The sequence below is a fragment of the Myotis yumanensis genome, unplaced genomic scaffold (assembly GCF_028538775.1).
Source record: "Myotis yumanensis isolate MYYU_CA2020_CCGP unplaced genomic scaffold, mMyoYum1.0.hap1 SCAF_7, whole genome shotgun sequence".
Classification (NCBI taxonomy): Eukaryota; Metazoa; Chordata; class Mammalia; order Chiroptera; family Vespertilionidae; genus Myotis; species Myotis yumanensis.
Genome location: NW_027223758.1, coordinates 31,706,941 through 31,993,917, shown reverse-complemented (window position 1 = coordinate 31,993,917; position 286,977 = coordinate 31,706,941). Strand labels below are relative to the sequence as shown.

The 286,977-nt window shown below is 44.8% G+C and overlaps 7 protein-coding genes, 1 long non-coding RNA gene and 6 pseudogenes across 12 annotated transcripts; 7 read left to right on the top strand and 7 right to left on the bottom strand.

Annotated features, from left to right (window-relative positions):
- The first annotated feature begins 8,892 nt into the window (after positions 1–8,892).
- LOC139013768 (zinc finger protein 98-like) lies at positions 8,893–31,986 on the top strand. Of its 3 annotated transcripts, XM_070420067.1 has the most exons (7): positions 8,893–9,036; positions 11,563–11,636; positions 16,949–17,112; positions 25,215–25,335; positions 25,972–26,061; positions 28,241–28,314; positions 29,182–31,986. In XM_070420067.1, exons 3-7 carry the CDS (start codon positions 17,098–17,100, stop codon positions 30,208–30,210), a joined length of 1,329 nt encoding a protein of 442 aa, XP_070276168.1. In that variant the 5' UTR covers positions 8,893–9,036; positions 11,563–11,636; positions 16,949–17,097; the 3' UTR covers positions 30,211–31,986. The 3 variants fall into 3 exon arrangements, with proteins under 3 accessions (XP_070276168.1, XP_070276169.1, XP_070276167.1); XM_070420068.1 differs by lacking the exon at positions 11,563–11,636 and having other exon boundaries at positions 16,954–17,112; XM_070420066.1 differs by lacking the exon at positions 11,563–11,636.
- A 21,458-nt stretch (positions 31,987–53,444) lies between these two features.
- LOC139013766 (zinc finger protein 723-like) lies at positions 53,445–75,554 on the top strand. Its single transcript, XM_070420062.1, has 6 exons — positions 53,445–53,564; positions 64,679–64,870; positions 66,353–66,479; positions 66,836–66,928; positions 70,897–70,970; positions 71,589–75,554. Exons 2-6 carry the CDS (start codon positions 64,856–64,858, stop codon positions 73,173–73,175), a joined length of 1,896 nt encoding a protein of 631 aa, XP_070276163.1. The 5' UTR covers positions 53,445–53,564; positions 64,679–64,855; the 3' UTR covers positions 73,176–75,554.
- A 19,300-nt stretch (positions 75,555–94,854) lies between these two features.
- On the top strand, positions 94,855–142,067 carry LOC139014377 (zinc finger protein 420-like; annotated as a pseudogene).
- An 8,017-nt stretch (positions 142,068–150,084) lies between these two features.
- On the top strand, positions 150,085–170,020 carry LOC139013765 (zinc finger protein 420-like). Its single transcript, XM_070420061.1, has 6 exons — positions 150,085–150,223; positions 159,531–159,694; positions 163,412–163,538; positions 163,935–164,024; positions 166,999–167,072; positions 167,910–170,020. Exons 2-6 carry the CDS (start codon positions 159,680–159,682, stop codon positions 169,938–169,940), a joined length of 2,337 nt encoding a protein of 778 aa, XP_070276162.1. The 5' UTR covers positions 150,085–150,223; positions 159,531–159,679; the 3' UTR covers positions 169,941–170,020.
- A 2,083-nt stretch (positions 170,021–172,103) lies between these two features.
- LOC139014504 (signal-regulatory protein beta-1-like) lies at positions 172,104–186,616 on the bottom strand. Its single transcript, XM_070421461.1, has 7 exons — positions 186,541–186,616; positions 182,598–182,951; positions 179,071–179,391; positions 178,143–178,463; positions 174,975–175,083; positions 173,606–173,649; positions 172,104–172,181 (listed from the first exon to the last, which is right to left on the bottom strand). The coding sequence occupies exons 1-5, from the start codon at positions 186,608–186,610 to the stop codon at positions 174,977–174,979; spliced, it is 1,173 nt and encodes a 390-aa protein (XP_070277562.1). The 5' UTR covers positions 186,611–186,616; the 3' UTR covers positions 172,104–172,181; positions 173,606–173,649; positions 174,975–174,976.
- On the top strand, positions 183,193–184,062 carry LOC139014269 (L-aminoadipate-semialdehyde dehydrogenase-phosphopantetheinyl transferase pseudogene; annotated as a pseudogene).
- A 2,323-nt stretch (positions 186,617–188,939) lies between the features above and the next one.
- LOC139013763 (signal-regulatory protein beta-1-like) lies at positions 188,940–212,753 on the bottom strand. Of its 3 annotated transcripts, none has more exons than XM_070420057.1 (6): positions 212,657–212,753; positions 203,074–203,427; positions 199,524–199,844; positions 198,656–198,976; positions 192,683–192,800; positions 189,921–190,094 (listed from the first exon to the last, which is right to left on the bottom strand). In XM_070420057.1, the coding sequence occupies exons 1-6, from the start codon at positions 212,724–212,726 to the stop codon at positions 190,007–190,009; spliced, it is 1,272 nt and encodes a 423-aa protein (XP_070276158.1). In that variant the 5' UTR covers positions 212,727–212,753; the 3' UTR covers positions 189,921–190,006. The 3 variants fall into 3 exon arrangements, with proteins under 3 accessions (XP_070276157.1, XP_070276158.1, XP_070276159.1); XM_070420058.1 differs by lacking the exon at positions 189,921–190,094 and adding an exon at positions 190,269–190,356; XM_070420056.1 differs by lacking the exon at positions 192,683–192,800 and having other exon boundaries at positions 188,940–190,094.
- Positions 207,391–211,027, bottom strand: LOC139014268 (RNA-binding protein with multiple splicing 2 pseudogene; annotated as a pseudogene).
- Positions 212,754–215,415: 2,662 nt separating the features above from the next.
- Positions 215,416–227,824, bottom strand: LOC139013764 (signal-regulatory protein beta-1-like). Its single transcript, XM_070420060.1, has 6 exons — positions 227,749–227,824; positions 224,020–224,373; positions 220,441–220,761; positions 219,577–219,897; positions 216,060–216,169; positions 215,416–215,460 (listed from the first exon to the last, which is right to left on the bottom strand). The coding sequence occupies exons 1-5, from the start codon at positions 227,816–227,818 to the stop codon at positions 216,063–216,065; spliced, it is 1,173 nt and encodes a 390-aa protein (XP_070276161.1). The 5' UTR covers positions 227,819–227,824; the 3' UTR covers positions 215,416–215,460; positions 216,060–216,062.
- LOC139014503 (L-aminoadipate-semialdehyde dehydrogenase-phosphopantetheinyl transferase pseudogene) lies at positions 224,647–225,490 on the top strand (annotated as a pseudogene).
- Positions 227,825–233,948: 6,124 nt separating the features above from the next.
- LOC139014376 (signal-regulatory protein beta-1-like) lies at positions 233,949–252,166 on the bottom strand (annotated as a pseudogene).
- Positions 245,295–246,559, top strand: LOC139014502 (L-aminoadipate-semialdehyde dehydrogenase-phosphopantetheinyl transferase-like; annotated as a pseudogene).
- Positions 252,167–257,336: 5,170 nt separating the features above from the next.
- LOC139014501 (uncharacterized) lies at positions 257,337–259,725 on the bottom strand. The gene is made up of 3 exons (XR_011472236.1): positions 259,664–259,725; positions 258,495–258,604; positions 257,337–257,687 (listed from the first exon to the last, which is right to left on the bottom strand). It is a non-coding gene; the product is annotated as an uncharacterized lncRNA (long non-coding RNA).
- Positions 259,726–260,016: 291 nt separating this feature from the next.
- Positions 260,017–270,666, bottom strand: LOC139014375 (signal-regulatory protein beta-1-like). The gene is made up of 5 exons (XM_070421332.1): positions 270,603–270,666; positions 268,329–268,640; positions 267,175–267,495; positions 263,830–264,138; positions 260,017–260,081 (listed from the first exon to the last, which is right to left on the bottom strand). The coding sequence occupies exons 1-5, from the start codon at positions 270,664–270,666 to the stop codon at positions 260,017–260,019; spliced, it is 1,071 nt and encodes a 356-aa protein (XP_070277433.1).
- Positions 270,667–286,977: the final 16,311 nt, after the last annotated feature.

The following is a 286,977-nucleotide window of genomic DNA, read 5'->3' as shown; positions in this document are numbered from 1 at the left end:
TAGATATCACAGTCATTCTCTTTTGAGGTGTTATGACTATACCATCTCCCTAGTCTCCCCATCCTAAATCATCCTTACAGATAGTTTGTTTGGAATTTATGTAATAGGGGGAAACATCAGATAGTGTTGAAAATTTTGGATTATATTTTGAATGAAAAAGAGACCTCACAACTTACAATTTCATGCTGAAATCTCTCTTTTGGAATGTGAATATTGAATGCTGGAAAACATGAGAATGGCATCTGATTTGACAGTTGGAATGATCTTCCCAGTCACAGTTTTATTATAACCCCAAATAGTTCCAGCAATCTTGAGAAAGAAGAGCAAAGTTGTCAGAACCACACAACATGATATCAAACTATACTACAAGGTGTTAGTAATAAAATCAGCATGGAACTGGCATCAGCTCATACATAGATCATTGGAACAGAATAGAAAACCCAGAAATCAATCCCCACTTATTAGGTCAATTAATATTTTACAAGGGAGGCAAAACATACAAGGCAATAAAGACAGTCTATTCAATAAATGGTGTTTGGAAAATTGGACAGATTTGTGCAAAACATCAAATCTATGTCCTTACACCATACACAAGTATGAACACTAAATGGATTAAAGACGTAAATGTAAGACTCAATACAATCAAAGCTATATAAGATAAAGTAGGCAGTAAAATCTTGAATATTTTCTCATATTATCTTGATTAGCTTAGCCCAATCATGTGTTATTATGACAAGAATGTCTTGTGAAAACCCCTCCATTGCTCCCTGAATACCTTCTATAAAATTCCACATTCCACAAGGTGCTTGACAGGAAAGGAATTCACAGAAAAACAGAAATGTACACGTAAGAATGTTCAGTGAACAATTGTGTTTATTTCTGGTTCTTTGTCATAAATAGCGGACCAAGAATGGCTATGTTGTGACTACTCACAGCTGTGTGTCTGGTCCAGGTGGGAAAGTATAGGGTGGATTAGGGACCATGAAGAGATTAAAAGAGCAAGGAGAAGGGCAGGGATGATATGAACAGTGAACACAGTGACTTAGGTGAAGGAAACACGAGGCACTGAACAGGATGATCTCTCTCTTTATTTCTTTAAAAAAAATTTTTTTTTATTGATTTTACATAGAGGAAGGGAGAGGGATAGAGAGTTAGAAACATCGATGAGAAAGAAACATCGATCAGCTGCCTCCTGGACACCCCCTACTGAGGATGTGCCCGCACCCAAGGTACATGCCCTTGACCGGAATCGAGCCTGGGACCCTTCAGTCTGAAGGCTGACGCTCTATCCACTGAGCCAAACCGGTTAGGGCTTCCTCTTTATTTCTTTAATGTAAAATGGTGTCAAGGATCTATCAAGGTATTTATGAAACTCTTACCAGTGGTGACTCTTAGAGTGTGGAATATGGGAAAAAGGGAGCTTCATTCAAAATGCTAACATATCTATAAATTTGGAGACTCTTGTATAAGAAGCGTAAATTACTACTTTTAATACTAAAAATGATAAAATGTAAAAAGCAGTTCATTTAGAGTAGAGGCCTCACCAGAGGGTTCATCTCTGCTGGTCCTTTTGGTGAGCATAGGCCTCCAGGGCTAGGATTTTGGTGACCACTTGCTGCTCATCATGCTCCACCAGACAAGTGAGCATCACATCCTCCCTGTAGACAAATTCACCAGGAGCCAGCTCTTGTAATTGATGGTCCCTTCCTTTTCTCTACATGGGTCGAGGCTGTACAGGTTTGGTACATATTTCCGTTCTGCAACCAGGGAAGCTGGAGGTGCTGGTGATTCTTTACTGATCAGGTGAGCTTCACCATGTTGTCTGAAAGTGTGGTAGGTAACCTCCAAGATGGGCAAAACTGAAACCATATAGGGCAGAAGCTCTTACCTCATAGAACAGACAGATCACAGAGGAGGGTTCTATAACTTAGCATCCCCACCACAGCAATTACTTTGAATTTGAAAGTAACCCAGAACACTTCGAAGTAACCAGCAAGTGCTCAGAACTCAGCAATCTCTTTGCATATGAATGAAATCAGTAAGCATAGGTCCCTGCAGAAAGTAGGTGGTGAAGGACTGGTGATATGTGAGAAATCACCAAGCACAGCCCCAGCATATAGAAGAACATAATAACTATAGCAAAACAAGTGAAATCACCAAGGACATAGGAGCTTGGCTTATAGTAGGTGCTGTTATTGGAGTTGTCACTGGTGAAGTAGATGAAACTACCAAGTATAGGGATAGATGTTCACCTGGGAACTGGCCTTAAACAGAGATGAGTGATGGGCACATCCAGGTGCCTGGCAATAGGATTGACTGTCAGGAATTAGATTCCAGGCCTGAAGCAAAGAGCAGGGGGAGCAGCCTTGGAGGACAGGGGCCAGGTGTGGGTTTGAGCTGGGTATGAGGGACATCTACCTCGGATGGTCTCAGACAGTTTGGCTGTGCTGGAGTTGCTTGCTGTAGAAAGGGCTGTCTTCATCTGGGTCTGCAGTGGTCTTGAGGCTGGAATCTCATTTCCATCTTGGAATAATTTCAGGGCCATATTCTTGTGGGTGAAGTCATGGGAATTGGTGTTGAAGCTCACTGTCTGCCCAGGTGGAGACCTCCCCAGAGGACCCAATACCACGGGGGTAGGGTGGAATGCGCTGTAAAAGGAGCATAATAAAGAATGAAGATGATTGTGATTATAACTAACTAGAGGCCCGGTTCATGAAATTCATGCACGGGTGGAGGGTGGAGTCCCTCAACCTGGCCTGCACCCTTTCCAATCCAGGACCCCTCAGGGGATGTCCAATTGCTTCTTGCAATCCGGGACTGCTGGCTCCTAACCACTCGCCTGCCTGCCAGCCTGCCTGATCGCCCCTAACCACCTCTGCCTGCCTTCCTGATCGCCCTTAACTGCACCCCTGCTGGCCTAATCGCCCCTAACCACCTCTGCCCCACCCCGCACCCAGGACCCAGGATTCCCTCCCTCTGGCCATCAGCAGGCACCCAGGACCTGGGCTGGCTGCAGCCTCAGGGGACCATGGGTGGGCGGCTTCACCTGGGCCACAGCCGCAGGCACCCAGGACTGCAGGGCAGGCAGCTTGTCCCTCTCCCAGGCCACAGCCACAGGCGCTGGCACCCAGGACTATGGGGAGGGCAGCTTGTCCCTCTCCTGGGCTGCAGGTACAGGCACAACCCATGGCACCAGGGACTGCGGGGCATGCGGGTTGTCCCTCGCCCAGGCCACAGGCGTAGGCACAACCACTGGCACCTGGGACCGCGGGGTAGGCAGCTTGTCCGTCGCCCTGGCTGCAGCCCAGCCACTGGTGCCCAGTACTGCAGGGCAGGTGGCTTGTCCCTCTCCAGGGCTGCAGCCCCAGCTGCTAGCGCCCGGGACTGCCGGGCGGGCTGGCTTGTCCCTCTCCCAGGCTGGGCTGCAGGCGCAGGCGCAGCCGCTGGCACCCAGGACCACAGGGCGTGCGGCTTGTCCCTCTCCAGGGCTGCAGGCCCAGCTGCTAGTGCCTGGGATTGCCGGGTGTGCGGCTTGTCCCTCTGCCAGACTGGGCTGCAGGTGCATGTGCAGCTGTTGGCACCCAGGACCACAGGGTGGGTGCCTTGTCCCAGCCGCAGCTTGATTGGACCCATTCCTCTCAAGTTCATTTGTGTCTGGCTGGTCCCCATTCCTCTTTCCCCAGTGTTGAGTGTCTGAGCCATTACCGCATGTGGGGTGAGGGCATGATAGCCATTTGCATATTGGCTCTTCCTATATAATAAAAGGGTAATAGGCAAACTGACCCTAACAGCAGAATGACTGGGAATGACTGGTCACTGTGACACACACTGACCAACACGGGGCAGACACTCAATGCAGGAGCTGCCCCCTGGTGGTCAGTGTGCTCCCACAGGGGGAGCTCTGCTCAGCCACAAGCCAGGCTGACTGCTGCCAGTACAGCGGTGGTGGTGGGAGCCTCTCCCCCCTTTTCAGCAACGCTAAGGATGTCCGACTGCAACTTAGGCCTCCTCCCCTCTGGCAAGTGGACATCCCCCGAGGGCTCCCGGGCTGCCAGAGGGATGTCTGACTGCCAGCTGGGCCCGATCCCCCAGGGAGCAGGCCTAAGCCAGCAGGTGGACATCCTCTGAGGAGTCCCAGACTGCAAGAGGGCATAGGCCGGGCTGAGGGACCCCCCCCACCCCAGTGCACAAATTTTTGAGCACTGGGCCTCTAGTTATTATATATGATAGTAAGCACCTGGCACTGTCAAAACTTCATATATTGTTTTTTATCTTTCTAATAATGCTGGGATGGTGTTTCTTTTTTTTTATTTCTTAAAGTATTACAATGAGTATTACACATCTCCTTTTTTCTCCCCCTTCACATTTCCTGGCTTCCCCCACCCCCCAGTGTCTTGTGTCCATTACTTATTCTCATATGCATGCATATAAGTCTTTCGGTTGATCTCTTATTGTTATTATAGGATTTGAGTGTTTTTTAATATTCTAATATATTTGTATTTGTTATTTTTTAACTTTTTGGTGTCATAATCGGTAGTGACAGCACTGAACTCTACCTGAGCACTCTCATCCTGACACCCAGCAGCTGTTAAAGAAGTTCCCCCAAGGCTTTGTGTTGGTGAAAACAGAAATGCCCTTTCTTATATTATTACTTAGATAGGATTGTGGGCAACACCATTGCTTAGCTGGAACAAAGCCAGGCACAAACCTTACCAACGCCATTTTTCATCTTATAATTAGCTGAACTGGTTGTCTCCATTGATCAGTTGGAACAAAATGGTGTGACATGACTAAATCACACCTAATCAATCTTCTCTCTATCTCCCCAGATCCCTGAACTGTGGCTCATCCTTGAACAGTATAATTAGGAACAACTCCTCCTTCTAGACTAGGCAAACTCAGGGTAAAAGGTGTTCAGAATGGTGGGTTAGGATACCTGCTCATCCACTCCCCGGCACCCTGTTCTTTCTAGCCTTGTCAACCACTCTTTATAAAAAGAAAAGCCCTTTCTGTCTGATCTTTGAGACCCTTTTAAGTCCCATGGTCAGAGCATTCTCCCTACTGAAATCATCTTTTGTATAGTCTCTCCTTACATAAACCCAGATTTTTTTTAGTTGACAGTGTTAAATATGTGTTCCATGTGTGCTTAAAAAAATATAGTCTCGCCTGGCCACTGTGGTTCTCTGACTGAGCGTTGACCCATGCATCAGAAGGTCACCAGTGTGATTCCTGTTCAGGGCACATGCTGATTTCAAGCTCATTCCCCAGCAGGGGGCGTGCAGGAGGCCGCTGATTGAGGTTTATGTCTCTCTCCCTTCCTCTTTCTCTAAAAAAAATCTCTCTCTCTCTCTATATATATATGGTCTGTGATTTTGTGATATAGAATTTAACTCACCAGGTCAAACTAATTTTTATGTTTTTCAGTTTTTTGAAGCCTTCAATAATTGTGAAGATTTTAATAACATAACAATTTGCATGTTTTATAACGATAGTACAGGGAGACACATGTCAAAAATTTCCAGTGATTTTAAAAAATAAATATATTTTTATTGATTTCGGAGAGGGAGAGAGATAGAAACATCAATGATGAGAGAGAATCATTGATTGGCTGCCTCCAAGGAGTATTCATGTGAATACTCCTTTTATCCATTTCACTACCTTGTAAATTTTATAAGCAGCAAAACTCCCCGTGAACAACATGGATGCTTGACTTTGATCTGTAATTGGGTTTTCTCCAACAGTTCTGAGTTTGATAAAAAGTTCATGTGAAAATGGGAGCCTGTGTTGAAAGCTCTTTTGTGGCAACATGGTTGGTTGGTGATATTACTACAGACAGTAAATCTACATAATCTACCTTGTCAAGATCGTCAAATCTAAGCCGAACACTGTATTAAAAACACATATCTATGCTGGAAGCCAATGCCTGGAATGGTTTGATAAAAAGATGGGGTTAAGCTTTCAGTTACCTCAGGCTTAACTGTAGAGATCAATATTGAGTAGCATAGTATAAGTGTAATCAAGTCAAGAAATCTTTCAAAATGGTTCCTTAGTTTCATAACATGGAAGAATCCTTCCTAGTATCAAAACTGACATTTGCCATAGAGATAGGGAAAGTTTCAATCCATTCTTCATTAATGAACAAATATCACAGTTATATAGATTAGAGAAAAAATTTACAAATATAATGAATTTGGGCTGTCTCTATGAAGGATGAAACTTCAGGAAGCATGAGCATTTCCTGCTTGGGGAAGGTGTCTTAAAATATAATGCACTGGATAATGTATTTTACCAAGAGTTGAACTTTATCAAACTTCAGTAAATATACATGTAAAAGATATCTTAAAAATACATTGTTGTGGCAAAGTTCTTATCCAAATGTCAACAGTTGGGGGATAATCATGATATTGAGTTTGAAATGAAATCTTACACATTTTATGAGTAATGATGTTCAAACTTTACAAAATAGTAGGTAAGTCAAATGTAATGAATGTCAAAAGAGTACAACAAAGGCATAACCTTGGGAAACATAACATATGAATATGGCAATGACAACTTATCAATTTATTATATGCTAAAGGAGAGTTTATCCAAAATGCCTTGATCTCATCAAAAATTCTTACTGGCCAAAACCGGTTTGGCTCAGTGGATAGAGCGTCGGCCTGCAGATTGAGGGGTCCCAGGTTCGATTCCGGTCGAGGGCATGTACCTGGGTTGCGGGCACATCCCCAGTGGGAGATGTGCAGGAGGCAGCTGATCGATGTTTCTCTCCCATTGATGTTTCTAGCTCTCTATCTCTCTCCCTTCCTCTCTATAAAAAATCAATAAAATATATTAAAAAAAAATTCTTACTGGACAGAAATGTTGCACATATAGAGATTTGAGAGAAAAATGTAATTCATGATGGATATGATGTCATAGATATTGCTTTAAAGTTTCTTGAAGGTTTGAAAGACCTGTAGAAATTGATTAGATTGTTTTACTTTATGGTTCATTTGAAAGAGGATAGACATCTTTACTAAATGACTTTAGAAATATTGCAAAAATTTCTATAAGGTAAAAGCAAATTCTATTGTCTTTGTTTTTTAAAAAATAAATATATTTTTATTGATTTCGGAGAGGGAGAGAGATAGAAACATCAATGATGAGAGAGAACCATTGATTGGCTGCCTCCTGCACACGTCCAGGCATGTACCCTTGACCGGAATCGAACCAGTCCACAGGCCAAAACTCTTTCCACTGAGCCAAACCAGCTAGGGAAAATTCTATTGTCTTGTAACAGTACATTTATTTTACAGGGTTTATTATCCACATCTGCGAGAACTTCATAAGTAGGAAACAAGCAAAAAGCTAAAATATAAAAAGTACATAAAATACTCCTTTTTTGCATAAATATAAATTTGAAATTGAATTATATACAGAAGTTAGTGACAAATTAATTGTTGTCCGAAAAATTTATCTCAACAAAGGTGTTGGAGTTTATCATTCCCCTCAAGTGTCGAATATATAAATAACAATACAATTTATATCTATTTTGTAAAAGTTATTGCTGCGTTTTAAAAAAATATATGTTTATTGATTTCAGAGGGGAAGGGAGAGGGAGAGAGAGATAGAAACATCAGTGATGAGAAAGAATCATTGATTGGCTGCCTCCTGCATGCCCCACACTGGGGACCAAGCCCACAACCCTTGACAGGAATCGAACCCGGGACCCTTCAGTCCTCAGGCAGATGCTCTATCCACAGAGCCAAACCAGCTAGGGCTGCATATTTTTATTATTATTATTATTATTATTATTAGGGATAAAGAAGTTCATTTCAAAATGATAAAGAGATGAATCCTTCAGGAGTACAGAATTCTGAACATTGTGCAATCAAAACAGAAATTCTAAACAGGTGGAGTAAAAACTGACAGAACTCTACAGAAAAACATAACAATTCACAACTATAGCTGCATATTTTTTTTTTAAAGCATGGACGGTGACCTAAATTATCACATGCTTCATCCCTCTAGGTCTTGTCCTTATAAAATTCTCTGCATGTGAGCACAGGGTGAGTGGGGAATGGGAACGGAAATGGTGTTCTGATAGATGTTGGTCTGCCATGGCCTGTTTCCCAAAGGTAGAATTTTGAATTTCACACAGATACAATTTTGAATTTTACCTTCAAGTTTGCATCTCCTGCACAGACAACTGCACTGCTTGCTTCATTATATTACTTATTTGGGTCGTTCCTCCATCCAATTATCGCTCCACCACAACTCTGCCAGGTTCTCAGACCCCAGAGCTGGAGTTCAGCTGGCATCTCTGACAGTCCCCACAGGCGAGTCCACCACTTCCCAATGGAAGTTTTGAGCAAATCCGTTTTCATCCTGTTAAAACAAAGACATTGTAGCTTTCAACGTAAGTGGCCCACTGAACTCTAAATTTTATATTAAACAGTTTGAAATATCAACTTAAAATGGGAAGGGAGTAGTCCTGCTTTACAGGGCACAAAAGAAATTGCACAGGTTCAGAATTCAGAAAATACAAACTGTGAGGCAAGCGGACAGGAGTAGGGGCCCAGCTACCATCCTCGGCGACGCTGACCCTGGTCATCCAGGGGGCTGGGCTCCACCCTCCAGTAGACAAAGCTGCTCCAGCATCGGTTCCGCCACTTTTCCCACCGGACAGGCCACACCCTCCTTTAGGCCGCAGAGCATTTCACGCGCCTCCCCAGTTCCTGGGGCTCAGCCCAAACCAAGCGCCCCAGGTGCAGCCCCCGAGTCTAACCCCCAGTTCTCGCCCCGCGTTTCGGCCGCGCCCTCTCGTTGTCCCCGGAGCCCCGGCCGCCCCGAGCCCCACCACGCCCCCTTTGCCGTCCCGCGCAGGCGCAGTTACTTCCGGACCCGGAAGCGGCTGGTGCTGGGGGAAGGTAACCGTGGCGTCTGAGACCTTTGGTCTTTCTCCTTTAAACCTCAGCATCTTAGCCCACAGCCCTGCACGTGTGAAGCCCGGGGGCCGAGGAGACCTTGAAACCCCGAACCCGCCTCCCATCAGCGGTAAGTCTCGCGTCCCGGTGAGACCTCTGACCCCGAGGGCTTCGCTGCGGGATTGAGACCCGCGTTCCCTTTGGCTGAAACTGTGGAGTCCTCTCTGCCTGCGGCCTGCCTTCCCGGGGCCCCTGCGCACCGCCCGCGCGTGGCTTTCCTGCTAAAACCGTTCACGGGCAGCCCTCCCCCCCAGGCCATTAAAGTGTTGGGAGATGGAGTCAAACCCTCTCTCCCCTCCGCAGCCTCGCAGTTCCCGGCCTGTAGAGCCGGATTCCTCCCTGGCCTGGGAGTATAGACACCCCCCTTTCCAGATGCTCCTCCCCCCGCCGCCCCACTTAACGAGTAGGAGCCCGGATGCCGAGGGAGTGTGCACGTTTCAGTAAAATGGGATGTAGGACAGAAGAACACGGGGCGTCCCACGAAGCGGTCACCTCCCCCCACGCAGGGATTGGCTTCGTGGAAGGCGTGACTGCGACGGGGTGGCCCTGAAAGGGGCGCAATGCGTGTGAGTGGGAATCAGAGAAAGAGATAATGAGAAGAAATAAAGTAGTGAGAGGGCAGAAAGGTCAGTGAGGGGGCCCATGAGGAGTCCGCAAAGTTGAGGACGTGGAAGGTCCTTGCAAATCGACTGTAGGTATGAAAGAGGAACTCGGGAAAGTGGAGAACAAATAGAGACCATGGAGGAAAGGGGGGAGCTCTAGAGACGTGAAGGGGAGCAAAAGGGTGAGGAGCCCTTGGTTAGCAGGGGTGGGGCCCCGAAGGGCGAGGTACCTGAGATGGAGAGAGGCAGGGGGAAAACTTGGATGAGGCCAGTGCAGGGGCTGGAAGGGAGGAAGAGATGACCGAGACCAGCAAGAATCAGCACTGTGTTGCCCTGACCGGTATCGCTCAGCGGATAGAGCATCGGCCTGCGGACTGAAGGGTCCCAGGTTCAGTTCCGGTCAAGGGCATGTACCTTGGTTGCGGGCACATTCCCAATAAGGGGCGTGCAGGAGGCAGCTGATCGATGTTTCTCTCTCATCTATGTTTCTCTCTATTCCTCTCCCTTCCTCTCTGTAAAATATCAATAAAATACATTAAAAAAAAAAAAAAAAGAATCAGCGTAGCCAGGCGGTGGTGCCAGGGAGTCTGGCAGGAGAGGTGGAACCAGAAGGGAAGCAGAAGGGGCACAGGGATGGGGGAGAAAGGTGAAATGTATGAAGGTGGGGAACAATCAGAGAGATTAAGGAGAAAGGGCTACTGAAGGTGAAGGTTCCAGTAATTTCACGGAACAGGTATAGGAAAGGAATAGAATAAAGGGGAGAGGGGAGACAGGAGCGAGGGGGAACACAGGAAAGGACAGTGGAGAGAAACAAAGGAAAGAGAGCCACCTAAAGGATTGAGAAACAGAAGTGGAGGAGGAAGGGAACCCAGTTCTGGGTGAGTGGAAAACTGATGGGATGTGGGTGATTAAGTTGTGATGTGTTGACTTGTGGCTTTATGACCTATTTAATTTAATATTTGTATTTCAGTTATACAGATGCAAACAAGAATTGCAAAGGTCCAGTTTATAAGGCTTGCTCATTTTATAAATGATAAAATGGTTATTTGCGTCAGCAGATAGCTTTCATTTGCAGCCCTTATTCAGCCAGAGGGGAGAGTCTTGTCTCAGTCAGTCCTGGGTCTCTTCCCATTTTCTGGGATGGGACTAGCGAAGTGAACTGGGACAAGAATGACCAAGTCTATCCCCACATGGTGCTTTTTCAAGGAGTATTAAAAGTGTTGGTCTTTTATTTCTTTGAAATGGGTTTACTCTTTCCTTTCTACTGCAGTTTCATTTATTTCACTGTTTTTTATAAAGTATTTTGAAATAGCCCTAACTGGTTTGGGTCAGTGGATAGAGAGTCAGCCTGTAGACTGAGGGATCTCAGATTCGATTCTGGTCAAGGGCATGTACCTCAGTTGCAGGCACATCACCAGTAGGGGGTGTGCAGGAAGCAGCTGATTGATGTCTCTCTGTCATAGATGTTTCTAACTCTCTATCCCTCTCCCTTCCTCTCTGTAAAAAATCAATCAAAAAATATTAAAAATAGTATATTGAAATAAATTTTTGTTGAATTTCCACTTTGTTGTAAATTTTCATTTACTTCTGAAATAAGCATTGTTGACATCTCATTATCAGCTCTTACCATTCTTTTCTAAATATAGGGCAGCTTAAATTAAAAAATAAAATTAACCCTGGAAGTCATTATATTTTCAAAAATTTGAATTGTTTTCCCTTCTAAATATATTGTATCTAGTTTAGATCATGTGCTTTGCATTCTTTCTCTCCTTTAAAATATGTGGGAACATCCATTGGTATACACAAATGATTAGGCTATTTCAGTGTACACTTAGTAAGGATGGCTATGTTCTTGAGAGAAACTAGTTTTAGTGAGTTAGTATAATATTCACAGTTTTAAAAATTCCATTTATATGATTTGTTAAATTAGTGAGCTGTGAGCTACAAGGATATTCCTCTAAATCCCTGTTCTCCATTCTCTGAAAATGTTGAAGGATGGACATGAAACTTTGTTCCAAGAGAGCTCATCTGTTCATGGTGAAGGAATTTGATCAAGCTATTTCCAAAGGTAACATGTTTTTCAAAGTTTTCAGTGCCAAAACCTAAGTGCACAATCATATATATTTTAAATAATTCGCTGTGAATACCTGGAAAAGATGCAGGAAATGCTTGTGTCTCTTTAGTAGACCTGGGGACAGACAGTCCTATTAAGGTAGACGGAGTATTATTAGTGCCTTTTGGACAGACCGATCAGGAAATTGAGGCAGTAGAATGAAAGGCTCAGATGCTGGAAGCAGAAAGCCATGAGTCAAGTCAAATCTTGGCTCTGTGACTCACAAGCTGTGTGAGTTTTGGTAAATTATGTACCTTGGGGTCAGCATCTGAGAAATGGGATAATAAAGGCTCCAACTTTGCAACTAAGTGTGTGAATTTATAGAAAGCCCAGCACAAGACCTGTGTCACTGAGGTGCTATGTGTGCAAGTGATCACTACAATGTGTTTCTTGTTAGAGCTCCCTGTGCTCATCAGGAACCCACTGGGACTTTCCTAACCTCACCCCCTTCAATCCACCTGCCTCCTGTCCCCACACCTGTTTCCAGGTTCTTTCTTCCATCACAGGCGTCCCATGATGCTGCTGCCCTGAGTAGGAAGTCCCAGCACCTTTGCCTGGTGTTTGAGGCCTTGGTTTTCCTGTGGCATTTTTCAAAGCTTCTCCCACACCCATCCCAGTCTGACCAAAGTTACTGGAACACCCTGAGCATTTTCATTCTTGGAGGGCTTTGCATAGGGTTTCCCTCCCCATGATCCATGAGACCACACTCTCCTGGCTTATAGACTGTTGGGCCCAAATATCTCCCTTATGGCCCTTCACACTCACAGATCTCACTGAGCTGACTATCTTTTCCTAATCTTCCTCTTTTCCCAGCATCCCCTCTGTCCACTCCAGTCACTGGACTAGACCCAGGGTCCTCTGTGCCAACAAGTCCCCCACCCCTATTCTCTATCCCTCTTTCTCCTGGTTTCAGACCCCTGAATTAACCCATTCTCTCCTTTCCATCTTCATGGTTTCAGGTGGTTCAGCTTCTGTCCTCTGTCCCTCAGCCTTCTTCTAGACTCCTCTTTGGTCTCCAGTGTCTATCATCCAGTCTGTCCTCCTCTCATGGCCCTAAAGGAGTCTTCCTGTATCCAGTGCTGACCTACACTCCCCTGCTTACAGCCCTCTCATTCCACCTGTCTCTTCAACAGTGTCCAGGTTCCTCAGTTTAATGAAGAACTCACCAAGAGAAGTTAGTGCCAACGAACCATCAGGCCAAATTGGGTGCCTGGGGGCCCTCTACGTCTTCCTTCACCAGTGCAGGCATCAAGCAGGTACTAGCAGCAGGAGCAGAGGGGCCTGAGGAATTGTAAGGACTGTGTTCCATCAGACGCTGGGTTTTTTGGGGGATTGTAGGGAGGAGGAGTCCGAGAGAAGAGAGGTAGGTGGTGATTGAGGAGAAGTGCTAGGACAGGGAAGGAAAGAAAGGCCTGCCTGGTGCTGGTTGTGTAACCTCGGGAGTACTCCTGGCGCACTGTGGCTTAGGCTCCACATTGGTAAAATGGGCACAATCATTACCACATAATGTTGTCACAAGAATTAATGACTCTGCAGAAAGAGCTTAGAACAGCCTGGCCCTTAGGAAGATTGCATTTTATTTTGTAATTGGAAAAATGTGTTTCTATTGTTTTCCATCAAATTGTTTATTCCTCTTCTTAATATCCTGTGAGAGTTATAGGGGTGACAAGAACCTTATATGTCTAATTCATTGCCAGAACCTATTAGTTAGAGCTCATTAGATAATATTCTAATGGTTTCAATACATGAAATATTTCAATGAATGCATAGATAATAACACATGCAGTGTATGAAGCTAAAATGGCCCATTGGAGCCCACAGATCAGGCTCCCTTTGCTCCTTCTACACTCCATCTCCTGCTCTCTCCCACTCCCTGCATCAGCTGCAGGCACAGGGGCCTCCTCCCTGTTCCTTAAACACATAGGAAGGTTTCTGCCTTAGGGCCTTTGCTGTGACTATTACATTGTTCCCAACCTTCACTGAGTTTTCCACGCTGTTTTAACTTGTCTTCATTGGGCTTCTCTAGACTCGAGATATTTTTCTGTTTATTTGTTTATATATTTATTGTCTGTCTCCTGATTAAGTTGTCTCCTGATTAAGGTCCCACATGTGCAAGGCCTTTGTCTTGTTCTGTTCTGTGTCTCCAATGCCAAGCACCAAAGAGATGGTAAATAAAACTTGAATGAGTAAATGCGTAGTAGTCATAAATGTAAGTACTAGTGATAAAGCTAAAGATGAATGACATAATGATTGGAAATGTAAGGAGAAATTGAGAAACGTATATCTAGAGTGAAAGTTAGAATTTTTTAAATTCCTCTCTCAGAACTTAGCAGATCTTTAGACAAATACAAGGACAAAAAGACTGAATAACACCATGATATAAGGTTGGGAGTGTATGTACACACCCACTTGACTCTGACCCTACAAAAAAAAATTCTTTTCCTTAGACCATGCTCAGTTACATAGGTGATTTTATACTTAACCTCAAGGAAAGCATCAAAGAAATGAAAAGGTTGAGTATTACAGGGCACAGTCTGCCCTCATATTGCATAAAATACTTTCATGTTGATACTGTAGTGCTGGCCCATCCAATATGGCAGCCAGTCTCCTCCTGTGGCTGGTGTGCTTGTGAACTGTAGCCAGTCTCAGTTGAGATGTGCTGTTAGTGGAAGATACATACTGATTCTTCAAAACACAGTAGGGGGAAATGGTTGTGAAATACCTTACATAAGTATCTTTAAATATTGACTATTTGTTGAAATAGAACTATTTATAGTAAGTGTGTATTCAGTTAAATAAAAGATTGGGTTAACTCAAATTTGTGATTTAATGATTAATTGTTTGAAAATTATAAAGTTATCAAAAATAAATCCAACCCGATTAGTATAGAGAACAGATTAATGGTTGCACTGGGTTGCACTGAGTTGTCAGGAGGGGTGTCAAGTTAAGGATCTGGTTTGTGGTCCCTGATTTAAACAAACCTACCTGTGTGATAAAATTTCATAGGTATATATATACACACACACTTACACACCCACCCACGTAAATTTACTGTGTAAGGGTTCAGTTGGGTCTCTCAAAAATAATATGTTGAAATCTTATCCACTGCCTTGGGATATTACCCCATTTAAAGAAAGGATCCTTAAAAAAAAATCAACTTAAATTAAAGACATTAACAGTGGGCCCTCCTCCAGTATTCCTGTTGTCCTTATTAACAGGGGAAATCTGGTCACAGAGATATGCATAGAGAGAAAAGGTACTAATTTTTTATTCCCAAAAACAATGTTAATGAGAAATAATGACTTGGGCCTATGGATTTGCTTCTCTGCAGTTAAAAGCATAAATTTCCACATGAAGATTTAGGGCTGCATTAAGGTTTTATTATAGTCAATCTGTTGTGTTTCAGGAATTTGTTTTCTGTTTCTTTCATAATAATTATGTTTGTTAAACTATAAAATTTAGAGTTTATTTTAATTTAATCATATTTTCTTCCTCAAATTTAAGAATATGACTACTAACCTTATAGATATTTAACTTATGTGTCATAGTAAGAACTTTTAATGTATAAACACGGTATAAATACAGGTTCAGAATTCTCACAATAGAGTCAAACCCATAGGAACAAAGATTAGAGGAAAGATTAGCATTGACACAGGCAGAGGAGAGTGGAAATGGGAGTTGCTATTCAGCGATACAAATTTTTATTTATCAAAGATGAATAAGTTTCAGAGATCCACTGTACAACGTTTTGCCCATTAACACTATTGTATTGTACACTTAAAATTTTATTAAGCCTGGCCAGTGTTGCTTAGTAGTTGAGTGTCGACCTATGAACCAGGAGATCGTGGTTCAATTCCGGGTCAGAGCACATGCCCAGGTTGCCAACTCGATCCCCAGTGTCAGCCTATGGTTGGGAGTCTCTCTTATCATTGATGTTTCTAACTCTTTCTTCCTGTCCCTTCCTCTCTGAAATCAATAAAAATATATATTAAAAAATTGAAACGGTAGATCTCATGTGAAGTGTTCTTACATTAACAAGAGCAATGATTAAAATGTGTTTGGGGTACAGTTAGAGAAAGTGAACATGAATGTGGTATAAGGAATCTCATGTCTTGAGAGGCTTCTAGAGTATGCTCCTTTACTTCATTTGCAAATACAGCTGTGATGGAAACACTTTTCTACCCCTTGTCCCTTAGGGATTGAGGCTCCATTCACCTATGGACAGGGGATGAGGGAGATTGTCCTGTTATATGACGTGTCCCATGGGAGGGGTGTGGGCAAAGAACTGGGGACTGAGTCGCATTTTGGAAGGATTTTTGAGGCCAGGATTCTTGCAGAACCCTGTTGCCACCAAGTTTTCTCTTCTCCCGTGTTGCATCTGCACAGTAGCTACAGGCCTGGCCAAACCCATTCCAGGACAACCCCATCTCTAGGGATGCACCCTGGGAGCCTGCCCTCTAGAAGTTCCTACCCCAACCCTTCACACTACGCACAGGGCTCAGGTGTGTTGGGTCTAGTACAGGGGTGGGCAAACTTTTTGACTCGAGGGCCACAAGGGGTTCTTAAACTGGACTGGAGGGCCGGAACAAAAGCATGGATGGAGTGTTTGTGTGAACTAATATAAATTCAAAGTAAACATCATTACATAAAAGGGTACGGTCTTTTTTTTTTTTTTTAGTTTTATTCATTTCAAACGGGCCGTAGTTTGCCCACGGCTGGTCTAGTATCTCTAGCCCACTGCTACCTAAAGCAGGTCACCTCCACCAGAGCACTAAGTAAAGATGCTATTTCATGGGCCTCACTGCAGCTCTAGAGAATCATAACTTTTTAGAGTGAAACCTTGATCCCCACGGTTCTGTATGCACGTTAAAGCTGTAGAAGAAATGCTTAGCTAGGTGGTCCCTTCCATTAGACCACCTGACAAGTTGTAAGAGATAACAGTGCCTGTGCCTTCCCCCTCAGAGTTGAGCAACTGCTCTGGGTAGAACATCGTTGTCAGTTTAGTGTGGTGCTCCAGGTGATTCAAAAGTGTGGCCAGTGTTGAGCAGAAGGGCTCCCTGCCCCAGTGCATTTGTGAGAGTTGACAATGGGCTTTGGTCCAGGGTCCTCTGTTGGGTTTGGGAGGAACAGAAGTGCAGCCTACTTTCTCATTGCTGGGTTGGAATTTCGGCATGTCTGTCGGAGGGGAGAGCAAGGGAAGACAGGAGAGAAAAACAGTTTGATCTTCATGTAACATCTCATTGTTTCTTAATCTCTCCTGTGTCAAGGGTAGGGGAGTGTGACATTTTTTCATCATTCAAGTCCTTCTGCCTGTGAGTGTGGTGGAAGCACAGCATATCCTCAAAATGCAGGTGTGATTGGTCAACATAAAGTCGCCTGAGAAAACAACCCAGAGCAGGAGGAGGAAGAGGACAATATGGCTGCTTCTCAGGTAAACGCTCTGTCTTGGGTCAGTTCTGTGTCTGCTTTTCCTTCTAAAGTTCATGTATTTAAATGGTGCAGACCTTTGTTTCTCTATTTCTGATGATCCTGCAACACGAAGTTGTTTTCACCTGCTTAGTTTTTTTCCTTGTGATTCTATATGTTCCCTCTTTAAAATGTGACTGTCGCTTTGGGTTTTTGGGTTTCCCAAGATAGAAATCAAGAGGAACCTCTAGAGATATATCTTGGGAAATTTTCTTAGGCTTATGCTCGATAATAAGAGAGACAACACAGAAGAAAGGAAGGTCCTCTGAGCTGACTCAGGGGCTGGTGCTGCTTGGCGGCCCTAACAAGCTTGGGACACATAGGAGGGTGGTTTGAAAAAGGCCTGCTGGTGGAGATTTCCATTTCAGGGTGCAGTTACTTCCTTTTCCAACGGGGTTGTCTGGTTGTTAGCGCCTGCACTGTGGGGGAAAGATGGCATTGTAGTCACTAGAGTCACCCCAGGAAGTTCATGTAGCAGTCAAGCCTTCATCAACTGCTCAAGTACATGAGCAGTTTCAACATCTGCAAGGAAGCAGGCTTTTAGGAGGGAGATAAAGTCAGCTACCTCTGCGTTTTTGTCCACAGCTTTCTGTCTGTTGTGTCCATCAAGGTCCCCTATAGGAATCTCACCATATATTAATGACCATTGTGTGGGAAGAAGGTACTTTCTTCTACTTTCAAGGTTCTCTCAGCTGGCCTAATCAGAAAGAGGAGATATGTATGGGAGCTGCACACACATGACAGAGTCAGAGACCCCACATGCAAGAGAGGTTCAGAGACTGAAAGGGAAATTTAGCATATGAGACATTCTGAGCCTGGGATGAGGTAATGCACCTTGGGACTTTAGAATATTGTTGCCAGGAAATCACATGTTCAGGAAATACTAGTTTCCTTACCATCTAGGTAGTTCAAATGTCATTTTTGGTTTAACATATATCACAGGTCAGGCTCATCATTTAAATTCTTCTAGGTAGTTCAGGGGGAGAGAAGTTTCTCTTGAACCCAAAGGGTCTTGATGCCTTCAGCTCAATGTAATGCATGTACCATTGAAGCACATCTTAGGGTGCCTTGTTCTGAACCCCTATCTTCAACTTTTCAAAACATTTTCTTTGCCACAGTTCAACATGGGAAGGCATTGATATCCGAGTTCCCTATTGAGATGGTGTTTGCAGAAGGGACATGCAGGTTTTAGATTTCGTATGGCTGCAGCATCTGCTCTGCAGAACAGGATTGAGACAAAGCACCTTTAACCAGGATGGCCTTAGTGGCCGGGATTAGATCAGAAAGTTCTGAAAAAGAAAACTCGTTAGCAGAGACTTGCTCTCTACATTGGCATGGATGCCTTATTCTTTAAATGCACTGTAAGATTTATACAGTATAGGAGGTATTTGTGGAATGAATTTTGTATAAAATTGGTGTTAGTGATGATGTGTCCTTCTGTCACTTGATGTCCCTTCCTTTGCACCTGATTTTCACTTGGTGCGGGTGTTCTCTGTGAAATATAGAGTTAATTTTTGTTCTTTTTAAATAAGGGTGTCAAAAGTTTTTTGAGAGTTGTGCATAAATGATCACATTTCCCTGGAAACTTTGATTGCTTTTCAGTTTCGCTTTATTTGTTGGTTGCTTTGTTGTTGTTGTTCACTGGAGATACTTGCTTTGCCCCAGACCTGTACATTTTTATTGTATTTCACCTACTTGTCACAGATACACTCATTTATCACTGCTTTGTATTTTCAAAAATGTTTACAAGCATCATAGTAATGGATGTTCAAGTGTGTTAAATTTATAAACTACAGATCAGCACCGAAGACAACTTTTATCAAATAAATAAAAGGCTAAGACTCCGCAGGTCGTCGCTCTATCCGCTGAGCCAAACCGGTTTTGGCAATGCTAATATTTTTTATCATGGTGTGTTTACCTCCCTTTTGTGTTTATAAAATACAAAGACAATCTTTCACAAAGATATTTGTGACATTGACATTAATGTTGATTTTATTGCAGGTAATTTTATTGACATGAACATTTTATTTTGTGTCACATACAATGTGTACATAGTTTCCATTTTTATGTCTGCCTCTTTGCAGAAAATGTTAACATTATTTGACCTCTTCTTTCTTCTTACCTTCTTGTTTCTATTCTTTACAGTTACAATAGCTGTGTACATTCATGAGGGTTGTGTCTGTGTACTGGTCTGTGATCTTTTTGACAAATTCTTTTTTTTTTTTTTTTTTAAATCTTTATTGTTCAGATTATTACATTTGTTCCTCTTTTTTCCCCCCATAAGTCCCCTCCTTCCAGCTCCCACCCCACCCTCCACCCTCACTCCCCACCCACTGAGTTCATCCATAGGTGCACGATTTTGGTCCAGTCACTTCCCGCATCTCCCACACCCCTTTTCCCCCAAGAATAGTCAGTCCATTCCCTTTCTATGTCCCTGATTCATTATAGTCACCAGTTCATTCTGTACATCAGGTTATTTATTCACTTGATTCTTAGATTCATTTGTTGATAGATGCATATTTGTTGTTCATAATTTGTATCTTTACCTTTTTCTTCTTCTTCCTCTTCTTAAAGGATACCTTTCAGCATTTCATATAATACTGGTTTGGCGGTGGTGAACTCCTTTAGCTTTTCCTTATCTGTGAAGCTCTTTATCTGACCTTCAATTCTGAATGATAGCTTTGCTGGATAAAGTAATCTTGGTTGTAGGTTCTTGGTATTCAGCACTTTGAATATTTCTTGCCATTCCCTTCTGGCCTGCAAAGTTTCTGTTGAGAAATCAGCTGACAGTCGTATGGGTATTCCCTTGTAGGTAATTGAGCCTCTTTCTCTTGCTGCTTTTAAGATTTTCTCTTTGTCTTTTGCTCTTGGCATTTTAATGATGATGTGTCTTGGTGTGGTCCTCTTTGGATTCCTTTTGTTTGGGGTTCTCTGCGCTTCTTGGACCTGTAAGTCCATTTCTTTCTCCAGGTGGGGGAAGTTTTCTGCCATTATTTCTTGAAATAGGTTTTCAATATCTTGCTGTCTCTCATCTTCTGGCACTCCAATGACTCTGATATTAGTCCGCTTAAAGCTGTCCCAGAGGCTCCTTACACTATCTTCACACTTTCGGATTCTTTTTTCATTTTGCTTTTCCAATTGGGTGTTTTTTGTCGAATCTTTGGTTTGATTCTTGTGCTCCTCTGGTCTGTTATTGGGTATAATATTCTTTATTTCAGTCCGTGTATGCTTACTTTCTAATTTCTTTATCGTAGCATCGAGGGTCTCATTAGTTTTCGTGAGGCTCTGCACAAATTTATGGCAAGCCCTCAAAATTGCGATTCTTAGCTCCATATCCTCCATTTCTGTCATGTTTTTTTGTCTCCACATCTTTTATGCTTTCTTGGTGCACCCCCTTGTGGTCTCTGTGCGCAGTCTTGTTCTAGCCAAGCCTTAATTGTTGTAGTTAATACTAGAGGGATTTGACCACCAGGCCGACTGGCGGTGGAAATCAGCTGTGGGAAAACTTCGGTCCTCAGGGGAGGCGCTAGTCCAGCCCTTGCCTGAGGCGATCGGCAAATGGCTGTGCGCAGGGTTTGGGCGGGGCGGGCTCAACAGGGCGGGGGGAGGGAGCAGCTATGGCCGCTCTCAGTCCGTCCCCAGGGGCTCTGCCTCTCTGTCCCAGCAATCGCTGCAAACCTCGGAGGGGCCGTAGCCAGACAGTCCCGCTTCTCCCGTTTGAGTCTGGGTCCCTAGAGACTCGCCCGGATCTGTAGCCCAGAGTCTGAGACTCGCTCCTGATTGAAAACGACAATCGCGCCCTCAGCCGCCAGCCCGCTTTGCGCGCGCACCCTCACCACCGCACCGCCGTACCTTTAAATTTTCCACACTGCGCCTCCGCTGAGCGTCGGAATGCTGTTGTTTTTGCTTCTAGTTGAAGAGACTCTCCTCAGCCAGCCTTCCCGTGATTCTGGTTGATGTCCGCTCCGACTTTTAGTTGTATTTTTGAAGTGGTTGTCCACGGCGGCAGTCTCCGGTGTTTACCTATGCCGCCATCTTCGATCCCCCTTTTTGACAAATTCGAGATAAAGTTTGGAATAACACCCAGGCTCTACCATTTTATGGATATTTTACAAAATATTTTCCTTAAAAAGGGTGAATATCCATGGCTCACTTGGTTGAGCGTTGACCCATGCACTGAGAAATCACTGGTTCAATTCCCTGTTAGGGCACATGCCCGGGTTCAGGGCTCAATCCTTGGTAGGGGGCATGCAGGAGTCTGCTCATTGATTTTTCTATCCCATCGACATTTCTGTTTCTTTGTCCTTCCCCCTTTCTCTCTCTCTAAAAATCAATAAAGACATTTTTTAAAAAAATGAACAATAATGTTATTGTTCTTTGAATACTTTTGAGATTTATTAATTAATATATAAATGTTAAAACAACTGTGGTTGATGGGCTTACTAATCTATGAGACCTGTAAAGCCCATAAAATTGTTCAGTCACTGCCGAACCGGTTTGCCTCAGTGGATAGAGCGTCGGCCTGTGGACTGAGGGGTCCTAGGTTCGATTCCGGTCAAGGGCATGTACCTTGGTTGCGGGCACATCCCCACTGGGGGGCGTGCAGGAGGCAGCTGATCGATGTTTCTCTCTCATCGATGTTTCTAACTCTCTATCCCTCTCCCTTCCTTGCTGTAAAAAATCAATAAAATATATTTTTAAAAAATTGTTCAGTCAAAATCTTGTATATGAATTTTTTCCTGTCTTTTCTTCTTCTGTGGTATCCAAAGGTATGGCACATATACCAGCACATTGGCATCCATAGTTATAAGTGAGCTGGTTAAACATATGGAAATTCAGGCCCCACCCAGAACTCATTAAAATTTTATTTATTAGTTTGTTTATTTGTTCATTTATTTTTTAGGAGGCTTAATTCACTTTATTTGTCTTGTATAATATTGTGTGGTGGCCACAGCTGGAGCCTGGGTCCTCTGCACAGAAACTCTGGTGGGGGTCTTTACAAGATGGTCAGTGAATTCCTGATAGGAAGACTTGGTGAACACAGTCTCTTTCCAGAGATCTGCAGTGAGATTGCTGTAGGTCTTAGAGATGGCATCAGAGTTGGCCTTGGCGAAGTTGCCCAGGGTGGCAGTGCAGCCCCTGGCCGAGGTATAGCAGTTGTCAATACCAGCCATCATCAGCATCTTCTTAGGCACAGGGGCCAAGACAATCCCCGTACTCCTGGAGGCAGGGATGAGGCGCACCAGTAAAGAGCCACAGCGGCCAGTCACCTTGCAAGGAACGGTGGTGTGGGTCTTGCCAATCTTGTTTCCCCTGTAGCCTCGCCGCATGGGCACAATAGAGAGCTTGGCCAGGATAATGGCTCCACGGATGGCAGTGGCTACTTCCTTTGAACACTTAACACACAGACCAGGAGAGGGGAGACCAAGATGGCGGCGTAGGTAAACACCGGAGACCACTGCCGCAAACAACCATTTCAAAAATACAACTAAAAGACTGAACGGACATCACCCAGAACCACAGGAAGGCTGGCTGAAGAGAGACTCTACAACTAGAAGGAAAGAGAACAGCAAATCGAGGCTCAGAGGCGGCGCAGTGTGGAAAATACAAAGGTACCGAGGTGCGCGCGCAAAGCGGGCTGGTGGCTGAGGGCGCGGTTGTCGTTTTCGGTCGGGAGTGAGTCTCAGACTCTGGGCTCCAGATCCGGGCGAGTCTCTAGGGACCCAGACTCAAACGGGAGAAGCGGGATTATCCGGCATCAGTTGGAACCTGAGGGCAGCTTTCTCTCCGAGGTTTGCAGCGGCTGCCGGGGTTCTGAGAAGCAGAGCCTCTGGGAACGGGACTGAGCGTGGCCATAACTGCTCCCTCCGCCCGCCCTGTTGATCCCGCCCCGCCCAAAGCCTGCGCACAGCCATTTGCCGATCGCCTCAGGCAAAGGCTGGATTAGCGCCTCCCCAGAAGGCAGACGTTTTCCACACAGCTGATTTCCACAGCCAGTCGACCTGGGGGTCAAATCCCTCTAGTGTTAACTACAACAATTAAGGCTTGGCTAGAACAAGACTGCGCACAGAGACCACAAGGGGGTGCACCAAGAAAGCATAAAAGATGCAGAGACAAAAAAACATGACAGAAATGGAGGATATGGAGCTAAGAATCGCAATTTTGAGGGCTTGCCATAAATTTGTGCAGAGCCTCACGAAAACTAATGAGACCCTCGATGCTACGATAAAGAAATTAGAAAGTAAGCATACACGGACTGAAATAAAGAATATTATACCCAATAGCAGACCAGAGGAGTACAATAATCAAACAAAAGATTCGACAAAAAACACCCAATTGGAAAAGCAAAATGAAAAAAGAATCCGAAAGTGTGAAGATAGTGTAAGGAGCCTCAGGGACAGTTTTAAGCGGTCTAATATCAGAGTCATTGGAGTCCCAGAAGATGAGAGACAGCAAGATATTGAAAACCTATTTCAAGAAATAATGGCAGAAAACTTCCCCCACCTGGTGAAAGAAATGGACTTACAGGTCCAAGAAGCGCAGAGAACCCCAAACAAAAGGAATCCAAAGAGGACCACACCAAGACACATCATCATTAAAATGCCAAGAGCAAAAGACAAAGAGAGAATCTTAAAAGCAGCAAGAGAAAGAGGCTCAATTACCTACAAGGGAATACCCATACGACTGTCAGCTGATTTCTCAACAGAAACTTTGCAGGCCAGAAGGGAATGGCAAGAAATATTCAAAGTGCTGAATACCAAGAACCTACAACCAAGATTACTTTATCCAGCAAAGCTATCATTCAGAATTGAAGGTCAGATAAAGAGCTTCACAGATAAGGAAAAGCTAAAGGAGTTCATCACCGCCAAACCAGTATTATATGAAATGCTGAAAGGTATCCTTTAAGAAGAGGAAGAAGAAGAAAAAGGTAAAGATACAAATTATGAACAACAAACATGCATCTATCAACAAATGAATCTAAGAATCAAGTGAATAAATAACCTGATGTACAGAATGAACTGGTGATTATAATAGAATCAGGGACATAGAAAGGGAATAGACTGACTATTCTTGGGGGAAAAAGGGGTGTGGGAGATGCGGGAAGTGACTGGACAAAAATCATGCACCTATGGATGAACACAGTGGGTGGGGAGTGAGGGTGGAGGGTGGGGTGGGAGCTGGAAGGAGGGGAGTTATGGGGGGAAAAAAGAGGAACAAATGTAATAATCTGAACAATAAAGATTTAATTAAAAAAAAAAAAAAAAAAAAAAAAAAAAAAAAAAAAAAACACACAGACCAAAATGTCCAATGGCGACAAATGCCTTGAACTGGGTCCTCTGGCCAGAACGTGTCTGCTTTTCCTCAGGCATAATCTTCAAGACCTCATCCTTGAGGGATGCCCCCAAGAAAAAGTCTATGATCTCAGATTCCTTGATGGGCAAGGAGAATAGATAGATTTCCTCTAGGGATTTGATCTTCATGTCCTTGACCAAGCGGCCAGCTTGGTGACAGGTATCCACTCCTTGCCCTCGGCCTTGCCTCCATGAGCTACGCGGTTTCAGCCCGTGCCCTGATCCCGGCGGCCACCCCCGGGCCCCGGGTGCCGCTGCCAAATCCTCCATGGAAACCCCAGAGACCTCGTATTCTGTCCTGGTGTCATCCGCCATTTGGTGTTTCCTTGGAAAAGAAGCTCATTAAAATTTTAAAAGTGCTACACTGTGCTCACTCAGAATGACTTCTCCAGCTAAGAAATATGTACAGTTGATCCTCTGTGATTCAAACATAGCACTCAAAAATGGATATGCTTGTGTTGATGCCTGTATTTTTAAAATTTATCTTTCAGAAAAGTAAAACTTCTCCTGTGGTTTGGTGGATCATATGCCATCTTCCTTTCTAAAAATACATTAGAGAATATTAATGTCAAAGTGATGCTGTTGGATAATTCAGGATACTGTACTAAGTCTAAACTGGTTCTATTAACTTTTCATTTTGGGTGACCTTATGACCTCTGCCCATGGTCAATTGATTAATGCTTTTCTTTTAATTTCCTTTTAATTTCTGGGGCAGTTGACCTTCAGTGATGTGGCCATAGAATTCTCTCAGGAGGAGTGGGCGTGCCTGGACCCAGCTCAGCAGAAACTATACATGGATGTGATGTTGCAGAACTACAGGAACCTGGTATTCCTGGGTGAGGACCACTTCCTTCCAGAATTTCTCCTCCACCCGCAGGGTTTTGTTTTCTTCATTAGTACAGTGTCTGCTTGTAGCTTCTGCTTTTTATTATAGAGTTTCAGATCCGTGTTATTAAGGAAAGCAATTGGGGTTTTGCTGGTGCAGAACAAAAAGGCTTCCTGATGTATTTGGAAGTGGAACTCAAGATTTGAAAACTTTAAATGTTGTCTCCAGTATAGTTAAAGGTTCTGTCAGAAAATAATATTTTGGAAAATAATTTTTTAGAATATTCTGGTATTCTACAATGTCCTATCTTCTTACTTGAGCACAGGGCTGGATTGGATTGGAGATTCTCCATTGAACCCATGTTACTTTTTCTTTTTCTTTTTTTATAAGTTTTTGGTTGTTGTTTTTAATATTTTTTTATTTGATTTCAGAGAGGAAGGGAGAGGGAGAGAGAGGTAGAAATATCAGTGATAAGAGAGAATCATTGATTGGCTGCCTCCTCCACATCCCTTACTGGGGATCGAGCCTGCATCCCAGGCATGTGCCCTTGACCAGAATCAAACCAGGGACCCTTCAGTCCACAGGATGAGACTCTTCACAATGAGCCAAACTGGCTGTGGCCCATGTTCCTTTTTCTAATAAACAGGTGTGTCTAAGCCAGACCTACTCACCTTTTTGGAGCACATGAAGGAGCCCTGGGAGTTGAAGAGAAAAAAGACAATACCCATCCAGCCAGGTAGGTGGGAATCAAGGAAACAGATGATCCAGGTGAGAGGCCGAAGATCAGATATTATATAATGGTTTGGAAACATCTGCTTCAATGGAACTGATTTTCCAGAGGGTCACGATTATTTCTATTTCTGGCTTCGAGGGACAGATCCTCTCCATCATCATCTAAGGATTCTCTTTCTGCTTCCATCACATTTCCAGTGAGAGCCAAAGTCCTGTAACAATGTAAGGGTGGCATGACCTGGCTACTATTGGATTTCTTGGTGAACCTGGGGAAGTCTGTGCACGTTGCTGATGAATTTTATGTTAAACTAGTTTTAAAGTTCTGTTTTCTGCGTCTGAGTAATTTGGGAGGGAAGTGGTTGAGATATTGGAGTTTGGTTCCCACATCCCAGGAACACTGTGGGTAGGTGTCCAAGTTGTCTTCTCCTTCCTTTTGCTTGATCAAGTCTTTTGCTGATGTTTCTATTGTATATTTCAATTCATGTACTAACTATATTCTTCAGTTCCCAATATCTGTTTGGTTCTTTCTTATACTTTCTGTCTGCTTGCATTTTTATTATTGTCATGCCTAATTTTTATGGCAATAGTTTTTTACGTTTTTTTCAATTGAGCCCTTTTAAAGTTTTTTTTTCTTATCTTTGTCAGGTAATTAACATATGTTTATTAACTTAGGGCCAACTTATGGAGATTTATTTTGTCCCTCTGGTTGGATTGTTTTTCTGTTTCTTCATAAGCCTTGTGATCTTTTGTTGCTATCCCATTCTTTATAAACTTGCTTTGTACAGGAGAACAAAAATAACTATCAGCTGTGGTAGGTTTTTAAAGGCCTGTCACACCTATTCTGGAAAGTGTAATTGGTGTGTGTGTGTGTGTGTTTAACTCATTTAAAAATTTTTTTCAATTGTAGTTGCCAATGTAATATTATATTAGTTTCAGGTGTACATCCCAATAATTAGAAATTACGTAGTTTCCATGCTGGGGCCACATAGCCAGAGTTATGGGGGGTACACTGGGGCCAGGTCCTACTTGTTTGAGACATTGTTGTAAAGACTGAAGCATAAGCCAATTTAGGCTGTTTGTATGGAATAGCCACTGGAAACAGCTTTGGTGGTCCCTCATGTTGATGGGGTGAAGTGTCAGGAAATCTTCAGAGTGTGGTGAAAAGTGTGAGCCAAATTGATGGAGACTCAGCTGTGGCTCCTGTTTGCCAGCTATGTGGGTGAAAGGCTCAGAAAAGGAACAATGGCTTCTACCAAGACTTATGCCTGGAAGAAAGCTCCTTCTACAGCTCTCATCCTTCAGGTCCAACCTGTATGTCCCTGGTACCATTCAAGCTGCTGCCACAGCACTGGAGCTCACAGGGCACGAATCTGAATAAGTCAGAGCATGAGCCCTTTAAGAGGAATTGCCTAGGATTCCGTCAGCTCTCCGTCTCACTCAACCACAATCCTTGCTAGTTTTTACAGCCAGAGTAGTGGGAACATCTCTTCTTGGCATTGGAACCTGGGGCTGGAGGGCCTTCTGTGGGGCTGAGACCCTTCACTCCTCAGATGCGACCTCTGAAGCCGATATGTCACTGGTGATTTTTATCCACCATGTGGGCCCAGTCCATTCTGTGACGTTGCACCTCCTACCAGTCTGGATCAGCCTTCTTTATGTCCTTAGTTTTACAACTTCATTCAGTTAGGTTTCAGTCAGTTCTGAAAGATGGTTTCCCTGTAGTTTAGTTGTATTTTTTATGTGGTTGTGGGAGGTTGCCAGTGCCACAATTACCTACACCTCCATCTTGACCAGAAGCTTGCGTGTGTGAGTTTTGTGTAACTTCCCTGTTTAAAACATATTTTGTTTTTATTTAGAGCCCATGATATTTTCCCATTCCTGTGTCAGAAAGAGTGAGCAGGTATTATGGGCAAATGTAGGTAACTTGTTTCCCTCTTTGATGTGACTTTTTTATTTTGCACTTTCTGGTGGGTATTGTGGTCTTTGAACTGGCTTCTGAAGTACTTTAGAAGGTAATTGGGTCAGTAATTGTTGGTAAGTTAACATTTCCATGGAGGAGGAAAGTTTTTGTGCTTCCTGTTCTTCTGTCTCACTGAAATCTTCTTACAGGTATTAATTCTGTACATTAAAATTTAAAGAATATTTACCTGCGTGTATTTTATAATTACTTTGTTATATTTCAGCTATATCTTCTCAAGTCACCCAGGGTTTGTTGCCAAAGTCAGGTGTAGAAGTGTCATTCCAGAAAATGTTACAGGTAAGATATCAGTGATGTGGCATTGAGAATTTACACTGAATGAAAGTTTTGTAATGTGCAGGGGACTATTAAGAGAAAAAAATATTGTTAGACATAATGGATATGGCCAGGGTGGGGTAGTTACCCTCTACTTGACATTAGTTACATTGGCAGAACAATGTGTTTCTGAACAAAAATAAAAAATAAAGAGAAAAAAAAAAAGAATAAAGATTTACAATACAAAAAAAAAAAGAAAGAAAAAATTTTAAAAGTATGTATTCTCTGCTCTGGCTGCTGTGGCTCAGTTGGTTGAAGTGTCACCCTGAAATGTTGTGGGTTCAATGCTGGTTGGGACACATGTAGATTTAGGGTTCAATCTCTGGTCTGGGTGTAGGCAGGAGGTAATTGATCCATATTTCCCTCTCACATCAATTTCTCTTTATCTCTCTCTATCCCACCCCCTTTTCTTTCTCTCTAAAAATCAATAAACATGTCCTCATGTGAAAATTAATATAAATAAATGAATACATATTCTCTGAAGTAAAATTTCTAATATCAGAAAAGTCACCTAGTCCATTGTGCAAATAATTTTTGAATGATTTAATGTAGCATATGATTAAACAGTCAAATATTTCTAAAACTGAGATATTTTAAAAATGAAGATACAAGTTATACATGAATTTGTAAACCCCTTAACCAATTTTGTATTATTATTTCATGGGAAAATATTTCTTTTTCCAGAGTCTATAATTTTCATAACTGTGGGAGGATAGATAGATAGATAGATACAACCATCATGGTATCAGAATAGGTAATTGAGAACAGTTGTACATGTGCAGTGATATTAGAGTTCTCACTAAAAGTTTTTCTCTCTTAAATTATTATCAGAGTACATATAATGAAGAGAGAAGTCACCAATGCAATGAATCTCAGAAAAACTTTAACCAAGGGTCAAATTCTAATAATCATCAAAGAGCTCAGCTTCCACAGAACAAGTATAAATGGCCTAAAGTCTTTGAAAAAAACTCAAATATTTTTATACCTCAGAGTATTCATACTGTAGAGAAGACAGAAAGTTTTAGTGAATGTGCCAAGTCTTCCAACCAATCATCAAATCTTACTGAACATAAAAATAGTCATATTGAGGAAGAGTCTTTCTGGTGTAATCACTACCTGAAAGTGTTTAGTCAGTCCTCTAAGTTAAATAGACATAAGGAAATCCATACTGCAGAGAAACCTTACAAATGCAAAGAATGTGATAAAGCCTTTAAGTGGCAGGCAAATGTTATTTTACATCAGAGAATTCATACTGGAGAGAAGCCTTATAAATGTGGAGAATGTGGCAAAGCTTTTATCCAGAGCTCACATCTTACTCGGCATCAGATCATTCATTCTGGAGAGAAGCCTTATAAATGCAGAGAATGTGGCAAAACTTTTATCCAGAGCTCACATCTTACTCGGCATCAGATCATTCATTCTGGAGAGAAGCCTTATAAATGTACTGAATGTGGCAAAGCTTTTAGCCACTGTTCAAACCTTAGCCATCATCAGAGAATTCATACTGGACTAAAGCCTTATAAATGTAGAGAATGTGGTAAAACCTTTATCCGGAGCTCAAATCTTACTCAACATCAGAGGATTCATTCTGGAGAGAAGCCTTATACATGTAGAGAATGTGGCAAAGCCTTTACCCAGGGCTCACAACTTACTAAACATCAGAAAATTCATTCTGGAGAGAAGCCATATAAATGTGGAGAATGTGGCAAAGCCTTTACCCGGGGCTCTCATCTTATTCAACATCAGAATATTCATTCTGGATTGAAACCATATAAATGTACAGAATGTGGCAAAGTCTTTAGCTGGTATTCAGCGTTTTCCAAACATCAGAGAATTCACACAGGACAGAAACCCTTATAAATGTGGAGATAATCACAGTGCCTTCACATCATGTTCAAACCTTTATAGCATCAGAGGACTCAGCTATAGAGAAGCCTTACAAACACAGAATGTGGCAAAGACTTTACCCATTGCTCAAATCTTACCAAATATATGAGAATGCATACCTGAGAGAAGCTTTACAAATGTGAAGAGTATGACAAAGCCTTTAACCTTGCTATAGCTGTACTCAATATTGGGAAATTCATAGAGAATAAAAGCAACCTATATAATAAAAGCCTAAGCAACCTTTACAGCAGAACATCCAGAATGACTGGCTGCTATGATGCTCACTGGCCACCACGGGGCAGATGCTCAACATAGGAGCTGCCCTCTAGTGGTCAGTGCACTCCCACAGGGGGAGTGCTCCTCAGCCAGAAGCCAGGCTCATGGCTTGCAAGCGCAGTGGCGGTGGTGGGAGCCTCTCCTGCCTTTGCAGCAGCATTGAGGAGCAGCGAGCCAAGTGGTAAGGAGCAGCGAGCAGGCAGGTGGTAAGCAGTGAGGGGTCCTGGACTGCGAGATGGATATCTGACTGCTGGGTTAGGCCTGTTCCCCGCGTGGAGCAGGCCTAAGCCAGCAGGCGGACATTCCCCAAGGGGTCCCGGAATGTTAGAGGGCACCGGCTGGGCTTAAGGACCCCCCCACTCCAGTGCACAAGTTTTGTGCACCAGGCCTCTAGTATAAATATAAAGAATATGGAAAAAATTCCAACCATTGCCCAAACCTCACTAAATATCATACCAGAGAGAAGCCTTACAATGCAGAGAATTTGATAACACCTTTACCCAGTGTTGAAACCTTAATCAGTATCACATAATTTATGCTTTACTGAAAGAATACAAATATAAACAATGTGGCAAAACCTTTTACCATTGCTCAAGCCTCAATGTACTTTAGAGCCTTGGTTGCCAACCTTTCAAACCTCATGGACCACCAGTGGTCCGTGGACTACCAGTTGGCGACCGCTGCTTTAGAGAATTTATAGTGGAGAGAAGCCATGCAAATATAAAAAGTTCAGCAAAGATTGTTTTCAGCATTTATAGGTACATCATAACTGCCACATGAGTATTCTTACTGGAGAAAAACTTAAAATGTTAAAGAATGTGCAAACCCTATACCTGAACCTACAATCTTTCTGCATATCAGAGAATCCATACTCATGAGAAATTCTACCTTTGAAATAAATGATAAAAAATATTTCCTCACAATACATACTTCAGAAAACCCCACAGCATTTGTGCTTGAAAGTGACTTTAATAAATCTAAATGTATAATATCAGAGAATTCACAGTAGAAAGTAGTAAGTCAGTAACACTTTTCAAATATGACTTTAAATCAGAATACTTATTTTAGAGAATCTAGTAAGGAAAGTTACATGGTTTTTTAGTATAAATCAAAATACCAAGGGTGTGAATATTAGGACAAATGTAATTGTATCCACTGAATCCTTTTTTGTTACAAAAGTTATAAAAGTTTGTGGCTTTTTTAAACAAAAGTATTCATGTGATTTATATCTCAATTCATTTCATGATCTTTGAATGCTTGTAATGTGTATTTCAACCCTAGGCAATACATTGTGCTTGTAATACTTTGTTTAGACTATGTGTGGACTTAATATGTTCATTAATAAAGATGAAGTAATTGAAATATGTTAACAGTGATGTGTAATGAGTGAGGTGTTGACATGCCATCACTCTTAATGTTTCCCACCTTATTCACCATTGTGGGTAACAACTTGTAATGCAGTGGAGTGACATTTACTCACAGGCCTTAAACCTTAAATAATGTGTGAAGAGTTTACCCATAATTTATTTTTTTATTCATTGTACCTGCTGGGAAATTATGATGGTTACAAAAAAAATATGTAGTGGGAGTATTGTGGGTTTATGTAAAAGTCTGTGGTGTTTCAGCATTATCATTTATTTTGTGTAGTTAAGTAAAGAACTCCCATGAATCCCTAGTGCATACAGATACCAGCTGACAGTGTCACAAGTGAAGGTAAGTTTTTGATATGACTTCTCTAGCAGTCCTTGTGAACAGTAGTCTTTTGTGCACCCCAGGGCCTTCAATTTGTATGCCCCTTATGTAAGGTTTCTGAAGAGCTAGCCAAACCTTGCTGATTATGCTTTGAGTTGAACAGTCTGGACCTAGCTCAAGAACTCCATGGCACTGCACATAGTGATCCTAATACAGACCTACACTGTGTGTACTGCCACTCTCTTCCTGCATCCTGTCTTGTCCTGCCTGTGTTAGCCCCTGCAAGCATGCTGTATACTTCATCCATGCTTGTGAGTTATAAACTTTTATTTCCAATTTTTCTGTAGAATTTTGAGTAACTGCTGGACACCATCCAGTACCAGTGGGCTTTCCTTACAAATGCTAACTTAACAAAATCTTAAAAAGTATGGTTGGAAGCCCTATTTTTGTATTTCTGCATCTTCATAATATTTTATCATATCCTATATAATAAAAGGGTAATATGCAAATCGATGGACGGTGGAACGACCCATCTCTGTGACGCGCACTGACCACCAAGGGCCAGACGCTCAACTCAGGAGCTGCCCGTGGTGGTGAGTGTGCTCCACAGGGGGAGCACCGCTCACCCAGAAGCCCAGAAGCCAGGCTCGCTGCTGGGGAGCGGGCCTAAACTGTCAGTTGGACCTCCCCCGAGGGCTCCCAGATTGCGAAAGGGCACAGGCCAGGCTGAGGGACCCCCCTGCCTCGAGTGTATGAATCTCGTGCACCGGGCCTCTAGTATATAATATACATATGTATATATATCCCATGTCCTTTTTATGAGACTACATAACAAATAGATATACTTAGTTTTGCTTTATACTGAATGCAATGTGTAAATATAGTAACAAAAATATAATTTAGGAGTAAGGAATAATGAGGAAGACGTTTATGTGTATATATACTCATATCTTCAGAAGAAAAGGTAAATAATGTATTAAAATGGGTAATTTAGAAATATAATTTTTAACAAACTAGAAACCTTACAGATTTATAATGTGAATTATCTTCTATTACATCACATTGAATTTCTCCCCTATCTTATAACTCTTTGTCTGAGATTCTCCCACCCTCAGATGCACTCATTATGTTGTCAGTTGTCCGCAGCCTCCTCATAACTCTGAAGTCATTGCCCCAATTTCTAAAATCTCTGATTTTCTCCTGGGCCTGTTATGCCCATGGTACGCACTATCCTCCTTGGCTCCCTTCATTGTCCTCCACCCTCTTCATCTCTTTGTGTCCATTATGACCCGCTCATTATGTCTGTCTGGAACAGTAAGTGTCCCCAGGACTCCATTTACAACCCACTCTCCACCTTCAACCTCTGTGTTCTCTAAACCTTCATAGGCATTAAATTTTCTGAATATTTTCCCCATCTTTGCCTTGTACCCCCCTTTACCGGTTACCCCCAATCTCCAGCACACGAAATCGTGCATGTGTAGGATCCCTAGGCATAACTTATGATCAGGGCCATGTCTGCCGCCCCACGCCGGTCGCTGCCCCCTGCCGCCACTCACCAGTCCTCAGTCGCGCCCTGCTGCCACCATGCCCGCCCCCCCCCCATTCGCCCTGGTTCCTCATTCGCCATGCTGAGATCAAGCCTGCAGGGTGGGGGTGGGGGGAAAGACCAAGAGGTGGTCACTGTTCTTGGCGACTGGTCGAGTGGTTGTTCCGGTCATTACGCTTATGGTCCCTGGCCTTTTATTATATAGGATTCCTGTGACTTCCTTAATTCCTTATCCCGCAACATGCAGACTTCATTTCCTTGTTCACTTTTTTGTACTCTTGCACCCTGTAATGTACATTCAGCCCTCAGTTACTTTATCTTGTACCTTGCAGTCCTTTTGAATGGTGAATTGTGTGACTCAAATGCACATTCAAAGCCTGAATTCAGTACCTGTACATGTAGTATTATTTGGGAATTGGGTCTTTGCAGATGTAATCAGGTTAAAATGAGGTCAGACTGGACTAGAATGAGACCTAACACAATGTCTGGGGTTCCTCAAAGAAATGGGAAGTTGGACCCACAGATACAGAGAACACCTTTGATGATTGAAGCAGATAGAGTGATGAATGTATAGGCAATAGAGAACCAAAGGTGCTGACATCCACGGGGCAGAAGCAAGGGGTAAGACTTATCCCTCTATACTTCTAGGTAGATAGAGCATGACACTGCCCACAATGTGATTTTAGACCTTTTGCTTCCAGGACTGTGAAAAATATTTTTCTACAGTCTTAAATTCTGGGCAATTGGTGCAGATCCTCGCACTTTCTCCATTTTGAGTTTATTTTTGTGTATGGTGTAAGTTGGTGGTCTAGTTTCATTTTCTTGCATGTATCTGTCCAATTTTCCCAACACCATTTATTGAAGAGACTATCTTGACTCCAATGTATGTTCTTGCCTCCTTTGTCAAATATTAATTGAGCATATTGATTCAGGCTGATTTCTGGACTCTCTATTCTATTCCATTGATCTGTATATCTGTTCTTGTGCCAGTACCAGGCAGTTTTGAGAACATTGGCTTTGTAATACAGCTTGATATCTGGTATTGAGATCCCACCTACTTTGTTCTTTCTCAGGATTGCTGCAGCTATTTGGGGTCTTTTTTATTCCAGATGAATTTTTGGAGAGTTCGTTCTAGGCCTGTGAAATATGCCGTTGGTATTTTAATGGGAAGTGCGTTGAATTTATAGATTGCTTTGGGTAGTATGGACATTTTAATGATGTTGATTCTGCCAATCCAAAAACATGGTATGTTCTTCCATCTGTTTATGTCTTCCTCTATCTCTTTTTTCAACGTCCTGTAGTTTTCTGAGTAGAGGTCTTTTACCTCTTTCGTTAGGTTTATTCCTAGGTAGCTTAATTTTTTTGGTGCGATGGTAAATGGGATTGTTTTTATAATCTCTCTTTCTGCAAGTTCACTATTGGTGTATAGAAATGCCATAGATTTCTTGGCGTTAATTTTGTATCCTGCTACATTGCCGAATTCTTTTATTAAGTCTAATAGTTTTTTGATGGAGTCTTTAGGGTTTTTTATGTATAATATCATGTCGTCTGCAAATAAGGACAGTTTTACTTCTTCTTTTCCAATTTGGATGCCTTTTATTTCTTCTTCTTGTCTAATTGCAATGGCTAATACTTCTTAGGGGAAATGGTGTTAGTTTTTGTCCATTGAGTATGATGTTGGCTGTGGGTTTGTCATATATGGCTTTTATTATGTTGAGATATGATCCTTCTATTCCCACCTTGCTGAGAGTTTTTATCAAAAATGGGTGTTGAATTTTGTCAAACGCTTTTTCTGCATCAATTGATATGACCATGTGGTTTTTTTCTTTCAATTTGAACGCACTTTCTCTTCTCTTGCACTCTGGGACCCCTGGAACTCAGACTCTGCAGCTCCAGTTTATCCTTATGCCCCTTTTTCCATAGCTCTTTCCACTCTGCTGCTGCATTTAGCCACACACTGTCACTTGTCCACACACATTAAGTTTCCCACCATAGTCTTTGACCTAAAGTGGCAATGCTCACTGCACTTTCAAAGTTCTGAACATTGGATGCCATTTCCACGTGCATTGTTGTAGTGTAGGAGGGATCATGGATGAGGTTGGGCTGGATGGATGTGGAACTTCGTTCCAACTGAGCCCTTCTGCTAATGATGGTCAAATTGCTCACAGCTGTTTCTATTGCTGGCCGTCTTCCATGTTTCCCAGGCAATCATTAAGTCTTCTCAGTTTTGTATTTGTTGAGTTTAATGTAAATTTCTAAGAAAACAGGAATTATATTTTAAAATCATTGTTATTAAAACCACGAAGAGACATATCTTTTGATCATGTGTACAAAAGATCCCCTGACTGGACGGCCCCGGTGAGGCTGAAATGGCCCCAGTGAGGTTGAAACGGCCCCGGTGAGGTTGGGATGGCCCCGGAAAGATCAAGACGGCCCTGGTGAAGTCGAGACTGCCCCGGTGAGGTTGGGAAGGCCCCGGTGAGGCTGAAATGGCCCCAGTGAGGTAGGGACGGCCCTGGTGAGGTTGAAACAGCCCCGGTGAAGTAGGGATGGCCCCGGTGAGGCTGTAGCGGCCCCGGTGAGGTCGGGATGACCCCGGTGAGGTTGAAACGGCCCCGGTGAGGTCGGGACGGCCCCGGTGAGGTTGAAGCGGCCCCTGTGAGGTCGGGACGGCCCCGGTTAGGTTTAAACGGTCCCGGTGAGGTCAGGACAGCCCTGGTGAGGTTGAAACGGCCCCGGTGAGGTAGGGACGGCCCCGGTGAGGTTGAAACTGCCCCGGTGAGATCGGGTCGGCCCCGGTGAGGCTGAAACGGCCCCAGTGAGGTTGAAACGGCCCCGGTGAGGTCGGGACGGCCCCAGTGAGGTTGAAACAGCCCAGGTGAGGTCGGGACGGCCCCGGTGAGGTTGATACTGCCCCAGTGAGGTCAGGACAGCCCCGGTGAGATTGAAACGGCCCCGGTGAGGTTGGGACGGTCCCGGTTAGGTTGCAACGGCCCCGGTGAGGTCGGCATGGCCCCGGTGAGGTTGAAACGGCCCCGATGAGGTAGGAACGGCCCCGGTGAGGTTGAAATGGCCCCGGTGAGGCTGAGACGGCCCAGGTGAGGTTGGGACTGCTCCAGTGAGGTTGGGACAGATAATGGGGACCAGTATAAACTGATGAACAGTGGTAGATGCAGAGGCAGAGCAACATTGAATAGACTGTCAAACTACAGTGGGAAGCCTGGGGTGGGTTTGGGGGGGGATTAAGAGATCAACCGAAGGACTTATATGCATGCATATAAGATTAACCAATGGACACAAGACACCAGGGGAGTAGGGGCCGGGGGAATGTCAAGCGGGGCGGGGGGGGGTGGGGGAGGGGGAGGAGACATATGTAATACTCTTTGTAATACTTTAAGAAATAAAAATTATTAAAAAAAAATCACCTGAAATCTTTCTGGAGAAGGTGTGAAATGGGACAAAGCTGCCACTACCACATCCAGCTCTCCCTTCCTTCCTGGCCTTGCCCATGCACTTTCCTGCCTGTGCCAATACACACAGTCACAAGGCAGTAGTGAGAGTGTCTAGCACTTTACAGCTCTGATTAAAAAGATCTCTCCAATTAGGAGAGTGTACTTGGCTCTAGAAATGGAGTTTAGAAAAGGAAGGAGGTCCTGGCTGGTGTGTCTCAGTGGTTGAGAATCATCAATCTATGAACCAGGAGGTCACGGTTCAATTCCTGGTCACAGCACATGCCTGGATTTCAGACTTGACCCCCAATAGGGGGCGTGCAGGAGGCAGCCAATGCATAATTTTCTTTCTTTTTTTTTTAAATTATTGTCAGTTTTACTTTTTTAAAAAATATATATTTTATTGAATTTTTACAGCAAGGAAGGGAGAGGGATAGAGAGTTAGAAACATCAATGAGAGAGAAACATCGATCAGCTGCCTCCTGCACACCCCCCAATGGGGATATGCCCGCAACCAAGGTACATGCCTTTGACTGGAATCGAACCCGGGACCCTTCGGTCCGCAGGCTAATGCTCTACCCACTGAGCCAAACCAGTCAGGGCCAATTCATGATTTTCATCATTGATGTTTCTATCTCCCTCTCCCTTCCTCTCTGAAATCAATAAAAATATATTATAAAAAAAGAAAAGGAAGAGGATGGCAGTTTGAGAATTAAAGCCCCGAGAATGGGAAAGAGAATGACTGGGAAAATCAGAGCCTGTAGAAAGGAAAAACACTGCCCATCATGAACTGGTGACCACATGACCAGCAGTTACTACAAGAGACTGCCAGATCTGTACTTAAGGGGAAGGTCAGTCAGGCCCCCATAACCCATGGCTGCCTCGTAATGTAGGGGATTCACTAGGATGGAAGGACATTCGGAGGAACGAGGTAGAAAACTCAACCTGTTGGTCTCCATGTAGGAGTTGATTGTGTGTGGCACCTGCTGTGTTGTTGGTTGAGTCCTCAGTGTGTAAATCGGAGCTTAATAAATATTTATTGAATGAATGAATGAATGAATGAATGACTCTCATGAGCCCTTTAGGACTCAGCTCTGACATCAGCTCCTGTGGCCTCTCCCCAGCACCTCCCCTCAGCTCCTACAACCCTTCTTTCGAGCCTGGATTTTAGAATTTATCTGACTTTGTTGTGATTTCCTACTTTCCTTCTGTCTCCTCACCGGGCCTTTTCCTCTACAACCTCCCTGTGGCCCTCTGTCCTGCTGGACACCCTTCCTGATCCCCCGTGTGACCCTTCCCCACCCACTGGAAACAAAGAACATGGGCTTTGCAGTCAGGCAGACCAGGAGCAAGGTTGCTTCACCTTCCTGGCACACAGCTGGTGGTATGTTTACACAATGGAATACTATGCAGCTGTAGAAACAAGGAACTCTTACCCTTTGAGACAACATGAACGGACCAGAAGATTATTATCCTAAATGAAATAAGCCAGTTAGAGAAAGACAAATCTCATATTATCCTCACTTATATGAGGAATCTAATGAACAAAGTAAACTGATGAACAGAATAGAACCAGATATGGAAAGATGGAACAGACTGACAGATCTCAGAGGGAAGAGGTGTGGGGAGATTGGGAAGAGATTAACCAAAGAACTTATATGAATATATGCATAGCAATGGACACAGAGAATAGTGTGGTCAAGGCCTGGGAAGGGCAGGAGCCAGTTTGAGGGGTGCAAATAGGGGAAAATCGGGACATTGGCAATACTCTCAACAATAAAAATAAAAAATATAACTATAATATTGTTAATGAGTATAAAATGGATTAAATTGTGACATAAAAAACAAAATGTGGAAGGGCAGATAAAAAGGTAAAGTTTTTTTTATACAATCAAAGTTAGTGTAAGATACACTATTATGTCTATAAAATGGTTTTGTAGTGGTTACCTCAGGGTAACCTCAAATGAAAAACCCACATTAGATACAAAAAATGAATAGGAAGTTAAAGCATGACAGTCTAGAAAATCATTACTTCCTAAAAGGTCGCTATAGAGGGAGAAAGGAACAAGGGAAGTACAGGACAACTAGAAAATTTTAACAAGTCCTGACCTATCAGTAATTAGTCTCAATGTAAACAAATTGAATTCTTTAATCAAGAGACATTGATTGGCTGAATAGATTAAAGGGAGGAAAAAACAACAACAGGGCACAGCTATATGCTGCTTACAAGAGACACTTCAGATTTAAGAGCACACACACTCAAAGTGAAGGGTGGAAAAAATAATTTACGAATGTAGATACCAAAATTCAGCAGGAGTAGCTATAATTAATCACACAGAATAGACTTTATTCAAAAGCTGTAATAAGAGACCAAAAAACATGGTCATTATATAATGATAAAAGGATCATTTCATCAAGAAAATATAACAGCCCTAGCTGGTTTGGCTCGGTGGATAGAGTGTCGGCCTGCGGACTGAAGGGTCCAGGGTTTGACCCTGGTCAAGGACACATGCCTGGGTTGCAGGCTCAATCTCCAGAAGGGGGCGTGCAGGAGGCAGCCAATCAATGATTGTCATCATTGATGTTTTTATCTCTCCCTCTCCCTCTCTGAAATCAATAAAAATATATTAAAAATAAAAATAAAACAATTTCCCATATATATGGCACCCAAACTTGGAGCATCTAAATAGATTCAGCAAACACTATCAGACCTAAAGGTAGTCATAAACCACAATACAATAGTAGTAGGAAACTTCAACACCTAACTTTTGACAATGGATGGAGAATCACCTCGAAAACTTTGGACTTGAACCATTCCATACAACAGCATCAGAATATACATTCTTCTGAGGTACACAGGGAACATCTCCAGGATAGATCATATGTTAGGTCACAAAACATATCTTAGTAAATTTAAAAAATTGAAATAATAGCCTGTATCACATGTGACTACAGTGAGGACAATAATAGGATAAAAGATGAAAAATTGACAAATATGTGAAAAGTAAACAACAGACTCCTCAACACGTATAGGTTAAAAGAGAAACCAAATAGCCCTAGACGGTTTGGCTCAGTGGATAGAGTATGAGCCTGCTGATTGAAGGGTCCTGGGTTCGATTCCAGTCAAGAGCATATGCCTGGATTTGAGGCTCGATCCCCAGTAGGGGGCATGCAGGAGGCAGCCAATCAATGATTCTCTCTCATCATTGATGTTTCTATCTCTCCCTCTCCTTTCGTCTCTGAAATCAATAAAAAAATATTTTTTTAAAAAAAGAAATCAATACTTTTAACCAATGAAAATGGAAACACATCAAGCTAAAATGTATGGGATGCAGCAAAACTGTTGTAAGAGGGAAGTTGAAAATGATAAATAGCTACATTGAGAAAAAGAATCTCAAACAACCTAACATTACCCCTCAAGGGACTACAAAAAGAAGGGGAAAAGAGATCAAGTTAGCAGGAGAAAATAATAAAGATCAGTGTAGAAATCAATGAAATAGAGACCAGGTAAAAGCCATAGCAAAAATTATGGAAAGGAAGGGCTGGTTTTTGCAAAGGTAAACAAAACCGACAAACTGTCCACCTGCTGCTATCCTACCTGCCCGAGAGGTAGAAGCACTTTCTGGTGCTAATCTCTTCTTAAAAATTTTTTTTAAAATATATTTTACTGATTTTTTTACAGAGAGGAAGGGAGAGAGATAGAGAGTTAGAAACATCGATGAGAGAGGAACATCGATCAGCTGCCTCCTGCACATCTCCCACTGGGGATATGCCCGCAACCAAGGTACATGCCCTTGACCGGAATCGAACCTGGGACCTTTCAGTCCGCAGGCTGACGCTCTATCCACTGAGCCAAACCGGTTTCGGCTAAAATTTTTTTTATTCTTTATTGATTAAAGTATTACATATGTCTCCTTTTCCCCCCCTTGACCTCTCCCCGGCCACTCCCATCCCCCAGCACATTCCCTCACCCCCTAGTGTCTGTGACCATAGGTTATGCTTATATGCATGCATACAAGTCCTTTGGTTGATCTCTTACACTCCTTCCCCTCCCCTGCCTTTCCTCTGAGGTTTGATGGTCTGTTCGATGCTTCTCTGTCTCTGGATCTATTTTTGTTTATCAGTTTATGTTGTTCATTATATTCCACAAATGAGTGAGATCATGTGGTATTTATCTTTCACTGACTGGCTTATTTCACTTAGCATAATGCTCTCCATGTCCAATCCATGCCGTTGTGAATGGTAAGAGTTCCTTCTTTTTTACTGCAGCATAGTATTCCATTGTGTAGATGTACCACAGTTTTCTAATCCACTCATCTGCTGATGGGCACTTATGCTGTTTCCAAATCTTAGCTATTGTAAATTGTGCTGCTATGAACATAGGGGTGCATATGTCCTTTCTGATTTCTTGGGATATAGTCCTAGAAGTGGGATTACTGGGTCAAATGGGAGTTCCATTTTTAATGTTTTGAGGAAACTCCATACTGTTTTTCCACAGTGGCTGCACCAGTCTGCATTCCCACCAGCAGTGCATGAGGGTTCCTTTTTCTCCTCATCCTCGCCAGCACTTGTCATTTGTTGATTTGTTGATGATAGCCATTCTGACAGGTGTAAAATGGTACCTCATTGTCATTTTGATTTGTATCTCTCAGATGATTCGTGACTTTGAGCATGTTTTCATGTGTCTCTTGGCCTTCTGTATGTCCTATTTTGAAAAGTGTCTGTTTAGGTCCTTTGCCTATTTTTTGATTGGATTGTTTATCTTCCTTTTGTTAAGTTGTATGAATTCCCTGTACATTTTGGAGATTAAACCCTTATTGGAAATAACATTGGTAAATATGTTCTCCCATGCAGTGGGCTTTCTTATTGTTTTGTTGATGGTTTCTTTTGCTGTGCAGAAGTTTTTTTATTTTGAGGTAGTCCCACTTGTTTATTTTCTCCTTAGTTTCCATTGCCCTAGGAGCTGTATCGGTGAAGATATTGCTATGACATATGTCTGATATTTTGCTGCCTATGAATTCCTCTAAGATTTCTATGGTTTCACATCTTACATTTAAGTCCTTTATCCATTTTGAGTTTATTTTTTGTATGGTGTAAGTTGGTGGTGTAGTTTCATTTTTTTGCATGTATCTGTTCAATATTCCCAACACCATTTATTGAAGAGGCTGTCTTGACTCCATTGTATGCTCTTGCCTCCTTTGTTAAATATTAATTGAGCATAATGGCTTAGTTTGACTTCTGGGTTCTCTGTTCTGTTCCATTGGTTTATATGTCTGTTCTTGTGCCAGTACCAGACAGTTTTGAGAACAGTGGCTTTGTAGTATAGCTTGATATCTGGTATTGAGATCCCTCCTACTCTTTTCTTCTTTCTCAGGATTTCTGCAGCTATTCGGGGTCTTTTTAAATTCCATATGAATTTTTGGAGAGTTTGTTCTAGGTCTGTGAAAAATGCCGTTGGTATTTTCATGGGGATTGCATTGAATCTAGAGATTGCTTTGGGTAGTATGGACATTTTAATGATGTTGATTCTACCAATCCTTGAACACGGATTGTTTATGTCTTCCTCTATCTCTTTTTTTCAATGTCCTGTAGTTTTCCAAGTACAGGTCTTTTACCTCCTTAGTTAAGTTTATTCCTAGGTATTTTAATTTTTTTGTTGCAATGGTAAATGGGATTGTTCTTTTAATATCTCTTTCTGTAAGTTCATTATTGGTATATAAAAAAGCCATAGATTTCTGGGTGTTAATTTTGTATCCTGCTACATTGTTGAATTCATTTATTAAGTCTAATAGTTTTCTGATGGATTCTTTATGTACAATATCATGTCACCTGTGAATAATGACAGTTTTACTTCTTTTCCAATTTAGATGCCTTTTATTTCTTCTTCTTATCTAATTGCTATGGCTAGCACTTCCAGTACTATGTTGAATAGGAGTGGTGAGAGTGGGCACCCCTGTCTTGTTCCTGTTCTTTGGTGACATGGTTTTAGTTTTTGCCCATTGAGTATGATATTGGCTGTAGGTTTGTCATAGAAGGCTTTTATTATGTTGAGGTATGATTCCTCTATTCCCACTCTGCTGAGAGTTTTTATCAAAAATGGGTGTTGGATTTTGTCAAATGCTTTTTCTGCATCAATTGATATGACTATGTGATTTTTATCTCTCAATTTGTTTATGTGATGTATCACATTTATTGATTTGTGGATATTGTACCATCCTTGCATCCATGGAATAAATCCCACTTGGTCATGGTGTATGATCTAATGTAATGCTGGACCCGATTTGCTAGAATTTTGTTGAGGATTTTAGCATCTATGTTCATCAGGGATATTGGCCTGTAATTCTCTTTCTTTGTAGTGTCTTTATCTGGTTTTGGGAACCTCTTAGATGCCAACATTCTCTCTGAATGAAAATTTACTGCATCATAACTGATTAAAAAAGTTATCTAACTTAATTGTGTGTCTCACATGCAATGTCAGCTTAGATTTGATGAAATAAGTAAAATTTGTATGAAGCAGACTATATTTTAGTGATAATTGTGGTCATTAGGTTTCTAAATCAATCCCACTGAAGACTGATGTAACAGTTTTATATTTACATGCAATTATGTGTTTATATTTCTAAGATTGGTCTCCTGCAAGGATTATAATTTAAATGCCATCTTAAAAATATTTGATGGTAAATAGTTTTGTCAAACATTTTAGAAATCAAAATAAAAATATTTTGAAAACTACTGATGCATCGCAAAAACCTCAAGTTTACAAGGACAAGTTGCGGTTTTAAATACAAGCCAGGATTAGAGAGTGGTTGAGCCAGTGAACCAAACCCTAGAATAAAAACCATGCAGTGAGGAAGAGGAAGAGAGGATGAGGGTGTGGAGCGAACTTTCTCTCCTTGCTATCTTCAACACAGCTCAACTGGTAAAAGACATAATGTATTGAATGTTACACAGGTCTGTCATTTTAATCACTCCTATTTATTGTCCAATCATGACTATAAAAAGTCATATGTTGTCTGCAGATTTATTTCATGAACCCCAGAAAAATGAAAAAAAATTTGTAATATAACTTCTGGATTTTCCTTGTTTAACTGAACAGTAACACAGAATCTGGCTGATAATTTAGAGCAACAACTTTCAAAACTTAATATTGACTCTTAAATGTGACAGGAGCAGACACCTCAGAGCCGTAATGAAGATGCAGGGCCCTACAATGTCATTCAGTCACATACACCAGAATCCCTGAGCTAGTTGCTTATTATTATTATTATTATTATTATTATTATTGTTAGTTTAGGATTTTACTGTTCCTGTATATTCTAATTTCTATTTATTATTTTTGTTAACTCTGGTGTCATAATTGGTAGTGACAATATTGAACTTTACCTGAGCCCTGTCATCCTGGAACCCAGCAGCTGTTAAAGAAGTTCCCCCAAGGCTTTGTGTTTGCAGAAATAGAAACACCTTTTCTTATATTACTTAGACTAGAGGCCTGGTGCACGAAATTCGTGCACGGGTAGGGTCCCTAGGCTTGGCCAGTGATCAGGGCTGATCTGTGGGGTGTCCGGCGAGGTGATTAGGGCCCCCCACTTGCACCGCCTTGGTCAGCTTGGTGCCACCTGCTCACTGGCCCCACCCCCTACCGCTGTTGCCTCCCTCTGCAGGGCAACCAGCAGGACAATCAGAGGGCCCCTGCTGGCACCTACCTTGGCTGACCTGGCACCGCCCGCTCACCGGCCCTGTTCCCCACTGCCACCACTATTTGCCTTCCTCTGCGGGGTGACCAGCAGGGTGATGGGGGGACCCCCACTGGCACCCGCCTTGGCTGGCCTGGGGCCTATGGGGTGGGGGAAGCTCCTGCATTGGGCGCCTGCCCCCTGGTGGCCAGTGTGTGTCATAGCAACTGGCTGTTCCGCTGTTCGGTCTATTTGCCAATTAGGCTTTTATTATATAGGATAGGATTGTGGACAACCCCCTTGTTTACCTGTATCAAGGTCAAGCACAAACTCTATAAATTTCTGTTTTCTGTTATATCTAATTAGCTGAATTTTTTTGTCCCCCAGATCAATGGAAACAAAATATGTGACATGACTTAATCAAATTTAATTATCTTTCCTTCTCCCCAAATCTCCGAACTGTGGCTCATCCTTGATCAATACAATTAGGGACAAACCTACTTTTTAGACTAGGCAAACCCAGGGTAAATGTTACCTTCACAATGGTAGGTTAGGCTACTTGCTCAGCCACTCTCCCACCCCCTGTTCTATCTAGCCTTGCTGACCACTCTTTATAAAAGAAAAGCCCTTATCTAGCTAAACTTTGATTTATTTAGTTATTATGTTCTTTGTTAATTCTCTCCCGAGGATATTTTTTCTATTGATTTTTAAAGTAGAAAGGAGGGGGAAAGACAGAGAGAAACATCAGTGTGAGAGAGACTTATTGATTGGTTGTCTCCCGCAGGCTCCCAGACAGGCAGGGGATAGAGCCTGTCACCAAGGTACAAGTGAGGTATGTGCCCTTGAACAGAATTGAACCAGGGACCCTTCTGTCTGCGGGTGGACGCTCTAACCACAGAGCCAGACTGGCTAGGGCCTTTGAGACCCTTTTAGATACTGCAGTCAGAGCATTTTCACTATTGAAATAGTTTTTTGTATAAAGTCTCTCTACATCAGCGGTTCTCAACCTGTGGGTCGCGACCCCTTTGGGGGTCGAACGACCCTTAGGTGGTCACAAGGGCCGCCTAAGACCATCGGAAAACACATATATAATTACATATTGTTTTTGTGATTAATCACTATGCTTTAATTATGTTCAATTTGTAACAATGAAAATACATCCTGCATATCAGATATTTACATTACGATTCATAACAGTAGCAAAATTAGTTATGATGTAGCAATGAAAATAATTTTATGGTTGGGGGTCACCACAACATGAGGAACTGTATTAAAGGGTCGTGGCATTAGGAAGGTTGAGAACCACTGCTTTACATAAATCCTTATTTTTTTATTTGACAGTGTTAAATATGTGTTTTTTGTGTCCTTTAAAAATATAGTCTCTGGCGGGTAGGGGAGGCCAGGGGATTGTCAAGGGCAGGGAAAAAAAAAGGACACATATGTAATACCCTTTGTAATACTTTAAGCAATAAAAAAAAAAAAAAAAAAGCTGGATGATCTGGGTTCTTCTGAGATTTTTGTCCTGTCTAACATGTTATTTTCCCACATAGAAATAAAAATTTAGAGGGTAGGAAAGACTGCCATCTCCTTGAAAATAGCATGAAAAACTTTATATGGAGATACATTGGCCTTTAACAAGAATGATTTCCAAAGTGAGGATGTACTTTATTAGTGAGCTGTGAAATAAACTCAGTAGCTTGTGATAAATATTTGGAAGACACAGACTAGAAATTATCAGAGAATCATCAGAAGCAGTAAAGGTTTCATTACATGAAATGCTTTCTAAAGTCATACATATAAATCTAAACAATTAAAGTGTTTGTAGAGGTAATGATGTAAGATCCATTTCTTATTATGGATGAAGACTTTGCAAGAAGCAAATGAGATGCAGCCGGGCAACTCTTACAAGGGGGAGGCTAACTCACAAGCTATTTTCTGAGAGCAGGCGACCAGTACGAAGCTGTCCCAATAATCCAGGAAAAAGATTTGACAATTTCAACTGGGTGTGGGCACAGGGGTGGTGAGGAATAAAACAGAAAATACAAGTAACTGGCTCTTGACCAAGATGGCAGCATAGGTAAACACCGGAGACTGCTGCCGCAAACAACCACTTCAAAAATACAACTAAAAGACGGAACGGACATCACCCAGAACCACAGGAAGGCTGGCTGAGGAGAGACTCTTCAACTAGAAGGAAAGACAGCAGCGTCCCGAGGCTCAGAGGAGGTGCAGTGTGGAAAATTTAAAGGTGCGGAGGTGCGCGCGAAAAGCGGGCTGGTGGCTGAGGGCGCGGTTGTCGTTTTCGGTCGGGAGTGAGTCTCAGACTTTGGGCTCCAGATCCGGGCGAGTCTCTAGGGACTCAGACTCAGACGGGAGAAGCGGGATTGTCCGGCATCAGTTGGAACCTAAGGGCAGCTTTCTCTCCGAAGTTTGCAGCGGCTGCCGGGGTTCTGAGAAGCAGAGCCTCGGGGAACGGGACTGAGAGCAGCCATAACTGCTCCCTCCGCCCGCCCTGTTGATCCCGTGCGACCCGCCCCGCCCAAGCCCTGCGCAGAGCCATTTGCCGGATAGCCTCAGGCAAAGGCTAGATCAGCTCCTCTCCAGAGGACAGAAGTTTTCCCACGGCAGACACAGGTGATTCTCACAGCCAGTCGGCCTGGTGGTCAAATCCCTCTAGTATTAACTACAACAATCAAGGCTTAACTAGAACAAGACTGCGCACAAAGACCACAAGGGGGTGCACCAAGAAAGCATAAAAAATGTGGAGACAAAAAAACATGACAGAAATGGAGGATATAGAGCTAAAAAACGCAATTTTGAGGGCTTGCAATAAACTTGAGGAGAGCCTCAAGAAAACTAATGAGACCCTCGATGCTATGATAAAGAAACTAGAAATTAAGCATACACGGACTGAAATAAAGAATATTATACCTAATAGCAGACCAGAGGAGCACAAGAATCAAGCCAAAGATTTGAAATGCAAAGAAGCAAAAAACACCCAACCGGAAAAGCAAAATGAAAAAAGAATCCAAAAGTGTGAAGATAATGTAAGGAGCCTCTGGGACAGCTTCAAGCGCACTAATATCAGAATTATAGGAGTGCCAGAAGATGAGAGACAGCAAGATATTGAAAACCTATTTGAAGAAATATGGCAGAAAACTTCCCCCACCTGGTGAAAGAAATGGACTTACAGGTCCAAGAAGCGCAGAGAACCCCAAACAAAAGGAATCCAAAGAGGACCACACCAAGACACATCATAATTAAAATGCCAAGAGCAAAAGACAAGGAGAGAATCTTAAAAGCAGCAAGAGAAAGAGACTCAGTTACCTACAAGGGAATACCCATACGACTGTCAGCTGATTTCTCAACAGAAGCTTTGCAGGCCAGAAGGGAATGGCAAGAAATATTCAAAGTACTGAATACCAAGAACCTACAACCAAGATTACTTTATCCAGCAAAGCTATCATTCAGAATTGAAGATCAGATAAAGAGCTTCACAGATAAGGAAAAGCTAAAGGACTTCATCACCACCAAACCAGTATTATATGAAATGCTGAAAGGTATCCTTTAAGAAGAGGAAGAAGAAAAAGGTAAAGATACAAATTGTGAACAACAAACATGCATCTATCAACAAGTGAATCTAAGAATCAAGTGAATAAATAATCTGATGTACAGAATGAACTGGTGATTACAATGAATCAGGGATATAGAAAGGGAATGGACTGACTATTCTTGGGGGGGGAAAGGGGAATTGGAGATGCGGGAAGAGACTGGACAAAAATCGTGCACCTATGGATGAGGACAGTGGGTGGGGAGTGAGGGTGGAGGGTGGGGTGGGAACTGGGAGGAGGGGAGTTATGGGAAAAAAAAAGAGGAACAAATGTAATCTGAACAATAAAGATTTAATAAAATAAAATAAAATAAAGAATATAAAAAAAAGAAAAAGAAAATACAAGTAACTACCAGAAAAAAATAAAATTAAATTAAAATAAAATTAAAAATATAGTCTCTGACTTTGTGATACAGAGTTTAATTCACCAGGTCAAACTAATTCCTATGTTTTCTAGTTTTTTGAATTCTTTAATAATTTTAAGTTTTTAATAACCTGATAATTATTTGCATTTGTTTTATAACGATATTACATGGAGTCATATGTCAAAAACTTCCAGCGATTGAGGAAATACTGTTTTTCTTCTTGTGAATGTGCTCATTTCACTCTCTTATAAATTTTACAAGCAATATAACTTCTCATGAACAAAATGTATTCTTGACTTTTACCTGCAATTGGATTTCCCCCAACATTTCTGAGTTTGATGAACCATTCACAGCCTTTTGCATGTGAAAATTAAAGCTCTTTTGTGACAGTGTGGCTGAGGGCAATATTAAGTAATACATTCTATCTACGTAATCTACCTTCTCAAGATCCCCACATCTATTTCCAACATTGTATTAAAAATACATTCAGGAAAACAATGCATGGAATGGTTTCATAAAAAGATGGGGTTAAGCTTTAGTTACCTCAGGGTTACCTGTAGAGATCAATATTGAGGATGCATATTATAAATGTAATCAAGTGAAGAAATCTATCAAAATGATTCCTTAGTTTCAGAACTTGAAAGAATCCCTCCTAGTATCAAAACCAACATTTTCAATAAAGATGGGAAAGTTATAACCATTCTTCATTAATAAACAAATATCATCTTACCTAATAATAGGCAAACATGTAAATTGACCATCCCTCTGCTACGCTCACCAGCCAATCAGGAGAGTATCAAATTAACCCAACAAAGATGGCAGTTAATTTGCATACGTAGGCGAGAAGCGGTGGAGCAAAGACGGAAGGCTCCGGGCTGGAGCGAAGGCCTGGGTCCCGGGTGCCAGAGGAAAACCGGTGCTGGCAGCCAGGGGAAGGGAAGGCCTATTGCACAAATCTCTTCGTGCAATGGGCCTCTAGTCCTATATAATAAAAGGCTAATATGTAAATAGACCTAACAATGGAATGACCAGTCACTATGACGTGCACTGACCACCAGGTGGCAGGCGCTCCATGCAGGAGCTGCCCCCTGATGATCAGTGCGCTCCTACAGAGGAGCAGAAGTCCTGAGCCGGGCTCACGGCTGGCAAGTGCAGTGGTGGTAGTGGGAGCCTCTCCTGCCTCCACAGCAGCGCTAAGGATGCCAGACTGCCAGCTTAGGCCCGCTCCCATCTGTCAGTCGGATATCACCCGAGGGCTCCCAGACTGCGAGAGGGTGCAGGCCGGGCTGAGGGACCCCCTCCCCCCCCCAGTGCACAAATTTCATGCACCAGGCCTCTAGTAGTTATATATATTAGGGGGAAATTAAAATATAATGAATTTGGAAGGTCTTTAGGAAGGATTAATCTTCACTAAGCATGAGAAACTCCTAGTTGGGGAAGGTGCCTAAAATACTAGTACAGTGAATTTGGCAATGTATTTTACCAAAAGTCAAGCATTACCAAACGCCAGTAAATATACATTAAAAAAATATTAAATATATATTATGCATGGCAAAGTTCTTATCCAGATCTCAATCCTTCAGGGATTATCATGCTATTAAGTTTGGAATGAAATCTTACAAATTTTATGAGTAATGATGTTCGAACGTTACAAAATATTAAATAAAATGTAATGAACATGGAAAGACTATAACCAATGCTTAAAACTTCAGAAATATCACATAAAGAATATGGCAGTGGCATTTTATCCAAAATGCCTTTATCTCATTCTTACTGGACAGAAATGTTCCACATGTACGGATTTGAAAGAAACATGTGTTTCATGATGGATATTATCTCATGGATATTGCCTTAAAGTTTATTGAAGGTTTAAATGAGACCTTTGGAAATTTGATAAGATTGCTTTATTTTCTTTAGGGTTCATCTAAAAGAGGATAGAAATCTCTACCAAATGCTCTTAGAAATATTGTAAAAGTATTCCATGGGTGAAAACAAATTCAAGTGTTTTCCAAAGGGTATATATACTTTATAGGGTTCATTATCCACACTAAGAGAATCTCATAAGTAGAAAACAAACAAAAAATATAAAAAGTATACAGATAAAAACATTCTAGTTACTCTTGTATAACTATAAAGTGAATTTGAAATTGTATTACATACAGAAGTTAATGACAAATGAATTACGATGTCAAAAAAGTTTATCTCAACAAAATTTTTTATCATTCTCAAGTGTAGAATATATAAATACCAATATAATTTATATTTATTTTGTAAAAGTTATTGCTGTACATATTTTAAATAGATGGTGACCTAGCCCTAGCCGGTTTGGTCCAATGGATAGAGCATTGGCCTGCGGACTGAAGGGTCCTGAGTTCGATTCCAGTCAAGGGCACATATCTTGGTTGTAGGCTCCAGGCCCTGGTCAGGGGCATGTGGGAGGCAACCAATCAATGTGTCACTCACATTGGTGTTTCTCTCTGTCTTTCCTTCTCCCTTTCACTCTCTCTAAAAGTCAATGGGAAAATACCCTTAGGGGAGGTTTATTAAAAAAAAAAAGGAATGGCTGGGGGTGGAGGGGTCAATTGGGGAAAAAGGAGACATATGTAAAACTTTAGACAATAGCCCTAACCAGTTTGGCTCAGTGGATAGAGCGTCGGCCTGTGGACTGAAGGGTCCCAGGTTTGATTCCAGTCAAGGGTATGTACCTTGGTTGCGGGCACATCCCCAGTACGGGGTGTGCAGAAGGTAGTTGATCAATGATCCTCTCTCATCGATGTTTCCAACTCTCTATCCCTCTCCCTTCCTTGCTGTAAAAAATCAATAAAATATATTTTTAAAAAACTTTAGACAATAAATAAAACCTCAAAATAAATAAAAAAATTAGATGGTAACCTAAATTATCACATGCTTCATCCTTCCAGCTCTTGTCCTTATGTTACCTAGTTTATTAATATTGAAAATAGGAAGGAAGCAAAGGGAAGGCCAGATTTTATAAGCATGGTCATCTTGGGAACCTCACCAGTAAGATGCAAGTTCTCTCCCCAGGGGACTCCAGGTTTATTCCCTGCCAATCAATGGGTGAACAAAGGGGGAAATCTGTGCATGTGCAGTGGAGTTGAGATGACTAGGGAAGGTGCTTTCCTGTCAGTCCAGCCTGGGAACAAAGATTATTGGCCAGGAGGGTGAATCCCAATGCAAGCCCAAGAACATCTGGGAACACATAATCCCCAGACAAAGGAATTCTCCTCTTGTTCCTCTTGCTTGCTTGCCCTTGCACCCACTTTCTCTGTGACTTGCACCACCCTGCCATGTGTCCCTAGAAGCTGCGTGGCCCATGGCTTTGGGGACCCATGTGCAACGGACTGCAGCTGGGAACACAAGCTAAGCTGGCCAGATGCTGGACTGGATTGTGCTCTAACATGGAACGGAAACTCTGGGCAGTGGCTTTGTTTCTAGCAGGACTGAAGACAAAAATGGGACTTTTTTCCATGGTGGGACAGAGGGGGACCGGGCATTGGAAGGGAACTCCCTTAGTGTTACCTCATCAATAATGCTTTCTATGATAACCTCACCCTCCAATGGGGGCCTCAGGAAAGTCTTGTTCCAGTCCCACCCCAAAAGCTCCCCTTCCACCAGCAAGAGGTAAGGACATGGAGGACGGCCCACCCATAACACAAAAGTCTCTGAACCTGAGCACAAGACTGAGCCCAGGGTGATTGGGGAATGGGAATGGAAATAATGTTCTTACATATGTCCCAGTGATTGGCAGGGAATAAACCTGTAGTTCCCTGGGGAGAATATGTGATATATGTGATGGCATATTTTGCAAAGGTAGAATTTTGAATTTCACATTCAAGATTGCATCCCCTGCACAGACCACTGCACTCCTTGCTTCATCTCATTGCTTAAATTAAATAAGTAAGTAAATAAATAAAGTCTAATTCAGGAGACCTCCTCCACAGCTTGCAATGCCAGTGCCGTTCCCCAGACTCCAGAGCTGGAGTTCAGCGGGCGTCTCTGCCAAGCAGGCGTGTCCACCACTTCCCACTCGCGGTTTTGAGCACATCTGTTTCCAGGCTGTTAAAAAAAAAGGCATTTTTGCTTTCAACATACGTGGCCCACAGGACTCTACATTTTATATTAAACCGTTTGAAAATCAACTTAAAATGGGCAGGGAGTAGCCCTGCTTCACAAAGGAAACTGAACAGGCTCAGGACTCAGAAAATACAAACTCAGAGCCAGGTGGACGGGAGCCAGGGTCCAGACACTGACCGTCCCTGCGCTGACCCGGGCCGCCCTCCCCGGCGCCCGCTCCACCCTCCCGAGGTCAACGCCCCTGCGAGCGGCCGGCGGGGCCACCGCGTCCTCCCGCAGGCCCGCCACACCCTCCTGGGCCGGGCCCAGCCCCCGCCCCCGCGCGCCCTCGCCCTCCCCCCGCTCCCCGCCGCGGCCGGCGCCCCCGGCGTTGGCGCGGCCCTGGCCACCCTCCCATTGTCCGCGGAGTCCAGGCCGCCCCGAGCCCCGCCCCCGCTGGCCGCTCCGCGCACGCGCCGTTCCGTCCGGACCCGGAAGCGGCCCGCGCAGGGGAAGGTCACTCCGGGTCTTCGACTTTTGGCCTTTGTTGTGCGAGCCCGAGCATCTCCGCGCACAGCCCCGCGCCTGCGAAGCCCGGGGTCGCGGCGGGCCTGGAGATCCCCAACCCGCGTCTCCAACGGGGTGAGTCTCGCCTCCCGAGCCCTGAGGGCTTCGCTTCCGGGTGGAGGGTCCGCGTTAGTTTCTGGTTAAACTCTTTCTGGTCTTTTCTTCTTGGGGCCACTGCACACCGCCCCCCCCGCGCGTGGCTCTCACGGGCCAGCCCTCCCTGCGCAGGCCATTTAAAGTCTCGGGGATGGAGTCCAGCCCTCCGCTCCCCTCCCCAGCCTCGCAGTTCCCGGCCTGGAGCGCCCGATTCCTCCCCGGCCTGGGAATCTGCAGGCCCCCTTCCCTTTGGAGGCACCCCCTCCCGCCACCTCCCACTTACTAAGTAGGAGGCCGGATGCCAAGAAGAATACACTCTCCCGGGAGCTGGGATTTAGGACAGAAGAACACGGGGTGTCCCAAGAAGAGGTCACCTACCCCCTGGCGGGGAATGGCTTTGTGCAGGCGGTGCCTGCGACGGGGAGGCCAGGAAAGCGGCCCGGTGCGGTGGGTGCGGGGGGTGAGGGGGATCCAGAGACAGGGCTGCTGAGAAGGCACAGAGGAGCGAGGTCAGCCCACAAAGAGACGGCGAAACTGAGGACGTGGGAGGGCCTGGTAACGCCACGGTAAGTGGGAAAGAGTAACTCGGAAAAGTAGCAGATGGAGAAAGAAAATAGAGAGCCCTGGAGGAAGGGGCGCCCTTGGTTGGCAGAAGTGGGGCACAAAGGCCCAGGCACTTCAGAGGGAGAAGAGAGTCGGAGGAGCCCAGTGTCCGAACGGAAAGGGAGGAAGGGATGGCCGAGCAGAGGCAGAAGCAGCGCCGAGAGCTCAGCCAGGTGGGGAAGCCAGGGAGTGGGGCGGAGGGTGTGTAACCCGAAAGACAAGGTCACTGGAGGCAGGGAGGACCCAGGGCTGGGGGAGAAAGAGGCTGAAATACAGGGAGATGGGGAACAAAGAAAGACTGCGGAGAAAGCGCTATGGAAGGTGAAAGAGGGCTCAGGAGTTTCAAGGAACAGCTATAAGGAGAGGAAGAGAGAAAAGGGGAGGCAGAGAGGGGAGGAGAGAGGAGATACACAGGGAAGGACAACAGTGGAGAGAAACAGGAGAAGCTAAACAGATTGATGGGCAGCAATACACCTTCATGGAGGAAGAAGGGGACTCCGATCTGGATGAGTGGAGAACTGGTGGGAGGTGGCTGATTGAGTTGTGATATGTTGACCTGTGGCTTATAAGCTGTGCACTTTAAAATCTGCTTAATTATTTCAGTTATGCAGATGAGCAGGAGAATTGCAAAATTCCAGTTCAAAAGGCCCGTGTATTTTATAATTATTTGCATCACTGGATAGCTTCCATTTGCCATCCCTGTTCAGCCAGAAAGGAGAGACTTATCTTGGGTCTCTTCTCATTTCCTAGATTAGAGAGGTGAACTGGGATGAGAAATGACCAAGTCTGTCACCACATGACGTTTTTTCAAAGAATATTAAAAGTGTTGGTCTTTTATTTATTTGAAATAGATTTACATTTTTCTTTCTACCTCTCTCGAATTCACTTCATTGTGTTTTTAAAAGCATATTGAAATAAATCTTTGTTTATTGAATTTCTGCCTTTTTTGTAAAAGGTCATTAACTTCTGAAATAAATATTGGTGACATCTCATAACAGCTCTTATCATTCTTTTTTAAATATGACGTAGCTTAAATAAATAAAAAACACACCCAATAAGTCATCATATTTTTTTAAATCCCCAATTTTTTCCCTTTTAGTTATATTGTGTTTAGTTTAGTAGACAAACCCTATGTTCTTTCTACTCTTTATCATATGTGGAAACGTCTATTGCAACATAGTACATAATATTAGGCTATTTCAATGTGCACTTGGTAAGGATGTCTATGTTCTTCACAGTCAGCACCTAGTGTTAGTGAGTTAGTCTAATATTCAGTAGCTCTTTTATTCCTTTTATATGATTTGTTAAATTGAGCTACAATACAATAGTGTTCCCCTCAAGTACCTTTTCTCCATTGTCTGAGGATGTTGAAAGGTGGACTCTATGGTCTTGATGCTTTATAGAGCTCATCTTTTAATGGTGAAGTAATTCGATCAACATTCTCGTAGCTAACATTTATTTCAAAGTTTTCAGCACCAAAATCTGTGTGCATCATTTTATGTATTTTAAATAATTCACTGTGAATTCCAAGAAAAGATGCAGAGAATACCTGTGTCTCTTTAATAGATCTGGGGACAGACAGTTCGGTGGTAGAAGGATGATGACCAGTATCTTTTGGACAGATCAGGAAATTGAGGCAGAAGAGTGAAAGGCTCAGATACTGGTAGCAGAAGGTCCAGAGTCAAGTCAAATCTTGGCTCTGTGACTCACAAGCTATATGACTTTGGCAAATTATTTACCGTCTGTGCCTTGGGGTCAGCGTCTGTCCTGAATGGGATAATAAAGGCCCCAGCTTTGCAATTAAGTATGTGAATATGTAGAAAGCCCAGCACAAGACCTGTGTCACTGAGGTGCGATGTGTGCAAGTGATCACTACAAAGTGTTTCTTGTTAGAGCTCCCTGTGCTCATCAGGAACCCACTGGGACTTTCCTACCCCCTTCAATCCACCTGCCTCCTGCCCCCACACCTGTTCCCAGGTTCTTTCTTCCATCACAGGCGTCCCATGATGCTGCTGCCCTGGGCAGGAAGTCCCGGCACCCTTGCCTGGTGTTTGAGGCCTTGGTTTTCTGTGGTATTTTTCAAGGCTTCACCCACACCCTCCTAAATCTGGCTAAAGTGACTGGAACACCCTGAGCATTTTCACTCTTGGAGAGTTTGCATAGGGTTTCCCTCCCCATGCTCCATGAGGCCACACTCTCCTGGCTTATAGACTGTTGGGCCCAAATATATCCCTTGTGGCCCTTCACACCCACAGTTCCCACTGAGCTCACTGTTTTTCCCTCATCTTTCTCATTACCCAGCTTCCCCTCTGTCCATTCAGTCATTGGACAAGACCCAACGTTCTCTGTGCCAACACCTTCCCCCACCCCCAAGCTTCCCAGTCTCCAGCCCCCTTTCTTACTGTTTCCTGACCTCTGAACCCACCCATCCTCTCCTCAGCTTCTGGCCTCTGTCCCTGGGCCCTCTTTGAGCCACAATTTGGTCTCCAGTCTGTCCGCTTCTCATGGTCCCAGGGGGCCTTTCTGCACCCAGAACTGACCTAACCCTTCCCCTGCTTACAGCCCTCTCATGCCACCTGTCTGCTCAACAAATTCCACAGTCCTCAGTTTAATGAAGACCTCACCAATATGAGTCAGTGCTCCACAAGCCACAGGAGCAGAAGGTTCTAGGGACTAGAGGTAAGGGACATGGTGGAAGGCAGGGTCAGGTGCTTGTGGCCCCTTCACCAGGGCAGGCACCAGCAGGTACCAGCAACAGAGGGGCCCGAGGGATTGTAAAAGCTGTTTTCCCCAGGCCCTGGGAGTCTTTGGGGCAACACTGTAGTGTGAAGGAGTTGGAGGGAGGAGAGGAGGGTGCTGACTGGGGAGTAGTACTGGGACAGGGAAGGAAAGAAAGACCAGCCTGGTCCTGGTTGTGATCTGGGAAGGGCTGCTGGCTCTCATCTGTCAAATGGGGACAGTCATTATATCTACCTTGTAATATCGTCATAAGAATTAAATGAACACATACACAGACAGAACTTCAGACAGTGTCTGGCACATTGGAAGTGTGCATTTTATTTTGTAATTGGACACATATGTTTCTATTGCTTTTCTAACAAATTGTTTATTTCTTTTTTTTCTCTGTTTATGAGATCCATATGGGTGACAGGACCCTTATCTATCTAATTCATTGCCAGAACCTACTACTTAGTGCTCATTAAATAATAATAGTTTAATTTAAATAAATGGAGTATTCTAATGAATGACTGGATAGATAGTAAAACAATAAAACATGAAGCTAAGATGGCCCATAGGGCCCCACAACATCAGGCCTCTTTGCTCCTTCTACACTCCATCTCCTGTTCTCTCCCACTCCCTGCATCAGCTGCAGGCACAGGGGCCTCCTCACTGTTCCTTAAACACATAGGCAGGTTTCTGCCTTAAGGCCTTTGCAGTGGCTGTTCCCTTGTTCCCAACTTTCAGTGAGTTTTCCACGCTGTTGTAACTTGTCTGCATTGGGCTTCTTGGACTCAGATAGTTTTCTGTTTATTTGTTTACATTACTCATTGTCTGTCTACTGATTAGGGTGTCTGCCCCACATGTGCAAGGCCTTGGTCTTATTCCTTTTTTTGTCTTAAAAATTTTTTTTGATTGATTTCAGAAAGAGGAAGGGAGAGGGAGAGAGAGATAGAAACATCAATAATTAGAGAGAATCATAGATTGGCTGCTTCCTGCACACCCCCTACTGGGGATGGAGCCTGCCACCAGGGCATGTGCCCTGACAGGGTATCCAATGGTGATCTCCTGGTGAGCCACACTGGCCAGGCTATTTTGTATCTTTAATGCCAGGCACCAAGGAGATGGTTAGTAAAACTTGGATGAGTAAATGAGTACACATAAATGTAAGTACAAATGACAAATAAAGCTAAAGATGAATAATGATTGGAAATATGTGGAGAAAGTGAGAAACATACCTGAACAAGAGTTTTTTTAAATTCCCCTCTCAGAACTTGAAAGCTCTTTAGACAAATACAACAGGAACAAAAAGACTCTGAATAACACCATGATATAAAGTTAAGAGTGTATATACACACGGATTCAACTCCAATCCTACAAAAAAAAAAATAATATTTTCCTAAGACCATGTTCAGTTACAAAACTGATGTTATGCTTGGCCACAAAGAAAGTATTAATACACTGAAAGAAGTTGCTTTTTCACAGGGCATAGTCTCCCCTCATGTCGCAGTAAAATACTTTCATGTTGATACTTGAATACTGACCCATCCATTGTGGCAGCCATTCTCCTCATGTGGCCATTGCACTTGTGAGCTGTGGCCAGTCTCACTTGAGTGAGATGTGCCTTCAGTGGAAAATACCCACCGGAAGCTTCAGAACTTAGTAAGGGAAAATGGATGTGAAAAACTTACCAAATAATTGTCTTTAAATATTGACTGTTTTTGAAATAGAACTGTTTAGTGTAAAAATATATTTAGTTAAATAAAAGACATTGGGTTAAATGAAATTTGTGAATTAATGATTGTTTGAAAATGATAAAGTTATTAAAATTAAAATCCAATCCCATCAGTATAGTAAACAGATTAAATGGCTGTCCTGGTTTAGGGTTTGGAGTTGTTAGGAGGGGTCAAGTTAAGGAACCTGACTTGGTCCTGATTTATAGAAAGCTACATGTGCAATAACACTTTTATAGACACATACACAGACACACACACATGCACACACATACACTTTTAGGGGTTTAGTTGTGTCCCTCAAAATTCATAAGTAGAAATCTTAACCAGTATCTTGAACTATTACACTGTTTCTAGATAGGATCCTTAAAGAGATAATCAACTCAAAATAAGGACATTAATAGTGGGCCCTCCTCCGATATGCCTGTTGTCCTTCTTAACAGGGGGATCTGGATACAGAGATATGCATATAGGGAAAAGGTACTAATTTTTTATTCCCCAGAACAGTGTCAATAGAAATAATGACTTGGCCCTATTGAGCTGCTTATCTGTAGTTAAAAGCATAAATTTCCCCATGAAGATTTAGGGCTGCTCTAAGGTTTTATTATAGTGACTCTGCCATGTTTCAGGAATTTTTATTTATTTCATAATAATTATGTTTCTTAGACTCTAGCAAATTTAGGAGCTTATCTGTATTCATTTAATCGTATTTCTTCCCTTTAAATGTAATAATATGACTGTATACATTTTTAAACTTATGTGTCATAGTAAGTAATTTTAATGAATAAACCCTGTATAAATCAGGTTGAGATTTCCCACAGAAGAGTCAAACTCACAGGAATAAAGATTAGAACAAAGATTAATGTTGCCTGAGGCTGAGAGACTGGAAATAGGAGTTGTTATTCACAGATACAAATTTTGATTTATTGAAGATTAATAAGTTTCAGAGATCCACTGTACAACATTGTGCCTGTTGTTAACACTCTTGTATTGTGCACTTAAAATTTTAATGAAAACATGGCTAGATCTCATGTGAAGTGTCTTACTATAGTAAAACAGTAATGGGAACAACAATAAAAATATATTTGGGGGTCAGTTGGAAAAGGTGAAAATGAATGGGGTATTAACAATCTCATCTCTTGACAGGCTTCTGGAGTATGCTTCTTTGGTTCATTTTCAAATAAAGCTGTGATGTAAACATTTTTCTGCTCCTCATATTTTAAGGATTGAGACTCCACTTACCTTTGGACAGGGGATCGGGGAGTGGATTGTCCTGTATACTATGTGGCCCATGGGACGGAAGAAAGTGAAAACCTGGGGACTCAAGGTAGTTTGGGAGGGAATCTGAGGGCAGGCCTCTCACACAACTCTGTTGCCACCGTGTGATTTCCCCCGCCCCCCTGTACCTACACAGTGCCTACGGACCCGGCCATGCCATTCCAGAACATCCCCAGCTCCAGGAATCCAGCCTGGGATCCTGCCCTTCTAGAAATTCCTAATCCAGTCTCACAAAACTCACAGGTCTCAGGTGTTCTGAGTCTAGTATCTGTAGCCACTGTTACCTAAAGCAGGTCAGCTCCACCAGGGAACTAGAGATGCCATTCCATGGGCCTCACTGGAGACCTACAGAATCATAACTTTTCAGATCAGGGCCCTGATTCCCAAGGGTTTTGCATGTGAATTAAAGCTTCAGAAGAAATGCTTAGCTACATGGTCTCCTTCCATTAGATCACTTGATGAGTTGTAAGAAATAGCATTACTGTGCCCTCCCCCACAGAGTTGGACAGCTGGTTTGGGTGAAACATTTTTTTTTAAGGAATAAAACACTTTTATGTATTTGTCATTAAATAAGATTTTAAAAGTGACAATTTAAAGAGCGACTAAGAAGAGTCCCACATCCATCATGGGCTCATGGTTCTAGTATCAGAAACAGAACAGAAAAAGCACTGAGAATACGGAAAATAAGTGTGTGTGTAGATGGCTGTGTTACACTACTGCACCTGCTTCAAGTTGGCAGCTTGAATAGCACCTTAACCAGGTGCAGGCCCTGCCAGGCACAGACCCCCCCCATACCTGCCCCCCCCCCCCCCCCCCCCACACACACACACACACCTCCCCACCCCAGCACAGGCCCTACCAGGCACAGTCTCTAGGCGTGCGCACTGCTGCCCAGGGCCTCCTGGAAACTGTCAGAAGTGCCTTTGAAGGCTCCCTCCCACAGCCCTGGTGAAAGTGGCCTTTCACTCCCACAGTGCCCTTTGAGGGAGGGGGGGAGTAGAGGGTGGTTTCAAAGCTGTTGTTTTAGTGTGGAATTGACAAGGGTCACAGTAACAGGCCAGAGGTCGCAAACATCCCTGTCCACCTCCACTGAGGGTCCAGCCTGACCTGACCTTTCCTTAACCCAGACAACCACCCAGGCCATGTCCTCATAGAGGCGAGGGAGCCGGGTCCCACACCAGCCCTGACCTGCCATGGCCCAGCCCAGGTTCCTTCCTCGAACCGGGTGCCTGGGAACCCTTCCAGCTGAGTGCCAGCCCAGCTTGCACCTGCACCCCAGTAGGCTCCCTTGGTCTCTTCCTGTTTGGGGGCCGTTTTGGTCCAGATGGCCACAGGAGAGAAGTCCTCTGCAGGCCCAGCCGGCGCTGGAGAACAGCAGTCGGGCAGTCGTCTGGGGACTCACCCCTCACTCCTGGAGGTGCAGGCCTGTCTGGGCATGTGTGCTGTGATAGGCCTTCAGTGGGGTCTCCAGCCCCCTGAAGCCCCCTGCTCCCCAGTCAGGGGCCATCAGGAGGGCAGAGTCCCTGCCTGGTCCCAGGGGACAACTGTGCAGGATTTGCTGAGCACCTCTGGGCACAGAGCAGCGTCCATGCCCGTGAGGCCTCCAGACAGGTGTGGGCGAGGCCAGCTGCCTCCCTGCCACCATGTCGTCAGACTGCCTCTGTTTCCTCTTCCTTCCCTTCATCCGATAGTAGGAGCCCCTGAAGAGCCGGATGTGGGGGGTGGGAGTGGGGGACAGATTCCATTCTCTCAAGACAGGCCTAGGGCAGAAGCCTGGAAGGTGCACACTCCAAAGGGGTCTCCAGAAGACAGAAGGGAGGAAGGAGCCTGGTGGGAAGGGACCGCTGGGTCCAATGCTCTGACACAGTCTGTGCCCCTTCACGGGGGAAGCTGAGCGGCCCTCGGCATGCAGCCCTGGCCCCGGGTGTGCTGTGTGGGCAGCGGGGCCCACCCCATGTCCCCGGGTCCACGCTGTGGGCTTCCTCTCTGGACAGGTGACTTCAGAGTTTACCGAGAGGCCCTTCGACAGGTGAGCCTTTGAAAGCATCCGCACTCTTCTGCTGCCTCCTCCGGCTGCCCAGTGAGTGTGTGGCTGGCGGGTGCTGAGTGGGCAGGAGCCGCGCTCCCAGGGGCCTGGGGCTAGACTCAGACACAGCTCCGCGCTCATCCCACGCAAGGGAGAGGGCAGATCAGAGCGTGAGGGGCAGGGAGACGGAGCCCCGCTCCTCCCGGCGCGCTCCCACAGCCCTTCATCCGATGCTACTACGCCACTGTCCCCTCAGTCACTCGGGGCTCGACTGCAGGAGAAAGCAGTGAACCGGCCCTCCTCTTTGTACACTCAAACCACCGTGTTAAGACGCCAGAGAAAGGACCCCTGTGAGCGCCCCCCAGCGTCACAGGGTGTGCAGGACTCTGCTTCTAGGGGAGCTTCGCGGGGATGGTCAGACAGCCAAGGGAGAGCTGCAGAGGAAACAGCGACAAGGATCTGATGGAGTTACAAGGGAACCCAAATGGAGATGACTGAGACACAGCGCGGGCCGAGCAGGCCGCCAGATTGGACGGTGCAGTGAGGAGGAGGAGGAAAGCGTCTTGGAACTGGAGGATGGAGGATGACCAGGGCCGCCCCAGGCCCAGGCCTGCATTCCTGCCCGTCCTGCCCTCGGCCCAGCCCAAGGGAGGTGTGCAGGTTCCACACAGGCATCTGAGCACGTCATCAGCAGGCGCACAGTGGGTGCTTCCTGTCACCTCCCAGTCAGATTCACCGCGAAGGACCAGTCCACGACCCGGCCACTGAGTGCCTGCTGCTCAGTGCCAGGTTGCTCAGTGCCAGGCTGCTCTGCGTCACGGCTGCTCAGTGCCTGCTGCTCATTGTCAGGCTGCTCAATGCCACGGCTGCTCAGTGCCAGGCTGCTCAATGCCACGGCTGCTCATTGTCAGGCTGCTCAATGCTACGGCTGCTCAGTGCCAGGCTGCTCAATGCCACGGCTGCTCAGTGCCAGGCTGCTCAATGCCACGACTGCTCATTGTCAGGCTGCTCAATGCCACGGCTGCTCAAGTGCCAGCTGCTCAGTGCCAGGCTGCTCAATGCCACGACTGCTCATTGCCAGACTGCTCAGTGCCAGGCTGCGCCGCGCCTGTGTTTTGCTGAACGTCCTCAGCGGAGTGTCCTTGTGAGCCCTGGGGGGACGGCGTGCTTCTCGCTCCACCCCACGCTTATCCACCCCGCGCTTAACCGTTCAAAACTAAGGAAGGACAATTAGTGTCAACGGGTTAAAACAAGTGCCGTTTGAGCATTTCAAAAAGACCCAAACACCTAGGATTCAGCAAACGGGAGTAACTAAAAGAAATAAAAAACCAGTTGCCAGGGTGATGTGTGTTCATGAGTAGACACGAAGGAAACCCATTTCCCAAAGGCGCCGCAGGTCCGAGAGGCCTGTCTGCCCTCTGCCGGCCCACACACGGCTGCTCCGGGCCTGGGTTAGATTAGGGAGGCAGGGTGTGAACGCTGGGCTCGGGAGGACTGAAGACCGTTTTCTCCCCTGGAGACCAGCCTGATCGGAACAAATTGAGGACAAAGCGGGCAGGGCCTTCCCATCCTTGGGAATAAACCTGCTCCCTGCAGGAAGGGGCGGGGCAGCGACACAGTCCTGCCGCACAGGGCCCCCAAGTCACTGCCCATCAGAGCCCTTTACTGGTGCTGCGGCTGAGTGAGCCAGAGGTGGAGCCCCGGCTGGAGGGCAGTGAGCTGCCGCTGGGGGCCTGCAAGGCGAGGGGCTCAAGCGGCTAACTGGCCAGGCTGGTGTCCCCTGTCCCCGGCTCCTCGCTGTTTGCCTCCTCCAGGCTGTTCTGCCCCAGACACTCGAAGTGGACACAGTGGAACACCTCATTTGCTGTGTTGTGTGTTCCAACCATTTTGATGAAGGAGGCAGGCTGTCTTTCAAAAGTGACAGGCTGCCAGGACTTGCAGGAGACTTCAGTTCTGTCGTCCACCATGGTCCACTGTGGCTGGGTGGTGGAAACCTCAATGTAGTAGCTGTAGCTTCCATCGTCACATCCCAAAGTAACCGCAAAGTAACCGCCGTATTGACCCAATCATGTACGGCTGTGCCAGCTGAACCACAGGGGCCCCGCTTCCTAGCTGATGGCATGTGTAGCCAGAATCCCAATCATAATTCTTGGTGTCCCCGTTCAGCAAGGCATTTCGGCTCCGACTGACTCCTTCAATCACACTGGCACAATCCGCAATCGTTGGGACGTTCTCCCTGGGAACGATCAGGCCCTCTTGAGAGTGAAGGTTTGGTTTGTAAACATACATTCAAAAGCCACAACATGAAAAATCCTGTTCACTGTGTTGTGAGTCCCAACTATTCGAATGAATCTATCCGTGGCTGAAGTGCAGGTGGAGGTGCGGACTTGTGGAGTCTGGGAGAGGCTGGGGAGCGCAGCAGGTCCGGGAGAGGTGGCCGGGAGTCTGGCCAAACATCATTTTTTTTAATGTGCTCCAGGTGATTCAAAATTGAGGCCAATGTTTAGTGGAAGGTCTCTCTGCCCCAGTATATTTGTGAAGAGCTGGCTTTGGTCCAGGGGAGGCAACTGGGTGCTCTGTTTGGTTTGAGAGGAGCAGAACAGTCCACATTGTCATTGCAGTGTCAGAATTTGTGCATGTGTTGAAGGGTAGAGCGCAGGAAAGAAAGTAGAGAAAAAACTCAGTTTGGTCTTCATGTAGGATCTCATTGTTTCTGAATCTCTCCTGTGACAAAGGACAAGGGAGTGTGACATTTTTCATCATTTCAAGTTCCTTCTGCCTGTGAGCGTGGTGGAAGCAGAGGAAGAGACTGTGCTTAGGCCTTTGAAAGCATATCCTCAAGACGCAGATGTGATTCTGCAACATAAGACGCCTGAGGAAACCACCCGGAGCAGGAGGAGGAAGAGGACAACATGGCTGCTCCTCAGGTAAATGCCCTGTCTTGGGTCAGTTCTGTGTTTGCATTTCTTTCTAAAGTTCTTGAGTTTAGAAGCTGCAAACCTTTACTTCTCTACTTTAATGGTCCTTCCTAGTGAGGTGGTTTTCAAGTACTTACTTAGTTTTTCTTATGATTGTCTGTTACCTCTTTAAAATGCTACTGGCATTTGAAAATTTTCAGTTTCCCAAGATATAAATCAAGAGGAACCTTCAGAGAAACTTCTGGGTAAATTTTATTAGGCTTATGCTGAGCATAAAGAACAACACACAGAAGACTGGAAGGTCCTCTGAACCAACTCAAGGATGGCTCTGATTGGCTGCTTTAATAAGCTTGGGACAAAGTGCGCCTTTTGAAAAAGGCCTGTTGGTGGAAATTTCCGTTTCAGGGTGGAGTGATTTCCTTTTACAACTGGGTTGCCTGGTTGTTGGCGCCTGAGCTGTGGGGGAAATAATGATGGTGTAGTTCACTGGAGCCACCCCAGGAAGGTCCTTCAACTGCTCATGTGCATCAGCAGTTTCGACATCTATAAGGATGCAGGCCTTTAGGAAGGAGATATTGTCAGCTACCTCTGGGATTTTGAATGGGGGTTGAGGTGTGGTGACATTTCTATACTGTCTCAAGAATATTTTTCTCTTATTTACTTATTTAAATTGTTATTTTTTAAAAATATATTTTTATTGATTTCAGAGAGAAAGGGAGAGGGGGAGAGAGAGAGATAGAAACATCAATGATGAGATAGAATCATTGGCTATCTCCTGCACGCCCCCTACTGGTGATTGAGCCCGCAACCGGGGCATGTGCCCTTGACCGGAGTCGAACCCAGGACCCTTCAGTCCACAGGCTGACGCTCTATTCATTGAGCCAAACCAGCCAGGGCTATTTTTCTCTTTTTAAAAAAAATATATTTTTATTGATTTCAGAGAAGGAGAGAAACATCAATGATGAGTGAGAATCATTGATTGGCTGCCTACTGCATGCCCAACACTGAGGACTGAGACCACAACCGAGGCATGTGCCCTGACTGAGAATCGAACTATGACCTCCTGGCTCATAGGCTGAAGTTCAAATCTGCATTTGTTTCCATCTCCACTTGATTGTTGTACATATTAAAATTTTAGAAGTACTGTTTAGTTTTCACTGAGAATGAATTCTCAACCTAAGAAATATAAATGCTTGATCCTCTATGATTCAAATATAGCACTCAAAAATGGATATGCCTATGTTGGTGCCTTTATTTTAAAAATTTATCTTCCAGAAAAGTAAAGCTTCTACAGTGGTTTTGTGGATCATATGTCATCCTCCTTTCTCAAAATACTTTAGAGAATGTTAGTGTCAAAATGATCTTATTGGATAATTCAGGATACTTTTAGGTCAAAACTAGTTCCATTAACTCTGTTTTCATATTGGGTCACATGATGAGCTCTACCCATGGCCACTTGAGTAATTTTTTTTTTTTTTTTTTTAATTTCAGGGACAGTTGACCTTCAGTGATGTGGCCATAGAATTCTCTCAGGAGGAGTGGGCGTGCCTGGACCCAGCTCAGCGGAAACTGTACATGGACGTGATGTTGCAGAACTACAGGAACCTCGTATTCCTGGGTGAGGACCACTTCCTTCCAGAATTTCTCCTCCACTTGCAGTGTTTTGTTTTCTTCATTAGTACAGTGTCTGCTTGTAGCATCTGCTTTTTATGATAGAATTTCAGATCTGTGTTCTCAAGGAAAGAGATTGGTGTTTTGCTATTGTACTTGCAAGTGGAAATCAGGATTGGAAAACTTTAAATGTAGTCTCTGGTATGGTAAAAGTGCTGTCAAAAAATAATATTTGGGGGGATAATTTTCTAGAATACTCTGGTATTCTACGATGTCCTATCCTGTCACTTCTTGAGCACAGGGACCAGATTGGAAATTGGAGAATCTCCATTAAAACTCATGTTCTTTTTTTCTCATAAACAGGTCTTACTGCGTCTAAGCCAGACCTCACTTTTTTGGAGCAAATGGAGGAGACCTGGGAGTTGGAGGAAGAAAAGACTGTAGTTATCCATCCAGGTAGGTGGGAATGAAGGAAGCAGCTGACCCAGGTGGGAGGCCAAATGTCAGAGGAAATCAGACCTTAAACTATGGTCTGGAAAGATCTGTTTTAAGGGAAATGATTTTTTAGAGGATGAGGTTTATTTCTGTTTCTGTGTTAGAGGGACAGATCCTCTCCAACACTTAGATGACTGTCATCTAAGGATTCTCCTTCTGCTCCTTGATCTTCCATCACATTTGCAGTGAGAGCCAAAGTCCGCTTCAAACAGAATAATGTCCTTGTAAATTATTCTTTATTTCAGTTAGTGTGAGGGTGGTATGACCTGACTGCTTTTGCATTTTGTTGGGGAATGTGGGAAACTTTGTGAATCTTGCTGAAGAATTCTATGTTAAACCAATTTTTAAGTCTGTTTTCTGCCTCATGTAAGTAGTTTGTGAGAGAAGTGGTTGAGATACTAGAATTTGGTTCCCACATCCCAGGAACACTGGGGATAGGTGTCCAAGTTATCTTATTCTTCCTTCTTTATGATCAAGTCTGTTGCTGATGTTTCTATTTAAATTCAGATACTGTATTCTTCAGTTCCCAATCTCTGTTTGGTTCTCTTTTATATTTTTAGATGCATTTTTAGTTTTGTCATGCATAGGTTTGGTGGTAATACTTAGTTTTCTATGTTTTTTGCTCTATTTTCCAATTGAGCCCCTTTAAGATGGTTATTTTGAATTCTTTGTCAGGTAATTAATAGATCTTCATTAACATAGGGCTGACTTATGGAGACTTACTTTGTTCCTCTGGTTGGACTATGTTTTTCTGTTTCTTTGTATGCCTTGTGATCTTTTGTTGCTATTTAAGGTCATGAGAAGCGGATGCCATCCATTTCTTTATGAACTTGCTTTGTATAGGAGAACACAAAGAACAAGGAGTTGTGGTAGATTTTTAATGGCCTGTCAAACCTGTTCTGGAAAATGTAATCAGTGTGTGTGTGTGTGTGTGATTTTTTCAAATACAGGTGGCATACTGCATATTAGTTTCAGGTGTCCACCCCAGTGTTTATATAACTTAAGTGATCATCCTAATAAATGTCATACCCATCTGACAACATGCATAATTATTAGAATATTATTGACTATATTCCATGTGCTACACTTTATATCCCCATGACTATTCTATTACTACCAATTTGTACTTCTTAATTCCTTTATTTTTATCATCCAACCCCAAACCAGCTTCCCTACTTTCAACCATCACAATGTTATCTGTATGTATGAGTCTCTTTCTGTTCTGCTTTCTTGTTTATTTTGGCATCCACATGATGTGAATGTTGATATACTTGAAGTTGTCCCAGAGGTACCTTATACTGTCATAATTTATTTGGATGCTTTTTTCTTTATGCTGTTTTGATTGGATGTTTTTTGCTTCCTTATATTCCAAATCGCTGTTTTGATTATTGGTTTCATCTTCTGTACTATTGATTTCCTTGTAAATTTTTCTTCATTTTAATTAGTATGTGCTTCATTTCTTTTTTTCTTATTTTTTAAAATATATATTTTATTGATTTTTTACAGATAGGAAGGGAGAGGGATAGAGAGTTTGAAACATCGATGAGAGAGAAACATCGATCAGCTGCCTCTTGCACACCCCCTCCGGGGTTGTGCCCCCAACCAAGGTACATGCCCTTGACCGGAATCGAACCCAGGACCCCTCAGTCCGAAGGCCGACGCTCTATCCACTGAGCCAAACCCGTTAGGGCTGTGCTTCATTTCTGAGTGGTTCTTTTTTTTTTTTGTTTCCATGTTCTTTTTTTTTTTTTTAAGCTTTGGAAGTTCTATGTTCATCTACTCTTCCCCTAAGTTCATTGAGCATTCCCCTAAGTTTTGAACTCTGCATCTAGTAGATTGCTTGTTCTGGTTTTGTTTAATATTTTTCTGCAGTTTTGTTCTGTTCTTTCATTTTGGACATGTTTTGTCTCCTCATTTTGGAAAGATCTCTGTGTTTGTTTCCATGTATTAGGTCGAGCTGCTACATCTCTCAGGCTTGGAAGAGTGGCCTAATGTAGTAGATGTCTAGTAGCATCCAGTGGCATAGCCTCCTGTTTACCTGAGCTGAGCATTCCAGGTGCGCCCCACCGTATGGGCTGTGTATACTCTCCTGTTGTAGTTGAGCCTTGATTGCTGTTGGAATTTCAATGGGAGGGATTTAGGCCAAGTCTCATCAGTTGAAAAAACTTGCTGTGACCATTGTGGAGGATTAGCTGTGCAGGGCTCACCTGGTGGAGCAGGACTGACTTCATTGTGGGCTGGTGTCTGCTGAGTCTGCCCCTTGAGCTTATTGCCTGTGGAGGTGGTTTGGTTGGTGCTTCGACCTGCTCTGAAGGTGTCCGCCAGGTGTGCTGGCTTGGGGCCTCCATGAAGTGCAGGGCAAAGTCAACCACAACCAGTGCCTGTGTTCTACCTGGGATCACCTGGCATGATCTACAAAGGGATCTGCATATGTCTGTTCATTATGCTGAGGTTGGAGTTTCTGAGGCAGGACCAAGCTATGAACCAAGGCCAGCTGCCACTATTGCCGAGCCTGGGAACACTTAGCGAGAGGTATGGCACACACTGAAGCCAGATGCTGCTTGAGTGTATGCCAGTCAGTTTATATTGAAAAGCCAGTGAAAACAGCTTGGGTGGGCCTACAAGTTGATGGTGTGGGGTCTCAGGAAATCTCCAGGGTGGGACAAGCAGTGTGAGCCAGGTAGATGGAGTTTTAGATATGGCACCTGCCTACTTGCTCTGTGGGGAAAGGACTCAGAAAAGGAACAGTGGCTTCTACCAAAACTTCTGTCTGGGAGAAAGCTTCTTCAGCTCTCATCTTAATGCCAGAGACTTCAGTTCCTCCCTGTATATCCCTGGCTGATTTCAAATTGCTCCTTCAGCACTGGGACTCAGAGGGAGTGAGTCTGAGTATGTTCATTTGCGGGCCCTTTAAGAGGAACTGCCTTGGAAGCCAGCAGCTATCCTTCATACTCAGCCACAATCCCCACTGGTTTTATAGCCAGAATTAATGGGGACCTCTATTCCCAACCCTGGAAACCTGGGCTGGTGGGCCTAGTATGGGGCTGGGTCCCCTAGCTCCTCAGAGGTGGCCTGTGCAGCTGAAATGTCCCTCACGATTTTTCTCTGCCCTGTGGGACCAGTCCATTTAACATCTTTGCACCTCCTATCAGTCTCAATGAGGTTTCTTCTTTATAACCTTAATTGTAGGACTTCTGTTCAACTAGGTGTCAGGTGGTTCTGAATGATGGTTTTTCTGTAGTTCCATACTGGAGAGAAGCCTTAGTTGTATTTTTGACATGGTTGTGGGAGAATGCCGATACCACATTTATTTTCACCACCATCTTGACCTGAAGGTTGTATGTGTGTTTTGTGTAATTTCGCAATTATATATAGAGCTCATGATGTCTTCCTATCCCTGATGGATGTCTTCAGCACTGTCGTCCGTCTGGTGCCTGAACACTTACTTTCTTTTTCTTCACAGCTGCCACAAATGCATTCACAGTGTATTGCCATTTCCTTAGCAATCTGTATCATTCAAAATAGAAACAAGTCTTTCAGGCGGTCGCAAAAACAACAACAACAACAACAAAAGACCATGAGACTCACAGTACACTCATTTCTCTTCTGAGAAGAAACTGAGAATTTGGAGTTATCCCACAGTCATTTTGTAGTGTGTCAGGGCGGGTGAGCAAGTGTAAGCAACTTTTCTTCTCTCTTTGATACGGTATTTTTGTTTTGTGCTTTCTGGGGGCTGTAGTGGTCTTGAGCTGGCTTCTGAGGTACTCTAGAAGGCAATTGGCTCAGTAATTGTTGGTAACCTAACATCTCCATAGAGGAAGAATGTTTTGCTGCTTCCTATTCTGCCATCTGAAACCTTTTCTGTACATTAGAATTTAAAGACTATTTACCTGAGTGTAGTGTTTGATAATTAATTTGGTATATTTCAGCTATATCTTCTCAAGCCACCCAGGACTTGTTGCCAAAGTCAGGCATAGAAGATTCATTCCACGAAATGTTCCAGGTAAGATACCGAAGGTGTGGCATTGAGAATTTACACTTAATGAAAGTTTTGTAATGGGCAGGGGAATATGAAGAGAAAAAAGGATGTTATGAGGGATATAAGTAAATGGAGCAATTACCCATATGAAAATCTTGTTGGCAAAAGACTTTTTAGATATAAAACATATTAAAATTTTCTACTCTAAGTCACTTATATTGGCACAACAATGTGTTTCTGAACGTAAAGTCCAAAGATATTTTTTTAAAAGTACATATTCGTACATATTCTCTGAAATTAAATTTGTAATATCAGAGAAGTAAGCTAGTCTACTGTGCAGATAATCCATTGGATGATTTAATGTAGGGTTTGATTAAGTAAAATATTTCTAAAAAATCAGATTGAAAAAATGAAGATAGAAATTTTAAGTATGAAGTTGTAAATCCTTAACCAAGTTTGCATTATTCTTTCACAGATACATATTCTTTCTTATTCCAGAGTCTTTAATTTTTATGAGTTTATTAGGGTTTATATTCAACCATCATGGTTCAGTAGATAGCAGAATAGGTAACTGGAAACAGCTTTGCATGTACAATGTTAAATGCCATCACTAAAGGCCTTTCTGTCTTCAATGATTACCAGAGTATGCATAATGAAGAGAGAAGTCTCCAGTGCAATGAATCTTGGAAAAACATTAAACAAGAGTCAAATTCTGATAACCATCAGACAACTCAGCTTCCACAGAGAAATGATAAGTGTCCGAATGTCTTTGATAAAAGCTCAAATATTGTGATACCTCAGGATATTCATAGTGTAGAGATGACAGACAAATGTAACGAATATGCCAACTCTTTCGATCAGTCGTTAAATCTTACTGAACTTAAAAATACTGATATTGGGGAGGCGCCTTTCAGGTGTAATCAGTGTGTGAGAGTCCTTAGTCAATTATCCAATGTATATATGCATAAGAAAATCCGTGCTAGAGAGAAGCCTTACAAATGTAAAGAATGTGATAAAGTTTTTAAGTTGCATTCCCATGTTATTGAACAGCAGACACTTCATACTGGAGAGAAGCTTTATAAATGCAGAGATTGTGGCAAAACCTTTAACAAGTGCTTAAAACTTAATGAATATCAGAAGCTTCATCCTGGAGAGAAGCCTTATAAATGTAGAGAATGCGGCAAAGCCTACAAGTGGTATTCGAGCCTTACCAGTCATCAGAGAATTCATTCTGGAGAGAAGCCTTATAAATGTAGAGTATGTGGCAAAACCTTTAATGTGTTTTCAAGCCTGATTCGACATCAGAGTATTCATACTGGAGATAAGCCTTATAAATGTAGAGAATGTGGCAAAGCCTTTAACTGGTATTCAAGCCTTACTCGACATCAGAAAATTCATACTGGAGAGAAACCTTATGAATGTAGAGAATGTGGCAAAGCCTTTAACCGGTGTTCAGACCTGACTACTCATCAGAGACTTCATACTGGAGAGAAGCCTTATAAATGTGGAGAATGTGACAAAGCCTTTATCCGGAGTTCAAGCCTTACCCTTCATCAGAGAATTCATACTGGAGAGAAGCCTTATAAATGTAGAGAATGTGGTAAAGCCTTTACCAGGTGCTCAAAACTTACTGAACATCAGAGAATTCATTCTGTAGGGAGGCCTTATAAGTGTAGAGAATGTGGCAGAACTTTTAATGATTGTACAAGGCTTATGAAACATGAGAGAAACCATACTAGAGATAAGGCTTATACATGTGAAGAATGTGGTAAATCCTTTAACTGGTATTCAAGCCTGACTCGACATCAGAGAACTCACACGGGGGAGAAGCCTTATAAATGCAGAGAATGTGACAAAGCCTTTTACCGGTGTTCAGACCTAACCAACCATCATAGAATTCATACTGGAGAAAAGCCTTATAAATGTGGAGAATGTGGCAAAGCCTTTAACTGGTATTCCAGCTTTACTCAACATCAGAGAATTCATCTGGAAAGAAGTTTTATAAATGTAGAGAATGTGCCAAGGCCTTTACCCAGTGCTCAGAACTTACTTAACTTCAGAGATTTCACACTGGAGGAAGGCCTTATAAATGTAGAGAATGTAGCAGACCCTTTAAGCACTGTTCAACTCTTACCAGATATCAGAGGTCTCTTACTAGAGAGAAACCTTATAAATGTTGAGAATGTGGCAGATCCTTTATCCTCTGCTTTAACCTTACCAAACATATGAGAATGCATACCTGAGAAAAGCTTTACAAATGTAAAGAGTGTGACAAAGCCTTTAACCTCTGCTATAGCTTTACTCAGTATTGGGGAATCCAAACTGGATAGAAGCAATGCAAATGTAAATAATGTGGAAAAACCTTTAGCTGTTGCCCAAATCTCACTAAGTATATAGAATTCACACCAGAGGGAAGTGTAGAGAACATGGAAAAGCCTTTTCCCCAGTGTTGGAACCTTAGTCCATATCACATAAATCATGCCAGACTGAAACAATACAAATAAAAAGAATGTGGCAAAATCTTTAACCATTAAACAAACCTCACTGAACTTCAGAGAGTTCTTGGTGGAGAGAAATCATGCAAATGTCAAAAATGCAGCAATGCCTGTATTTAGCATTTATATCTTAATTGATAAATGAGAATTTATACTGGAGAGAAACTTAAAAATTTAAAGAATATGGCAAACCCTTTTGCAGGACCTACAGCCTTTCTCAATATCAGAGAATGCATACTGGAGATAAATTCTATATTTGTTATAAATGAAGAAAGATTTTTGTCCAAAATACACACTTCAGAAAACCCCACAGAATTTACCCTTTAAAGTGACTTTAAAGATCTAGAAAATCTAGCAAAGTAGCTAATCAAAATTAAATCTAAAATATCAGAAAATTCACAGTAGAAAGTAATAAGTCAACACTTTCAAATATCAGTAAATCCGAATACTTATTTTAGAGAACCCAGTAAATAAAGTTACGTGGCTTTTTAGTAGGAATCAAAATACCAAGGGTATGGATGTTTGAATAGATGTAATTGCTTACACTGTATCCTTTTTAAAAGTTGTTATTATGACAGTATTTGTGATTTTTTTGAAACAAAAGTATTATTGGCTTAAAATCTTAATTCATTTCATAATTCTATAAATGATTGTAATGTGTATTTTGACTAGTGGTAATATAGTGGGTTTGTAATGCTATGTTTAGACTATGTGTGGACTTAATATATTCTCATTGATAAAATGAATGAACATAAGTGTATTAATAGTGATGTGTAATGAATGAGGTGTTAACATGCCTTGAATGTTAATGTTTCCCACCTCATTCACCGTTGTGGGTAACAATTTGTAATGCACTGGAATGATATTACTAGAAGTCCTTTACCCAGGGACCTTTAACCTTATATAGTACCTACAGGGACATTAAGATGGTTGCAGTAAAGATCTAGTGGAAGTATTTGTAAGAGTTTAGCTAAAATACTTTATGATGTTTCTGCATTGGCATTTGTCTTGTGTAGCTAAGGAGCCTTGACTTGAACTCCATTCTCCCTCCAGTGCACACACTAGACACCAACTTACAGTGTCACAATTAAATGTGTAAGGTTTTGATATGACTTCTCATGAAGCCCTTGAGCACTATAGAGTGTTGTGTACCTCAGGGTCTTTATTTTGTATGCCGTATATATAAGATTGCTGAAGAGTTTACCAAAACCTTGCTGATTTTCCTTTGAATATAACAATCTGGACCTCAACTGAGAACCCCAGGGCACTCCACATGGTGTTCCTAACAAAGGCATGCACTCTGGGTCCTGCCTCCCTCAGCCTGCATCCTGTCTTGGCGTCCCTGTGTAGCCCCCTGCAGGCGTATTGTGTATTTCCTCCAGGCCTATGAGTTATAAACTGGTTTTTGCCAGTTTACCTTGGGGTCTTCTGAGTTACTGCTGGTTACCATTCAGTACCAGTGAGCTTTGCTTAACAAATGCTAATTTAACAAATCTAAAAAAGTATGAGTAGAAGCCCTATTTTTGGAATTCTGCATCATGATTACATTTTAGCCTATATATTGTTCACACTTCCTTTTTCTGAGCCTATATAACAGATTTGCATGGTTTTGATATGTACTGCATGTAATATGAAAGTATAGTAACAAAGATGTGATTTAGGAGTAAGAGGATTAATGAGGAAGAAGTGGGTGTGTATGTGTGTACACATATCTTTAGAAAAAAAGGATCTAAATTAGTAATTTAAAAATATTTGTTGATTTACTAGCAAGCTAGAGATCTTACAGGTTTATAATGTGAATCATCTTCTATACATTACAGTGAATTTCTCCCAAATCTGATGATTCTTGGTCTGAGAATCTCCCACTGCAGTTCTGTCTGTTTACATTTCTGTGTCTCATGTAAGATCTAACGTATGTTTTCCTTGTTCCATAGTGGATGAAATGTTGCTTATATGTCGTGCTTGGAGATTTTAAGAATGGCTTTCATTGAATTCATTGGTGTACAGAAATATCCTGAAAATGGTAATAATTGGATAATGAGCAAATGAAGTCGTAGTTTGTTTAATACACTTTATTTCATTCTTTCTATTAAAGAGAAACTATGTAAGTGGACATTCCTTTGGTTATTGTTTTTTACTTATTATGTCACCAAAGTTATTCACTCTTTTCTGCCAGTTTTTTAAAAAAAATATATATATATTTTATTGATTTTTTACAGAGAGGAAGGGAGAGGGATAGAGAGTTTGAAACATCGATGAGAGAGAAACATCGATCAGCTGCCTCTTGCACACCCCCTCCTGGGGTTGTGCCCGCAACCAAGGTACATGCCCTTGACCGGAATCGAACCCGGGACCCTTCAGTCCGCAGGCCGATGCTCTATCCACTGAGCCAAACCGGTTAGGGTCTGCCAGTTTGTTTAGTTGAAAACTTGGTAATGTCCAAAATCATGGTATTGTTTTGATAGTTATATGAAGGGAATAAGCACTTAGGACACTACTTGGTGTGTAAAGATACTCCATAATTAGGAGGAAAATATTCCAGTGGGAGTGATGTAGTTTTAAGTAAATGGAAAATATTCAGTATGAAAAATTGATATGAATTAAACATGTGGAGGGGATACCTGTTTCCAGGCTGCAAAACTGACTCTAAAATTATTAAGATAAATTGTGTTTCTTTCATTTCTTAATTATCTCCAGTTCCTTTATTTCTTTTTATTCTCAGTTACATGGACATCAGAGCCATTGTCCTTTGAAGTGCTATGGCTATACCATCTCAATACTCTCCCCATCCCACATCATCCTTGCTGATCATTGTAGGTACTGATCAGTAGTTTAGAATTTATATAGTGGGTTGAGAAGCATCAGAATGTGTTGAAAAATTTGGATTATATGTTTTATGAAAAAGAGAACTCACAACTCACAATTTCATGATGAAGGCTTTCTTTCTGAATGTGAATACTGAATACTGGAAAACATCAGAGTAGCAAGTGTGTATTTGAAAATGGGAATGATCTTCCTGGTTTCAATATTTGTTAGAATCCGGAAGAATTTTTATTTACTGAAACATCATTATCATCTCCTTTACTGCAGTGGAACCCAGACAAATTCATCTGAATAAAGCCAACCGTTGATCATTCTTTTTTTAAAAAAATATGGTTTTATTGATTTTTAGAGAGAGAGAGGGATAGAGAGATAGAAACAGAAATGAAAGAGAAATATTGATCAGCTGCTCCTTCACACCCTACACTGGGGATCGAGGCCACAACCTGGGCATGTTCCCTGACCAGGTATCGAACCCGTGACCTCTTGGTGCATGGGATGATGCTCAACCAACTGAGCCATACTAACTGGGCTGTTGATCATCCTTTCTAGGCATTCCAGAAACCATGGTAGCTTTTGATTTGAAATATTTTCTTCATGATTTTGGGTGCAAACTTATTATGTATGTTCACAGCATGGCCATAATTGTGTCTGTTTGCACATATGCCCATTGAGTATCTTCCAGTCCACCACCATGGGCCCAGGATTTCTAGCTGGGCAGAGCTTATAGTAAAAACCCAGTGTCCTGTACTGGATCTTGCACGTGCTGGTTAATATGAGAGTTTATGTGCATATGTTGGCTCAGAAGAACAACACAAATATCACATAAAGTATAGATACTGGATGTTGTCCTGTACTTCCTGACAAGCTATATGCTTACTGTATGTAGCATTCATGTCTACTACTGAAGTTTTGTGTTGAGAACTTACTATCTGGGGAGTTGTTCCACCATTTTTATTCTGTACAGCCCAAAGCACAGGGCTGAACACATTCATAGGAACAGTATCTTAGCTAGATGGGTGTTGCTCCGCTTTCTGGTATAAAGGTGAGGAATTCTGAGGAGGTCTAGCATTGCAAATGACAGATAAATCAATTTTTTCTATTCAGCTAGTCATTGCAAAAACAATGAAGCATTCATGGTGCTTACTGTGCAGGAACTTACAGTCTAGAACAAATGACTTAAATGGTTGAATTCAGGATGTGGGGTCAGTGCCAGGAAGAGGTGGTCCCCTGGAGTCTGGCTTATTTTTGGTCAATTTCCTTTCCCTGTTATGGGAGATCTGATGTCACTTTTTGAAAGGCTATCAACAGGAAGAAGAGGTGTGTTTATTTTTAGTAGTAGTATTCATATTTCTATTTCTTTTACATAGTTAAATACAAAATAGTTTCAAATACAATAGTCTCAAAAACCCCTCTATGTGTATTCATGAAATTATATGTTATGCTTTAAAATACACTATTAGTGCCACACTGGCATGGCTCAGTGGTTGTGCGTCGACCTATGAACCCAAAAGTTCACGGTTTGATTTCTGGTCTGGGCACATGCCCGGGTTGCGGACTTGATCCCCAGTGTGGGGTGTGTAGAAGGCAGCCAATCAATGATTCTCTCTCATCATTGATGTTTCTATCTCTCTCTCACTCTTCCTTTCTCTCTGAAATCAATTAAAAAAAATTTAAAAAATGTTAATACACTATTAGGTTGAACAGAATAAAATAATACAAACTATAAAAGTTAAGTTTTTTGTGTGCAGGCCTAGGAAAGCCAAAGCTGAAAATAAGAAGCAAGAAGGGAAGTGGAGGACCCACTGTCTGCCTCACAGGTGCCCATAGCCATCCCTTCTGGGTTTTGTCCAGGTCCACAGGCATGTGGCATTTTATACAACAATAAAGAACTCTCAGAAAGAGAAACTAAAAAAATCAATCCCATTTACCATTGCAATAAATAAATAAATAAAGTATCTAGGAATGATCTTAACCAAGGAGTTAAAAAGCCTCTACTTGGAAAACTACAGGACATTGGAAAAAGAAATTGAGGAAGATACAAAGTGGAAGCATATACCGTTTCATGGATTTTAAGAGTTAACATCATTAAAATGTCCATACTACCCAAAAGTAATTTCTAGATTCAACACAATATGTATTGTATTAGATTCAACACAATATGTATTAAAATAGAAACAGCAGAGTTCACAGATCTGGAACAAATTCCAAAAATTCATAGCATATGGAGCCAAAAAAGACTCCATATAGCCTTAGCTATCTTGAGAAAATAGAACACAGTTAGATGGATCACCACATGGGATATCGAACTATACTACAAAGCCATTGTCATAAAAAAAGCCTGGTAATGGCACAAGAACAGGCATATACAGTAATGAAAAAGAACAGACACCCCAGAAAATAACCACACCATATAGTTAATTTGACTAATGAGGTGAGAGCATACAGGGAGTAGAGACAGTCTCTTCAATAAATGGTTTTGGGAAAATTGGATGGTACATGCAAAAAAAAAAAAAATGCAATGACCATCAAATTATATCATACACAAGAATAAACTGAAAATGAATAAAATATTTTAATGTAAGCCACACAACCAGAAAAATCCTAAAAGAGAACAGAGGCCATAATATCTCAGACCTCTCACCAAGCAGTATTTTTTGCTGATACATCTCTTAGGTTAGGGAAACAAAGGAAAAATATATGAATGGGACTATATCGAACTAAAAAGCTTCTGCACAGCAAAATAAACCATTAGTGTGTGAAAAGGGAACCCATTGTAGGGGAGAGCATATTCTTCATTGATACATCTGGAAAGGGGTTAATTTCCAAAACATATAAAGAACTTACACAACTCAACACCATGAAGACAACCCAAATAAAAATTTGAGCAAAGGTCCTGGATAGACATTTCTTCAAAGAGAACATACAGATAACCAATGGACATAGGGAAAAAATGATTAATATCAGTAATCTTCAGAGAAATGCAACATAAACAACAATGAGGTATCACCTCTCACCTGCCAGAATTGCTATGCAACAATAAATCAACAAGTGCTGATGAGGATGTGGAGAAAAAGGAACCCTAGTTCACTGCTGGTGGGAACGCAGACTGGTGCAGCCACTGTGGAAAACAGTATGAAGTTTTCTTAAATAATTAAAAATGGAACTGCCTTACCACCCAGCCATCCCACTTATGGGAATATACCCTTAAAATCTTAAAACACCATCAAAAGAATATTGGCACCTCTGTGTTCATAGCAGCATTATTTCCAATAGCTAAGATCTAGAAACAGCCCAAGTGCCCATCATTAGATGAGTGGGTAAAAAATCCTGTGGTACATTTATACCATGGAATACTATGCAGCAGTAAAAAATAAGGCTCTCTTACCTTTTGGGACAGCATGGAGGAATCTGGAGGTTATTATGCTAAGCGAAATTAGGCAGTCAGAGAGTGACAAATATAACATGATCTCACTCATGTGCAATCTACTGAACAAAATAAGTCTTGGAGACATGGCTATATGAAACACAGACTGACGGATGGCAGATGGGAGGGTGTTAGGGGGGATGAGATTAATCAATGAGCATATATGAATAGTCCATAGACACGGAAAATAATGTATTGAAGGCCTGGAGTTGGGCAGGAGATGGGTTGAGGGTGGCAAAGGGGGAAATCTGTAATACTTTCAAATATAAAGATGAGTTTAATAAATAAATATATGAAGAACAGAATTGAACTTCTGTGTGCTCATAGGTATGTGAGGCTGCTTTGTCAAGGACAGTAATCTGAAAATTGCCATGGCAAAGCAAATTCTTGGTCTGAGAGCCGTTTTTGAAGGCAGCTGAACTAAAACTTATTCTGTTAAGCTTTCCAAGCTTCATTAGGCAGAGGGGCCAATGAGTCCTGAAACCGCCATGTTAGAATGAAATATAAAATCAGATTCAGGAGACATCACAGGGGCCACTCCAAGAAAGGAGCTGATGGGTGTCTTATGTGTTTATATTACACATGGTGATTCTGGGGCAGGGCACGAGGGGAAGTCCCTCATTCCCCATCTGTTGTTATGTCATCTGTATTGTTGGAAGTGCCAGACTCAAGTCTGAGAAGTTCCCCAGGTGTGCATGTGTGAAGGTTTTGGCAAAAGGAAAAGGAATTACTGGTTGAGGGTATACAGCCTGAAAGTAACAATGCCAGTACGAGGGAGGACTGATCCATGCTACGCATCCTGCTCCCAGCTCGGCTGAACTCTGAACTTTGGGACGTGGGCTTGGTTGAGATGGGAGTCAGTGCTGGTGAAGGGAGAGCATGTGACGGCAGGATTTGGATTTGCCCCTGGGTGGGGCCCTTGTGGGTCAGACGTGCTCATGTCCAGCTTTTGGAGGGGTCTCTAATGGTGCCGGCACTGTGGTGAGTTATAAAAAGAGTATGTCTGGTCAAGGAGGGCAGGGTGTGTTGTGGGCCCGGACGAATGAGGGGCCAAAGGAGGCGTGAAATCTCTGTGTCCTTAGGCCACTCTGTCCTTGGGGAAACACAAAGGTGACAGATGAGAAAAGGGCTCTAAAATTAAATGTGTGGACGTGGGGAACATGGTGGAATTTTAGGCTCTAGTGCATTTGCAAGAACCATTTTGCAATTATTCACCTGCAGTGAGAATGTTTAATCACGGTGGTACACAACCTCATATCTCAGGAGCACGCGAATGACCATGTCTGCACAAGTAAACAATCCACATTCCACGGTGCATGTGAGAGCAGGAGACAGAAACCTTTCACTCTGTCACTGTATAAAGAGGCAGTGTTTCAATAGGGTGTTTTATTCATAATCACCATCAGACCTGTGTTTTAGGCATGCAGCACATCTTCTAGAGGTATGAAAGCATAACCTTTATTACTGTTGATTAAGAATGCAGTTTCATTAATAGTTGGTCTGATACAATGGCATTTGTGTGACTATTGAACCAAGTACAGACTTAAAAAAAATTTTTTTAAATAGCCCTGGCTGTTTTGGCTCAGTGGATAAAAAAAATCCAGTTCTTTCATTGATATAAAAGAACCTCTTTCTGTACAATCGTAGAGTACCTACTATGGACTATCATTATTCTATGGACATTTTTATGAAGAGACAGTCCTTTTCCCACTGTATGCTCCTGTATGTTCTTGGATCCTGTGTTGTGTACAGCTTTCTCCATCTGGTTTGGTTGGTATGACAGGTGCAGGGAGTAGGATTTGAGACTTTTCTTGCTGTTTCCCTCTGTTTTGTTTTTAGTTTTTTGTGTTTTTTTTTATTAACTTGTTTTTACTGGAAGAAGCCACTGTTGAGTGGCTAGCACTTAAGGGCTCCTGGGCTCCTGACAGCCCCTAGCCAGGGCTTCCCACAGCCTGGATTCCTCAACCTTTTATATATATACTAGAGGCCCGGTGCACAAAATTTTGTGCACTCAGGGCCGGGGGGGGGGGGGAGGGGGGGGGCGGGTCCCCAGCCCGGCCTGTGCCCTCTCGAAGTCTGGGACCCCTCGGGAGATAACGACCTGCTGGCTTAGGCCTGCTCCTGGGTGGCAGAGGGCACGCCCAATTCCTAAGTGCAGCCCCTGGTCAGGCTCAGAGCAGGGCTGATTGGGGAGTTGGGGCACCGCCCCATCATGCACAGAGCAGGGCAGATTGGGAGGTTGCAATGCCACCCTCAGTCACGCTCAGGGTAGGGCCAATTGGGGGGTTGGGGCACCGCCCCCTGTCACACTCAAGGCAGGGTCGATGGGGAGGTTGCGGCGCCACCCCCTGTCACACACAGCAGGGCCCATCAGGGGGTTGGGGTGCTGTCCCCTGTCACGCACAGAGCAGGGCTGATCAGGGGGTTGAGGAGCTCCCCGATGTCACTCACAGAGTAGGGCCGATAGGGGAGTTGGGGCACCGCCCCCTGTCACACACAGAGCAGGGCGGATCAGGGGGTTGGGGCGCTGCACCCTGTCACGCTCAGGGCAGGGCCAATGGGGAGGTTATGGCTCTACCCTGTCACACACAGAGCAAGGCCCGTGGAGGGGGGTTGGGGTGCCACCCTCTATCACCCACAGAGCAGGGCCGATCAGGGGGTTGGGGCGCCGCCACTGTCACACTCGGGGCAGGGCCGATGGAGAGGTTATGGCTCTACCCTGTCACACACAGAGCAGGGCCCATGGGGGGCGGGGGGGGGGGTGTTGGGGCGTTGCACCCTGTCACACACAGAGCAGGGCCCATGGGGGGGGGGGGTTGGTGCGCTGCACCCTGTCAAACACAGAGCCGCAGGGCAATCAGGGGATTGGGGAGCTCCCCCCTATCAGGCACAGAGCAGGGCAGATAGGGAGGTTGTGGCCCCGCCCCCTGTCACACACAGAGCCACAGGGCGATCAGGGGTTTTGGGCGCTGCCCCCTGTCACGCTGATCCCAGTGCTGGGAGGCATATTACCCTTTTACTATATAGAATAGAGGCCTGGTGCACGGGTGGGGGCCGGCTGGTTTGCCCTGAAGGGTGTCCTGGATCAGGGTGGGGGTCCCCACTGGGGTGCCTGGCCAGTCTGGGTGAGGGGCTGAGGGCTGTTTTCCGGAAGCGAGTGACTGAAGCTTCCAACCGCTCCCTGTTTTCTTTTTTTTTTTTTTATTCTGGTCCAGCTTTAGTGCTGAGGCCTCGCCCCTGAAAACATCGATACAATGTTGCTAAAGCCCGGCTGACTGAAAGCTGGTTTCTGGGCTTTTGTTTATTTTCTTATTTGCAACATAGTAGATAGTTGCTTAGAGTTGCAACTGAGAGGCCGGAAAGTGAGGCGGGGAATGTTGGAGTCTGCAGTCACTGAAGCAAGCGAGCCTCATGTTTGCTTCCAGCTGCCTGGCTGCCGGCCGCCATCTTGGCTGACAGTTAATTTGCATATACTCACTGATTAGCCAATGGGAAGGGTAGCGGTCGTACGCCAATTACCATGTTTCTCTTTTATTAGTGTAGATATATATATATATATATATATACACACACACACACACACACACACATACATACACACATACACACACACACACACACAAATACACTAGAGACTCGATGCACAAAATTCATGCAAGGGGCTTGGCCCTTGCTGCTGTGGCGGTTTGCCTTGACCCTCGCAGCCCTGGCTTTGTCTGGAATGATGTCCAGAAGGATGTCCAGAAGGTCGTTTGGCTGTCTGGTATAATTAGCATATTAAGCTTTTATTATCTATATTAACAAAAGGGAAACATGCAAATTGACCATCCCTCCGCTATGCCCACCAGCCAATCAGGGTGAGTATGCAAATTAACCAAACAAAGATGGAAGTTAATTTGCATGCACAGGCATGGAGCAAAGACTGAAGGCTCCTGCCCCAGCAAAGACTGAAGACTGAAGACTGAAGATTGAAGATGCTTGGCTTCTCCGCTGCACCCGGTGTCAAGCGCCCCAGAGGTGATGGCGGCTGCAGGCCCCAGGACCATCACTGCAGGGCGAGAGTAGAGTGGGTGGCTTGGAGAACTTTGCAGAGTGGAAGGCTGCCAGAAGGAGAGCAGAACGAGAGGGCTGGCAGCTTGGAATTAGTTCACAGAAGAAAAAAAAAGATCTTGGAAAAGAAATAGGTGTGACCTGTTTAGATTAAAGTAATCAGGTACACCTTCTCAGTGATGGTGATGGTAACATGTGAGATAGAACAGAGTGTGAAACTTCCTGGAGTCAGAAGCAGCATGTGGCCTCCAAGGGTGTAAGGAGTCCAGTGAGTGAGAGCAGCCAGGGAGTGGGACATGGGTGGGAAATTAGGTGAAAGAGGGAGCAGAGGCCAGATGTCCACCATAGTTTATTCAGATAAATCTTAAAATAATTACTTTGGCATGCCCAGCCTACATAGCTCAGTGATTGAGCATGGACCTATATACAAGGAGATCGAGGTTCAATTCCCTGTCAGGGCACATGCACGGGTTGATCCCTGGTAGGAGGCATGTGCCGGAGGCAGCTGATCAATGATTCTCTCTCATCATTGATGTTTCCAGCTCTCTCTCCCTCTCCCTTCCTCTCTGAAATCAATAAAAAAAATTTTTAAAAATTTACCTTGCAGCCTGAGTTTTCCCTAAGTCATGTTTAGTTATGTTAACCATTATCACTCCAGGATTAAGCGGTGTCTGTGAATGGGTTTAACCAGCATTCCACCCAGGTGAACACTGTAATTTGGTGATAAGAATGTAGTTACAATAGGTCGTAGTAATCTACATGACCCTTGATGTTCGCTAAGGTATGCCAGAACATTGTACTAGGGCTAAACAGTGTACTTTACACTTAAAAAGCAAGTGTTTTCATAATATTTTTTCAGAAAAATAATGTTTATTAGTGTAAGTTGTGAATTTAATAATCCTATACTTTGTTTTAATAATCCTATACTTTTTAATAATCCTATACTTTGTTGTCTACGTATACACACACACACACATAAAATTGTTATGTGGGCATAAATGAATTGATGGAAGATAAATTAAGATTAGGTATGTCATTACCTAGCCCAGTCCTGGACTTATATTTAGTAAATATTAGTTTATTTCCTTCATCTTTTACATGTCAGGCACTGCATTAGACACTTTATTTGTATCTTACATAAGACAGTAAATTTATTGTATTTTGCCTTCATCCACATAAGAATGGGAAATATAAAATTATTTTCAAGTCTCACAAGTAACATTATTTTATACTATAAAGGGAAGTGTCTAAAATACCCTGGAAATGTAAGCCAAAATGAAATACATAGCAAGAAGATTTTATAATTTTCTATAGGAACGCTATGAACAAATGTATGCCAGTAATATAGATGACTTCCACAATTGGTGTAAATTATACACAGTGGGGCAAAAGTAGGCTTACAGTGGTTCATATGGAAAAAGACATGCAGGTTATGTTTATTACAATAGCTTTATTAACTCTGTTTTGCATATTCACAACTGTAAATCTACTTTTGCCCCACCCTATACATAGGAGGTTTTTACAACAGCCTGGTAACACAGCCAGTTTTTCCCTACCTACAACCTCTTGCCTATCACCTGAGGCAAGGGTGCTCAATCTTGGCTGCTTATGAGGATCACTGGAGAGCTCTTAAAGTCTCCATGACCAGGCGTCTTCTGCGATCAAACAAACTCAATCTCAGGGGCAGGACCCTGACATATCTGCCTTGAAAGCTCCCTGGGTGGTTTCAGTTTGGCGGGAAAAGTTGAGAATCACTGTGCTAGGGTCTTCCGCGTAGCAATAGAGGGCTATCTTCAAAAATGCATGCACTTGGCTTTTCAAAAAATGTCTGTCCCCTTTTCAAATCCTACTCTGCTTTCAAGTCTTCAAAGAATTGGTGGCTGCATTGTGAAGCCTTCCCATTTGACACAGCCTTTGATATTCAATCTGCTCTTGTTATGCCCAGATTTCAGGATCCCCAATAGACCACCAGGGAGCCAGCCGAGTCCGATGCAAGATGCAAAAGAGTCTTTATTTGAGTTAACTCGGACTCCCCATCTACCCCATTCGCTGACTCAGTGGCAGGAAGCAGAGAGTGAGTCAGCTCTGTGGGGAAAAGGGTTTTATAGTAAGGGGAGGAGAGAGGACTGTGGGCCCTGCCGATTGGCCAGGAGCAAGTCGGTGTCTTGTTACACAGGATGTGGTCGTATCTATGGCTTGCACTTCCCTTGATTATCATTGGTTAGTTTAAAGAAATCCTAGGTGTGGCTAGCAGAGGCTTGGGCTTCTTCCGGGAAGAAGCTCGTTGCTGAGCACATGGCTCTGCCCCAAAATGGAGGATTCAGGGCAAGATGGAGGGCGCAGCCCTCGCCCTTTCACTCTGCGCATAGCTTTATTATAGCTCACACAGAAATAGTCATTCCTAATGGGAGGAAAAATGAAATATTAAACTGAAGGCAAGTTTCTTGAGGGCTGGGAGATGGATAGATGATAGATAGGTAGATAGATAGATAGAGGTATCCTATGTAATAAAACCCTAATATGCAAATCAACCAGATGACAGAATGACCGGTCGCTATGAGTGGGTCCTAAGCTGGAAGGTGGACATCTCCTGAGGGGTCCTGGACTGACAGAGGGTGCAGGCCAGGCTGAGGAACCTCCCCCACCCCAGCCCCCAGTGCACAACATTTGTGCACCGGGCCTCTAGTACTATATAATAAAAGCCTAATATGCTAAGTATACGGTTGTCCAATCAGCTGTTTAAACAATCAAAGTGTAATATGCTAATGATATGCTAAGGCCGCTCTTTATGACATGCACTGACCACCAGGGGGCAGATGCTCCAACCAGTAGGCCAGCTTGCTGCTGGGGTCCTGCCAATTGGGACTGAATGAGACAGGACAGGCATGCCCTGGAGCCTTCCTGCAGTTCCTCTCCAGCTGGCCAACCTCCCGAGTCCCTCCCTGGCCCCAATTGTGCACTGGTGCGGTCCCTTGCCCTGGCCTGCACCCTCTCGTAATCCAGGACCCCTCAGGGAATGTCAGAGAGCCTATTTCAGCCTGATCCCACAGGCGAGGCTGGGGGACCCCACTGGTGCATGAATTCATGCACCGGGCCTCAAGTTTCATTCATATATATATATATAATTTCAGAGAGGAAGGGTGGGGGGGTCAATTGGGGGAAAAGGAGACATATGTAAAGCTTTAGATAATAAATTTTTTAAGAAGTTCACATCTTTTAAAAATAAGAGAGAGAGGAAGGGACAGGGAGAGAGAGATAGAAACATCAATGATGAGAGAGAATCATCAATTGGCTGCCTCCTGCAGGCCCCACTCTGGGGATCAAGCCCTCACCTGCACATGTGCCCTGACTGGGAATTGAACCGTGACCTCCTGGCTTATAGGCCCATGCTCAACCACTGAGCCATACCAGTCGGACCTGTGGACGTACATTTTAAATTATCTTGGGTATATGGGTGGAATTGTGTCATAAAGATAAGTTAATTTTATTTTTTTTGAGGACTTGCCAAGCTCTTCTCTAAAGCAGCCACATCATTTTATATTTTCACCTGCAACGCACAACGGTTTTAATTTCTCAACTTTTTCGTGGCATCTCATGGTTTTGATTTGCATTCTTTAATGACTAATAATAGTAAGCATTTTTTCTCATTTTGTGTTTGTTCACTGGTATATCTTGTCTTGATAATTGTCTATTCATTTATTACATATGTATTTATATTAGGTAATTTATCTTTTTTGGCTTGTTTTAAGTATTCTTTGTTTAGGTAAATTTAATACAATTTCCCCCTATGTTGTAGATTGTCTTTTTACTTTCTTGATAGTGTCCTTTGATACACAACTTTTAAATTTTAACAAAATTTTATTCTGGGATGGGTTGAGTGAGCTTTTTGTTAATATCTAAGAATGCATTGCCCAATCTAATGTTAGGATAATTTATACCTATGATTTCTGGTGCATATTATAAGTATAATCAAGTCAGGAAATCTATCAAAACGGCTCCTTAGTTTCACAGCATGAAATAATCCTTCCTAGTATCAGCACTAACATTTACAATAAAGATGGGAAAGTTTTGATCCACTCTTCAGTAATAAACAAATATCACAGTTATAAATATTGGAGAACATTTTTACAAATATAATGAATTTGGAAGGTGTTTAGGAAGGATGAATCTTCACTAAGCATGAGAATTTCCTACTATGGAAAGATGCCTTAAAATATACTGAATTGGGCCCTGGCTGGTTTTGCTTGTGGTTAGAGCGTGGGCCAGTGGACTAAAGGGTGGAGGGTTCAGTTCTGGTCAAGAGCACCTACCTTGGTTTTGGAATCAATCCTGGGCCCAGTCGGGTGCCTACAGGAGGCAAACCATTGATTTCTTTCTCTTACATTGATGTTTTTGTCTTTTTGTCTTTCACCTTTTCTTCCACTCCCTCTAAAAATCAATGGAGAAAATATCCTTGGTTGATGATTAACCGGAAAAAAAAAGAAAAATAAATAATGAATTGGACCCTGGCTGGTGTGACTCTGTTGGTTGGGTGTCATCCTTACACTGAAGGTTTGCTGGTTTGAATCCCAACCAGGGCACATGCCTGGGTTGCTGGCTAGAACCCAGTAGGGGGTGTGCAAGAGGTAGCCAATCCATGCTTCCTTCTCACATCGATGTTTCTCTCCCCATCTCCCTTTCCTGCTCAGAAAAATCAATAAAAATATTTTTTAAAATAATGAATTGGGAAATGTATTTTTCCAAGGGTTAAACATTACTGAAGTTCAGTAAGTATCTAAAAGAAAGCCTAAAAATAGTGTGGCAAAATTCTTATACAAATTTCAATACTTGGGGATCATCATGACTAAGTTTGGAATAAAATCTTACAACTTTAATGAGTCATGATGTTCAAACCTTACAAAATATTAGGTAAGTCAAATGTAATACATGTTGAAAGAGTATAACAAACGCATAACCTTGGGAAACATCACATAATGTATATGGGCAGTGACACCTTTAAATTTATTATATGTGAAAGGAATTTTTATCCAAAATGCCTTTATCTCATCAAAAATTCTTATTGGCAAGACATGTTGCACATGTAGGGATTTGAGAGAAACATGCATTTCATGATGGCTATTATTTCATATATATATATTCCCTTAAAGTTTATTGAAAGTTTAAGAGACCTTTGGAAGTTTGATAAGATTGCTTAATTTTCTGTAGGGTTCATCTAAAAGAGGATAGACGTCTCTACCAAATGCCCTTAGAAATATTGCAGACATATGCTACAGATGAAAACAAATTCAAGTGTCTACTAGAAAGGTATATATACTTCACTGGGTTTATTATCCACATTAACAGAACCTCATGAATAGAAAACAAACACGAAAAGCTAAAGTATAAAAAATAGATAAAAATACTCTTTCTAGTTGCTCTTGGATAAATATAAATTTGAGATTGCATTATATATAGAAATCAATGTCAAATGAATTACAATAACACAGAAGTCTATCTCAACATAGGAATTTGAGTTTATCATTCACCTCGTGTTGACTATGTAAAGAATAATATAATTTATATCTATTTTGTAAAATTTATTGTATTTTTTAAAAAAACATTCACATAGATGGTGACTTAAATTACCACATGCTTCCTCCCTCCAGGTCTCGTCCTTATAAAATTCTGTAAAACTGAGCACAGGACAGCACAGGGTGAGTGGGGACCAGTAATGGAAATGGTGTCCTGATAAATGTTGGTATGTGCTGGCATGTCTTTGAAAGGTAGAATTTTGAATTTCACACAGGTAGAATTTTTAATTTTACATTCAAGTTCGTATCTCCTGCACAGACTCCTTGCTTCACGAAACTGCTTATTCGGATGGTTCCTCCATCCAATGATCGTTCCCCCACAACTCGCTATGGAAGTCCAGGTTCCCAGAACCCAGAGCGGGAGTTCAGCCGCATCTCTGCCAAGGCGCGCAGGTGTGTCCACTAACAGTTTTGAGTAAATCCGTTGTCAACCTGTTAAAAAAAAAAAAAAGAGAGAGAGAGAGACATTTTAGCTTCCAACATAAGTGGCCCACGGGACTCTAAGTAAATTTTACATTAAACTGTTTGAAACATCCACTTAAAGTGGGCAGGGAACAGCCCTGCTTCACAGGCCAAAAAGACTTTGAACACATGGAGGCGGGGCCCAGCCATAACCCCCGCGGCGCGGAGCCTGCCGTCATCCCGGGGCCCGGCTCCACCCGCCCGCCATGCAGGCGGCTCTGGGCCCCGTTCCACCACGTCCCTTCCGAGGCCCTGCCACACCCTTCGCCCGCCCGGCCACACGCTCAAGCCCGCTGAACCGGAGACCGAGGCCACGCCAGTTGGTTGACCCCCGCCTCGGGCGCAGCCACGCGCTCCCCTCCCCTGGGCGCGCCGTCCCCGGGAACACGGCCCCGCCCCCGGCACGGCCCCCGCCCACCTCTCCGGGTCTCCGCCCGCCGCCCGCCGCCCGCCGCCCGCCGCCCGCCGCCCGCCGCCCGCCGCCCGCCGCCCGCCGCCCGCCGCCCGCCGCCCGCCGCCCGTAGGGGTCCGGCCACGCCCCCTCCCGTCATCGGCGCGCACGCGCAGTTGCTTGTAAACCCGGAAGCGACTAAGGCGGAGGGAAGGTAACTGGGATTGTTGGTCTTTCTCATTTAAACCCAGCATCTCCGCCCACGGTCCTGTACAGGTGAGTCCGGGGGTCGCGGCGGACCTTGAAGCCCCCACACCCGCGTCTCCAAGGCGGTGAGTCTCGCGTCCCCGTGAGAGGTTGGAGCCCTGAGGGCTCTGCCTTTGCGCTGAGGTTTCCGCGTTAGTTTCTGGTTAAATTCTTTCTGCATCCGCCCTGCCTCTGCACTTTCCTTCTTGGGGCCACTGCACAGCGCCTGCCTCGGATGGCTTTCTTGCTTAAAACCTCCCAGTGGAGAGCCTTCCCACCCCAGGCCATTTAAAGTCCTGGGAGATGGACTCAAACCCTCTGCGCCCTCCTTCAGCCTCGGACTCTCTAGGCCAGTTAAGGCCCGGATTCCTCCCTGGCCTGGGATTCTGCAGCCCCCTCCTTTCCGGACACCGCCCCCGCCCCCCAACTCTCCATTTAGTATCTAAAAGGCCAGATGCCAAGGAAGGGCACACGTTTCCGTGAGACGGGATTTGGGCTAGAACAGCACTGGGTGTCGCAGTGTTACCCGTCGGGGTCTGGGCCACGGGTGGTGTGTGGGTTCTTGGCTTCGGGTAGGAAGACTTCACCGCAGGAGCCCGGTGGCTTTGCGAGTGTGTTTATTAAAGCTGGGACAGTGCGATGAAAGGAGGGCTTGGGGTGAGGGAGGCCACAGGGGAGGACCTCAGCCGGCTGCGTTGGCTCTGAGAGATGGAGGTCAGGGACAGAATCGGGCGGGAAGGCGGCCCCGGACCCGGGTTCAGGGGGTGAACCTCAGACGAGCTGCTGCTGCCCCGCTTCCCTGCCTGCAAGTCTCCTGTGGCCCCTCGGCTTTTAGGAGGTGCAGCCTGTGGAGGAGGAAGTCAGGGAAGGGTAAGGTGTGGGTGTGGGTGTGGGAGGGGCGTTCCCCCGCTTTCCTGGATCCCTTGCCTTGAGGCTCTGTTTAAAATCCGTCCTTGGCCGGCTGGACCTAGGGGAGGTCTCAGGGGAGGGTCTTTACCGAACAGCCATTAGCTTTTCCGACGTGTCCTTTCATAACGCCGATTCATCAAAATGTGGGTAAAAGGGACCAGGGTTCTTTTCTGGTTAGTTTTGTTTTCATGAATGTCATTGAAGGTGGACTGGGACCAAGGAGTGAGGGCCCTGGGACAGTCCGGCATGTGCAAGTCATTTGCCCCTAAATGTCCTGGGTTAGGGAAGATAAAGCCTGGTGACCCTATTCGCTGGCTGTGAGTTCCTTCCTCAAAGTGTTGGCCTTGTCTGATGATTTTGTCTCAGTTTCCCTTTTTCCACTTGTCAAGGAATTTCCCTGCCCTATTACTAGGAAGCAGTGCCTTCCCAGGGGAGGGCAGGAAGAGGCCCAATTCAGGGAGAAGAGGATTATGAGAAAGAGATAATGAGAAAGAAATCGAGTAGTGAGAGGGCAGAACGGTCAGTGAGGGGTCTGTAGAGAGATGGCGAAGTTGAGGATGCAGGAGGGCCTTGTAAAAGCAGTGGGAAGTGTGATAGAGGAACTCGGGAAAGTAGCAAATGGAGAAAGAAATTAGAGACCCAAGGAGGAATGGGAGAAGTCCAAACACTTGAAGGGGCGCAGAAAGGGAGAGGAGTCCTCGTTAGCAGAAGTGGGGGCCACACAGGGGAAGTCACTTCAGATTGTTACAGGGAAACCCCTGGTTGGGCGCGGGCTGCCAGTATGGAAGGCAGGGTTGAATCCTGTTAGGCGTTTATTGAGAAGGCCAGCCAACCAAGAAGACGGCGCTTACTAGTACAAGCATTCAAATCCTGTCTTCCAGCACGGTGCAGGGGATAGGATTACAAAGGGGAAGGGGCGAGGGGGAGGCTGGGAAGGGATGCAGCTACGGGTAGCCCTGGAGGTCCGCAGACATCAGCTATCGTCATCAGAGGGTGAGATGATGTTGATGAGACGATGCTTCGACTCCTGGTGGGTCATTCTGGCCCTGCTTATTGGTTCTGCCTGCTGGATTCACAGCTGAGTCACCTCCTTAATCACTTGCAAAGGAGTTTAAGAAAAACTTAACCCCCTATTCACATAATTATATGTGTTCTCTAAGATTTAAAATAATATGATTACTTTTCAGGTTAACTCAGGTGCTCTATCAGATTATAAGTCTCCCTATCCAGATGGAGTCAGGAGAAAACGAGTTGGGTGAGACCAGTGAAGGAATGGAAAGGGAGGAAGGGATGACACAGCAGAGGCAGAAACAGCACTGAGAGCTTAGCCAGGTAGGGGTACTGAAGTTTGTTTTTTTAAAATATGTTTTTATTGATTTCAGAGAGGAAGGGAGAGGGAGAGAGAAATAGAAACATCAATGATTGAGAATCACTGATCAGCTGCCTCCTGCACACCCCCTACTGGGGATTGAGCCCGAAACCTGGGCATGTGCCCTTGACAGGAATCGAGCCCGGGAAGCTTCAGGCCTACAGGCCGACGCTCTATTCACTGAGCCAAACCAGCCAGGGCTTGAAGCTTTAATCAGTACCTTGGAATAGTATCCTTTTAAAAGATAGGATCCTTAAAGAGATAATCAGTTTAAAATAATAGTGGGCCCTCCTCAAATATGTCCTCATGAAAAGCAGAAATCTGGCCCTGGCTGGCATGGCTCAGTTGCTTGAACATTGTTTCAGCTTTGGCCTGTGCACTGAAAGGTTGCCAGTTTGATTCCTGGTCAGGGAACACATGCAAGTTTCATGTTTGTTGGCTGGAGGCTATGCATGGATGTTTTTCTCACACATCCGATGTTTCTCTCCCTCTCATTCTCTCTCTAAAAGATCATTAAAACATATTTTTGGAAAAAAAATCTGGACATAGAGATATGCATAGAGGGAAAAGGTACTAGTTTTTTCTTCCCCAGAACACTGGTGATATAAACTGGCTCATTCATTTTTTTTCTAAAGGAAAAAAATCATTCATTTTTTTCCTTTTCTAAAAACGGTGAATAAGGCACCTTTGGCAGAATCCCCTCAAAGAACCAGGGAATTCTTTTCCACCCTTAGTCACTCTGGGTCTTATGACCCTCCATGCCAACCTGCTACCCTACTCCTAATCCAGCCCTTTCACACTAGGACTCTTTAGGAGTGGGACAAGTGTATCCTTCCTTAACAGATGACCAATCCACAGAAGGAAGGAGAATCTCTCTTTTCAGTAGGTTGATGAATTAACATTGCGTTGTAGAGCCAAGAGAGAGTTGTACTGAGTTAGGAAGCAGAACAGGGTCTTCCTGTGAGTGCCTGCCATGGAGGGGTGGATCTTCAGGGCTAGTTTGTTCCTGCCTTGAATGTTTTGTAAACACCAAACCTTCCCTGCTACCATGCAGGAGCCCTTGGTCACAGATCCCATGTCTCTGGAAAGCTCCCAGGACTCATTTGGTCCCCGGTTTTCAGTCATCTTGCTAGGCCTCCTGTCTGGATTTGCCTGGGAGTGTTAATGAGAAATAATGACTTGGACCTATTTACCTGCTTACCCGCAGTTAAAAGCATAAACGTCCCCATGAATATTCAGGGCTGCTCTGAGGATTTATTATAGTGAAATCTGTTGTATTTTAGGAATTTCTTTTCTATTTCTTTCATAACAATTGTGTTTGTTAGATTGCATCAGATTTGGGGGCTTTTTCTCTTATTAATTTAATCCTATTTCCTTCCTTTAAGTTTAATCATATGACTATTAAGTTTATAGATTTTTAAACTTATGTGTCATAGTAAGTACTTTTAATGTGTTAACCCTGTATAAATCCAGGTTTAGAATTCCCACAAGATAGTCAAACCCACAGGAACAAACTTTTGAGGAAAGATTAGTGTTGCCAGAGGCTAGGGAGACTGGAAATGGGAGTTGCTATTTAGGGTTACACATTTTGATTTTTCGAAGATGAATAAGTTCCAGAGATCCTTGGTACAACATTATGCCTGTCATGAACACTATTATATTGTGCACTTAAAATTTTATAGAAAGGGTAGAGCCCGTTTGAAGTGTTCTTACCATATGAAAATAGTAACAAGAACAACAGTATGTATTTGGGGGTCATTTGGAGAAAGTGAAAATGAGTGGGTTGTGAATACTGTTATATCTTGACAGATTTCTAGGTTATGCTCCTTTGGTTCATTTTCAAACAAAGCTGTAATGTAAACGCCTTTCTTCTCCTTGTCCTTTGGAGATTGAGGCTCCACTCACCTGTGGGCAGTGGGTCAGGCAGAAGATTTTCCTGTTGTTCCACTTGGTCCATTGTAGGGGACAGGGCGAATTCCTGGGGACTCAGGTTAGTTTGTGAAGGTTCTGAGGCAGGCACCTCACACAACCCTGTTGCCTCCATGTGGTTTCCCCCTCCCTGTTGCACCTGCAGAAATATCCCAGAACCTGGTCATGCCCATTCCAGAACAACTCCAGCACTAGGAATCCACCCTGGGGTCCTGCCCTTCTAGAAGTTCCTAGCCCAACTTCTTACACAGGTCTCGGGCGTGTTGTGTCTAGTATCTCCCTAGCCCACTGCTACTGGAAACAGATCTTGGGGAGCAATGTTACCTCTGGCAGGAACTAGTTAAAGATGCCATTTCATGGGCCTCACTGCTGATTACAGCATCTTAGCTTTTTAGAAGGGGCCTTGGTTCCCAAGGGTTCTGCCTATACATTAAAACTGTAGAAGAAGTGCTTAGCTAAATGGTCTCCTCCCATTAGATCATTTGATGATAAGAAATAACATTACTGTGCCCTCCCCCACAGAGTTGGACAACTGGTCTGGGAGGAACATCATTGTTTTAGTGTGCTCCAGGTGATTCAAAAGTGAGGCCAGTGTTTAGCAGAAGGGCTCTTTGCCCCAAGACTTTTGTGAGAGTTCAGAACCAGGTTTGGTCCAGGGTGCTCTGTTGGATATGGAGGGGGCAGGAGAACAGCCCATATTCTCATTGCTGGGTTGAAATTTGTGCATGTCTGTGGCAGGGGATATCATGGGTAAACAGGAGAGAAAAAACTCACAGTTTAAGCTTCATGTAGGATCTCATTGTTTCTGAATCTCTCCTGTGACAAAGGACGACGGAGTGTGACATTTTTCAACATTTTAAGGTCCTTCTGCCCATGACTGTGGAAGCAAGACATATTCTCAAGAGACAGGTGTGATTCCTCAACATACGTTCCCCCGTGAAAACAACCCGGAGCAGGAGGAGGAAGAGGACAACATGGCTGCTCCTCAGGTAAATGCCCTGTCTTGGGTCAGTTCTGTGTTTGCATTTCTTTCTAAAGTTGGTGGATTTAGAAACTGCAAATCTTTACTCTCTATTTCTGATGATCTTGCAAAGCAAGTTAGTTTTCAACTACTTAACTTTTTTTTCTTCTTATAATTGTCCAAGTTCCCTCTTTGAAATGTTACTGGCATTTGGTGTTTTGGGGTTTCTGAATACAGAAATCAAGAGTATCAAGCATGCCCTAGCTGGTTTGGCTCAGTGGATAGAGCGTCGGCCTGCGGACTGAAAGGTCCCAGGTTCGATTCCGGTCAAGGGCATGTACCTTGGTTGCGGGCACATCCCTAGTGGGAGGTGTGCAGAAAGCAGCTGATTGATGTTTCTCTCCCATCAATGTTTCTAACTCTCTATACCTCTCCTTTCCTCTCTGTAAAATATCAATAAAATATATTTTTTAAAAAAAGTATCAAGCAGAGAGATTTCTGGGCAAATTTTATTAAACTTATGTTTGAGGATAAGGGAGAAAACACAGAAGAAAGGAATGTTCTCTAAACCAATTCAGGGACTTGTGCTGCTTGGTTTTTTTATTTTTTATTGATTTCAGAGAAGAAGGGAGAGGAAGAGAGAGATAGAAACATCAGTGATGAGAGAGAATCATTTATCTGCTGCCTCCTGCACACCCCCTACTGGGGAATGAGCCCACAACCTGGGCTTGTGCTCTTGACTGGAATTGAACCCGGGACCTTCAGTTCCCAGACCAACGCTCTATCTACTGAGCCAAACCGCATAGGGTTGCTTGTTGGCTTTAATAAGCTTGGGACAAAGTGGGCTTTTTCAAGATGGCCTGCTTGTGGAATTTTCCATTTCAGGGTGGGTTGACTTCCTTTACCAACTGGGTTTCCAGGTTGTTAGCGCCTGCATTATGGGGGAACTATGGCAGTGTAGTTCACTAGAGCCACCCCAGGAAGTTCATGGAGCAGTCAAACCCGGATCAACTGCTCATGGGCATCAGTAGTTTCAACATCTGCAGGGAAGCAGGTATTTGGAAAGGAGATAAAGTCAGCTACCTCTGCATTTTTGAGTAGGGAGCTGAGGTGTGATGACTTCCCTATATGTCTCAGGGATACTTTTTTCTTATGTCCCACAACCTTCTCTTTATTGTTTCCATCCAGGTTCCCTATAGGGAATGAAGAACTCTCACCATAAATTAATGACCATTGTTGGGGAGGAAGATACTTTCTTCTACCATAAATGTTCTTTTAGCTGGTCTTATCAGTTACATGTGACATGTATGGGAGCTCCACACACATGACAGAGTCAGAGACCCCACATGCAAGAGAGGTTCCGAGACTGCAAGGGAAATTTGGTATATGAGACATTCTGAGCCTGGAATCAGTTAATGCACCTTGGGACATCAGAAGATCTTTGACCGGAGATCACATGTTCAGAAGTATTAGTTTGCCGACCGTCTAGATAGGTAAAAAGTCATTTTTGGTTTTAACCTCTATAATGGGTCAGGCTCCTAATTAAAATTCTTCTGGCTATTTAAAGGGAGAGCAGAAGTTTCTCTTGAGTCCACAGGGTCTTGGTGCCTTTAGTTCAACATAATCCTTAAACATTGAAGCACATCTTAAGGTGCCTTGTTTTGAACCCCTGCACGGTCAACTTATGAAAACATTTTCTTTGTGACAGACCAACATGGGAAGGCATTGCTATCCAAGGTTTCTATTGAGATAGGTTGTGTAGAAGGGAAATGTAGGTTTTAAATTTATGTGGCTGCAATATGTGATCTTGAGGACTGGATTGAGAAAATGCATATTTAATCAGGATTGCCTTAGTAGCCCCAGAAAGTTCTGAAAAGGAAAAATCGTTAGAAGAAACTTGCTCACTACATTAATAAGAAAGCCTTACTTTTTTTTTTTTTTTTAAGAATTCATTTTTCCCCTTTATTGTTGAAAGTATTACAGATGTCTCCTTTGTTTGTTTGTTTGTTTGTTTTACCCATTGACCCCCTCCACCCTGAACCCGCCCCTCCCAGGCCTTCACCACTATTTTCTGTGTCCATATATGCATATAAGTTCCCCAGTTAATCACTCCTCACCCACCTCCCTGGCCCTACCTTCCTTCTGAAATTTGTTAGTCTGTTCCATGCTTCTATGTCTTTGGATCTTTTTTGTTTATCAGTTTATTTTGTTCATTAGATTCCATATATGAGTGAGATCATGTGATACTATCTTTCTCTGACTGGCTTATTTTGCTCATAATACTCTCCAGGTCCATCCATTTGCTGTAAATGGTAAGAGTTCTTTCTTTTTATAGTGACCTTTGTGGTCTCTTGTGATGGCCTTCATTTTAAAGTCTGTTTTTTTGTATGTGAGTATTGCTACTCCAGCTTTTTTTTTTCTTTTCCATTTGCATGGAAAATTTTTTTCCATTCCTTCACTCTCATCCTGTGTATGTATTTTGTTCTGAGGTGGGTCTCTTGTAGACAGCATATAGTTGGGTCATGTTTTTGTATCCATTCAGCTACCCTATGCCTTTTTGTAGTAGCACTCAATCCATTTACATTTAGAGTTCTTATTGATAGATACTTATTTATTGCCATTTTAATTCTGCATGCCTAGGTTTCTCCATTTCTTTTCATTACAGCAGTCCCTTTAGCATTTCTTGTAATGCCGATTTGGTGGTGATGTACTCTGTTAGCTTTTTTTTTGTCCGGGAAGCTCTTTATTTGACCATCTATTTTGAATGATCGCCTTGCTGGATATAGTAATCTTAGTCTCAGAGCCCTGCTTTCTATTACCTTGAATACTTCATGCCATTTCCTTCTGGCCTGTAGAGTTTCTAATGAGAAATCAAGTGTCAGCCTTATGGGAGCTCCTTTGTAGGTAACAGTTCGCTTTTCTCTTGCTGCCTTTAAGAGTCTCTCTTTGTCTTTAATTTTTGGCATTTTAATTATGATGTGTCTGGGTGTGGACCTGTTTGGGTTCTTCTTGCTTGGGATTTTCTGTGCCTCCTGAACTTGTGTGACTTTTTCCATTACCAGGCTAGGGAAGTTTTCTGCCATTATTTCTTCAAACACATTCTCTATCCTTTTCTCCTTTTCTGCCCTTCCTGGCACACCTGCTATTCTAATATTGTTGTGTTTCTTGTTGTCCCACAGCTCCCTTAAGCTGTCCTCCTGTTTTTTAATTGTTTTTTCTTTTCAGTTCTCTGATTGAGTAAATTTTTTTTATACCCTGTCTTCTAATTCACTGATTTGATCTTCAGCTTCCCCTAATCTGCTCTGTATTCCATTGTGTTTACTTGTGCTATATCATTCTTTATTTCTGTTTTCATAGTTACCATATCTTTTCTCATACTGTTAAGCATCTTTACCATCATTACTCTTACCTTTGTTTCAGATAAATTTATTACCTCTGCTTCATTTATCTCTTCTGCTGGAGAATTCTTTTGTTCTTTCATTTGGGGGTTGTTTCTTTGTCTCCTCATTTTGGCTGCCTGTTTGGATTTGTGACTATGTATTAGGTAGATCCTCTATGTCTCTCAGTCTCTCGTGCAGGATAGTATCAAACACTGTTTCTGACTAATTAGGTCAGGCAAAGACTCAAAGCCTCCAGAGAATGCCTCTGCCTGTAGAATGATAGGATTCCTCTTGTCTTGTCCTCAGGTGTGGTGAGAGATTTTTTTCAGCAGGGTGGGGCAGTTGCTTCTGCCTGGAGGTTCTTTGTTATTTTTAATCTCTTAAGTGACCTCAGGACAAAGTGTTTTCCAATAGGGTGGGTCAACTGTCTTCCCCCCAGGTAAGGCCAATTCTGTGTGGGAAAAATGTCCTTCGCTGAATGAGGGAATAACTCCACACAGGAAACCAGAGGTTTCCTGTCTGCATTCTGAGCTCTAACCTCCAAGTCCCCAACCCTGGCTTCTGCTCACACAGCTCCAGTCCACTCTGCCCTCCCTCTGCCTGCACAGGGAATTTGAGTGTTGGCCCTTTAAGAGGGTGCCTGATTTTCCAGCCATCTCTCCCTGGCAGACAGCAACCCTCCTGCTTTTCACAGCCAGATGTTATTTGGGTAGGTACCCTTCTCAGTTTTGGTGCTCTCTTCTGGGGGGCCCAGCTTGGGGGTTAGTTCCCAGAGTCCTCAGTGGCAACCCCCCCCATAGCTGAGATATCTCTCCGGGACTTTGGCTGCTTTCAGTGGGTGCCTGGTCAGCCCCTTCACACCTCAGCCCCTCCTACCTATCTATGCGGTCTCCACTTTCCATCCTTGGGGATCAGGTTTCTCTCCAGCTAGTCTTCTGTTAACTATTCAGGGTTTTTTTGTGTTTCAGTTGTAATTCCAGTTTGTTCCTGGGAGCATGTCCATGCAGCATCCACTCACTCTGCTGCCATTTTTAACCTCAATATTCTCCATTTTAGTTGTATTTCCAGTCTTGCCCTGGGACGAGATGCACCACAGGTTTGCCTAATTGGCTGCCATTTTCTTGAAAGCCTTACTCTTTAAATGCACTGTTAGATTTACAGAATGTGGGAGGTACATGTGGACACTAAAGTTATTGATAATCTGTTCTCCTATGTGCTTCAGTCACCTGATGTCGCTTCCTTTGAACTTTATTTTCATTCAGTGCAGGTGTTCTCTGCCAGGTTCCTGAACTATAGATTTAATATTTTTTCTTTATCTTTAATAAGGGTCTTGGACAAATTATTTTTAATATATTTTTATTGATTTTGGAGAGGAAGGGAGAGGGAGGGAGAGATAGAAACATCAATGATGAGAGAGAATCACCAATTGACTGCCTCCTGCACATCCCACACTGGGGATCAAGCCCACAACTCAAGCATATGACTTGACCTGGAAATGAACTGTGACTTCCTGATGTATAGATCAGCACTCAACCTCTGAGCCATACCAGCCGGGCTGGAAAAATTTTTGAGAGTTACACATAAGCAATCACATTTCATCTGGAACCTTTTTCTCTTTTCAGTTTCTCTTTATTTGTAGGTTGCTTTGAGAAATAAAGGCTTTTTTGTTGTTATTGTTCACTGGCAATACTACCTTTGCAAATAGAGGCTTTTATCAGTGAGGCCTCAAACCTGTAAATGTTTATTGTATTCAACAAACATCACAAACACACTCTTCTTTAATGCTACATTGTATTTTTATAAAAGTTTATAAGGATCAAATGGATGTTCAAGAGTATTAAATTTATAAAATACAAATCAGCACAAGAGATAAAAATTATCCAAGAAATAAAACTTGCCCTGGCCAGTGTACACCAGTGGGTTGGAGTGTCCTGCCATGCACAGGTATGATCCAGGTTTGATTCCCAACCCATGTAAGGGTGTGTGCCAGAAGTAAACAATCAATGTTTCTCTCTCTCTCTCTCTCTCTCTCTCTCTCTCTTTCCTTCTCTCCCTCTCTCCCTCCCTTCCACTCTCTCTAAAGTCAATGGAAAATTATCCTCAGGTGAAGATTAAAACAAAAATAGTAATTAAAGAATATGAAAGAATAGCTCTACCTTATTTTACATCATTGTGTGTTTACCTCTCTTTTTTGTTTATAAAATGCAAAGACTCATCCATGAAGAGATTTGTGAGATTACCACAATTGGAATTAATCTTGATTTTATTTCAGGCTAATTTTCTTGACATGAAAATGTATCATTTGTGTCACATTTAATATGTATATCATTTCCATTATTATGTCTTGTCTTTTTGCAGAAAATGTTAACATTATTTGAGCTCTTTCTTACCTTCTTGTTTCTGTTCTCTAGTTACAACACTGAACGTTATGATGGTTGCATTTGTATATTGTTTTCATCCAAGCTCCACCATTTGCTGGATGGTTTACAAAATATTCTGTTACAAAAAGAAGAATATTTTCATTGTTCTCTGATTTGTCATGAGATTTATTAATATATATATATATATATATATATATGTTAGAATAATATCTAGTACATAGTTATCATTAAAGAAGGATTGTGATTGCTAGGCTTACTAATGTATGAGCTCTGTAAATTCAGTAAAATACTTCACTCAAAGTCCTGCATACGAATTTCTTTCCTGTGTTTTCTTTCTCTGTGCTGTCTAAAGGTGTGGCACAGGCAGCAGCCTCATTGGTGTCCATAGTTTTAAGTGAGTTGGAAACTCCGGACCCACCCTAGCACTCCTGAATCAGGGTCTGAACTTTGTGGATCTCCAGTTCCTTGTTTTGCACTTTGATGTTTTAGAAGTACTTTGGTGTGCTCACTCAGAATGAGTTCTCTACCTAAGAACTATATACACTTGATCCTCTATGATTCAAATATAGCACTCAAAAATGGATATGCCTGTGTTGATGCCTTTATGTTTAAAATTTCTCTTCCAGAAAAGTAAAGCCTCTACAGTGGTTTTGTAAATGATATGTCATCCTCCTTTCTCAAAATACACTGGAGAAGGTCAAAATGATCTTACTGGATAATTCAGGGTACTCTTGGGTCAAAACCAGTTCTGTTCACTCTGTGTTCTTATTCGGTCACATTGTGACCTCTGTCCATGTTTACTTGAGTAATGTTTTAATTTTGTTTTGCTTTGTATCTTTCAATTTCAGGGTCAGTTGACCTTCAGTGATGTGGCCATAGAATTCTCTCGGGAGGAGTGGGTGTGCCTGGACCCAGCTCAGCGGAAACTGTACGTGGATGTGATGTTGCAGAACTACAGAAACCTGGTATTCCTGGGTGAGGACCACTTCCTTCCAGAATTTCTCCTCCACCTGCAGGGTTTTGTTTTCTTCATTAGTACAGTGTCAGTGGTGAGCTTCTGCTTTGTATGAGAGTTTCAGATCTGTGTTCCCAAGGAAAGCAATTGGGGTTTTGCTGGTGCAGAACAGAAAGGCTTCCTGATGTATATGGAAGTGGAATTCAGGATCTGGAAACTTTAAATGTTGCCTCTGGTATAATAAAGGTGCTGTCAGAAAATAAAATTTTGGGAAATAATTTTCTAAAATATTTTGATATTCTACAATGTCCTATCTTCTTACTTGAACCCAGGGCTGGATTGAATATTGGAAAATCTCCATTAAAATCTCACGTTCCTTTTTTTTTTTTTAATAAACAGGTCTTGTTGTGTCTAAGCCAGACCTGGTCACCTTTTTGGAGCACATGATGGAGCCCTGGGAGTTGAAGAGAAAAGAAACAGTATCCAGACAGCCAGGTAGGTGGGAATGAAGGTAGCAGACAACCCAGGTGAAAGGTCAAAAGTCACAGAGGAAGGCAAGCTTTAAAATATGTTTTGGGAAGATTGGCTTCAATGGGAAATGATTTTGGAAAGCGTCAGGTTTACTTCTGTTTCTGTCTTCAAGGGACAGAGCCTCTTCAACATTTACTCGCTGGCATCATGTAAGGGTTCTCCTTGTGCTCCTTTGATCTGCCATCACATTTGCAGTGAGAGCCAAAGACCTGCCCTAGTAGTGTGAGGGTGGCATGACCTGGCTACTCTTGCATTTCTTGCGGACGCTGGGAAACTGCACATTGGTGAGGAATGTTATGTTAAACCAATTCTCTTTTCTGCTTCATGTAAGTAGTTTGGAAAGAAGTGGTTGAGATGCTGGAATTTGGTTCCCACATCCCAGGAGCGCTGGGGATAGGTGGCCAAGTTGTCCTATTATTCCTTCTGCTTGACCAAGTCTGTTGCTGATGTTTCTATTGTATATTTAAGTTCAGGTACTGAGTACTTCAACTTCCAATATTTGTTTGGTTCTTTCTTACACTTTCTGCCTTTGTATTTTTTTTTCATGCATAGTTTTAATGGTAATTTAGTTTTTTGTCATGCATAGTTTTGATGGTAATTTAGTTTTCTGTGTTTTTTCCTCTATGTTCAGATTGATCCTCTTTAAGATGGTTGTTTTGAATTCTTTGTCAGGTAATTAACAGATTGTCGTTAAGTTAGGACCAACGCATGGAGACTTACTTTGTGCCTCTGGTTGGACTGTTTTTCTGTTTTTTCATAAGCCCTGTGATTTTTTGTTACTATGTAAGCCCATTAGAAGCAGGCGTCATCCCTTTCTTTATGAGCTTCCTTTGTACAAGAGAACACAAATAACCATCAGCTATGGTAGGTTTTTAATGGCCTGCCAAACGTATTCTAGAAAGTGTGATTGGTGTGTGTGTGTGTGTGTGTGTGTGTGTTTGTGTGTGTGTTTCTATCATTTTTAAATATTTTATTTACACTTGACATCAATATTACATGTGTCTTAGGTGTACACCCCAGTAATTAAACATGATATAGTTTTGGGGCTGGGGCCACTTAGCAAGAGGTACAAGACACACTGAGGCCAGATGCTGATTCTTTGAGACATTGTAGTAAAGACTGAAGCATAAGCTTATTCAGGCTGTTTCCATGGAAAACCATTTGAAACAGATTGGGCGGGCCTGCAAGTTCATGGGGCAGGGTCTGAGGAAATCTTCAGGGTGGGTGAAAAGTCTGAGCCAGGTTGATACTCAGCTATGGAGCCTTTTTTCCCCGCTCTGTGCGTGAAGGGTTTTAGAAAAGGAAGAATAACTTCTCCCAAGACTTATGTCTGGGAAAAAGCTCCTTCTCCAGGCCTCATCCTTGGGCCAGATATTGTTGTTCTTCCCTGTGTGTCCCGGTGCCTTTCAAGCTGCTGCCCAGTTCTGGAGCTCAGAGGGCATGAGTCTGAGTAAGTCAGAGCATGAGCCCATTAAAGGGAACTGCCGCAGTGGTCGGCAAACTGTGGCTCGCGAGCCACATGTGGCTCTTTGGTCCCTTGAGTGTGGCTCTTCCACAAAATACCGACTTTGCGCATGGGCCACGGAATTTCAATCGCACTGTACGTGTGCGCCTGCATGTGGTATTTTGTGGTGCACGTGGTATTTTGTGGAAGAGCCACACTCAAGGGACCAAAGAGCCGCATGTGGCTTGTGAGCCGCAGTTTGCCGACCACGGGCCTAAGACTCCATCAGCTCTCCGTCTCACTCAGCCACAAGCCTCCCTAGTTTTTACAGCCATAGTAATGGGGACATCTCTTCTTGGCATTGGAACCCTGGGCTGGTGGGCCTTCTGTGGGGCTGGGACCCTTCACTCTTCAGGTGTGACCTCTGCAGCTGAAATATTTCTTGTGATTTTCATCCATTATGTGGTCCCAGCCCGTTCTGTGACTTTGCACCTGATACCAGTCTGTCTGAGGCTTCTTCTTTATGTCTTTAGTTGTAGAACTTCATTCAGCTAGATTTCTGGACATTCTGAACAATGGTTTTCCTGTAGTTTAGTTGTTTTATTTAGTGTGGCTGTGAGAGGATGCCAGTGCCGCAATTACCTACACCACCATCTTGACCAGAAGCCTGCGTGGGTGTGTTTCATGTAACTTCCCAGTTCAAAACATATTTTGCTTTTATTTAGAGCACATGATATTCCCAATCCTGATGTCTGTCTTCAGCACAACAGTCTCTTTGGTGCTTGAATAATTACTCTCTTTCTTAGCAGCCACCACAATGTGTTCATGGTAAATTGCCATTTCCTTAGCAATCTGTGTCATTTAAAACAGAAGCAAGTTCCACAGGTAGTTGCAAAAAATCCAGACCATTCTGAATTGGACATACAGTGCACGAAGAAACTGAGGATGGGGAGGTATCCCAGTCATTGTGTAGTGTGCCAGAAAGGGTGACCAGGTATTGGGAGCAAATACAAGCAACTTGTCTTCCCTCTTTGACATGACCCATTTCTGTTTTTCCCCTCTGGGGTGTGCTGTGGTCTTTGACCTCTTAAGTACTCTGAAAGGTAATTGGGTCAGTCATTGTTATTAAGTTTCCATCTTCATGGAGAAAAAATGTAGGTGATTCCTCTTCTGCCACCTCACTGAAGTCATTTGACAGGTATTAATTCTGTACATTACATTTGAAAAATACTTATCTGCATGTAGTGTGTTATAATTCATTTGTTATATTTCAGTTATGTCTTCTCAAGTCACCCAGGGCTTGTTACCAAAACCAGGCATCGAAAATTCATATTGGAATATGCTACAGGTAAGGTGTACAATGTGTGGCATTGAGAATTTACACTTAGTCAAAGTTTTGGAATGTCCGGGCAATATGAAGAGAAAAAAGATGTTATGATGCATATAACCAAACTGGAACAATTACCCATACAATATCCTTGCTGCCAAAAGAGGTTAAGGATATAAAAGATTTTGGAAATTTTTACTTGGAGTTACCTTGGAAGAACAATGTGATTCTGAATGCAAACACCAAAGGAAACCTTTTAAAAATACATATTTTCTGAAATGAAATTGAGAGCATCAGAGAAGTCACCTAGTCCATTGTGTAAATAAGTCTTCGGATGATTTAATGTAGGATTTAAGTTAAATGTTTGTAAAAATCAATCATTTAAAACACAAAGATGGAAATTGTGACTGAATTTGTAAATCCCTTAACCAAGTTTGAATTATTCCTTGACAGAAAAATATTCTTTCTTGTTCCAGATGCTATAATTTTCATAAATGTGTTTGGTTTTATATTCAAGCATTATGGCTTTATAGGTATCAGAATAGGTGATTGGACACAACTTTACATATGCAATGATATTAGAACTTGAACTAAAGGCTTTTCTATCTTCATTGATTACTAGAGTGCATATAATGAATAGAGAAGTCAGTGCAGTAAATCTAGGAATTTAAGAAAGGGTTAAATTCTAATAACCATTAGAGAACTTAGTTTTCATAGATAATGTATAAATTTCAGAAAGTCTTTGATAAAAGCTCAATTATTGTTATACCTCAGAAAATTCATGCTGTAGACAAGACAGATAAATGTAGTGAATGTGACACATCTTTCAAACCGTTATTAAATCTTACTGAACACGAAAATACTCATATTGGGGAGGAGCCTTTCAGGTGTAATCAGAGTATGAGTCTTTAGTCAATTATCCAATGTCTATATACATAAGAAAATCATTATTGTAGAGAAGCCTCACAAATGTAAAGAATGTGATAATGGCCCTGGCTGGTTTGGGTCAGTGGTTAGAGCTTCAGCCTGCAGACTGAAGAGTCCTGGGTTTGACTCTGGTCAAGGGCATATGCCTGGGTTGCAAGCCTGATCCCTAGTAAGGGGCTTGCAGGAGGCAGCCAATCAATGATTTTCTCTCATCATTGATATTTCTATCCCTCTCCCTCTCCCTTCCTCTCTGAAATCAATAAAAATATAGTAAAAAAAAAAAAAAAAGAATGTGATAATGTTTCTAAATTGCATTTCCATGTTATTCTACAACAGGCATTTGATACCGAAGAGAAGCCTTATAAATGTGGAGAATGTGGCAAAGCCTATAAATGGTATTCAAGCCTTACCAGTCATCAGAGACTACATTCTGGAGAGAAGCCTTATAAATGTAGGGAATGTGGCAAAGCCTTTAGCAAATCTTCGAGCCTTACCAGTCATCGGAGAATTCATTCTGGAGAGAAGCCTTATAAATGTAAAGAATGTGGCAAAACTTTTACCCAGAGCTCAAATCTTGCTCAACATCAGAAAATTCATTCTGGAGAGAAGCCTTATAAATGTGGAGAATGTGGCAAAGCCTTTATCTCAAGCTCACATCTGACTCGACATCAGATGATTCATTCTGGAGAGAAGCCTTATAAATGTAGAGAATGTGGCTTTGCCTTTAACCGGTGTTCAACCCTTACTCGACATCAGAGAATTCATTCTGGAGAGAAGCCTTATAAGTGTAGAGAATGTGGTAAAGCCTTTATCCGGAGCTCAAATCTTACTCAACACCAGAGAATTCATTCTGGAGAGAAGCCTTATAAATGTAGAGAATGTGGCAAAGCCTTTATCTGGCCCTCACAACTTATGCAACATCAGAGAATTCATACTGGAGAGAAGCCTTAAAATGTAGAGAATGTGACTAAGCCTTTAACAATTCTTCAAGTCTCATGGACCATTAGAAAATTCATACTTGGGAGAAGCCTTATAAATGTAGAGAATGTGGCAAAGCCTTTACCCACCGCTCAAATCTTACCAAACATGAGACTGCATACCTGAGAGAAGCTTTACAAATGTGAAGAGTGTGACAAAGCCTTTAACCTCTGCTCTTCAATATTGGGGAATTCATACTGGATAGGAGCAATACAAATATAAAGAATACGGAAAAACCTTTAACCATCGCCCAAACCTCACTAAATATCAAGTAATTCATACCAGAGAGAACCATTACAAGTATAGAGAATTTGGCAACACCTTTTCCCAGTGTTGGAACCATAGTCAGTATCACATAATTCATGCCGGACTGAAATGATACAAATTTAAAGAATGTGGCAAAACTTTTAACTATTTACCAAGCCTCAATGAACTTTAGTGAATTCATACTGAATAGAAACCATGCAAATATAAAGTCAATAACACTTTTCAAATATGCCTTTTAAATCAGAATACTTATTTTAGAGAATCCAGTAAGGAAAGTTATATGATTTTCTAGTATGAATGAAAATACCAAGGGCATGGATGTTTGAAACAATGTAATTTCCTACACTGTATCCTTTTTATTATGACAGTATTTGTGATTTTTTGCAACACAAATAGTAATGTGATTTAAATCTCAATTCATTTGATGCTTCTGTGAATGCTTGTAATGTGTATTTTGACCAGTGGGTTTGTAATGCTTTGTAATGCTAATTGTCTTCTGTGCATTCTATGAATTTCTTTCTCCCTAATCTGATGACTTTGGGTTTGACAATCTCTCATGGCAATTCCATTGTGTTTACATTCGTGTCTCATGTAAAACCTACCATATGTTTTCCTTGTTCCATAGAATATGTGTGGACTTTATATATTCTCATTCATAAAACGTTTTATTTATTTATTTTTAAAAATATTTTTTTATTGACTTCAGAGAAGAAGGGAGAGGGAGAGAATAGATAGAAACATCAATGATGAGAGAGAATCATTGATCAGCTGCCTCCTGCATGCCCACACTGGAGGATCAAGCCTGCAATTTGGACATGTGCCCTGACCAGGTATCAAACTATGACTCCTGGTTCATAGGTCAGCACTCATCCCCTGAGCCATACCAACTGGGCAATAAAGTGTTTTAATTTAAATATGTTAACAGTGATGTGTAATGAATAAGGTATTAATATGCCATCAAAGTTAATGTTTCCCACCTCATTCAAGCTTTCAGGTAACAACGCAATGGAATGACATCATTAGCAATCCTTTACCCAGAGACCTTAAACCTTAAATGTGTAAAGAGTTTACCCATAATTTATATATTTCCTTCCTTTTATCATACCTGCTGGGGACATTATGATGGTTACAAAAACATATCTAGGAGTATTTTTGAAAGTTTAAGGAAAAAGTGGATGATGTTTCAGCATTGGCATTTATTTTGTGTAGCTAAAGAGTTTTGTACTGAACTCCCATGAAACCCTAGTGCACACAGAGACCAGCTTACAGTGTTCCAAGTGAATGTAAGTTTTTTATATGGCATCTCCAGCAGTCCTTGTGAACAATAGTCTGTTTGTTTGTTTGTTTGTTTGTTTTGCACTGCAGGGTCTTCATTTTGTATGCCCCTTATATAAGATTTCTGAAGACCTAGCCAAACTTTGCTGATTTTGTTTAAGCTGTACAACCTGGACCTAGCTCGAGAACCCCAAGGCACTCCACTTAGTGATCCTAAATCAGACCTACACTCTGTGTACTGCCACTCTCTTCCTGCGTCTTGTCCTGCTTGTGTTCGCCCCTGCAGACATGCTGTGTACTTTCTCCAGCCTTGTCAATTCTATACTTTTTTTTTTTCCAGATTTACCGGTGGTCTTTGTGTGATTGCTAGGCACTGTCCAGTACCAGTGGGCTTTTCTTAACAAATGCCAATTTAACAAGATGCTTAAAAGTCTTATTAGAAGCCCTTTATTTGGAATTCTGCATCCTGATAACATTTTAATATATATATACCAGGTGTACCGGTTAATGCGGATTTTTTTCAATAGATGGAGTTACACATAGGTTGATATATATGCGATTTGATATGTATGCTATTTTGTTTTATTGACAACAAGCTTCAAAACTTCATGTCAAATTTGCTGAAGGTGTTAACATCATAGAGATTTTTTACGCTTAAAAATGTCGAATTTTTTCATTTGCGGGAAGTTTGAATTCATTATTTTGAAGAAAAGTGCTGCTGGAAGTTATCGTATACTTTGGGAAGCTTATGGTGAACATGCTCCATCTCAAGATAGTTGTGAACACTGGTTAATGCTTTAAAAGTGATGATTTCGATGTGAAAGACAAAGAACATCCAGGTCAACCGAAAAAGTTTGAAGACCAACAATTACAAGCATTATTGCAGGGGTCCTCAAACTTTTTAAACAGGGGACCAGTTCACTGTCCCTCAGACCGTTGGAGGGCCGGACGATAGTTTAAAAAAAAACTATGAACAAATTCCTATGCACACTGCACATATCTTATTTTGAAGTAAAAAAACAAAACGGGAACAAATATAATATTTGTATTTGCATGTGGCCCGCGGGCCATAGTTTGAGGACCCCTGGGTTAGAGCATTGTCCTGGTGTGCCAAGGTTAGGGCCAAGGTTAGGGGTTCCATCCCCGGTTAGGGCACATACAAAAATCAACCAATAATTGCTTAAATAAGTGAAACAACCAGTCAATGTTCTCTCTCTCTCTCTCTTAAATCAATAAATTATAAAAATGAAATCATTATTTAAAAAGAAGAAAACGCAATGAAATTGGCTCTCAGCAAAGTGGGAATAGAGGGAACAAATATACTAGCCACAGTGGTCTAGGATAAGGGGTAATGGGATAAATGATAGAAAGATCAAAAGCATGCTCCCAGCCGGTGTCCACCTATGAACAAGGAGGTCACAATTCAATTCCTGGTCAGGGCACATGCCTGATTTGTGGACTTCCCGGTGTGGAGTGTGCAGGAGGCAGCTGATTAATGATTCTCATCATTGCTGTTTCTCTCTTTCCCTCTCCATTCCTCTCTGAAATCAATAAAAATATAGTTTTTTTAAAAGCTCAAAAGCGTGTGGTGAGGCTGAGAAGAAAAAATGTGTGTGGACGAAGGGCTTTACAAACAGCACCCATATACTGGGGAATAGAAGTACCTGGGTAAAGACATGAGCTGTCTCCTCTTGCTCTGCACAAACAGAAAGTGAAGGTGCAGACAGTGTGGCAGATGGCATGGCTGAATGTTTGCTCAACTGTCAGAACTCAGAGCCAATCTGCAAATACTGGGAGAGCAACTTTCTTTTCCTCTTTTCTTTCTGTCTTGGCTCCAGTCACTCAGTGAAATCTCTGTGAAACACAAAATGACTACTAAGCTAATGGAAGAGAGACTACACTGACCACACAATGTAATGAAGACAGTCTACAAAATCACTGTGAAAAAGCACTAAACTAAATACAATCCACAACACATAGCAGCAACAAGCGTGAACAAAAGAGGAAACTCTGATTTCTAGATTTCCACATTATATTATTTAAAGTGTCAGTTCTCAACAAAAGCTAGAAGGAATGAAAAACACAGAAAAGTGTGGCTAAGTCACAGGAAAAGGAAATTGAGACTTTTTTAAAAAAGTATTTTTTTTATTGATATCAGAGAGGAAGAGAGAGATAGAAACATCAATGATGAGAGAGAATCAGTTATTAGCTGCCTCCTGCACACCCTACAATGGGGACCGAGCCCACAACTCAGGCATGTGCCCTTGACTGTAATCAAACCTGAGACCCTTCAGTCCAAAGGCTGATGTTTTGTCCACTGAGCCAAACCAGCTAGGGCAAGAGACTGTTTTGAGGATGCCTGGACATTTAACTTCAGCTGAAATGGAAAAAATGTTAGTAACATCTATATATTAGTATATATAAGGCTAAGTGACTGTCTGACTGTCCGGTACATATGACATGCACTGACCACCAGGGGGCAGATGCTCAACACAGGAACTGCTGATCTGTGGTGACTTGGCAGCTGTGCTTCTTGGGTGATGCACCTCAGAACCAGGGAGGAGGGAGCCTGATTCCTCGTGGGCCATGCGATTCCACCTTTGGCTGTGGGTTATGTTGTTGCTGGGGCACCATCTGCCCGAATCTGGTTTACTGCCGAGCTGCGGTGACTAGAGAGTGGTGAAGCCAGTGAACAAAACCATGCAATGAGGAAGAGGAAGGGAGAATGAGGGGTGGAGAGAACTTTCTGACCTTAGTGTCTTCAACAGCGCTCAGCTGGTAGAAGAGAGGGTGCCACAATAATTTAAAGTGTTGAATGTTACAAGAATTTGACATTTTATTTATTTACTAGAGGCCTGGTGAACAAAAATTTGTCCACTCGGGGGGAAGGGGGGGTGCCTCAGCCTGGCTTGTGCCCTCTTGCAGTCTGGGACCCCTCAGGAGATAAGGACCTGCTGGCTTAGGCCTGCTACCGGGTGGCAGAGGGCAGGCCCAATCCCTAGGTGCAGCCCCTGGTCAGGCTCAGAGCAGGGCCGATTGGGGAGTTGGGGCACCGCCCTGTGTCATGCACAGTGCAGGGCGGATCGGGAGGTTGCGATGCCACCCCTAGTCACGCTCAGGGTAGGGCCGATTGGGGGGTTGGGGCACCGCCCTCTGTCATACTCAAGGCAGGGTCGATAGGGAGGTTGCGGTGCCACCCCCTGTCACAGAGCAGGGCCCATCAGGGGGGTTGGGGAGCTCCCCCCTGTCACGCACAGAGCAGGGCCGATCAGGGGGTTGAGGAGCTCCCCCCTGTCACTCACAGAGTAGTCTGATAGGGGAGTTGGGGCACCGCCCCCTGACACACACAGAGCAGGGCCGGTCAGGGGGTTGGGGCGCCACACCCTGTCATACACAGAGCCACAGGGCGATCAGGGGGTTGGGGAGCTACCCCCTATCCGGCACAGAGCAGGGCCGATCAGGGGGTTGGGGCGCCTTCCCCTGTCACAAACAGAGCAGAGCGAATAGGGAGGTTGTGGCCCCGCCCCCTGTAACACACAGAGCTGCAAGGCGATCAGGGGGTTTGGTCGGTGCCCCCTGTCATGCTGATCCTGGTGCCGGGAGGCCTCGCGGCTCTGCTGATCCCGGGGCTGGGAGGCCTGGCTGCTCCGTTGATTCCAGTGCTGGGAGGCATATTACCCTTTTACTATATAGGATAGAGGCCTGGTGCACGGGTGGGGGCTGGCTGGTTTGCCCTGAAGGGTGTCCTGGATCAGGGTGCCTGGCCAGCCTGGATGAGGGGATGATGGCTGTTTGCAGCTGGCAACACCCCCTTCAGGGTGGGGTCCCCACTGGGGTGCCTGGCCAGCCTGGATGAGGGGCTGACGGCCATTTTCAGGCTGGCAGGTGACTGAAGCTCCCAACCTGTCCTGTTTTTCTTTTTTTTAAAATTCTGGGCCAGCTTTAGCTCTGAGGCTTGGCTCCAGCTCTAAGGCCTTGGCTGCTGATAGCAGGTATCTGGTTTGTTTGGGTTTTATAATTGTAACACTGTTGCGGGCCTGCTCACTCCAGCTCTGAGATCCCAATTGGCTGAAAGCAGGGATCTGCGTTTGTTCTATAATTGAAACAATGTTGCGGTCCTGCTGGCTGAAGCCCGGCTGGCTGAAAGCAGGTTTCTGGGGTTTTGTTTAGCTTCTATATTTGTAACAATGTTTCTTAAACTGCAAGCTCAGAGGCCGGCAAGGCAGGCGGGGAACATTGGCTTCCTCCGTCACTGAAGGAAGCAAGCCTCCTGTTCGCTTCAAGCTGCCTGGCTGCCGGCCACCATCTTGATTGGCAGTTAATTTTCATATCGCCCTGATTAGCCAATGGGAAGGGTAGCGGAGGTACGGCTAATTACCATGTTTCTCTATTATTAGATAGGATTTGTTAGATATATTTTTATTGATTTCAGAGAGGAAGGGAGAGGGAGAGAGAGATAGAAACATCAATGATGAGAGAGAATCATTGATGGGCTGCCTCCTGCATGCCCCACACTGGGGTTCAAGCCCACAACCTGGGTATTTGCCCTGAACCGGAAATCAAACAGTGACCTGCTGGTTCATAGGTCCATGATTAATTGCTGAGCCACACGAGCCGGGCAGAGACTGACATTTTAATTACATCTCTTATTGTCTAATCAGAGCTATAAAAATTCATGTGTTGTCTGTTGATTTATTTCATTAACCCCATGGGGAAAAATATTTTTTTTCTTCTAACATAACGTCTGCATTTTCCTTGTTCAACAGAACAGTAACACAGAATCTGACTCTGGTATTTTAAATATATTTTTTATTGATTTCACAGAGAAGTGAGAGGGAGAGAGAGATAGACACATCAATGATGAGAGAGAATCCTTAATTGAGTGCCTCCTTTGCACCCCACACTGGGGATCAACCCTGGAACCCAGGCATGTGCCCTGACCAGCAATCAAACCATGACCTCCTGGTTCATAGGTTGATGCTCAACCACTGAACCACACCTTTGGGCTACACATACATTTTTTAAAGAATATATTTTATTGATTTTTTACAGAGAGGAAGAGAGAGGAATAGAGAGTTAGAAACATCGATAAGAGAGAAACATCGATCAGCTCCCTCTTGTATACCCTCTCCCGGGTATGTGCCCGCAACCAAGGTACATGCCCTTGACTGGAATCGAACCTGGGACCCTTCAGTCTTCAGGCCAATGCTCTATCCACTGAGCCAAACCGGTCAGGGCTACACATACATTTTTTGACAGCTCAATTGCTGATTCTTTTTTTCAGATTTAACCCACCTACGAGTCATAATGAAGATGCGGGTCCTTCAATGCCATTCAAAGTCATATATATCAGAATCCTTGAGCATGTTTATCCTTATTCTAGGATTTGAGTGTGTTTTTTTTATATTATAATATAATATTGTGGTATTTATTATTTTTTAACTTTTTGGTGTCATAATCAGTAGTAACAACATTGAAATTTACCTGAGCCCTCTCATCTTGGCACCCAGCAGCTGTTAAGTTCCCCCAAGGCTTTGTGTTGGTGTAAATAGAAATGCCCTTTCTTATATTATTACTTAGACAGGATTGTGGGCATCACCATTGCTTACCTGGAATAAAGCCAGGCACAAACCTTACCAAGGCTATTTTTCATCTTATAATTAGCTGAACTGGTTGTCCCCATTGATCATTTGCAACAAAATGCTGTGACAGAACTAAATCACACCTAATCAATCTTCTCTCCATCTCCCCAGATCCCTGAACTGTGGCTCATCCTTGAACAGTATAATTAGGAACAACCCCTCCTTCTAGACCAGGCAAACTCAGGGTAAAAGGTGTTCACAAGGGTGGGTTAGGCTACCTGCTCATCCACTCCCCCACCCCCTGTTCTTTCTAGTCTTGTAAACCACTCTTTATAAAAAGAAAAGCCCTTTCTGTCTGGTCTTCGAGACCCTTTTAAATCTTGTGGTCAGAGCAGTCTCCCTACTGAAATCATCTTTTGTATAAAGACTCTCTCTCTCTCTCTCTCTCTCTCTCACTGATTTCAGAGAGGAAGGGAGAGGGAGAGAGACGGAAACATCAATGATGAGAGAGAATCATTGATTAGCTGCCTCCTGATGCCCCCTACTGGGGATTGAGGCCAAAACCCAGGCATGTTCTCTTGGCTGGAATCAAACAGGAGACCCTTCGGTCTGCAGGCCAATGCTCTGAATTCTCTCTTTAAATAAACCCAGAATTTTTTAGTTGACAGTGTTAAATATGTGTTCCATGTGTGCTTAAAAAATATAGTCTCACCCTAACCTGTTTGGCTCAGTGGATAGAGCATCAGCCTGCGGACTGAAAGGTCCCAGGTTCAATTTCGGTCAAGGGCATGTACCTTAGTTGCAGGCACATCCCCAGTGGGGGGTGTGCAGGAGGCAGCTGATCGATGTTTCTCTCTCATCGATGTTTCTAACTCTCTATCCCTCTCCCTTCCTCTCTGTAAAAAAAATCAATAAAGTATATATTAAAAAAAAAAATATAGTCTCGCCGGGCCAGTGTGGTTCAGTGACTGAGAGTTGACCCATGCACCAGAAGGTCACCAGTCTGATTCTGGTCAGGGCACATGCCCAGATTTCAATCTCATTCCCCAGCAGGGGGTGTTCAGGAGGCCGATGATTGATGTTGATGTTTCTCATGGATGTTTCCATTCTCTCTCCCTTCCTTTATCTCACTCACTAAAAAAATAATTAAAAAACTTATATATATGGTCTGTGATTTTGTGATACAGAGTTTAATTCACAAGGTCAAACTAACGTTTACATTTTTCAGTTTTTTGAAGTCTTCAATCATTTTAAAAAAAAAATTTATTGATTTTGTGCAGATAGGAAGGGAGAGAGATAGAGTGTTAGAGACATCAATGAGAGAGAAACATCGATCAGCTGCCTCCTGCACATCTCCCACTGGGAATGTGCCCGCAACCAAGGTACATGCCCTTGACTGTAATTGAACCTGGGACCCCTGAGTCTGCAGGCCGACACTATCCACTGAGCCAAACCAGTTTCGGTGTCTTCAATCATTTTGAAGTTTTTAATAACCTAATTATTTGTGTCTTTTTTATAATGATACTAGAGGCCTGGTGCACAAAAATTTGTGCACTGGGGGTGGAGAGGGGGGTCCCCCAGCCCAGCCTGTGCCCTCTTGCAGTCTGGGACCCCTCGGGAGTTAATGACCTGCTGGCTTAGGCCTGCTCCCGGGTGGCAGAGGGCAGGCCCAATCCCTAAGTGCAGCCCCTGGTCAGGCTCAGAGCAGAACCGATTGGGGAGTTGGGGCGCTGCCCCCTGTCATGCACAGAGCAGGGAGGATTGGGAGGTTGCGATGCCACCCTCAGTCATGCTCAGGGTAGGGCCGATTGGGGGGTTGGGGCACCGCGCCCTGTCACTCACAGAGTAGGGCCAATAGGGGAGTTGGGGCACTGCCCCCTGTCACACACAGAGCAGGGTGGATCAGGGGGTTGGGGCGCTGCACCCTGTCACACTCAGGGCAGGGCCAATGGAGAGGTTATGGCTCTACCCTGTCACACACAGAGCAAGGCCCGTGGAGGGGGGTTGGGGCGCCATCCTCTATCACCCACAGAGTAGGGCTGATAGGGGAGTTGGGGCGCCGCACCCTGTCACACACAGAGCAGGGCGGATCAGGGGGTTGGTGTGCTGCACCTTGTCAAACACAGAGCTGCAGGGCAATCAGGGGATTGGGGAGCTCCCCCCTATCAGGCACAGAGCAGGGCTGATCAGGGGGTTGGGGTGCCTTCCCCTGTCATTAACAGAGCAGGGCGGATAGGGAGGTTGTGGCCCCGCCCCCTGTCACACACAGAGCCGCAGGGTGATCAAGGGGTTTGGGCGCTGCCCCCTGTCACACTGATCCCGGTGCCGAGAGGCATATTACCCTTTTACTATATAGAATAGAGGCCTGGTGCACGGGTGGGGGCTGGCTGGTTTTCCCTGAAGGGTGTCCTGGATCAGGGTGGGGGTCCCCACTGGGGTGCCTGGCCAGTCTGGGTGAGGGGCTGAGGGCTGTTTTCCGGAAGCGGGTGACTGAAGCTCCCAACGGCTCCTTGTTTTCTTTCTTTTTTTTTATTCTGGGCCAGCTTTAGCTCTGGCTCTAGCTCTGAGGCTTCAGCTGCTATAATCGAAACAATGTATAACTCTAGCTCTGAGATCCTGGCTGGCTGAAAGCTGGTTTCTGGGGTTTTGCAACTACATTTGCAACATAGTTTCTTAGAGTTGTAGCTCAGAGGCCGGCAAGTCAGGCGGGGAACGTTGCAGTCTGCAGTCACTGGAGCAAGCAAGCCTCATGCTCCCTTCCAGCTGCCTGGCTGCCGGCCGCCATCTTGGCTGACAGTTAATTTGCATAAGGATATGCTGATTAGCCAATGGGAAGGGTAGCGGTCGTACGCCAATTACCATGTTTCTCTTTTATTAGTGTAGACTAGATGCCTGGTGCACGAATTCCTGCATTGGTGGGGTCCCTAGGCTTGGCTGGTGATCTGGGCCGATCTGGGACAGCTGGCCCAGTCCCGATCAGGGCTGGGCCGATTGGGGTTGGGCCAATGGAGTCCTGCCAGCAGGGGGACAGACGGTAGTAGGGACCACGGGAAGTTGGCTGGTGGGAGGGAGGGACAGCGGGAGGTTGGCCAGCCCTGGGAGGCTGGCTGTAGGAGCCCACTGAACACCAGGGGCAGCTCCTGCATTGAGCATCTTCCCCCTGGTCATCAGTGCGTGTCATAGCGACTGGTCAACCTGTTGTTCTGGTCTGTCGGTTGCACCTGTCGCTTAGGCTTTCATATATGTAGATTACAGGGAGATATATGTCAAAACTTCTAGTGAATAAGGAAATATTGCTTTTATTCATGTGCATATGTTCATTTCACTCCATTGTAAATTTTATAAGCAGCAAAATTCCCTGTGAACAAAATGGATGCTTGACTTTGATCTGTAATTGGGTTTTCCCAAACAGTTCTGAGTTTGATAAAAAGTTCATAGCCATTTGCATGTGAAAATGGGAGCCTGTTTTGAAAGCTCTTTTGTGGCAACATGGCTGGTTGGCGATATTACCACATACAGTAAATCTACATAATCTACCTTGTCAAGATTGTCAAATCAAAGTCAAATATTGTATTAAAAACACATATATATTCAGGAAGCCAATTAATGGAATGGTTTGATAAAAAGATGGGTTAAAGCTTTCAGTTAAACAACAAGAAAGCCCACTGCATGGGAGAACATATTTGCCAATGTTATCACCGATGAGGGTTTAATATCCAACATTTACAGGGAACTCATACAAGTTAACAAAAGAAAGATAAACAATCCAATAAAAAAAATGGGCAATGGACCTAAATAGATACTTTTGAAAAGAGAACATAAGGAAGGCCAAGAGACATATGAAAACACGCTCAAAGTCACTAATCATCCGAGAAATGTAAATCAAAACAACAATGAGGTACCATCTCACACCTGTCAGAATGGCCATCATCAACAAATCAACAAAGGACAAGTGCTGGCGAGGATGTGGAGAAAAAGGAACCCTCGGGCACTGCTGGTGGGAATGCAGACTGGTGCAGCCACTGTGAACAGTAAGGAGTTTCCTCAAAAAACTAAAAATGGAACTCCCATTTGACCCAGTGATCCCACTTCTAGGAATATATCCCAAGAAACTAGAAACACTAATCAGAAAGGATATATGCACCCCTATGTTGATAGCACAATTTACCATAGCTAAGATTTGGAAACAGCCTAAGTGCCCATCAGCAGATGAATGGATTAGAAAACTGTGGTACATCTACACAATGGAATATTACACTGTGGTAAACAAGAAGGAATTCTTACCATTTGCAACAGCATGGATGGAACTGGAGAGCATTATGCTAAGCGAAATAAGCCAGTCAGAGAAAGATAAATATCACATGATGTCACTCATTTGTGGAATATAATGAACAACATAAACTGATGAACAAAAACAGATCCAGAGACAGAGAAGCATTGATCAGATCATCAATCCTCAGAGGGAAGGTAAAGGAGGGAGGGGTAAGTGGGAGAGATCAACCAAAGGACTTGTATGCATGCATATAAGCCTAACCAATGGACACAGACACCAGGGGGGTAAGGGCATGAGCAAGTATGAGAATCTCCTACTTGGGGAAGGTGTCTTACAATATAATGCATTGGACAATGTATTTTACCAAGAGTCAAACTTTAACAAACTTTAGTAAATATACATGTAAAAGAAATCTTAAAAATACATTGTGTGGCAAAGTTCTTATCCAAATGTCAACAGTTGGGGTGTAATCATGATATTGAGTTTATAATGAAATCTTACACATTTTATGAGTAGTGATGTTCAAATCTTACAAAATATTAGGTAAGTCAAATGTAATGAATGTCAAAAGAGTATAACAAAGGCATAACCTGGGGAAACATCGCATATGAATATGGCAGTGACAACTAATCAATTTATTATATGCTAAAGGAGAGTTTATCCAAAATGCCTTTATCTCATTAAAAATTCTTATTGGACAGAAATGTTGCACATGTAGGGATTTGAGAGGAAAATGTAATTCATGATGGATATGATGTCATAGATATTGCTTTAAAGTTTCTTGAAGGTTTGAATGAGGCCTCTGGAAATTGACCAGATTGCTTTACTTTCTTTAAAATTCATCTGAAAGAGGATAGACATCTCTACCAAATGTCTTTAGGAACATTGTAAAAGTTTTCTATAGGTAAAAGCAAATTCTATTGTCTTCTAAAAGGTACATTTATTCTACAGAGTTTATTGTCCACACCTGAGAGAACCTCATAAGTAGAAAACAAGTAAAACAGCTAAAATGTAAAAAAAAAAATTCATAGGTAAAAATATTCTTTCCTGTATAAACATTAAGTAAATTTGGAATTGAATTGTATAGAGAAGTCAATAACAAATAAATTACCATGTCACAAACATTTATCTCAACAAAGGTGTTTGAAGTTATCATTCCCCTCGTAACATATAAACAATACACTTTATATCTATTTTGTAAAAGTTATTGCTGCATATTTTTTAAAAAGCCTGGATGGTGACCTAAATTATGACATGCTTCATCCCTCCAGGTTTTGTCCTTATACAATTCTCTGCAACTGACCCAGGACATCACAGGGTGAGTGGGGAATGGGAATGGAAATGGTGTTCTGATAGATGTTGGTCTGCGATGGCCTGTTTCCCAAAGGTAGAATTTTGAATTTCACACAGATACAATTTTGAATTTTACCTTCAAGTTTGCATCTCCTGCACAGACAACTGTACTCCTTGCTTCATTAAATTACTTATTTGGTTCGTTGCTCGATTCAGTCATTGCTCCACCACAACTGGATGTCCAGGTTCCCAGAACCCAGAGCTGGAGTTCAGCTGGCATCTCTGCCAATACCCACCGGCGAGTCCACCACTTTCCAATGGAAGTTTTGAGCAAATCCGTTCTCAGCCTGTTAAAACAAAGACATTGTAGCTTTCAACGTAAGTGGCCCACTGATCTCGAAATTTTATATTAAACTGTTTGAAATATCAACTTAAAATGGGCAGGGAGTAGTCCTGCTTTACAGGGCACAAAAGAAATCGCACAGGTTCAGAATTCAGAAAATACAAACTGTGAGGGAAGCGGACAGGAGTCAGGACCCAGTTAGCATCCCCGGCGATGCTGATCCTGGTCATCATCCTGGGGGCTGGGCTCCATGGTCGAACCGGCAACTCGACTGTGGGCCGCAGCCCGACCACCTTTTCCGCCTGCACGCAACGCCCACCCTTAGCCACAGCGCATTCCAGCGCCTCCCCAGTTCCTGGGGCTCAGCCCAAACCAAGCGCCCCAGGTGCAGCGTCCGAGTCTAAGCCCCAGTTCTCGCCCCGAGCTTCGGCCCTGCTCCGCCCTCTGGTTGTCCCCGGAGCCCCGGCCACGCCGAGCCCGGCTCCGCCCCCTGTGAGCCGGCCCCGCGCACGCGCAGTTACTTCCGGACCCGGAAGCGGCTGGTGCGGGGCGAAGGTAACCGTGGCGTCTGAGACCTTTGGTCTTTCTCCTTTAAACCTCAGCATCTCAGCCCACAGCCCTGCACGTGTGAAGCCCGGGGGCCGAGGAGACCTTGAAACCGCAAACCCGCCTCCCATCAGCGGTAAGTCTCGCGTCCCGGTGAGACCTCTGACCCCGAGGACTTCGCTGCGGGATTGAGACCCGCGTTCCCTTTGGCTGAAACTGTGGAGTCCTCTCTGCCTGCGGTCTGCCTTCCCGGGGCCCCTGCGCACCGCCCGCGCGTGGTTTTCCTGCTAAAACCGTTCACGGGCAGCCCTCCCCCCAGGCCATTAAAGTGTTGGGAGGTGGAGTCAAACCCTCTCTCCCCTCCGCAGCCTCGCAGTTCCCGGCCTGTAGAGCCGGATTCCTCCCTGGCCTGGGAGTATAGACACCCCCCTTTCCAGATGTGCCCCCGCCCCCCACTACGCCCCACTTAGTAGGTAGGAGGCCGGATCAGTGAGGGGGCCCATGAGGAGTCCGCAAAGTTGAGGACATGGAAGGTCCTTGCTAATCGACTGTAGGTATGAAAGAGGAACTCAGGAAAGTGGTAACTGGAGAACAAATAGCGACCATGGAGGGAAGGGGGGAGCTCTAGAGACGTGAAGGGGAGGAAAAGGGTGAGGAGCACTTGGTTAGCAGAGGTGGGGCCCCGAAGGGCGAGGCTCTTGAGATGTAGAGAGTCAGGAGGAAAAGTTGGATGAGGCCAGTGCAGGGGCTGGAAGGGAGCAAGGGATGACCGAGCCCAGCAAGAATCAGCACTGTGGCCCTGGCCGGTTTGGTTCAGCGGGTAGAGTCGGCCTGCGGACTGAAGGGCCCCAGGTTCAGTTACGGTCAAGGACATGTACATTGGTTGCGGGCACATCCCCAATAAGGGGCGTGCAGGAGGCAGCTGATCAATGTTTCTCTCTCATCCATGTTTCTCTATCCCTCTCCCTTCCTCTCTTTAAAAAATCAATAAAATCTTAAGGGGAATGAAAAAAAAAAAAAAAAAGAATCAGCACTGTGCACTTAGCCAGGCGGTGGTGCCAGGAAGGCTGGCAGGAGAGGTGGAACCTGAAAGACAGAAGGGAAGCAGAAGGGACACAGGGATGGGGGAGAAAGGTGGGGAACAATCAGAGAGATTAGGGAGAAAGGGCTACTGAAGGTGACGGTTCCAGTAATTTCTCGGAACAGGTATAGGAAAGGAATAGATAAAGGGGAGAGGGGAGACAGGAGCCAAGGGGAAACACAGGAAAGGACAGTGGAGAGAAACAAAGGAAAGAGAGGGACCTAAACGGATTGAGAAACAGAAGTGGAGGAGGAAGGGAACCCAGTTCTGGGTGAGTGGAAAACTGATGGATGTGGGTGATTAAGTTGTGATGTGTTGACTTGTGGCTTTATGACCTATTTAATTTAATATTTGTATTTCAGTTATACAGATGCAAACAAGAATTGCAAAGGTCCAGTTTATAAGGCTTGCTCATTTTATAAATGATAAAATGGTTATTTGCGTCAGCAGATAGCTTTCATTTGCAGCCCTTATTCGCCAGAGGGGAGAGTCTTGTCTCAGTCAGTCCTGGGTCTCTTCCCATTTCCTGGGATGGGACTAGCGAAGTGAACTGGGACAAGAATGACCAAGTCTATGCCCACATGGTGCTTTTTCAAGGAGTATTAAAAGTGTTGGTCTTTTATTTCTTTGAAATGGATTTACTCTTTCCTTTCTACTCTTGTTATATTTATTTGATTGTTTTTAAAAAACATAGTTAGTCCTAGCCACTTTTTCTCAGTGGTTAGAGTGTTAGCCTGCTGACTGAAGGGGCCTGGGTTCGATTCCAGTCAAGGGCACGTACCTCCGCTGCAGGCTCCTCACAGGCCGGGGCCCTGTTCGGGTCTTGTGCAGGAGGCAACCAGTCAGTGTGTTTCTGTTACATTGATATTCCTCTCCATCTTTCCATCTCTCTTCCACTCACTCTAAAAATCAATTGAAAAATATCCTCGGGTGAGGACTAAAAAAAAAAAAAAAAAAAAAAAAGAATTAAAAAATAAAAAGCATTTGAAATGAATCTTTGTTGAATTTTCCTTTTTTTGTAAATTTTCATTTACTTCTGAAATAAGCATTGGTGACATCTCATAATCAGCTCTTACCATTCTTTTCTAAATACAAGATAGCTTAGAAAAACACAATTAACCCTGGAAGACATTATATTTTTAAAAATTTGAATTTTTTCCCTTCTGAATATATTGTATCTACTTTAGATTATATGCTTTGTATTTTTTCTCTCCTGTATAACATGTGGGAACATCCATTGGTGCATATAAATGATATATTTAGGCTATTTCAGTGTACACTTGGTAAGGATGGCTATGTTCTTAACAGTCAGAACCTAGTTTTAGTGAGTTAGTCTAATAGTCACAGTTTTTTAAATTCCATTTATATGATTTGTTAAATTAGTGAGCTGTAAGCTTCAATGATATTCCTTTAAATCCTTTTTCTCCATTCTCTGAAAATGTTGAAGGATGGACATGAAACTTTGTTCCAAGAGAGCTCATCTGTTTATGGTGAAGGAATTTGATCAGCCTATTTCCATAGCTAACATTTTTTTTCAATGTTTTCAGCGCCAAAATCGGTGTGCATCATTTTATATATTTTAAATAATTCTCGGTGAATTCCTGGAAAAGATGCAGAAAATGATTGTGTTTCTTTAATAGACCTGGGGACAGACAATTCTATGATGGAAGGAGTATTGTCAGTGTCTTTTGGACAGATCAGGAAATTGAGGTAAAAGAGAGAAAGGCTCAGATGCTGGAAGCAAAAGGCTCAGAGTCAAGTCAAATCTATGAATTTTTGCAAGTTATTTACCTCCAGGTGCTTTTGGTTCAGCCTCTGAAGTAGGATAATAAAGGCTCCAGCTTTGCAATTAAGTGTGTGAATATGTAGAAAGTCCAGCACAAGACCTGTGTCACTGAGGTGCTGTGTGTGCAAGTGATCACTACAAAGTGTTTCTTGTTAGAGCTCTCTGTGCTCAAGAACTCACTGAGACTTGCCTACCTGCGCCCCCTTCAATCCACCTGCCTCCTGCCCCCACCCCTGTTTCCAGGTTCTTTCTTCTGACACAGGCATCCATGATGCTGCTGCCCAGAGCAGGAAGTCCCAGCACCTTTGCCTGGTGTTTGAGGTCTTGGTTTTCTTGTGGCATTTTTCAAAGGTTCACCCACACCCAGTGCAGTTTGACCAAAGTTACTGGAACACCCTGAGCATTTTCACTCTTGGAGGGCTTTGCATAGGGTTCCCTTCTCATACTCTCCTGGCTTATAGACGGTTGGACCCAAATATCTCCCTGGTGGCCCTTCACACTCACAGTTCCCACTGAGCTCACTGTCTTTTCCTCATCTTTCTCATTACCCAGCTTCCCCTTTGTCCACTCAGTCACTGGACAAGACCCAGGGTCCTCTGTACCAACAAGTGCCCCACTCCTGATTTCTATCCCTCTTTCTTCTGATTTCAGACCCCTGAATTGACCCATTCTCTCCTTTCCATCTCCATGGTTTCAGCTGGTTTAGCTTCTATCTTCTGTCCCTCAGCCTTCTTTGAGCCTCCTCTTTGGTCTCAAGTTTCTACCATCAAGTCTGTCCCAATCTCATAGCCTTAAAGGGGTCTTTATCCAGAGTTGACCTACCCTTCCCTGCTTACAGCCCTCTCATTCCACTGTCCCTTCAACAGTGTCCTGGATCCTCAGTTTAATGAGGAACTCACCAAGACAAGTTAGCGCCCACGAGCTGCAGGAGGTAGGCAGCCATAATGCAGCATTGGTTCCTGGGGCCCCTCTGCCTCTTCCTTCACCAGTGCAGGCATCAAGCAGGTACTAGCAGCAGGAGCAGAGGGGCCTGAGGGATTGTAAGGGCTGCATTCCCCCAGACCTTGGTTTTTTTGGGGGGGATTGTAGGGAGGAGGAGTCCGAGAGAAGAGAGGTAGGTGGTGATTGAGGAGAAGTGCTAGGACAGGGAAGGAAAGAAAGGCCTGCCTGGTGCTGGTTGTGTAACCTCGGCGCACTGTGGCTTAGGCTCCACATTGGTAAAATGGGCACAATCATTATCACGTAATGTCACAAGAATTAATGACTCTGCAGAAAGAGCTTAGAAGAGCCTGGCCCTTAGGATGGTTGCATTTTATTTTGTAATTGGAAAAATGTGTTTCTATTGCTTTTCTATCAAATTGTTTATTCCTCTTCTTTCTCTAATATTCTGTGAGAGTTACATGGGTGACAAGAATCTTATCTGTCTAATTCATTGCCTGAACCTATTAGAGCTCATTAAATACTCTTATAATAGTTTTAATAAATGAAATATTTCAGTGAATGAATACATAATAAAACATGCAGTGTATGAAGCTAAAATGGCCCATTGGAGCCCACAGATCAAGTTCCCTTTGCTCCTTTTACACTCCATCTCCTGCTCTCTCCCATTCCCTGCATCAGCTGCAGGCACAGGGGCCTCCTCATTGTTCCTTAAACACATAGGCAGGTTTCTGCCTTAGGGCCTTTGCCGTGGCTGTTCCCTTGTTCCCAACTTTCAGTGAGTTTTCCACGCTGTTTTAACTTGTCTGCATTGGGCTTCTCTGGACTCAGTTGCTTTTCTGTTTATTTATTTGTTTGCTTATATATTATCTGTCTCCTGATTAAGGTGGCTGCCCACATGTGCAAGACCTTGGTCTTGTTCTGGTCTGTGTCTCTAATGCCAGGCACCAAGGAGATGGTTAATCTTGGATGAGTAAATTTATGTACAAGTGATTGACAAAGCTAAAGATGAACGACATAAAGGAATGGGTATGTGGGAACAAATTGAGAAACATATGTTTAGAGTTAGAGTGAGAGTGACAGTCTTTTTAATTCCTCTCTCAGAACCTGACACATCTTTAGACAAATACAACAAGGACAAAAAGACTGAGTAACACCCTGATATAAAGTTGGGAGTGTATATACACACCCACTTGACTCTGATCCTAGAAAAAAAAAAAATCTTTTCTTTTCCTAAGACCATGTTTAGTTACAAAGGTGATTATATACATAACCTCAAAGAAAGCATCAAAGAAATGAAAAGGTTGAGTATTACATGGCACAGTCTGCCCTCATATTGCATAAAATACTTTCATGTTGATACTGTAGTGCTGGCCCATCCAATATGGCAGCCAGTCCCCTCCTGTGGCTGTTGAGCTTGTGAACTGTAGCCAGTCTCAGTTGAGATGTGCTTTCAGTGGAGGATACATATTGATTCTTCAGAACACAGTAGGGGAAAAGGATGTGAAATACCTGGCATAAGTTTCTTTAAATATTGACTATTTGTTGAAATAGAACTATTTATGGTAAATATATATTCAGTTAAATAAAAGATTGGCTTAATTCACATTTGTGATTTAATAATTAATTGTTTAAAATTATAAAGTTATCAAAATTAAATCCAACCAGATCAGTATAGAGAACAGATTAGTGGTTGTCCTGGGTTAGGGATAGGAGTTGTTAGAAAGCAGCTCCAATTAAGGATCTGGTTTGTGGTTATGATTTAAACAAAGCTACATGGTTAATAAAATTTCATAGACACACACACTTAGACACCCACCCCCATAAACTTTTCATGTAAGGCTTCAGTTGGGTCTCAATCATATGTTGAAATCTTATCCACTGCCTTGGGATATTACCCTACTTAAAAAATTACCTTAAAAATAGGGATATTGCCTTATTTAAAGATTACCTTAAAAAGATAATCAACTTGCCCTGGCTGGTTTGGCTCAGTGGATAGAGCATGGGCCTGAGGACTGAAGGGTTCCGGATTCCATTCTGGTCAAGAGTACATTCCCGGGTTGCTTTCTTGATCCCCAGTAGGGGGCATGCAGGAGGCAGCCTCTCTCCCTCTCCTTTTCTCTCTGAAATCAATAAAACAAAATATAATCAACTTAAAATAAGGGCATTAATAATGGGCCCTCCTCTAATATGCCTGTTTTCCTTCTTAACAAGGGAAATCTGGACACAGAGATATGCATAGAGAGATTAGGTAGCAATTTTTTATTCCTGAGAACAATGTTAATAAAATAATAATGTGGGCCTATTGACCTGTTTATCTGCTATTGAAAGCATAAATTTCCCCATGAAGATTTACTAGATGTACCAGTTAATAATGCGGATTTTTTTCAATAGATGGGGTTACACATATGTTGTTATATATGTGATTTGATATGTATGCTATTTTGTTGTATTGACAACAAGCTTAAAAACTTCATATGTCAAATTTTCTGAAGGTGTTAACATCATAGATATTTTTACACTTAAAAATGTCAAATTTCATGCCAAAAAAAGCACATTTGTGGGAAGTTTTAATTCATTACTTTATTTTGAAGAAAAGTGCTTCTGAATACTTCGGGAAGCTTATGGTGAACATGCTCCATCTTAAGATACTTGTGAATGCTGGGGTAAACGCTTGAAAAGTGATGATTTCAATGTGAAAGACAAAGAATGCCCAGGTCAACCGGAAAAGTTTGAAGACCAACAATTACAAGCATTATTGGATGAAGATGCATGTCAAACTCAAAAACAACTTGCAGAAAGATTAAACATTGCCCAGCAAACAATTTCTGATCATTTACAAGCAATGGGAAAGATTTTAAAGGGAGGAAAATGGGTGCCACATCAACTGAATGAAAGACAAATGGAAAACTGAAAAGTCATCAGTAAAATGTTGCTTCAACAGCATGAAAGAAAGTCTTTTTTGCATCGAATTGTGACTGGTGATGAAAAATAGATTTATTTTGAGAATCCCAAATGCACAAAATCATGGGTTGATCCAGGTCAACCATCAACATCCACTGCAAGGCCAAATTGCTTTGGAAAGAAGACAGTGCTCTGGGTTTGGTGGGATCAGAAAGGTGTGTGGTGTATTATGAGTTTCTAAAACCAGGTGAAACCATTAATATTGATCGCTACTGACAACGAATAATCAATTTGAACCACACTTTGATCGTGAAATGACCAGAATGTGCCAGAAGACAGGGCAAAGTAATTTTGCTTCATGATAATGCAACATTACACGCTTCAAAAACCAGTGAAAGACATGTTAAAAGATCTTGCCTGGGAAGTATTAACCCGCCCACTGTATTCACCAGACTTTGCTCCTTCAGATTACCACTTGTTCCAATAGATGGCACACGCACTTTCTGAGCAGCACTTGAGAACATATGAAAAAGTGGAAAATTGGGTCTCTGAATGGTTTGCCTCAAAACAAGAAAAGTTCTATTGGGACGGTATCCACAAATTACCTGAAAGATGGGGCAATGTGTAGCTAGTGATGGACATTACCTTGAATAAAGCACTTTTGATGTTTCTCTTGAAATTATCGTGTTTTCTTTGATTACAAAATCTGCTATTATTAATAGGTACACCTAGTAGGGCTTCCTCTAAGGTTTTATTATAGTGAACCTGCTATGTTTCAGGAATTTGTTTTCTATATTTTTCATAATAATTGTTTGTTAAACTCTATCAAATTTGGGAGTCATTTGTATTAATCATATTTTTCTCAAATTTCATAATATGACTATTAAGTTTATAGATTTTAAACTTAGTAAGTACTTTTAGTATATAACCCTATATAAATCCAGCTTCAGAATTCTCACAATACAGTCAAACTCACAGGAACAAAGATTAGAGGAATGATTAACATTGCCAGAGGCAAAGGAGAGTGGAAATGGGAGTTGCTGTTCAGGGATATAGATTTTGATTTATCAAAGATAAATAAGTTTTCAGAGATCCACGGTATAACATTTTGCCTGCTGTTAACATTATTGTCTTGTGCACTTAAAATTTTATTGATTCTGGTTAGTGTTTCTCAGTGGTCGAGCTTTAACCTATGAACCAGGATGTCACTGTGTGATTCATGGTCAGAGCACATGCCCAAATTGTGGGCTCAATCCCCAGTAGGGGGTGTGCAGGAGGCAGCCGATCAATGATTCTCTCTCATCACTAATGTTTCTATCTCTCTCCACTCTAAAATCAATAAAAATATATTTTCAAAAATTTTATTGAAAGATCTCATGTTGTGTTCTTACTATAAAAAAACATTAATAAGAACAATGATTAAAATGTGTTTAGGGTTCAGTTAGAGAAAGTGAACATGAATGTGGTATAAGGAATCTCATGCTTGAGAGGCTTCTAGAGTATGCTCCTTTAGTTCATTTGCAAATGCAGCTGTGATGGAAACACTTTTCTGCCCCTTATCCCTTAGGGATTGAGGCTCCATTCACCTATGGACGGGATGAGGCCTGTTATACTGAAAGGGTGAGGACTACGCCCTCCATATTACCCTGTGTCCTCCATTTTTGGGCAGCCATGTGCTCAGCGGGGCTTCTTCCTGGAAGCCCAAGCCTCTGCTAGCCACACCCAGGATTTCTTTAAACTAACCAATGACAGTCAAGGGAAGTGTGGGCCATGGAGATGACCACATCCTGTGTAACGAGACACCGACTTGCCCCTGGCCAATCGGCAGGGCCCACAGTCCTCTCTCCTCCCCTTACTATAAAACCTCTCTCTCTCTCTCTCTCTCTCTCTGCCACTTGGCTTGCCATTGCATCGGTGACTGTGGTCGGGGAGCCGAGGTAGCTCGAATAAAGACTCTTTGCTTTTGCATCGGACTCGGCTGGCTCCCTGGTGTGGTCTTTTGGGGATCTTGAAATCTGGGCATAACAATACCATGTGTCCCCTGGGAGGGGTATGGGCAAAGAACTGGGGACTGAGGGTCATTTTGGAAGAATTCTGAGGACAGGATTTTCACAGAATCCTGTTGCCACCAAGTTTTTTTCCCCTCCCCTGTTTGCATCTGCACAGTAGCTACAGACCTAGCTAAACCCATTCCAGGACAACTCCATCTCTAGGGTTCCACCCTAGGAGCCTGCCCTCTAGAAGTTCCTACCCCAATCCTTCACACTACTCATAGGTCTCAGATATGTTGGGTCTAGTATCTCTAACCCAGTGCTACCTAAAGCAGGTCACCTGCACCAGGGCACTAGGTAAAGATGCTATTTCATGGGCTTCACTTCCGACCTACAGAATCATAACTTTTTAGAGGGACCTGGATCCCCAGTGGTTCTGTATGCACATTAAAGCTGTAGAAGAAATGCTTAGCTAGATGGTCCCCTTCTATTAGACCATTTGATGAATTGTAAGAAGTAACATTATTGTGCCCTCCCCCACAGAGTTGAACAACCGGTCTGGGTTGTTGGTTTAGTGTGGTGCTCCAGGTGATTCAAAAGGGAGGCTAGTATTTATCAGAAGAGCTATTTGCCCCAGTGCATTTGTGAGAATTGAGAGCTGGCTTTAGTCCAGGGGAGGTAACAGGATTCTCTTTTGAGTTTTGAGGAACAGAAGTACAGCCCACATTCTCATTGCTGGGTTGGAAATTGTGCATGTCTGTGGGATAGGAGAGCACAGGAATATAAGAGAGAAAAACTTACACTTTGGTCTTAATGTAGGATCTCACTTTTTCTTAATCTCTCCTGTGACAAAGGGCAGGGGAGTGTGACATTTTTCAGCATTTCAAGTCCTGCCTGTGAGTGTGGTGGAAGCATGGCATATGCTCAAGATGCAGGTGTGATTGGTCAACATAAAGTCACCTGAGAAAACAACCCAGAGCAGGAGGAGGAAGAGGACAATATGGCTGCTTCTCAGGTAAACGCTCTGTCTTGGCTCAGTTCTGTGTCTGCTTTTCCTTCTCAAGTTTATGGATGTAGGTGGTGCAGACTTTTGCTTCTCTATTTCTGATGATCCTGCAACACGAATTTGTTTTCAACTGCTTACTTTTTTTTCTTGTGATTGTCCAAGTTCCCTCTTTAAAATGTGACTGTCACTTGGGGTTTTTTGGGTTCCCCAAGATAGAAATCAAGAGGAACCTCCAGAGAAATTTCTTGGGAAATTTTCTTAGGCTTATGCTCGATCATAAGGGAGACAACACAGAAGAAAGGAAGGTCCTCTGAGCTGCTGAGAGGCAGGCGCAGCTTGGTGGCCCTAACAAGCTTGGAACACGTAGGAGGGTGGTTTGAAAAAGGCCTGCTGGTGGAGATTTCCATTTCAGGGTGCAGTTACTTCCTTTTCCAACGGGGTTGTCTGATTGTTAGTGCCTGTGCTGTGGGGGAAAGATGGCAGTGTAGTTCACTAGAGCCACCCCAGGAAGTTCATGTAGCAGTTAAGCCTTCATCAACTGCTCATGTGGGTCAACAGTTTCAACATCTGCAAGGAAGCAGGCCTTTAGGAGGCAGATAAAGTCAGCTACCCCTGCATTTTTGTCCACAGCTTTCTGTCCATTGTGTCCATCCAGGTTCCCTATACGAAACGAAATCTCACCATAAATTAGTGGCCATTGTGTGGGAGGAAGATACTTTCTTCTACTTTCAAAGTTCTCTCAGCTGGCCTAATCGGGTAGACGTGATATGTATGGGAGCTTCACACACATGACAGTGTCAGAGACCCCACATGCAAGAGAGGCTCAGAGAATGAAAGGGAAAATTGGTATGAGACATTCTGAACCTGGGATGAGCTATTGCACCTTGGGACTTCAGAATATCGTTGCCAGGAGATCACATGTTCAGGAATACTAGTTTGCCTACCTCCTAGATCAAGCATGTCAAATTCAAAGGCTAACAAATGCAAAATAAACAAGGTTTAAGTTTATGTGGGCCGGAAAAAAACCCAAAAGCTTCAAATGTCATAGAAACGTAGGTTTATTAAGATAGAGATATGCTGAATACAAAGGGCTGAAATAAATTAATAATTGTTAATGAGTATTTGTTGTGGGCCGCATGTGTCCCGTGGCCCGCAAGTTTGACACGCATGACCTAGGTAGTTCAAATGTCATTTTTGGTTTAACACAGATCATTGGCCAAGCTCATCATTTAAATTCTTCTAGGCTGCCGAAACCGGTTTGGCTCAGTGGATAGAGCGTCGGCCTGCGGACTGAAGGGTTCCAGGTTCGATTCCGGTCAAGGGCATGTACCTGGGTTGCAGGCACATCCCCAGTGGGAGATGTGCAGGAGGCGGCTCATCGATGTTTCTCTCTCATCGATGTTTCTAACTCTCTATCTCTCTCCCTTCCTCTCTGTAAAAAAATCAATAAAATATATTTAAAAAATAAATAAATAAAAATAAATAAATAAATAAATTCTTCTAGGTAGTTCAGGGGGAGAGCAGAAGGTTCTCTAGGTCTTGGTGCCTTCAGTTCAACAAAATGCATGTACCATTGTAGCACATCTTAGGGTGCCTTGTTCTGAAACCCCACCTTCAACTCTTCAGAACATTTTCTTTGTGACAGATCAACATGGGAAGGCATTGATATCCAAGATGCCTATTGAGATGGTGTTTGCAGAAGGGAAATGTAGGTTTTAGATTTCGTATGGCTGCAGCATCTGCTCTGCAGAACAGGATTGAGACAAAGCACCTTTAACCATAGTGGCTGGGATTAGACCAGAATGTGCTGAAAAAGATAACTCGTTAGCAGAGACTTGCTCTCTACATTGGCATGGAAGCCTTACTATTTAAATGTACTGTGAGATTTACAGAATGTGGAGGTATATGTGGAGTGAATTTTGTATAAAACTGGTGTTAGTGATGATGTGTACCTCTGTGTCCTTCAGTTACCTGATGTCACTTCCTCTGCATCTGATTTTCACTTGGTGTGGGTGTTCTCTGCCCAGTGTCTGAACCATAGAGTTAATTTTAAAAAATCTTTAATAAGAGTTTCAAAAAAAAATTGTGAAATGTGCATAAATGATCACATTTCATCTGGAAACTTCCATTGCTTTTCAGTCTCTCTTTATGTTCAGGTTGCTTTGAGAAATAAAGGCTTCTTGTTGTTGTTCACTGGAGATCCTAGATTTGCAAGTGGAGGGTTTTATCAGGCAGGCCTCAGACCTGTACATTTTTGTTCTATTCCACCGACATGTCACAGACACACTCTTCTTTGTCACTACTTTGTATTTTCAAAAATGTTTACAAGCATCATAGTAATGGATGTTCAGGTGTGTTAAATTTATAAAATACAGATCAGCACCAAAGATAACACATCGAACAATAGGCTAAGAACCAATAGCGCTAATATTTTATATCATGGTGTGTTTACCTCCCTTTTGTGTTTATAAAGTAACAAGATGATGATTCACAAAGAGATTTGTGAGATTAACACATTGACATTAATGTTTATTTTATTTCAGGGTAATTTTATTGACATGAAAATATTTTATGTTGTATTTATTGTGTACATAGATTCCATTTCTATGTCTGCCTTTTTGCAAAAAATGTTATTATTTGAGCTCTTTCTTATCTTCTTGTTTATATTCTTTTTAAAAAGAAATATATTTTTATTGGATTCAGAGAGGAAGGGACAGGGAGAGAGAGATAGAAACACCAATGATGAGAGTGAATCAATGATCGGCTGCCTCCTGCATGCTCCCTACTGGGGATCTAGCCCGCAACTTGGGCGTGTGCCCTTGACCAGAATTGAACCTGGAACCCTTTAGTACACAGGCCGACACTCTATCCACTGAGCCAAACCAGCCAGGGCATTGTTTTTGTTCTTTTCAATTATAACAGTTGTAAACATTCATGAGGGTTGTGTCTATATATTGGTCTGTATTCTTTTTGACAGATTCCAGATAAAGTTTGGAATAACACCCAGGCTCTACCATTTTCTGGATGTTTTGTAAAATATTCTCATAAAAAGATGAATAGCCCTAGCTCAGTTGGTTGAGCGTTGACCCATGCACTGAGAGGTCACTGATTTAATTCTTAGTTATGGCACATGCCGGGTTGAGGGCTCAATACTTGGTAGGGGGCGTGCAGGAGTTAGCTTATTGATGTTTCTCTCTCACCAATGTTTCTGTCTGTCTCACTCCTACCCCTTTCTCTCTTTCTAAAGTCAACAAATACATTTAAAAAAAGGGAACAATGATGTTATTCTTTGATTACTTTTGAGATTTATGAGTTAATATATAAAAAACTGTTAAAACAGTTGTGGTTGCTAGGCTTACTAATCTGTGAGACCTGTAAATTTCTTAAAACTGTTCAGTCAAAGTCTTGTATATGAATTTTTTTCCTGTGTTTTCTTCTGTGCTGTCTAAAGATTTGGCACATGGACCAGCACATTGGCATCTATAGTTATAAGTGAGCTGGTTAAACATGTGGAAGCTCACACCGCATCCAGAACTCATTAAAAAATTTAAAAGCGCTACACTGTGCTCACTCAGAATGACTTCTCCAGCTAAGAAATATATACACTTGATCCTCTGTGATTCAAACAAAGCACTAAAAATGGATATGCCTGTGTTGGGGTCTTTATTTTTAAAATTCCTCTTCCAGAAAAGTAAAGCTTCTACAGTGGTTTTGTGGATCATATGCCATCCTTTCTCAAAATACATTAGAGAATATTACTGTCAAAGTGATGCCATTGGATAACTCAGGATACTTTCCTAGATCAAAACCAGCTCTGTTAAAGAAACACACACACACACACACACATACACACACACACACCCCAAACCAATTCCATTAACTCTGTTTTCATTTTGAGTGACCTTATGACCTCTGCCCATTGTAAATAGAGTAATGCTTTTTACCCCCTTTTAACTTCAGGGACAGTTGACCTTCAGTGATGTGGCCATAGAATTCTCTCAGGAGGAGTGGGCGTGCCTGGACCCAGCTCAGCGGAAACTGTACGCGGATGTGATGTTGCAGAACTACAGGAACTTGGTATTCCTGGGTGAGGACCACTTTCAAGATTTTGTACTCCACCCATAGGGTTTTGTTTTCTTCATTAGTACAGTGTCTGCTTAGAGCCTCTGCTTTTTATGATAGAATTTCAGACAGACCCGTGTTCTTAAGGAATGAAATTGGGGTTCAGAACAGAAAGGCTTTCCTGTTTTACTGGTGCAGAACAGAAAGGCTTCCTGATGTATTTGGTAGTGGAACTCAGGATCAAAAAATTTAAATGTTGTCTCTAGTATAGTAAAGGTGCTGTCAGAAAATACTATTTTGGGAAATAATTTTCTAGAATATTCTAATATTCTACAGTGTCCTATTTTCTCATGTGAGCACAGTACTAGATTGTAAATTGGAGAATCTCCATTGAACTCATGTTCCCTTTTCTTTTTTTTTGTTTGTTTTAATTAAATCTTTATTGTTCAGATTACATTTGTTCCCCTTTTTTTCTTTCCCCATAACTCCCCTCCTCCCAGTTCCCACCCCACCCTCCGCCCTCACTCCCCACCCACTGTCCTCATCCATAGGTGCACGATTTTTGTCCAGTCTCTTCCCGCATCTCCCACTCCCCTTTCCCCCCCAAGAATAGTCAGTCCATTCCCTTTCTATGTCCCTGATTCATTATAACCACCAGTTCATTCTGTACATCAGATTATTTATTCACTTGATTCTTAGATTCACTTGTTGATAGATGCATGTTTGTTGTTCATAATTTGTATCTTTACCTTTTTCTTCTTCTTCCTCTTCTTAAAGGATACCTTTCAGCATTTCATATAATACTGGTTTAGTGGTGATGAACTCCTTTAGCTTTTCCTTATCTGTGAAGCTCTTTATCTGACCTTCTATTCTGAATGATCGCTTTGTTGGATAAAGTAATCTTGGTTGTAGGTTCTTGGCATTCAGTACTTTGAATATTTCTTGCCACTCCCTTCTGGCCTGCAAAGTTTCTGTTGAGAAATCAGCTGACGGTCGTATGGGTATTCCCTTGTAGGTAATTGAGTCTCTTTCTCTTGCTGCTTTTAAGATTCTCTCTTTGTCTTTTGCTCTTGGCATTTTAATGATGATGTGTCTTGGTGTGGTCCTCTTTGGATTCCTTTTGTTTGGGGTTCTCTGTGCTTCTTGGACCTGTAAGTCCATTTCTTTCACCAGGTGGGGGAAGTTTTCTGTCATTATTTCTTCAAATAGGTTTTCAATATCTTGCTGTCTCTCATCTTCTGGTACCCCTATAATTCTGATGTTGGTGCGTTTGAAACTGTCCCAGAGGCTCCTTACACTATCTTCGTATTTTCGGATTCTTTTTTCATTTTGCTTTTCCGGTTGGGTGTTTTTTGCTTCTTCGCATTTCAAATCTTTGACTTGATTCTTGCGCTCCTCTGGTCTGCTATAGGGTGTCTATATAATATTCTTTATTTCAGTCAGTGTATGCTTAATTTCTAGTTGGTTCTTTATCACAACATCGAGGGTCTCATTAGATTTCGTGAGGCTCTCATCGAGTTTATCGGCAGCTTCTAGCAAATTATTGAAAGACCTCAAAAGTGCGCTTTTTAGCTCTATATCCTCCATTTCTGTCATGTTTTTTTGTCTCTGCATTTTTTATGCTTTCTTGGTGCACCCCCTAGTGGTCTTTGTGCGCAGTCTTGTTCTAGTTAAGCCTTGATTGTTGTAGTTAATACTAGAGGGATTTGACCACCAGGCCGACTGGCTGTGAGAATCAGCTGTATCTGCAGTGGGAAAACTTCTGTCCTCTGGAGAGGTGCTAATCTAGCCTTTGCCTGAGGCTATCCGGCAAATGGCTCTGCGCAGGGCTTGGGCGGGGCAGGTCGCATGGGATCAGCAGGGCGGACGGAGGGAGCAGTTATGGCTGCTCTCAGTCCCGTTCCCAGAGGCTCTGCTTCTCAGAACCCCAGCAACCGCTGCAAACCTCGGAGAGAAAGCTGCCCTCACGTTCCGACTGATGCCAGATAATCCTGCTTCTCCCGTTTGAGACTGAGTCCCTAGAGACTCGCCCGCATCTGGAGCTCAGAGTCTGAGACTCCCTCCTGATTGAAAACGACAACCGCGCCCTCAGCAACCAGCCAGCTCCATGTGCACCTCCGTACCTTTGTATTTTCCACACTGCGCCTCCTCTGAGCCTCGGTATGCTGTTCTCTTTCCTTCTAGTTGAAGAATCTCTCCTCAGCCAGCCTTCCTGTGGTTCTGGGTGATGTTCGTTCCGTCTTTTAGTTGTATTTTTGAAGTGGTTGTTTGCGGCAGCAAACTCCGGTGTTTACCTATGCCGCCATCTTGTTTTTTTTTTTTTTTTCATGTTCCCTTTTCTAATAAACAGGTGTGTCTAAGCCAGACCTGGTCACCTTTTTGGAGCATATGAAGGGGCCCTGGGAGTTGAAGAGGAAAAAGACAATATCCAGCCAGCCAGGTAGGTGGGAATCAAGGAAGTGGATGACCCAAGTGAGAGGCCAAGGTTATGGAGGAAGTCAGATATTATAATATGGTTTGGAAAGATCTGCTGCAATAGAAATGATTTTGGAGAGGGTCAGGTTTATTTCTGTTTCTGTCTTCAAGGGACAGATTCTCTTCAACACTTACTCTCTGGCACCATGTAAGGGTTCCCTTGTGCTCCTATGATCTTCCTTTGCATTTAGAGTGAGAACCAAAGACCTGCCCTAACAGTGTGAGGGTGGCATGACCTGGCTACTCTTGCATTTCTTGGTGAACCTGGGGAAGTCTGTGCACGTTGCTGAGGAATTTTACGTTAAACTATTTTTAAAGTTCTGTTTTCTGCCTCTGAGTAATTTGGGAGGGAAGTGGTTGAGATAGTGGAATTTGGTTCCCACATCCCAGGAACACTGTGGATCAGTGTCCAAGTTGTCTTATTCTTCCTTTTGCTTGATCAAGTCTGTTTCTGATGTTTCTATTTATATCAATTCAGGTACTAACTATATTCTTCAGCTCCCAATATCTGTTTGGTTCTTTTTTTATACTTTTCGTCTGTTTGTATTATTATTTTTGTCATGCATAGTTTTGATGGTAATATATTTTTTAATTTTTTTCGCTATATTTTCCAATTGAGCCTCTTTAAGATGTGTTTGTTTTCTCAGCTTTGTTAGGTAATTAACAGATGTTCATTAACTTAGGGCCAATTTATGGAGATTTATGTTGTTCCTCTGGATGGATTGTTTTTCTGTTTCTTGCTAAACCTTGTGATCTTTTGTTACTATTCCGGGTCATTAGAAACAGCTGCCATCCCATTCTTTATGAACTTGCTTTGTACAGGAGAAAACAGATAACAGTCAGCTGTGATAGATTGTTCATTGCCTGTCAAACCTATTCTGGAAAGTGTAATCAGTGTGTGTGTGTGTGTGTGTGTGTGTGTAACTCCTTTTTTACTATTTCAATTGTAGTTGCCAATATATTATATTCATGTCAGGTGTACACCCCAGTAATTAGACATTACATAGTTTCCATGCTGGGGCTACTAGCAAGAGTGATGTGGTACACTGGGGCCAGATCCTGCTTGTTTGAGAAATTGTTGTAAAGATTGAAGCATAAGGCAATTCAGGCTGTTTGTATGGAAAAGCCACTGTAAACAGCTTTGGTGGTCCCAGACGTTGATGGGATGGATTTCAGGAAGTCTTCAGGGTGGGTTGAAAAGTGTGAGCCAGGTTGATGGAGACGTAGCTATGGGTCTTGTTTGCCAGCTCTGTGGGTGAAGGGCTCAGAAAAGGAGCAAAGGCTTGTACCAAGACTTATGCCTGGGAGAAAGCTCCTTCTGTAGCTCTTGTCTTTATGCCAGAGACTTGAGTTCCAACCTGTATGTCCCTGGTGCCATTCGAGCTGCTACCACATTGCTGGAGCTCACAGGGCATGAATATGAGTAAGTCAGAGCATGAATCTTTAAGAGGAACTGCCTAGGACTCCATCAGCTCTCTGTTTCACTGAGGCACAATCCCTGCTAGTTTTTACAGCCAGAGTAATGGGGACATCTCTTCTTGGCATTGGAACCCTGGGCTGGCAGGCATTCTGTGGGGCTGGGACCTTTCACTCCTCAGATGTGACTTCTGCAGCTGATATATTGCTGGTGATTTTTGTTTTTTAAAAATATATTTTTATTTATTTCAGAGAGGAAGGGAGAAGGAGAGAGCTAGAAACATATAGCTGGTGATTTTAATCCTGCACATGGGCCTAGTCCATTCCGTGGCGTTGCACCTCCTACCAGTCTGGATAAGCCTTCTTCTTTATATCCTTACGTGTAGAACTTCATTCAGCTAGGTTTCAGGCAGTTTTGAATGATGGTTTTCCTGTAGTTTAGTTGTATTTTTTGTGTGGTTGTGGGAGGTTGCCAATGCTATAATTACCTACACCACCATCTTGACCAGAAGCCTGTGTGGATTTTGTGTAACTTCCCACTTTAAAACTTATTTTGCTTTTATTTAGAGCTCATGATATCTTCCCATTCCTGATGTCCTTCTTCAGCATTGCAGTCTTTCTGGTGCTTGAACAATTACTAACTTTTTTACTTAGTAGTCCACCACAATGTATGCTCAGTATATTTCATTTGTATAGAAATCTGTTTTATTCAAAAACGAAAAAAATCCCTCAGGTATTTACAAAAAATTCAGACAAATGGAAACCCAGTGCACTCACTTATTTCTCTTCTGGGAGAAACTGAGAATTGGGAGTTATCCCACAGATATTTTGTAGTGTGTCAGAAAGGGTGAGCAGTTATTGTGGGTAAGTGTAGGTAACTTTCCCCCCTCTTCGTTATGATATTTTTATTTTATGCTTTCTGGTGGATATTGTGGTCTTTGAAGTGGCTTCTGAAGTACTTTAGGAGATAATTGGGTCAGTAATTGTTGGTAAGTTAGCATCTCCATGGAGGAAGAAAGTTTTTGTGCTTCCTATTCTTCAATCTCACTGAAGTCTTCTTGCAGGTATTAATTCTGTACATTAAAATTTAAAGAATATTTACCTGAGTGTATTTTATAATTAATTTGTTATATTTCAGCTATGTCTTCTCAAGTTATCCAGGATTTGTTGCCAAAGTCAGGTGTAGAAGTGTCATTCCAGAAAATGCTACAGGTAAGATATCAGTGATGTGGCATTGAGAATTTACACTGAATGAAAGTTTTGTAATATCCAGGGGAATATGAATAGAAAAAAGCTTGTTAGTTATGATGAATGTGGCCAAAGTGGGACAATTACCCTTAATAAAATCTTGTTGCCTAAGGAGATTAAGGATTTAAACATTTTGAAAATTTCTACTTGATATCAGTTTCATTGGCAGAACAATGTGTTTCTGAACATAAAGACTAAAGAAATGTTTTTAAAAGTACATATCCTCTGCTCTGGCTGCTGTGTCTCAGTTGGTTGCAGTGTCACCCTATATTCTGAAATGTGTGTTCTATTCTGGTCAGGACACATGTAGGTTTAGGGTTCAGTCGCTGCTCTAGGTGCAGGCAGGAGGCAATCGATCAATGTTTCTCTTTCACTTTGATTTTTCTTTCTCTCTAAAAATCAATAAACATGTCCTCATATGAGAATTAAAATAAATAGATGAATACATATTCTCTGAAGTAAAATTTGTAATAACAGAGAAGTCACATAGTCCATTATGCAAATAATTTTTGAATGATTTAATGTAGCATTTGATTAAACAGTCAAATATTTCTAAAAATGAGATATTTTATAAATGAAGATACAAGTTATAAATGAATTTGTAAATCCCTTAATCAATTTTGTATTATTCTTTCATGGGGAAATATTTATTTTTCCAGAGTCTTTGCTTTCCAAAAATGTGCAAGATATATATATAGCTGTCATGGTATCAGAATAGGTAATTGGAAGAAACTGTACATGTGCAATGATACTAGAGCCCTAATTAAAACTTTTTCACTCTTAAATCATTATCAGAGTACCTATAATGAAGAGAGAAGTCACCAATGCAATGAATCTCAGAAAAACTTCAACCAAGGGTCAAATTCTAATAACCATCAAAGAGCTCAACTTCCACAGAAGAAGTATAAATGGCCTAAAGTCTTTGAAAAAAACTCAGATATTTTTATACCTCAGAGTATTCATACTGTAGAGAAGACAGAAAGACTTAGTGAATGTACCAAGTCTTCCAGCCAATCATCAAATCTTACTGAACATAAAAGTACTCATATTGAGGAGGAGTTTCTCCCGTGTATTCATTACGTGAAAGTGTTTAGTCAGTCTTCTAAGTTAAATATACATAAGGAAATCCATACTGCAGAGAAGCCTTACAAATGCAAAGAATGTGATAAAGCCTTTAAGTGGCATGCACATATTGTTTTACATCAGAGAATTCATAGTGGAGAGAAGCCTTATAAATGTAGAGGATGTGACAAAGCCTTCAACGCTTATTCAAGCCTTATTCGACATCTGAGAATTCATCATGGAGAGAAACCTTATAAATGTAAAGAATGTGGGCAAGCCTTTAACAGGTGTTCAAGCCTTACAAAACATCAGAGAATTCATTTTGAAGAGAAGTCTTATAAATGCAAAGAATGTGGCAAAGCCTTTAGCCAGTGTTCAAGTCTCAAAAATCATCAGAGAATTCATACTGGCGAGAAGCCTTATGAATGTAGAGTTTGTGGGAAAACCTTTAACCAGAATTCAAATCTTACAAAACATCAGAGAATTCATTCTGGAGAGAAGCCTTATAAATGTAGAGAATGTGGCAAAGCCTTTTCCTCGAGCTCAAATCTTACTCAACATAAGAAAATTCATTCTGGAGAGAAGCCTTATAAATGTAGAGAATGTGGCAAAGCCTTTACCCAGGGCTCACATCTTACTCAACATCAGGCAGTTCATACTGGAGTGAAGCCTCATATATGTAGAGAATGTGGGAAAGCCTTTAGGTGTTGTTCAACCCTTACCCATCATCAGAGAATTCATACAGAAATGAAGCCTTATAAATGTAGAGAATGTGGGAAAGCCTTTACCCAAGGGTCACTTCTTACTCAACATCAGAATATTCATTCTGGAGAGAAGCCTTATAAATGTAGGGAATGTGGCAAAGCCTATAGCTGGTCTTCAGCCCTTTCTAGACATCAGAGAATTCATATAGAACAGAAACCCTGATAAATGTAGAGAATGTGGCAAAGCCTATAAATTATGTTCAAACCTTTCTAGCCATTGGAGGTGTCATACTAGAGAGAAGGCCTACGAACATTAACAATGTGGCAAGGCCCATATACATTGATTAGACCAGTGATTCCGAAAGTGGGTGCTACCGCCCCCTGGTGGGCGCTGCAGCGATCCAGGGGGGTGGTGATGGCCACAGGTGCATTTGTTTTAACTTTTTTGTATTACCTTTCTATTCTGAGTTCAATAAATGGATTAAATCCTAAAGGGAAACATGGGCAGTAAAATCTCAAACATTTCTGCTCTGACCACAGTGGCTCAGTTGGTTGGGCATTGTTCCCTGCACCAGGAGATTGCCTGTCTGATTCCAGGTCAAGGGGATATGCCTAAGTTTCAGGCTTGGTCCCCGGTAGGGGGCATGTGGGAGGCCACTGATCTATGTTGCCACTGTCACATGGATGTTTTTTTTGTCTCTCTCTCCCTTTCCCTTCCTTTCTCTCTAAAAGTCAATAAACTATTCTTTTTTTAAATATTTCAAGAAAATCTACTTTAAATATAATGTTACATGCAATAAACATTAGTATTTTAAGAAAAATGATTTTAAATATATTACATGCAATAAACATTAATATTTCAAGAATAAACTACTTTAGCAAAAGTCTCACATATATTTCTCAGATCACCTTGATTAGTTTAGCCCAGTCACCTAGTATGATGACAAGAAGTCTTTCCACACCCCTTCTGTAAAACTTCAAACTCACAGGATGGTTGTCAGGAAAGGAGATGACGGAGGAAGGGAAATGTGATGTAGAAAATGTTCAGTGATGGCTGTGATTACTGCTGGTTCCCTGCCATAAATAGGGGACAAAGGAGGCCCATGCGGTGACCACTCAGAATCAGCTGGGTGCCTGGTCCAGATGGGAAAGCCCAGATGGGATGGAAACCAGGAGGAGGTTAGCAAGAGCAAGGAGGAGGGAGGTGGCTGTCATGGAACTCGGTGACTGTTGGGTGAAATCAAGAGGCAGGACACTGTGAACAGGATGGTCTCCCTCCTTCCCTCTTTCTTTAAGGTACATTGGTGTCAAGAGATCTATAAATGTAGGTACCAAACTCTTACCAGTGTGGGATTTGGGAGTTGGGAGCACACTTCAAATTGCTAATTTATATCTATAGATTTCCAGATTATTCTATAATCACAAATGACTACTCAACATTATAAATGAGACCATTTAAAAAGGGGTTCAGTTGGAGTAGAGGCCTCTCCAGAGGGTTCACCTGTGTTCTGGGGCTCCTGGTGAGCAGAGGCCTTTGGGGGAAGTTGTTTGGTGACTTCCAGTTGCTCATTGTGCTGCACCAGACAGCCGAGCATCGCATTCTCCCCGTGGACAGATAATTCACCAGCAGCCAGCTCCTCCAATTGAAGGTGCCATCCTTGTTCTCTGAGGGTTGAGGCCATTTCTGTATGAGACATGTTTCTGTCCTTTAACCAAGTCAGCATTAGGAGTTGAAGTATAAGTTCTCCACTTGGCAGGTGAGGCTCACTGTGTTCTCTGACAGAACACAGTGTGTTGGGGAACCTCCCAAATGCAGAACTGTACAGTGCAGGGCAGAAGATCGCACCTCATGGAAGTTACAGACCACAGAAGAGGGCTCTCCCATTACCGCAAGGTGGGAACTGACAGTGCTAGCTATGCAGCAGGAGCTCAGAACTCAGGGTTCTCTTTGCATATAAATGAAATCACTAAGCACAGTCCCAGCATGCAAGAGGAACATAATAAATGTACCAAGTAAATGAAATCACGGGCACGGATGAGCTTGGCCTATGGTAGCCACTCATTTATTGAGTGAAGATATACAGGAACCTCTTTCCTCACGTTCATAGAGGACCTGCTTTGTACTCCCATTACTCTATGGACATGTTTTGAATTAACTTTTATATATGGTGTCAAGTTTATTCTTTCCATGAGGGCATTCAGTTGTCCCATCTATTCAATATTTTCAAGCATCAAATTTAAAAATATAATCAAAACCACACTTTCTTTGAGGTGAAAAATGGAGAACCAAATATAATCAAAATCACACTTTCTTTGAGGTGAAATATGGAGAACCAATGGATCATGGAATCAACACAGACATGCTGATTGAGATTTCTAAATTTTGAAATATAGAAACAATACTCTGAGGGATTGTAAGAATCTATATTTTGCCCTAACCGGTTTGGCTCAGTGGATAGAGCTGCTGAGCTGTGGTGACTTTGGCAGCTGTGCTTCTTGGGTGATGCACCTCAGAACCAGAGAGGAGGGACCCTGATTCCTCGTGGGCCACGCGATTCCACCTTTGGCTGTGGGTTATGTTGTTGCTGGGGCACGGTCTGCCCGGATCTGGTTTACTGCTGAGCTGCGGTGATTAGAGAGTGATGAAGCCAGTGAACAAAACCCTGTAATAGAAACCATGCAATGAGGAAGAGGAAGGGAGAATGAGGGGTGGAGAGAACTTCCTGACCTTAGTGTCTTCAACAACGCTCAGCTGGTAGAAGAGAGGGTGCCACAATAATTTAAAGTGTTGAATATTACAAGAATCTGACATTTTATTTATTTATTTTTTAGATATATTTTTATTGATTTCAGAGAGGAAGGGAGAGGGAGAGAGAGATAGAAACATCAATGATGAGAGAGAATCATTGATGGGCTGCCTCCTGCATGCCCCACACTGGGGTTCAAGCCCACAACCTGGGTATATGCCCTGAACCGGAATCAAACAGTGACCTGCTGGTTCATAGGTCCATGATCAATTGTTGAGCCACACCAGCCGGGCAGAGTCTGACATTTTAATTATATCTCTTATTGCCTAATCAGAGCTATAAAAATTCATGTGTTGTCTGTTGATTTATTTCATTAACCCCAAGGGGAAAAAGTTTTTTTTTCTAACATAACCTCTGCATTTTCCTTGTTCAACAGAACAGTAACACAGAATCTGACTCTGGTATTTTAAATATATTTTTTATTGATTTCACAGAGAAGGGAGATGGAGAGAGATAGACACATCAATGATGAGAGAGAATCCTTGATTGAGTGCCTCCTGTGCACCCCACACTGGGGATCGACCCTGCAACCCAGGCATGTGCCCTGACCAGCAGTCAAACCATGACCTCCTGGTTCATAGGTCGATGCTCAACCACTGAACCACACCTTTGGGCTACACATACATTTTTTGACAGCTCAATTGCTGATTCTTTTTTTCAGATTTAACCAACCTAAGAGTCATAATGAAGATTCGGGTCCTTCAATGCCATTCAAAGTCATATATATCAGAATCCTTGAGCATGTTTATCCTTATTCTAGGATTTGAGTGTGTTTTTTATATTATAATATAATATTTTGGTATTTATTAGTTTTTAACTTTTTGGTGTCATAATCAGTAGTAACAACACTGAACTCTACCTGAACCCTCTCATCCTGGCAGCCAGCAGCTATTAAAGAAGTTCCCCCAAGGCTTTGTGTTGGTGAAAACAGAAACGCCCTTTCTTATATTATTACTTAGATAGGATTGTAGGCAACACCATTGCTTACCTGGAACAAAGCCAGGCACAAACCATACCAAGGCCATTTTTTATCTTATAATTAGCTGAACTGGTTGTCCCCATTGATCATTTGCAACAAAATGCTGTGACAGAACTAAATAACACCTAATCAATAACACCTAATCTTCTCTCCATCTCCCCAGATCCCTGAACTGTGTTTCATCCTTGAACAGTATAATTAGGAACAATCTCTCCTTCTAAACTAGGCAGACTCAGGGTAAAAGGTGTTCACAAGGGTGGGTTAGGCTACCTTCTCATCCACTCCCCCACCCCCTGTTCTTTCTAGCCTTGTCGATCACTCTTTATAAAAAGAAAAGCCCTTTTTGTCTGGTCTTTGAGACCCTTTTAAGTCCCATGTTCAGAGCATTCTCCCTACTGAAATCATCTTTTGTATAAAGTCTCTCTCTCTCTCTCTCTCTCTCTCTTTCTCTCTCTTTTAAATTGATTTCAGAGAGGAAGGGAGAGGGAGAGAGATGGAAACATCAATGATGAGAGAGAATCATTGATTGGCTGCCTCCTGCATGCCCCCTACTGGGGATTGAGGCCGCAACCCGGGCATATGCACTTTGCTGGAATCGAACCAGGGACCCTTCAGTCTGCAGGCCAACGCTCTGAAGTCTCTCTTTAGATCAACCCAGATTGTTTGTAGTTGACAGTGTTAAATATGTGTTCCACGTGTGCTTAAAAAATATAGTCTCGCAGGGCAGTGTGGTTCAGTGATTGAGCATTGACCCATGTACCAGAAGGTCACCAGTCTGATTCCTGGTGAGGGCACATGCCCAGATTTCAAGCTCATTCCCCAGCAGGGGGTATGCAGGAGGCCAATGATTGATGTTGATGTTTCTCATGGATGTTTCTATCTTTCTCTCCCTTCCTTTATCTCACTCACTAAAAAAAATAAACAAATAAATAAATTTATATATATGGTCTGTGATTTTGTGACATAGAGTTTAATTCACAAGGTCAAACTAACTTTTACATTTTTCAGTTTTTTGAAGTCTTCAATCATTTTGAGGTTTTTAATAACCTAATTATTTGCGTCTCTTTTATAATGATACCAGAGGCCCGGTGCATGAATTCCTGCATTGGTGGGGTCCCTAGGCTTGGCTGGCGATCAGGGCCAATTGGGGCTGGGCCAATAGAGTCCTCCCAGCAGGGGGACAGATTGAAGTAGGGATAGGGGAGCTTGGCCAGCCACTGGAGGTTGGCTATGGGAGTGCACTGACCACCAGGGGGCAGCTCCTGCACTGAGCATCTTCCCCCTGGAGGTCAGTGCACATCATAGCGACTGGTCAACCTGTTGTTCTGGTCTTTTGGTTGTAACTGTTGCTTAGGCTTTTATATATATAGATTACAGGGAGATATATGTCAAAACTTCCAGTGAATAAGGAAATACTGCTTTTATTTGTGTGAATATGTTCATTTCACTCCCTTGTAAATTTTATAAGCCACAAAACTCCCCATGAACAAAATGGATGCTTGACTTTGATCTGTAATTGGGTTTTCCCAAACAGTTCTGAGTTTGATAAAAAGTTCATAGCCATTTGCATGTGAAAATGGGAGCGTGTGTTGAAAGCTCTTTTGTGGCAACATGGCTGGTTGGTGATATTACCACATACAGTAAATCTACATAATCTACCTTGTCAAGATTGTCAAATCTAAGTTGAACATTGTATTAAAAACACATATATATTCAGGAAGCCAATTAATGGAATGGTTTGATAAAAAGATGGGTTAAAGCTTTCAGTTAAACAACAAGAAAGCCCACTGCATGGGAGAACATATTTGCCAATGTTATCACCGATGAGGGTTTAATATCCAACATTTACAGGGAACTCATACAAGTTAACAAAAGAAAGATAAACAATCCAATCAAAAAATGGGCAATGGACCTAAATAGATACTTTTGAAAAGAGGACATAAGGAAGGCCAAGAGACATATGAAAACACGCTCAAAGTCACTAATCATCCGAGAAATGCGAATCAAAACAACAATGAGGTACCATCTCACACCTGTCAGAATGGCCATCATCAACAAATCAACAAAGGACAAGTGCTGGCGAGGATGTGGAGAAAAAGGAACCCTCGGGCACTGCTGGTGGGAATGCAGACTGGTGCAGCCACTGTGGAGAACAGTATGGAGTTTCCTCAAAAAAATAAAAATAGAATTCCCATTTGACCCAGTGACCCCACTTCTAGGAATATATCCCAAGAAACTAGAAACACTAATCAGAAAGGATATATGCACCCCTATGTTGATAGCACAATTTACCATAGCTAAGATTTGGAAATAGCCTAAGTGCCCATCAGCAGATGAATGGATTAGAAAACTGTGGTACATCTACACAATGGAATACTACACTGTGGTAAATAAGAAGGAATTCTTACCATTTGCAACAGCATGGATGGAACTGGAGAGCATTATGCTAAGTGAATTAAGCCAGTCAGAGAAAGATAAATATCACATGTTGTCACTCATTTGTGGAATATAATGAACAACATAAACTGATGAACAAAAACAGATCCAGAGACAGAGAAGCATCGATCAGATCATCAATCCTCAGAGGGAAGGTAAAGGAGGGAGGGGTAAGTGGGAGAGATCAACCAAAGGACTTGTATGCATGCATATAAGCCTAACCAATGGACACAGACACCAGGGGGGTAAGGGCATGAGCAAGTATGAGAATCTCCTACTTGGGGAAGGTGTCTTACAATATAATGCACTGGACAATGTATTTTACCAAGAGTCAAACTTTACCAAACTTCAGTAAATATACATGTAAAAGAAATCTTAAAAATACATTGTGTGGCAAAGTTCTTATCCAAATGTCAACAGTTGGGGTGTAATCATGATATTGAGTTTGTAATGAAATCTTACACATTTTGTGAGTAATATTCAAACCTTACAAAATCTTAGGTAAGTCAAATGTAATGAATGTCAAAAGAGTATAACAAAGGTATAACCTTGGGGAATATCGCATATGAATATGGCAGTGACAACTTATCAATTTATTATATGCTAAAGGAGAGTTTATCCAAAGTGCCTTTATCTCATTAAAAATTCTTACTGGACAGAAATGTTGCACATGTAGGGATTTGAGAGGAAAATGTAATTCATGATGGGTATTATGTCATAGATATTGCTTTAAAGTTTCTTGAAGGTTTGAATGAGGCCTCTGGAAATTGATCAAATTGCTTTATTTTCTTCAGGGTTCATCTGAAAGAGGATAGACATCTTTACCAAATGTCTTTAGAAACAATTGCCAAAGTATTCTATAGGTAAAAACAAATTCTATTGTCTTCTAAAGGGTACATTTATTCTACAGAGTTTATTGTCCACACCCGAGAGAACCTCATAAGTAGAAAACAAGTAAAACAGCTAAAGTGTAAAAAAAAAAATTCATAGGTAAAAATATTCTTTCCTGTATAAACATTAAGTAAATTTGGAATTGAATTGTATAGAGAAGTCAATAACAAATAAATTACCATGTCACGAACATTTATCTCAACAAAGGTGTTTGAAGTTATCATTCCCCTCATAAGTAACATAAACAACAATACACTTTATATCTATTTTGTAAAAGTTATTGCTGCATATTTTTTAAAAAGCCTGGATGGTGACCTAAATTATGACATGCTTCATCCCTCCAGGTCTTGTCCTTATACAATTCTCTGCAACTGACACAGGACATCACAGGGTGAGTGGGGAATGGGAATGGAAATGGTGTCCTGATAGATGTTGGTCTGCGATGGCCTGATTCCCAAAGGTAGAGTTTTGAATTTCACATTCAAGTTTGTATCTCCTGTACAGACAACTGTACTCCTTGCGTCATTAAACTACTTATTTGGTTCGTTGCTCGATTCAGTCATTGCTCCACCACAACTGGATGTCCAGGTTCCCAGAACCCAGAGCTGGAGTTCAGCTGGCATCTCTGCCAATACCCACCGGCGAGCCCACCACTTCCCAATAGAAGTTTTGAGCAAATCCCTTCTCAGCCTGTTAAAGACATTGTAGCTTTCAACGTAAGTGGCCCACTGATCTCGAAATTTCATATTAAACTGTTTGAAACATCAACTTAAAATGGGCAGGGAGTAGTCCTGGTTTACAGGGCACAAAAGAAATCGCACAGGTTCAGAATTCAGAAAATACATACTGTGAGGGAAGCGGACAGGAGTCAGGACCCAGTTAGCATCCCCGGCGATGCTGATCCTGGTCATCATCCTGGGGGCTGGGCTCCACTGTCGAAGCGGCAACCCGACTGTGGGCCGAAGCCCGACCACCTTTTCCGCCTGCACGCAACGCCCACCCTTAGCCACAGCGCATTCCAGCGCCTCCCCAGTTCCTGGGGCTCAGCCTAAACCAAGCGCCCCAGGTGCAGCCTCCCCGCCAAACCCCTTTGTTCCTCCCCGCATTTCGGCCCGCCCCGCCCTCCCATTGTCCCCGGAGCCCCGGCCGCCCCGAGCCCCACCACGGCCCCTTTGCCGCCCCGCGCAGGCGCAGTTACTTCCGGACCCGGAAGCGGCTGGTGCGGAGGGGAGGTAACTGTGGCGTCTGAGACCTTTGGACTTTCTCCTTTAAACCTCAGCATCTTAGCCCACAGCCCTGCACGTGTGAAGCCCGGAGGCCGAGGAGACCTTGAAACCCCGAACCCGCCTCCCATCAGCGGTAAGTCTCGCGTCCCGGTGAGACCTCTGACCCCGCGGGCTTCGCTGCGGGATTGAGACCCGCGGTCCCTGTGGCTGAAACTGTGGAGTCCTCTCTGCCTGCGGTCTGCCTTCCCGGGGCCCCTGCGCACCGCCCGCGCGTGGTTTTCCTGCTAAAACCGTTCACGGGCCAGCCCTCCCCCCCAGGCCATTAAAGTGTTGGGAGATGGAGTCAAACCCTCTCTCCCCTCCGCAGCCTCGCAGTTCCCGGCCTGTAGAGCCGGATTCCTCCCTGGCCTGGGAGTATAGACACCCCCCTTTCCAGTTGCCCCCCCGCCCCCCACTACGCCCCACTTAGTAGGTAGGAGGCCGGATCAGTGAGGGGGCCCATAAGGAGTCCGCAAAGTTGAGGACGTGGAAGTTCCTTGCAAATCGACTGTAGGTATGAAAGAGGAACTCAGGAAAGTGGTAACTGGAGAACAAATAGAGACCATGGAGGAAAGGTGAAGGGGAGCAAAAGGGTGAGGAGTCATTGGTTTGCAGAGGTGGGGCGCCTAAGAGCGAGGCACCTGAGATGGAGAGAGGCAGGAGAAAAAGTTGGATGAGGCCAGTGCAGGGACTAAAAGGGAGGAAGGGATGACCGAGCCCAGGAAGAATCAGCACTGTGGCCCTGGCCGGTTTGGTTCAGTGGATAGAGCAGGGGCCTGTGGACTGAGAGGTGCCAGGTTCGATTCCGGTCAAGGGCATGTACCTTGGTTGCGGGCACATCCCCAGTAGCGGGTTTGCAGAAGGCAGCTGATCAATGTTTCTCTCTCATCCATGTTTCTCTATCCCTCTCCCTTCCCCTCTGTAAAAAATCAATAAAATATTAAGGGAAAAAAGAATCAGCACTGTGCGCTTAGCCAGGCGGTGGTGCCAGGGAGGCTGGCAGGAGAGGTGGAACCTGAAAGACAGAAGGGAAGCAGAAGGGACACAGGGATGGGGGAGAAAGGTGGGGAACAATCAGAGAGATTAGGGAGAAAGGGCTCCTGTAGGTGACGGTTCCAGTAATTTCACGGAACGGGTATAGGAAAGGAGTAGAATAAAGGGGAGAGGGGAGACAGGAGCAAAGGGGCAACACAGGAAAGGACAGTGGAGAGAAGCAAAGGAAAGAGAGCCACCTAAAGGATTGAGAAACAGAAGTGGAGGAGGAAGGGAACCCAGTTCTGGGTGAGTGGAAAACTGATGGATGTGGGTGATTAAGTTGTGATGTGTTGTCTTGTGGCTTTATGACCTATTTAATTTAATATTTGCGTTTCAGTTATACAGATGCAACCGAGAATTGCAAAGGTCCAGTTTATAAGGCTTGCTCATTTTATAAATGATAAAATGGTTATTTGTGTCAGCAGATAGCTTTCATTTGCAGCCCTTATTCAGCCAGAGGGGAGAGTCTTGTCTCAGTCAGTCCTGGGTCTCTTCCCATTTCCTGGGATGGGATTAGCGAAGTGAACTGGGACAAGAATGACCAAGTCTATGCCCACATGGTGCTTTTTCAAGGAGTATTAAAAGTGTTGGTCTTTTATTTCTTTGAAATGGATTTACTCTTTCTACTGCTGTTATATTTATTTGATTGTTTTTAAAAAACATATTTAGTCCTAGCCACTTTTTCTCAGTGGTTAGAGCATTAGCCTGCTGACTGAAGGGTCATGGGTTCGATTCTAGTCAAGGGCACGTACCTCCGCTGCAGGCTCCTCACAGGCCGGGGCCCTGTTCGGGTCTTGTGCAGGAGGCAACCAGTCAGTGTGTTTCTGTTACATTGATATTCCTCTCCGTCTTTCCCTCTCTCTTCCACTCTCTCTAAAAATCAATTGAAAAATATCCTCGGGTGAGGACTAAAAAAAAAAAAAAAAAAGAATTAAAAAATAAAAAGCATTTGAATAAATCTTTGTTGAATTTTCCTTTTTTTGTAAATTTTCATTTACTTCCGAAATAAGCATTGGTGACATCTCATAATCAGCTCTTGCCATTCTTTTCTAAATACAAGGTAGCTTAGAAAAACACAATTAACCCTGGAAGACATTATATTTTTAAAACTTTGAATTTTTTCCCTTCTGAATATATTGTATCTACTTTAGATTATATGCTTTGTATTTTTTCTCTCCTGTATAATATGTGGGAACATCCATTGGTGCATATAAATGATATATTAGGCTATTTCAGTGGCTATGTTCTTAACAGTCAAAACCTAATTTTAGTGAGTCTAATAGTCACAGTTTTTAAAATTCCATTCATATGATTTGTTAAATTAGTGAGCTGTAAGCTTCAATGATATTTCTTTAAATTCTTTTTCTCCATTCTCTGAAAATGTTGAAGGATGGACATGAAACTTTGTTCCAAGAGAGCTCATCTGTTTATGGTGAAGGAATTTGATCAACCTACTTTCATAGCTAACATTTTTTTCAAAGGTTTCAGCGCCAAAATTTGTGTGCATCATTTTATATATTTTTAATAATTCTCGGTGAATTCCTGGAAAAGATGCAGAAAATGATTGTGTTTCTTTAATAGACCTGGGGACAGACAATTCTATGATGGAAGGAGTATTATCAGTGTCTTTTGGACAGATCAGGAAATTGAGGTAGAGGAGAGAAAGGCTCAGATGCTGGAAGCAAAGGGCTCAGAATCGTCAAATCTATGAATTTTTGCAAATTATTTACCTCCAGGTGCTTTGGGTTCAGCCTTTGAAATAGGATAATAAAGGCTCCAGCTTTGCAATTAAGTGTGTGAATATGTAGAAAGCCCAGCACAAGACCTGTGTCACTGAGGTGCTGTGTGTGCAAGTGATCACTACAAAGTGTTTCTTGTTAGAGCTCTCTGTGCTCAAGAACTCACTGGGACTTGCCTACCCGCGCCCCTTTCAATCCACCTGCCTCCTGCCCCCACCCCTGTTCCCAGGTTCTTTCTTCCGACACAGGCATCCATGATGCTGCTGCCTAGAGCAGGAAGTCCCAGCACCTTTGCCTGGTGTTTGAGGTCTTGGTTTTCTTGTGGCATTTTTCAAAGGTTCACCCACACCCAGTGCAGTTTGACCAAAGTTACTGGAACACCCTGAGCATTTTCACTCTTGGAGGGCTTTGCATAGGGTTCCCTTCTCATACTCTCCTGGCTTATAGACGGTTGGACCCAAATATCTCCCTGGTGGCCCTTCACACTCACAGTTCCCACTGAGCTCACTGTCTTTTCCTCATCTTTCTCATTACCCAGCTTCCCCTTTGTCCACTCAGTCACTGGACAAGACCCAGGGTCCTCTGTACCAACAAGTGCCCCACTCCTGATTTCTATCCCTCTTTCTCCGGGTTTCAGACCCCTGAATTGACCCATTCTCTCCTTTCCATCTCCATGGTTTCAGATGGTTTAGCTTCTATCTTCTGTCCCTCAGCCTTCTTTGAGCCTCCTCTTTGGTCTCAAGTTTCTACTATCAAGTCTGTCCCAATCTCATGGCCTTAAACGGGTCATTATCCAGAGCTGACCTACCCTTCCCTGCTTACAGCCCTCTCATTCCACTGTCCCTTCAACAGTGTCCAGGGTCCTCAGTTTAATGAGGAACTCACCAAGACAAGTTAACGCCCACGTGCCGCAGGAGGTAGGCAGCCATAATGCAGCATTGGTTCCTGGGGCCCCTCTACCTCTTCCTTCACCAGTGCAGGCATCAAGCAGGTACTAGCAGCAGGAGCAGAGGGGCCTGAGGGATTGTAAGGGCTGCATTCCCCCAGACCCTGGGAGTTTTTGGGGGATTGTAGGGAGGAGGAGTCCGAGAGAAGAGAGGTAGGTGGTGATTGAGGAGAAGTGCTAGGACAGGGAAAGAAAGAAAGGCCTGCCTGGTGCTGGTTGTGTAACCTTGGGAGTCCTCCTGGTGCACTGTGGCTTAGGCTCCACATTGGTAAAATGGGCACAATCATTATCACGTAATATTGTCACAAGAATTAATGACTCTGCAGAAAGAGCTTAGAACAGCCTGGCCCTTAGGATGGTTGCATTTTATTTTGTAATTGGAAAAATGTGTTTCTATTGCTTTTCTATCAAATTGTTTATTCCTCTTCTTTCTCTAATATTCTGTGAGAGGTACCTGGGTGACAAGAACCTTATCTGTCTAATTCATTGCCTGAACCTATTAGAGCTCATTAAATAATCTTATAATAGTTTTAATAAATGAAATATTTCAGTGAATGAATACATAATAAAACATGCAGTGTATGAAGCTAAGATGGCCCATTGGAGCCCACAGATCAGGTTCCCTTTGCTCCTTCTACACTCTCTCCCATTCCCTGCATCAGCTGCAGGCACAGGGCCTCCTCACTGTTCCTTAAACACATAGGCAGGTTTCTGCCTTAGGGCCTTTGCCGTGGCTGTTCCCTTGTTCTCAACTTTCAGTGAGTTTTCCACGCCGTTGTAACTTGTCTGCATTGGGCTTCTCTGGACTCAGATGCTTTTCTGTTTATTTATTTGTTTGCTTATTTATTATCTGTCTCCTGATTAAGGTGGCTGCCCACATGTGCAAGACCTTGGTCTTGTTCTGGTCTGTGTCTCTAATGCCAGGCACCAAGGAGATGGTTAATCTTGGATGAGTAAACGAGTAGTCATAAATGTATGTACAAGTGATGGACAAAGCTAAAGATGAACGACATAAAGGAATGGGTATGTGGGAACAAATTGAAAAACATGTTTAGAGTTAGAGTGAGAGTGACAGTCTTTTTAATTCCTCTCTCAGAACCTGACACATCTTTAGACAAATACAACAAGGACAAAAAAGACTGAATAACACCATGATATAAGGTTGGGAGTGTATATACACACCCACTTGACTCTGATCCTACAAAAAAAAATCTTTTCCTAAGACCATGTTTAGTTACAAAGGTGATTATATACATAACCTCAAAGAAAGCATCAAAGAAATGAAAAGGTTGAGTATTACAGGGCACAGTCTGCCCTCATATTGCATAAAATACTTTCATGTTGATACTGTAGTGCTGGCCCATCCAATATGGCAGCCAGTCCCCTCCTGTGGCTGTTGAGCTTGTGAACTGTGGCCAGTCTCAGTTGAGATGTGCTTTCAGTGGAGGATACATATTGATTCTTCAGAACACAGTAGGGGAAAGGATGTGCAATACCTTACATAAGTATCTTTAAATATTGACTATTTGTTGAAATAGAACTATTTATGGTAACTATATATTCAGTTAAATAAAAGATTGGGTTAATTCACATTTGTGATTTAATCATTAATTGTTTGAAAATTATAAAGTTACCAAAATTAAATCCAACCAGATCAGTTTAGAGAACAGATTAGTGGTTGTCCTGGGTTAGGGATAGGAGTTGTTAGAAGGCAGCTCCAATTAAGGATCTGGTTTGTGGTTATGATTTAAACAAAGCTACATGGTTAATAAAATTTCATAGACACACACACTTAGACACTCACCCCCATAAACTTATCATGTAAGGCTTCAGTTGGGTCTCAATCATATATTGAAATCTTATCCACTGCCTTGGGATATTACCCTACTTAAAAAATTACCTTAAAAATAGGGATATTACCTTATTTAAAGATTACCTTAAAAAGATAATCAACTTGCCCTGGCTGGTTTGGCTCAGTGGATAGAGCATGGGCCTGAGGACTGAAGGGTTCCGGATACCATTCTGTAACAGACTGTGATACAACCATTTGTGATAACTCACTACATTCGGACCAGTGCTGGATGCCATTCTGGTCAAGAGTACATCCCCTGGTTGCTTTCTTGATCCCCAGTAGGGGGCATGCAGGAGGCAGCCTCTCTCCCTCTCCTTTTCTCTCTGAAATCAATAAAACAAAATATAATAAACTTAAAATAAGGGCATTAATAGTGGGCCCTCCTCTAATATGCCTGTTTTCCTTCTTAACAAGGGAAATCTGGACACAGAGATATGCATAGAGAGATTAGGTAGCAATTTTTTATTCCTGAGAACAATGTTAGTAAAATAATAATGTGGGCCTATTGACCTGTTTATCTGCTATTAAAAGCATAAATTTCCCCATGAAGATTTACTAGATGTACCAGTTAATAATGCGGATTTTTTTCAATAGATGGGGTTACACATATGTTGTTATATATGCGATTTGATATGTATGCTATTTTGTATTGACAACAAGCTTAAAAACTTCATATGTCAAATTTTCTGAAGGTGTTAACATCATAGATATTTTTACACTTAAAAATGTCAAATTTCGTGCCAAAAAAAGAGCATTTGTGGGAAGTTTTAATTCATTACTTTATTTTGAAGAAAAGTGCTGCTGAATACTTCGGGAAGCTTATGGTGAACATGCTCCATCTTAAGATACGTGTGAAGGCTGGGGTAAACGCTTGAAAAGTGATGATTTCAATGCGAAAGACAAAGAATGCCCAGGTTAACCGGAAAAGTTTGAAGACCAACAATTACAAGCATTATTGGATGAAGATGCATGTCAAACTCAAAAACAACTTGCAGAAAGATTAAAGTTTGCCCAGCAAACAATTTCCAATCATTTACAAGCATGGGGAAAGATTTTAAAGGAAGGAAAATGGGTGCTACATCAACTGAACAAAAGACAAATGGAAAACCGAAAAGTCATCAGTAAAATGTTGCTTCAACAGCATGAAAGAAAGTCTTTTTTGCATCGAATTATGACTGGTGATGAAAAATGGATTTATTTTGAGAATCTCAAATGCACAAAATCATGGGTTGATCCAGGTCAACCATCAACATCCACTACAAGGCCAAATCGCTTTGGAAAGAAGACAATGCTCTGTGTTTGGTGGGATCAGGAAGGTGTGGTGTATTATGAGTTTCTAAAACCAGGTGAAACCATTAATACTGATCGCTACTGACAACAAATAATCAATTTGAACCACTCTTTGATCGTGAAATGACCAGAATGTGCCAGAAGACAGGGCAAAGTAATTTTGCTTCATGATAACGCAACATCACACACTTCAAAACCAGTGAAAGACACGTTAAAAGATCTTGCCTGGGAAGTATTAACCCGCCCACTGTATTCACCAGACTTTGCTCCTTCAGATTACCACTTGTTCCAATAGATGGCACACGCACTTTCTGAGCAGCACTTGAGAACATATGAAGAAGTGGAAAGTTGGGTCTCTGAATGGTTTGCCTCAAAACAAGAAAAGTTCTATTGGGACGGTATCCACAAATTACCTGAAAGATGGAGCAATGTGTAGCTAGTGATGGACCTTACTTTGAATAAAGCACTTTTGATGTTTCTCTGGAAATTATCGTGTTTTCTTTGATTACAAAATCTGCTATTATTAATAGGTACACCTAGTAGGGCTTGCTCTAATGTTTTATAATAGTGAATCTGCTATGTTTCAGGAATTTGTTTTCTATTTTTTTCATAATAATTGTTTGTTAAACTCTATCAAATTTGGGAGTCATTTGTATTAATCATATTTTTCTCAAATTTCATAATATGACTATTAAGTTTATAGATTTTAAACTTAGTAAGTACTTTTAATATATAACCCTATATAAATCCAGCTTCAGAATTCTCACAATACAGTCAAACTCACAGGAACAAAGATTAGAGGAATGATTAACATTGCCAGAGGCAAAGGAGAGTGGAAATGGGAGTTGCTATTCAGGGATACAGATTTTGATTTATCAAAGATAAATAAGTTTTCAGAGATCCACGGTATAACATTTTGCCTGCTGTTAACATTATTGTCTTGTGCACTTAAAATTTTATTGATTCTGGTTAGTGTTTCTTAGTGGTCGAGTGTTAACCTATGAACCAGGATGTCGCTGTGTGATTCATGGTCAGAGCACATGCCCAAGTTGTGGGCTCAATCCCCAGTAGGGGGTGTGCAGGAGGCAGCCGATCAATGATTCTCTCTCATCGCTAATGTTTCTATCTCTCTCCACTCAAATCAATTAAAATATATTTTCAAAAATTTTATTTGAAGATCTCATGTTAAGTGTTCTTACTATAATAAAACACTAATAAGAACAATGATTAAAATGTGTTTGGGGTTCAGTTAGAGGAAGTGAACATGAATGTGGTATAAGGAATCTCATATCTTGCTGGTTTGGCTCAGTTGGATAGAGTGTCAGCTTGTGGACTGAAGAGTACATGCCCAGCTTGTGGGCTCAATCCCCAGTAGGGGGTGTGCAGGAGGCAGCCGATCAATGATCCTCTCTCATCACTAATGTTTCTATCTCTCTCCACTCTAAAATCAATAAAAATATATTTTCAAAAATTTTATTGAAAGATCTCATGTTTTGTTCTTACTATAATAAAACATTAATAAGAACAATGATTAAAATGTGTTTAGGGTTCAGTTAGAGAAAGTGAACATGAATGTGGTATAAGGAATCTCATGTCTTGAGAGGCTTCTAGAGTATCCTCCTTTAGTTCATTTGCAAATGCAGCTGTGATGGAAACACTTTTCTGCCCCTTGTCCCTTAGGGATTGAGGCTCCATACATCTATGGACGGGATGAGGCCTGTTATACCGTGTGTCCCATGGGAGGGGTGTGGGCAAAGAACTGGGGACTGAGGGTCATTTTGGAAGAATTCTGAGGACAGGATTTTCACAGAATCCTATTGCCACCAAGTTTTTTCCCCTACCCTGTTTGCATCTGCCCAGTAGCTACAGACCTAGCTAAACCCATTCCAGGACAACCCCATCTCTAGGGTTCCACCCTAGGAGCCTGCCCTCTAGAAGTTCCTACCCCAATCCTTCACACTACTCATAGGTCTCAGATATGTTGGGTCTAGTATCTCTAACACACTGCTACCTAAAGCAGGTCACCTGCACCAGGGCACTAGGTAAAGATGCTATTTCATGGGCCTCACTGCTGACCTACAGAATCATAACTTTTTAGAGGGACCTGGATCCCCAATGGTTCTGTATGCACATTAAAGCTGTAGAAGAAATGCTTAGTTAGATGGTCCCCTTCTATTAGACCATTTGATGAATTGTAAGAAGTAACATTATTGTGCCCTCCCCCACAGAGTTGAACAACTTGTCTGGGTTGTTGGTTTAGTGTGGTGCTCCAGGTGATTCAAAAGGGAGGCTAGTATTTATCAGAAGAGCTATCTGCCCCAGTGCATTTGTGAGAGTTGAGAGCTGGCTTTGGTCCAGGGGAGGTAACAGGGTTCTCTTTTGAGTTTTGAGGAACAGAAGTACAGCCCACATTCTCATTGCTGGGTTGGAAATTGTGCATGTCTGTGGGATAGGATAGCACAGGAATATAATAGAGAAAAACTTACACTTTGGTCTTAATGTAGGATCTCACTTTTTCTTAATCTCTCCTGTGACAAAGGGCAGGGGAGTGTGACATTTTTCAGTATTTCAAGTCCTTCTGCCTGTGAGTGTGGTGGAAGCACAGCATATGCTCAAGATGCAGGTGTGATTGGTCAACATAAAGTCGCCTGAGAAAACAACCCAGAGCAGGAGGAGGAAGAGGACAATATGGCTGCTTCTCAGGTAAACACTCTGTCTTGGCTCAGTTCTGTGTCTGCTTTACCTTCTCAAGTTTATGGATGTAGGTGGTGCAGACCTTTGCTTCTCTATTTCTGATGATCCTGCAACACGAATTTGTTTTCAACTGCTTACTTTTTTTTCTTGTGATTGTCCAAGTTCCCTCTTTAAAATGTGACTGTCACTTGGGGTTTTTTGGGTTCTCCAAGATCGAAATCAAGAGGAACCTTCAGAGAAATTTCTTGGGAAATTTTCTTAGGCTTATGCTCGATCATAAGGGAGACAACACAGAAGAAAGGAAGGTCCTCTGAGCTACTGAGGGGCAGGCGCAGCTTGGTGGCCCTAACAAGCTTGGGACACATAGGAGGGTGGTTTGAAAAAGGCCTGCTGGTGGAGATTTCCATTTCAGGGTGCAGTTACTTCCTTTTCCAACGGGGTTGTTTGATTGTTAGCGCCTCCGCTGTGGGGGAAAGATGGCAGTGTAGTTCACTAGAGCTACCCGAGGAAGTTCATGCAGCAGTCAAGTCTTCATCAACTGCTCATGTGGGTTAGCAGTTTCAACATCTGCAAGGAAGCAGGCCTTTAGGAGGCAGATAAAGTCAGCTACCCCTGCATTTTTGTCCACAGCTTTCTGTCCATTGTGTCCATCCAGGTCCCGTATAAGAAATGAAGAACTCTCACCACAAATTAGTGGCCATTGTGTGGGAGGAAGATACTTTCTTCTACTTTCAAGGTTCTCTCAGCTGGCCTAATTGGATAGACGTGATATGTATGGGAGATCCACACACATGACAGTGTCAGAGACCCCACATGCAAGAGAGGCTCAGAGAATGAAAGGGAAAATTGGTATGAGACATTCTGAACCTGGGATGAGCTATTGCACCTTGGGACTTCAGAATACCGTTGCCAGGAGATCACATGTTCAGGAAATCCTAGTTTGCCTACCACCTAGATCAAGCATGTCAAACTCAAAGGCTAACAAGTGCAAAATAAACAAGGTTTAAGTTTATGGGGGCCGGAAAAAACCCCAAAAGCTTCAAATGTCATAGAAATGTAGGTTTATTAAGATAAAGACATGCTGAATACAAAGGCCTAAATAAATGAGCAATTGTTAATGAGTATTTGTTGTGGGCCGCATGTGTCCCGTGGCCCGCAAGTTTGACACGCATGACCTAGGTAGTTCAAATGTCATTTTTGGTTTAACACAGATCATGGGCCAAGCTCATCATTTAAATTCTTCTAGGTAGTTCAGGGGGAGAGCAGAAGGTTCTCTAGGTCTTGGTGCCTTCAGTTCAACATAATGCACGTACCGTTGAAGCACATCTTAGGGTCCCTTGTTCTGAAACCCCACCTTCAACTCTTCAGAACATTTTCTTTGTGACAGATCAACATGGGAAGGCATTGATATCCAAGATGCCTATTGAGATGGTGTTTGCAGAAGGGAAATGTAGGTTTTAGATTTCGTATGGCTGCAGCATCTGCTCTGCAGAACAGGATTGAGACAAAGCACCTTTAACCAGGATGGCCTTAGTGGCTGGGATTAGATCAGAATGTGCTGAAAAAGAAAACTTGTTAGCAGAGACTTGCTCTCTACATTGGCATGGAAGCCTTACTATTTAAATGTACTGTGAGATTTACAGAATGTGGAGGTATATGTGGAGTGAATTTTGTATAAAACTGGTGTTAGTGATGATGTGTTCCTCTGTGTCCTTCAATTACCTGATGTCACTTCCTCTGCACCTGATTTTCACTTGGTGTGGGTGTTCTCTGCCCAGTGTCTGAACCATAGAGTTAATTTTAAAAAATCTTTAATAAGGGTTTCAAAAAAAATTGTGAAATGTGCATAAACGATCACATTTCATCTGGAAACTTCCATTGCTTTTCAGTTTCTCTTTATGTTCAGGTTGCTTTGAGAAATAAAGGCTTCTTGTTGTTGTTCACTGGAGATCCTAGATTTGCAAGTGGAGGGTTTTATCAGGCAGGCCTCAGACCTGTACATTTTTGTTCTATTCCACCGACATGTCACAGACACACTCTTCTTTATCACTACTTTGTATTTTCAAAAATGTTTACAAGCATCATAGTAATGGATGTTCAAGTGTGTTAAATTTATAAAATACAGATCAGCACCAAAGATAACACATCAAACAATAGGCTAAGAACCAATAGCGCTAATATTTTATATCATGGTGTGTTTACCTCCCTTTTGTGTTTATAAAGTAACAAGATGATGATTCACAAAGAGATTTGTGAGATTAACACATTGACATTAATGTTTATTTTATTTCAGGGTAATTTTATTGACATGAAAATATTATTTTATGTCGTATTTTTTGTGTACATAGTTTCCATTTCTATGTCTGCCTTTTTGCAAAAAAATGTTATTATTTGAGCTTTTTCTTCTTACCTTCTTGTTTCTATTCTTTTTACAATATATATATATTTTTATTGGTTTCAGAGAGGAAGGGAGAGGGAGAGAGAGATAGAAACACCAATGATGAGAGCGAATCATTGATCGGCTGCCTCCTGCACGCTCCCTACTGGGGATCTAGCCCGCAACTTGGGCGTGTGCCCTTGACCAGAATCAAACCTGGGAACCTTTAGTACACAGGCTGACACTCTATCCACTGAGCGAAACCAGCCAGGGCATTGTTTCGGTTCTTTACAATTACAACAGCTGTGAACATTCCTGATGTCTATGTATTGGTCTGTATTCTTTTTGACAGATTCCAGATAAAGTTTGGAATAACACCCAGGCTCTACCATTTTCTGAATGTTTTACAAAATATTCTCATAAAAAAGGATGAATAGCCCTGGCTCAGTTGGTTGAGCGTTGACCCATGCACTGAGAGGTCACTGATTCAATTCCCAGTGATGGCACATGCCGGGTTGAGAGCTCAATCCTTGGTAGGGGGCGTGCAGGAGTTAGCTTATTGATGTTTCTCTCTCACCAACGTTTCTGTCTGTCTCTCTCCTTCCCCCTTTTTCTCTTTCTAAAGTCAACAAATACATTTAATAAAAGGGAACAATAATGTTACTCTTTGATTACTTTTGAGATTTATCAGTATATAAAACACTGTTAAAACCGTTGTGGTTGCTAGGCTTACTAATCTGTGAGACCTGTAAATTCCTTAAAACTGTTCAGTCAAAGTCTTGTATATGAATTTTTTTCCTGTGTTTTCTTCTGTCTTGTCTAAAGGTTTGGCACATGTACCAGCACATTGGCATCCATAGTTTTAAGTGAGCTGGTTAAACATATGGAAATTCAGGCCCTACCCAGAACTCATTAAAAATTTTAAAAGTGCTACACTGCTCACTCAGAATGACTTCTCTAGCTAAGAAATATATACACTTGATCCTCTGTGATTCAAACAAAGCACTAAAAATGGATATGCCTGTGTTGGTGTCTTTGTTTTTAAAGTTCCTCTTCCAGAAAAGTAAAGCTTCTACAGTGGTTTTGTGGATCATATGCCATCCTTTCTCAAAATACATTAGAGAATATTAGTGTCAAAGTGATGCCATTGGATAACTCAGGATACTTTCCTAGATCAAAACCAGCTCTATTAAAGAAACACGCATACACACACACACATAGACACACACACACACACACACACACACACACACCAAACCAATTCCATTAACTCTGTTTTCATTTTGGGTGACCTTATGACCTCTGCCCATGGTCAATAGAGTAATGCTTTTCCCCCCTTTTAATTTCAGGGACAGTTGACCTTCAGTGATGTGGCCATAGAATTCTCTCAGGAGGAGTGGGTGTGCCTGGACCCAGCTCAGCAGAAACTGTACATGGATGTGATGTTGCAGAACTACAGGAACCTGGTATTCCTGGGTGAGGATCACTTTCAAGATTTTGTACTCCACCTGTAGGGTTTTGTTTTCTTCATTAGTACAGTGTCTGCTTAGAGCCTCTGCTTTTTATGATAGAATTTCAGACAGACCCGTGTTCTTAAGGAAAGAAATTGGGGTGCAGAACAGAAAGGCTTTCCTGTTTTACTGGTGCAGAACAGAAAGGCTTCCTGATGTATTTGGTAGTGGAACTCAGGATCAAAAAATTTAAATGTTGTCTCTAGTGTAGTAAAGGTGCTGTCAGAAAATACTATTTTGGGAAATAATTTTCTAGAATATTCTGATATTCTACAGTGTCCCATTTTCTCGTGTGAGCACAGTACTAGATTGTAAATTGGAGAATCTCCATTGAACTCATGTTCCCTTTTCTAATAAACAGGTGTGTCTAAGCCAGACCTGGTCACCTTTTTGGAGCACATGAAGGGGCCCTGGGAGTTGAAGAGGAAAAAGACAATATCCAGCCAGCCAGGTAGGTCGGAATCAAGGAAGCGGATGACCCAAGTGAGAGGCCAAGGTTATGGAGGAAGTCAGATATTATAATATGGTTTGGAAAGATCTGCTGCAATAGAAATGATTTTGGAGAGGGTCAGGTTTATTTCTGTTTCTGTCTTCAAGGGACAGATTCTCTTCAACACTTACTCTCTGGCACCATGTAAGGATTCCCTTGTGCTCCTATGATCTTCCTTCGCATTTACAGTGAGAACCAAAGACCTGCCCTAACAGTGTGAGGGTGGCATGACCTGGCTACTCTTGCATTTCTTGGTGAACCTGGGGAAGTCTGTGCACGTTGCTGAGGAATTTTACGTTAAACTATTTTTAAAGTTCTGTTTTCTGCCTCTGAGTAATTTGGGAGGGAAGTGGTTGAGATAGTGGAATTTGGTTCCCACATCCCAGGAACACTGTGGATCAGTGTCCAAGTTGTCTTATTCTTCTTTTTGCTTGATCAAGTCTGTTTCTGATGTTTTTATTGTATATTTCAATTCAGGTACTAACTATATTCTTCAGCTCCCAATATCTGTTTGGTTCTTTTTTTATACTTTTTGTCTGTTTGTATTATTATTTTTGTCATGCATAGTTTTGATGGTAATATATTTTTTAATTTTTTTCGCTATATTTTCCAATTGAGCCTCTTTAAGATGTGTTTTTTTTCACAGCTTTGTTAGGTAATTAACAGATGTTCATTAACTTAGGGCCAATTTATGGAGATTTATGTTGTTCCTCTGGATGGATTGTTTTTCTGTTTCTTCCTAAACCTTGTGATCTTTTGTTACTATTCCGGGTCATTAGAAACAGCTGTCATCCCATTCTTTATGAACTTGCTTTGTACAGGAGTAAACAAATAACAATCAGCTGTGATAGATTGTTCATTGCCTGTCAAACCTATTCTGGAAAGCGTAATCAGTGTGTGTGTGTGTGTGTGTGTGTGTGTGTAACTCCTTTTTTACTATTTCAATTGTAGTTGCCAATATATTATATTCATTTCAGGTGTACACCCCAGTAATTAGACATTACGTAGTTTCCATGCTGGGGCTACTTAGCAAGAGTGATGTGGTGCACTGGGGCCAGATCCTGCTTGTTTGAGAAATTGTTGTAAAGATTGAAGCATAAGGCAATTCGGGCTGTTTGTATGGAAAAGCCACTGGAATCAGCTTTGGTGGTCCCAGACGTTGATGGGTGGATCTCAGGAAATCTTCAGGGTGGGTTGAAAAGTGTGAGCCAGGTTGATGGAGACGTAGCTATGGCTCTTGTTTGCCAGCTCTTGTGGAGGCCCGCTCCCAAGGGGTCCCGCAGGGTAGAGGTGGCGTGGGATGAAAGCACCAGAGACCGGGGTTAGGAGGACTGGCACAAGGCACCAGCAACTTTATTTTTTACACACACTGTTTTATACTAAGCTGTGGCTGGTCATGCTTCATAGATCACTGCTAGGGCTTGGCCTATCATAGGGAAGTAGCAGATCATTACAAGCTGGGCAAGACTGGGCAAGCTTTGTCTAGTTCCATCTATGTTTGACAGTTGCTATGACAAACAGTTGCTATGACAAAATGTCTGCTTGCCTAGATCACAAGAACTGGGGTGCAAGCCAAGTTCATGTCCTTTACATGACTTGGAGTGGGGTCAGGCCTTTCCTGGACCCTCACTGTCTCTTACAAGCTCTGTGGGTGAAGGGCTCAGAAAAGGAGCAAAGGCTTGTACCAAGACTTATGCCTGGGAGAAAGCTCCTTCTGTAGCTCTTGTCTTTATGCCAGAGACTTGAGTTCCAACCTGTATGTCCCTGGTGCCATTCGAGCTGCTACCACATTGCTGGAGCTCACAGGGCATGAATATGAGTAAGTCAGAGCATGAATCTTTAAGAGGAACTGCCTAGGACTCCATCAGCTCTCCGTTTCACTCAGGCACAATCTCTGCTAGTTTTTACAGCCATAGTAATGGGGACATCTCTTCTTGGCATTGGAACCCTGGGCTGGCAGGCATTCTGTGGGGCTGGGACCTTTCACTCCTCAGATGTGACTTCTGCAGCTGATATATTGCTGGTGATTTTTGTTTTTTAAAAATATATTTTTATTTATTTCAGAGAGGAAGGGAGAAGGAGAGAGATAGAAATATATAGCTGGTGATTTTAATCCAGCACATGGGCCCAGTCCATTCCGTGGCGTTGCACCTCCTACCAGTCTGGATAGAACTTACGTGTAGAACTTCATTCAGCTAGGTTTCAGGCAGTTTTGAATGATGGTTTTCCTGTAGTTTAGTTGTATTTTTTGTGTGGTTGTGGGAGGTTGCCAATGCTATAATTACCTACACCACCATCTTGACCAGAAGCCTGTGTGGATTTTGTGTAACTTCCCACTTTAAAACTTATTTTGCTTTTATTTAGAGCTCATGATATCTTCCCATTCCTGATGTCCTTCTTCAGCATTGCAGTCTTTCTGGTGCTTGAACAATTACTAACTTTTTTACTTAGTAGTCCACCACAATGTATGCTCAGTATATTTCATTTGTATAGAAATCTGTTTTATTCAAAAACGAAAAAAATCCCTCAGGTATTTACAAAAAATTCAGACAAATGGAAACCCAGTGCACTCACTTATTTCTCTTCTGGGAGAAACTGAGAATTGGGAGTTATCCCACAGATATTTTGTAGTGTGTCAGAAAGGGTGAGCAGTTATTGTGGGTAAGTGTAGGTAACTTTCCCCCCTCTTCGTTATGATATTTTTATTTTATGCTTTCTGGTGGATATTGTGGTCTTTGAAGTGGCTTCTGAAGTACTTTAGGAGATAATTGGGTCAGTAATTGTTGGTAAGTTAGCATCTCCATGGAGGAAGAAAGTTTTTGTGCTTCCTATTCTTCAATCTCACTGAAGTCTTCTTGCAGGTATTAATTCTGTACATTAAAATTTAAAGAATATTTACCTGAGTGTATTTTATAATTAATTTGTTATATTTCAGCTATGTCTTCTCAAGTTATCCAGGATTTGTTGCCAAAGTCAGGTGTAGAAGTGTCATTCCAGAAAATGCTACAGGTAAGATATCAGTGATGTGGCATTGAGAATTTACACTGAATGAAAGTTTTGTAATATGCAGGGGAATATGAAGAAAAAAAAGCTTGTTAGTCATGATGGATGTGGCCAAAGTGGGACAGTTACCCTTAATAAAATCCTTGTTGCCTAAAGAGATTAAGGATTTAAACATTTTGAAAATTTCTACTTGATATCAGTTTCATTGGCAGAACAATGTGTTTCTGAACATAAAGACTAAAGAAATGTTTTTAAAAGTACATATCCTCTACTCTGGCTGCTGTGTCTCAGTTGGTTGCAGTGTCACCCTATGTTCTGAAATGTTTGTGGGTTCTATTCTGGTCAGGACACATGTAGGTTTAGGGTTCAGTTGCTGGTCTAGGTACAGGCAGGAGGCACTCGATCAATGTTTCTCTTTCACAGCGATTTTTCTTTCTCTCTAAAAATCAATAAACATGTCCTCATATGAGAATTAAAATAAATAGATGAATACATATTCTCTGAAGTAAAATTTGTAATAACAGAGAAGTCACATAGTCCATTATGGAAATAATTTTTGAATGATTTAATGTAGCATTTGATTAAACAGTCAAATATTTCTAAAAATGAGATATTTTAAAAATGAAGATACAAGTTATAAATGAATTTGTAAATCCCTTAAGCAATTTTGTATTATTCTTTCATGGGGAAATATTTATTTTTCCAGAGTCTTTAATTTCCAAAAATGTGCAAGGATATACATATAGCTGTCATGGTATCAGAATAGGTAATTGGAAAAAACTGTACATGTGCAATGATACTAGAACCCTAACTAAAACTTTTTCACTCTTAAATCATTATCAGAGTACCTATAATGAAGAGAGAAGTCACCAATGCAATGAATCTCAGAAAAACATTAACCAAAGGTTAAATTCTAATAACCATCAGAGAACTCAGCTTTCACAGAACAGCGATAAATGTCCGAAAGTCTTTGACAAAAGCGCAAATACTTTTATACCTCAGAGTATTCATACTGTAGAGAAGACAGAAAGACTTAGTGAATGTGCCAGGTCTTTCAACCAATCATCAACTCTTACTGAACATAAAAATACTCATATTGAGGAGTCTTTCCAGTGTAATCACTATGTGAAAGTGTTTAGTCAGTCCTCTAAGTTACATATACATAAGGAAATCCATACTGCAGAGAAGCCTTACAAATGCAAAGAATGTGATAAAGCCTTTAAGTGGCATGCACATATTGTTTTACATCAGAGAATTCATAGTGGAGAGAAGCCTTATAAATGTAGAGAATGTCACAAAGCCTTCAACTCTTATTCAAGCCTTATTCGACATCAGAGAATTCATCATGGAGAGAAACCTTATAAATGTAAAGAATGTGGGAAAGCCTTTAACAAGTGTTTAAGCCTTACAAAACATCAGAGAATTCATTCTGAAGAGAAGTCTTATAAATGCAAAGAATGTGGCAAAGCCTTTAGCCAGTGTTCAACTCTTACCCATCATCAGAGAATTCATACTGGAGAGAAGCCTTATGAATGTAGAGATTGTGGGAAAACCTTTAACCAGAGTTCAAATCTTACAAAACATCAGAGAATTCATTCTGGAGAGAAGCCTTATAAATGTAGAGAATGTGGCAAAGCCTTTTCCTCGAGCTCAAATCTTACTCAACATAAGAAAATTCATTCTGGAGAGAAGCCTTATAAATGTAGAGAATGTGGCAAAGCCTTTACCCAGGGCTCACATCTTACTCAACATCAGACAGTGCATACTGGAGTGAAGCCTTATGAATGTAGAGAATGTGGGAAAGCCTTTAGATGGTGTTCAACCCTTACCCATCATCAGAGAATTCATACAGAAATAAAGCCTTATAAATGTAGAGAATGTGGGAAAGCCTTTAAAAGTTATTCAGGCTTTACTAGACATAAAAGAATTTATATTGGAGGGAAGCCTTGTAAATGTAAAGAATGTGGCAAAGCCTTTAAGAAGTGTTCATGCCTTATGAAACATCATACAATTCATACTGGAGAAAAACCTAATCAATGTAGAGAATGTGGCAAAGTCTATAGCCGGTATTCAATACTTACCCATCATCAGCGAATGCATACAGGAGAGAAGCCTTATAAATGTAGACAATGTGGCAAAGCTTTTATCCAGAGTTCACGTCTTACTCGACATCAGATCATTCATTCTGGAGAGAAGCCTTATAAATGTAGAGACTGTGGCAAAGCTTTTATCGAGAGGTCACATCTTACTCGACATCAGATCATTCATTCTGGAGAGAAGCCTTATAAATGTAGAGAATGTGGCAAAGCTTTTATCCAGAGTGCACATCTTACTCGACATGAGATCATCCATTCTGGGAAGAAGCCTTATAAATGCAAAGAATGTGGCAAAACTTTTATCCAGAGCTCACATCTTACTCGACATCAGATTATTCATTCTGGAGAGAAGCCTTATAAATGTACTGAATGTGGCAAAGCTTTTAGTCAGTGTTCAAACCTTACTGATCATCAGAGAATTCATACTGGAGAGAAGCCTTATAAATGTAGAGAATGTGGCAAAAGCTTTATGCGGAACTCAAATCTTACTCAACATCAAAGGATTCATTCTGGAGAGAAGCCTTATACGTGTAGAGAATGTGGTAAAGCCTTTACCCAGGGCTCACAGCTTACTAAACATCAGAAAATTCATTCTGGAGACAAGCCCTATAAATGTAGAGACTGTGGCAAAGCCTTTACCCAGGGGTCACTTCTTACTCAACATCAGAATATTCATTCTGGAGAGAAGCCTTATAAATGTAGAGAATGTAGCAAAGCCTTTAGTTGGTATTCAGCCCTTTCTAAACATCAGAGAATTCATATAGAACAGAAACCCTGATAAATGTAGAGAATGTGGCAAAGCCTATAAATTATGTTCAAACCTTTCTAGCCATTGGAGGAGTCATACTAGAGAGAAGGCTTACGGACATTAAGAATGTGGCAAGGCCCACATACATTGATTAGACCTTACCAAATATATGAGAATGCATCCCTGAGAGAAGCTTTACAAATGTGAAGAGTGACAAAGCCTGGCAGTGTGGCTTAGTGATTGAGCATGGACCTATGAACCAAGGAGGTTATGGTTAAATTCCTGGTCAGGGTACATGCCCCAGTTCAGGCTCTATCCCTATTAGGGGGCATGCAGGAGGTAGCCAATCAGTGATTCTCATCATTGATGTTTCTATCTCTCCCTTCTTCTCCTCTGTCCCTAACATCAATAGGAACATATTTTTAGATAAAGTGTGACAATGTCTTTAACCTCGGTATAGCTTTACTCAATACTAAGGAATTCACAGTGAATAGAAGCAACATAAATATAAATATGGGAAAACCTCCAACCATTGCCCAAACCTCACTAAATATTAAAGAATTTGTACCAAAGAGAAGCCTTACAAGTGTAGAGCTTGTGATAATGCCTTTACCCAGTGTTGAAACCTTAGTCAATATCACATAATTTATTGAAAGAATAAAAATATAAACAATGTGGCAAAACTTTTAATCATTGCTCAAGCCTCAGTGTACTTTAGAGGTTTCCTAGTGTAGAGAAACCATGCAAATGTCAAAAGTTCAGCAAAGACTGCTTTTAGCATTTACATCTTAACTGCCACATGAGTGTTCATACTGGAGAAAAACTTAAAATGTTAAAGAATATGCAAACCCTTTACCTGGACTTAAAGCCTTTCTGAATATCAGAGAATGCATACTGGAGAGAAATTCTACCTTTGTGAAAAATGATGAAAAACCTTTTCCCCAAATCGTATTTCAGAAAATCCCAGATAATTTGTACTTGAAAGTGACTTTAATCAAAATTAAATGTAAAATATCAGAGAATTCACAGTAGAAAGTATTAAGTCAATAACAGTTTTCAAATATGACTTTAAATTAGAATACTTATTTTAGTGAATCCATTAAGGAAAGCTACATGACTTTTTAGTATGAATCAAAATACCAAGGGGATGAATTTTAGGACAAATCCACTGCATCCTTTTTTATTACAATAGTTATTTGTGACTTTTTGAAAGAAAAGTATTACTGTGGTTTATATATAAATTCATTTCATCATTCTTTGAATGCTTATAATGTGTATTTTGAGCAGTGGCGATACAGTGTGTTTGCGATGCTTTGTTTCCCCCCCAGTGCTTTGTTTAGAGTATGTGTGCACTTAATATGTTCATTTATAAAGTTACACACTCGAATACTACTCCATATTCTTTAGATTGTTTTAGGACATATTCTTTTATGTAGCGAAGACTTTGAACTTCTCTACTGTAAGTATTAAGAAAATTTAGATTATATATGTATTTGCATAATAAATGAAATTTATTTCTCAGGCATTTTAACATTTTTTTTATTACTGGGGCAAAAGTTCATTGTGTCTTGGTCTCACCACTGAGCTATGATGTGACTGCCTTAACATAGTGCTCAGGTTCCTGAGAGATGTATGAATGTTGTGAAAATCTAGGATTTACATTTTTGTGATAATTGCAGGGGCATTTTGTATTCTTTATCTGTGCAATCCTGGGCCTGACAGTTGGGAAACAGCCATGATCATTAGAGGTATTCACTAATCACCACCTGGGATTATTGAAAACGGCTGAACAAATGTGAAAGACAGAAGAGAGGGTGAAAAAGACACAAAGATACACCAGGAAAAGGATGCTTTGGGTAGTTCTGGTGTGAGGAGGCATCTGAGGGAAACATTAGCCTGATAAGTGTGTTGGACCCACTAATTGTGCCTGTACAACATGAAAACCAAGAAGCTGCAGGCCCAGAGTATGGGCCCTAAAAATAAAATATCAGTAAAAGTCATGTTCTTAGTCACTTGCCTTCTCCTTTCTTTTTACTTCTATTTACATTTTTATTAGTTCAATAAAGGACTGTCTTTTTCTTCCTTAAACTAGTTTATATTACAAAGAAGTATAAATGGCTTCACATGTTTAATTAACTTATCCAAATGAATTTTAGAAGATAGCTGGATTTTATTTGTCTGCTTTTTGGACCTGCCTGTGCCTTTAATATCAGTCTGAGATGGCTTGGTCTTGTGTCCCTGGAGGTCTGTGAAGAGGCTTGCTGTTATGTCCTGAAAAGTAAAAAAAAATAAAAATAAAGAAAAATAAATTAGGGTCTGATTTTAGTATCAGGGCCAGGTTTCAATTACATTAGGGTTTGTTCCAGCTTCCCCTCATGCTAGCAAGCATGTCCCCAACTTTGAAGCAAATGTTGATTTTGCTGTCTTTAAAGAGATTCTTGTATCCAGATGCCAGCCTACAAGTAGGGAACTTTTACTGAGAAAAGTCTGAGAACATGTTCAGGCAGCCAGGCCCCTGGAAAAGCTTTCGATGTAATTACTTCACCGTGATGGAAAACACAGAGGGTGAAAGTTCCTCAATGAGCAAAGGAAGAAAAGGGTCTGTATCACACACAGTCTTGTTCCAGACCCTTGTACGCTTATAAACTGCTGTCTCTAAAGCCCCACAGTTCTTTGGGGTAGCATGATTCCCATTTTACAGAGGAGGAAATTGGCTCAGAGAGTGTTAGTGAGTTGCTCAAGGTCCATAGCTGGTATATGTTTTCTGTTATCTGAACCCATGTCTCTCTGTCTACAAGACCTCAGAGGGGAACTTCTCTGCTTTGACTTCTCTACAGAACTTTGAACACATCCCTACTCATTGTCTGATGGTTTACAAGATTGTGTGGTCTTCAATGGGTCCTGTGGTCCAGAGATTCCTACACTTAAGGCATTGTAGGTCAACAACTTTTTTTTTTAATATATATTGTATTGATTTTTTACAGAGAGGAAGGGAGAGGGATAGAGAGTTAGAAACATCGATGAAAGGGAGACATCAATCAGCTGCCTCCTGCACATTCCCTACTGGGGATATGCCCGCAACCAAGGTACATGCCCTTGACCGGAATCAAACCTGGGACCCTTGAGTCTGCAAGCTGACGCTCCATCCACTGAGCCAAACTGGTTAGGGCTCAACAACTTTTTAAAAAATAATTGTATACTTTATTTTCTAAGGAAAAATAATTTCAAATAAACTTCCAGATACTGTAAATGTATCTGGAAGCACAGTGGTGGTGGCAGCGGTGGTGGCGGGAGCCTCTCCCGCCTCCTCGGCAGTGCTAAGGATGTCTTGAGGTGGCCTAAGCCATTAGTTGGACATCCCCCGAGGGCTCCTGGGCTGTCAGAGGGATGTATGACTGCCAGTTTAGGCCCATTCCCCCAGGGAGTGGGCCTAAGCCAGCAGGTGGACATCCCCCGAGGAGTCGCAGACTGTGAGAGGGCACAGGCTGGGCTGAAGAACCCCTCCCTGGGCCTCTAGTATAAATAAAAAACTAGGGAAGAAAAATATGAATCTCTGGTGCTTGAATCGAGATCCTTTTGCCTCAGCCCCTTCCAACTCAACAAGATCAACTGCACCTCAGACTCATACAGCCAGAACACAGGGCTGCCTCTTGCCCCAACTCCCAGTGGAAATAATTGAGGAATTCTCAACTTACTTGAAATTGCTGATCCTCAGCTTCATAATATCCTTAAACAGCAACTAAAAAGATTTTTGAAAAGACATCTATTATCGAGTCAATGCCAAAATCAACATGGCTATCTCACTGCATTAACTTGCACAACTTAGTCATAGTATTGCTTTCTCTTCCTCTGGCTCTTAGGTCGATGGTTATCACTAACGGTCTGATTGCACTTAATGTCACAGTGCATTCTATACCCTCAATTCCCAGAAGCCCATTTCCTCCTCCTTATCACATTCAAGTCATGTGTATGGGATAACAGAGCAGCTGTAATTTGGGATTCTGTGTGTCTTTTTTTATTTATTATTGATTTCAGAGAGGAAGGGAGAGGGAGAGAGAGAGAGAGAGAAACATCAATGCTGAGAATAATTGGATCAGCTGCCTCTTGCACCCCCCTACTGGGGATCGAGCCTACAACCTAGGCATGTGCCATTGACCGGAATTGAACCCGGGACCCTTCAGTCCGCAGGCCGACGCTCTATCCCCTGAGCCAAACCAGCTAGGGCCCACGTGTGTTTCTGAGAGGAGCATGTATGAAGACCCAGCTCTGGTGGACTCAAGAACTGTGAGAAGGAACAGCAGGAGGAACCTGTGGGGAGCAGATCTAGTTTGGGGAGAGGCGTTTGAAGCAGAGTCTGTGGAAGTTTCTAGTCAACTTTTTTCTTAGGCTGAGTCTCTCATAGAAGGAAGGAGACTGCAGAGATTGAGGGTGGCATGTAGCAGGAGAAGAAGGAATGAGTTGTGGGAAGCGTGTTCATGTTTAACTGTCTGCTCATCATTCAGGAAATGTTTACTGTATGTCTCCAATGTCCTGGACTGTCCTCCTCTTGACATTCCTGTCATGAGAGAACATGTAGCGCCTGGCATAGGACTCTGCCTCCTCAGCCTTTCTCCCCAGGTCCTGATCCTCCTTCCTCATCCCTTCTACTCTGTCACACAGGATCAGAGCAGCCAATTCAGGAGTTCTCAATAATACACTAAACTGTGGATTCTCTTTGCCGCAAGGAGCATCAGCAATCAAATAATCTGGTGATCGTCTCCAAGGGAACTACCCACTTAGCTGTCCCTCAATCAGTTCTCTCTGCCCAGTTCCTCCACAGAAACTCTAAAGCATTGTGGATATCCTTTAAAATCCTTTATACAGTCCACCTCTTACAGGACCCCACATAATTCCTAGGAGGTAGGAATCTCTTAGAGGGATCCTTAAAACTCTTGAGGTTATTGATGGAGGTGTGTCACCTTCTTCTAACTCTTCTTGGACCCTGACCTTGTGGGATGGCCTCTCTTGTTAACCTTGCCCCTTTTGGGACAGACATTAGCCTTCCTTCCCTGCCCAACAACTTACTGTCAGGCTCTCCACTTCCTGTGGACATAGATGGCAGAGACACCAATCACCAGCAGCACCTTGAGGCCTAGGAGGACAGCTACGAGGAATTGAGTAGATAGTACTGGGCCTGCAAATCCAGGGACAGGAGGAACCATTAGAGCAGTGGTCTCAACCTCCCTAATGCTGCGACCCTTTAATACAGTTCCTCATGTTGTGGTGACCCCCAACCATAAAATTATTTTCATTGCTACTTCATAACTGTAATTTTGCTACTGTTATGAATTGTAATGTAAATCTCTGATATGCAGGATGTATTTAGGTGACCTCTGTGAAAGGGTCGTTCACCCCCAAAGGGGTCGCGACCCATAGGTTGAGAACTGCTGCATTAGAGGAAACCATTCCCAGGGTCCTCCACTTTATCTGATGCTACTTGTGCCCATCAATACTCTGAAATAGCTTTTGAATGCTGATGTGGTCTCAGGCTCAAGGCAGAAATCAGAGTAATGGGGTTCATCCTCAATCAAAGTCTACTTAGCTTGCCAGGGTTGTCTTCCTCAAGGGAAGGGATGGATGGAATATGTATTCCAAAGAACAGGTAAGTGCAGCACCTGATGAACTGACTTGGTCTTCACACCCAATGGGGCAGGTAGTATTATCCTCATTCTGATGAGAAAGCTGAGGCTCAGGGAATTTATGGAGAGTTACAGATTAATGGGATTCAAACCTAGAAAAAATACATCACTGTTGTCCCATAGGATGACCCTAAAACCTTGTCTTTTGAATGAGGACAAGTCCAACTTCTCAGTGTTCCAGGAACAAATGTCAACAGAGCATTTGAGTAGAGTGAGGACAGATTTCAGTGAGAGTTGTGGTGCTGCTCTGCTTGGCACCATGGACAGGGCTGGGTCACCCCATGTTCTCATGAATTGAGGGGGAGCTCATGACACCTGCTTTCTGGAAAACACCCTGTGATTCAAGGAAAGGGGTCACATGCTTGGGAGGAGCTCAAAAAACATTCAGCCCACCTTGACCCCAGGGTCAATGTCAGCTGAATCTTTCAATTGGACACAGAAAGTTGGACCTGGGAAAGCACACTTTTGTATTCTTTGCAGATTTACAATAAGCAGTTTTTGTTTAAATAAAAAATTAAATGATTTACTATAATTAAAATAATCCTTAAGGTAGGACTGAAGATCTCACCATTTTTCATCATATGATGGAAAATGGCAATTCTCAGCTGAGAGGCTTACTGGGACTTCCCTTCAGTTGAAGAGAGTTTAATTCAAAGTTTGCATCCCTTCCCAGAGGGCACCCTGTGTCAAAAGACTGGCTGGACTGGGAGCATAGAGACACAGCGTAGCCTGGCTGGTGTGGCTCAGTGGTTGAGGGTCAACCTATGAACCAGGAGGTCATGGTTCAATTCCCAGTTAGGACACATCCTGGGTGTGGGCTTGATCCCCAGTGTGGGGCATACAGGAGGTAGCCAATCAATGATTCTCTCTCATCATTGATGTTTCTATCTCTCCTTCTCCCTCTCTGAAATCAATAAGAATATGTATATATTTGCCCTGACTGGTTTGGCTCAGTGGATAGAGTGTCGGCCTGCGGATTGAAGGGTCGCAGGTTCGATTCCCAGTCAAGGGCATGTACCTTGGTTTCGGGCACATCTCCAGTAGGGGGTGAGCAGGAGGCAGCTGATCGATGTTTCTCTCTCATCAATGTTTGTAACTCTCTATCCCTCTCCCTTCCTCTCTGTAAAAAATCAATAAAATATATTTAAAAAAGAATATGTATATATTTATAAAATAAAATAAAGAAATAGCCTTCTTTCCTCCATTTACACAGTTCTCAGAAACTGTTATCTGTCCAGTTCTCTGTAGAGTGGCCCAGTTTGGTGCCTGCCTTGTAGTTCAACAGCTCCCTCCGCCAGTCCTTCACTGCCTCAGGCATGTGGGTCCTGACAGCTGCCCACAATAAGCTTCCCACATTCTTATAGCTATTTAGAGTCTGCTCCCCAGGGAAACGGACCTATGGAGTTTGACTGGGAATCTTCTGGAGAGCAAACTAAAATGCAATTTAGAAATTAGATCACTCATCAGCTGGCTGGTCAAAAGGTCCTAGTACTGGCTGGACTTGGAGTAGAAGTCGGCCCTGTTGGGTCTATTGGAGCAATTGTTTAAATGTTCACTGTTGGTGTACTGGGATGCTGTAACCAAAGGAGGGGATACCTGGGCATCAGGTATTTGAAAATGAGTTGGGAAATGGTAATTATAAGGACTATGGTGTTGGATGGTTCCTGCTGAGGCATCAATCCTTTGGAGAAAGACAATGAAAAGCTAAGACTGATTAATTACAAGCTAACGGTTAAGTGTGAGCCACAAGATATTTTGCTAGCATTGCAGATTTTTTCCCTTCTGGAGTCAGATGGCTAAAAAAGCTGTGATTTAGACCAAGGATACAATTCTCAGAGCAGCAGAGCTACAGAGGAGGTTGAATTCTCCACATCAATGGGCCTGCTCAGCAAGGGTAGGACCCTGATGTGGAAATAGGGGACCCTGGGACTTATGGACCAAAGAACTCAACAATCTTCAGTCCCCTTCTGGCTGCCGAGACAATGGTAGCAGCACAGCTACTTGTCTCCAAATTTGGCCTTTCAGAACCAAATACAAAATACAAAATGCAAAGTAAACCCTACACAGAACTGGCTCTCAGTATTACTTGAAGAGAAAATGTGAAAACGTCAACATAACTGTGAGTCACTTCAAAATTCTACTTTCTATGGATAGATTTCTAGATTATCCTATATAATAAAAGGCTAATATGAAAATTGTTCCCTTGGGCGGGAGTTCGACCCAACCAGGAGTTCAACCAGGGGGCGGGGCCAGCCGGCCAACAGCACTCAGCCCCTCCCCCAGCCAGCCCCACCCCCACTTGGCCCCCACACCCCGATCAGGGGTGGGGCTGGCCAGCAAACCTCCAGCATTTCACTCCACCTGCCCCCCCCCCCCCCCACCTGCCAGCCTGCCCAATTGGCCCTGATTGGGGCGGGCTGGCCGGACCTCAACCATGCACGAATTAGTGCACCTAGCCTCTAGTGCATGAATTAGTACTTATAACATTAAAATTAAAGATAAAATTTAAATAGAGCTGGATCAGTTAGAGTGGAGGCCTCTCCCTAGATTTTACCTTTGTCCTTGTCCTTCTGGTGAGCAGAGGCCATCAGGGTGAGGTTTGTGGAGACAGCCGGCTGTCCATCGTGCTCCACCTGGCAGGTGAGCATCGCATCCTCCCTGTGGGCAGACAAATCCACAAGGATCCAGCTCCTCCAGCTGAAGGTCCCATCCTGGTTCTCTACCAGGGTCGAGGCCGTTTCTGTTCGGGACGTGTTTCCGTTCTCCAGCCAGGTCAGCTGTAGGCGCTGCGGGTAGAAGTTTTTCACCAGGCAGGCGATGGCATTTACCTGGGTCTCTGACACAGTGTGTTGGGTAACCTCCAAGGTGCGCGGAACTGAAATAGCAAAGGGAAGAAGATCTGACCTCAAGGAACAGACAGATCACAGAGGGGGCTCCAGAACTTAGCTCCCCCACTGCCCAGAGGGCGGGCTTAGACACTGAGGGTTCTTTCATTTGAATGAAATCACTGAGCACCTCCACCTCCCCATGTGGACCCCCACCCCTTGTCTCTGGGGAGGGGTAGAGACGGTGTCCTGCTTTTTATCTTGTTTTTGTGGTTTTCATCTTACTGGTAGCTGCCATTAGGGTCATATGATTGAAATCAACCACCACAGCCCCTGGCATGCAGCTAGAACATACTAACTTCAGCAAAATAAATGAAATTACCAAGCACATAAAAGCTTGGCTTATAGTAGGCGCTCAGTAAGTGGAGTTGCTATTGGTAAAGCAGATAAAATGATCAAGCACATGGCTTGGCCTGTTGTAGATTTTTTTACCTGCCAGCTGCCATTAGACAGGGTGAGTGATGGGCAAGTCCAAGTGAGTGATGATGGGAAGGATTGTCAGGAATTAGATTCCAGGCCTGGAGCAAATTAGGGGGAGGAGCAGGCTGGGAGGACAGGGGCCAGGTGTGGCTTGGGCTGGGTGTGAGGAGCATCTACCTCGGATGGCCTCAGACACGTTGGCAGTCCCACGAAGAGGAGGGTCCCCCTGTAGGGTGTCGTGGGCCACCTGGCAGATGACCTGGGAGTGAACATCCCCCAGGGCCAGCAGCACCCTGGCTGTGCTGGAGACGCTGTAGGAAGGGCTGTCTCCCTCTGGGTCCACGGTGGTCTGGGAGGCTGGGAGCTCATTCCCATCCTTGAACCATTTCAGGACGATGTTTCTGGGGGAGAAGCCGTGGGACTGGCAGGTGAAGCTCACTTTTTGCCCAGGCGGCGACCTGCCCGTGGGGCCCGATACCACAGGGGGAGAGGGTTTGGCTGTAGAAGGAACATAATGAACAATGAACATAATTGTGACTCTCACCACTAACCACAAGCATTCGACACTGTCAAACCTCATATACTGTGTGTTATCCTTCTATTAATGCTGGGGGTGTCATTGTCCTCATCTTACATAGGAGGACACTCATGTTCCAGAGGTGAACTCTGAGTGAGGGGCAGGGCAGGCAAGCAATTCCAGGCCTGCATTCAAAGTCCACCTTTTTTCCCTCCAGATGATTTCCCACAGTCTGGGCCCAGGGACAGAGTTCTTGCTCAGTCTCATTTTTGTGCACTGGCTGTTCATAGCTGGTCCCCAATCCTTACAGAGCCATGAATGGGGTGATGATTATCATCTTCATCAAGTGGGGAAACTGAGGACTTGGGGGAGATAGAGACTTGCCCAGGAGCACACAGCCGTGGGATGACAATACCGTGGCTCTGTGAGGGTCTGTCGTCTCAACAGGTTCACCTAGAAACATTCTGTAAAGGCAGATTGGATGATATCATCAATATTTGATTAATCAGTGATTTTTCCTAGTATTATGTTATTCTACACAATTTCTGCTGGTGAAGAGCTGAGGTCCAGCCAAGTTAAGTGGTTTATGACACTGACATAACCCCTTGATTTCGGGGTACAACTCTGTGCTGGGTGATTCAGACAGAGCACCTCAAATCCTTTCCTCTCTCCTAAAAGGCGTTCATGATCATCACCATTTTAGAGATGAGAAAACTAAACTGGGAGTAATGAAGGGACTGTCCCCTTGGCCACTACTGTCCCCAGTGGTATTTCCTGTGGCCTCCCAGGTATTCACGTCCATCAGCAGCACCAGTGCCCACCTTCAGCAGCCTGACCCTGACCGCCACCTGCTCCAGGGAGGAGTGCCCTCCAGTGCCCAGGCCGGGGCCCTGCAGCAATAAATGGGAGAAAGGGCTCCTGACAGTGAGTCTAGACGATGAGCTCCTGCTCACTGGGGCCGCAGGGCCCTCTAGGACATGCCCCCTCCTCTCCCTCAGTCTGCAGAGACAGGGATGGTGCCCACGGCGGTGCTGGGGCTCAGTGACCCCTCTCTGCTCTGTCCAGGCCACTGAGCCAGGCGGCTCCTGCGGCTGCTCAGTGAGGAAAACACCACAAAGAAGGGAAAGGCCTCCTGGATGCCTCCACAGACAGAGCCATGTCCTGTAGGAATAGTTATCATGGGACATTTGAGGGTCTGTCTCATCTCAGTTGGAAAGCTAGACCTGCCTCCCCTGAGGACCCTTTTTAAATTTTTTTTTTCTGAAGAACATAAAAATGCATGAATCTAAGAAAAGGGTTGGAGCTTTCTCCACACTTTGACAAGCACAGTGTAGGACTGTGGCGAGCAGGGCTGTGAGTTATGCTGCTTGAGGTTTAAATCTTACTTTCTCTTCCTGGTCAGTTCAGGTTTCCTCTCTGAGCACCAGTGTCCTCATAGCTGTAGGAGTAATGCCGCCATGAAGACATGAACCCTGACCTCTCCCAGTGCTGCTTGTTCAGCCAGGCATTACCTGGGCTAGTAGCTCAGGGAAGCGGCAGGAGCTCTCTACCAGGAGGCAGTAGATCTGAATGGTGATGGAGCCACTGACACCTGTGATGGCCTAGGTAAGGACACACTATTGGGAACTGTTAAAGCCACCCTCCCTACCTGTGTCCAGGAGCTGTGGGGTGACTCCATTGCCACCATGTCTAGGAGGGAATTTGGCAAGACCCACACAAATTAAAATGCACACACCCTGTGATCTAGCAATGCCTCTTCCTGTGAGCACCTCCCTGTTGAGTAGGATGACACATGGACAAGGGTATCCCCAGTGTCACTGTGTGAATAGCCCAAGGCTGGGAACAATTCACATTCATCAACAGAAGACAGTGAATGAACAATGCTGTCTCCACTGGCTGGAGGGGGAGGCAGCTATTGAAGGAGGGGCAGCTGTAGGTGCTGATGTGGATGCTCGATTTGGGGCGATGTGGCTGAAGGCAGGGAGAGGTTCCCAATCACCTTGGTCCACAAAGTCGGAGTGTGAGGGGCACGTGAAGCTTTGGGTACCATTGAACATAAGAGGTGCTGGCTCCCTGTTCAATGGTGTGCTGGAATGAGCTTTATTTAGTGCCTGCATTCACCAGGCTTTTGATGGATAGAGTGTCTATCCTTTTTTTTTAAAGTGTCTGTCTTTGAAGCAGGAAAAAGACCCTAAAATCAGATGGAGTTCTGGAACAATTTCCTCACTCACTGGCCATGTGACTTTGGACAGAGTCCCTTCACCTTTTGACCTCAGGCGCCCTCTGTACTTGGGGAGTCAGGCTGGATGGTGTAAAGGTCCCCACGTGCTCACAGTCCAGGATTCAGGATCCTGGGCCTCTGGTAAGACACCCTCAATGGGAACGGTGTTGCCTCAATGGGACGGCCCCTAAGCCTCCCACATGGGGAGCCTCTTCCATGGGGGAGGGACATTCTGAGATGACCCAACTCTGCTTGGAGGCTTCATGGCAGTGACTGGGATTCTGGAATAAAGGGGAGTTCCAGGCAGACCCACAGTGAGCGCCCACTTCTGGGCATCTCCTCCCAGCGGGGCTGTCAGAGTGAACAGTGAGGCTGGGCCTCTCAGGATTTCCTTCTCCTGTGATGTTTCTGAGGCTGAGATAAAGCAGCACCTTCTCTACTTTCTGCCCTCAGTGAGTTTCTCCCACTGGAGAGAAGGGAACGAAGCTTCGAGGGGAAGAGCCGTTGCCTCCTTTGTTCTGCAGCTGCCTCAGCATCCAGCGCAGAGCCTGGTTCACAGCAGGTGCCCAGTGGGTGTCACTAAGGAGGAGCCTCGGCCCCACTGAGGGGAGCACTCTCTGGAGGCTGGTGAGGTCTGGCCTTGTGATGGGCAAGTCACTCAGCCCTTCAGTTCCCTCATCCCTGCAACCAACGGGCTGACAGGATTGAAAGGCCAGGGCTGGGGAGCCAGACAAACGGGGGTTCCAGACTTTTCCCACCACTGACCAGCTGTGGTGGCTGAGCAAATAGCATGACATCTCCAGGCCTCAGCTTCCCTGATCTGCAGACGGGGTGAAATCAGACCATGAATCAGAGCAGGACTATAAGCACCCATCTCCAAACCTGACTCTTAGTTGTTGCTCAGAGATGGAAGTCGTTCTCACTCACTTGTCACACATGAGGGACAAAGGATCCCCCTGTACTCACCACTCACGCTGAGCTGAGTGCCTGCCCCAGACTTGAACTCCATGTCATTATCACCTCCTCTCCGGAACTTCACACAGTAGTAGGTCCCTGTGTCTCCTGGGGTGATGTTACTGATGCGGATGGAAAAGTCCAAGTTGTCTCTCCTCGTGGTGTCTGCAACCCATGTTACCCGGGGGGAGTGGCTTCCTCTGTGACTATAGATTAACTCCCGGCCTGGCCCTGTCCCTCTGAACCACTGTGTGGGCCCCACGGGGAGCAGGGAGGTCACGGTGCAGCTCAGAGTGGCCGTCTCTCCAGCTGCGACGGACACTGTCTTCTGAGGCTGAATCACCTCCAGCTCCTCACCTGCCCCTCCTGGAGGGAAGCACAGAGCAGGTATTTATTCAGCATATGAGAGCCTGTGGGCTCGGTCAGTATTTATCAACAACAGCTTTCATCGACCGAGTGCACACCCTGAGTGGGCCTTGAGCCCAGCAGTTTGCATGTGTCATACATGTAACCCTCACAACCAACCTGTAATGTGAGAGCCTATAACAAATGAAGAAACTGTGGCACAGAGAGGTAGCAGAGAGTGGGTGCATGTTTTCCCCCCACCATGTGGTTCTGCTTGGTGCCAGCATTGGAGGGGGTGCACTGGGCCTTTTCCTGCAAAGGTTGGCTGCCCAACTGAGCTGACTGGCCGCTGGTGGTATCATCAAGCCAGCCTGAGGAGTTCATCTTTGCCAGGGACCCTAAGGCAGCAATGGCTGGTCGTCTGATGATGAGGAAGTTAGCTGCAGAGAAACCAAATATCCCTTGGAATAATATTCATTTGCAAAGCACTGCATAAGGAAAACTATCTCTTGCAAAAGACTCATCGAATCCTTACCCAGTTTCATCCTTAACGTTTCTCATTAAAGTGACTGTGCGGTAGTTGCTGCTGAACCTGAGCTACAAGTTGGAATTGAATCAGGTCCTGCTTCAACTTCAGAATGCCTCCTGAGTATGAAAGAAAAGTTTACCAACAAAGAATGGGAAGCAACCAGAAGCTATAAGGATGAATGGACTTGCCTGCATATGTTCTATGGGAATCGGACCCTGAAAGAAAGCTTCATAGAAGCCATAGTTGCTGGACTAGGATTTGAATCATAATGGCTTGAATGTGATATGTCCCCATCAAATTTGGAAATGGCCAGGTTTATAAAGAAACATGTTTGTTTCTGGATGGAGAAGACGGAAAAGAATGGGCTTTCGAAGAGAGCCAAACAGATGAGCACTATTCGTGGCAGTTAGCTCCTAGGAAACCCGATGCATCTAGACATCAGATGCTTCATCTCAAGATGATCCTACACCCCAGAGGCAGGTCCTGTCCTTCCCTACAGGGCTTAGTGTCACCTGCTGTTCCTGTGAGCACTGCACAGCCTTCATGTTGGGACTGTTTTTCTTCACAGAAGAAATTCTGACGGGAAATGCTACAAAGTCATGAAAGGTAAGAAAGGGAAATGAAACTGTAATATTCTGTGCTCACTAAAAAATAAAATGCCTATTACTATGCAATTTCATTTCATAAAACAGCTTGAAAAATAAAAACACAATTTTCCCTAGTAAGAGAGCATACTCCCAGTTCAAGAAAGCTTAGTAGAATACATGTTTACCTTTCTACCTCCCTAGAATCACTCTGAATTGTCAGAGAAATAAAACAGGGTGGCAGAATCTTAGCTGATCCAGGCATTGCTCATTTTATTTCCATTTGCTTTATTTCGCTTCACTTTATTTGCGCTTTCACAGGTGTTGGCGGTTTTACAAATGGAAAACAAGAAGACCCTCCCCCACCAGGGAAAGCAGTGGGTGGATGGTGGGAGGGCATTGATTCACCAAGAAACCTGTATGCATTGTGCATAACCATGGATACAGGCAATAGAGTGGTGAGGGCCTGGGATGGGTGGGCATGGGGTGAAGGAGGTCAATGGGGAAAAACACACATACACACTCACTCACACAAAGGGGACATCTGTAATACTTTCAACAATAAAGGTAATTCTTTTTAAAAGACCCTCCACCAGCAAAAAGATTATGACTCATCACAGAAGACTGGAACTGAGCCCGCAATATCTCTGAGGCAGGCCTTACATTCTTTTTTTAAAATTTTTAAATATATTTTATTGATTTTTTACAGAGAGGAAGGGAGAGAGATAGAGAGTTAGAAACATCGATGAGAGAGAAACATCGATCAGCTGCCTCACGCACATCTCCTACTGGGGATGTGCCCGAAACCAAGGTACATGCCCTTGACCGGAATCGAACCTGGGACCTTTCAGTCCACAGGCCGACGCTCTATCCACTGAGCCAAACCAGTTTCGGCCTTACATTCTTGTTGTAGAAAAAATCCATAGAAAATGAAAAGATGCCATAAGGAGGCATTAACTTGTTGTCTTTCAGACACAACTACATCAGAGATAACGATTTCTAAAACATTTTCCTTGGAAAATGAATCCACTTTTTAATAAAATGGGAACATACCATTCTGTAATTCTTTTCCCTGAGCTGCACAACCGGTGTTAATAAATAATTTGTAGCATAACTTTCACTGGCTCTAAAGTGCTCTGTTGCGTGGCTAATGTCAGGTAGGATGCTTGGAGCAGAGGTAAGTGTGCAAACAGCTGAGGGAAGTAACCAAGGGCATTAATGGTCTCACCCAGCACCCAGCTCAGAGGTGTCATTGAGGACACGTTCTTGCCTCAGCCTCAGTTTGTTTTGCCTCAGGCCTGTCTCAGGGTCAGGAAGCTGCTGCTGTAACTGTCAGCTTCCCATCTTCACAGAATTGCATCCAAGAGTCAGGACAGGCTATTCCTCCTCTCACATCTCAGATTTGTCAGGGAGGAGAGCATTTCCCTCAGCCAGGGCCATTCGCTGCCCAGCCCAGGGGAAGAGCCTTTTATTCCTCCCCCGAAACCCCCCACCCATCTTCCCAGCCCTCTTGGGCCAGTTGGGCAGAGGCTCACCAGGTCCTTTCTCCAGCCGGATGCCCTGGCTGATCGCCTGCAACCCACGCAGCGCCCTGGTGCTGGGACGCCTGGAGGGCTGGGGAGCCCCGCGCTGTCACAGCGGGTCGTGGTGAGACACAGACGTGTGCACACGCTCTCTGCCTCCGCGCACAGTCACGGGCACGGAGTGTGTTGATTTCACACCCGCGGCCTGCTAGTATTTTTCCGGAGACGGACCTAGAAGCAGTTGGCTTCAGAGGACCCCATGTTAGTAATTTACAGGGAAAAGGAGGAATTTTTCATAGAAATCTCGCTTGCTCTGCCCTTGTTAAGGAGGGGCTGGCAGTGGCCTTTGTCCTCTCGACATGCAGGGCTCTCTTGTCCTATCCAGGCCACAAAGATCTTTCTGGATGCCCCCTAAGCCTCCCTTTTTTCTTTAAAGATGGAAGGTCGGTTAATACCTTAGAGAGTCAGATGTGAGTGGCTTAAAGGGCAGACAAGAGAATTCTATAAGTATGCATTTCAAATTAAACATGTGAGGTGCCTTATTTGCAATTCTGTTGAATATTGTATATTTTTATCTGATATGGATGATTTCCAGGGGAGGTGAATTTTGGTTAGTTTACCAACTGACTCTGCCTCCTGACTTTGAAATATATCAAACTCTCCCACTAGTCGTTCAAAGACTATCTTCCCTACTAGGTTCTTGGGTTCAAAGGCATTTTAAGAATTACCTCCTATTCAGCATTTAAGACTCCAAGTATCATCTGTTTTGTTGCCTTTGGTAACCAGGTGCAGGCGATGGTACCACGCAGAAAACACTCAGATCCCTGACTTCATGTGCTCAGGTAAAGCCCTGTCCTTGGCCTTGTGTGCAGCCCCGGGTGACACACCCATGTTTCCCTGGAGGCCCTGAAACTTCAGGGGCAAAAAGAAGTCCAGGGCCAAGGAGGGAAAATTCTACCCCAAGGATTGCTCACCTGGGAGGCCCAGCAGTAGAGTCAGCAGCAGGCAAGGAGGAGGGCAGGGCCAGGAGGCAGGGATGGGCATCCTGGAGGCCTGAGTGGCCTGCTGTGTCCAAGTGTGTGCCCGGAGGATCCGGACTCTCTGCTCTGTGAGAGGAGTGAGGCCCCAGCTGTGTGGTATAAGAGGAAGTGCCTAGGAAGGGGTGCAAGGCTGTGACACAGTAGCCAGCCTCTATATTCTAAATAGTTCCTGCCTCTATATTCTAAATAGTTCCTGATTGTGAAATAATCAGTCAGGGAAGCAACCACAGGGTGAGCAGTTACTCAACTTAGTTTTCAGAGGGACTTGGACATGCCTCCAGGCAGTAGTGCTCCCCCTCACCCCTATTCCTGGGGCCTCTGCTCTCCACCGGCCCCTCAGCCCACCTGAGGTCTTCATGGTGATGCCCCCTTGGGGGGCCCAGGACAAGAAGGGGGTGTGGTGTGGACTGTGTGCCAAACTCCCAAGCCCAGGATCCTACTCAGCTGGAGGAAGGAAGAGGGTTCACCACAGCCTGGTCATCGTTGGGATGGAACCAGGTCCTAAATGACCTTCTATTCCAACCACTTACTGATGGAACTGGTAAAACTCTATGCAAAAGCACAGTGTGGTGTGGACCTTAGAACTGGTATGTGCCTCCTTGCAAAAAAGACATAATTTCCTCACATCTTTCCGGAAAGCACATGTATTATATGACCACATTTATACATCCAGGCATGTGTCTCAGAGAAATGCAAGTTATGTCCACTGCAAACGCTGTGAGCAAAATAAATCCTACTTTAGGATTTTCTCTTTTAGCAACTTTCAAATATACAACCCAGTATTGCTAACTGTAGTCACCATGTTGGATATTATATCCTCAAAACGTATTTATCTTATAACTAGAAGCTTGTTGACCACCTTGACCTATTCCCCTACGGAATGTGCAGCCTCTCACATCCACCAATCTTTTCTCTCTGTCTGTGAGTTTCCCCCCAACCCCCAGGTTCCACAAATAACTGAAATCATACAGTATTTCTTTCTCTGCCTGATTTATCACATTGCATAATGCCCTGAAATTCCATTTATGTTGTTGCAAATGGCAGCATTTCCTTGTTTCTCTGGGTGAATAATATTCCATTACATACATACATTTTCTTATGCATTCACCCACTGAGGTGCACTTACATTACTTGTTTGACTTGTATATTGTAAATAATGGGGCGATGAACATGGGGTTACAGATTCCTCTTCATGGTAGTGATTTCATTTTCTTTGGATGTAGACCTGGGGGTGGAAGGGCTGGGTCATATGAAGGTTCTATTAGTTTTTTGAGGCCCCTCTATACTGTTTTCCATGGTGGCTGTACCAAATTTCTAATTGAATGAATTTCATATTCTTTTTTTTTTTTTTTTTTTAGTTTCTGGACCTTTTCTGCTTTATTGAATCTGCTGTTGAACCCTTCTATTGAATTCTCTAGTTCAGTGATTGATTTCTGTTTGGTACATTCTCATATTTTTTTAAAAAAATATTTTATTATTGAAAGCATTACAGATAGCTCCCATTTCCCCTCCTTTACCCCCCACCCACCCACCCACCCCAGGTCTTTATTACCCTACTGCCTGTGTCCATGGGCCATGCATGTAAGTATTTAAGATCTTTAGTTCTCACAGTTTGTATCTCTTTGTTGAAATTCTCGCATTGTGCAGCCTTGTTCTCATGGACAGGTGAGCATCGTTATGAGCATTTATAAAACTACCAGGTAAATATTAAGGTGTATTTCGGGAGTTTGATTTTATGCTTTGGGGTGGTGTTTGTTTCACGTTCCTCCATGTCCTCATGGTCCTTGACTCTCCGTGTTGGTTTCTGTGCGTGAGATAAAACAGCGCCTCTTCCCATCTTGGTGGCCTGCTCTGTTGCAGAAGATGAGCCTTGTCACTCAGCCCTGTTCTAGCACTTGGCTGTCTCTCCAAACTTCGTGATTTTCCAAACTGCCTTCTTTGTTCTCTGTTGCTCCCAATAGCTGAGGCGCCATTTCAGTGTCCGGAGGGGAGGAATTCAGTCTGCACCTCGTTGCAGGCTGATGGGAAGCTGGATCCTCAGGCAGCAGCGGTTAAGTATGAATGTAGACCTCTATCAGGAAAGGCTGGGAGGTGGGAGCTAAGGCTCTTGGGAATAGCCAGGGAAGAACTGGCTTTTTGTTTTCTACAATCCCATGGGCCCCACTAACACAAGCCCCACTGGCCGCCAGAGCCAGGTGATCAAGGGGAGTGTCCCCTGAGCCGCAGCCGCAAGTCAGGGCTCTCACCCTGTGCACAAGCTGCTCTCAGGGAAGCACCAGCCACCGGGGGGGCCATAGAGGGAGCATGTGGACCTGACGCCCTCTCAGCTCCCTGGCTCTGGAGAGGATGGTGGACCCCTGACCTGTGTTAGATGAGAAGCTGACCCTCAGCTGTAGCCTTTATGAGAAGCAAATAGGCCTCTTTCAGGGAAAGACTGGGCGCTGGGCATTTCTCTCTGCTGCCTCCTGGTGAGACCTGGGGGGTTAGCGACAGGGAGTCCTCACAGGCCACTGAGAACTGCTGCTTTGCTGTCGTCCTTGGACCTTGTGGACTCAAGTCCTGTTGGCTCTCAGACATACTTTATTTGAAGGCTCACTCCTCACGGGGAAGTTTACAAATTGGGGGTGCTCAATGTTGGGTCTGAATCCCACTCCTCAAGGAGAAGCTGGGAGTTGTGCATCACCCCGGATTATATGTCACTGTGCCAGGTTTATGGAGAGATTGTGTCAGGTAACAGCCTGAGGTTGTCTCATCTTCTTTTATTTGATTAAGATGTGATTTTGGTGTGTGTGTCCAAGGTCTGGGAGTTGCTCAGCTGGTTTCTGGGTTTCTTTCTCAGGGATTGTGCATTTAGTAGCTGCAGTCTCAGTAAGTTTGTGGGGCAAAGGTGAGGTCAGGTGTCTCCTAAGTCAGTATATTGAACCAGATTGGTTTTGCTTTAAAGAAAAAGGACCTTATTTTTCTCAGGTCATGATGTAGCAACACAGTCAGTGAGTTCGATGCCCAGCTCACAGAGAAGCCTAGTCTGAGGCAAGAGCGTTTCATAGAGAAAAGATGTATTCGTCCAGCTGCCAAACTAGGAGACAGAGACAGGACTCAGATCCGTCTCCTCCCACGCCCTGGACTACACACTCAGAGCAAATTTAAGGGGAAGGAGAAATTTGCATATGTGTTCATTATAATCAGGGGTTTTGATTGGACCATGTTGAAAGCAAGTCACCTAAGGGAAGGAATGGGAAAGGTGATAGAAGGTATGAAGGCGTTCCTAGAGGGTGGGGTCAGATTGGTTGAGATGCAGGTGCCCAGCGAAGTGAAAATTCCTGAGCCCCCTGCATCTGCACACAGTTTCTGGCAAAGGGCAAATGTTGGTTTCGGCCATCCATCGGGGTTGGTGGAGTCATTAATTGGCTTTCTGCACCTTTGCATGGCTCTGGGACCAGTCTGACCCGGTGGTCCATAGGCACTGTGGGGGGTCTTGCTGTTCTCTTCTGAAAACAACAATAACAACAACTGTTAGGTGTGGTTGAGTATTAGGGATTGGTTTTCATTACATTAGGGTTTGTTCCAGTTTCTGCCCATGCTAGCAAGCGTGTGACCAACTCTGAAGCAAATGTGGATCTTGCTTCTTCCAATAGATTCATAGAGGCAGGTGCTAGACTACAAGTGGGGTAATTTCCCCCAGAAAAGTCTGAGAACATGTTCAGGCAGCCAGGCCCCTGGAAAGGCTTTGGATGTGATTACTTCACCGAGCTGGAAAACACGGAGGGTGAAAGTTCGTCAAAGAGCAAAGGAAGGAAAGGGTCTGTATCACACACAGTCTTGTTCCGGACCCTGTGTGCGCTCATAGACTGCTCTCTCCTCTCAAGCCCCACAATTCTTTGGGGTAGCATGATTCCCATCTTACAGGGGAGGAAATAGGCTCAGAGAGTGTTAGTGAGTTGCTCAAACTCACGTAGCTGGTATGTATTTTCTAGTATCTGAACCCACGTTTCTATGCCTATAAGACCTCAGAGGGACCTTCTCCACTGGGATTTGTCTAAAGGACTTTGAGCACATCTCACTCAGTGTCTGGTGAGTGATTGTGTGGTCTTAATGAGTTGTCTCGTCCAGAGATTCTACACTTAGTCATTCCAAGTAAAAACTTTTTTGTAAAACAATTATATACTATATTTATCAAGAAAAATAATTTTCAGCCCTGGCCAGTATTTCTCAGTGGTTAGAGTGTGGCCTGAGCACCGAAGGGTCTTGGGTTCTATTTCTGTTCAAATACATGTACCTGGACTTCAGATTTAATCCCTGGCCCTGAGTGGGGCTCGAGGCAACCAATTGGTGTGTCTCTCTCACATTGATCTCTCTCTCTCTCTCCCTCTCTTTCTATTCCTCCGTCCTTTTTTTTCTTTCACTCTCTCTGAAAAAAAAAAAAAATCAATGGAAAAAAATATCCTCTGGTGAGGATTAACAACAAAAAAAAAGAAAATAAAAAGAAAGAAAAATAATTTTCATATCAGCTACCAGTTAATGTAAAGGCCATTTCACAGAAGAAAGGGTATTTTAATACCAAGGAAACAGAAAGAAATACTTAATTTCTTTATTTATTCAAGCTATATTGAGTACCTATTATGAAAAATTACTTAATATCTCTATACATAATCCTAAACAGTGATAATTTGGAAGTGTGTGTGTGTGTGTGTGTGTGTATGTGTGTGTGTTTTGAGAGGAACTTTTTTTTTACAATACATGAAAAAAAACCTGAGAAAATCTACTGAGACAGGCATGAAGAGTGAGAGTGTGTGACATTTGAATGAAGATCCTCTTGCCTCTTCTTCCTTCAGCTCAACAAGAACAACCTCAGACTGGCACAGCCAGGACACAGGGCTGCCCCCTGCCCCAGCTCCCAGTTGAAATATTTCAGGAATCCTCAACTTACCTGAAAGCACTGTACCTTAGCTACATAACATCCTTAAAGGGCAACCACAAAGTGTTGTTTTAAAGGCACACCCATTATTAAACCAACGGCAAAGTTAATGTGAGTAGGAAACTATCAAATTGCAGAACTTGGTCATGGTATTGCTTTCTCTTCCTCCAGCTTCCAGGTCAGTGGTGACTCCTGAAGGTGTGATTGCACTTGAGGTCACCGTCTCTTCAATGCCCTCAATTCCTAGCATCTCATCTCCCACTCCTATCCCATCTGAGTCATGTGTACGGCATAACGGAGCTGCGATAATTTGGGTTCTGTCTGTGTGTCTGAGAGGAGCCTGTGTGAAGACCCAGCTCGGGGCATCAAGGACCATGAGAAGGGGCAGGAGCCTGTGGGCAGCAGTTCTGGGTTGGGGGAGGCATTTGGAGCAGGGTCCACAGCAGCTTTTAGTCAACTTTTTTTTCTTGGGCTGGGCCCTTCGTGGAAAGGAGGAAGAAAAACTGAGAGTGGCGTGTAACAGGGGAGAAAGGAAGGAGCTGTGGGAAATGTGTCCACCTGTAATTACCTGTTCAACATTCAAGAAAAGCTCCCTGCGTGTCTCCTATATCCTGGGCTGTCTTCCTCCAGGAATGCGGGTCATGAGAGGACACACAGCCTCTGGCATTGGACTCTGTCCCTAGTCCTTCTCTCAGGTCCTGGTCCTCCTTCCCCATCCTTCCCCACTGTCACAAAGAGCGTCAGACTGGGAATAGCCATCAGAGAAGCTGACCAGGGCTTCTCAACATTACTGTGAATGTGGGTTCCTTCTGCCCAAGGATCCCCGGCCATCAATTCAACTAGATGTGGTCTCCAAAGGAACCGCCCACCCAGTTGGCCTCATTCAGTTTCCTCTGCCCACTTCTTCTGCAGGTGCCCTGGGACTCTGTGAACACCTTTCAAAAACCACCAAGTCAGCCTCCTACAGGATGCCACGCATTTCCTGGGAGGTAGGAATCTCTTAAAGGCATCTGCAAGTCTCCTGGGAGTATTAATAGAGGGGTGTCACCTTGTCTGAATTCCACCTGGGCCCTCACTGTGGGTAACCTGTGGGCTGACCGCTCCTGTTGACCTGCTCCTCTGGGACAGACGTTAGCCTGCCCTCCCTGTCCCACAACTTACAGTCGGGCTCTCCGCTGCCTGTGGACATAGATGGCAGAGACACCAACCATCAGCAGCACCTTGCAGCCTAGGAGGCCGAGGAGCACAGCCAAGAAGACCTGAGCAGATAGTGCTGAGCCTGCAAATCAAGGGACAGGGGAAGCCATTAGAGGAGACCATTCCAGAGTCTTCTACACACTCCATCTGAGGCTACCTGCACCCATGACCACTCTGAACCCATGGGCTCCCGCTTGAGGCAGCAATCAGGTAAAGAGGTTCTTTATCCTCAGTGACCCCGTGAGTAGGCTGCCAGAGTCGTCCTCCTTGAGGGAGGTGGTGGGCAGAATGTGTACTCAGTGACCCATAGTGTGGCGCCTGATGTACTGACTTGGTCCTCACACCCTATGGGGCAGGTAGTATTACTCTCATTCTGATGAGGAAACTGAGGCTCAGAGAGTTAAGAAGGGTACAGATTAGTGCAGATTCAAAGCTAGAAAAAGACACCCTTTTTGCCATCGAATGACACTGAGCCTTTTCCTTATTGATGAGGACAAGTCCAACCCCATGGAGACATAGTAATGATAGAGATCAGGGAATCTGAGAGGAATAGAGACAGGCTTCTCAGTGAGAGGGTTGCAGGGCAGACCTGGATGGTGCCACAGACAAGGCTGGGTGACCCCATGTTCTCAGGACCTGAGGGAGAACCCACAGTGGCCTGGCCTCACGAGACCAGCTGCCTCAAAAGCTCCCTGGTGGGTCAAGGAAATGGGGTCACAGGCTTGGGAGAGACTCCACCGCCACCCAGCCCACCCTGAACCAGTCCCCAGGTCAGCTGATATCCTTCTCTTGGACACAGAAATGCGGATCTGCAGGTTTACAACAAGAAGTTTTTGTTTTTAAAATTAAAAAAATAAGGAAATTACAATGGTTTCACATAAATAAATAATCCTTGTAAGGGCAATGCAGGCCGCGCCATATTTCCTGTGGGGTGTTGGAGAACAGCATTCCTCAACTGAGAGGCTCTCTGGGACACTCCCTCAGTGGACGAGTGTTCAATGCCACGTTTGCACCCTCTCCTAGAGGGCAGACTGTGGCAGAGGACTGGCTGGACTGGGAGCCTAAAGGCTCAGCACCCTCCCCTCCATTTGCACAGCTCTCACAGGCTATTCTTCTGGCCAGGTCTCTGTAGAGGTAATACATAGGCCTTAAGAATTTTAAAAGGAGTCGGCAAATGGTCATCATAACAACTATAAGATTGGATCGCTGTTGCTGGAACATCAGTAATTTGGAGAAAAACAATGAAAAGCTAAGCGTGATTAATTACAAGGTAAAAGTTAAGTGTGAGCCACCAGATGGCATTGCAGATTCTTTTCTTCAAGAGGCAGAGGGCAGAAAAAGCTGAGGTGTGGGCCAAGGACATCGTTCTAGGCCTAGCAGAGCTAGAGAGGAGGTTGAGTTCTCCAGGTCAATGGGCCTGCTCAGCAAGGGTAGCGCCTGATGAAGAAAGAAGGGACCCTGAGAGAGGGACCTATGGGCTATTGCGCTCACAATCTTCTGTCCCCTTCTGGCTGCTGAGCACAATGGCAGCAGCACAGTTACTGGTCTCCAAATAGGGCCTCTCCAAACCCAAGAAAAAACACAAAAGGGAAATTAAATTCTACACACAACTGGCTCTCCCTGTTACTAGAAAAGAAAAATGAGAAAACATCAAAATAGTTAAGAGTCAAAACAGAAAAACCAGCAAATCCTAGTGCACACTCTGCCAGGAGGCTGCCACCCCACCCTCACTCAGCCACAAGGAGAAGGGCAGCTGGCCAAGCACCTGAGGGCTATTTTGGAACATCACCACCACCAACACTCAACACACCCTGCATCTGACACATTGAGAAGTGTCCGCAGGTCAGAGCACAGGTCACTGGAAAAGGTTAAAATGAGCCTGTTCGAGAGGTTGGCTCCGAATCCCCATAGTCTGTGAATATGTTACATTTCCTGGAAGAAGGAACTAGTCATACTGATTAAAGTTAAGAATTGAAATGACATTGTCTTGGATTTTCCAAGCAGAGCCATTTTCACACACAAAGATCTGACTCAGTGCAAGCGGCAGTGAGGAGAGTCAGAGAAGGAGCTGTGATGACAGAAGCAGAGCTCAGAGTGAGATGGCCCTCAGCCCAGGAGTGTGGGCCACCTCTGGGTGCTGGAAATGGTGAGGAAATGGATTCTCTGCTAAAGCCAGAAGGAACCCAGTCCTGCCAACCTCTGACCTCTGGAGATGTAAGACAATAAACTTGTGTTGTTTTAAGGCACTAAATGTGTGCTAATGTATTTCAGTGGTCATAGGAACCTCATACAAGGAGGCAGGGTCATTTTGTTTTATATATACACTAGAGGCCTAGCGCATGAAATTTGTGCACTGGTAGGGGCCCTAGCGGCTTCTGGCGGGGTACTCCCTCTCTTCCCCCAGTAGCCCTACCCCCTTGTCAAACTTCCGGGTGTACTTCGGGTCGAGGGGAAAATTTGCATACTATACTTTTACTATATAAGATTTCAATATGTTTTTATGTATTTTAGAGAGGAAGGGAGAGCAAGATAGAGAGAGAGAGATAGAAACATCTATAATGAGAGAGAATCATTGATTGGCTACCTCCTGTACACCCCCTATTGGGGATCGAGCCTGCAAACCAGTCATGTACCCTGACCAGGAATCCAACCATGACCTCTGGTTTATTGTTTGATGCTCAACCACTGAGCCACCGAGGCTGGGCAAGGCAGGGACATTTTAAAAGAACAAATGAGCTCTGACTGGTTTGGCTCAGTGGATAGAGCGTCGGTCTGTGGACTGAAGGGTCCCAGGTTCGATTCCGGTTAAGGACATGTACCTTGGTTGTGGACACATCCCCAGTAGGGGGTGTTCAGGAGGCAGCTGATCTATGTTTCTCCCTCATCAATGTTTTTAACTCTCTATCCCTCTCCCTTCCTCTCGGTAAACAACCAATAAAATATATTTAAAAAAAATAAAAATAAAAGGACAGATGAGATGGAAAGAACAGGCACAATTTAAAGTGCACTCCTTCTGTGGGAAAGGGGAAAAAAAGAGGAAAACTGTCTTGTGGCAAATAAGTGTTGAAAAGAAAAGGAAATGGTGGGGAGGGAATTTAGAGTTCTAAAAGATTAAAAGAACTGAAAAATCTGAGAACTCAGAATATTTCTCCCACTATTGAAACCAAGCATACAGCATAAATCTGCGTTAATATATGTGGATTATGCTATCCTGATGGAAGGGAGGTTCATTCACCTAGAAATATTGTAAAACAGCCCAGACCATGAAAATGATCAAAATGCTGTACATCCTTAAGCCAAGCCCATTGGCCAGGTCTGCAGTGGCCTGAACCACCAGACGCTGGGATAGGCTGTGGCATCCCAATGCAGAGGGTCACATGGGCATCTTGCACTTTGCTCCAGCTCCTCAACCTAGACAAGCCAGAAATCCATTTCCAGCCTCAGTGCTTAGCAGGTGTGCTGGGTCAGGCACCTGAGAGCTGCAGGAAGTAATTAACAGCCATGGTCTGAGCCTCAGAAATGGACAGAAACTAAAATGCAAACCTAAGGTGGTCCAGACAAGATGCCAGAGACTCCCCTCTCCTTCTCTTCCTGTTCATGACAACTCTGACCCCTAGAGATAGGAGCTGGGACACGCATAGGAAGGCTGTGAGAGGTGGAAGGAAAGGCTCTGGCTCAGGACCTGGGGACTGGAGGAGGAACCTGGCATTAGGCATCATAGGTTGCACTATCCTAACTCCCAAGGCACAGGAGGCAACTCAGGTGTGGCATTAGAAGACACAAAATGTTTGAAATCAGTAATCTAACTTTCCACCTCAGGAAACCAGAAAAGGAAGAATGAAACCAACATAAAGCAAATAGAAGGAAAACATTATAGAGAAAGGATAAGTAAAATCAATGAAATGGAAGACAGAGAACTAATGGAGAAAATCAATAAGTTCTTTGAAAAGATCAACACAATGCAAAACTTCTAGCAAGCTTGATAAAGGATAAGAAAGACATAACACATTTCCAGTATCAGGAGTGAAACATGGTATCGCTACACATCGTATAGACATCAAAAGGACAATGAGGGGGTGTGATCACCAACTCTACAGGCAGACATTTGACAACTTCCTCAAAAAGCACAACCACAATTCGCTTAATATGAAATGAATAATGTGTATAGCTCTAAAGCAGTGGTCGGCAAACTGCGGCTCGCGAGCCACATGCGGCTCTTTGGCCCCTTGAGTGTGGCCCTTCCACAAAATACCACGTGCACGTGCGCACGTACAGTGTGATTCAAACTTCGTGGCCCAGAAGTCGGTTTTCGGCCTGGGCGAATCTATTTTGAGGAAGTGCTGTTGATATTTGGCTCTGATGACTAATGAGTTTGCTGACCACTGAGATAGACGAAACAAGTATACAAGACGAGTGTGGATGAGAGAGTTGGAAGGGGTCGACCTCAGTGAACGTACCTCAATCAGATTGAGGACGTTTTTAGCAAAGGCCAGCTTAGGAGTGCCCTAATTAAGTTAATAACAATGTACCTACCTATATAGTTTAAGTTTTAAAAATTTGTCTCTCAAAAGAAATTTCAATCGTTGTACTGTTGATATTTGGCTCTGTTAACTAATGAGTTTGCTGACCACTGCTCTAAAGTATTAAGGAAGTTGAATTACAATGGAAAATTCCCCCGAAGAATTTTGAAGGCCTGCATAGTTTCACAGGAAGATTTTACCAAGTGTTTATATTTGAATTGAAGCCAATTTTGGAACACAAAGAAACAGCTAAAGAAATTTGGGAGTTTCAGTATGTGCAATACTTTACATGATATTAGGGAATTAATCTTAATTTTATTGTGTGTGAAGGTATTGGTTTTGTAGAAAAACGAATGTCTTTAATCCTATGACAGCACAATTATGGACTTTACGTGTAACCAGATATGCACACACAACTAAGTTATGAGTGGACACATTTATGCAACTTCTATATATCTCTGCTTTTAAGGGAAATTGTCCTTTCCTTCTGTGTTTACTTGCCAGCAGGCAGGGACATGGACACTTGGTGACCCAGCATGGACCCAGCAGATGAGGACAACAGCATAGGAGTTGTTGGGAGGAATGTGGGTCTTTGAAAGGCCTTCTAGAATAAAGACTCTTAGAAAGCTGACCCAACCCCCTCCTGATGTACATGAGGGAGAAATAAGAGATGTTTTGTTCATAGAAAAGGGGACTCTCTAGGCCCATGGGAATGCCCAACTGAGCAGGAACATGTCCCTATCCTATACGTGTTCTATAGGCTGGTAGGGCCTGTCCTCTGGGACTCAGATTACCCCAATTAGTTTAGCCCATTTCTTTGGTGTTACAACAAGAGGTCTTCACAACACCCCTCCATTGCTCCCGGAGTCCCTTTTGCAAAACTCCAAACTCCTAACATGGGTGACGGAACAAAGATCTTAAAGGACTGGAATGTGCATGTAGGAATTGTTCAGTGAGCAGTTGTAATGACTGCTGTTTCACTGTCATAAATAGGGGACAACAGAGGCCCATGCTGTGACCATTCAATGCCACCTGGGTGCCTGGTCCAGTTGAGAACAACAAGGATGGAATGGAGATGAGAACAGGTTAGAAAGAACCAGAGGAGGCAGGGGCTGACATGGCCGGTGAACGTGGTGACTGTCAGGTGAAGAAAGCAAGAGGCAGGACACTGTGAACAGGGTGGTCTGCCTCCCTCTTTCTTTAATGTTTATTGATGTGAAAAGATCTATAAAGTATGTACCAAACTCTTACCAGTGGTGACTATGGAGCGTAGGGTTTGGGAAGGGGAGCTCACATCAAAATGTCACTTTCTATCTATAGACTTCTAGGTTGTTCTGTAATAAGCATGAATTACTCCTTATAACAGTAAAAGTATAAAATTCATTCAGAGCCGGGTCAGTTAAAGTGGGGGCCTCACCAGAGGGTTCATCTGGGTCCTTCTGGTGAGCCGGGGCCTCCACGGTGATGGTTTTGGTGACGGCCGGCTGCCCATCGTGCTCCACCTGGCAGGTAAGCACCGCATCCTCCCTGTGGGCAGACAGATCCACGAGGAGCCAGCTGCTCCCGCTGAAGGTCCCATCCTTGTTCTCTACGAGGGTCGGGGGCGTTTCTATTCGGGACGTGTTCCCGTTCTCCAGCCAGGTCAGCTGTAGGCGCCGGGGGTAGAAGTTCTTCACCAGGCAGGTGATGTTCTGTTTCTCTGACACATTGTGCTGGGTAACCTCCATGGTGGGTGGAACTGAAACAGCACAGGGCACAGCTCTGACCTCATGGAACACAGATCACCCAGGGGGGCTCCAATCTTAGCTCCTTTACCACAGTAAGGGGATCGCAAAGGGCAGGTGCTCAGACACCGATGGTGCTCCTTCATATGAATGAAATCACTAAGCACAGGAGCCTGCACACAGTAGGTGCTCAGGGACTCGCAGCTCCTGTGAGAGTAATATGACTAAAGTAAACAAGCATAGCCTGCCATGAAGTTGAAATATAACTGTAGAAAAATAAATAAAATTGCCAAGCACATAGGAGCTTGGCTTCTAGTAGGTGCTCAGTTATTGGAGTTGCTATTGGTAAAGTAGATAAAACACCAAGTACAGTGGTGGGTGTTCACCTGACAGCTGCCATTAAACATGGTGAGTGACAGACACATCTAGGTGCCTGGTGAAGGGAAGGATTGTCAGGAATTAGATTCCAGGAAAAAAACTCTGGAGCAAAGAGCAGGGGGAGGAGCAGGCTGGGAGGACAGGGGCCAGGTGTGGCTTGGGCTGGGTGTCAGGGGCATCTACCTCGGATGGCCTCAGACAAGTAGGCAGTCCCACGAAGAGGAGAGTCCCCCTGTAGGGTGTCGTGGACCACCTGGCAGATGACCTTGGAGCGAACATCCCCCGGGGCCAGCCGTACCCTGGCTGTGCTGGAGACGCTGTAGGGAGGGCTGTCTCCCTCTGGGTCCACGGTGGTCTGGGAGGCTGGGAGCTCATTCCTATCCTTGAACCATTTCAGGACGATGTTTCTGGGGGAGAAGCCGTGGGACTGGCAGGTGAAGCTCACTGTCTGCCCAGGCGGCGACCTGCCTGTGGGGCCCGATACCACAGGGCGAGAGGGTTTGGCTGTAAAAGGAACATAATGAACAATGAACATGACTGTGACTCTCACCACTAACGACAAGCATGTGGTACTGTCAAACCTTCTATATACTGTGTGTTATCCTTCTATTAATGGTGGGAGGGCGTGTCATCATTCCCATATTGCAAAGGAGGACACTCATGCTCCCAGGGGTGAACTCTGAGTGAGGGGCAGGGCCGACAAGCAATTCCAGGCCTGCGTTCAAAGTCCACCTTTTTCCCTCCAGATGATTTCCCACAGTCTGGGCCCAGGGACAGAGTTCCTGGTCAGTCTCATTTTTGTGCACTCGCTGTTCATAGCTGGTCTCTAATCCTTACAGACCCATGAATGGAGCGATGAGTATCATCTTCATCAAGTGGGGAAACAGGACTTGGGGGAGACAGAGACTTGCCCAGAGCACACAGCTGTCGGGTGACAATGCCGTGGCTCAGTGAGGGTCTGTCCTCTCAAGAGGCTCATCTGAAACATTCTATAAAGGCAGATTGGATTATATCATCAATATTTGATTAATCAGTGATTTTATTGGTATTATATTATCCTACACAATTTCTCAGGTGAGGAGCTGCGGCCCAGTCAAGTTAACTGGGTCATGACTCTGACATAACACCTTGATTTGGGGGTGCAACTCTGTGCTGGGTGATACAGACAGAGCACCTCAAATCCTTTCTACTCTCCTAAAAGGAGTCCATGATCATCACCATTTAAGAGACGAGAAAACTGAAAGTGAGAGAAAGGAAAGGATTGTCCCTTCAGCCACAACTGTCCCCAGAGGTATTTCCTGTGGCCTCCCAGGTATTCACGTCCATCAGCAGCACCAGTGCCCACCTTCAGCAGCCTGACCCTGACCGCCACCTGCTCCAGGGAGGAGTGCCCTCCAGTGCCCAGGCTGGGGGCCCTGCAGCAATAAATGGGAGAACAGGCTCCTGACAGTGAGTCTAGACGATGAGCTCCTGCTCACTGGGGCCGCAGGGCCCTCTAGGACATGCCCCCTCCTCTCCCTCAGTCTGCAGAGACAGGGATGCTGCCCACGGCGGTGCTGGGGCTCAGCGACCCCTCTGCTCTGTCCAGGCCACTGAGCCAGGCGGCTCCTGCGGCTGCTCAGTGAGGAAAACACCACAAAGAAGGGAAGGCCTCCTGGATGCTCCCAAAGGAGAGCCATGTCCTGTAGGAAGAGTTTCAGGCCACATCGTGGGACATTTGAGGGTTTGTCTCATCTCAGTTGGAAACCTAGACCTGCCTCCACTGAGGATTCTTTTTAAAAAAATTTTTTTCAGAGGAACATAAAAATGCACGATTCTAAGAAAAGGGTTGGAGCTTTCTCCACACTTTGACAAGCACAGTGTAGGATTGCGGCGAGCAGGGGCTTTGAGTTATTGCTGCTTGAGGTGTAAGTCTTAGTTCCCCTTCGTGCTCATTTGGGTTCCCTCTTTGAGCATCAGTGTCCTCATCTAATTAAGGGGCATCACATGGCCTCCCTCTCAGCACTGGCTGTGGGAGTAAATGCCACCATGAAGACATGACCCCTAACTTCTCCCAGCTCCTGCTTTCTCAGCCAGGGCATCACCTGGGCAAGTAGCTCAGGAAGGGGAACTAGCTCTCTACTAGGAGGCAGCAGATCTGAGTGGTGATGGAGCCACTGACACCTGTGATGGCCTTGGCAAGGGACACAGTCTGGTATCTTAGTAATACATGTAATTCAGGATAAGCCACCTTCCCTGCCTGTGTCCAGGATTTGTGTGGAGACTTCATTGCCACCATGTCTAGGAGGGGAATGTGGTAATACCCACACAAATTAAAATGCACGCACCCTGTGACCGCTTCCAGTGAGCGCCTCCCTCTGAGTAGGGTGACCCATGGACAAGGGTATCCCCTGTGTCACTGTGTGACTAGCCCAAGGCTGGGAACAACTCACATCCATCAACAGAAGACAGTGAATGAATGATGCTGTCTCCACAGGCTGGAGGGGAGGCAGCTGTTGAAGGAGGGGCAGCTCTAGGTGCTGATGTGGATGCTCGATTTGGGGCGATGTGGCTGGAGGTAGGGGGAGGCTCCCCATCACCTTGGTCCACAAAGGGTGAGAGTGAGGGGCATGTGAAGCTCTGGGTATCAGTGTAAATAAGAGGTGCTGGTGTGCTGTACTGAACTTTAATTCATTGCCTGCATTCACCAGGCTTTTTTGATGGATATAGTATCTATATCTGAAGCAGGAAAATGTTGCTAAAATCAGATGGGGTTCTAGAATAATCTCCTCACTCACTGGCCTTGTGACTTTGGGCAAAGCCCCTGTCACCTTTTGACCTCAGGCGCCCCTCTCCTTGGGGAGTCAGGCTGGATGGTGTGAAGGTCCCTGCGTGCTCACAGTCCAGGTTTCAGGACCCTGAGCCTCTGGTAAGACACTCTCAATGAGAACGGTGTTGCCTCAATGGGACGACTACTAAGTCTCCCACATGGGGAGCCTCTTCCATGGGTGAGGGACATTCTGAGACGACCCCACTCTGCTTGGAGGCTTCATAACAGTGACTGGGATTCTGGAATAAAGGGGGGGTCCCAGGCAGACCCACAGTGATTGCACACTTCTGGGCATCTCCTCCCAGTGGGGCTGTCAGAGTGAACAGTGAGTCTGGGCCTCTCAGGATTTCCTTCTCCTGTGATGTTTCTGAGGCTGAGATAAAGCAGCACCTTCTCTACTCCCTGCCCTCAGTGAGTTTCTCCCACTGGAGAGAAGGGAACGAAGCTTCGAGGGGGAAGAGCCGTTGCCTGCTTTGTTCTGCAGCTGCCTCAGCACTCAGTGCAGACCCTGGCTCACAGCAGGTGCCAGTGGGTGTCACTAAGGAGGAGCCTCGGCCCCACTGAGGGGAGCACTCTCTGGAGGCTGGTGAGGTTTGGCCTTGTGATGGGCAAGTCACTCAGCCCTTCAGTTCCCTCATCCCTGCAACCAAGGGGCTGACAGGATTGAAAGGCCAGGGCTGGGGAGCCAGACAAACGGGGGTTCCAGACTTTTCCCACCACTGACCAGCTGTGGGGGCTGAGCAAATAGCATGACATCTCCAGGCCTCAGCTTCCCTGATCTGCAGACGGGGTGAAATCAGACAATGAATCAGAGCAGGACTATAAGCACCCATCTCCAAACCTGACTCTTAGTTGTTCACAGAAGTGAGGGCATCTTTATTGACTGTGTCACACGCCAGGGACAAAGGGTCCCCCTGTACTCACCTTTCACGGTGAGCTGAGTGCCTGCTCCAGACTTGAGCTCCATGTCACCAGTGCTTCCTCTCTGGAACTTCACACAGTAGTAGGTCCCTGTGTCTGCTGGGGTGAGGTTACTGATGCGGATGGAAAAGTCCATGTTGTCTCTCCTCGTGAGGTCTTTAACACTTGTTACTCGGGGCGAGTGGCCTCCTCTGTGACTGTAGATTAACTCCCGGCCTGGCCCTGTCCCTCTGAACCACAGGATGGGCCCCACGGGGAGCAGGGAGGTCACAGTGCAGCTCAGAGTGGCCGTCTCTCCAGCCCTGATGGACACTGACGTCTTAGATTGAATCACCTGCAGCTCCTCACCTGCCCCTCCTGGAGGGAAGCACAGAGCAGTTATTTATTCTCCATATGGGAGCCTGTGGGTTCGGTCAGTATTTATCAACAACAGCTTTCATCGACTGAGTGCACACGCTGAGCAGTTCTTGAGCCCAGCACTTTGCATGTATCATACCTATAACCTCACAACCAACCTGTAATGTGAGCCTATTGCAAATGAGGACACTGAGGCCCAGAGAGGTTCAGTGATGTGGCAAAGAGTGGGTTTGAGCCCTGGGTCCTCTCTGGAAGTGTCATGGTTCCCCAAGTTTCCTGATTGTCCATTTTGTGGCCTCACGAGGAGTCATACCATTGGGTGGGAACCTGCAGCTCACCATTGGGTGGGACCCTGGCACAGCTTCAGATCACTAATTTGTGAGCAGAGATAGTGGCTGTGGTTTGTGGGATATGCACTTAACTGCAGGAAGCTGTATGGATCAACTTCGGCTTTCACGGAGACACACATGTCATGATGGGGTCAACTCCATCAGCCTGGGTACATGACATGATGTGCAGAGCCCCCAAGGCACAAGAACATGTCATTCAAATAAGAAGTAAAAGTGTTTTTTCCCTTATGCATAACTACATTCTATTAGTTTAGTAATGCTGCTTTACAAATTATAAAAATGTATGTGTCTTAAAACAACAGAAATTGATTATGTTATAGTTCTGGAAGTCAGAAGTTCCATATTAATGTAATTGGGCCAATTTGTGGGTTTTAACTGAGCTGCATGTCATCTGGAAGCCCTGTCCTGTGCTTTTCCAAAGTGTAGATTTGCCCACATTCCTTTTCTCATGGTTCTCGTCTTCTTGTCATTCTGAGTTCTTGCTTCTGTTGTCACTTGTCCTTCTCCAACTTAGACTTTCTGCCATCTTTTATATAAGGACTCCTGTGGTTATACTGGGCCCACCTAGAATATCCTGTATAATAAAAGGCTACTATGCAAATAGACCAAATGGCGTAACAAAGAACAGCCGAACAACCGGTTGCTATGACGTGTGATGAGCACCAGGGGGTGCGTGTAGAACATGGCAGGTGTCAGCAGAAGGCAGCAGAATGCTGAATATGGCGGGCATTGGCCTTGGCGGGATGGTGGAGTAGGTGAGCGGGGCCGCCAGACCAAGGCAGGACGCCGATCGCTGTCATTGGGGTGAGCCTCTGGTGGTTACTGAATATTCTTTGCTCCTGTGTGCTGCAGTTCTGCCCAGCACCACACCTGCTGCTGGCGCTGGCCCCGCTTGCACCCTCTGCTGGTGCTGGATCTGCCACTTACCACTCGCACTGGCTGCTGGTGCCTGGATTGCTCGGCACCGTCAGCAGATGCAAGCGGTGGATGCCGGCTCCTATTGCTTCTGAGGGCTTTTCCACCTCCCCCTGCTCCTGAGGGGTGATCAGGGCAGCAGCCATTGTACACATCTGCTGCTGGTGCTGGCCCAAATAGCTCCTCCAAATCGCTCTATGCTGTCAGTGGGTGTGAGTGGGGCCGGCGCTGTCAGCGTGTGGGAGTGGCGGCGGTGGGAGTGGGGCTGCAGAGAGACAGGGGACTGGTGGCCACTGTGGGAGGGGCTGGGCAGGAGCGCAGAGAATGGGCTGAGACCTGCCCCTGTGCCCACTGCAGCCTTGCAGCCCACAGTGCCTTTCAAGGTGCACGAATTCATTCACTGGGCCCTTAGTCTAGGATAATCTTTCAAGATCAAGAGTCTTAAGGTCATCACTTCTCCTACATCTCTTTTGTCATATAAAGTAATATATTCACAGGGTCTGGGTATTACCCATAGACCTTTTTGGGGAGCCATTGTTCTGTGTGACACACACATGTTTCTTGACTATTAGAGAAGTCGTTGCCATGACAGAAGCCTATGTCTGTGGCTTTGTCGCAAGGGTTAAGGACAGCGCAGGTTACTGAATGTGGTAGAAGGACTATTCTAGCAGTGCACTGGGAAACGAGGTTGCAAATGAAACTAGAAATCAGTAACAAGAAGGAGAAATGAAATGATCACAAATACAAAGAAACCAAACAACACTTTCAGAATCAATAGTTCAAAGCAGAAATCACAAGGGAAAGCAGAGAAAATACTAAAGCAAATGAAAACGTAATCACAACATAACAAAGTGTATGAGATGCAGTGAAAGTGCTGGAGGGAAATTTAGAGTGTTAAGAGCATATGTTTAAAAAGAGAAGAGTTCATGAATTAACTCTTAACTATTCACATTAATTTAATGGTAGAAAAAGTAGGGGCCAATTAACCCAAATCTGGCCGAGGGAAAGAAAGAGAAAAGATTAGTTCACAGTTATATCAAATGGAATTAGAAAAACAACTGAAAATGGACAAAACCCAGAGTGGTTCTTCAAAAGATTTAAAAAAAAAAAGACAAATGTTTAACTGGATGGACAAGAAATACAGAAAGAAGATCAAATAACTAAAATCAGGAATAAACATAGGACATTATTGATTATTTCACAGAAATAAAATGGATGACAAAAGTGTACTATGAACTATTGTACATCAATATATTGGATACCCCAGATAAAATGGACAATTTCTAGAAGCACATGACTTATTAAGAAGAAATTACAAATAAATAAATAATATGAATAGACCTGTAACTGGCAAGGAGATTAAATTAACAATAAAAAATCAACCAATAAGGAAAAGCCCAGACTGTTCGGCTTCGCTGGTGAATTCCATTAAACATTTAAGAACTAACATTAATCCTCCTCAAACCCCACAAAAAAATTAAAATGGGAGAAAGGCTTTTTAACTTATTCAGAGTCATTCTGAGACTAACTATAAGGCACCCTTATCTGGATAACAAAGCCGGATGAAGGCTCTATAAGAAAACTACAGACCAACATCTTCCATAAATATCGATACCATAATCTTCAACTAAACATAAGCCAAACCAAATTCAACAGCAAAATAACAGAATGATATATTATGACCAACTGAGATTTATTTAAGAAATGTAAGGATGGTTCAGCATATGAAAGTCAAACAGTGTAATATATCACATTAACAGAATGAAGAAGAAAAAACCACATAAGCTTCTCATTTGATGCAGAAAAAGCATTTGACAAAAGTCAACATTTTTCATGACAAATACAACCAACAAATTAAAATATATGGAAACGTCCACAAAATCTTTTCTTTTTCACATGAAAAATTCTTCACGATGCATAAATATTTTGTCACACAGGGTACAAAAATACTTTCACTTTTTGGTTGGTTTCCAAGTTTAGAAAAAATGAGGAGCAAGGGCAGGGATGGGGTGCGTTTGGGCGAGTAAGCAAAATGGGCAGAGAAGGGATGCTCTGAACAGTTGTTGGCCCGTCTAAGGAGGAAGCGGAGGACCCTGGTTTGAAATGCAAAAGGAAACACTCTATCTTTGTTGGGTGGTCATTGGAGGTCAGTTTGGAAGTGTGTGGGGCGGTGGAACTGGCTGCAGGGTGCAGGGCTCAGGCCTCAGGGAAACAGGGCAGGTGTAGGGGAGGGGAGTGGAGAGAAGGACCAGGAATGATGAACCATTAAAGACCAGGACCTGTTGCCATGGTGACACAATGTGAGAACAAGCTGTACACTCACATATACACAAGTTTAAGTGTCTTAATTCATGCCAGAAAAGATGTAAAATCAAGTGCTTTGTTTCTCCGAGGAGAAGCTACAAAAGCAAGTCTGGACCGGGGATCAGGCCTTGCTGGGTCCCAGGGAGGCCTCAGAGGGGGCCTGGGTGACCAAGCGAGAAGGGCCGTGTAACCTCCCCTGAGGCTGTGGGCCAGACAGGGCTGAGGAAGAGAAGAGAAAGGAAACAGGAAGCAGGCCACTAAGTGAGGCTGAGAATCCACAGTCTTTGGAGGACCCAGCATCTCTGCACAGGCCGCCTGGAGGCAGTGGAGCTGGGGCAGCTCCCTCCCCAGTGTGGAGGCAGGAGCTTCCAGCTGTGGGAACTAGACTGAAGCACTAACATAACTGACGGTATTGCCATCCTTGCTGGGTGGAATCAGAGGAAGGGTCCCAGCAACCCTGAGCGTGTGGGCTGCTGGGTAGGTGAGCGCAGCAGGTGAGATAGCCCTCTGGGGACATGGGGACAGAGCTTCCCCATCAGGTTCTATGTGCCCCCTCCAATGAAGTGTGCTTTTTGGGAGAGGTGAGCGCTGCTGGGACTTGGTGTAGCCATGAGCTTGTTCTTGGCCATCTAGGCTTTGGCTTTGGCAAACTCTGGCCTCAGGGTCTGCGGGTTCTCAGGATCAAAGGGAATTCCTTTCCATGCATCCTTGCTGCTTCTGCTCCTGCCTGGCTGTCAGGGATCACAAAACCAAGAGGGTCTCAACCATCAGGGACCCTTCATACCCCTTCAATGCCTAATGAGTAGGTAGAGTTCTCTTTGTTTAATGTCCACAGGGAGACAGAACTGTATCCGGACCTCCTCCTCCAGGGAGCCTCCGGAGCCTGGTTCTGAGCCCGTGCAGGTGGTGGTAAGGTGCTCATTGTCTGGCTTCAGGCTGCTCTTGGTGCTGTGTGTGGGGTGGGGTGGTGGTGAGGAGAGGAAGGGAATGTGGGGGGTGCGGGGTGCTGGCCCAGTGAGGAGGTGGCAGGGGGCCTGGTGAGGAGTGTGCTCTGCTGATGCCAGGCTGGTGTTAGGGGTGTGAGTGAGTGCCCATGAGAGGGGCAGCTGCCCTGTGGGGCTCAAATTTGGCAGGTATGAGAAGCAGGGAGGGGGTGTGGTGAGGGAGGCACTGGGAACCCGAGCCCATCCAAAGTGGCCTCTGCCTCTGCCTCTGCTTTTCCCTGCAGCCGCCCTTCCACAAGATCTTACGTGAAAAACTCACAGCTAATATCACACTTGATGTTGAACGTGTGAAAGCTTCCCCCCTAATATCAGAAACAAGACACAGATAAGCACTTTTGCCACAAATGTTCAACACAATACTGGACGTTTCAGAAAAAGCAATTAGACAAGAAAAGTAAATAAAAGGCATTGGAAATGTAAAGGAAGAAGTAAATTTATCTGTGTTTCCACATGATATGAATTTATATGTAGCAACTCTAAAGGTTTCACATACCCCCAAACTCTATTAGAGCTCATAAAGGATTCAGCAAATTTATGGCATACAAAACCAACACACGAAACTCAAGTGCATGTCTATACACTAGTGATGAACAATCCAAAAAAGAAATTCCATTTTCAATAGCAACAAGAGGCATAATATATGCAGGGGTAAATTTAAATATGGAGGTAAAAGGCTTGTACATTGAAAAGTACTAAACATTGCTGGGAGAAAGCAAAGACAAAAATAAATGGGAAAACATTTCTTGCTCATGGATTGAAAGACTTAATATTGTTGAGATCTCAGTACTACCTATGGCAATCTACAGGTTCAAGGCAATTCCCATCAACATCTGCCCTTCCACACGCACCCACATCTGATCATAACCCTCTATCTCTATTTGCTGCTGTCCCGTTGTAATACACTTGATTGTATGAATGCAATGACCTGTTATGTGCTCTAGTTGCTTCCTTCTATATCCTGTTGTAGACTATTCTCAACCAAATGCTAGAATAATTTGAAACTCATGCCAGGTCATGTCCTTCCTTTGTTGAAAACCCTACAATGGCAACATTTCCTCAAAGTAATAGCCTTAATCTTTGAATACAGCAAGAAGCTTCTAGTCTCAGGGCCTTTGCATGTGCTGTTTCCCATCAGGAGGTTCTGTATGATAAGCACATGGCTCACTCCCAGCTTCTTTTAATGTTTGTTCAAACTTCCTCTTCTCAGTGAGGCCCACCCAGATGACACTTTTAAAAATACATCTCAACTCACAGACTCCCTGAAAGCTCTTATTCAACAATACTTTAATTTCCCCCTAACACTTACCACTTTCTAATATTCTATATTATTTTAATATTTATTATTATGTCCATTGTTTACTGTCATTTCCCTACTGAAATAGAAGGTCCACAGGGGCAGCTTCTTTGTCTCATTTATTCTTATAATGGTTCCTGCACATAGTAGGTTTCCAGTAAGTATATTGGTGACGTATGAACTGTTGAGTGCAACACCACCCTGGAATCCTGAAGTCTGTGTTAGGTGGGTAATTCTGTGGAAATTATGTCAGACCTGAGTTTCCCATGCGGATGACTCAGGGAGAAAAAGCAAATTGAGCATATGCAGAAAGCAGAAAAGCCCAGGAGAAGAAAACCACAAACTACTTCCCCCTACCAGCCTCCTCCACACCCAGTGACAGAAGCAGCAGACTCTCATGGGTTGGATGTGGGGCCACAGGCATTTGAGGAGAGGCATGGTTAAATCCATGGGTCAGATGCCACAGGCATGTGAGAAGAGTGAGTGTTCAGAAAATTAGAAAGTTATAACTCAGCAGATTTTTTGAGGCCTTGAGTTTTCAACTGATATCAGAGAATACAGATATGGATATAGGTATATTTATACGTATGGAGCACCCAGCCGCATTCTCTGTATCTTTCATTCTGTTGTTTCCTCCTCATCCTGATCCAGCATGGAAGAGGCACTCCAAGACAGTAATGAACAGAATTCTACTTATTTTCCCCACCCTTCCCCCTATACTTCCCCTTTGGCAACTCAGCTCTTCCCTATACATGTTTTTACTTTTCTTTTGTTTTGTTTTTGAGATTCCACAATGCAAAGCACATGGCATTTGTCTTTCTCTTTCTTACTCATTTCACTTAGGGCAAAAGCATCTATGTCCATCTGTGTTGTTGCAAGTTGCAAGATTTTATTCTTTTTTATCACAAAACTAGTGGCCCAGTGCACGAAATTCATGCATGGTGCGGGGGGGGGGGGGTGGTGTCCCGTAGCCTGGCCTGCACCCTCTCCAATCTGGGACCCCTTGGAGGATGTCCCCCTGCTGGTTTAGGACAGACATCCCCCTCACAATCCGGGACCACTGGCTCCTAACCGCTCGCCTGCCAGCCTGATCACCCCTAACTGCTCCCCTGCTGGCTTGATCGCCCCTAATCATCTCTGCCTTGGCTCCGCACCCAGGACCCAGGATTCCCTCCTCCAGCCGGCTGCAGGCCCCCAGGACCAGGGCTTCCCTCCCTCTGTCTGGCCACAGGCACCCGGGACCCAGGCCAGCTTCTCTTGGGCCGGCTGCAGCCGCAGGAGACGGTGGGCAGGTGGCTTCACCCCGGCTACAGCTGCAGGTGCCGAGGCCTGCGGGGCAGGTGGCTTCTCTGGCTGGCTACAGCCCAGGACCGCAGGGTGGGTGGCTTCTCTGTCTCCCAGGCTGCAGCCAGCCGCAGGCACTGGCACCTGGGACCTCGGGGCGGGCGGCTTCTCTATGTCCCAGGCTGTAGTCAGCCTCAGGCGCTGGCTGCTGGACTGAAGGCAGGCGGCTTCTCAGTCTCCTTCGGGGATGCAGTCGGGCGGCTTCTCTGGCTGGCTGCGGCCCAGGACCACAGGGCAGTCATCTTCTTCATATCCTGGGCCTCAGCCAGCCTCAGGCGCTGGTGCCCAGACATCAGGCGGGCAGCTTCTCCGCCTCCCCCAGGACCAGGGGGCGGGTGGCTTCTCTGGCTGGCTGCAGCCTGGGACTTTGGGGCGGGCAGCTTCTCCATCTCCTGGGCTGCAGCCAGCCGCAGGCGTTGGCACCAGGGACCACTGGACAGCAGCTTCACCCTGCTGGCTTTGTCAGGAAGGTTGTCCGGATGGTCTTCCGGAATACCTCTGGTCTAATTAGCATATTACTCTTTTATTAGTACAGATGCTATTTCATTGTATATCTGCACCACATCTTTTTAATCCATTCACTTATTGATGGAAAGTTTTACTCATTTTACCAAGAGAGAAGCTTGCTCATCTTAAGAGTTTGGTGGAGGGTATGGGGTGAGTTTGGAGAAGTAGAAAGGAAGGAGGGTGTCTGAAGAAAGAGAGAACTAAACATCTGTACATGTGCATTTCATGTGAACTGAAAAGGATTGAAGAGAACAAAAGGGAAAGGGTTTTCTAAAATTTTGTGTCTCTGTGTGGGGGGTGTGTGTGTGTGTGTGTATGCAGTCCCTCACACCAATTACATGCACACACCCCACACACATAGATACATGCATCACAAGTATATATAAAAGTGTGGCCTTGCATGACAGGACACAGATTGTTTTGAGGATTGATGAAATTAGACACATATTAAAAGCTCAGTAAAATATTTGGTACATTAGAAACATGCAACGTATAATTATCAAACATTTGCAAGTACAAATAGCGGAAACTGAATAGCTGAGTGTCTCAATCGTAGATGACTATTTTTCAGTTTACTTCTCTGGGTTTTTTTTATTTTTCTGCTAACAGGCTTCGCTGCCAAGCCAAGCAGCATAATATGGTGAAAAGAATGAACTCTGGCCCTAGCTGGTTTGGTTTAGTGGATAGAATGTCAGCCTACAGACTGAACGGTCCCTGGTTTGATTCTGATCAAGGGCACATGCCCGGGTTTCATGCTCAATCCCCAGTAGGGGTCGTTCAAGAGGCAGAAGATCAATAATTCTCTCTCAACATTGATATTTCTCTCTCTCTCTCCCTATCCCTTCCTCTCTGAAGTCAATAAAACTATATTAAAAAATAAAAAAGAAAGAGCTCTGGAAGCGGGTAGCCCAGACTTGAACCTTGGCTGCTCTACTGAATTAGATGATGATACAGGCAAGTTACTCTCTCTGTCTCGGATCCCCATCTGCACGTCCAGGGTAACAGTCACAGCTCTCACAGAGGGACGTCTGAGTGTGACACGAGTCAATACACACAAAGTTGTCACTATTGCAGTTTGAAGCATCATCTTTTTAAAAAATATATATTTGTATTGATTTCAGAGACACAGGGAGAGATAGAAACATCAATGATGAGAGAGAATCATTGATCAGCTGCCTTCTGCATGCCCCACTGGGGATCGAGGCCACAACCCGGCATGTGCCCTCACTGGGAATTGAACTATGACCTTCTGGTTCATAGATCGATGCTCAACCACTGAGAAATGCTGGCCAGGCAAGCATCATCTGTTTTGTTGCCTCAGGTAACCAGTTGCTGGACCCACAGAGAAAACACTCAGATCCCTGACTTCATGCGCTCACATAAAGCCCTGTCCTTGGCCTTGTGTGCAGCCCTGGGTGACACACCCATGTTTCCCTGGAGGCCCTGAAATTTCAGGGGCAAAAAGAAGCCCAGGGGCAGGGAGGGAAAATTCTACCCCAAGGAGTGCTCACCTGGGAGGCCCAGCAGTAGAGTCAGCAGCAGGCAAGGAGGAGGGCAGGGCCAGGAGGCGGTGATGGGCATCCTGGAGGCCTGAGTGGCCTGCTGTGTCCAAGTGTGTGCCCGGAGGACGCGGACTCTCTGCTCTGTGAGAGTAGTGAGGCCCCAGCTGTGTGGTATAAGAGGAAGCGCCTAGGAAGGGGTGACAAGGCTGTGACACAGTAGCCAGTTTCTGTATTCTAAATAGTTCCTGCTTCTAGATTGTGAAATAATCACTGTCAGGAAAGCAACCTCAGGGTGAGCAGTTACTCGTCTTAGTTTTCAGAGGGACCTGGACATGCCTGCAGGGAGTAGTTCTCAGGGCATCTGCTCTCCACGGGTCTCTCAGCCTATCTGAGGTCTTCGTGGTGATGCCCCACTTGGGGGCCCAGGACAATAACGGTCTGCGGTGTGGGCTGTGTGCCAAACTCCCAAGTCCAGGATCCTAGGATGTTGCCGGCTTATGGCCTCATCTCCTTCAGCCTCAGAAAGAGCTACTCATTGGAGGAAGGGAGAGGGCTCACCAGAGCCTGGTCAGCGTTGGGATGGAACCAGGTCCTCTTCTGAAAGACCTTCTATTCCAACCACTTACTGATGGGACTGGAAAAACTCTACCCAAACGCACAGTGTGGGGTGGACCGCAGAACTGGTATGTGCCTCCTTGCAACAAAGGACGTAATTTCATCACAACTTTCCAGAAAGCATGTGTATTTTATGACCACACCCAGGGGTTTATCTCAGAGAAATGCAACTTATGTCCACAACAAAAGCTGTGAGCAAAATAAATCCTAAGAGTCAGAAATCAAGAAGAGCCACAGGGGTAGTCATGTGAGGTCTGGCAGTAAAATGTAAAATAACCTGTTAGCAGAGCTGAAATGGTTGCCTCTTGGAGGAGGAAAATAGTGGGAGGTGAGGTTTACCCCAGTTTTCATCTGTTGAACTTGTAGAACTATTTTCCTCTGAAAACACCTGATGAAGGTAAGATCTAATTCTAGATCATTAATGTTGTCCATGTTGCAAATAAGAAGACTGCCCACACTGTTAGCAGTAGTAAGTGTTTCATAGGCCTGGGGGATAGGAGTGCTGATCACAGTCAATTACCAGGCTACACAGTAGCCACAAACCCCTGGAAATAGTCATGGTAACTTTTAATGATTTCATGAACTAGGAAATGTTAAAGATAGCTCTAATTAGAGATGCATAAACAATTATGGGGAAAAGCACGTCAAATTGTGAATTTAAAGTAAAAAAGAGACCTAAATAAAAGCATATCATGTCCATGAATGAGGAAACTCAATATTAAAAAGATATCACTTTGCCTGAATTTATATATATATATATATATATATATATATATATATATATATATATTCAATGCAATAAAATAATCATTCCAATATAGTTTTTCGTGAAAATGACAAAGTCATTCTATAATGCATTAAGACCCTGAATCGCACACCATTTTGAACAACAAAAAGTGTTGGGAAGATTTGCCCACAAGACGTATAAACACTGATGACAAAGCTGTCCTGACCAAGACAGGCTGTTTCTGACAGAGACAGGCAAGTAGCTCAAAGCAACAGAGAGCTCATGAATAGGACCAGGTATTTATGGAAAGTGGACATATGTCAAAGGTGGCAGCGCAATCACTGAATGCTGGGTAATTTATCCTTGTGGAGGAAAAAGTCCTCACCGCATACAACACACACACACACACACACACACACACACACACACACACATGCTTGGGCAATATACCCAGATCAAAGGCAAACTTCGAAAGAGCAAAACTGGATCAAAAGTGGAAAACAGCGTGTGGTAGAACAAAAGCTTCCAGAGGAAACCAACGCTGCTGATTGTGGACCACACAGAGGAACAAAAGGGGGGCTCCAGTATGTTTCAAGGAAGGAAATGCTGTATAAGAATGCTTGTTGCAAAGTTGCACTAGCTAAACATTAGATAGAGCTTTACTACCATCTTGAGAAGAATCTGTAAATCATACCATATCTTACAATAGAAAACTGTAGAGCATGGAAAATTAGTAAAATGGAGTTACATATGTCAACATTATTAAAACACACAGAACTGTGTTAAGCATACAAATAAAGTTCCAGAATGTTTTATACAGAAAATAGCATTTCCATAAAATGTAAAAGAGGCAAAGAAATATTAAATAGTGCTTAAGGATTTACACACATGTTGTAAAAATGTAAAACCAGGAATGAAAATACTGAATTTCAAAGTTTTTTCAAAAGAAACAGAGAACATAATAGCAATATGTTAATGTTTCACAAAGAGAGATGGTAGGTCCATAGATACCATTAATATTCTTTATAAATTTCAAAATAGTAAAATGTTTATTCAACTTAAGTGATTTCAAATATCTATGTGTTAAAATAAAAGTATATCGGCAGAAGCTCTGGGTAAAAGTGAAATCTGCTCCGAATATTAAAAGTTGTTTATAGTCAGGGGAGGTGAAATCTGTTCTCTTCATGTTCTTGGTTCTGTTTTGGGTGGAGGCAGGGCCAGTGTGACGCTCAATGCATCAAGGTCCAGACATCCCTGAGTCACCGTGACCAAAGGCCATCCTTGATGAAGCCTTATTACCAGAGAGAAGCAACATCAGGAGGGTGTGGGAAGGAGCATGTTTGTGATGGAGGTGGGTTTGACAGAGTGAAGGGCAGGGGCCTTGGACAATCTGCAGGTTTGTGCAGCTTCTTCTTCCTACTTAAACCCCTTGGAGAGGACAGGAGGCAATATATCCCGTGGCAGGGAAGAGCTGTAGGGAAAGTCATTTATTCATTCATGGAAGCAAAAGGATCATTCATTCATTCCTGCATTAATTCCACAAATATTTTCTGAGCACATGCCAAGTGGCAGGCTCTCTCTTTGGCCTGGGTTCATGCACGGATAAGAAAGGAAGCCCCTACTCACCACACCCCCACACCTCCTTCTGGAATCTGAACTCTCTTCCATTCCCACATTCATCTTCACCACTAGCCTCTCAGGTGGGTTCTAGTAGCTGCCTTTGGCAATACTTTCTTATTCATCCCAAAGATGTATTGTAGGAAAACTGAAATATATAACAGTTTATGGGGGACTCTTTGCAGATTTGGTCTTGAAGCTTTGACCTTCATCCCACCTTGGACCATCATCCTCAGGGTCCCACATAATTTAATTTGAAAACCTTCAAACTCCAGGGCACCACACAGTGTGTAAGAGCTGGAAGTTTCTGAGAAAAAAGAGCATTCAGAATCTTCTCTTGAGGCTAAGTCAGGCTGTGGTGACCACGTGACCATGTGGGCACACCCTGGACTCCTCTTGCCAGGACAGGAGGTTGGCCCTGACATTCCTCCCTAAAAACTGCCTCCAACTCACCTGCTACAGGTCCCGCCACCTGTGGATGTAGGCGACTGAGACACTCATCACCAGCAGCACCTTGAAGCCCAGGAGGAAAGTCACAAAAATAACGGCAGACGTCCCTGGACCTAAGTGGGCAGAAGGAGACATCAACTGGGGCTCTGTGAGTTTAAATACCTTTGTCCACTCAGGAGCAGAGGCAACCCAGCTGCTCCCAGGAGCAGATGGAGGCGACTTGCATGCACCCCCAATGAGCTTGTATATGGCGGGGGCTGCTGGGGACAGGATGAGGTTGGCCAGTGCTTCCTGCTGCACCAAACAGGCGAGCAGCTGCTCAGACCCCTGCAGTGACACATTCACCAACTGCAAGCTCTCCAGGCTCATGGCTCAGCTCCCTGAAACATGGCAGTTCTCCAGCCAGGTGGATGCACACTCGATGGCTAGAATCTCTGCACATGGCAGGCAATGGCCACCAAGTCTAAGGATGGTGAAGACTGAGACACTGTTACTGCAGTGGGAACTGACACCACCCAGAGAAAGCAGACAATCCCTGCGGGAAGTCCACTGTGGTAGCCTGGGGACTCTTTGAGGATGCCTCATCTTCCCAGGGACAATCACAGAGGAGGATTTTCAGTGGTTCTCAACCTTCTGGCCCTTTAAACACAGTTCCTCATGTTGTGACCCAACCATAAAATAGTTTTCGTTGCTACTTCATAACTGTAATGTTGCTACTGTTATGAATCATAATGTAAATATCTGATATGCAGGATGGTTTTAGGCGACCCCTGTGAAAGGGTCGTTCGACTGCCAAAGGGGTCGCGACCCACAGGTTGAAAACCACTGACTTAGGTAATCGTTAACAGATGCCTGCATAGGTAAATGCATGATGAATGAGAGTGTGAATGCATGTTTGGATGGACAGATGGATGGATGCGTAGATGGAAGAATAAATGGGAGCAAAGTCATTGTACTCTTTAATATCTTTTCCAATTTTGAATTCTGACACAGGCTATGACATGAATCATATGTACTTAAAGTACATAATCTGTTGTGGGGAAGGCAAAACAAACAAGCAAGCAAACAAACAAACAAACAAAACCCAAACTTGAGGACATTGTGCTAAATGACATAGGTTAGTCACAAAATGACAAATACTGTGTGATATGTATATGAAGTGTCAGAGGAGTCATACTCAGAGAGACTTCCCCTGGAGACTCCAGAAGGGACATAGCCCTGCCAACCCAGTGTAGACTTCTGACCTCTAGAACTGTAAGGTAACATCATTTTTTTGTGTTAAGCCACAAAACATGAGGGTATAGTGGTAATAAGAATCTAATCCAGTGCCGGAAGCCAGTTCCAGCATGTCAGCAGGGCTGAATCATCTGGAAATGGCTGAGGGCATTTCCCCAAACCTGAAAAGGATGCATAAAATGATTGCCAGCTGCCAGACAGCTGAGGGCATTTCAATCTACATGTTATTGCCTCCTACTGGCCAAACACCTGAATAGACGTAGGAAATTCTTTCAATCTGACAATGGATTCTGTATACTAAACTCTGGCCTTTGATGTGTATCACTACCTTGCCTTAGGACAGTTTGTTTTAATAAATAGCTAGGGGTCCTGAGACAAGGGAGAATTTAGTTCCATTAGCTAAGTCTTCTCTGACTCCCCAAAATGCCTTTCAAAATTATGTTTCGTCTCTGGACTCTTAATTAATTTACACACAGCGCCTTCTCCTGATTCATGAATGCTTCTAGATGCTGGATCAATAACCCCAGAAATCCAGGGAGATGGGAAGATTTTTAAAGGACAGATGTAACTAAAGAGACAGGCCTGACTTAAAGTATATAATCTGTTGTGGGGAAGGCAAAACAAACAAACAAACAAACAAACAAACAAACCCCATGGTGTTTCACAATTGAGTGGTAAAGAGAAATAAGAAAAAGGGAGGGTGGAAATTTAGGGTCCTGAAAGACAAGAGAACCAAAAAATGCGAGGAATCATAACCATTCTTCCACTGTCAAAACCAACCAACAAACCCAAAACTCTGTGCACATACATGAACTATGTTAAACTGACAGAGAGAGGTCAGTTAACCTAGGAATAGTGTAAAACACATCAGTATGATAAGAATGACCAAAATGACCTGTATCCATACACCAAGCCCATTGGACCAGGCCTACGGTGGCCAGAGACTCAGAGCCAAGGTAGGGTGTGGCATCCGGGTGCAGAGGGTCATGGAGGCCTCTTTCACTTTGCTGCAGCCCCCTAACCTAGACAAGCCAAAGAACCACTGCTAGCCTTAGCACTAGCAGGTGTGCTGGGTCAGGCACGCTGAGAGCACCTGGAGGTAACGGCCCTGGTCTGAGGTCCAGGCGGAGATGGAGACTCAAACCCAAACCCAAGGTGGTCCAGACAAGATGGAGACTCGTCTGCCCTGCTCTCCCTGTTCAGTACAACTCTGACCCCTAGACATACCACCAGGTACAAGCAGACAAGGGCTCTAACAGGTGGAAGAGGAAGGCACCCTGGCTCAGGACCTAAGGCTGCAGGAAGAACACAGGGGCCAGAAATCATAGGTCACCCTCTCCTAACTCCCCAGGCACATACGTGACTCCATATGGCTCTGAAAAAGGAAAAGTGTAAAACCAGTCATCTAAGTTCCCCACCTCGATAAATGAGATAAGGGGAGCAGAATCAACCCAAAAGAGAAGAAAAAAACATTGTAAAGAGGAGACAAATAAATGAAATGGAAAACAGAAAACAGAGAAATAATAGACAAACTCCTTGTAACCAAAAGCAGGTTCTTTACAAAGACCAATGCAATTGAAAATCTTTTATGAAGACCTACAAAGAAAAAGAAGAAATGACACATTTCCAAGATCAGAAATAGAACAGAGGCTATTGCTATTGAACCCACAGACCTCAGAAGAAGAAGAAAATATTCTGATCAACTTCTCAGGCAGATATTTGTCATTATTGCTGGTTCATTGTTACAAATCTGGGGCCTGTGTTGTGACCACTCATGGTCACTTGGGTGCCCTGTTCAGACTCAAAGTCCATGTGTTCAGGGCTCCCCTGTGGAACTGCACAGAGCAGTAGGTCCAGGCACTGGCTGGGGTGACCTTACTGATGGAGATGGAAACGTCCAGGATGGAATAGACACATGAGGAGGTTAGGAAGGGCCAGGAGGAGGCAGGGGCTGACATGGCCGTGTGAATGCAGTGACTGTCAGGTGAAGAAAGCAAGAGGCAGACACTGTGACCAGGGCGGTCTCCCTCACTTGCTCACTTTTTCTTTAATGTAGATTGAGGTGAAAAGATCCATAAAGGTAGGTACCAAACTCTTACCCGTGGTGACTATGCAGTGTGGGGTTTGGGGGAGGGAGCTCACTTCTAAATTCTATTTTCTATTGAATGTACATTTGTAGATTATTCTATAATGAGCATGAATTAGTACTTATAATATTAAAATTAAAGGAAAAATTTAAATAGAACTGAATCAGTTGGAGTGGAGGCCTCTCCCTGGACTTTACCTTTGTCCTTGTCCTTCTGGTGAGCAGAGGCCATCAGGGTGAGGTTTGTGGTGAGTGCTGGCTGCCCATCATGCTCCACCTGGCAGGTGAGCATCGCATCCTCCCTGTGGGCAGACAGATTCACGAGGAGCCAGCTCCTCCAGCTGAAGGTCCCATCCTGGTTCTCTATGAGGGTCAAGGCCGTTTCTGTTCGGGACTTTTTTCTGTTCTCCAGCCAGGTCAGCTGTAGGCGCCGGGGGTAGAAGTTCTTCACCAGGCAGGTGATGATGTTCTCCTGGTTCCCTGCCATGGGGTGCTGGGTGGCCTCCAAGGTGGGCGGAACTGAAATAGCAAAGGGCAGAAGCTCTGACCTCATGGAACAGACAGATCACAGAGGGGGCTCCAGAACTTAGCTCCCCCACTGCGCAGAGGACGGGCTCAGACACGGAGGGTTCTTTCCTATGAATGAAATCATTGAGCACTGTAACTTGAACCCAGGAGGCGCTCAAGGACTGTACCTGCTATTAGGGTCATATGATTGAAATCAACCACCACAGCCCCTGGCATGCAGTTAGAACATACTAACTTCAGCAAAATAAATGAAATTACCAAGCACATAAAAGCTTAGCTTATAGTAGGCGCTCAGTAAATGGAGTTGCTATTGCTAAGGTAGATAAAAGTATCTAGTACACGGCTTAGTATGTAGATTTTTAACCTGCAATTAGACAGGGGTGGGCAATAGGCAGATCCATGTTCCTGGTGAAGAGAAGGACAGTGAGGAATTAGATTCCAGGCAGTTCCAGGCCTGGAGCAAAGAGCAGGGGAAGGAGCAGGCTGGGAGGACAGGGGCCAGGTGTGGCTTGGGCTGGGTGTGAGGGGCTCTACCTCGGATGGCCTCAGACACGTTGGCAGTCCCACGAAGAGGAGGGTCCCCCTTTAGGGTGTCGTGGGCCACCTGGCAGATGACCTGGGAGCGAACATCACTCGGGGTCAGGAGCACCCTGGCTGTGCTGGAGACGCTGTAGGGAGGGCTGTCTCCCTCTGGGTCTACGGTGGTCTGGGAGGCTGGGAGCTCATTCCCATCCTTGAACCATTTCAGGACGATGTTTCTGGGGGAGAAGCCGTGGGACTGGCAGGTGAAGCTCACTGTCTGCCCAGGCGGCGACCTGCCCGTGGGGCCCGATACCACAGGGCGAGAGGGTTTGGCTGTAAAAGGAACATAATGAACAATGAACATGACTGTGACTCTCACCACTAACCACAAGCATGTGGCACTGTCAAACCTTCTATATACTGTGTGTTATCCTTCTATTAATGGTGGGGTTGTCATTGTCCTCATCTTACATAGGAGGACACTCATGCTCCCAGAGGTGAACTCTGAGTGAGGGGCAGGGCCAATGAGCAGTTCCAGGCCTGCGTTCAAAGTCCAACTTTTTTCCCTCCAGATGATTTCCCACAGTCTGGGCCCAGGGACAGGGTTCCTGGTCAGTCTCATTTTTGTGCACTGGCTGTTCATAGCTGGTCCCCAATCCTTACAGACCCATGAATGGAGCGATGATTATCATCCTCATCAAGTGGGGAAACTGAGGACTTGGGGGAGACAGAGACTTGCCCGGAGCACACAGCTGTGGGATGACAATACCGTGGCCCAGTGAGGGTCTGTCGTCTCTATAGGCTCACCTGAAACATTCTATAAAGGCAGATTGGATTATATCATCAGTATTTGATTAATCAGTGACTTTATTAGTATTATGTTTTTCTACACAATTTCTGCAGGTGAGAAGCTGAGGCCCAGCCAAGTTAAGTGGTTCACGACACTGACATAACACCTTTATTTGGGGGTGCAATTCTGTGCTGGGTGATTCAGACAGAGCACCTTAAATCCTTTTCATTCTTCTAAAGGAAACCATGGTCATCACCATTTTGGAGATGAGAAAACTAAAACTGAGAGAATGCAGTGACTGTGCCCTCGGCCACTACTGTGCCCAGAGGTATTTCCTGTGGCCTCCCAGGTATTCACGTCCATCAGCAGAGCCAGTGCCCACCTTCAGGAGCCTGACCCTGACCACCACCTGCTCCAGGGAGGAGTGCCCTCCAGTGCCCAGGCCGGGGCCCTGCAGCAATAAATGGGAGAAAGGGCTCCTGACAGTGAGTCTAGACGATGAGCTCCTGCTCACTGGGGCCGCAGGGCCCTCTAGGACATGCCCCCTCCTCTCCCTCAGTCTGCAGAGACAGGGATGCTGCCCACGGCGGTGCTGGGGCTCAGCGACCCCTCTCTGCTCTGTCCAGGCCACTGAGCCAGGCGGCTCCTGCGGCTGCTCAGTGAGGAAAACACCACAAAGCAGGGGAAGGCCTCCTGGATGCCTCCACAGGCAGAGCCATGTCCTGTAGGAATAGTTTCAGGCCTTATCATGGGGCATTTGAGGGTTTGTCTCATCTCAGTTGGAAAGCTAGACCTGCCTCCCCTGAGGAACCTTAAAAATATATATTTTTTTTATGAGCAACATAAACATGCATGATTGTAAGAAAAGGGTTGGAGCTTTGTCTACACTTTGACAAGCACTGCGTAGGATTGTGGCGAGCAGGGTCTGCGAGTTATGCTGTTTGGGATTCAAATCTTAGTTCCCCTTCCTGCTTAGTTCAGGTTTCGTCTCTGAGCATCAGTGTCCTCATCTAACAAAAGGGCAATGGTGGCCCCTCCCTCCTGCACTGGCTGTGGGAGTAAATGCCACCATGAAGACATGACCCTTGACCTCTCCCAGCTCCTGCTTTCTCAGCCAGGGCATCACCTGGGCAAGTAGCTCAGGAAGGGGAATGAGCTCTCTACCAGGAGGCAGCAGATCTGAGTGGTGATGGAGCCACTGACACCTGTGATGGCCTCGGCAAGGGACACAGTCTGGTATCTTAGTAATACATGTAAATCAGGATAAGCCACCTTCCCTGCCTGTGTCTAGGATTTGTTGGGGAGACTCCATTGCTACTAGGTCTAGAAGGGGAATGTGGCAAGGCCCACACAAGTAAAATGCACACACCCTGTGACCTAGCAAAGCCACTTCCATTGGGGGCCTCCCTCTTGAGTAGGGTGACCCATGGAGAAGGTTATACCCTGTGTCACTGTGTGAATAGCCCAAGGCTGGGAACAACTCACATCCATCAACAGAAGACAGTGAATGAACGATGCTGTCTCCACAGGCCAGAGTGGAGGCAGCTGTAGAAGGAGGGGCAGCTCTAGGTGCTGATGTGGTTTCTCGATTTGGGGTGATGTGGCTGCAGGTAGGGAGAGGTTCCTCTTCACCTGCGCCTCAAAGTCTGAGTGTGAGGGGCATGTGAACCTCTGGGCATCAGTGAATATAAGAGGTGTCGTCTCCCGGGTAAACAGTGTGCTGTACTAAACTTTAATGCATTGCCTGCATTCACCAGGCTTTTTGATGGATAGAGTGTCTGTGTCTGAAGCAGGAAAAAGTTGCTAAAATCAGATGGGGTTCTGGAACAATCTCCTCACTCTCTGGCCATGTGACGGTGGACAAAGCCCTGTCGCCTTTTGACCTCAGGCGCTACTCTACTTGTGGAGTCAGGCTGGATGGTGTAAAGTTCCCCACTTGCTCACAGTTTAGCATTCAGGATCCTGGGCCTCTGGTAAAACTCCCTCAATGGGAACGGTGTTGCCTCAATGGGACGGCCCCTAAGTCTTCCTCATGGGGAGCCTCTTCCATGGGGGAGGGACATTCTGAGACGATCCTACTCTGCTCGGAGGCTGCGTTACAGTGACTGGCATTCTGGAATAAAGGGGGTTTCCAGACAGACCCACTGTGATCACCCACTTCTGGGCATCTCCTCCCAGCAGGCCTGCCAGAGTGAACAGTGAGGCTGGGTCTCTCAGCATTTCCTTCTCCTGTGATGTTTTTGAGGCTGAGATAAAGCAGCACCTTCTCTACTCCCTGCCCTCAGTGAGTTTCTTCCACTGGAGGGAAGAGAATGAGGCTTTCAGGGGAAGAGCCTTTGCCTGCTTTGTTCTGCAGCTGCCTCAGCACCCAGAACAGAGCCTGGCTCACAGCAGGTGCCCAGTGGGTGTCACTAAGGAGGAGCCTCAGCCCCATTGAGGGGAGCACTCCCTGGAGGTGGGTGAGGTCTGGCCTTGTGATGGGCAAGTCACTCAGCCCTTCAGTTCCCTCATCGCTGCAACCAAGGAGCTGACAGGATTGAAAGGCCAGGGCTGGGGAGCCAGACAAGTGGGGGTTCCAGACTTTTCTCACCATTGACCAGCTGTAGTGGCTGAGCAAATAGCATGACATCTCCAGACCTCAGCTTCCCTGATCTGCAGACGGGGTGTAATCAGACCATGAATCAGATCATGAGTATAATCCCCCACCTCCGTACCTGACTCTTAGTTGTTGCTTAAAGGTGGAAGTCGTTCTTACTGACTTGTTGTCACACATGAGGGACAAAGGATCCCCCTGTACTCACCACTCACGCTGAGCTGAGTGCCTGCCCCAGACTTGAACTCCATGTCATCACCACCTCCTTTCTGGAACTTCACACAGTAGTAGGTCCCTGTGTCTGCTGGGGTGATGTTACTGATGTGGATGGAAAAGTCCAAGTTGTCTCTCCTCGTGGCGTCTGAAACACTTGTTACTCGGGGCGAGTGGCCTCCTCTGAGACTGTAGATTAACTCCCGGCCTGGCCCTGTCCCTCTGAACCACAGTGTGGGCCCCACCGGGGTCAGGGAGGTCACAGTGCAGCTCAGAGTAGCCGTCTCTCCGGCTGCGACGGACACTGACTTCTGAGGCTGAATCACCTGCAGCTCCTCACCTGCCCCTCCTGGAGGGAAGCACAGAGCAGGTATTTATTCACCATATGGGAGCCTGTGGGCTGGGTCAGTATTTATCAACAACAGCTTTCATCGACCGAGTGCACACCCTGAATAGGCCTTGAGCCCAGCACTTTGCACGTGTCATACCTGTAACCCTCACAACCAACCTGTAATGTGAGAGCCTATAACAAATGAGGAAACTGAGGCACAGGAAGGTAATTAGATGTGGCAAAGAGTGGGTTTAAGTTTCCCCCAACAAGTGGGTCTGCTTGGTGCCAGCAATGGAGGGGTTGCGCTGGGCCTTTTCCTGCAACACCTGGCTGCCCAGCTGAGCGGAATGACTCCTGGAGGTGCCACCAGCAGCCCGAGGAGTTTGTCTCTGCCAGGGACGCTAAGGCAGCCATGGCTGGTCATCTGATGATGAGGATTTTAGTGCAGAGAAATAGAAAATCCCTTGGAATAACAGTCATTTGTAGGGAACTGCAAAAAGGAAACAAGTTTTTGCAAAAGACTCATCTATTCTTTCCCCAGTTTCATCTTTAACGTCTCCTGTTAAAGTGACTGGGTGGTACTTGCTGCTGAACCGGAGTTACAACTTGGAATTGAACCAGGCCTTGCTTAAACTTCAGAATGCCTTCTGAGTATGATAGAAAAGTTTACCAACAAAGAATGGGAAGCAACCAGAAGCTTTAAGGATGAATGGACTCGCCTGCATATGTTCTATGGGCATCGGGCCCTGAAAGAAAGCTTCATAGAAGCCATAGGTGCTGGACTAGGGTTTGAATCGCAATGGCTTGAATGTGATATGTCCCCATTGAACCTGGAGGCGGGCCAGGTTTATAAAGAAACACGCTTGTTCTGGATGGAGAAGGAGGAAAAGAATGGGCGTTTGAGGAGAGCCAAACAGATGAGCACCGTCTGTGGCAGTAGCTCCTAGGAAACCCAATGCATCCAGACATCAGGATACTTCATCTCAGGATGATCCCACACCCCCAGAGGCAGGTCCTGTCCTTCCCTACAGGACTTAAGATCACCTGCTGCTCCTGTGAGCCCTGCACAGCCTTCATGTTGGGACTGTTTCGCTTCAAAGAAGAAGTTCTGATGGGAAATGCAACAAAGTCATGATAAGTAAGAAAGGGAAATGAGAACTGTTTGTAATATTTTGTTCTCACTAAAAAATAAATGCCCATTACTATCAAATTTCATTTCATAAAACAGCTTGAAAAACACAGACACAACTTTTCATACTTAGAAAGCGTACTCCCAGTTCAAGAAAGCTTAGTAGAATACATGTTTACCTTTCTTCCTCCCCAGAATCACTCTGAATTGACAGAGAAATGGAACACGGTGGCGGAATCTGAGCTGATACAGGCAGAGTTCATTTTATTTCCCTTTGCTTTATTGTGCTTCACTTTATTTGCGTTTTCAGAGGTGTTAGGGGTTTTACAAATGGAAAGCAAGAAGACCCTCCCCCAGGGAAGGCCGGGAGTGGGGTGTGGGAGGGGAATGATTCACCAGGGAACCTGTATGCATTGTGCATAACCATGGACACAGGCAATAGAGTGGTGAGGGCCTGGGAGGGGTGGGCCTGGGTGAAGGGGGTCAATGGGGAAACACACACACACACACACACACACACACACACGCAAAGGGGACATCTGTAATACTTTCAACAATAAAGGTAATTCTTTTTAAAAGTCCCTCCACCAGCAAAAGGATTATGACTTGTTTTATCACAGAAGTCTGGAACTGAGCCTGCAATATCTCTGAGGCAGGCCTTACATGCTTGTTGCAGAAACAAAGGGAAAATGAAAAGATGCCATAAGGAAGCATTTAAGTTGTTGTCTTTCAGACACAACTACATCAGAGATAACGATTTCTAAAACATTTTCCTTGGAAAATGAATCCACTTTTTCATAAACTGGGAACATACTATTCTGTAATTCTTTTCTCTGAGCTGCACATCCGGTGTTAATGAATAATTTGTGGCATAACTTTCACTGGCTCTAAAGTGCTCTGTTGGTGGCTAATGTCAGGTAGGATGCTTGGAGCAGAGGTAAGTGTGCAAACAGCTGAGGGAAGTAACCAAGGGCATTAATGGTCTCACCCAGCACCCAGCTCAGAGGTGTCACTGAGGACACGTTCTTGCCTCAGCCTCAGTTTGTTTTGCCTCAGGCCTGTCTCATGGTCAGGAAGCTGCTGCTGTAACTGTCAGCTTCCCATCTTCACAGAATTGCATCTAAGAGTCGGACAGGCCATGTGTCCTCTCACATCTCAGATTTATCAGGGAGGAGTGCATGTCCCACAGCCAGGGCCAATTGCTGCCCAGCCCAGGGGAGGAGCCCACTGCCACCGCCAATCCCTGCCCAGCCCAGGAGGGGAAGCGCCTCTCTTTCTCTCCTTGGTGAGGCTTACTAGGTCCTTTCTCCAGTGGGAGGCCTGGCTGATCGCCTGCAACCCAGGCAGCGCCCTGGTGCTGGGGCGCCTGGAGGGCTGGGGAGCCTGCGCTGTCACAGCGGGTCGTGGCGAGACACACACACAGGTGCACACGCTCTCTGCCTCCGCGGACAGTCACTGAGTGTGGTGATCTCACACCCTGGCCCGGGAGTATTTTTCCGGAGACAGACCTAGCAGCAGTTGGCTTCAGGGGCCCCCATGTTAGTAATTTACAGGGAAAAGGAGGAATTTTTTTGTAGAAATCCCACTAGCTCTGTCCTTGTTAAGGAGGGGCTGGCAATGGCCTTTGTCCTCTGGTCATGCAGGGCTCTCTTGTCCTATCCGGGCCAAGCAGATCTTTCTGGATGCCCCTACCCCTGCGTTTTTTCTTTAAAGATGGGAGGTCGGTTAATACCTGAGAGAGTCAGATGTGAGTGGCTTAAAGGGCAGACTAGAGAATTGTATAAGTACGCATTGTAAATTAAAAATATGAGGTGCCTTATTTGCAATTCTGTTGGATATTGTAGAGACTCCTATATTTCTATCTGACAGGGATGATTTCCAGGGGAGGCGAATTTTGGTTAGTTTACAGACTGACTCTGCCTCCTGACTTTGGTGAAATATATCAAAGTCTCCTACTAGTCGTTCAAAGAGTATCTTCCCTGCTAGGTTCTTGGGTTCAAAGGCATTTTATGAATTACCTCCTGTTCAGCACCTAAGACTCAAAGCATCATCTGTTTTGTTGCCTCAGGTAACCAGTTGCTGACGATGGACCCACAGAGAAAACACTCAGATCCCTGACTTCATGCGCTCACATAAAGCCCTGTCCTTGGCCTTCTGTGCAGCCCTGGGTGACACACCCATGTTTCCCTGGAGGCCCTGAAATTTCAGGGGCAAAAAGAAATCCAGGGGCAGGGAGGGAAAATTCTATCCCAAGGAGTGCTCACCTGGGAGGCCCAGCAGTAGAGTCAGCAGCAGGCAAGGAGGAGGGCAGGGCCAGGAGGCAGGGATGGGCATCCTGGAGGCCTGAGGGGTCTGCTGTGTCCAAGTGTGTGCCCGGAGGCCCCGGACTCTCTGCTCTGTGAGAGGAGTGAGGCCCCAGCTGTGTGGTATAAGAGGAAGCGCCTAGGACGTAGTGACAAGGCTGTGACACAGTAGCCAGCCTCTATATTCTAAATAGTTCCTGCCTCTATATTCTAAATAGTTCCTGATTGTGAAATAATCAGTCAGGGAAGCAACCACAGGGTGAGCAGTTACTCATCTTAGTTTTCAGAGGGACTTGGACAGGCCTCCAGGGAGTAGTGCTCCCCCCTTCCCCCTTCCTGGGGCCTCTGCTCTCCACTGGCCCCTCAGCCCACCTGAGGTTCATGGTGACGCCCCCCTTAGGGGCCCAGGACAATACTGGTCTGCGGTGTGGGCTGTGTGCCATACTTCCCAGCCCAGGACCCTAGGATGTTGCCAGCTTATGGCCTCGTCTCCTTCAGCCTCAGCAAGAGCTAATAATTGGAGGAAGTAAGAGGGTTCACCAGAACCTGGTCAGCATTGGGATGGAACCAGGTCCTCCTCTGAAAGACCTTCTATTCCAACCACTTACTGATGGGACTGGAAAAACTCCACCCAAACACACAGTGTGGGGGGAACCTCAGAACTGGTATGTGCCTCCTTGCAACAAAAGACATAATAAACTCACATCTTTCCAGAAAGCACGTATATTACATGACCACATTTATACACCCAGGGGTTTATCTCAGAGAAATGCAACTGATGTCCATACCAAACACTGTGAGCAAAATAAATCCTACTTTAAGGATTTTCTCTTTTAGCAACTTTCAAATATACAACTCAGTATTGCTAACTGTAGTCACCATGTTGGATATTATATCCTCAAAACGTATATATTTTATAACTAGAAGCTTTGTTTATATAACCACCTTGACCTTTTCCCCCACTGAATGAGCAGCCTCTCACAACCACCAAACTTTTCTCTGTGTCTATGAGTTTCCCCCCACCCTCCAGGTTCCACAAATAACTGAAATCATACAGTATTTGTCTTTCTCTGCCTGACTCATCACATTGCATAATGCCCTGAAATTCCATTTATGTTGTGCAAATGGCAGCATTTCCTTCTTCCATATATACATTTTCTTATGCATTCACCCGCCGAGGGGCACTTACATTACTTGCTTGGCTTGTATATTGTAAATAATGGTGCAGTGAACATGGGGTTGCAGATTCCTCTTCATGGTAGTGATTTCATTTTCTTTGGATGTAGACCTGGGGGTGGAAGGGCTGGGTCATATGAAGGTTCTATTAGTTTTTTGAGGCCCCTCTATACTGTTTTCCATGGTGGCTGCACCAAACTTCTAATTGAATGAATTTCATGTTCTTTTTTTTTTTTTTTTTTTTTTTTTTTTTAAGTTTCTGGACCCTCTTTTCTGCTTCATCTAATCTGCTGTTGAACTCTTCTATTGAATTCCCCAGCTCAGTGATTGTATCCTTCAGCTTTGTGATTTCTGTTTGGTACTTTCTCATATTTTTTAAAAAACAAATTCTATTATTCATAGTATTACAGATATCTCCTATTTCCCCTTCTAGTAATTCCCCCCACCCAGAGCTTCCCACCCACCCTCAGGTCTTCACTACCCTATTGCCCGTGTCTGGGGGCCATGCATGTAACTATGTAAGTTCTTTGGTTCTCACATTTTGTATCTCTTTGTTGAAATTCTCGCATTGTGCAGCCTTGTTCTCATGGACAGGTGAGCATCGTTATGTGCATTTATAAAACTACCAGGTAAATCATTAAGATGCATTTCGGGAGTTTTATTTTATTCTTTGCTGTGGTGTTTGGTTCACGTTCCTCCACATCCTCATGTTCCTTGACTCTCCGTCTTGGTTTCTGTGCGTGAGATAAAAGAGGCACCTCTTCCCATCTTGGTGGTGTGCTCTGTTGCAGAAGATAAACGTTGTCACTGAGCCCTGTTCTAGCACTCGGCAGTCTCTCCAAACTTCGTGATTATCCAAACTGCCTTCTTTGTTCTCTGTTGCTCCCAGTAGCTGAGGCGCCATTTCAGTGTCCAGAGGGGAGGCAGGCACATGGGAAGCTGGATCCTCAGGCAGCAGCGGTTAAGTATGAATGTAGACCTCTATCAGGAAAGGCTGGGAGGTGGGAGCTAAGGCTCTTGGGAATAGCCAGGGAAGAACTGGCTTTTTGTTTTCTACAATCCCGTGGGCCCCACTAACACAAGCCCCACTGGCCGCCAGAGCCAGGTGGTCAAGGGGAGTGTCCCCTGAGCAGCAGCCGCAAGTCAGGGCTCTCACCCTGTGCACAAGCTGCTCTCAGGGAGGCACCAGCCACCGGGGGGGGGGGCCATAGAGGGAGCATGTGGACCTGACGCCCTCTCAGCTCCCTGGCTCTGGAGAGGATGGTGGGCCCCTGACCTGTGTTAGATGAGAAGCTGACCCTCTGCTGCAGCCTTTATGAGAAGCAAATAAGCCTCTTTCAGGGAAAGACTGGGCGCTGGGCATTTCTCTCTGCTGCCTCCTGGTGAGACCTGGGGGTTGGCGACAGGGAGTCCTCACAGGCCACTGAGAACTGCTGCTTTGCTGTCGTCCTTGGACCTTGTGGACTCAAGTCCTGTTGGCTCTCAGACATACTTTATTTGGGGGCTCATCCCTCATGGGGAAGTTTACAATTTGGGGGTGCTCAATGTTGGGTCAGAATCCCACTCCTCAAGGAGAAGTGGGAGGTGTGGGTCACCCCCCATTATATGTCACCATGCGGGGTGTGGAGTTATGGAGAGACTGTGTCAGGTAACAGCCTGAGGTTGTGGCTCATCTTCTTTTATTTGATTTAGGTGTGTTTTTGGTGTGTGTGTCCAAGGTCTGGGAGTTGCTCATCTGGTTTCTGGGTTTCTTTCTCAGGGAATTGTTGCGTTAGTAGCTGCAGTTTCAGTAAGTTTGTGGGCAAAGGTGAGGTCAGGTGCCTCCTAAGCCATCATCTTGAACCAAAGTGGTTTTGCTTTAAAGAAAAAGAATCTTAATTTTCTCAGGTCATGATGTAGCCAACACAGTCAGTGAGTTCAATGCCCAACGCTCACAGAGAAGCCAAGTCTGAGGCAAGAAGGTTTCATAGAGAAAAGATGTGTTCGTCCAGCTGCCAAACCAGGAGACAGACAGGGCTCAGATCCCTCTCCTCATAGGCCCTGGACTACAGACTCAGAGCAAATTTAAGGGGAAGCAGAAAGTATACATATGTGTTCATTCTATTCAGGGGTCTTGATCGGACAGTGTTGAAACTAAGTCACATAAGGTAAGGAATGAGAAAGGTGACAGAAGGTATAAAGGCATTCTTAGACGGTGGGGTCATATTGGGTGAGATGTAGGTGCCCAGCCAAGAGCAAATTCCTGAGCCCCCTCCATCTACGCACAGGTTCTGGCAAAGGGCAAAGTTTGTTTTCGGCCATCCATCGGGTTCGTGGAGTCATTAGTAAGCTTTCTGCACCTTTTCATGGCTCTGGGACCAGTCTGACCCGGTGGTCCATAGGCACTGTGGGGGGGTCTTGCTGTTCTCTTCTGAAAACAACAACAACAAGAACAACAACAACTGTTAGGTGTGGTTGAGTATTAGGGATTGGTTTTCATTACATTAGGGTTTGTTCCAGTTTCTGCCCATGCTAGCAAGTGTGTGACCAACTCTGAAGCAAATGTGGATCTTGCTTCTTTCAATAGATTAGTGGATGCAGGTGCCAGACTAAAAGTCGGGTAATTTTCCCCAGAAAAGTCTGAGAACGTGTTCAGGCAGCCAGGCCCCTGGAAAGGCTTTTGGTGTGATTACTTCACCGAGCTGGAAAACACAGAGTGTGAAAGTTCCTCAATGAGCAAAGGAAGAAAAGGGTCTGTATCACACACAGTCTTGTTCCGGACCCTGTGTGCGCCAACACATTGCTCTCTCCTCTCAAGCCCCACAATTCTTTGGGGTAGCATGATTCCCATCTTACAGGGAAAGAAGTAGGCTCAGAGAGTGTTAGTGAGTTGCTCAAGCTTACGTAGCTGGTATGTGTTTTCCAGTGTCTGAACCCACGTTTCTATGCCTATAAGACCTCAGAGGGAACTTCTCCACTGCGATTTGTCTAAAGGACTTTGAGTACATCTCACTCAGTGTCTGGTGTATCATAGGATTGTGTGGTTTTAATGGGTCGTTTGGTCCAGAGATTCTACACTTAGTCATTCCAGGTAAAAACTTTTTTGAAAAACAATTATATACTATATTTATCAAGAAAAATAATTTTCAGCCCTGGCCAGTATTTCTCAGTGGTTAGAGTGTCGGCCAGAGCACCGAAGGGTCTCAGGTTCTATTTCTGGTCAAAGGCATATACCTGGGTTTCAGGTTCAAACCTTGACCCTGAGTAGGGCTTGAGGCAACTAATCAATCTCTTTCTCTCTTTCTCCTTCTCTCCCTACTCCCTTTCTGCCTCCCGTCTTCCCTTTCACTCTCACTTAAAAAAAAATAATGGAAAAAAATATCCTCAGGTGAGGATTAACAAAAGAAAAGAAAAAAAACTAATGTTCGAATCACCTACCAGTGAATGTAAATGCCATTCCACAGGAGAAAGGGTATTTTAATACCAATAAAACAGAAAGATAATAATTAACTTCTTTATTTATTCAAGATATAATCATTGGGTATATATTATGAAAAATTACTTAACATCTCTATAAATAATCCTAAACCATGACAATTGGAATTCTGTGTGTGTGTGTGTGTGTGTGTGTGTTTGAGAGGAACTTATTTTTACAATACGTGAAAAAAAAAACCACCTTACTGAGAAAATCTACTGAGACAGGCATGAAGAGTGAGAGTGTGTGACATTTGAATGAAGATCCTCTTGCCTCTTCTTCCTTCAGCTCAACAAGAACAACCTCAGACTGGTACAGCCAGGACACAGGGCTGCCCCCTGCCCCAGCTCCCAGTTGAAATAGCATTTCAGGAATTTTCAACTTACCTGAAAGCACTGTACCTTAGCTACATAACATCCTTAAAGGGCAACCACAAAGAGTTGCTTTAAAGGCACACTCATTATTTAACCAACGGCAAAGTTAATGTGAGTAGGAAACTATCAAATTGCAGAACTTGGTCATAGTATTGCTTTCTCTTCCTCCAGCTTCCAGGTCAGTGGTGAACCCTGAAAGTATGATTGCACTTGAGGTCACCGTCTCTTCACTGCCCTCAATTTCCAGCATCCCGTCTCCCACTCCTATCCCATCTGAGTCATGTGGACGGGATAACGGAGCTGCGATAATTTGGGTTCTGTCTGTGTGTCTGAGAGGAGCTTGTGTGAAGACCCAGCTCTGGGGCATCAGGGGCCACGAGAAGGAGCAGGAGCCTGTGGGCAGCAGTTCTGGGTTGGGAGAAGCATTTGGAGCAGAGTCCATAAAAGCTTCTAGTCAACTTGTTTTCTTGGGCTGGGCCCTTCGTGGAAAGAAGGAGGAAGAAAAACAGAGTGACATGTAACAGGGGAGAAAGGAAGGAGCTGTGGGAAATGTGTCCACCTGTAATTACCAGCTCATCATTCAAGGAAAGTTCTCTTCGTGTCTCTTATGTCCTGAGCTGTCTTCCTCCAGGAATGCTGGTCATGAGAGGATACGCAGCCCTGGCATTGGACTCTGCCCCTAGTCCTCCTCTCAGGTCCTCGTCCTCCTTCCCCATCCTCCCCTCTGTCACACAGAGCGTCAGACTGGGAATAGCCATCAGAGCAGCTGACCGGGGCTTCTCAACATTACTGTGAATGTGGCTTCCTTCTGCCCAAGGATCCTCGTCCATCAATTCAATTACATGTGGTCTCCAAGGGAACCGCCCACCCAGTTGGCCTCATTCAGTTTCCTCTGCCCACTTCTTCTGCAGGAGCCTAGGACTCTGTGAACACCTTTCAAAAATCACTGAGTCAGTCTCCTTCTACAGGACGCCACACATTTCCTGGGAGGTAGGAATCTCTTAAAGGCATCTGCAAGTCTCCGGGAGTATTAATAGAGGGGTGTCACCTTGTCTAAATTCCACCTGGGCCCTCACTGTGTGTACCCTGTGGGCTGACCGCTCCTGTTGACCTGCTCCTCTGGGACAGACGGTAGCCTGCCCTCCCTGTCCCACAACTTACAGTCGGGCTCTCCGCTGCCTGTGGACATAGATGGCAGAGACACCAACCATCAGCAGCACCTTGTAGCCTAGGAGGCCGAGGAGCACAGCCAAGAAGACCTGAGCAGATAGTGCTGAGCCTGCAAATCAAGGGACAGGGGAAGCCATTAGAGGAGACCCTTCCAGAGTCCTCGACCCACTCCATCCGAGGCTACCTGCACCCATGACCACTCTGAACCCATGGGCTCCCGCTTGAGGCAGCAATCAGGTAAAGAGGTTCTTTATCCTCAGTGACCCCGTGAGTAGGCTGCCGGAGTCGTCCTCCTTGAGGGAGGTGGTGGGCAGAATGTGTACTCAGTGACCCGTAGTGTGGCACCTGATATACTGACTTGGTCCTCACACCCTATGGGGCAGGCTCTCTGGGACTCTCCTCAGTGGATGAGAGTTCATTGCCACGTTTGCACTGCCTCCTAGAGGGCAGATCGTGGCAGAGGACTGGCTGGACTGGGAGCACAAAGGCTCAGCACCCTCCCCTCCATTTGCACAGCTCTCACAGCCTATTCTTCTGGCCAGTTCTCTGTAGAGTGGCCAAGTCTGGTGCCTGCCTCAGAGTTCAGCAGCTCCCTCTGCCAGTCCTGCTCCTTCAACCCTCAGCATGTGGGTCCTCACAGCTGCCCTCAATAAGCTTCCCATATTCTTATAGCCCTTTGGGTCTGCTTCCCAGGGAAACTGACCTATGGAGTTTGACTGGGAGTGATCAGAAAAGCAAACTGGAACGCTCTCTTACACCATACACAAATATAAACTCAAAGTGTGTAAAATACTTAAATATACTGTACATCATGAAACTCCTAGAAGAAACATAGGAAGCAAGCGCTCTGTCATCAATCTGAGTATTATCCTTTTGGACACCGCCCCTCAAGCAGGGGAAACAAAAGAAAGAATGAGCCAATGGGACTGCAGCAAACAAAAAGGCTTCTGCAGAGGAAAGGAAACCTTCAGCAAAACAAAAAGGCAACCTACTGACTTGGACAATATATTCACAAATGACACATCTGATAAGGGATTAATATCCAAAATATATAAGAAACTCATACAACTCAACAAAAAAATTTTTAAAAATCCGACCTAAAAATGGGCAGAAGTTACCCTAACCGTTTTGGCTCAATGGATAGAGCGTTAGCCTGTGGATTCAAGGGTCCCAGGTTCGATTTCGGTCAAGGGAATGTACCTTGGTTGTGGGGACATACCCAGTAGGAAGTGTGCAGAAGGCAGCTGATCGATGTTTCTCTCTCATCAATGTTTCTAACTCTTTTTCCTCTCCCTTTCTCTCTGTAAAAAAAAACAATAAAATATATTAAAAAAATAAAAATAAAAATGGGCAGAAGTCATGAAAACACATTTATCCGAAGAGGACATATAAATGGCCAGTGGACATATGAAAAGATGTTCAACATCACTAGTCATCAGGGAAATACAAATAAAAAGCTCAATGAGATACCAACTCACCCGAGTCAGAATGGCTATTATAAAAAAGTAAATAATAACGTGTGTTGGAGAGGATGTGAGGAAAAGGGATCCTTGTACTTGTTGTTGGGACTGCAAACTGGTGCTGCCCCCAAATTAAAAATAGATATGCCATATGACCCAGCAATTCCACTTCTGGGTGTTTATCCAAAGAAAACAAGAACTCTAATTTGAAAACATATATGTAGCACTATGTTCATTACAGCATTTTATTTACAATAGCTACAATGTGGCAGGATAAATTAATGGATTAAGAAGATGTGATATATTCTCTCTCTCTCTCTCTCTCTCTCTCTCTACATATATGAAATCTTGCCATTTTCTACAGCTGAGATGGATCTAGAGCAGCGGTTCTTAACCTGTGGGTCACGACCCCTTTGGCGGTCGAATGACCCTTTCACAGGGGTCGCCTAAGACATCCTGCATATCAGATATTTACATGACGATTCATAACAGTAGCAACATTGCAGTTATGAAGTAGCAACAAAAATAATTTTATGGTTGGGTCACAACATGAGGAACTGTATTTAAAGGGCCAGAAGGTTGTGAACCACTGATCTAGAGGATATTGTAAGTAGAATAAGTCACATAGAGAAAGACAAATATCAAATAATTTCATTTATATATGTAATCAAAGAACAAAACAGACTCGTAGAAACAGAGACCAAAGGGAAGGTTACCAGAAAGGAATGGGTGGTGGGGATGGTTGAAAGAAGTGAAGGGGAATAAATATTGTGATAAGTTTTCACGGTGACATAATTACTAGAATTAGTGGAGTGATTACTATGTAAGGTACAAAAATGTTGAATCACTATAGTATGCACCTGAAACAAATATAATCAATATAATGCTGTATATCAGTTATACTTAACTTTTTAAAATATATTTTTTTTATAGATTTCAGAGGAGGGGAGAGGGAGAAATGTCAATGATGAGAGAGAATCATTGATTGGCTGCCTCTTGCATGAAAACACATTTATCCAATTTAGGATGAAGCCCACAACGCGGGCATGTGCCCTTGGCCAGAATTGAACCCAGGATCTTTCAGTCCATAGGCCCACCCTCTATCCACTGACCCAAACTAGTTAGGGCTATACTTAATTTTTTAAAAAAATCTATTAGGTAAGAGGGAAAAAAAACTTTTAGAGAAGACTCTGGTAAAATTGGTGAATCCATAAACATTTTTACAAGGATGGTGCTCTTTATAATGTGCAAAATTAAAGTGTGAAAAGAAAAATATTATATTATACCATCTAACAGTTTTGGCAGGAAAAAAATGATTTCAGGAAAGATACCGATTATTCCTTATTAATTCTTAGAACCCATACCCTTGTGTATACATTGTTGAATATAACATTTTCACAATTTAAAAAACTCTGCAATGCAATCTAGAAAACCGATCACTCATCAGCACTGGAGGGAGGTGGAGCAGGGGTCAGCCTCAGCCGGCCCTCATGGTGCCATTGTTAACATTTTCACTGGTGGTGAACTGGGATGGTATAACCGGAGGAAAGGGATACTTGGGCATTAAGAATTTTAAAAGGAGTCAGCAAATGGTCATCATAACAACTATAAGATTGGATCGCTGTTGCTGGACATCAGTAATTTGGAGAAAAACAATGAAAAGCTAAGCGTGATTAATTACAAGGTAAAAGTTAAGTGTGAGCCACCAGAGTTCTTGATGGCATTGCAGATTTTTTTCTTCAAGAGGCAGAGGGCAGAAAAAGCTGAGGTGTGGGACAAGGACATCATTCTAGGCCTAGCAGAGCTAGAGAGGGGGTTGAGGTCTCCAGGTCAATGGGCCTGCTCAGCAAGGGTAGCGCCTGATGAAGAAAGAAGGGACCCTGAGAGAGGGACCTATGGGCTATTGCGCTCACAATCTTCTGTCCCCTTCTGGCTGCTGAGCACAATGGCAGCAGCACAGCTACTGGTCTCCAAATAGGGCCTCTCCAAACCCAAGAAAAAACACAAAAGGGAAATTAAATTCTACACACAACTGGCTCTCCCTGTTACTAGAAGAGAAAAATGAGAAAAGATCAAAATAGTTAAGAGTCAAAGCAGAAAAACCAGCAAATCCTAGTGCACACTCTGCCAGGAGGCTGCCACCCCACCCTCACTCAGCCACAAGGAGAAGGGCAGCTGGCCAAGCACCTGAGGGCTATTTGGGAACATCGCCACCACCAACACTCAACGCACCCTGCATCTGACACATTGAGAAGTGTCCGCAGGTCAGAGCACAGGTCACTGGAAAAGGTTAAAGTGTGCCTGTTCGAGAGGTTGGCTCCGAATCCCCATAGTCTGTGAATATGTTGCATTTCCTGGAAGAAGGAACTAGTCATACTGATTAAGTTAAGAATTGAAATGACATTGTCTTGGATTTTCCAAGCAGAGCCATTTTCACACACAAAGATCTGACTCAGTGAAAGCGGCAGTGAGGAGAGTCAGAGAAGGAGCTGTGATGACAGAAGCAGAGCTCAGAGTGATGTGGCCCTCAGCCCAGGAGTGTGGGTCACCTCTGGGGGCTGGAAAGGGCGAGGAAATGGATTCTCTGCTAAAGCCAGAAGGAACCCAGTCCTGCCAACCCATTGTAGACCTCTGATCTCTGGAGATGTAAGACAATAAACTTGTGTTGTTTTAAGGCACTAAATGTGTAATAATTTATTTCAGTGGTCATAGGAACCTCATCCAAGGAGGCAGGGTCATTTTGTTTTATATATACACTAGAGGCCTAGTGCATGAAATTTGTGCACTGGTAGGGGCCCTAGCAGCTTCTGGCGGGGTACTCCCTCCCTTCCCCTGGAGGTCCCACCCCTGGTCAAAGTCCAGGTCGAGGGGACAATTTGCATACTATGCTTTTATTATATATGATTTCAATATATTTTTATGGATTTTAGAGAGGAAGGGAAAGCAAGAGGGAGATATAGAAACATCTATAATGAGAGAGAATGATTGACTGGCTACCTCCTGTACACCCCCTATTGGGGATTGAGCCTGCAAACCAGTCATGTACCCTGACTAGGAATCCAACCATGACCTCTGGTTTATAGGTTAACACTCAACCATTGAGCCACTGAGGCTGGGCATGGCAGGGACATTTTAAAAGGACAGATGAGATGGAAGGAACAGGAACAATTCAAAGTGCACTCCTTCTGTGGGAAAGGAAAAAAAAAAGAGGAAAACTGTTTTGTGGCAAATAAGTGTTGAAAAGAAAAGGAAATGGTGGGGAGGGAGTTTAGAGTTCTAAAAGACTAAAAAGAACTGAAAAATCTGAGAACTCAGAATATTTCTCCCACTATTGAAACCAAGCATACAGCATAAATCTGCGTTAATATATGTGGATTATGCTATCCTGATGGAAGGGAGTTTCATTCACCTAGAAATATTGTAAAACAGCCCAGTACCATAAAAATGACCAACATGTTGTACATCCTCAAGCCAAGCCCATTGGCCAGGTCTGCAGTGGCCTGAACCACGAGACGCTGGGATAGGCTGTGGCATCCCAATGCAGAGGGTCACATGGGCATCTTGCACTTTGCTCCCGCTCCTCAACCTAGACAAGCCAGAAATCCATTTCCAGCCTCAGTGCTTAGCTGGTGTGCTGGGTCAGGCACCTGAGAGCTGAGGGAAGTAATTAACAGCCATGGTCTGAGCCTCAGAAATGGACAGAAACTAAAAGGCAAACCCAAGGTGGTCCAGACAAGATGCCAGAGACTCCCCTCTCCTGTTCTTCCTGTTCACGACAACTCTGACCCCTAGAGATAGCAGCTGGGACAAGCATAGGAGAGCTGTGAGAGGTGGAAGGAAAGGCTCTGGCTCAGGACCTGGGGACTGGAGGAAGAACCCTGGATTAGGCATCATAGGTTGCACTGTCCTAACTCCCAAGGCACAGGAGGCAACTCAGGTGTGGCATTAGAAGACACAAAATGTTTGAAATCAGTAATTTAACTTTCCACCTCAGGAAACCAGAAAAGGAAGAATGAAACCAACACAAAGCAAATAGAATAAAAACATTATAGAGAAAGGATAAGTAAAATCAATGAAATGGAAGACAGAGAACTAATGGAGAAAATCAATAAAAGAAAAACTTTGAAAAGTTCAACACAATGCAAAACTTTGAAAAGTTCTTTGAAAAGTTCAACACAATGCAAAACTTCTAGCAAGTTTGATAAAGAATAAGAAAGACATAACACATTTCCAGTATCAGGAGTGAAACATGGTATCGCTACACATCGTATAGACATCAAAAGGATAATGAGGGATTGTGATCACCAACTCTACAGGCAGACATTTGACAACTTCCTCAAAAAGCACAACCACAATCCGCTTAATATAAAACGAATAATGTGTATTGCTGTAAAGTATTAAGGAAGCTTAATTACAATGGAAAATTCCCCCAAAGAATTTTCAAGGCCTACATAGTTTCACAGGAAGATTTTACCAAGTGTTTATATTTGAATTGAAGCCAATTTTGGAACACAAAGAAACAGCTAAAGAAATTTGGGGAGTTTCAGTATGTGCACTACTTTAGATGACATTAGGGAATTACTGTTAATTTTATTGTGTGTGAAGGTACTGGTTTTGTAGAAAAACCAATGTCTTTAGTCCTATGACAGCACAATTATGGACTTCACTTGTAACCAGATATGCACACACAACTAAGTTATGAGTGGACACATTTATGCAACTTCTATATATCTCTGTAATAAGCATGAATTACTACTTATAACAGTAAAGATAAAATTTAGTCAGAGCCGGGTCAGTTAAAGTGGGGGCCTCACCAGAGGATTCATCTGGGTCCTTCTGGTGAGCCAGGGCCTCCACGGTGATGGTTTTGGTGACGGCAGGCTGCCCATCGTGCTCCACCTGGCAAGTGAGCATCGCATCCTCCCTGTGGGCAGACAGATCCACGAGGAGCCAGCTGCTCCCGCTGAAGGTCCCATCCTTGTTCTCTACGAGGGTCGGGGCCGTTTCTGTTCGGGACGTGTTCCCGTTCTCCAGCCAGGTCAGCTGTAGGCGCCGGGGGTAGAAGTTCTTCACCAGGCAGGTGACGTTCTTCTGTTTCTCTGACACAGTCTACTGGGTAACATCCAAGGTGGGCGGAACTGAAACAGCACAGGGCACAGCTCTGACCTCATGGGACACAGACCACCCAGGGCGGCTCCAACCTTAGCTCCTTTACCACAGTAAGGGGATCTCAAAGGGCAGGTGCTCAGACACCGATGGTGCTCTTTCATATGAATGAAATCACTAAGCACAGGAGCCTGCACACAGTAGGTGCTCAAGGGCTTGGAGCTCCTGTGAGAGTAATATGACTAAAGTAAACAAGCACAACCTGCCATGAAGTTGAAACATAACTGTAGAAAAATAAATGAAATCGCCAAGCACATAGGAGCTTGGCTTCTAGTAGGTGCTCAGTTATTGGAGTTGCTATTGGTAAAGTAGATAAAACACCAAGTACAGTGGTGGGTGTTCACCTGACAGCTGCCATTAAACATGGTGAGGGACAGGCACATCCAGGTACCTGGTGAAGGGAAGGATTGTCAGGAATTAGACTCCATGAAAATCAAACTCTGGAGCAAAGAACAGGGGGAGGAGCAGGCTGGAAGAACAGGGGCCAGGTGTGGCTTGAGCTGGGTGTGAGGGGCTCTACCTCGGATGGCCTCAGACAAGTTGGCAGTCCCACGAAGAGGAGGGTCCCCCTTTAGTGTGTCATGGGCCACCTGGCAGATGACCTGGGAGCGAACATCCCCCGGGGCCAGCCGTACCCTGGCTGTGCTGGAGACGCTGTAGGAAGGGCTGTCTCCCTCTGGGTCCACGGTGGTCTGGGAGGCTGGGAGCTCATTCCCATCCTTGAACCATTTCAGGATGATGTTTCTGGGGGAGAAGCCATGGGACTGGCAGGTGAAGCTCACTGTCTGCCCAGGCGGCGACCTGCCTGTGGGGCCCGATACCGCAGGGGGAGAGGGTTTGGCTGTAAAAGGAACATAATGAACAATGAACATAATTGTGACTCTCACCACTAACGACAAGCATGTGGCACTGTCAAACCTTCTATATACTGTGTGTTATCCTTCTATTAATGCTGGGAGGGCGTGTCATCATCCCCGTGTTGCAAAGGAGGATACTCATGCTCCCAGAGGTGAACTCTGAGTGAGGGGCAGGGCCGACAAGCGATTCCAGGCCTTTGTTCAAAGTCCACCTTTTTCCCTCCAGATGATTTCCCACAGTCTGGGCCCAGGGACAGAGTTCCTGATCAGTCTCTTTTTTGTGCGCTGGCTGTTCATAGCTGGTCTCTAATCCTTATAGAACCTTGAATGAGCCATGATTATCATCCTCATCAAGTGGGGAAACTGAGGACTGGGTGGAGACAGAGACTTGCCCAGAGTACACAGCTGTGGGATGACAATGCCGTGGCTCAGTGAGGGTCTGTCCTCTCTATAGGCTCACCTGAAACATTCTATAAAGGCAGATTGGATTATATCATCAATATTGATTAATCAGTGATTTTATTAGTATTATGTTATTCTACACCATTTCTGCAGGTGAGGAGCTAAGGCCCAGCTAAGTTAACTGGGTCATAACACTGACATAACACCTTTATTTGGGGGTGCAATTCTGTGCTGGGTGATTTAGACAGAGCACCTCAAATCCTTTCCTCTCTCCTAAATGGAGTCCATGATCATCACCATTTTAGAGATGAGAAAACTAAACCTGAGAGAATGAAGGGACTGTGCCCTCGGCCACTACTGTGCCCCAGAGGTGTTTCCTGTGGCCTCCCAGGTATTCACGTCCATCAGCAGAGCCAGTGCCCACCTTCAGGAGCCTGGCCCTGACCGCCACCTGCTCCAGGGAGGAGTGCCCTCCAGTGCCCAGGCCGGGGGCCCTGCAGCAATAAATGGGAGAAAGGGCTCCTGACAGTGAGTCTAGACTATGAACTCCTGCTCACTGGGGCCGCAGGGCCCTCTAGGACATGGCCCCTCCTCTCCCTCAGTCTGCAGAGACGGGGATGCTGCCCACGGCGGTGCTGGGGCTCAGCGACCCCTCTCTGCTCTGTCCAGGCCACTGAGCCAGGCGGCTCCTGTGGCTGCTCAGTGAGGAAAACACCACAAAGCAGGGAAGGCCTCCTGGATGCCTCCACAGGCAGAGCCATGTCCTGTAGGAATAGTTTCAGGCCACATCATGGGACATTTGAGTACTGTCTCATCTCAGTTGGAAAGCTGCACCTGCCTCCCCCACCGGACCTTTCTTAAATTCTTTTTTTCTGAAGAACATAAGAATGCATGATTGTAAGAAAAGGGTTGGAGCTTTCTCCACACTTTGACAAGCACAGTGTAGGATTGTGGCGAGCAGGGTCTGTGAGTTATGTTGTTTGGGGTTCAAATCTTAGTTCCTTTTCCTGCTCAGTTCAGGTCCCCTCTCTGAGCATCAGTGTCCTCATCTAATCAAGGGGCAATGATGGCCCCTCCCTCGCAGCACTGACTGTAGAAGTAAATGCCACCATGAAGACATGACCCCTGACCTCTCCCAGCTCCTGCTTTCTCAGCCAGGGCATCACCTGGGCAAGTAGCTCAGGGAAGGTGAACGAGCTCTCTACCAGGAGGCAGCAGATCTCAGTGGTGATGGAGCGAATGACACCTGTGATGGCCTCGGCAAGGGACACAGTCTGTTATATTAGTAATGTATGTAAATCAGGATAAGCCACCCTCCCGGCCTGTGTCCAGGACTTGTGGGAAGACCCCATTAACACCATGTCTAGGAGGAAAATTGGGCAATACCCACACAAATTAAAATACACACACCCTGTGACCTAGCAATGCCACTTTTAGTGAGTGCCTCCCTTTTGAGTAAGTGACCCATGGACAAGGGTATCCCCTCTGTCACTGTGTGAATAGCCCAAGGCTGGGAACAACTCACATACATCAACAGAAGACAGTGAATGAACGATGCTGTCTCCACAGGCTGGAGGGGAGGCAGCTGTTGAATAGGGGCAGCTCTAGGTGCTGATGTGGATGCTCGATTTGGGGCCATGTGGCTGCAGGTAGGGGGAGGTTCCCAATAACCTGGGCCTCAAAGTCTGAGTGTGAGGGGCATGTGTAGCTCTGGGTACCAGTGAATATAAGAGATGTTGGCGCCCTGTTCAATGGTGTTCTGTAATGGGCTTTATTCAGTGCTTGCATTCACCAGGCTTTTTGATGGATAGAGTGTCTATATCTGAAGCAGGAAAAAGCCAGTAAAATCAGAAGGGGTTCTGGAACAATCGCCTCACTCACTGGCCATGGGATCTTGGGCTAAGCCCCTGTCACCTTTTGACCTCAGGCGCCCCTCTGTACTTGAGGAGTCAGGCTGGATGGTGTGAAGGTCCCTGCGTGCTCACAGTCCAGGATTCTGGATCCTGGGCCTCTGGTAAGACACTCTCAAGGAGAACGGTGTTGCCTCAATGGGACGACCCGTAAGCCACCCACATGGGGAGCCTCTTCCATGGGGGAGGGACATTCTGAGATGACCCCACTCTGCTTGGAGGCTTCATGACAGTGACTGGGATTCTGGAATAAAGGGGGGTCCCAGACAGACCCACAGTGAGCGCCCACTTCTGGGCATCTCCTCCCAGTGGGGCTGCCAGAGTGAACAGTGAGTCTGGGCCTCTCAGCATTTCCTTCTCCTGTGATGTTTCTGAGGCTGAGATAAAGCAGCACCTTCTCTACTCCCTGCCCTCAGTGAGTTTCTCCCACTGGAGAGAAGGGAACGAAGCTTTGAGGGGAAGAGCCTTTGCCTGCTTTGTTCTGCAGCTGCCTCAGCATCCAGCGCAGAGCCTGGCTCACAGCAGGTGACCAGTGGGTGTCTCTAAGGAGGAGCCTCGGCCAAATTGAGGGGAGCACTCCCTGGAGATGGGTGAGGTCTGGCCTTGTGATGGGCAAGTCACTCCGACCTTCAGTTCTCTCATCCCTGCAACCAAGAGGCTGACAGGATTGAAAGGCCAGGGCTGGGGAGCCAGACAAGTGGGGGTTCCAGACTTTTTCCTCCATTGTCCAGCCGTGGTGGCTGAGCAAATAGCATGACATCTCCACGCCTCAGCTTCCCTGATCCGCAGATGGAGTGAAATCAGACCATGAATCAGATCATGACTATAACCCCCTCTCCGCACCTGACACTTAGTTGTTGCTCAGAGATCAAGTCGATCTTACTGACTTGTTGTCAGACATGAGGGACAAAGGATCCCCCTGTACTCACCACTCACGGTGAGCTGAGTGCCTGCCCCAGACTTGAACTCCGTGTCATCACCACCTCCTCTCCGGAACTTCACACAGTAGTAGGTCCCTGTGTCTGCTGGGGTGAGGTTACTGATGCGGATGGAAAAGTCCAAGTTGTCTCTCCTCGTGACGTCTGCAACACTTGTTACCCGGGGGAAGTGGCTTCCTCTGAGACTGTAGATTAACTCCCGGCCTGGCCCTGTCCCTCTGAACCACAGTGTGGGCCCCACCGGGGTCAGGGAGGTCACGGTGCAGCTCAGAGTGGCCGTCTCTCCAGCTGCGACATACACTGACTTCTGAGGCTGAATCACCTGCAGCTCCTCACCTGCCCCTCCTGGAGGGAAGCACAGAGCTGTTATTTATTCACCATCTGGGAGCCTGTGGGCTGGGTCAGTATTTATCAACAACAGCTTTCATTGACCTAGTGCACACCCTGAGTGGGCCTTGAGCCCAGCATATTGCATGTGTCATACATGTAACCCTCCCAACCAACCTGTAATGTGAGAGCCCATAACAAATGAAGAAACTGAGGGAAACAAAGAGTGGGTTTAAGTTTCCCCCCATCAAGCGATTCTGCTTGGTGCCAGCAATGGAAGGGCTGTGCTGGGCTTTTTGCTGCAATACGTGCCTGCCCGACTGAGGGAATGGCTCTTGGAGGTACCGTCCATCCAACCTGAGGAGAGGCGAGCATCAGCCGGTTCCTCTCTGCCAGGGACACTCTGGCAGCCATGGCTGGTTGTCTGATAATGAGGAAGTTAGTGCAGAGAAATAGGACATCCCTTGGAATAACATTCATTTGCAGGGAACTGCAAAAGGGAAACCAGTTCTTGCAAAAGACTCATCTATTCCTTACCCAGTTTCATCTTTAACATCTCCTGTTAAAGGGACTGGGTGGTACTTGCTGCTGAACTTGAGCTACAAGTTGGAATTGAACCAGGTCATGGTTCAACTTCAGAATGCCTTCTGAGTATGAAAGAAATGTTTACCAACAAAGAATAGGAATCAATCAGAAGCTTTAAGGATGAATGGACTCGGCTGCAAATGTTCTGTGGTGTGCCAGCTCAGCCAAGGGTTCAGTGAGCCTGAGGGGGGTGCGGCAAAGCATGTAGAAAAGACAGACAAATAGAATAAGCTGGGTCTAGGTGGATCTCCTATGCCTGGCTGAGGCCACAGAGAGAGACACAGACAGCAAGCTGAGCCTTTATTTTATAGCCAGAGGTAAATAAGGTAGTGGTCACCATAGTTACAATGTTCTTGTGAGTTTCACTTGTGTTGGCAGCACTTGCTGCATTTTCCACAGCCCATTAGCTACCCAGATAAGATCTAGGGAGCATCATAAGGTCAAGCCTAATTATGCTAAGAGGGCTGTGCCCTCTAAGCTGGGACTTGTTTGTGGCTTTGCCAACAGGTCAGTCCGAGGCTTAACCCTATTGCCACTCTCTACATGTTCTATGGGCATCGGGCACTGAAAGAAAGCTTCATAGAAGCCATAGGTGCTGGACTAGGGTTTGAATCACAATGCCTTGAATGTGATATGTCCCCATTGAACCTGGAGACTGGCCAGGTTAATAAAGAAACACATTTTTTTCTGGATGGAGAAGGAGGAAAACAATGGGCATTTGAGGAGAGCCAAACAGATGAGCACCATCTGTGGCAGTAGCTCCTCGGAAACCCGATGCATCCAGACATCAGATGCTTCATCTCAGGATGATCCCACACCCCCAGAGGCAGGTCCTGTCCTTCCCTACAGGACTTAGGATCACCTGCTGTTCCTGTGAGCCCTCATCATCCTTCATTTTGGGTCTGTTTTTCTTCACAGAAAAAGTTCTGATGGGAAATGCTACAAAGTCATGATAAATAAGAAAGGGAAATGAGAACTGTTTGTAATATTCTCTATTCACTAAAAAAAGACACAAAACACAAATGCCTGATACTTGTTATTGTTTAATATCAAGTAGTGAAATAATTTCATTGTTTCCATTACTAAAATGGAAAGGTGAGTGTAAATTGTAAAAAATTAGATACTCTACTTAGTAAAAAAATTTGGAATGTCTTATAATCTTTTGTTTTATTAATCATGCCCAAATATCCAAGCATAGTAAGTAACATGTTTTATTTTATTTTATTTATTTATTGTCTTAAGAGAGAGAGAGAGAACAAGAGAGAGACAGACAGAGAGAGAGAGGGAGAGAGAGAGAATATTGTTGTTCCACTTACTTATGCATTACCTAGAGGCCCGATGCATGAAGATTCGTGCAAGAATGGGCCTTCCTTTGCCTGTCTGTTGGCACTGCCTTCCCTCCAGAGGGAGCCACATTTCTGCCTTCCCACGCTGCCCAGAGGCCCGGAGCTGTTGGGCTGGTGTGGAATGCCTGAGTCGTTGCCATGGTGACAATTCAATCGCCCTGCCCTGCCCCCGGCCGCTTGGCGCCTGTGTATGCAAATTAACCTGCCATTGTTGTTGGGTTAATTTGCATACTCACCCCTGATTGGCTGGTGGTCATCATGAAGGTATGGTCAATTTGCATCTTTCTCTTTTATTAGTATAGATTGGTTGATTCTTATATGTGCAATAACCAGAGGTTGAACTCGCAACCTTGGTGTATCGGGAAGATGCTTTAACCAAACGAGCAAGCCAGCCAGGGTGTAAATAATGTGTTTTTAAAGGATCAAATAGCATTCATAATAGAGGAAGCATTGTTATCTGTAGTATGAATGTAATGGTGAACTGAAAAATTGTCATCTGTATTGTCATTATAATAATAAAATGATTCACATTGAATTTTTTTTAAAAAGGGTGCGTTTAAGTGCCATGTCATCTCTGGAAGTGTCACTCTTCCCCAAATATTTCTGCTTTCCACTCTCTGGACTCATGGAGTGTCCTACTTCTAGACCAGTGGTCGGCAAACTGCGGCTCGCGAGCCACATGCAACTCTTTGGCTCCTTGAGTGAGGCTCTTCCACAAACTACTGACTTCTGTGCATGGGCCATGAAGTTTCAATCACACTGTATGTGCGCACCCGCACGTGGTATTTTGTGGAAGAGCCACACTCAAGGGGCCAAAGAGCCGCATGTGGCTCGCGAGCAGCAGTTTGCCGACCACTGTTCTAGACCATTGCCAGGTGAAATCAGGAGACTTCCTTAGGCCACGGAGTTGTGAGCAGAGATAATGGCTGTGTTTTGTGGGATTTGCATTTAACTGCAAGAACCACTATGGATCAACTTCCGTTTCCCACATGTCATGATGGGCTCAACTTCATCAGCCTGGGTACTTGAGTGGCAGTGATGTGCAGAGCTCCCAACATACTGTGAACGTGTCATTTAAATTAAAAGTAAAACAATGTTTTAAGTTCCTGAGATTTTTTTCACATAGCAAATCATGTTATACTAGAGGCCTGGTGCACAGCATTCGTGCACTACCTGGGGCGGGGGTAGATCCCTCAGCCCAGCCTGCACCCTTTAGCTGTCCGTGAGCCCTCGGGGTATGTCCGACTGGTGGACATTTTTAGTGCTGCCACAGAGGTGGGAGAGGCTCCCGGCACTGCCACTGTACTTGCCAGCCTTCAGCCTGGCTTGTGGCTGAGCAGCACTCCCCCTGTGGGATTACACTGACCACCAGGGGGCAGCTCCTGCGTTGAGCATCTGCCCCCTGGTGGTCAGTGTGCATCATTAGCGACCAGTCCTTCAGCTGTTCCATCAATTTGCATATTACCATTTTATTATATAGGATTAGTTTCCTAAGGCTGATTTAAGAAAATAATTTAAACAACAGAAATCTGTTATTTTATAGTTCTGTTCTCTGCCTTTCCAAATTCTAGAGGCTTCCCTCACGCCTTTCCTCATGGTCCCCATCTGCCTACCAATCCAACCTCTTGCTTCCATTGTCACTTGCTCTTCTCTAATTTCAATTTTTTACCACCTTTTTGTAAGGACCTTTGTGATTTTATTGTGCGTACCTGATAATCTAGGATAATATTTCTATATCAAGAGTCTTAATTTAATCACTTCTCCAAAATCTCTTTTACCATATAAAGTAAAATATTTGCAGGCTCTGGGTATTAAGGAATAAACTTCTTTTGTGGGGTGGGATACATTGCTCTGTTTACCACACACATCTCTTCTGACTGTTATAGAAACCAGTTGCTATAAATAAAAACACCTATGCATGCGGCATTGTCACAGAGTATGGATGACAAGGCCATAACTGGAATCTACATAAGAACTATTCAAGCAGTGAACTGGGGAAGCAGTTTGAAAAATACAACTAGAAATCAATCACAGAAGGAAAATAAAATACCCACAAATAAAAAGAAATCAAGCAGCACACCCAAAAAGCCAATGGCTCGAAGAAGAAATCACAAGAGGAATTAGAGCAGTGGTTCTCAACCTTCTGGCCCTTTAAATACAATTCCTCATGTTGTGACCCAACAAAAAATTATTTTCGTTGCTACTTCATAACTGTAATGTTGCTACTGTTATGAATCATAATGTAAATATCTGATATGCAGGATTGTCTTAGGCGACCCCAGTGAAAGGGTCGTTCGACCACCAAAGGGGTCGTGACCCACAGGTTGAGAACCGCTGAATTAGAGAATACCTTGAGGAAAGTGAGAGTGAAAACACCACACACCAAAACATGTGATGCAGACAATGCAGTGTGAGAGGGAAATTTATAGCTGATAAATTATAGCTGATGAGGAAGCTGAACAGCTGAGACAAAAATGGGAAAAATAGGAATGAATCTTGGAGGGAGAAGGGGAGGGACTAGAGGAGGGAAGAGAAAAGAGGGATCAGCGTGGAGAGGAGCAGGGAATGGCAGCAACTCTGCCATCTGCGCATCCATAATTCTCATATTTGCAACTGTGACCATGGCCTTTCCCCTGAACCCTGGACTCGTGTGTCCAACTCTCCACTCACATCTTTCTTTGGATGGAAACGAACATGTCACAGCTAACATGTCTAAACTGGACTCCTGAGTTCCCCGCAGCTCTCTGTACCTCACCCGAGGCACCTTCATTCCTCAATGCTCAGGTCCCAAACAACTGGAGTCTTTCTCTCCCGCCCCCGTCCTAGGCACCAGAGCTTCCGTGCTCCTCTTCAACATGCACCCACTGTCTACAGCTTTCCCCTGTCTCCGCTGGCTATGGTCCTGGTACAAGTCACTTCTTCCGGTTTGCATGAATGCTCTGTTGCTTTGCTTCTCTCTGTGTGCAGTTATAGCCCACACTCAACAAAATGTTTTGATTCCTTAAAACTTATGTCAGGTTATGTCACTTCTTTCTTCAAAACTTGGCAGTGACAACCTTTACACTCCGAGCAAAAACTTAAGTACCTGAACACAGCAGGAGGACTCTACTCTCAGGGCCTTTGCCCATGCTGTTCCCTGACAGGAGGCTCTTCCCCCGGTAACCGCATGGCTCACTCCCAACCTTCTGTTAATCTTGGCTTAGAAATCCCTTCTCAGTGGTGCCCACCCAGACTACACTGGTTAAAACACATCCCACCATACAGATCCTCCAATTCTCCTGTTCAGCAGAACTTTAATTTTCACCCTAACACTTAGCACTTTCTAATATTCTGTATTATTTACTTATTTATTGCTTACTGTCACTTCTCCACTGGGATATAAGGTGCACGAGGACAGCTACTATATCTTTTCCATTCACCACTGCACCCCACGTTCCTATAATGGCTCTTGGTGCACAGTCGGTATCCAGTAAATATGTGTATCATATGTGTGAACTGCCCAGTCAGACTCCTCTCAGAAACTCTAAAGCCTATTTTAAGTGGGCAAGTCTGTGGAACTTATGTCAGAAATGGCGTTTCTCAACTAGATGGTAAAAAAACAAAACAAAACAAAAACACACACCTAGAGCATTCTGTGCATATGCAGGAAGCAGAAGAATCTAGAAAGAGGAAACCACAAACTCTCTCCCCTACCCCCCCCTCTTCCCTACACCCATTGTCACAGGCGGCAGAAATCTCATGGAAAGGACCTGGGGTAAAAATGAAACCCATGAGCTCTAGGATCAGACCGTTTGAGTTCAAATAATACCTCTACGATTTACCACTGGGTGACCTTAAACCTCTCTGTGCCTCTGCTTTCTTTCCTGTAGGCCTTGGATAGAGTGCTCACATGAGAAAACAGACACTACAATGTCCAACAGTATCAGTATATGGTGGGTGTTCAAGAAATTGAAAATTTATCGCTGATTATACTTCCTGGGGCCTTGATGCTTCAACTGACATTAGAGGGTATAGATATGGATATAGGCATGTGTAGATATAGATAGAAATGTAGACGCTGATGTAGATGTAGTTGCAGGTATAGGTGCAGGTGTAGAAAGAGAGATCTGGATATAGATGTTGATATAGATATAGTTACAGATATAGACAGGAGTCTCTCTGTCTTTTATCCCCTTTTTTTCCTCCTCACCCCCCTCCATCATGGGAGAGGGACGCCATGTTAATAATGCACAAAATTCTACTCACTTCTCCAAGAGAGGAACTTGCTTGTCTTAACAGTTTGGGGAAGGTCAGGAGTAAGTATAGAGAAGTAGAAAGAAGAGAGGGTGTCTGAGAGACAGAGAGAACTAAACATCTGTTCATATGCATTTCATGAAGAGGATTTGAAGAGAACAAAAATAAAAGGCTTTTCAAAAATATCGTGTGTGTGTGTGCACTCCCTTACACCAACACACACACACAAACAGATGCATCACAAATATATATAAGAGGATAGCCTCGCAAGCTAGTACACAGGTTTTTGTGAGGATTAAATAAAATTATAATACATAGTAAATGCTCAGCAACATACTTGGCACATAGGAACCACGCAACGTATTAACAAAGTTCCTGAGTAAACAGCAGCATCTGAACTCGGTCTCTGAGCAGCCTAGTGGGTGATGACTGTTCTTGGGTTTACTTCTCTGTGTTTCTGATTTTTCTTCAATTAGCCTCCACTGCAAAGCCCTAAACATGGTTAAAGGAGTGAGCTCTGGAGCTGCTCGGCCTGGGCTTAAATCCGGGCTGAACCACTGCCTTACTCAGGTGACACTGGACATGTTTTTCTGCCTCAGTTTCCTCATGTGCAAATCGGGGATAAGAGTAATAGTTCTCACACAGGGATGTTGTGATGAACAGAGGGTTTCATGCACACAGAGTTGTCGCTATTGCAGTTTGAAGCATCATCTGTCTTGATGCCTCTGGTAACCAGGTGCAGGCGATGGACCCACAGAGAAAATGCTCAGCTCCCTGACTTCATGTGCTCAGATACTGCCCTGTTGGCAGCACTCAGTGATGCACCTTGTTTTCCTGGAGATTCTAAAATTCCAGGGGAAGGAAGAAGTCCAGGGGCAGGGAGAGAATATTCTACCCCAAGGAGTGCTCACCTGGGAGGCCCAGCAGTAGAGTCAGCAGCAGGCAAAGAGAAGGGTGGGGCCAGGAGGCAGGGATGGGCATCCTGGAGGTCTGAGGGGCCTGCTGTGTCCAACTGTGTGCCCGGAGGACGCGGACTCTCTGCTCTGTGAGAGGAGTGAGGCCCCAGCTGTGTGATACAAGAGGAAGCGCCTAGGAAGGGGTGATAAGGCTGTGACACAGTAGCCAGTTTCTGCATTCTAAACAGTTCCTGCTTCTAGATTGTGAAATAATCAGTCGGGGAAGCAACCACAGGGTGAGCAGTGACTCATCTTAGTTTTCAGAGGGACTAGGACTTGCCTCCAGGGAGTAGTGCTCAGGGCCTCTGCTCTCCACTGGCCCCTCAGCCCGTGTGAGGTCTTCATGGGACATTGCCGGCTTATGGCCGCATCTCCTTCAGCCGCAGCAAGAGCTACTCCTTGGAGGAAGGAGAGGGTTCACCAGAGCCTGGTCAGGTTGGAATGGAACAGGTCTGCTCCTGAATGACTCCGTATCTTAACCCTTTATTGAGGTAACTGGTGAAACTTAGCCCACATGCAAGTGTAAGGTGGACCTCAGAACTGGTGTGCCTGTAGGATGTGCTTCCATCCTACAAAAGAAATACTATCCTGACTTCTTTGGGGAAAGTAAGTAGGTTCTATGACTCAGCAATTACACTCCCAGGCACTTATCTCAGACCCATGAAATCTTATGTCCACACAAAAATCTGTGCATGATGTTATAGATGTCTATATATTAATAGAATCCTATATAATAAAGAGCTAATAAGCTTTCTTTGCAATAACAAAAAGAAAAACGTGAAACAATGAAAATGTCCAATAATAAGTAAATGGTTAAACAAACAGTGGTGCATCCATACACGGAAATCCTACTCAGCAATGAAAAGGAATGAATTATTTACATGTGCAACAATTTGTAAGTTTCTCAAAGGCATTCTGTTGGGTGAACAGAATCAATCCCAAAATGTCACAGACTGCATGATTCCACTTGTATCACATCCTGGAAATTACAGAGTGGAGAGCGGATTCACATTTGAGAGGTTTGGTACAGTGAGGGTGGGGTCACTATAAAGGGCTAGCACTGGGAGACCAATGTGGTCTGCATCCTGGTGGTGGGTACACAAACACACATGAGGGTTCAACACAGCAAAGAAGGGACTGCTTCAAGATTCAGCTGTAAATGCCAATCTCATGGTCATTATGATGTAGATACTATTCAGTTACCCAAAATGATGATATAATGATAGTAGGGTGATGGGGAATGGACTGTGTGTGTGTGTGTGTGTGTGTGTGTGAGAGAGAGAGAGAGAGAGAGAGAGATGAGGTCAGGAGTAACAGAACCTGTGTCCGCATCTTCCTCAGTGGGAAGTCCATAAATAATGCCTGAGAGAGAAAAATCAAGAAGTGAAATAGAAGCACACTATGTGAGCTATGGCAGCAAAAGCTAAAGTAATTAGTTAAAAGAGCTAAAAATAGCTGCCTCTGAGAGGCAGAAAATCGTAGGAGGTTAGGGAGACTCCAGTTTTCACATGTAGAACTTTGCAGAACCATGTGCATATGTAACTTTGATAAAGGTAGAAACCAACTCTAGATAACTAGATTAATGTTGTAAGAGTTAAACAAAGCTCAGTCATGGTGACTCAGTGGTAGAGTGTCGACCTATGAATTAGGAGGTCACAGTTTGATTCCCTGTCAGGGCATATGCCTGGGTTGTGGGCTCCATCCCTGATTATGCAGGAGGCAGCTGATCAATGATTCTCTCTCATCATTGATGTTTCTATCTCTCCCTCCCTCTCCCTTCCTCTCTGAAATCAATAAAAAAAATGTTTTTTTAAAAAAGAGTTAAACAGCCCTAACCGGTTTGGCTCAGTGGATAGAGTGTCGGCCTGCAGACTGAAAGGGACCGGGTTCAATTCTGGCCAAGGGCATGTACCTTGGCTGTGGGCACATCCCCAGTAGGGGGTGTGCAGGGGGCAGCTGATTGATGTTTCTCTCTCATCGATGTTTCTAACTCTCTATCCCTCTCCCTTCCTCTCTGTAAAAAATCAATAAATATGTTTTTAAAAAAGAGTTAAACATAAAAGAATGCCCATCTATACAATAAAAGGGTAATATGCTAATTAGACCGGGCCTTCTTCCAGACGTCCTCTGGACAAAGTCCGTGGTGGCGGGGGCCAAGGCAGAGGTGGTTAGGGGAGATCAGGCCAGCAGGGGAGAGCAGTTATGGGCAATCAGGCTGGCAGGGGAGAGCAGTTAGGGGCAATCAGGTTGGCAGGGGAGAGCAGTTAGGGACTTAGGGGGTGATCAGGCTGACAGGGGAGCAGTTAGGGGGCAATAAGGCCAGCAGGCAGAGGCAGTTAGAGGCAATCAGGCAGGCAGGCAAGTGAGCGGTTAGGAGCCAGTGGTCCCGGATTGTGAGAAGGACATCCCCCAAGGGGTCCCGGATTGGAGAGGGTGCAGGCAGGGCTGAGGCCCCCACTCGTGTGCACAAATTTCATGCACCAGGCCTCTAGTACTATTATAATTAGTAAGAGTTTTATAGCCGAAACCTGTTTGGCTCAGTGGATAAAGCGTCGGCTTGTGGACTGGAAGGTCCCAGGTTCGATTCTGGTCAAGGGCATGTACCTGGGTTGTGGGCACATCCCCAGTAGGAGGTGTGCAGGAGGCAGCTGATGGATGTTTCTCTCTCATTGATGTTTCTAACTCTCTATCCCTCTCCCTTCCTCTCTGTAAAAAATCAATAAAATATATATTTTTAAAAAATTTTAAAAATTAAAAAAAGAGTTTTATAAGTGTTGGTTGTAAAATTGATGATCAAAATCAATTACCATCCTAAAGAGTATCTAAAACCACTAAAAACAGTAATTATGCTTTTAAAAGATTCTATAAACTAGAAAGTGTTAGAGATAGCTCTAATTAGAGATGCATAAGAACCTTATTGGTGCGGGGGGGGGGGGGGGGGGGACACACAAGATATTGTAAAAGTCTTTTAAAAAACTAAATAAATAGAGGTATATTATATCCATGAATGGAAAAACTCAATTTTCAAGACATATCAGTTTGCCCGAATTAATACTATATAAATTCAATGCAATTATATAATGTTTCTAAGAGGACTTTTTGGTGAAACTTGACAGTCATTCTAAAATGCATTTGGGTCAAGAATAGCCTGACAAGAAAAGGTAGGAAGATTTTCCCAAAAGAGGTCCAACATTATTATAAAGCTTCCCTCATTAAGACAGGGCTATTCTGACAGAGAGACAGACAAGCAGCTCAATGCAACAGAAACCTCACAAAGAAAACCACATCTTTATGGAAACGTGATATATGGCAAAGGTGGCCGCGTCAATCATTGAGCGCTGGGTAAATAATCTTTGTGGAAGAAAAAGAACAAACTGATGGCTGCCAAATGGGACAGGGTCAGGGGGCTGAGTGAAAAGGGTGAAGGGATTAAGACGTACAAATTGGTAGTTACAAAATAGTCATGGGGATGTAAAGTATAGTTTAAGAAATAGAATCCTATATAATAAAGAGCTAATATGCAAATGGTCATCATGCCCTCCCGTCCTGGTGCCCTCGCGCCCTCGCACCCTCGAGCCAGGGCTTGGGGACCTGAGGTTGGGCTGGGGGTCCTGAGGCTGCTCCCCACCCTGACCAGCGCCGGGCTGGGGGATCTGAGGCTGTGCGTCCCCCCCCTCCCCCCCCCCCCAAGCCCTGCAGGGCTTGACGGGGATGGGGCTGGCCGGGTCTGGGTCTCGCATGATTTCGAGGTGTGCATGGGTGGACAGGGACTTGACTCTGGGTCCCACGGAGCACCCCAGACTCTGACAGGAGGGAGATTTTCATATACATTTTACTACTTTTCTCTCATCTCTGACACTTCTATTATAGAGAAAGGGCAAATTGCAATATTAAAATATTTCCTCTAATTAATTCCCTTTTAATGTGCACAAATTTCGTGCCCCAGGCCACTAGTATCGTCAATAACATTGTAATAGCTATGAATGGTGCCAGGTGTGTACTGAATTATTAGAGGGATCACTTTGTAAATTACATAAATGTCTAACTACTATAATGTACACCTGAAACCAATAATGTTTAACATCAAATGTAATTGAGAAAAAGACTTACCACTTCTAAGACACACAGACACACACACCAGAAAAAACATAGCTAGGTCAAAGGCGTACATGCAAAGAGCAAAACTCGATAAAAAACTGAAAACTTTTCTTTATAAAACAAAAGCTCCCAAATGATAACAACACTGCTGCTTGTGGCCCAAACAAGAGGAACCAGAAGGGCTCTGCATATGTGCCAGGGAAGCAAAGACATAATGTTGGTTGCAAAGTTGCACTAGCAAAACCTTAGGTAGAGCTTTACTACCATCTTGAGAAGAATCTATAAATTACAGCATATCTTACAATAGAAAACTGTAGAGCATGGAAAATTAATAAAATGGAGTTACCGATACATATATCAACATTATTAAAACACCAGAACTGTGTGAAGCATAAAGTTCCAGAATGTTGTAAACAGTATAATAGCAGTTACCTAAAATTTAAAACATGCAAAGCAATATTAAATATTGCTTAAGGATTTACATATGCTGGAAACCAAGATCAACAGTAATTAATATAAACGTGAGAAGTCCACTAGATGGCAGTTTGGGCTTTGATATTCACAGGGTGAGTTTGCATTTTATTACCTACTGCTGACTCAATGGCCTAAAGCAAACTCCCCCAAACCCTGATAATCTTACTGTTTACTAAACATTACCATTGATATGTCTGTTTGCATTCCTAAAAGGCAATTGTGCATTCTAGTAAATAAAAGCAGACAGGAACGGAGACTCAGTGGAACTTGACTTCTCCAGTTGAGTTTTCCCCTGGCTTCCCCCCATAATTTCAAAATTAATTTTTCTTGTCTTGTGTGTCAATTTGTGCGTCAGCTCTTTCTCCAAGCCTTTGAACCCGAAAGCCACGCTGGCCTTGGCCTTTCATGTACATATATGTTGTAAAAGTATAAAATCATGCTAGAAAATGATTAACACACAATTTAGGACAGTGTTTTCAAAAGGAACAGAAAACGTAATAGAAATATGTGAATGTTTTGCAAAGAGAGATGGTAGGTCCATGGATACCATTAATATTCTTTATATATTTCAAAATAGTAAAATGTTTATTCAACTTAGTGATTTCAAATATCTGTTTGTTAAAATAAAAGTATACTGGCAGAGCTCTGGATAAAAATAAAATCTGCTCAGAATATTAAGGGTTGTTTATGATGAGGGCAGGTGAAACTTGTTCTCATCGTGTTCCTGGTTCTGGTTTGGGTGGAGGCAGGGCCAGTGTGAAGCTCAATGCATCAAGGTCCAGACATCCCTGAGTCTCTGTGACCAAAGCCCATCCTTGACTCAGCTTTATTACCAGAGAGAGACAACATCAGGAGGGTGTGTGGAGGGAGCTCCTGTGCAGGTGGGGCTGGCAGAGTGAGGAGAGGGGTCTCAGGTAAGGGGCAGGTCCTTGCAGCTTCTTCCCTCCAATTGAGCCCTTTGGTGAAGGCAGGAGCTGCAGGGAAAATCATTCATTCATTCATTTCATAAACATTTATTGAGCATCTGCTAAGTGACAGGCATTCTGGTTGGCCTGAGTTCATGATGTAGATCAGAAATGAAGCCCCTAAACACTACACCCCAACACTTCTTGCTGAGATCTGAACTCTCTTCCATTCCTTGCCTCTAGTCAGCTCCTACAAAGTTCTATATATTAGTTCATCAGTTCTCAACCTGTGGGTCGCAACCCCTTTGGGGGTCAAACAACCCTTTCACAGGGGTCACCTAAGACTATTGGAAAACACATATATAATTACATATTGTTTTTGTGATTAATCACTGTGCTTTAATTATGTTCAATTTGTAACAATGAAATGGGGGGTCACCACAACATGAGGAACTGTATTAAAGGGTCGCGGCATTAGGAAGGTTGAGAACCACTGTATTAGTTGATGTTGCCAATACTTTCTTATTCATTCCAAAGATATATAAAAACCAAAATATATAGTAGTTTATGGTGGGGGGGGACTCTTTGAAGTTTGGGTCTCAAAGCTTTGGCCTTCATCCCACTTGTACACTCTGGGGTCCCAAGGAACTGAATTTGAAAACCTTCAAACACCAGGGCACTACAAAATGCATGAGGGCTAAAAGCTCTTAGAATTCCAAGAGCCGTTTGGAGAAAATAAGTGTTCACAAACTTCTTGAAGCTGGATCACCTTGTGGGGACCATGTGACTTTGTGGGTATGCCCTGGACTCCTCTTGCCAACCCCTGACAATGGCCCTGACCTCCTCCCTCATGACTAAGGCCTCCCCCCAATTTACCTGTTACAGGTTCCAACACCTGTGGATGTAGGTGACTGTGAAACTCGTCACCAGCAGCAGCTTGAGGCCCAGGAGGAAAGCCACAAAGATAAAGGCAGGTGTCTCTGGACCTAAATACCACATGGGCAGAAGGAGACATCAACTGGGGCTCTGTGAGTTTAAATACCTCCTCTGATGTCATGTGGCCAGGAAGTTTCAGAACCACTAATTGCACCCAATTCTATCTGGTTTCAAGCCCATGTTCTTTTCTCTACACTCAGCTTCCGCTTGGAAATAAGTGATGATCTTGATCTTTTAGCCTCACCTTGAATTTAAGTCAACAAATATTGATTTTGAACATCTATCACACAGCCAGCTAATGTGTCAATGTCCAGAGGTAAAAACCTCTGGAAGTATAAAGCTGGGTGTCCTCCAGGCCTGTGGTCATTCAAATTAAACTTTTATACAATCTTAGGAGGTTGCTATCATCAACACCATTTATAGATGAATTATCTGGGGCTCTGAGAGGATAATTGACTCAGTTCCCTGAGTTTACAAAGCTATAATTACTGTAAACTAACCTTCAAAATAATTTTGTTGGAATTCAAGGAGTAATAGTAGCTGACATTTATTGTAGACACATATGTAGAGTTTACATATGTTAATTAACTTAATCCTCATAAGGACTCTATTAGTTAGGAGCCTTCATGTGACCCATCTACACTACATTAGACTCATCTACAGATGAGTATACGGAAGCACAGAGAGGTTAAGTACCTGGACAAGAATATAGTGAAAAAGCCTGCTCTGTCATTAGAGCAGACATCATGGGATTCACAGGGTAAGGCTGGTGGACAAGTCTCTTCATATAACCCAAAGACCCTATTTTAACAAGAGATCATTGCTAAAGACCATCTCAGAATAACTAGTGAGCATCCTAAGATGAGCTCTCTTGGGAATTTTCAAGGAGGTTGAGCTGGGAGACTGTTCTCTCCTCAGAATTGAAAGAACCTTTCATGATAGCCATATCTAAAGGAAGAGGCAGGCCAGAAGCCAGTCTGGTTATCAAGGAATCACAGACTGTTAAGTTGGGCAAGACTTTAACCATTACGCCCCTGCCCTATGCCTTTTGGAACCCACTCAAGAGAGGGAGGTGACCCAGCTGCTCATAGGAGAAGAAGTGAGCTTACCTGGGCTTTCAATGGGCTTGTATGTCCCATGGGCTGCTGGGGACAGTATGAGGTTGGCCCAGATGGGAGGCTGTGCCTCATGCTGTACCTTACAGGTGAATACCCTCTCAGACCCGTGCCCTGATGCATTCACCCATTGCAAGCTTTCCAGGGTATAGGTCCCATCAACATTCTTCTTGGGTGTGGATGGCTCAGCTCCCTTGAATGTATCGCAGTTCTCCAGCCAGGTGAGTTGCACACTTTGTGGATAGAATCCCTGCACGTGGCAAGTAATTGCTACCAAGCCCGAGGACATTGAAGCCTGCGACATTGTCACTGCAGGGGAAACTGACATAGTCAGAGAAAACAGACAATTACTCTAGGAAGTCTACAATGGGAGCCTGAGAGCTCCTTGAGGATGGGGTCATCTTCTTAGGGCCTGTCGAAAAGGAGGATTTAGATATGGGTTAAGAGATGCATGCATAAGGAAATGCATGATGAATGAGTAAGAGTGTGCATGCATGAGGGAATGCATGCTTGGATAGATGAATGGATGGATGCATGGAAGAATGAATGGGAAAAATGAAAGCCATCCTAATCATTCCTCTTTTCCATTTTGGTCATTAAAGATGATACAATGAAGTTTGAATTCCATTTAAGAACCTATGAACCAGTTGACTAATGTATGACTTGGTAATGCTAAGATTTAAAGAGTCATACACTCTGCGCCGAAGCCGGTTTGGCTCAGTGGATAGAGCGTCGGCCTGCGGACTGAAGGGTCCCAGGTTCGATTCCGGTCAAGGGCATGTACCTGGGTTGCGGGCACATCCCCAGTGGGAGATGTGCAGGAGGCAGCTGATCGATGTTTCTAACTCTCTATCTCTCTCCCATCCTCTCTGTAAAAAATCAATAAAATATATTTAAAAAAAAAAAAAAAAAAAGAGTCATACACTCTAAATCTTTATGACTCAAGATACTAAGGTTTTACATAGGCGGGAACATGGGTGTGAAGAGGTTAAGTGACGCGCCTACCACAACTTGCACAAGGTGACGAGTAGCTGGGACTGTCAGAGACAGCATGTTTTACTAGTCTGTAATTCTGACACCCAAACTCTAAGGCTGTAGAATGTAAGATTACTGGCTTCTGAAATTTTGATCTAATGACTTCTAGACTTTTTTCAACCAGATTTTCAGCTGTGTAATAAGATGTATTCATAATGAGAAAAAAATTTAAATACTATAAAACATGAAATACTTCAGGACAATTCATATGAACACACACATAGTATAGTTCTAACACTACACCAAAGGGTGGGAGCTCCAGATTCTGGTCCCTACACTGACACCATAGCCAATGGCCAGACCTTGTGTAAGTCACTTCCCCTCTGTTTTTAAGAATCTTAAATTATAAGTTGTTTAAGGTGGATCAGCTCTCACAGGGCCAGTGAAGACAAACCTCAGTTCTGGGTCTAGAGTCAAGAAATTGTGTTGTGCAATTTGAAGGAACTAAGGGCATCTGAGCCCGAAATAGCCTTTCTTCATACTCAACCCTCCCAGACCTATTAAATTCTATCAATGAGTAGAACAGCCACAGTAAGACATCATCCTCATAGGTCATGATCTATAATCCGTCTTTCCCCTTCAGCACACGAGCAGGAATTCATACCAAGCAAAGAGCAGGATGCTGAGAAGGAGAAACCCAGGATGGTGAAGGGCTGGTAAGTAGGGTGCTACCTACGGAGGACAGTCTAGGCTAAGGTACCACCAAGCAAGTGTCATGGCTCTAGGTGGTGGCAAGGACCAATAAAAGGATGGAGATGCTCAGATGGTCCATTCCAGCCACCAACAAGTTCCCCTGGCTCTCCAGTGTCCATGCAAGTATGGGGAGGATAGAGACCCAGGCACAGAGGCAGTGTGCATGTGTTATCTCATTTAATCCTCACAAAACAAAATGAGATCAACACAGAAAGCTACTTGGTATCAGAAAGCAGAACAAAAAGCCGCTCAGAAGGAACCTATGCAAAATCAGGGCCTGCTTTTATAGAAACTGCCACAAAGGAATTGGTTGAAACTACATCTTGAAAAATATTTCAATAATAAAAACAATTTTGTTAGCTTATGTTTTAAATTAAGTCTGGAATATTATCAAAACCCTACACCAACTCTTAGAAGGAACAACTCTTGGGAGTATAAGGAAGTTGGCATAATTTTTCCCCAGAATCATATACTATAGTCTCAACAAATCCATCATTTTAAATTTCACATTTACAGCACAATCATTAACAGGAAATTTTGAAAAATTATTTGAGTGTTCTATCAATTTTCACAGTGGCCTCTTTTTAATCAAAGTGTCCTCTTTTGAAGTGTCCATAGAATTGTTAGAACCACAGATTTTCCTTCCCCATCTTTAACCACTCAGAGGCTTTGCCCATGATCTCAGAAGTTCCCCACCATTTGCATCAATGTTCTGAAATAACTTTTGCCAGATCTCTGATTTCACTTTGCAATGGATGTGATTCTGTGTGCACGGTATGGTCTGATGTTTGCCACACTTTAATCAAGGCAAGACCCGCCTCCTGGAGCAGAGGGTTTCTGGGCTCGCACAGGCCTCCGCCAACCTGTCTCAGTGCTTGGCAGTGGGGCTGGGTGGTGCCACTTCCCATCTCAAACGCCTCCCTGATTCTCTGCCTCAGGATTCCTGCACATCCACGAAATGCCACCCAGCTCATGCAGGCCCACCCCAGCCTCCCCTCCTTTGTGGGGACAATTCTCAGACATACTCACCATAGTTCCTTAGAGTCCCCAGTGGCGCTGAGCTCAGTCATCCACAGGGACACCCAGTTCAATATCTCCCCTTTTCTTGTGTATCTCTCTCTCCCCATCCCTTATTCTACCTGCATCCAACTCCTGGTTGCAGGTTCTGCTTTCAGAGGAACCCAGATAAAGACACCCACAAAGACACTTCTGTGACAGGAAACCCAACCGGAGATGTATGCCATGTTGAGCAAGAAGGGCTCTTGAGTGGGGCCTGGTTTTGTTAAGTAATCAATTCATTTGTGAAAACTGCATTTTCTATGATTTTTGCTTCTCTACACAATTGTCCTAACTGCAGAGAACTATATAATAAATACTCCGATAAGGAGGACCCCCCGAATGATCAGTTCCCTACGTTACAGGAAAGGTACTGAGGCTGGGAGAATGCAGGTAACTAGCAGGAGATCCCGCAGCTACTGAGCAGCAGAGTCAAGCCAGAGTTCACGTTCAAGGCCCCTCACTCGCCAGCCCTACAAACCCAGGGAGGCTTCACAGCTTTGAACCTCTGTTTCCTTCCGTAACCATGAAGGGGATGAACCGTACCAGGCGGCTGCATACGTTAAATAAGTCACCCACATGGCTGTGCTTTCTGACCATGTGTGCGCTCATCTGAGACGTCAGTATCAATAGTCTGATGCAGAATGATGTGTTTACTTCCATGATGAGAGCGCACAAAATAAAGAGGAAAATATATTGTACACCTTAAAGTCTTACAGACATGTGAGGAATTAATTTCACTGCTGTCTCCCTCGGGCCACTCACTGGCCTTCTCTAAGGCTTTAGAGTTGTCGTTAAGGATGGGCGAGCACTAAGACTCCCTCCAGGCATGACATAGTATGACCTCATGGAATTTACACATCGGTCAAGAATTGATTCAGGCCAGGAAAATCGACCAAAAATATCTGATGAAAAATTAGGCCCTTAAGCCAGATGAAGAAACCCCAGGGAGCCCCAGCAGTGAGTGAGAAGGCTGCCTGCCCCCCACAGCTCACAGCCACACCCGTGTCACAAGACCCTGCCTAACGACGCACCAAGTGCCCCTTCAATTTAGAAGTTTCAAAGCCCTTCGCATCCTCTTCACAGAAATAATAATAAAATTAAATTTATGATTTATTCCTGGAAGGATTTTGACTCCGTTTTACAGATGAGAAAACTGAGTTCTGAGAGGTGATGTGAATAGTAACACTAAGAAAAAGTAACAATGGCCATTTCTGCAAGATTCATATGAGCAAGGCATGTGCTCAGCAGGGATCATTGGGTTGAATCTTTGCCACAAGCAAGGGAGGGATGGGCCACTTTTCAGAAGAGGAAATGGGGCTCAGAGGCATCCACAACCCAACCAGCCCCGCTGGACAGAGAAACAAGCTCCTTACCACGGAGGTACTGGTCCAGGTTGATGGTTTTCTGGAAAGCCAATTTCGACTTGTGCATGATGAGGCAGAAGACTTGGGAGCGCACGTCCCCAGCCTGCAGGGGGACGCGCACGCTGCTGCTCACGTTGTAGGTGTCTCTGCTGGGGTGGACGCTGGTCTGGGGGTTCGGCAGCGTGTGGTTGTTTTTAAGCCAGGCCACCGTGATGTGCTGCGTGTGGAATCCGGAGGACGTGTACTTCAGTAGGATGCTTGTGCCCGGCTCCGATCGCTGAAGGGGGCCTTGCAAGGTGTAAGAGTAGCTGCTCCCGCCTGCAAGGAGACACCCTCACTGTGAGAAGGCATGGAGAGGCCCAAATGCCAGTGAGAACAAATCCTCAGCATCTCTACCCAGAAGTCTCGCTGGCTCCTTGTCCAGAGGGTTAAAGGCTACATTCTAAAAAGAGCTAATTTCTGAAGCTGATACCAGAAGCCAGACGATGAAACCCCAGGCAGCCCCAGCAGGGTGTATGAAGGCTGCCTGCCACCCACAGCTCACAGCCACCCCCATGTCACACGACCCTGCTGATGGGCTCTGCCTACCTCACCAAGTTCTCCCCAAAACCATAGGAGGTGGGAGTTAGGACTCTCCCATTTCACAGATGAGGAAGCTGAGCTCTAGACAGGCTAGGTAACTTGCCCAGGGCCCACAGCTAGGCGCGGGCAGAGCTGAGGTTCTTAGCCAAGCTGTCTGCCTGCAGGGTCTGTACCCATGACCACCGCTCGGCTCTGCCCCCAGCCCCTGGGAAGGAAAGAGCGCCTCACTGCTCAAGACCAGGTCATGTGAAAGCAAGTGGCACAGAGAGGGGCTAGGAGCACAGGCTTTCATGTCATGTTCAACCCAAGTTTGCACTCCCAGGCCCTCCACTAGGTGAACCTGAGCAACTCGACTCTCTAAGCCTCAGTTTCCTCATCTGCAACATGGATGGTTCTTATTTTTCAGAATTAATGAATAAATTAAGTAACTAGTGTAGAATATGTGGCACATATTAACCACTCTCTAAGTGGTCTAGCATCATATACTCACCGTAAGTTGAACATTTTTCGTTTAGCCCTGCTCTGGACTGGGCACCATGGAGAATGCAAAACGGGCATCATAGAGCACCTACTGTGTGCCCCACGGTCAAGCAGGGGTCAGGGAACAAATCTTCAGCAGGCACAACAGTTGTTGAGACAGCCCTGGCCACTGTTGCTCGCAGTGGTTAGAGCGTCGGCCTGCGCACCGAAGGGTCGCAGGTCCCATTTCTGGTCAAGGGCACATACCTGGCTTGCAGGTTCCATCCCCAGCCCCAGTCAGAGTGAATGTAGGAGGCAACCAATAGATGTCTCTCTCTCTCTCTCTCTCTCTCTCTCTCTCTCTCTCTCTCCCTCCCTCCCTCCCTCACTTCCACTCTATCTAAAAAATCAATAAAAATATTCTCAGGGGAGGATTAACAAAAAACAAAGATGAGGAGACTGAGCTGAGTAGGGGCAGTGCCTTGCCTGAGGCAGATGGCCAGTGGCAGCCCTGTCACGTGATACTGATCCATTGGACTCCCACCGAACTCCACACATAGGAGCCAGTGTTAGCTTCAAGGGCTGAAATCCTCGCCATGGAGGAGAGGTGGAAACAGACAACCCCCATCATGGGTTTACAGGAGGCCCCAAAGTTTAAGAGGCAATTGTGAATGTGGGCAGATGCAACCATTCAGGAAGAAATAAATACCAGAAACAGAGTATTTAAGGTTGATTTGAGAAGAGGCGTGAGATAGCGAGGATGTGTGTTCTCAGGCAGGATGGAAGAGAAAACTACAGGAAAAGCACGTTGAGTTTGTGAAGAGACAGCCCTGCCTTCTGATGAAGGCTCTGAGATCCCTGAGACTTGGTTGTCTGTGCCTTTCCCAGCTGTCTTATGTCACAGGCGAGGACACCTGGTGCACAGTGAGTGCTCTGCGGGTACCAGAGTGAACAGGCACAGCTGGCAGTGCAGGAGGGTGAGTGCGGAGGAAGGGTTTTCTGGGCCAGGTGGGGGAGGTGTCGCTGCAAAGGTGTGGCACCCAGTGCCAGTACAGGAGGTTGCCCTTCTCTCCAGACCACAGGGCACTTCCAACAGCTGAATCAAAGGGGTGCTTTCAGGGGGTTCACCTGGCAGCAGTGGGCTAGACACACTGCGTGCAGACAAAGGAGAACAATAGACAGAGGAAAGGACTCAGAGTGAGTCCATAGAGAAGTGAGTCAATGGAGAAGTAATGTAATCTGCTTCTGATGGGAAAGGACCAGTTTGGAGTTTTTCATTCAAATTTGCATGTCCCTCTGGGTGACCGTTTTTCTTATTTCTGTTGGACAAGAAACACTGGGGCGTGTAGAAAATGAATGGTGGAGGGATCATTGCCCCTGAGAATCCTTCCAGCAGGCAGATAGAGGCAAATTCTGTCAGGGAGGGATGGCGCGCAGGGCCTGAGCCCCTGCTGGAAGACGCGCAGTGTCGCCGCCGCACCTAGTCCAGCTTTCTCGGTAGGGACTGGGCTCTAATACGTGCACCAGGCGCAGACCCCACACTTTCCGGAGGGACCGTCTGTCCTTCCCCATCCTCTGTGGTTCTGGAGAGCGGTCAATCCACACTCGGGTTCAGCCAGGGCTGGCCCAGACCTGGCCAATCATAATCCTCCCTTCTCTCCATTCCCTCCCCGTGGCCCAGTCCCTCCGCCCATCTATCCTCCTCTCCAGCCGCTACCAGAAAGCAACGCCCTTCTCTGTCTGAATTGCTGGCCGGCAGCGCCCCCTTGTGGTCAAAGTAATCTGAGCCACCAAGGATGAGATCAATAAGGCGAGAAAGGGTTAGGATGGGAGGGGGAATGGGAGGAGGAAGAAAATGAGAAGGGGAAGGGAGAAAAGGAGAAAATGAGAAGGGGAGCGGGGAGAGGCAGGGAAAGGAGAAAGAAAAGGCGCACCGAGCAGTAGAGAGAATGAGAATCTCGCACCTGCAGCCACCGTCTAATCTCATTAAAACTGACTTCCAGAAACTTCCAGCGGAGCCAGTCTTGATTAAAAGCCCCCCTAGGAGGGACGTTGGCGCCCACAGTTAAATCTCTGCGGTGTCCGCAGTCCAGTGTTACAGCGGAGAACTTCCAGCCTGCAGAGGCCGTGGGGCTGGGAGGGGGAGTCCCACTCCTTCCTCCCAGGACGAGGGTGTGGGGGAGGGAGGGAGGGATGGACGTCAGTGGGGAGTGCCTGAGAGTTTTATCTCCAGCGCAGGGCGTCCTTCCTTCCTTCACGGTCCACCCTGGCCCCGCAGCCATGCTGCCCAGGGCGCTGGGCGGCTATACCCACCTTTCCGCAGCCGGGACGCCTGAGCCCGCAGGGTGATGTTGGCCTGGACCGGGGGCTGCTCGTCCTGGACCACCCAGCAGGCAAACTCGCTCCCGTTGGGCGTGGCCGCTGCCTGCCACGTGTGCTCCATCGAGTAGGTCCCGTCTGCGTTTCTGGTGACCTGGGGGGCCGGCTCGGTGTGGACGGTGTGCCTGTTCTCCATCCAGGTGAGGTGCAGGTGGGAGGGATAGAAGTGGCTGGCGTGGCAAGTGAGATTCACTCTCTGATGATGGAGGGTGCTCGCCTCGGAGGGCTGGGCGGTGATCTTCACGGTGGGAACCACTGGCCGAGGAACAGAGAGAAGGTCTGTTGAAATCACACCTGCGCGCCTGGCCCGCTTGTGAAGGATCCAGCCACAGACTCTCTCACTCTTTCGTCAGTGACTTTTTTTTTTTTAAGAAATGGTTTTCCCCTGTATGCTCAGTGCAAGGCAAATGGAGCCGAATCTTAATAGTCATTAAATATGGGCTAAGGGTACATGGGTGTCTGGGATCTTACATTCTGTGTTTGAAATATTTCAAATCATGAAATTTAATTGTCAGATGTACTCAAACGCAGTGCCCATGAGGAGAGGGACTTAATTTTATTCATTGCTCTATGCTCAGCACCTGGAACAGTGCCTGGCCCGTAGTCGATATTCCTTTGTCGAATGAATAATCAATATTTAAGATTAATAACAGCAATGATATTAACAGAATAAATATGTTTGGAATGGAAAGTTGAGCCAGATAATAATAATAGACATGCACAAACAACCTACTGTGTGCCGGGCACTATTTAGAAGGCACTATTCTAGGTACTTTATGAGGAAATCAGTCATTTGACCCTCACATGAAACCTATGAGGTGGGTCTTCATTTTATTTCCATTCTAGGAGGAAATCAAGTCCCAACGAGGTTAAGGAGTTTCCTCAACATCTCACAAACTGTGAAGTGTGCAGAGGGTTGATCCCAGATGGTCAGCCTCTGGGACCTGTGCCTTTAATGGCTACACTGCCTGGTCAGCTGTGGCCCTGAGGAGCTTCCGTTCCCATGAGTGAACTGGGGCTTCAGGTGAAAGGCTGTGGCCGCCAACATGCCAGGGAAAACGATGCTCCCCGCCCTACTGCCCACTCACCTCGGAGCACTTGGGAGAGGTTCATGGTCCTGTGCAGGGGCGCTGCCAGGTCCCTGTGGGTGACTTTGCAGGTGATCTCTGACGAGACATCTTGGCGCACCAGCGTCAGCCACACCTTGCTGGTGATGGAGTAATTGCCTTTGTCATCAGTCACCAGGCGCTGAGCGGAGGCTGGATGCTCATCCCAGTCCTTCATCCAGGTGACAGTGATGTCCTGGGAGCTGAAGGGGCCGGCGGTGCAGTTGAAAGGCACCGAGTTTCCAGGGGCTGCCCTCTCCGCCGGGCCCGTCAGCGTGATGAACGGCTGCCCAGCTACGAAAAAGAGCACTTGTCTGCACACTGAGGGCGGGACGCAGCCAACACTCAACAGCCTGTCAGAGGCGCCTGTGCTCTCAGGCCCTGTGGACCTACTATGCACTGTGTGTGGTTCCTGCCCCAGGGGGTCATACATACAGATGATAACAAGGAAACAAGCAAATATATAATTGCAACTGGGGCTCAATGACCTAAGGGAAACCCAAAGAGTACAGAGATGGAAAATGCTGGGGGGAATTATTCTAGAAGTTAGAAAAGGATTTCCAGGGAGGTGACATTTTGAACTGAAACTGAGGAACAGATAGGAGCCAGCACAGGGAAATCACATTCTAGAAAGTGGGAAAGCAGGTGAGAATAGCTCGGGCAGGAAGAGCTTGGCGGGCTTGAGAAACTGAGAGGCCTGGGGTCTGCAGCATGTGGGCAAAGCGGTGCAATGAGAAGATCCTATTCTGATGGGAAGCCGGGGGAGGTTGTAAGCAGAGGGGCAGGCGGCCTCACTGACATGCTTTACAGGGGGGTCTGTGTGGAGAATGGGCAGGAGGGTGGCATTGGGAGCAGGGAGGCCAGCGAGGAGGCTGCTGCCAACATCAGGTGAGGTGGTGGTTCCCCAGGCTGGGGTTCTGAGAAACGGAGGTACATCTGGAAGGTAGAGCCCACAGGACTTGGTCATAGACTGGGTGGGAGAGGAGACACAATGAATTATGGGTAAGTGATTCTCGGGGTTCTCTCCTGAGCATCTGGGTGGGTGGTGGTTCTAGTTTTTGAGGAGAAAACTGGACCGAGTTGGAATGGGAGAGGGGTGGTGAGGAATCAAGGTTTCCATTTTGGACATAAGTGTGAAGCCAGGGATCACCACAGGCAAGGATGACAGGCCCTGCTCCCCCTCCAGGATCTCCTGGGCAAACAGTGGAGCTGCCTCAGTGGCGCCCACCCTCTGCTTGCTCGCCCCCAGGGATGGGCGGCTCTCTTCACCGGAGGCAGCTTCCTCCCCCTCACAGAGCAGGACTATGACAAAGCACTTCTACTTCTGACTGAGGCTCTGTCTCCTGGAGTCATCCCAGGACAACTGAGGGCCAGACTCGTCCGCCCCCGCGGCAGACGGCCAGACCTCTCCGAGCCTTCGCTGCATTCCCCGAGCCCCAGCTCTGAGCCAGTATGTCAGCTGCAGACACAGGGGCCACTGGCCAGGTGTGTGTGGAAGGGCGCAAGTAAACCAGTAACGACAACACGGAGTGACAGGTGATGGAAGGCGGCTGCGGGGGCCAGAGAGCATGTCCTCTCAGCAATGAGCTCTGGTACCTTCTGCATAGCGCTCTCTCCCCTGAGCGAGCCCTCAGGATAACTATCACCCATCCGCGCAGCGCCCTGTGGTTTATGAAACACTTTCAGGTGGGTGTGCTCATCGTCATCCACATCCCAACTGAGAAATGCTAGTGTTTCACTTCCCAGAAGAAACAGGCTCAGAGAGGTTTAGTGACGGCTCAAGATCACACAGCCTATTAGTGGCGAAGCAGGGAGGTTAAGCAGGTGCGTCTGACTGTGGGGCCAGCACTCTTCCCACAATGCCAGGGGCTCCATCACTCAGGGGTTCCTCTTTCCCTCTGTCTTTCCCAACCTCAGACTCTCTCTGACCTGGACCAGGTGGCCACCCAGACCAGAGCTGGCATCAGAGAAACTGGGTGGGAGGTGGGCTCCTCCTTCACTCTTTGACGCCCCCCCAGCCCCTCACCTGCCGGTCATATCTTGCTCTTCCTGACCCCAAAGCTCCCATCATCGGTTCCCCACAGGCCCACGGTGAGGAAAGCAAGCAAACAGCACCTGGGAGGCAGGTCCGCAGCTCAGCTAGGTCCTCTGGCCTCAGCCCCTCTGCCCACCCTCACACGCAAGGTGGCTGGATTCGGTACCCCCAAGCACCCCTCCCTGACCTGAGGATTCCTGTGGGCAGTTCTCAGAACTCACCTGCGAGTCCCAGCAGAAGGGTGGGCAGGAGGGAGCCCAGGGCCTGCCCCAGCGTGGCAGTCATGGCGGGAAGCTCACAGCTTCCCTGGTCCGTGCGGGCGCCAACCAGGGAAGTTCTACATGAGCCTGGGAGCCACTGCCTGGTCTCCTGACAGCCTGGGCGGGCCCCCAACTCCCAGACACCCACCCACCTCCAGCCTGAGCAGCTGGGTGAGCCACAGCGAGAGAAGTGGTCGCTGTGGCCCAGGCTTCCTTCCCAACCCCAAACCCTCAGATCTGAGGTCTCCAGCTGGGAGGTGCCTGCTGCCCAGCCTGGGGGCTGCCTGTCTTGTGCGGCCAGCAGAGCGGGCAGGCATGGCTCCCACAGCTCCTGCTGCAAAGCCCCCTCGGGGTGGGGAGCCTCCTCCTGCTGGAGACGCCATGGGGCCTGTCCAGGAATGTCTCTTGAGACACAGAATGGATGGGAAGTGGCCTGGGCAGGACTGGTGAAGTGAGCCTGGACACATTCAACCAAATAGACAAGCATCCAGACTAGACTTGAAAGCCAGCCCTGCCTCTCACCGCCCTGTGCCTGCACAGCGTCGGCAGGACTTGCCCCTGGCCCCGGATTGTCCGCTAGGCCACAAGTTCGGAAAGGCGAACGTTAAGCACAACCATTCCCCCGGCTTCACCCCTTGGTTGCTTCTGACCCCCCTCCCCCATACCCTTCTACTCTGTCTGGCTCCCCAGTGGCTAGCTCGGACATACATACTATTGGTTTTTATCTGCTTTCCCATGAGAAATGATTGGGTATGAGGATTGCTGTCTTTCAAACACTCCAGTAATCAGCACCCAGCACTCAGCACTGTGCTGGACACACTGTAGGTTCTCAATAATAAGGAATGAACCTTTGGGACCAGGTATGGGCTCAGGACTGATTAAGAAGCAGCAAAGTCCAACCTTCATACTGCCCGCCCCCCTCCTTCCCAGCCATCCCATCCCCCACGCTCTGTCCACTCAGCTCATGGCGGGGGGTGGGGGGGGGAAGCAGTGGCCAGCCTGGAGGAGACAGTTCTAGAATCCTCCCCTCCCCTCTCCCCTCACAGCAAAGCACCTGCACCCCAAGAAGAAAACCCCTAGAGGTGAGGGAGCTGCAGGAAGAGGAGGTCGGCTCCCCCTCCACGTGTCTTCTGAGGCAGACAGCGGACTTGCTGCCGTGAGCAGGAGAAACGGGAACTGGAAAGAAAAGGCAGGGCAGAGGGGGTGGGTGGCGGCAGGGGAGCAGCCTGAACTTCCCCCACCCCCATGCAGCATTGCAGGAGGGGGTTTCTCGGAGAGCCCCGTGGAGTGGTGTGGCATCCTGTGGGCAGCCACTCCAGAGTTCCCTAAAGCACGGACCCTGCATGGACTGCAGGGCCCAGCTGTGGAGCTGGATTAGATCATGCATGAGAGCGGCAGCCAGGGCACCCCTACACACATGCGCACACCCACGTGCACACGCACACAGGGATCCCCCAAAGGATCCACACCTGGGACCCAACCTGGAGATAAGAGGAGAAACAAAAGGCCCCTTATCTCCACCCCTGCCAGACCCCTCAGCAGGGACTTGGGGGCGCGCTGGCTGTGGGTGCAGGAGGGTGTGATGTTGGCCCTACACGGCAATGTGGACATTAGCAAACAGCTAGTTCAGGCTGGGCTTTAAGCAGAGCCTAACACAGAATAGTTTTCTCATGAAAGTTTGGTAAAATGATTCACCCGTGCCGCCCATTTGTCAACAGTTGTCGAGCACCTTCCCAAAGTGTCCAGACAGGCAGGCTCTGCCTTCGGAGACAGGGAGGGGCAGGCAGGCGAACCGTGGGGGACCTGAGCTGAGGGCACGCTCCCAGAGGAACAGCACCCGTTCCGGTGGCGCCTGCACCGCGCAGACAGTCGGATGTTTGGGTAAACAAACAAGAAGGATTATGGGTAAGGAAATGGGGGAAGCACTACCAATGAGAAAGCCTTCCCTGTGGCAGTGACTTGACTTGTGCGACTCCGGTCACACCACTTACATAGAAGGGGAGTCAGTGACTCGGGGTGCGGGGTGGGGCTGCCGGGGGAGGTTGTCGCACAAAGAGAAGTGGGGAGACTGGGAGCCTCCAGGTGGTGGTCTGAATGCCAAGGGACCCACAGGGCTCACCCAGGCTGGGCCACATGCCCACTGGGTGAGGCTTGTTTTTCTCTGAGTGGAGCCAAGCCCGTCTTCTTCCTGATTCCAGTGTCAGCAGGAGGCAGATCTCCCCAAGTCTGCAAGTTCAGCCTCATCTGTGCTGGGGGCCTAAGAGCCCTCGTCATGAGCACGGGCCCAGCCCTGACCGAGGGACAGAGGTCCAGGCTCTTCAGGAAACGGACATCGATGGAAACGCAGTTCAGGCTGACAACCCTGCAAGTGCAGACAGTTCAATGACACGGTGGCACCAGCCACGGGCCCTTGGTCAGACCTGGGCCTCAGTTTCCTCATCTGCAGCAAGAGGGGGGTGGCATCTACCTATGACTCTCTGAGTCTTCTGCATACAAGGTCTTAAGTCCGAAGCATAGAAATGGAGCTAAATAAATGCGAGTTTCTATCCTAAGAAGTGCAGCTCCCCACTTCATACTTCTTCTACCTGTTAACTCCTCCAACATGACTTCTCAGGAAGTGGCAGGTGGGGGAGGAGGGAGCTGTCAAGAGCCCTAAATGGCAAATTGCCATGTAAAATCCAACCCCTTGCTACAAGAACCCATTATCAGTCACCCTCACCCCATCTTCTCAGATGGGGCTCACATGCAGCTTGGACAAGCCACTCCTGTCACCCTGCTGCTCCCCTAAAGCTCTGTCTCTTCCTGAGACGGTGACCCAGCTCCTTGTGGGTAGAAACTCCTGCTTGTTCACCTCCTTCATGTCTAAGTCCTCAGTGCCTAGCACAGTACCTGAACCAGAAAAGCCTCTGAGCACATTTGCTGAATGAATTCATTTCATTATCAACTTATTCATTAACAGAGAACACCTGTATGTGCCAGGCACGGTTCAAGTCACTGAGCCACTGAGCAATGAGCAAGACAGGTCCTCACCCTCAATAAAGAGACGTGAGCTACTTACGAGGGAGGCCAGAAAACAAAGAAACATACACTGAGTGGCCAGATTATTATGACCACCCCATCAGTACTTCATTGGGCCACCTTTTGCCTTCAATACTGCGGCAATTCTTCTTGGCACTGACTCCACGAGATGTTGAAAGGTGATGCGAGGAATCTGACACCATGCTTGATGAATAGCACTGTCCAGTTCTGTGAGATTTGATGGTTGTAGAACCAGCTGCCTGATGGCTCTTTTAACTTTGTCCCACAAATGCTCAATTGGATTGAGATCTGGTGATTGTGGGGGCCACCTAAGCAAGGTAAAGTCTCCCTCATGTTCTTGAAACCACTCCTGCACAATATGAGCACCGTAGCATGGTGCATTGTCTTGTTGGAAGAAGCCATCTCCATTGGGATACGCCATCAACATGATAGGATGAACTTGATCAGCAAGGATACTTAGGTATGTTGTGCTATTCAGACGTTGTTCCACACGAATTAAAGGGCCCAAATCATGCCAGGAAAACATGCCCCAAACCATAACACTGCCCCCACCAGCTTGAAGGGTTGTACTCATGCATGTGGGGTGCATGTTTTCATGCTGTTTCCGCCAAATTCTCACTCTGCCATCTGCATGATGCAACTGGAAACGTGATTCATCGGACCACATGGCTTTTTTCCAATGCTCGACTATCCAATCCTTGTGTTCCTGTGCTTGGGTAACTGTCGTGGTAAACAACCTGCTTCCCTATTTATAATGGTCTGGCCCTCTAACAACTTCAGTGCGAAATTATAGATAATTTGCCTACAAATGTCAGGTGGCGATAATAATCTGGCCACTCAGTGTTTATGCAATGTAATTTTCGGGAGGGTTACCTGAGGCAGAGGGGGTTGTCTGGCACAAGGGCTTCAGGAGGACCTGTGGGCAAGGGGCATGTGATCGGAGCCCTGAATGGAAGGGGAGGAATGGGAGATCTGGGGAAGAGTGCTCCAGAGAAGGGATGCAGCAGGCAGGGGAGGTGTGCTCTGGGTGGGCTGAGCAGCAGCAAGGTCACTGTGGGTCAGTATAGGGAGAGGGGGCAGCAACAGGTCATAGGGCCTGATCTTACAAGCCCTGGGGGAAGAGGTCAGGTTGCAATTTGTGTGCAATGCATCAGTAGGCTGAGAACAGCGGTGTGGCAGGATCCAATTGGCAAATTAAAAACTCACATTCTGGTGGCTGGGGATGACTTTGGAGGAGGAACAGGGAGGAGGCAGAGGGAGGAGAGGGGAAGCAAGAGGCCACAGGAGCTGTAGGCAGCTGGACACAGGAGTCTGGAGGTTGGGGGAGAGATGGGGATGGTGGGAAGAGAGACAGACATTTGTAAGTTGTCAGCATGTGAAAGGGTTCAAAAGATTCTTCAAAAGATGAGCCCAGTTCAGGAAAGAATGAAGAGAAAAGAGAGGGAGGGTCCCAGGCCTGGGATGTGATCTGACTCGGACATCAGTTTGCAGGATGACATGGGGACATCTTTCTGGGCCTCAGATTCTATAACTGAACCTACAACTTTATCCCTAAAGACTCTCTTCCTTGAATATTCATGGGCCTGGGTTCACGTCCTACACTTGGGGCCCCAGCCCGGGCCTAGGCCTCGCTCACACAACCTCTGCTGGGCCTGCTTCCTGCAACGTGCCGAGGTGGGCACCATGGGTGTATGATCCCTGCAGTTGCAAAGACTGTCGCTCAGAGGGACTCATGCTTGATTTACTGCTCTGCTGTCACTGTCTGGAAACACTTAATGGTTTTGAACAAGGGGCCATGCATTCTCAGTTTGCACCGGGCACTGCTAATTCTGTGCCGCCACCTGTCCTTGGCCTCCAGGGGTGAGGGAGGCAAACTCCCGCAGAGGCAGCAGGCATGACTGGGCAGCCTGGCGGGGAGGGTGGGCAGGAGGCCCCTCAGGTGGCTGCATGCGAGGGTGGAGGACCCTTGATGGACCCCTCTGTGGCATCTGGGTCCCTGATATCACTAGCACCAGCCTCCCCCCACCCCTCCAGACTCTGATACCCGCCCAGTCCAACAAATTTCTTTGTTTCAGGAGGTGAAGACTTCAGCCACTGTGTGGGTGGGCTGGCTCCAGGGACCCTCCCCCCCATGAAAGCAAACAAGCGCAACAATGGGAGGTGAGGGGTGAAGATCCAGGCCCAGAGAGTGGCTCTATGCACCCAGGTGGGCACGTGTGGGGGCAGGGGAAGAAAGTGAAACAGTGAAGTGAAGGGAGCTTGATAATGTGCACCTAGAGAGATCAGCAAGCCAGAGGGGCCAATGGGGAAGTCACCGGGAGGGTTGTTTCGCTTAAGAGAAAGAAGGACTTTCTAACAATTAGTGCTGTCCAGTAATGAAACCTCTTATCTTCTGTGGGCGGAGCTTTCCCGCCCGGTGTGCAAGTACAGGACTCTTGTCGGGGATGCTGGAGAGAGAATCCGGCTGAGCAGTTGGACGAGAGAAGTGTGGTTTTCAAACCATAGGACACAACACAATCATGAGTCATGAAATCAATTTAATAAACTCACCCAGCATTTTTTTTTTAATGGAAAAGATGGGAGAGGAGAAAGAGAAGAGATCTAAGTTTAGGCCACATAGTGAGGAAAAATGCCACTCTGAAGTTTTCAGTGTGTGTGTGTGTGTGTGTGTGTGTGTGTACATGCGCACTGCATGGGAATATAAAGTGTATCGCTAACTGGGTGGTTGTCAAAAAGATTGAAAACCTTGGGAAGTTGATATCTAAGATCCTTTCAACTTTGCGGTTATGTGAGGCAACGCTCTTAGATTTTATGTATGGAATTATGAGACTAGGAGTCTAAGCCTCCTTTATTTATTTTTTATTATTTTACTTCACATTTATTTAATACCTGTTCTAAGCCGTACTGGGTGCTAGAGGCAAAGAGATCAGAATCAGTCCCTGCCCTCCAGTCAAGTGATGGAGACAGACATTTAAACAGGTGATTATAATGCAGTGTGGTAAGTGCTCCGGAAGGCACTTGGCTAAGGTTGGTGCATATTTCATCCAACCCCCTGAGGGAGGCACTTCCTTAGCGCTGAGAGAAGAATCACGGCTCAAATGGTGACAATAAGGGTTCATCAAGGTCCCCCAGCAGATTTGTGATTGAACCCAAGCCCTCCTGAGGGCAGGGATGGGGGTGGGGTCACAGGAAGGAAGAGAAGAAGGGACTGACAGCAGCTGGGGTAGGGGGAGAGAGAAAAGCATCACAGCAGAAGGAACCCTTGAACTATATCTTGAAGGACGAGTAGGGATGATGGCCTGACGAGGGGGTTAAAGTGTTCCTTTCCTCAATGGACAGCCCAGAAGTGATGCTGAAGATAAGAGAGAGTGTGGAATTTAGAGCAAGCAGACCTGATTTGAACTTTAGCTTCAGCTTTACTAGCTGTGTGACCCTGGAAAAGTCACCTAACCTGTACGGGCCTCCATTTCTCCACATTAAATGGGAATTATCATGAGATTAGAGAGCTCGTGTACGTAATGTGTCTAGCATTAGCACAATGCCTGGCCAATAGGATGAGCTTCATGCTGATTACAAACCCATCGGTGAGGTTCCCTAAGCTCTGACACTTAGCATCTGGGTAACCTTGGGCAAGTGACTAACCTCTCTCTGCCTCAGTTTCCTCATCTGTAAGATGGGACTAATAATAGTACCTACCACATAAAGTTATGAAAATAAAATAAATTAATACAGATGAAGTGCTTAGAAGAGTTATCAGGCACAAATTAGGTGCATGACAGAGACTGGCCACTGTTAATACTTCTAAGTGCTCCATGCTATGATATGAGCTTTGTAATTTTATTCACTAATTAGATTAACAGATGAATGTTGAAGGTTTGCCATGTTCTAGGGCAGTGGTCGGCAAACTCATTAGTCAACAGCCAAATATCAGCAGTACAACGACTGAAATTTCTTTTGAGAGCCAAATTTTTAAAACTTAAACTATATAGGTAGGTACATTGTTATTAACTTAATTAGGGTACTCCTAAGGCTTAGGAAGAGCCACACTCAAGGGGCCAAAGAGCCACATGTGGCTTGCGAGCCGCAGTTTGCCGACCACGGCTCTAGGGAATGTCCAAGGTGCATCAGGGACTCTCAATTAGCTTAATACTTAGCTGGAACCTTGAGTGTGATGTCAAGTTTGTTTTCTAGGGGGGAGAAGTGAGGGGGTAGGATTTTGTGGGAGGTGAGCTAGGTGGTGAAAAGTGAGGTAGGAGAGGTGGAACAGGACAGATAATGAAAAATATTTAATGTCATGTCAGCCTGGAAGAAGTGGAGAGTCCATGGAGATTTTCAATCTAGGGAATTTTTATTCTTAGAATTTATGATTTCTCAGCTGCAAACCTGAGTTTATGTGCTGCAGTCTTTATGATTCCAAGATTATATATAGTCCAATGATTTTGTGAACCTTAATACTTCTTACTTGCTGTGGTGGGTTGATATAAAAATGGTCACAATAGGGACTTCTGGTTTCAACTCCCCATATGTAAAGAGCTTAAAAGCCATTACCCCAGTTTTTACAACAAGAAAAAGTTGGACAAGCTGAAAATCAATGACTTCCCTTGAATCCATCAGAGAACTGAGGTTGCAAGGCAAACTGCCACCCCAAAATCGGGGAGTCAGGTGCATCCAACAACACCAAGATTGGCCTCCCTGCAGCGATGCCGTAAACCGGTGGGAACACGTAGGTGGTAATTCTGCTGAATTGCTAAAGGCTGAGTGGGGACCAGCATAAGAGTCAGGAGCTCCTGGGGTCCCCAGTCATGGGGGAGTGGGGGAAGACCTCATAATTTTGCAGATTCTTCCTCCAGGAACCTCACTGGGTTCCGATGTGAAGGATCTGACAGGGCTCACCATGTAACTCAGACAGAGAGAAGGCAAAGCATGGCCATGGTGAAGCCCGCGATAGGATGTTGCCAGGAGGCAATTCAGAGGCTTTATTGCACGTAAGGCAAAAGGAACTGGAAACTCTCCAGACTTCCTGTTTCACCCAAAGGAGGGCATGTGTGTGGGATGGGGTGGGTGCAGAGCCATAGACAATAGAGGAAATAGGCTGGGATGTTGTAGCTGGAGAAGGGACCAGAGAGGGGGTAGGGCATAGCTCCACCCCTGGAGGAGGAACAGAAACTCTTGCAAAAGGCCACACCCCTGAGACCAGAGGCAAGCCCACTGAAAGCCTGAACCTCCCCCACTGGACCAGCACAGCAATAAAGCTCCAGCACAAAGCAGCGGTTGCAGCTGAAAGAGGTGCAGGACACAGACTCAGGACCAGGACAAAGGGAGCCTCCAGAGCCAAAGAGGGAGGAGAAGACAAAGGTACAAAGGAATGCGAAGCCGGGGCGCCTAGAGCTACAACAAGCATTACATGCAGCCCAACTCCTGGCAAGATTAACATCAATCCTCACGTTAAAGGCCTGTTTCCCTCCGTATTTATTTCCTATACAAAATGCCCAGCTTTCCAGAAAAATTTAGAAGGCAGGCTGTATTGGTTTCCCGAGGCTGTTGTAACAAGTCACCGCAAAGTTTGGTGGCTTAAAACAACAGAAATCTATTCTCTTATGCTCTGGAGATCAGAAATCCAAAATGAGTCAGTATCACTAGGCTAAACCCGAAGCGTCTGCAGGGCTGCGCTCCTCTGAAGGCTCTGGGGGCGAATCCCATCCTGGCCTCTTCTGGTTGCGGCCGGCATTCCTTGGCTTCTGGTTGAATTCCTCCAATCAGTCTCTCTCTCCATGGTCAGATCACCTTCTCCTCTGTGTGTCAAAGCTCCCTTTGTCCCCTCTTATAAAGACACATGTGGTTGCATTCAGAGTCCACCTGGATAATCCAGGATAATCTTCCCCCTCTCGATCCGTTATCCAGTCTTCCACACATGCCAAAGGGCATAGAACAAATATGGGCTCAAGAGAAAAAACAATCATCAGAAGCAGACTCAGATATAACATCTTTTAAGTGTCAGAAAGCAAGGAAGTGATGAGGGTGTAACAAAGAGACACAGGAGCCAACATTTGCCCCAATAGTCAAAACTGGAACAATTTGGGCAACAAAAGAAATAACATAGTATGTAGATGGTGCAAAATGTAAAGCAAATATCCACGAGTCCACATTGATAGAATAAATGATAGAATAAACACAAACAGAAGAATTCCAAAGAACGTATGTTGCTAGTGCCCCCTCGATGAGGCGGAGGTGGAGAGTTGTTCTCTACCTCTTCAGTGTGGGCTCTGCACAGCGACTCCCTTTTACAGAGAACAGGATGGAAAAGGGGGGGAAAGAGTAGCATTCCACTGGAGAAACCGGGCAAGCAGCACCTTAGCGAGGCGATTAGGTTAACATCATTATGATAAGTGATGTGGAAGGCATGTTCTCTTGATATAATGCGTTGACAAGACACTTTACCTCTGAGGTCTTCCTCAAAACCCATAACTCCAGACTGATCACGAGAACAACACTGGACAAACTCAAATTGACGGGCCTTCTACAGAAAACCTGATTATTTGAGGAGTGCTGGTCATCTGTCAAGGTTGTCAAAAAAACAAAACACCAAGGAAATTAAGAAACTGTCACAGCCACGAGGAGCCTAAGGAGCTGGGGTGATTAAATGCGATGTCTTGTATTCTGGATGGGATCCTGATGACTACATGCAATGTGGTATTCTGGACGGGGTCCTGGAACAGAGCAAAGACACTGAGGAAAAATGAATGAATAAAGTTTGGAGTTTAGCTAACAGTCATGTATCACTGTTGGTTCTTTAGTTGTGACAAATGGATCACAGTAATATAAAATATTAACAGTGAGGGAACCTGGGCACCGGGGTAGATGGGAGCTCTGTACAGTCTTTGGAACTTTTTCTGTAAATCTATTATCAAATGAAAGCATTGTTTAAATGTATTTTTTAACGACCAAATAGTTCATGTCCTTTTGGTCGTGCCTTTGCAATATGACTTTGCCACTCCTCCCTTGCAGAGGGGTTTTTCCATTTCCCCAGTTTTGAATCCGGGCTAGGGCCTTCCTCGCTTGGACCAACAGAATGTGATGAAATATGATGCCAGTCATGGAATTTCAGGAGGCCTTGATGTTTCCGGATGATGAAAGACATGGCCTGGGCACCCTTCTTGCCCCAGCCGATAGCCAGCCAACTCCCAGACATGTGATTGACCCATTCTCCCTTGACAAGCAAACTCCCAGCTGCCCTGCCCTCTGACCCAGAACGAGGAGGCAGGGCAGAGTGAGCCCAGCCTGGCCCAGACCAGCAGGGCCACCGGTGATTCATATGAGCAATAACGAAGCTTTTTTGTTTAAAGCCTTTTGTTCATTATACAACCATCGCTAAGTGTATCACTCCTACCTGGTTCTAACAGTGTATGCACTAGTACAAGGTTATTTGTTGTAAGGTTATGATTACAAAAGCTTGGGAACCGCCTAAAAGCTCATCAATAGAAGACCGATCAAATAATTATGAAGTTCATACAATAGAATATTATGCAGCTGTTCAAAAGAATGAGGCAGCTCAATGTGAATCAATATGGAACATATTCCATGATACATGTTTAGGTAAAGTGGCAAGATGCACAGGAGGATATGGAGGGAACGACTGATCCTGTAAAACCTTTTTATTCACATAGACTTTCTGCTGGAGGATATACAAGCAGCAAATGACAATGGCTGCCTCCCTCCAGGAAGGGGACTGGGTGGCTGGGAACAAGAGTGGAAGGGAGACTTCCTTTTCACTCCACCATCTTTTTAATCTTTTGAATCATGTAAATGTGTTATCTATTCAGAAATAAATAAAAGCAGAATGAAAAAACTGCTGTGCCTTTCAAATTCAGTCTATTATTCTCGATTCCCATGATTCCCAAATCCACCTGCACCGCGAATAGCAGGGTGGGGGTGGGAGGGGATGAGCTGTAGTTTCTCCCTCCCTCTCCCTGGCAGCCCCCACCACGTGCTCAGCGAAGCTCCCTTCCCTGATCCCCTTGTTTTTCAGCTTCTCGGGCGGCACCACCTCGCCGGCCACTGGAGGGCAGCGTGGGGCTGCCTTCCCAGCAAGGAGCTGCGCAGAGATTACGGTCTGCCCTAAACAGCCGGCTGGTTCCTGCAGAAAGGGTCCGGCCTTCTGTATTAAAAATAATAAAAATTAAGATAATAAAAAAAAACGGGGTTCAGCTTGGGAGAAAAACTTATCCCATAGCCCCATTCCAGGCCCCGGAGCAGCCAGCCATTACCCTTCCTGTGCCCAGGAGAACCTGTGCGCCTTCTGGGGGTTGGGGTGGGGGGGACGTGGGGGAGAGGAGAGAGATGACTACTAGCTCCTTGCCCCTCACCCCTACCGGGCTCTACGAACTTACCCTCCGGGCTGCTGGAGACTAGCACTCCTTATACTCCGGAGACCGACCGGGAAGGTTTGCCTTTGACCCTCTGCGCGACCTTGAAATTGCCCCTTCCTACCTTGAGCCAGCTGCACATCTGCACACTGGGAGAGGTGGCTGCGAGGATAAATTAAGCACTGGATTGGTGACACCGATGAAGCTAAGCACCTTATGGCTATTTGATCCCCATTTGGCAGATGTGGCAGCTGAGGCGTCCAGAGGCAGTCACTTGCTCATGGCTACACAGCCCGCAAGGGGCGGAGCAGGATTCGAATTCAGGTTTCCCGGAATCTTGAACCCCTGCTCTGACCACTTAGTTCATCCTGCCTCCAATGACTGCCGGGAGGGATGTGGCTAAGGAAAAGCGCTGGAAAGGGGGGGTGGGGAGGGGGTCCGAGCCCACATTCTCTGAGCCCCTTCTGGGTCCCGGGCGCGCACCCCTCCGGGAAGCTGCTTTCCGGGGGAGACAGGCCTGGGGATACCCATGCGCCCCGCTCGGACAGGTGCGGGGATCGAGGTCCTGGGCTGCGGAGGAGAGGGCTGGGACCTGAGACCCGCAGCCGCCGCTGCCCCGCCTTCCGCTCCGCTGCCCAGTGCGAGGGGCCGGTGTCCCGAGCCCGGTGTCCCTGTCTCCGCAAATAATGCGATGAGTCGGCAGAAGCGCGCACCCAGACGGCTGTTTCCGCCAGCCCGGGAGCGGGCGGTGTGCGGGGGCCGCTCGGTGGCCCGGTCCCCCCCCACCCCGCCGCCTTCCCCATCCCAGGAGGGGCGCACAGCTGTGGGGCGCTGAAGCGGGCGATGCACCCCACAACGGGTCCTTCCTGCAAAGGGAGTTCCTGTTTTCATGCAAATGCCTTTGTTCGCCCACTGGGGGCCGAGAGGCCGGAGCCGCAGCTGCCTCGGGCCGCGGGCCGCTTTGCCCGCCGTGGCCTCTGCCCGGGCCTTGAAAGGCAAACGCGCAGGAACCAAACGCCGGGGAGGCCCACACTGAGCGCGAGTCCCCCCCGCGGGGGAGAGGCGGTGGCGAGGCGCCCTGCACGTGGCCGGACGGTTCCTGCAGGCCCTGCTCCCGCCGCTCCGCCCCTGCCTCAGTGTCGCCATCTGCACGGGGATATGTATACAAGGGCTCAGCCCCCTGCCAGCTCCTTGTTGGAATTCGTTTGGGGCACCGTGGGAGGCAGCGGGGGGGGGGGGGGGGGGGGGGGGGGGGGCGGGCAGACAAAGGGGCTGCTGTGAGGAGTTTGCCTTTCAGAGAGAAAGGGCACAGCAAACAAGTAAAGAAATAAGCAGACAAGATAATTTCGAATAACAAGTGTTCATATAATGGCAAACAGATGTACCGCCTGTGCCAGGCTCTGTTCTAAATGCTATAACTATGGGCGTTGGTTCTTTTAATCTCACAATAAACCTAAGAGATAGAGTAATTATCACCCCCTTTCTCGGATGGGAACGTGGAGGTTGAATCATCTGTTCAAGGGAAATGAGAAGTTGAATCATACACAGCCGGTCCCCACTTACATTATATGGGTTGACTTAGGAGGGTTCGAAAGTGATAGCAGTCATTAGAAACCATACTTAGAATTTTGAATTGTGATTCTTACCCCCCCACACCACCCCCCACCCCCCCAGCTCTAATACTCTCTGCTCTCAGTTAGCCACCGGATCGTGAAGGTAAATAACGATCTACCGTGTTGCCAGGGTTTTTTGTATATGGTGTTTTGTTCCCACATTCCATCATGTCTACAAAATGCCTGTGCCGAGCCAGCTCAGTCAAGGGTTCTGCAAGCCTGAGTGAGGGCAGTGAAGGATGAAGAAATGACAAAGAGAATAAGCTGGGTCTAGGTCCGTGATCGGCAAACTGCGGCTCGAGAGCCACATGTGGCTCTTTGGCCCCTTGAGTGTGGCTCTTCCTAAGCCTTAGGAGTACCCTAATTAAGTTAATAACAATGTACCTACCTATATAGTTTAAGTTTAAAAAATTTGGCTCTCAAAAGAAATTTCAATCGTTGTACTGTTGAATTTGGCTCTGTTGACTAATGAGTTTGCCCACCACTGGTCTAGGTGGATCTTCCTGTGCCTGGGTGAGGCCAGAGAGAGAGATCCAGAGGCAAGCTGAGCCTGTATTTTATAGCCAGAGGTAAAGGAGGTAGTGGTCACCATAGCTACGATGTTCTTGTGAGTTTCACTTGTTTTGGCAGCACTTGCTACATCTCCCTCAGCCATTAGCTTCCCAGATAAGATCTAGGGAGCGTCATAAGGTCAAGCCTAATTATGCTAAGAGGACTGTGCCCTCTAAGCTGGGACTTGTTTGTGGCTTTGCCAACAGGTCAGTCTGAGGCTTAACCCTATAGCCGTGCCCTACAAATGCCCATCTGTGTCTCCTGCTTCTGGTGAGAAGAAGAAGGCCCTTAGATGAAACCCAACGTAATTGCCCAACTGTGGGCTAACATACGTGTTCTGAGCACGTTTAAGGTAGGCTGGGCTAAGCTACGAGGTTCCCTAGGTTAGGTATGTTAAATGCATTTTCGACTTCGATACTTTCAACTAGCGCTGGGTTTATCAGGGTGCAACCCCATTGTAACCCCAGGAGCATCTGTATTCTTGGGAACACGGGTTGAACCATTTACAAAAGTGTCCAGTGGATGGAGGAGACCAAATTTGGGTGCAGAGAGTTGGGCTGCGAGTGAGGTTTCTTAGCCTCTCCTCTCTACCACCTCTGGCTCTGCCACAGGACGTAAAAGGGTGACATTCCAGAGTGCTGGGCCTGGAAGAGAGCTGTTCCTAAGAGGTTGTCTGTGACCCTCTCTATGTCCTGGGGCCATTTAAGCTGAGGCTTGAATGAGGAGAGGATCCAGGCCTGCAAGGAGTTGGGTGCCCAGGCAGAGGGAACAGCAAGAGCAAGGCCTGAGGTGGGCGGCACGCATGGACTCCGTGTGTTTCATAAACACAGGAGGGTCAAGGGGCCTGGGGCTCAGTGAGCAAGGGCTGGATTGAGGGGTGAGGAGAGTGGAGATGACCAGAGGCCCCCCAGGCTTGGCAACGAGCGTTTGTTGCAGGTGTGATGGGGAGGCATGCTGCTATGACTGCTGGAGGGAAGTGTGGATGAGTGGGCTGGACTAGATGGCGGAGGCCCTTCCAAGTGCCAGCCCTTGGACTCCAACAGACTTGGAGATGTCAGATCAGCTAAGCCCTCATCTTACAGACTGGAGTGAGACTGAGGTCCAGACTGAAGGAGTGAGTCCCTTCTATTCAGCTGCACATGTCCGCACAAGGCCAGAGGGACATACCCACCCAAGCCGTTGCCCCCTGTCTAGATGTACTTTGGGGTCCCAGGACCTCTGCGCTTCCTGCCCAAAGGTCCCAAGCCTGCTTCTAGGGCCTGGGCTCTGGAGGCAAAACACTAGGCCCAGGATGTAGCCAAAGGGCAGTGTGGAGCCGGAGGTGGCGGGAAATCGGACAGGCAGCCTGAGGTATTTACACACCTGCATGTGGGATCTGCACAGTGTGGGCAGAGCTGAGGGTAAGAAGGGAAGGGAGCAGGCTGGGGCGGGAGGGATGAGGCCAGCTCTCCTCACCCCCACTCTACTTTTCAGCAAACCTGTAGGAGGGGTCTGAGGTTTCAAATTGAACCTGGCCTTCCAGGGTTTTCTGAAGTTATATTCATCGAGGAGAAAGAGAGGACATTTTAAAACAATGTATTAGTTTGATTTATAGTTTTTAAATACTTAGATCTGGGGAGTGAGTGGCCCCGGGGTCCCACCAATATCAGGAGTAGGTCTGGCCAAGCACATAAGAGATATTTATCTTTTAGATGAATTAATCTCATTTAATTTATTCCTCATGCAGAGTCTACAAGGGAAATAGCACCGTCTGTGTTTTATTGATGAGGAAACCAAGGCGTAGAGAGATTTAGCGACTGACCCAATTTGTCACGTTAGAAAGTAACAGAGATGAGCCTTGAGCCCTAATGCATCTGACTCCAAAATCCTTTACAATTGTCTCATGGCAAGTTCACAGTCATTATGAGCACATTAAATATATTATAACAGCCTGAGCATGTCATTCAGTCTCTTTGGACACAAGGACTCTTTCTATTACACTAGAGGCCCGGTGCATGAAATTTGTGCATGGGGCATGGGTGGGGGTCCCCTCAGATTAGCCTGCACCCTCTCCAATCTGAGACCCTTCAGGGGATGTCCAACAGTCGGACATCCCTCTCACAATCCGGGACAGCTGGCTCCTAACTGCTCACCTGCCTGCCTGCCTGATTGCCCCTAACTGCCCCCCACCCTGCTGGCCTGGTCAACCCAACTGCCCCCCTCTGCCAGCCTGGTCGCCCCCAACTGCCCCCTCCCATCCCCTGCTGGCCTTGTTGCCCCACACAGCCTGTGTTGGGTCGTCCATCTGGTTGTTTCTGTCGTGACGGCCCCTGGCTTTTTATATATTAGTATAACAAAGGCCTTGATTCCTATTCTGTCCTCTCGGGCACTTTGGGAGGTAATAGGGCAGAAGCTAATGCTCCATTTAACAGTTGTGGGAAACTGAGGCCCTGAGCTGTAGCTCCAGGGATCAGCAAGGCTCAAACAAATAGGGTCTACTTTTCTCATGTAACAAAAAATCTGGGCGTGCCAGATCAGAGCTGGTGTCATTGTTGCAACATCCTCAGCAAACAGCTTCTACTTCATGGTCAGTTCTGGTCATTTATGGCTACATAACAAACTACCACCAAACAACAACCATTTTATTATTTTCTACACTTTTGTGGATCAGAAATTTGGACAGGCCTAAGCTGGGGATCTTTTGATTGATCTACAGGCATTAGTCACTTGGTTATATTCAGGCTGGGCTCACCTGAGGCTCGAGATGGCGATCCTGGAATGCCCGGTGCT

What these genes read in the sequence shown, in the direction of transcription:
- LOC139013768 (XM_070420068.1), top strand. An exon ending in GACAATACCCATCCAGCCAG is followed by an intron (nt 26,062 to 28,240) that starts GTAGGTGGGAAT and finishes GTTATATTTCAG; the next exon opens with CTATATCTTCTCAAGTCACC. An exon ending in CATTCCAGAAAATGTTACAG is followed by an intron (nt 28,315 to 29,181) that starts GTAAGATATCAG and finishes AATTATTATCAG; the next exon opens with AGTACATATAATGAAGAGAG.
- LOC139013766 (XM_070420062.1), top strand. An exon ending in CAGGAACCTCGTATTCCTGG is followed by an intron (nt 66,480 to 66,835) that starts GTGAGGACCACT and finishes TCTCATAAACAG; the next exon opens with GTCTTACTGCGTCTAAGCCA. An exon ending in GACTGTAGTTATCCATCCAG is followed by an intron (nt 66,929 to 70,896) that starts GTAGGTGGGAAT and finishes GGTATATTTCAG; the next exon opens with CTATATCTTCTCAAGCCACC.
- LOC139013765 (XM_070420061.1), top strand. An exon ending in GACAATATCCAGCCAGCCAG is followed by an intron (nt 164,025 to 166,998) that starts GTAGGTCGGAAT and finishes GTTATATTTCAG; the next exon opens with CTATGTCTTCTCAAGTTATC. An exon ending in CATTCCAGAAAATGCTACAG is followed by an intron (nt 167,073 to 167,909) that starts GTAAGATATCAG and finishes AATCATTATCAG; the next exon opens with AGTACCTATAATGAAGAGAG.
- LOC139014504 (XM_070421461.1), bottom strand. Translation starts at nt 186,610, where the DNA reads ATGCCCATCCCTGCCTCCTGGCCCTGCCCTCCTCCTTGCCTGCTGCTG. An exon ending in TCTACTGCTGGGCCTCCCAG is followed by an intron (nt 182,952 to 186,540) that starts GTGAGCAATCCT and finishes GCTTCCCTCCAG; the next exon opens with GAGGGGCAGGTGAGGAGCTG. An exon ending in CCAGAAGGACAAGGACAAAG is followed by an intron (nt 175,084 to 178,142) that starts GTAAAATCTAGG and finishes CTGGATTTGCAG; the next exon opens with GCCCAGTACTATCTACTCAA.
- LOC139013763 (XM_070420056.1), bottom strand. Translation starts at nt 212,726, where the DNA reads ATGCCCATCACCGCCTCCTGGCCCTGCCCTCCTCCTTGCCTGCTGCTG. An exon ending in TCTACTGCTGGGCCTCCCAG is followed by an intron (nt 203,428 to 212,656) that starts GTGAGCACTCCT and finishes GCTTCCCTCCAG; the next exon opens with GAGGGGCAGGTGAGGAGCTG. An exon ending in CTTGTCTGAGGCCATCCGAG is followed by an intron (nt 198,977 to 199,523) that starts GTAGATGCCCCT and finishes GTGCTGTTTCAG; the next exon opens with TTCCACCCACCATGGAGGTT.
- LOC139013764 (XM_070420060.1), bottom strand. Translation starts at nt 227,818, where the DNA reads ATGCCCATCCCTGCCTCCTGGCCCTGCCCTCCTCCTTGCCTGCTGCTG. An exon ending in TCTACTGCTGGGCCTCCCAG is followed by an intron (nt 224,374 to 227,748) that starts GTGAGCACTCCT and finishes GCTTCCCTCCAG; the next exon opens with GAGGGGCAGGTGAGGAGCTG. An exon ending in CACTCAGCTCAGCGTGAGTG is followed by an intron (nt 220,762 to 224,019) that starts GTGAGTACAGGG and finishes TTCCTTTTACAG; the next exon opens with CCAAACCCTCTCGCCCTGTG.
- LOC139014375 (XM_070421332.1), bottom strand. Translation starts at nt 270,666, where the DNA reads ATGACTGCCACGCTGGGGCAGGCCCTGGGCTCCCTCCTGCCCACCCTT. An exon ending in CCTCTCCCAAGTGCTCCGAG is followed by an intron (nt 267,496 to 268,328) that starts GTGAGTGGGCAG and finishes TTCCTCGGCCAG; the next exon opens with TGGTTCCCACCGTGAAGATC. An exon ending in CCTGGACCAGTACCTCCGTG is followed by an intron (nt 260,082 to 263,829) that starts GTAAGGAGCTTG and finishes CCTTTTCGACAG; the next exon opens with GCCCTAAGAAGATGACCCCA.